The following is a 288,358-nucleotide window of genomic DNA, read 5'->3' on the forward strand; positions in this document are numbered from 1 at the left end:
CCCTTCTTTTTGTTTTCTAGAAGGCCAGTGCAGTGTAGACCAGACAGGAGGGAAGTTTAGAGCTTCCCAAGACTGGAAAGGTGGCTGTGGCGTGTGGGGCTCAGATTGGGCACCTGCTACCCAGGGCTGCTTCCAGCACTGACAAAGTGGATAGTAGAGCTATCAAGGACCCCGGCATTGACTTTAACTCCATGGTCTGCATGCTCTAGTGCAGTCTTACCAAGCAAGTTCAAGAGCTCCTTCAAACGGAGGGCAGGAAGCCTGTGATCAAGGACCTGTCTCCGTCGTCTGTGAGCAGCCCCCCTCCCAATGCCCCTCCCCCGCCCGCAGCATGCAACGGTGATGTGCAGCGGAGACCACCAGAGCTGTCAGTGCCTTAGAGAAGCTGGGCTCCCTTAAATGGTGGAGCCGCAGGGTCAGTGTGTTTGCCACTTCTTTGAAGTCTGTGTTTGTCATGGGAGTCAGGAATGAGAGCAGAGCTGCCCCCAGACTCAGCAACACCTCCTGCACCATGAGTCACTTGTCCCCTCTGTGCTCGAGCAACTTTAGCAATGTTGGCATCACGAAGAGGCTTGGGACCACAGTCTACACCATCCTGCCCTCCAGAAGACTCTGTGGCTAACTGTGGCAAGGTGGACATGGAGCTGCTCAAATGCCAAGGCAGCAGGCAAGGCCATGCCTGAACTGAATGGGATGCTCACTGGCACAGCCTTCTGTGCCTCCATACCCACTGTGCCTGCCACTGAGCTGACCCACTTGTCTGGAGAAATGTACCAAACACAATGACACCCACAGTGACTCAGTGGGTGCCAGAGACCCCTACTGAGACTCTTGCTTCCCTAAGAACAGGTTGTCTTCTGGGACTTGAACAGTAGCACACACCCACTCCCCCAGCCTTGGTCTTGGGCTGGCACTGCTCTCAGTGATCCCTTTATCCAGCCCATTCCCTGGCATGATAATGCATTTGGCCACAGCAGCCTCTTTGTGGACCTCACAGTCCTCATGGCCTCTAGGACACAAGAGCCCTGGACCACCAGCCCCAGGAGTGACATGAGAGGAAGAGAGAGGCCCTCAGCCAATGAGAGTCCTGGCCTCTAGCGACTCCACCTCCCAACAACTGATGGTCTCCTATTCTGCAGTAGGCCTCGCATCAGGCTCTTGAGGCAGCGGTAGGGCTTCCAGAGCCCTGCTGTGCCCTGCACTGTTGGTGCTGTCTGTGCTGACCTCTCTAGCCTGCGCAGCGGGAAGCAGTGCAGCAGCATGCTCTGATGGCGAGGAGGGAGTGGGCACATACTTGAGAGTAACTGTGAGCTGTCCCTGGCGTCACATCACATTGTCAAGTTCAGGTTTTCAGCTGCAGTGAAAAAGAAGGAACTTCTTGTAGGGAACTCAACTAAATTGTCTTTAAATGACTAAACCCTAGGGACGACAAATGCTATTTGGTCATGCATTTTCCATGTGGATTCCCATATACTGCTGCTCCCAAGAGGGGATTTTCTGCCACATGTATTGATGGTCTTTTTATTTTGGGTTTTGCTCTATCTGGAAGGATTAACAAGAACGACATTTAATCCCACACGAATCCCTTTGCCCTTGTAGCGAGAATGACCTTGAGAAGGCCAGCCCTTCCTAGCTCAGGGAGCAGCTTTGTGGGAGATGAGTCTCAATTGCCAGGACTCCCCAGGGCCAGGCGTCCTCCACTCAGGCAGGCTGCTTCCCCTCCTTGTCCCAGCAGCCCTCACATTCACTTCCTGTCTTTCTATCCAAGTTGCTGCCCTTGACTTCAGCCCTCCTTTCATCTGTTACCCTAAACCTCTCAGCTCCACTCTTCTCAATCAAGTCAAATATTACCTAATTAACATCACTCTCTTCAGAAACTTGGCTCCTTCTTGCCTGGAAGGTACAGTTTAGGGGACAACCCACCTTGGGCTGTGTGAACACACTCCTTCCCCACTGACCTCAACCTGTGTCTGACACAGCAAAGGTTACACCACTGCCCTACCCACAGTGCTCCTTCCTTTCTGCAAGGTGAACTCAACAGGAACTTCAGAGCTGGAAGTTGCTCCCTAAATAGTGGGCCACCTCCACCTGCCATGAGGTGGGAGACTCCGGGCTGGCTTCTGTGATGAGGCTGGAAGGTGTCATGCACCCTGCACCCAGCAGCAGAGCCCCTTGGGCTGCCTGTTCGCCCTGAGCCCCCTGCCTTCGCAGGCACACACTCCGATGTGGATCACTGTTGCAATGGGGAAAATGAGTTGTTTTCCACCTGGGTGGGTCTAAAGGGAGGAGAGGAGTCGTCCTTGTCTCCAAGTTCTCCTGTCACTCATGCTGCCTCAGAAGCCTATTAGGGTCACCATACCTGGAGTAGTGGATTGCAAGGAGCTTGGACTGAATGCAGGGCCTGCTGCTCACTGCTTGTAGAGTCCAATTAACAAGAGGTCAGATAGAGAGAAGGTGACCATTCCAGAGCTTGGCTAAGGGGAAGAAGATACAGGCTTCTGCCTTAAGGGAACAGCTTCACCTGTACAAGCAGAAAGCAGGAGCTTTAAAGGGGAACTTGGCATGAAAGGCATGCAGGGGACTGGGGAGGAGATGGTGGGGTCTGCATGACTTATTTCAATATCTTATCCACTGGGTGGTCCTGGCTGGTGCTATCGTGGGCAGAGCTAGGTCGTAAGTTGGCCATTGTCTCGAGGCAATCTCCTGGTGGGGCTGAAACCCACAGGGTGCCTGGTTTGGTTCAACATTTGGTCCTCTGAATTTCCAAGCAAACATACAGTGAGATAAGCTTGCAGTGCAGGGAGTGCCTGGTGGAGAGAAAGGAATGGTTATGGTTGCATTCCTAAAGAGCTAAGTAAAAAGTGAACACACAGGGAAAAAGAGAAAAGGTAAAGATGATTTTTAGGAAAATGGGGTACTTGGTTACAGTCTGAGGCCTTAGGCTGTGGCATCAGGTCTGATGAGGCGTAAGCTTTAGTAAACATAGAAGCAGTGGGCACAGAGCAGAGTCAAAGCCTGGAGAGAGGGTGACTGCTGGAACTGCCCCGCCTCAAGATGGGAGTAGAGATAAGACTGTGGGCTGGAGGCTGCACCTGAGCTCATAGGGCAGGTATCAGGGGTTGCGCAGAGGGTAATAAAACAAAGGTAAAAGCTAGAGGTGTCTCCAGAGCAAGAGGCCACTCCTGGGGCCGAGAGGCTTCCAGCTGGCACCCAGAACATGCCTCCAGCCTCTGGCCTCTGACAGCACCGTGGGGCCGAGGGGCAGTTCCTGTCAGTGACCACTCATAGTCAGCAAGGGAGTCTTCCCCCAGCTTGTTCATTTTCATTTTTATTTGTGCTAATTTAAAACATAACTGCCCCAGGGAAGGGCTGCACATGGAGTCAGTCATGATTCAGTGTGGACTGGCAGCTGGGACCCTGAGCACCCAGGAAAACGGGATGGCGTGGGGACTTGTTCATCTCCCAGCTGAGACTGCAACTTCAAAAGGGAAAACACATCACATTCACAAGGAAAAGAACCTCATCTACATCACATTTTTTCACACATTTGAAGTTCTGCAGCTTCTATGCTATTTTTTATTGTGGTGAAATACACATAACATAAACTTTACCATTCTAATCACTTTTAAGTGCACAGCTGAGTGACATTAAGTACATTCACATTATTGTTCAGCCATCACCAATGTCCATCTCAAGAACCTTTTCAGTTTCCCAAACTGAAGCTTCACACCCATTAAACAGTCACTCCCTATCTCCATGCTCCCCTGAGCTCCTGCACTCACCCTTCTGCTTTCTCTCTCCATGAATTTGAAAACTCCAGGGACCTCACATAAGTGGAACCACACAGTATTTGACCTTTTTTGTCTCGCTTATTTCACTTAGCATAATGTCTTCCCAGTTCACCATGCGTCCTAGCATGTCAGTACTTTATCCGTTTGTAAAGTGGAATATATTCTATTTGATGTATTCACCACATTTTGCGTATCTATTCAGCTGCTGATGGGCAGTTGGTTTGCTCTTACCTTTTGCTACTGTGAATAATGCTGCTGTGATTACGGGTGTGCAAATATCTGTTAAAGTCTCAGATTTCAGTTATTTGGGGGAGATAACCAGGAGCGGAATTGCTGGATCATATGGTGATTCTATTTTCAATTTTTTGAGGGATGGCCATACCATTTACCACAGCAGTTTGACATACCCTCCAGCACTGCACAAGGGTTCCAGTTTCAACTTCACATCCTCAGTCACACGTGTGATTTTCTGCTTTGTTTTGTTTGTAATAGCCATCCTAGTGACTGTGAATTGGTATCTCATTGTGGTTTGGGTTTGCATTTTCCTGATTATTAATGATGTTGAGCACACAAGCTTATTGGCCATTTGGTTATCATCAATGACGAAATGTCTATATTTGCCATTTTTAAATCAGGTTGTTCGTTGTCTTGTTGTTGAGTCATAAGAGCCCTTTATATATTTTAAATGTGTATACATATATATATATATATATATATATACACACACACACACACACACACACATATATATATATTTTAGGCAGAGTCTTGCTCTGTTGCCCAGGCTGGAGAGCAGTGGTGCAATCTCAGCTCACTGCAAACTCCACCTCCAGGGTTCAAGCAATTCTCCTGCCTCAGCCTCCTGAGTAGCTGGGATTACAGGCACACACCACGATGCCTGGCTAATTTTTGTATTTTTAGTAGAGACAGGATTTCACCATGTTGGTCAGGCTGGTCTCAAGTGCTTGACCTCAGGTGATCCACCTGCCTCGGCCTCCCAAAGTGCTGGGATTACAGGCATGAGCCACTGCACTTGGCCTATTTTAAATATTAACCCTTTATCAGATACATAATTTGCAAATATTGTTTCCCATTTCATGGCTTGGCTGCCTTGTCACTTTGTCAATAGTGTCCTTTGAGGCACAAAAGTATTTAATTCTGGTGAAGTTTTATTTCCCTGGTTTTTCTCTTGTTGCCTGCACTTTTCGGTGTCCTATTATTCCCTATGCTTTTGAGACCTTTGAAATCTAGTACATTCCCATACCTGCTACCGGGCTTAGGAAAGCCCTGCCCGTTCGCTGTTTCTGCAGCACACACACTTGGGCCTTTGGAATTCCATAACCACCTTGTTTAGTGACATGTTAGCATTTCTTAGTCATCTGGTATTCCTCTTATTACCCATCTTACTTGCCCTTCCAACACTGGGGTGTGTCGGATAGGAAGTAGTAAGCTTTCATCTTTCTATGACATTTCCTGGGAGATACCCCAGATCTCAGTATGTTTTTAATTGGACAAATCAGACTTTTTATTTATTTTCATTGTGGTTTGTGATGCTTTTAATGGGAATTAACTAGACAGAAATCACAGTTGCACTGTCATGAGGCTGATATTCCTCAGAGGAAGGTAGGCAGCAGTCCAGCTCGTCAGCTGCTGAAAATGTCCCCCTTGAGCTCCCGGTGGTGCTCTAAGGCCATGTAGCTTCTGCTGCAGCAAAAGTAATGAGATCCTTGGCAGAATGCACTTGAACATGCTGTAGAGAGCTTTCTGTATGCATTAGGCACTGCCAACGACATGCATGTCCAACACAAAGGGGCACGGTGGACGTAGAGCATGGCAGGTCCCAGTCTCTGAGCGGAAAGGGCCCAAGTGCAGATGGTAACCCACTCAGCACCAGGGCAGCTGCTCTGGCTGCTGAGGACTGGTCCCGCAGCCTTTCTGGGCACTGATGGGGCTTCCCCGGGAGCTCTGGGCTCTTCCCCACTGACACCAGCAGTTCCGTTTCCACCAGGGGCTCCTGGGACTTATCTGCACCCGGAATGCTCGCATGTGTGAATGCCTACTCCTGCTTTCCTTACTGCCTCCCTATTTGGGGCTGAACCTCCAGGTCGTGCTCCACTCCCCACAGTACACAGCCAGGCATCCTTCCTGTGTCCACTGTCCTCTTCACAGGGGCTCTCCTTTTCATGTCCCTTTCAAAAGAGCAGCCAGGCTTCTCCTGGTCAATTTCTTCTTCTCAATTTGGTGCTGACTCCTGGCTTCTCAATAGCATTTTTATTTTTGCAAGTTTATAGTAAAAATCAGCAATGCATTCTGGTTCCTCCATGCCAAGAATTTGTGCTTGTGCCTAAATATGAGAATCTTGACTCATGTCAGTAAAAATGATGGCCTCGGTAGACCCATGGCAGAGCCTGCAGCCTGGTGCCAAAGAGCACCTTCCTGCCAGCTCAGCCATTCACCACTGCCACTGCCGGCACACACAGACACACACACATACATGTACACACTCCTGCATGCACTGACAGGCACTCACATGCTTGTATGCACTTACATGCATACACTCACACATACACACTCTCACACACTAGCACACACACGCTTGCATGCACTCACATACACTCTCTCACACACTCACATACTTACATACACTCACATGCATACACTCACACATACACACTCACTCTGTCACTCATACACACTCCCACCCCTCCTGACGGGCAGCAAGCACTGCTCCGCAGGCACTCCCTTGGGCCCCTCACTCATGTTCTCATTCTCAACTTTCTCTGCTACCTGCCCTTTATCCGCTGATGCAAATCCTCTCTGCCAAGCCTCACTCCTGATTTACCTTGAAAAGAGTCCAATGCCTAACCCACTTTCCAAGGGCAGTCGAGGTGGGAATCATTGCTTTTATATAGGGCATGGCTCTGGCTACACTTGGGAGATGCCCTCGTTTCGTTTCAGAGAGAGGCTGTTCTCGGCTCACTCACTCCACTTGTCCTCCAGCCATACCCCTGCACAGAACCCGCTGTAGCCCAGGCCCCCAGTGACTTCTTCGAAGCCCTCAGGGTGGCTCTGTCACTAGGGAGATATGACCTTGAGATGTGATGGCAGCTGGTGGGACTGGGTGAGGCCGGAGCTGGCTGCATCCCTGTAGTGCAGGGCCTCCTGTCTGCCTTAGGGTATTCAGGTGTCCCACATGTCTGGCCCCTGGTTGTGAGGATGGCACCCCCTCCATATCTGCTCCATGGCCACTGGCTTTGCGGATCTCTACTTCGCTGTCTCCCAAGGGACATGTGGCTGTGTTCCAGCACCTGGCCAGGCCCTTTTCTGTTCTCTCATTACCCCTAACCCAAGCAATGTCATCACGCTGTACATCTGTCAGTGGGTCCAAATGTCAAAGACTTGCAGACCGCCCAGATCCCAATCTCTGGCTCCAACTCCTGCCTCATTCTCCTGCCATGGAACAGCCACTGGAACTCCTGCTCCACCTCCAGTGATCTCCACCCACCATACCACAGTTCCCTCTGCCCCAGGGCTGATGGCCATGGCCACAGGTGGAACCAGGCAGCTTCTGCCACACACCAAGGAGCCACTCTTGGTGGCCCCCTTTCCCTCCAGCCCTTCTTCACCCACCAGAAAGTTCTCCTGGCTCTGCCTCTGACCCGTGTCAGATGTGTCCTGTTCCCCCCGCCCTCAGTCTGTTACCATCACCTCACTCTTGGACTGTGCAGTCATCTCTGGACTGCTTGCCCAGGTCCTGCCCTGCTCCCTGCAGGACATTGTCTCAGCAGCAGCACAGCCCAAGGTGGTATTGTTGGATAGGTAAGATCAGCCTGCCTTCCCTGTTGAGGGCCCTCCCTGAGCCTGCACTCCAGCCAAGGCTCCTTGTGTGCTTGCAGGAGCATCCAAATGCTAATCATGTCCTGCAAAGCTCAACACCAGCCGCCAGCACTCACTCTCCAGCTGCATTTGAGGCCACTCTCCTCTGGTCCCAATGCAGTCTGGCTGCACTTACCTGCTTTCTGTTCTTCAAATAATCCCAGGCCACTCAGACTTAGGGCCTGAGCCCCTGCCCTTCCCTCTACCTGGTGTGTTCTCTCCAGGACGCTCCCACGGCTACTCCTCCCCATCCTGGGGTCTCAGGTGGCGGGTCCCCCATGCAGTGGGACACTCCCCCACACTCCTTCCCATCCTGGGGTCTCAGGTGGCAGGTCCCCCATGCAGTGGGACACTCCCCCACACTCCTCCCCATCCTGGGGTCTCAGGTGGCAGGTCCCCCATGCAGTGGGGCACTGCCCCACACTCCTTCCCATCCTGGGGTCTCAGATGGCGGGTCCCCCATGCAGTGGGACACTGCCCCACACTCTTTCCCATCCTGGGGTCTCAGATGGCAGGTCCCCCATGCAGTGGGGCACTCCCCCACACTCCTCCCCATCCTGGGGTCTCAGATGGCAGGTCCCCCATGCAGTGGGGCACTGCCCCACACTCCTTCCCATCCTGGGGTCTCAGATGGCAGGTCCCCCATGCAGTGGGGCACTCCCCCACACTCCCAAGAGCTGCACCTCCCCATCACCCTGTCTCTATTGTCTCACAACACTTGGCATCATCTCGGGATTCCTTTCTTTCTTCCCCCAATGGAACATGAGTTCCCCGAGTACAGGGACCAAGCCAGTCTCATACATATCTTACTTCCAGTGCCAAGAAGTGCCTGCCATGGATAAGGCAGTCAAAAAACATTTGTTAAAAGTGAGTGATTACATAACTGAGTGACAAAATGCCCACCTTCTCCATCTGTGGTTCTCAACCTTGGAGGCACATAAGATTCACAAATGAGCTTTAAAAATACGAATGCCAAGGTCCCCCTCAAACCTTGAATTTCTGACTTAATGGTTCTGGGGAAGAGCCTGGGTATCACGATTTGTTAAAACTACTAATGTGAATCAGATGTGGATCCAAGGCTGGGAATCAACTGGAATGTAGGTTTCAACCTGCAGAAAAGTTGTCATGATCCAGATACTGTCCACTCCCCTCCTTGAAAGGACCCCAGAAAAAGACCTACTGCAAAAAGAAAAACCTCCATCTTGATGGTATTAGTTCTCAAAAGGGCAAAGTCAGGGGACCCTATGCATTGGTTTCAGGGCCTGAGCTCAGTGATTGTTAAGACAAGTCCTGAAAAGTGAGGAATTGGTTAGAACTGGCAGAGTCTGACAACACAGTTTGGGATTAAAAGGCACAGCAAAGGGGGGTTCTTAAATGAGGTGTTGGTGAACAGACTCTTGAGTTGAGCCTTATGTTCCAAGAAGACGGATTCTGTGGAACAGTCTCCCAACTTCTTGCTATGTTTGCTTCTTTGGAGGTTTGTTTTTGCTTCGTCCCAATACTGTTTAACACATGAACAGGAATTCCTGTTGGTTTCTACTCTCAGTATTAATCAGAAGGAAAGCTTAGAAGCAAGTTTGAATCCACGCAAACGGAAGTATATTCAGAAAGAGTAAATGAAAATCCATATGGTCAAGAGGAAAGAAAAAAATCAAGCACTATGCCATTGCCTCCACAGTCAATGGGGAGGCAGAGTCTGAAAGTTTTCTGAATTAACTACTAATTTTTATTTTAACATAAAACTATTGCATGATTAATAATATAACCCAATCTATTAAGCACAGTTTAATAAATCAACCTAATATTTTTGCAAGGAGTGAAAGATTAAGAATATGAATGTATTAGTGAAACAAATGATTTATTCTTAAAAAATGCAACATAACGATGCTGCATCCAATTCGAAATTAAAATCAGGAACCTAATTAGAGACCATCACAAAAAATATATTGATTTTGTTAAACATGTAGAAGATGGTTGGCTAGGAAAGCACATAGCGAGTTGTTTAGATGACTGCTTCACCAAGATACAAAGAGAAGTGCACTTGAGGAGGGACCATCAGCAACCACCTGTGCTCCATCTACAAAGATCTGGCTGTGACGGCATGGCTCAGGAGCTGATCAGAAAATTTCTGGTAGACACTGTCTCCACTCCAAGCCACAAAGACAACTAACTAACCACTTCATTGGATCTAGATGCCAAAGCAAGCCATCTTGATTTAGATCCTTAATTTCCCTATTCACGAGGTAATAAAATAGAATTTTCTTTCTGAGAAGATGTTTTAAATCATGAAAATATTTAAACTGATCACAAAGCTAAGTGAAATACAATAAAACACAATGTCTGCAAGTATATATCATTTTAACGTTTTTTTAGACCAAATTCTTCATAACAAGATTCATGTTGGGAGACCAGTGGGATGACCCCAGGACCCCACCCCAGCTGGCTGGGCTGGAGGCTCAGCCACACGGGGTGGAGGCTGTGCCTGGCCCTGACCCTGGGCTCCAGACACAATTTCCCTTCTTTGACCCCCAGTCCCTCATTTTACATTCCTTTACAGCAGTTCCTCCCTTTGCTTTGGATATTCTTGGCTTCATCTTTTCCCCACTCCTAGACCACAAGCCCTTGTCAGGCAGAAGCTGTGTTTGAATCATCTTCTATCGTAACATCTAAGACGACACCCTGAAGTTACTGTTTGCTGAGTGAACTGTGTCTCTTGACTGCCTGCTTATCTGAAGGTGAGCTGTTCCCTGTAAACTCAGATCTCCCTTTTCCAGGACCTCTCAGGAGTGTCTGCTCATGAACAGCCAGGCTCAGCCAGCCCTGGAAAAGTATGGTCTGCATGCAGGCGAAGAAAGAAGAATATAGTAGAAAAAACAGCAGTTGTCCTCGGTCCATTGAAATTCAAAGGATTCCCTGGGGATTTATTTTCTAAATGGCTTCTTATTTCCCTAAGTGTTTTGTCCTTTTTCCTCTGATGTGTGGGCATCCAATAAGCAGGCACTGGCGCCATCAACTCCTTACGTTCCCTCCCTGGAAAAATCCTCTAATTATAAAGCATCACTTGCTGCATGAGCCAAAGGGAAGAGTAAATTATTCCACTTTTGTTTGTACCATTGACTCCAGAGACGAATGTCTTCTTGTCCCCTGGGAAGCCAAAGCCATCCACGTTGACCTTTTGCAGAGGTGGGTGCGGATTCTTGTGCTCACCACTCTGTGAACCCCACAGCCCGTGAATTCGGGTGCCTGCCTCCCTTCTCCTCAGAAGCAGTCTGTGTGTATTCCAGCTTCCACTGTCCTCTTTTCAGAATGTCAAGGACACTATCTCCTACTGTTTGAGTCCCTCTGCCTGTTCCCATCTCCCAAGCAACAGGAGAAGGGCCTCTTAAATCCCTGATTGGGATACAATTCTCCTAACAACATTCCCAATTGCCTTTAGGGCTACAGTGTACACAGAAAAAGCGTAGACAGCAGAGAGTATTTAACGCATGGTGACAATTAGTGTATACCGAATGCAAATGTCGCCTCCATACCAAGACATTATATGCATGGTGTCATGGAACCCCCCGCAGCTGATCCATGATGAAGAGATGCTGTTGATGACTCCATTTCAGTTTCAGACTAAGTGACCTGCCCAGGGTTCATCTCTCTCTCTCTCTCTCTCTCTCTCTCTCTCTCTCACACACACACACACACACACACACACAGAGTCACACACGCACACTCTTGTAAGTGTCAGAGCAACCTTTTGGCCCCAAGCACTCTGACCCCTCAGCAGGATGTCCTGCTGTCTCCCTAGAGCATCTTCCCTTTATGTGTCTTAGCTGTAGTCTCAGGAAGTTAGAACTGGCAGAGGCACTAGCTTAAGTGAGAAACCCAAGCACAAGGGTGGGTGAACAACAAGCTTGGGCCACAGGGAGATTATCCAGATAGCCTCTGAGACCTTGAGCAAGTCACGAGATCCAAGTGTCCTAGGCAGGTTCTTCCAGAATCAGACTTCTGACGAGAATCCACAGGCAAGTGACTGATGACGGGAGAGGCGCCAAGGGAGGTCAGGGAGGGAGCAGGAAAGGAGGGTGGGGAGGGGGGAAGTCAAGCCAGGCACAATCTCAAGAACAGTCTTGTAGGGGGATCTTCAGCCTGATCTTGAAGAGGCCTCTGGAGGGCAAGCAAGGCCTCTGAATTTGTCCTGCCTTGAAGCAGGGAAGCTGGACTTTCCCATTCCTGCCTGTCAGTCATGAGTTACTGACCACTAGGAAGGACATGCACCCACAGGCCCTTGTAGTTCTCTGAACAGCGAAGCTAAGCAGCTCCCGTGGCCCAAGTCCCCAAAGAAAGAGCATGGGCTGCAGTTAGAAGAAAAGCATGCAGAAACTGCAGAGTTGGCATACAGATCAGACACGGGCATCGCAGGGCATCTGAGTGGAGACCACCAGGATCCAGGATACTCGGCCCCAGTCACCAGTACAATGCCCCACGCGGGGCCAGAGCTGTGTCTGTGACTGGGGCCCCCATGACCTCATTAGAAGGTCTGGGGATTTGGGAGGTGAAATCGATTAAGGGGATTAGAAAGTAGGTTTTGAAGGAAAATTGACACAATTAGAGTATTTCACCTCCAGAGAAGACTAAATAGTAAGCCAGTAACTACACAAGTACATAAAGACTTCTTACCAAAAAATGATGGCTGATTCAAGGACTGCAGAAGTAGAATAATTGACATACTGCACATACAGAAGGGCTCCTACTGCACAAAGGAAACCCCAGCCTGACAAGGAAGGGAAGCCCCAGAAGACTGTAAGGAAGGGTACATGGTCCACGTGCCCAGCATCTGTCTTGTAGGATTACACAGGGTCCCTCTGAAATAATTTGCTCTGAACAGATAAAGCACGACAGCCAGGAACATTTCCTGCGTGTCTCTTATGGGGGAGGGTTTGGAAGCAGAAGTTCATAAAGTACATGAAAATGAGGATGAGAAGACCAGGATGAGCAGATCTTCAACACTGCCCTTGACCCTATGTTGGAGGAGTTGAGGCAGGTCAACCCTCAGAAGCCTGAACCTAGCATCAGAATGCTGCAGGGAGGGCCCTCTCCAGCCCAGAAGCTCCATACTGACTCCTAGGCAGTATGGAACCTCTTATAGAATCCATCCCTCATGTGAACAATGGCAGTGATACTGTCCCTGCCTCACTGGGCTGTGATCAATGGGTGCAGACACACTCAGAGCTCTTGCTACAGAGCTGGGAACAAAATAATGAAGTGTCAACTAGAATGGGTCTCCACATGTGAAATGTATGCCCAAGCCTGGTAGAAAGGTGGCATTCACTGCTGCTTCAAAGGATTCAAAACACTCCTCTGCTCAAGCAGAATGTGAGTCAACACAGAACCATCAAGGGACACCCAATGTGTCCCACATAGCCAGCTCATATTATTTCTGTTTCTTCCAGTTATTGACACAGAACCTTCCAGCACATGTACTCTGCAGAAACACAAGCTCATTCATTCTCCCCATGTCCTTCCGTGTTAGGTAAAATCTGGAAATTAGAATCCCCATTTTGCAAATACAAAATAACTGAGAAACAGATCAAGCTGCGACTCACTGAATCTGGAGCAAAAGCAGTTTCTATCTCCTGTCTGCTTCCTTGCAAGCTCAAGTTCCTGCTCCACTAGCCTAGATGTCAAGGTGCTTTATCCTTCTCCCTGCTCTGATATTTCTTTCTTTCCTTTTTGTAAAAAATGAGTGAATCTTTCTTTGATAGGAGTGACAAAGGAGCGTACAGAAGAGGTATGGAAATTTCAGAAGGGATGGGGTTCCTTCCCGCAGAATCTGACACTGGATGCCTGATTTACACAACCCGGGCACTGCCCCAGGAGCAGAGAAGGAAAAGCGCAAAGCAGGCTGTGCACATCCCCATCCATCTGATCGGCTCACTGGATCCAAGCCTGGGAGATGCCTGCCGGGGAATTGTCATCTGTTCACTCTTATGCACTGCCCACAGATGGAACCCTCCAAGGTCAGTGGATGAGGGACAGGCTGTGGACAGGAAGAAAACCGGGAGTCAGGGGGCCTGGATGCAGGGAGTATTTCTTCCAGTTTCCAAATGTGACTTTGGGTGCCTGGCTCTGGGTTCCAAAGGTCGTGGTGAGCCCTGAGTGCTGCCCCTCCTCTTGCTTATAGTGAACAGGGTCCTATTCTTAACTGAGAGGGGAGGCTGTCCAAAGCAGGACAGTGAAGATCATGCTCCAGACTGTTGTTGGGAGATGCTGTGTCTGACACAGGAGAATGATGTCAAGTCCAAAGACTAAGGAAGGGGAAGCAGAGGGCTAGATAGCAGCTGCGGAAGTCAATGCCAAAGGAAGTAGGGGCAACATCAGGTTTCAGACTGTGCTTCAGAGTGAGTCCCCGTCTGTGAGTGTGAGCTAGTGCCTCTCTGGAACACCAGCACCACTCCAGGAGCCTTGCGGCCTCATCTGCAAAAGGGGTCATCGTACCTGTGGAAGAGGCATCTCCTTAGGAGTAGAAGAGAATTTATGTGAAGGAGCCTCTGGTCAGTGCTGAGTCCAGATCACGGGTGGCTCCGTGATGACCTCAGGTGGATCCCAAATGTCAGACACTCCCCTACTCATTCCACAGTTAGCCGAGGGCCTCTTCCTCACCATCAACAGCAAATGGGCACACACTGAAAACCTTGGCTGTGCCACATTTCTTACCTATGTTGATTCTTTTACTCTTTGCAACAATGCCATGCCTGGGGCCCAAGAGGGAAGGGATCCACCCAGGGTCGCTCCACCGCAGACCTTGCAGCCAAAGGGAGCCGCAGCCTGGCCACACCCTCACTCTTGGTCTCCATGCTGCCACCTTGCCACCATCCTGGTCCTGTCCTGATCTAGGAGGAAAGTGAAGGCTGCCAAGGGATCTCCAGCAGAACCTTCTTTTACAATTACAGTAGAAATTGGATCCTTCTTATTTCACTGCTCTGGTTTTGTTAACAGGCTATTTCTGTGTCAGTAACTGCCCATGGGTGTCAACTCCCCAGTGGGCTAGAAAAAAGGGAAGATGTGACGTCCTTTCTTCTTCAGCAAAAAAGGATTGCCAGTATTGCTCCTTTAAACTTCCAGCCCACTCATCTGGGAGGTTCAGCCTGCCCTGTCACCTCAGAGCGCTCAAGCTGCTGGGCATGTCCTGACTTTTCCCTTTTCACGTTCCCTTTGACTCTGCAGGAGGGAAGCGGGTCCAGTTGATCTGGAGAGGCTGAAAGGAGAAAGAACTGAGACAGAAGTAATCAGTGGAAATTCCAGAGGGAGATAGATCAGAACCTACTGTCTAAGCACAAAGGGCTGCTGGCTTAGTAAAGTGAGGCTAAGGTGGGGAGGTCAGTGAGCCAGGGAGCCTGCCCACCTGCAGAGTGGCTCTGCAGCTTTGTCCCTGCAGGATGAGGCCCTGAACTCTGCACCCACCCTGGTGGGCTGCACATTATGTGCTGGGAGACCACTGCAGGTGCAGGCTCAAAGCCCTGTCCCTGCAACTCTCCCCACCAACGTGCCTCCCGAGAGGCAGGTAAGGAAGAGGTAGGCCTCACGGAGCCACCCCCACGAAGTTGAGGGCGCCTTGTTTACTTCTCTGGACTCTGCCTTTGCCTTGATAACTAGGGGACAGTTAGGTGGTTTGCAGGAAAAAGACATGTTGCTGTTGAAAATTCTGTTTTCAGGCTGGGCATGGTGGCTTATAACTATAATTCCAGCATTTTGAGAGACTGAGGTAAGAGGATTGCTTGAGGCCGGGATTTTGAGACCAGTCTGGGCAGCATAGCAAGACTTCTCTACAAAAATAAATAAAATTTTCAGTGCAGCATTTGAGTTTTTTTTTTTGTTTTTTTGTTTTGTTTTTGTTTTGTTTTGTTTTTTGAGATGAGATCTTGCTATGTAGTCCAGGCTGGACTTGAACTCTTGGGCTCAAGAGATTCTCCCACTTCAGCTTCCTGAGTAGCTGGGACTACAGGTGTGTGCCACAGCACATGGCTAGCAGTTGTTATTTGTTTACGCTGTGTTATGAACAGAATGTCTGTGTCTCCCCTCAAAATGTATACGCTGTAGCCCTAAACCCCAATGTGATGGTATTAGGAGTTGGGGCCTGTGGGAGGTCCTTAGGGCTAGAGGAGGTCATAAGGATGGGCGTCCATGATGACATTAGTGTGCTTGTAAGATGAGGAAGAGATTGACCTCTTCTGGCTCCGAGTGAGCGCAGTGACACGGCAGTCGTCCTCCACCAGGAGGAGAGTCCTCGCCTATCAGCATGCTGAGCATGGACTTCCCAGCCTCCAGAATTATGAGAAATAAATGTGTATTGTTTTTTAGGAGTGTATTTTTCTATTTATTTGCTTTTAGGGAGCCTAAACAGAGTTTCTTGACGGGACAAAGTACATTATTATTAGAGATAATGCAAATTATTAATTAGCAAATATATTTGTATAGAAAGGGAAAAAGCCACAAAATAGCTATGAATTGTAAGAAATAAGCACTGTTGCAGTGCAAATATCCCAAAACATTCATGTGGTGCCATGTTCAGCTCTCCGAAGCTCTTTAGCTCTTACCTGGAGCAGCCGTGCTCAGGTGATGCTGCTGGGAGTCTGGAGATAGATGAAGATACTCCCCCTACACCCGCCTTCATACTTACACATGCACCTGTACACTGGGACACACACTTGTGCAACACATATGCTAGAAAGGCCTCCAGTCCAGTAAGTGAAGCACAAAAGGTAAATAAATAACAAAGCTCCAGACAGGAGAGGGTGCGACCCACAGAGAGGGGGGCAGGCCCGCTGCCATGTTCCCAGGAAGTGGGATGTAGTCAATGGACCTTCCTTCCAGGGTGGGTTGGCCGTGCAGCCAGGAGAGGGGGATAGGAAATGGGAATTCAAGGGGCCACCCTAACAGGGAGTCATGGCACATGCCTTCAGGTGTTTGTCCGAGGAAAACGCATTGCAAAGAGTGTGAGAAACATCAGTGTGACTATTTCAAAGTGACGTGAAGAATCAAGGTTCATCAGCATTCTCTGCTGTCTGGGGAAGATCACTCACAGCTTACCTACACCAGTCCAATCCGATTTTATCACTCTGTTCAAAGGTTGCTCACAGCCCAGGATGAGGCCCAATCCCCTAAAACCTGGTATGAGGCCTTTAGTGATGAGACCACCACCCACCTTTCCGGTCTTATCTTACGCGTCCTACACTCGTGCTCCATGCTTCTTCAAACTCAAAAACCAGAAAGAGCAAAACTGCCCCAGGAGCACTGCCTTCCCCCACCCCCAGGGTCATAAGCACCCACACACAGGCAGGCCCTGCTCCTCGTCCAGGTCTCAGATCTCTTGATTACTCCCTGTCTTCATGGGCCCCCCTCCCACTCTGCTCCCCCAGGACCCCTTCCTCGCCCCTTTGGAGCAGTCATCACTCTGCACAGTCACTGCTGTTTACTTGTGCTTTTGGGCAGGGCCATACCTGCCAGGCTCACCTGCTCCTGTGCCCCCAACAGCTGCTCTGTACCTGTCCAGTAGCAGACACCAACCAACACTCACCAAGCCAATTGACAAACACACAGGCAAAGAAAGAATACACCTGGGGACTGGGCCTCCCCAAGCAGTGTGACTCTACCACTGTGGATACAACAGCTTCTTTGTTCTTGGTTAAATCACTTTGTTTTGCTATTTTTTCACCATGGCTGAGGGTGAGAAAAGCTTTACGTACATTCGGCAAGGTATTCTTAGCTGGTGAGTCCTCTTTCAATCAATTCTGTATTTTCAGGTAGCTCTTGAACAGAAGGAGCTCTTCTTTCTGCTGCTGGCCAGGGCAAACGTGTCCTGTACCCCCAAATTGGATAGATTCTGTGAGGCCATGCTTAATACGTGCTATGGCAGGAGACCCTTGTGGGACCCGGGTGCCTGATAGCAAGCAAACTGCATCAAAGGAATGCCCCTAAGGACCAGCTGCCAGGCCAGCTGTGCAGAAGCAGAGTAAGGGCTCTTTGTGGGCTGGTGCTGATCTGCATGACAACTGCCCAGGGAACACAAGCCAGGGTGCAGCAGAGAGCTGCCTTTGGTTCAGGCACTTGCCTGAGTGAGTTCCTTTGTTTAAAAGGCATTCTTTTCTTAAAATATGAGTGATAAACCGAGAATCACAAAAATGAAATTGCTTACCTTTGTGTTTCCTCCCTTCAGTTCCACACGCTGCAGAATTACAGAAGTGGTTATTTTTGCAAAAGAACTTTTTTTCGCTCACAGAAAAAAAGCAAATGCAGCAAGAAATATGTTTTCTTGAGCCAAAAACGAGTTCTTAGGCCTTTTAGAAAGTGCCAGCAACCATGCTAATAATTAATGACATGTTTAAATGCTTAGTGCTGCACCAGCAATGTTTTCAAGAATCCCAACCTCTTAGTTTTTCTTGACGTTAGAGTTACACTTGTACAGCAAGAAAAATATAGTCTTCCTTTATCTTAGTGAGGAGGTGCATTGCACTGTTCACTTGGTGCCTGGATTGAAGTCGATGTCTGTGTCCATTTTTGGAAGCTCGAGATTTTGAGCATATGCTACAAATTCTGGCCTCACAGGTCATCCTGTAGCAAAGCTTTGTAAAGCTTTTTCTTCTTCTTTTTTCTTTGTTTAATCTCTAATGGTCCTGAGAACAATCGTGTTTTCTAGCTTTCAGCTGAACTACAATTTTCTTAAAAATACTGAAGCTTCTGATACCACATTCAGTCATAATAATAGGTACGTATTATGGGACAATTAATTGGATCATAGAAATTAATAACTAGATAAAATTCAAAGAGAAGCCATCTGCTCAGGCAGGACAGGGGTGAGGCAGGTTTCTGGGGGACATGAGGACAGCCAAGTTGGTGACACAATGAGGATGCAGGCTCTGGTGTGGACAGGCTGGGTCATTACCCATGGTAGCCGGAAATGCCTGGGAGAATGTAAGGCCAAGTGTGTGTTCAGGTCAAGTGACAATCTAAGAACAAGAAGTGGAAGACAGAGGTCAGGAGAGAGCAGAACAACTGCAGGGCCAGCCATACAGGACAACAAAAGAAAGAGCCACCATGTCCTTATGGGCAAGTGGGGGGCTTGAACTTTGTTCTGTCTTACCTGATTTCTGGCTGTCTGGTGTGTGAAAGGGCTGCTCGCTGGTGATGGTTTACGATCTCTCCCAACTGGACAGCATAAACAAAACCTACCTGTGCGACTATCTGCTATAAGCAGCCTTATGGCCCAAGCTCCACACAGGCTCATATTTAGAAAAAAGATCAACTGGACACCTAAAGTCTTGAATTGAAATACAGATCTCTAATGTAGGCTTGGGTGATGCAGGAATTCCACATCTTAAACGACACAGCAAGATTTCCCAGGATCCTATTTTGACATCTCTTTTCTGTTAGAGGGAACCCACTTCACACACTCAGGTACCACTCAGCAATACGGGTGATGCCTCCTCCTCCCCGGAGGGCAGAGGCTGATGGAGGTGCATCTCCTCTTCATCCCCTGGCTGGGTGATTCTGAGAAACACTCTTTTCCTTCCAAAGGGATGGAGAGTGGCTGCTGCCTGCAGTGGTGACCAGCTCAGGGATTCCTCTGCCATCTGACTCCCCTTCCACCCTGCTGGCCACCCACTGGCCCCTTACCCCTTTTTCCTGGGATTATTTTCCAAATAAATGTCCTGACTGAGCTCTCCAGCCCTGGTTTTGGGAAGGGAGACACAGGCCAAACGTCACATTCTTTCTGGGTATTTTAGCACCTCTGGTTTACTGAGGTGTGACAAATCTTATCCAATTTATCCAATTAAGGTTTGCGAAATTGTGAACTTGACTGAGGGAAACTATTCCAGCAAAGGATGGGCATAAGAACACCAGATAATAGGTAGTAAAAGCTGCTATTTTGGCTTCCATGGGGTATTGAGGAAAGAAGACAGGTCTTAGAAGGGTCTGCTGACAAGCGCAGTGCTGCGCTGTGCCCATGGTGACCACCGTTCCTCTTCTGTGTGCCCACGGCTGTCAGTGTCCCGGACATGCCCATGGTGACCACAGTTCCTCTTCTGTGTGCCCACGGCTGTCAGTGCCCCGGACATGCCCATGGTGACCACAGTTCCTCTTCTGTGTGCTCATGGTTGTCAGTGCCCTGGACACGCCTTCCATGCTCAATGCCAGTATGCCCACTTTCTAGATGGAGAAACTGGCATTTCAAGAAGATGAGGAGTGGCCGGGCACGGTGGCTCAAGCCTATAGTCCCAGCACTTTGGGAGGCTGAGACGGGCGCATCACGAGGTCAGCAGATCGAGACCATCCTGACTAACACGGTGAAACCCTGTCTCTACTAAAAAATACAAAAAAACTAGCTGGGCGAGGTGGCGCCTGTAGTCCCAGCTACTCCGGAGGCTGAGGCAGGAGAATGGCATAAATCCAGGAGGCGGAGCTTGCAGTGAGCTGAGATCCGGCCACTGCACTCCAGCCTGAGTGACAGAGCCAGACTCCGTCTCAAAAAAAAAAAAAAAAAAAAGAAGAAGAAGATGAGGAGCTTGTTGAATGTAAGCAAGTAAAGGTCGGATGTGAGGGAGTGGAGTTAAACTCACCCGGCCTGCCTCTGAGGCTGGCATCCTCTCCACCATATCATGCTGCACTGCCCACCCTCCTAGATAGGCCTGGGTGGCTCTTCAGGAGCCCACATTTTCATACTCTCAGAAGAGAAACTAAAGCTGTCCAAGGACTAAGCATAATACTCAAGACATTTTTGGCGTGAGCCATTGAGCAACAGAGTCCACAGGAGCTAGGGGCAGCCAGATGGAATCAGCCACTGAGATCTGGGGTGTCTAATCCAGACACGACAGTGTCTGCTGCACTCAGCCTCTGCCCCCTTGAAACAAGAAGAAGATCCCCAGCTGAGGGAGAGACATCAGTCATGGTCCTATGTTCTGAGGGTCTTCACACCAGCATCAGCTTTGTGCCAAGGATCTAGACTTTGCCATTTCTCTCAACTTCTCAGAAAAAGCACCAGCAGCTCTTGTCTTGCCAACCATCTTTAAGAAAGGTGACTTGCAGGCCGGGCGCGGTGGCTCAAGCCTGTAATCCCAGCACTTTGGGAGGCCGAGACGGGCAGACCACGAGGTCAGGAGATCGAGACCATCCTGGCTAACACGGTGAAACCCCGTCTCTAAGGCGCTGCCAGCACTCTGAGCCTGCCCTTGCCTCCTACAATGCTAGGCAGCACATAGAATAAGCTCATTTCAGAGGTGAGGAAATCCAGGTGCTGTTAATCAGGATAGAGTGTGAGAGAGAGCAGCAGACACTTGCTCCAGCCCAGGCTTGGCTGGCTCTGAGATGTGAGCTTCTACTCTCGCAGGGAAGCATTCAGCTGATGCCTGACAGACAACCCCTATTAATGTTGGCTACTGGGGACCCCACCCCACTTCTCACAAGCAATGTGAAGACAGAAGAGCCACTCTGTTCTCAAAATTCAGCTTCTTCGTCTTCCTGGAATCATTCCAAATGGCCCCACGGAGCGTAAGATTCAATGAGGTTATATTTATAAAGAACTTATCTCATTTCTAGACATGGTAATTGAAAAAAAGGCCACAGATTCCTCCTGTCACTCACTGCAAGCCCACTTCCAATGTGACTTTATAGCCACAGTACAGGATATCTCCCCAACTCCTGAATCTGGCCTGGGCCACTTGATCTGCTTTGGTCAATGAGATGATGTGATGTCACCCTGAAGAGTCATGCACATTGAGGCTTGCCTTCCCTCATTGCTATCGGGCACCCCGAAGCCACCACTGGGTGAAGAACTCTGAGCCAGCCTACAGGAAAAGGAGAGACATGGCCCATAGCCAGCCTACTCCCAGAAATGTAAGGTCTTTGGCTGCCAGCTGACCGCAGATGCCTGAGTGAGCCCAGACAGCACTGTGTGAGGCAGAGGCAATCCATCCCAGATGGCTCAGCCCATATCATCAACCCACAGCACTGTGAGCAAATCAATGATTATCATTTTAAGCCACTGAGTTTCGGAGTAGTTTGTTCAGGAGCAACAGATAACTGATACACCAGCACTATAGAAGTTGCTTAAAACATAGTATCTTTCTCTCCTCCTTGTTTCTTTTCCAAAGTGCTGTAACGAATGCATGGGCAACACTGCTGATGCTGGAACTGAGCAGACCCAGACGTGCACTTGACCCTCTACTTTGGGAGGCTGAGGCAAGAGGATCATTGAGAAGTTTGAAACCAGCTTGGGTAACATGGCAAAACCCATGTCTCCACACAAAAAGAGAAAAAATACAAAAATTTTCCGGGCATGGTACTGTGTCTGTAGTCCCAACTACTCAGGAGGCTGAGGTGAAAGGATCACTTGAGTCCAGGAAGTTGAGGCTGCAGTGAGCCACGACTGTGCCAGTGCACTGCAGCCTGGGCCACAGCTCAACACTCTGTCTCAAAAAACACATTTACCTACATAACAAAACTGCGCATCCTGCACATGTACCCCTGAACTTAAAAGTTGAGAGTTAAAAAAAAAAATGTTAGCTGGAAGGTGTGGCAGCTTGCTCGGTGCCTGAGTGACAGTTCTTCCCAGCACAGGAGGTGGTCCACAGACCTCTCTTAACTCTGAAAGTTCTGTAACTTCCTCTGAGATAAGCATTGTTGAGGTTACCCCAATTTCCAAGAGAGTTGGTAATTTCTACTGTGTCCCATTGCCTAATATGTGACAGCTCCTCGCTGACTTTCTTGAAAGTCTCTATTTCAATGCTATATCATAGCATACTAGATAATATTTCAAGCCACAATAAGGGAATCACAGGTAAGAGAAACTGCCCATCGTGTGCTGGGCCACTGAGGTTCCCACCAGGAGCCCTTTGGAGCTGCTACATCTCCCAGGAGTGGGTGACATCCGTCTCTTTACATACACGTCCCGGCCCTGTGAGTTTCTTTTGCAACGAAGTGCAAGGCCCATTTGAATTGCATAAACACTAAGGGGTGTGTGTGTGTGTATGTGTGTTGGGGGGGGTGTCAAGAAAAGACAACAGACAAGACACTTGGGGATCTTGCAGCATGGGACAAATAAAAATAATAGTATATTTTTAAATCCTCTACATTGATTTCATGAATTTTCTTCCTTTTTCTCTCAAACTACTGTCTTTCTTCAACAGACATCAATTTCTTGACACCACAATCCAATGCGGTTTGTTTTCAGTAACTATCAGCTGCTAGGTATTTGTTCAGCACTTGGAATGTACCCAGGCAAAGAGATGTGCAAGTATAAAACAAGGGAGCCCACCCTGCAACTGGGAAAGAGGAGTTACATGTTCATTCCAAAACAGAGAAACAATGTAAAAACAGGAAAAAAAAAAAAAAAAAGAAAGAAAGAAAGAAAGTATCCATGCTCAACTCATCAGCTGGGAAAGCCTGTGTGTAAAGTTCTGAAGCCTGAAAACTTTCAAAGAATCAAGGGTATAAAGGGTCCAGAAGAACTCAATACAGGACACAATTGCAAAAGTATTTTCTTCCTTTAATTTCTGCAACCCTCACTTTTGGAGGGAACACAGCCAGCGGTGACCTGGGGCCCCACGGGTTAGGCTGCACTCAACAAGGTGCCTGCTTGCTATATTAGGAAGAGTCCACTTTCAAATTCAAACTGCACCCAGGAGACAAAGGCGAGTCCTGGCTGTAGCCCAGGCAGGTGTTCTCTTGTCAAAACAAAACCTGCCTCAAAAGTCAATTCAGAGACTGGGCAAGTGAAAGAGCAGTGACTTAGAGGTAGGGAACCGAGCTTGAGGCTACTCCTGCACATTGGGTCACTACGGAATCGTAATTACCCTTTTAAAACTTCAATTCCTTCGTCTGATAAATGGGATCAATGACGCTCCACCTCAAATGGGTCTAACAGTATCTGCTCAACCTAATGGCTTAGATGGGAAACTGCTTTATTCAGGAAAGGGCTCCGGAACAGTAAGCTGCTTTACTAAGGTGTGGTGGCATGTTCTTCCAAGTTGAGAAGTTCTGCTAGATGGGAGAAATGAACAGTGCCCGTTTCTGAGTGTTCCAGACTACAGCCTTGCAGCTCCGGAGACCTAAGGGAAGAAACATCAGGCATGTCTCGCGGGGCTGCAGACATGAAGATGGGGATGGAATTCAGGTGATGGTACTGGTTGCACTCACCTGCTCCTCCTTCAAATGCCTCCTTCTGGCACTCTGCATTTCAGCATTCTCTTTGGGCTGTGGAGGCTCCCCAGAAGCCACGTCCCCTGAAAGGAACATAGGAAGGACCTCTTGTTCCCGGCACCACCTTTAACTCCTGCCCCTGCCCACCAGGACACCTGGGCAAGACGCATCGCAATGGTGGGTTACCAGGCAGGACGGAGGGCTCTAGGAGGGTTGGGAGCTGTGGAACCCTGGAGCTTAACCTTTTCTGACCACCAGAGAAGGAGACTGCGGTGGCAGGACTGGGGCCTCTGCCTAGTGTTGAAACGGGAGCGCACAGATGCTTTTCTAAATAACTTTTGACCCCCTTTCTGGTAAATCTTTTTTTCATACTTGATTCTCTATGAAATCTAGACTGCAAACACCACCTCCTCCCCTCCTAGAACGCAGACTGGCTTACCACCGCCCTAGTTTCCTTCCAATTCCAACTGGAGCGGGCCCGCCATGGGCCAACAGCAGGCTAGCTCAGGGCTGAGGGGGTCTCTGGAGTCTGAACTCCGCGCCCGCTTGCTCCTCCACGGCTTAGCTGGTCAGGACTTGAACATTCGCCGGACCCATAAATTGGGTCATTTTGAACCTCAAAACCGAACCGGAGCCTGGGGAGGCCTTTAGGACCGAGGGGAGCCATCCCTCCCTCTAGTCGGGCAGCAAATTCCTGTCCTCCTAGTCCCCCGCAGTTATCCACCGCCCCCAGCCTCTGTGGCCCTCATTGTCAGACACCGGCCCCGGGCCACCCTCTGGACGGGATCCCCCGCTAGGGCCTCCCTGGCCTGGGGCAAAGTTGGTGGCCACCTTCGCGCGGGCTGCGCCTTCCTCCTCTTCCCTGCCCTCCTCCCCCGGAGCCCGCGCCCGCCTCCTCCAGCACGCGCGTTGCCAGGCTCCGCAAGCTAAGCTGAGCGGCTGGCCCCAGGGCGCCCCTAGCCCAGCCTGCCGGCCAGGCGCGTGCGACGATAGTCTCCCAGCACCCCTTCCTCTCCCGAGAGGACTGAGCTCCGCCCCGGCGCCGCAGCTCCCGACTCCCAGCCGCTCGGGCTGCAGCCGCTGCCCCGCGCCCGGCGCTCGGGGCAGCCGGGGGCGCTGGCGGCTAGCGCAGGGCGGGGAGCGGCGGGGGGAGCGGAGCGGCGCAGAAGGGAGGGCAGAGGAGGAGAGAGCCTGGGAGCGGAGGAGCAGAGGCGGGCGCCGCACCGCCCCGCATGCTCGCTCGCTGGATAGACCCGCGGGCGGCCGCTTGGGCGCACTTGCCGGGTCACCTTGTCCCGGAGGTAAGTCCCGACCTCCAGGCCGCGAGGGCGGGCGGAGGGGCCCGCAGTGGGCGGGGTCGCGGCGGGGGCAGCGAGCTGGCGGCGGGAGCGGGAGGCTGCCGGGCGCTGGCGGGTGTCCTAGTCCTGGCTCCGCCTCGGAGCGCGCAGACCCGGCGGCGGCGTGGCGCCCGCGGTAAGTCTGGGTGGTCGCCGGGACGAGACTTGGGAGACACGGGGTCGGCGGGCGGGAGGAAGAGCTGAGCCGGCGGAGAAGATGCTGAGGAAAGGGTCGGTGCTGGCCCGGGCTGCACCTTGGTGCCTTGCCACCCCGGGAGACGCGAAGGGGCTGCTGTGCGAAGTCGATGGGAGCTGCTGAGACCGAGAACTGGGAGCGTAGTGGAGCCAGGCTGCCCAGCAGGGCCATGGGGGCGCGCGGCGGGCCAAGGCTCTGCGGGTTCGCGCTACCCCTCGGAGTGACCCGAAGGAGACCAGCCGGGGCTGGTGAGCCGGGCGGCCGCGGAGCTGGGGACCTAGGTCTGTTTGGGAGTAGGAAGGGAAACGGACTAATCCTCCGAGCGGAGCGGCAGGCAAGGTGCAAGCGCGCTTGGGATGGGGAATCCCGACGGGCGACCGGGGCGGAAGCAGGGACTCCGGGAGCCTCCTTCCTCTAGCCAGGGCAAGACCTGCCTTCGAAAGCTGTCTGGCCCCTGGCAGCCGCGACAACCTGCAGCCCTGGGAGCCAAAGCCCCGGCGCCGAGATGGGAGCGAGCACATACGCTGTTTTGGTTCCAGTTTGAATCTCGCTTTTTCCTAGTCGTGATTTCTGCCTCTTCGTGTGCGCTCTCTGGGCAGTGGGGAGGAAGGAATGGCTCACTAGATGAGTTGGGCACTTTTCTTAGGGAAGGGGCTTTGGTCCCTTTGCGCTTTTTGCAAGACCCTAGTAGAGTGGCTCTGGCAGCCGAGCTTTGAGGCGGCGGCCAGAGGGGCCGTTTGGCATCTCTGAAAGACGAGAGGAAGGAGTCTTCTGGTAGTCCTGTTTTCCTTTGGGGGTTTCCTTGCACGCAGAGGTTTGGGCGCTTGGCACCCCGACTTCAGGTGCGCACAGTCCTCCTGCGACATCAGATGCGCTGGCGCCGCGGCTCTCCTGGCTCGGACCGATGCCTGCGACTTCCCTGGCCATGTCTTGGTGTTTAGTGCAGCAGACACCGGCCGAAGGCTTGGCTGATCGGGGGTGTCGTGGAGGGGAGGGATGGGCATTACACAGTGGCTCCGTTTTCTGGTTGGAATCAGTTGGTGGGGCGTGCTCGCGCGCGTCTGTGTATCTGTCCGTTCCCCTCCTACAGCCCAGCGTGTTTGGTCTGAGTCCAAGGAAGGAGGTGGTGTGTGTGCTGCGTAGACCTGCGCCTGTGGGGTGAGCAGCCTCATAACAGCCCCTAGAGCCGGCCAACTTCTCAGTGCTAGGCTGCGACCTCAGGGGCCGCCGCGTCGGGGATCGGAAGTGGTCTTCAAAGAGGGGTCTGGCTCTCGAAGTCCTGGCAGCAGCCGAAGTGAAAAGGAGCTGCCAGGAGGCGGGCGGGCAGTCTGATGTCCGTTCTGGCGCGGACAGGAAGAAACTGAAGTCGAATTTTTAGATGAATTGCGTGCTGTGTTTGGCGGTAGTGTGGCCCGTTCTTTTGGAGGTCCACACCACAGGTGTGAGGCCTGTGGGCCCTGAGGAAGCGCCCTCCCCTTGTTTTCTCCCTCCCCTCTCTCTCCATCTCTCCACCGCCAACCCCTTTCTTTGCGAGGAGCAAGCCTGACTTAGTAGCTGATCGGCGCCCTCTCTCACCCTGCCCCCGTATCCTGCATGAAAACGGAATCCTCATAATCAAGAGGGCCTTGTTTAAAAAAAGATGGAGAAATCTATTTTTAAACTATTTTATTATGGAAAATTTCAGTGGTACACAGTGGCAGACAGAGAATAGTGCCCTGAAGCTTTGTGTACCCCCCACCCAGTCACCACCTGCAGTTACCTTTTGTAGAGTTTTGGAGGCCTTATTTGATGAAGTATTTCAAAACTCATTCCAAAATGCTAAGTATTGGATAGTATGTTAATTAGCTCCATTCAGCCATGACACATTGTATACACATATCACAGCATCGCTTTGTACCCCATAAACATATACAATTATAATTTGTTAATGTCTGATAAAATAAACTAATTCATTAAAAATACAAAATTACTTTGATATAAACTTCAAAAAAAAAAAAAAAATTCCAAACTCACCTCACCTCTAAACACATCCGTCTGTATCTCCAGCTGATGACATTTCATTTTATGTTACCTAACTCTCAGAAATGTCAGTTTTTAATAACCCCATTAGATTATAGGTGATATTAAAATAAAAATGAAGGCCCCCTCCATTCCCACTTTAGGGTAGAAAAGGAAAACCTGCTAACTCTCCTTAGGGCGTACAGGGGCGAGATATTGAAGGAAAGACAAGTCCAGATCTCTGGAAGAGAGACATATTAGCAATAGGACAAGACTTATCCTAATTCATGCAGGGTGTAAACATGATTCTGGTTGAGCCATGATAGGCAAGATAAATTTTTTTTGATAAAAACTTTAAAACTCAGTTCAAAAATTATAAGCAATTAATGTCTTCCACATTTAACATTGAGATAAAGGTGCTCCACCAGACTTATTTTTCTCATTAATTTTAAATCATATTTTCTAGGGAGTTATTACTATTATCAGAGAATAGAAAGTTATTTTCTTATGTAAGATTTCTATCGGAGGCACTAGTCGGTGCTATGCTGAGGTTCATGGAGCGTACTGAACATTTCATTGTTTAATTAGAAAATGTTTGGTCGTCCTCCAGGTCACACCTGCTCTGCCCTCTGAAGAGGCTCTGGGCTTGCTAAGATGTGATGTCCAGTGTGACTTTTACTGGCTGGAGAGGTGTGGCACACAGGGAGGCACTGGAGGCAGTGGGAGGGGATGCCCTCCCTCCACCAGCCCCCTCCCATCCTGCACACCTCTGTGCTTTCCTTTATATAAAAGCAGTTCCTAAAAATTGTCAATGACGTTCTTAGAGGAGTCAGTCAGACTTTTGAGTACCTTTATAAAGTGCACTATTTAAAGGCGTCCTTAGTTAACCTCTTGTAAGATGAATAACCATCTTGTAGGTGAGCAGTTTTATGTCCTGTCACCCCATCCCCAAATAAAACCTTGTCTTTTCATGACTCCAGCTTGGCCTGTGCCCCTCACATTGGCCTTTCAGATCCTCATGCACATTGGAAAATGCAGGTTCCATCTCAGAGTGAACGCACTGCTGTGGCCTATAGTTTGAACAGATGTCACATTATCAGCAAAATTCTTTGAATGAGTGGGTAAAGTGGCAAGGACTGAAGTATGGGGTGTTATTTTGACAACACCAGCAAAACACGGGGGGTAAGTGACTAGCAGAACAGCCTGTTGTATCAGTGGAAAGTTGCATAAGGTCATTTTGGGGCAGTGCATTGATAGAAGTTTTTGGAGCCATAGCTCTTGACTCAGCATCACTACACTAGAGGCATGGTGTCAAAATCTCTACAAAGCAGTACTGAAAACAGTAGAGATAGGCTGACCAGGTCTCTAACCACATCACTGGAATTAGAATAATGAAGTTGGCAGTGGGAGTTTTGAAAAATGTGGTTTCTCAGCATTCTGTATGCAAGATGCCCATTTTGAATGATTCCTAAGAGATCCTAAACTTGTGTTCAGAGAGCAGCTGAAGTAACCTGGGCACCAGCTATGATTCAGTGCCCTCGTGACTGCTTTGCTTACATCCAGGCAGCATATTGGATTGTGCGGAGAGTGGAAGAGGGATGCCCTGGGGAGACAGGTGTGCAGAGTATCTCCTGTCCCCAGGCTGCTCCCTCTTTCCCCTTGGGCCTTCCCCGAGTGCCATGAGCAGACATAGGCTCCAGAATCTGAAAGGTCCCATTTGTTCTCTCAGAATGCCATGTGAATACAAACTTTACCCAGAGAAACTTTGAGACAATGAAATGTCCTCAATCCAGTGTCTTTTTCGTTTAACAAACTGTGACAACATTAATGCTTGGTTTTCAAAATCCTGGAAAGAATATGGTTGAAAAGAAACGATCTCAGAAAAGTGACGTGGTTTGTCTAAGATCATTCAGCTAGCAAGCAGCAGAGCCCAGAGTCTGGAGCCTACAACCTGTCGTTGGCAAGGGTGAGGATTGGGACAGTGCGTTTGCACTCACTTGGGGTGGACGGACACATGCACAGGAATGTGCCCAGGGTGCATACATAGCCATGTGGGCTAAAGATTTATGAGAATGTATAGGAAAGGCATGTGAGCAATAGCTTATGAAATTTAGCCTTAACATAACTAAATTTAGATTCATATTACCTTATAAACTTACGTGATGCATTCTCTAAGATGGAAACATTTTTAAAACAGATTACCAACAAACCACCACCCTCCATTTGTAATATGTGATGATTCAAGATGCAAGCATGATTCAGATAACAAAATGTAAATCTTCTTAAACTATTGTATGATAAATGACCTGTTAAATTACCAAAAACAAAGAAAAATAGAAATTCTAAAGAACAACAACAGATAAGCTTCGGGATCAAAAATAACTGTTAGAACCAAAAATAACAGAACCAGGAAACATTATACACAGGTAGAAAATAATAAAAATAAAAGTTGCTTCCAAAGGCACAACCCAGGGGATAACTTCGCCTGTTTAGTTACGTAAAAATAATTTAAGAGTTCAGTTAGCATTATTTCAGAGGCATGGGCCTTTTGCTCTGGAAGTTGCAATCAGTGTTCAGTGTGAAAACACTTTTTGCTTGGTTTTTAGTTCTTAACTGAATTTTGTGTTAATAAAATTCATTTTTAAATACTGGTGTGGCATTTAGAGAATGAGTCTGACGGAGAGAGTACTTGTGTGGATTTTAAACTGGGTGTTTCAAAAAGGGCTCACTTAGGGTAAATTTCTATTTTGAACAATTCTTAGGTCTCCAACAAGTTCAGCTGTTATCTATCACTTGACCTCACTGGGCAGGCACTTTCAGATGTTACCTCCATCTGTTACTTCCTTAGGTTTCCTCTCTTTCAGAAAACTTCAGTGCCCAAAACAAAACCAGAAAGCAAACACATTTCAGATAATTCTAACTACAAAAGTTTTATTCCATTGCCTCAACTTTAAACTACAGATCTTTCTGAAAGGGAGATACAGTAATCTTACCTCAAATACATTTGGAACCACCCCCCACGCCCCTGCTTGGAAAAGCAAATAAATGAAGTGTTATAGAAACTCACTCTTCTGTCATGCATACAATAGTCAGTTTTTAACTTCCTCCTATAGGAGGAAGTTGGTCTTCACATGTTGGTGGTACAGACCCTCAGCTGGCGTGGGTCTGAGAGACAGGAGTTTATCCCTGAAGATCCTAATGGGATTAAGTCCTGGGACAGTTTCCTAGTGGAAACCCAGTAGCCATGCTTGGGGGTGGCCTGAGGCATTAGCTTTAGGGTAGACCCCGGGGAAGCCCAATTCATCCTACAAAAGATTGGTACCAATTCCACTGTTAATTATTTGCGGTTTCTAAAAGTGCATTTAATAAAGCCTATGTGTTTCTGTAGCCAACCTTCATGTCTGACATCTCAGCCTCAGCCCATCACCCATGTGTCTCCTTTATAAGAAACCTTGTTGTTCCGTTGAGTGCCCCATGGGATAATGGCACAGCACGAGTAAGGCAGTCGAAAGAGTCAAGATGTGATAGGTGGTGTGCATGGTTTCTGAGATGCTGTCTAAGCGCAGGGACTGGCCTGGGCTGGCAGGCATAGATGATTGACTGTCACAGATTGACTGTAAGAGGCACTCATCTGCTGCAGATCTCCCGTGGAAACCCTGTATTTATGAGGACCTTGGAGAGGACCCTGCACCGGGCAGTCCCACCAATCCTAACCCAGTCTTGGAATGCTTTCAGATACCTCTTGCCTCTTTTGGCTTTACTTTTCTCTCCCAATTCCTCACCGTTTCCATAGTGCCTTTGTGACAGGTGGCTCCACAACAAAGAACTATGAGCTGATTAATGTGCATAGTGTCTTTTTTTTTTTTTTTTTTTTTTAAATGGCGTCTCACTCTGTCACCCAGGCTGGAGTGCAGTGGCACAATCTCAGCTTACTGCAACCTCCACCTCCTGGGTTCAAGCGATTCTTCTGCCTCAACCTCCCAAGTATCTGGTACTACAGGTGCACTCCACCATACCTGGCTAATTTTTCTATTTTTAGTAGAGACAGGGTTTTCACCATGTTGGCCAGGCTAGTGTCGAACTCCTGACCTCAAGTGATCTGCCCTCTTAGCTTCCCAAAGAGCTGGAATTACAGGCATGAACCACTGTGCCCAGCTTAATGTGCATAGTATCTTAACAGTTTTTTTCTTATATACTAAACCTAGAGATACAGCTCATTCATTTCAGTACTCTAATAATAGTTTAGTGCTCTAAATTCCCTCACAAAAACAGGTTTTTGTTGAAAGCTAACTTTGAGTCAAGGGAAATAATCTTCTTTGTTATTTCTAAGTTTATTCTCTGCCCTTCATTCTTATCCTGACCTTTAAAAGCTGTGGATATTGGCCGGGTGCGGTGTCTCACGCCTGTAATCCCAGCACTTTGAGAGGCTAAGGCGGGCAGATCACTTAAGGTCAGGAGTTCAAGACCAATCTGACTAACATGGTGAAACCCCATCTCTACTAAAAATAACAAAAAATTAGCTGAACTTGGTGGCGGGCACCCCTAGTCCCAGGTACTCAGGAGGCTGAGGCAGGAGAATGGCGTGAACCCAGGAAGCGGAGTTTGCAGTGAACCGAGATCCGAGATTGTGCCACTACACTCCAGCCTGGGTGACAGAGCGAGACTCCATCTCAAAAAAAAAAGAAAAAAACTGTGGATATTATATTAAGTATCACACCTTCACACAGTCCATTGTTTTCACTTTGTTCACAATGGGATCACTAACTGGAAGCCTCTCCTAACTGGTCTGGACTTGGCAAGGACCCTACAGCCTGCAGCACAGCTGTCTATCCCACTCAAGTGGCCTGGAACAAGGAGGGTCATTTGTCCAGCTGCATTTCTGTCCTTCTGCCATCCGCTCATCCGCTGTGGCCCTGCTCGTGTGGGTCCTCTTGTGTAAGATTCATTGGTACACTTGCTAATCTGAATGTTCTGGGTGTAGCTGTATTAGCTGTGAATCGGAGCCCTGGATGTATTTGAGGACATCACAGTCTATTTTAGAACCATAGAGATAAAATGTATCTCTTGACTCAATATGTGCAGAATTCGGTAGCTTCCTTCCTTGCCTATTGCTAGACCTCGAATTTCTGATTTGCCACATACCTTTCCAGGAAAAAAATGCGTCACACTCTTGGGACACAAAAAGAGTTTGCATCCCTAATCCCAGCAACGGTTCTGTCTGTTGCTCTTCACATGCCTACAGGGCAAAGTGGCACAGGGCTGCTCAGTGAGTGCTGGGGTGACCAGGTGGCCCTACCGTCTCACCATTGGTGTTGGGCCATAGCCAGTCCTCAAACACTGTTTTTTTTTTTTTTTTTTTTTTTTTTTTAACCAGAGCAGGGCCACATGGGCACCTCCCTCCTCCCTAAGCTCTCCTGCATCCCATTGATTGTCTGCAGTCACCCATCTGTCCCACCCAGAGTCTGGCACTGCAGTCACCAGCTAGTCTATTCTACTACTTCAGCCTTGCCCCAGGTGCACCTGGGACTGTAGCACTCAGACTCACAGACAGTGGGAGCAAAGGGCTTCCTAGTGGTCTCTGGATCAGAGAGCCAAGCTGTAAACCATCTGTGACTGCCCTGCCTCCCTATCATCTTGTCCTCCAGCGATTGCAATGCCCTGGATACCTGCAGAGGTTACTGAGGGGATGGGGTACACTGCACCCCACTGCCCCTGGCTCCAGTGTGTCCTGGACATTATGCAGAGGGCCAGGTCAGTGCATGGAAGTGGGGTAGGGAGAGCCATGGCTCTGCGAGATACTTGCCCTTCAGGGGAGACTGAGGCTGGGGTGTGATGGAGTGTGATGGAGGGGCTGATGGAGAGCCCAGCAGTGGTCAAAGGATGGACCTCAGTCACTAGCACTTCTACACGGTTATAGATATTCCAAACTCCAGGCGTTTCTGACCTGTCTGGACCTAAGACACAGACGTGGGCTTCTAGCATTACTGACCTCAGGATTTAGCTCTGGGCTGGGCAAGAACTCCACCCTGCCAGTGGCCAAGCATCCTTTCTTGGTAGAACCTGGTAAGCCCTATGCCTCGCGGTGGAGCCGCCTGGCTGCTCTAAAAGGGTGGCCCTGCTCTTCAGATCTGGGTGAAATAGAGGTGAGCTAAACAATTGTGGGGAAATAAAGGGAGCTCAAACCCAAAGGGTCAGATTAAAGCTGGCAGGGCCTGTTTGGATGTTGTCATGAAGGTGATTCAGGAAGACCACCAGCTTTAACTATTGGTGCCTTGTTGCTTCAGTGTCTCTCTCAAGGACCAGAGTGGCAGCGCCAGGCAGGGCAGGGAGGAACCCTAGGAGGGAAGGGTGGAGACTGAGCTTTGTCTGCTATTCCATGTGACTCCCTCAGCAAGCTCCCCAGATGCCTGTTTGACACTTGGTGGAAAGAAGGGACCCAGAGGGCTTCCCCAACGTGCCATCCAGCCTCTGCATCTGCCAGATGCAGAGCCAGGGCACAGGGACCCAAGTTTTTAGGGCTTGTTTGCTTTTGTATTTGTCTTTAAAGTGCATTTTTTTTCTCACCCACCATGCTCAGTTTTCTTGGCATTGCTGGAACCCAGAATACTGTTTGAGACAATGACAGACCCCGTGCACTGTAGACAAATAGATGCAGACAGCTCTGGCTTCCAGCAAGCCCCAAGTAGGACACAACATGATGAGGACACTTCTCTATCTGTGCTTTTCGGTGGTTTCCTGGGAGGAGAACACCACAGCCAGTCAGGGGCACCATGGGCGAGGGGAGGCCCAGGTCCTAGGCCAGGCCAGGAGTCATGCACCTAGAAAAGTCTAGGAGAACAGAAGCCTCCCACAGAACTCCCAGGCAGGCAGAAGGGAAGCCGCATTCCTGTAATGCCAGAGGCCCAGACATTTAGAGAGAACGTCGCATTGAACTCCGCAGGACAGCAGGTCAACTTTTAGACCTTGTGGGCACTGTGTTCTTGTCTTGCTCTCAGCATAAGGCTTTTCCCGGAAGATGAAAATATTCTTTCTCCTTAGACACTGCCCAGAAATGCTGATCTTCCTGGAATTTCTATTCAGAGCTTGAAATATTACAGAAATGTATATTTGGTGAGTTGGGCTCTGCCAACTGTTTCAGTTGCTCCTTAAGGCTAAGTTGGTGCCTAATTAGAGTAAAAACAAAGATGAAAATTGTTTCTTGGGGACCCAAATCAGAGGGTCTCTGTCTCCACCAGAGCCTGGCCCAGCCCTGGAGAGTGACTTGGGAGCCCCGTCTTGACAGGTTCTTCCCTCTCTTCTGAGACCTTCTCCCCAAGCCCTCAGCCTCCTTGGATTCCACCCACCAGACCTTCTCTGTCAGAATGGAGTGGCCCCAAGGGCAGGACTCACCGCTACCAACTGAGCTTTCCTATGTTCACAACTGGCTGCCCTGCATATTTTCCTGTTCCTACCCCTTACCCAACGTCATCTCTGGGAAGTTCTCTGGGGCAGCAGCCTCAGTGAACCCATTCTCTGTCTGCTCCCTCCAGCCTCTTGGGCTTCCCTTTCCATGCCCCTTCCTCTGATAATGATACTGAGTAACCCAGGAATCCACACTAGAAACTCCCTCAGCCCCTGTGCTCCTTCCTCTTCCTCATCACTAGATCTAAGTATTTCCTGCCTCTCTCTTGCATCTTTTCCACCCTTGGCCCTGTATGCACACTCCTCTCTTGCTGGATCATCTCAGTAGCTTCCTGCAAGCTCTCCCTGCCTGCTGCATTGTGCCTCTTGCCTCCAGGACTGCCAGGAGAGTGAGCTGTCTCAAGTGCAGATCCGCCTCTGGGACCCTCCTCTCGAAGCCCACTACTGGCACAGAACAGGCTGCTTGGGAAAGATACAAGGCAAGGCTGTCCTATCAGTCCCTGTTCACCCTCCAGCCTCATCCCCATTTCTCTAGGTGCCCAGAACACCGAGTTACTCCTGCCCCTGCCATGCACAAGTACATGTGCACACACAAATGCCTGCACACACACACACTCCATAGTCCCACATGTGCACATGCACACACACACACATTACATAGTCCCACACCTCCCCCACCTGCAGTTGGCTGCCTCTTGCCTCTTGCTAATCTCCTCTGAGGTTCAAAGGCTTAGCTTGATCATCACCTCTTCCCAGCATCCTTCCTCCAAGTTCGGCGTCCCTGCTTCTAGGTGCCCTTGGCACCCGAGCCCACACCAACACTGGTGTGGCGTTAGCAGAACAACCAAAGATGAAATATCTACGAAAAACTGTCAAGAAATGTGTAAGACCTATATAATACTATTTCAATCAGAATGCCATTATTTGCCTTTTGAGCTTGACAGAATTATTCAAAAGTTCATGAAAGAATAATCAGGCTACAGTACTACATTTTTTTCAGTGAAGAAATGTCCTACCAGATAATAAAACGAAGTGTTCAAATTACATTAATTGACCTCAAATCCACTAGTATGGCTACTGTCAAAAAATCACAGAAAATAACAAGGGTTGGTAAGGATGTTTAGAAATTGGAACCCATGTGCACTACTTGGGGAACTGTGAGAGGATGTAGTTGCTAGGGAAAATAGTGTGGAGGTTCCTCAAAAACACTAAACATAGATTTGCCATATGATCCAGCAGTCCCACTTCTGGGTATATATCCAAAATAATTGAAAGCAGAGTCTTGAAGAGATATGCACATGCCCATTTTGATAGTAACATTATTCACCATAGCTCAAATGTGGAAGCAAGCCAAGTGTCTATCAGCGAATGAGTAGATAAGCAAAATGTGCTAAACACATACAGTGAAATATTGTTCACCTTTAAAAAGAAAAGAAATTCTGTCATAGGCTACAACATGATGAACCTTGAGGATACTAAACTTCGTGAAATAAGCCAGAGACAAAAACGCTCATACGATATGATTTCACTTATATGACATACTGAGAGTTCTCAAACTCAGAGGCAGAAAGTACAATGGTGGTTGTCAGGGTCTGGGGAAGGGGAGATGGGAGTTATTGTTTAAAGGGTATAGAGTTGCATACGTGCAAAATGAAAAAGTTCTGGAGACTCCTTGCACAGCAATATGAATATACTTAGCACTACTGAACTCTATACTATGAAATGGTTAAGATTATGTAAATTTTATGGGGTGTGTGTGTGTGTGTTTTGCCACAATAAAAAAAAACCACATTAATTGGAAATGTAAGATTCTAGTTACTGGCATGTAGTTAACAGGCTATTCTGATTTTCTACTGTTGCATAACAGACTGCCCCCAAAACTTAGAGTTCATGGATCTGTGTGTCAGGAATTTGAAAGGGCACAGTGGGGACGGCTTATCTCTGCTCCGTGGCTCCTGGGGCCTCAGCTGAGAAGACTCACATGGCTGGAACTGGAGTCTTTGCCCAGGCTGGGCTCACTCAAAGCCTGGACCAGGAGCACCTACACGTGACCTCTCCCTGGGTTTCCTCCCAGCATGGTGTCAGGATGGCCAGACTTCACATGCCGAGGCTTCTGCTCCAAAAGTCAGTGTGAACACGGTCAAGGCTGCACGCTCTCCTGCCCCATCTCCACAGCCACTCTGGGTCAGTGCCGCAGGATTCTGTTGATTATAGGCAAGTTTCTAAGCCAGCCCAGAATCAAGGAGGCAAATTAGACTCCACTTTTGAAGGGAGGTGTATGAAAGAATTTATGAACCATACATTCAATCTGCCATGCAGACAAGTAGGTCAGAGAGAGAACTCTGACACGGATGCCAGCCCCAAGAGCCTAGTGAATGTGTGGGAGCTGGTGGGGAGAGCTGAATTAGTCAATGTGGAGCACTTTGGAAGTAGGTAGGTGGGCTATAAAGTCAATTTATACCTCCCCATTTCATAAAAAGTTCTGAATGTATTTTAAAAGCATTGATAAATAAATATTTTAAAAGCATGAATAAATTCAGCCTGAACATCTTACCAGTAATCCCAAGAGAAAAATAATTGATAAAGATTAAATATATGTACACATTCTGTACAACAGGCACTGTAAACAAAATTGAAAAGCATATAATAATCTGGAAACAAACATTTGCAACAAATTAAATGCTTAATAATCCTCCCAGAGCAAAGAAGAAAACACAAACAACCTTATTAAAAACTGAGTTCATGCAATGGAGAAAAAGGTGGGAAGAAGTGGAAATAACTAAGAAACAAATATATGGAAAAACATGCGTTTATCTTTTCTTGTTTTTTGGTTTTTGTTGTTGTTGTTTTTTCTGAGATGGAGCCTCACTCTGTCACCCAGGCTGGAGTGCAGTGGCGTGATCTCTGCTCACTGCAACCTCTGCCTCCCAGGTTCAAGTGATTCTCCTGCCTCAGCCACCTGGGTAGCTGAGATTACAGGTGCATGCCACCACACCTGACTAATTTTTTCATTTTCAGCAGAGATGGGGTTTCACCATGGTTGGCCAGGCTAGTCTCGAACGCCTGACCTTGTGATGCACCTGCCTCAGCCTCCCAAACTGCTGGGATTACAGGCGTGAGTCACCATGCCTGGCTGTGCATCTTTACTTGTAATGATGAAAACGCACATTGAAGTTAGGGAAGATACATCTTTCCAAAATGACTGCCCAGCCTCAGAGATTCCAGTTGCTCAGTAAAGGCACCTGAGGCAGCTCTTGGGATCTCTGGGGAGGTTGAATCTCTTGTCTTGAAAGTTTCACTGAAAGGTTCACTGAGGTCCTTCCCTTATATCCTTGGCCCCATAACAGAACCATTAAAACATTTCTAAGACACACGCAGAGTATGTGCATCTTGACTTCAAGTAATGAACTGTCAGAAAAAAACTAAATGTCTGTCAAAAGGGGATGGTTAAATATGATGCAGCTATCATGATGTTCTTAAAATAATGATTCCATTATTTTAAATCCCTGGCCCATTGGCCAGGGCTGTGCTGAGTATGTATTTATATGGATCAATGTCCGTGGTAAACTACTAAGGATGGAAAGCTAGAGGTGGTAAACTACTAAGGATGGAAAGCTAGAGGAAAATATGTTAAACATTTGTGTGAATATGTTATTCTCTGGGAGTGAAGTTTAAATATTTATTCAGATAATTCTTGAAAGCTGTTCTCCACATTGTTAATGGTATGTAGTCATGAGGAGTAGAATGGAAATAGGAACTTCCATGGTTTTAATTTTCTATGCATTGGTATGATTTCAATTCATAAACATAAACATGTTGTTTTTGCCATTTAAAAAAAAAAAACCTATTTAAACACATATCTATCCTTCGGAAATAATCAGAGGTCTGGATGTAGTGGTTTGGCTACACGTTCACATTCATACCTGATTGGGGAAGGTGGAAAGCCTGGAGCCTCCTAGAAGTTGAGTGAAGGGTGTCTGTGTCAAGCATGCAATGCACGCTGTGGCTGCAGTGTGATGCAGCGGGAATCCAAGCCGTGGGCACTCACACGCATGCAGAGAAAGGTGTGCATGTGTGGGAAGGGACTGCAGGAGAGGCCAGTACCACCATGAGTAGCTCCAGGCATGGAGTTACATGTGGATTTCATTTCCTATGTTATGTACTTTCCTGATTTTCAACTTGATCCTTGATTACTGTTTTGATTTGGAAAAAAACTCAAAAGTTTAGAAATTATTTTGTTGCCTCTCTCATTTGACTGAAAATCTGTTTCTTAATCATATTTTATGTTCCCACGTCCTATGCCCAGAGCCTAGCACACATTATGTGCTCAGCCAATGTTTACTCTTCCTGGGCTTCTCCTGGGCACTTCCCTGCCTCTTGAAAGAACGTGCTCTGCATTGCCCCCCAGGACTCCCAGTCTGAGGAGGCCCCTCTCCTCTGAGCATGTGTGTGCATGATCCTGCCTGTGGCTGGCAGCCTTGGCTCTAAGGCCCACGACAGTGGATACGTTTTCAAGAGTAGTTCATTCACCATGTATTGAGGACTTGCCATTTGCTTGACCTTGTGGCAGACCCCAGAGACAGAGATGAAAGGCTGTGGTCCCTCACGGAAGAAGGGCGTTCAGAGGCCCTGCCTAGTGTGCGAAGCCTCACTTAGCTTGACACGGTGCAAAATGGCGATCCAGGCGCAAAATGGCGATACAGGCAGGCACCGGGGCTGCAGGAGCAGGGGTGCTGCGGCAAGACGCAGCCAAGACTCAGAATGCGAAAGTGACTAGCCTGGAAGAGTAGAAAGAAGGGGTCTTCTCGGCAGAGGGTGCAAGATAGGGCAGAGGTCACAGAGGCCTCTGTGCACCTAGAAGGTGGAAGTTGGATGTGGCTTCGAATTCAGTCTGCACCAGTGGTGTTTGCTGAGATCCAGGTGCCCACACGAGAAACAACAGATGGCATCAGACGAATTCAAGTACAGTCCTGGCTACCTGTTGCTGCCCAGGTTGCCCCAGAATGTATAGCATGAAAACTGCTGAGGGTTGGGAATATTGGAGGGGTCGGCTGGGCGCATCCAGCCCCATTCTCTCAGGCAGGTGCTGTCAGAGTGTATCTGGAGCCAGAAAAGTGGGGGCCTGGGGCTACTGGGGGTCAGCCGGGTAACTGTAACCTCTGGTGTGCTGCACATGGTCTCCCCACATGGACGACATTGGCCTTTCTCACAGCATGGCAGCCTTGAGGTATTAAATTTCGTAAGAGGAAGGCCAAGGCTCCGGTTTGAGTGTTCTAGTAAAAGACAGGTTGCATGATCTTTTCTGACCTAGCCTCAGAGGTCAGGTCACGTCACACTCCTTCTATTCAGGGTGAGTCTCAAATCCACCTGGGTTCAAGGGGAGGGAGCAGAGAGACCCCATGTTTCACTGAGAGGAGTATCAGGGCCATATCCAGGAATAGATGTGGGATGGGAAGTAGTGTTGTGTCCACCTTTAGAAAAGATGATCTGACACAGATACTGAAAAACAAAATACTCCGATTACTTGCTCTACACACAGTAGGTCTTTAGATCACAAAATAATGAAAAGTAGAGCCTTTTCTTACTAGAAATTCATCTAGATCTATTTGTTTAATACATGGATTTTCTGGAGTGCTGTGGTTTGAGTATGAATTATTTATTCCCACCAAAACTCATGTTGAAATGTGATCCCCAGTGTGGCAGTGTTTGGAGGTGGGGCCTAGTGGGAGGTGTTTGGGTCACGGGGGCAGATTCCCCATGAATGGCTTGATGCTATTCTTGAAGTGGTGAGTTCTTTCTTCCTTGAGGCTGGATTAGCGCTCCAGCCAGAGCAGGTTGTTATAAAGAGGGTTCCTCCTTCTGTTTGGTCTCTTTCCCTGCGTTTACGCTTCCCTTTTGACCATCTCCGCCATGTTATGATGCAGCACAAAAGCCCTTACCAGAAGCCAGGGCCATGGCCTTGAACTGAGCTAAATAAACCTCTTGCCTTTATAAATTACTCAGTCTCAGGTATTCTGTTACAGCAACACAAAACAGACTAAGACACATAGTCTTAATTATTTTCCATTGTCTGTATAAATTCTTAGTGTGTCAACTTGTTCTTTAAAAGTATATTCTAGAGTGTGGTGCTATACTTGAGTCCATAATGCAGAATCTGGGACATAGATTTATAGCACCAATTTTGTCCATTAGATGGATGCGTTCGTCATTACATAAGGGAATTATAGGTCTTTGGAATTTTGTTCAATTCCGTCTCTCTCCAACGTTTTCACTAAAAAGACAGAAAGGAAAAGTGGGAAAAATTTTGAAGTTTCAGGTCCTTGTAGATCAGTGACTTCTCCAGACTTATGCAGAAATCAGTGGCAAAGCTAATTTCGATATAATTTGGATACAGTTTTTTTTTATTGCCTTCTTGTTTTCTTTATTTCGTACGGTAATATCTCCTTTAAAGAAAGAGCCCTTTTAGCAAGTGTGTGTATACAACATAGAAATAGTACCACAACAAATGACAGAAGACTGAACATGGCTGAGTGTTATTTAGGAGCTGAACAATGGAGTTTTCCATACCTGTAAGAGTCTGGAAGCAGGAGCTACTGACTCAGCAGCTCAGTGCAGTTGGAGCTGGATCTGTATAGTCCTTGTGGTCTTTCCTGGCTCCCAGATGGCTGCTACTGCCCCCGATATCACATATGAGGTCAAGACAAGAAGTGAAAAAGGTGGACAGAGACCCCCCCAGGAGACATCTTTGGCCCAAGCTGTGTCTCATGGCCACCCTTGGTAATAAAGTATGGGGTACACGTGAGGATTTCATGAGAACTTAACTCTTCCAGCCTCCAGGTGAAGGTGGGCAAGGTGAAGCACTGACGTTCAGCAGTGGGTCCTCCACTCAGCCAGGGAGTGTCACCCCAGCTCTCAGTGACAGGCGTGCCAAGGCCACATCACAGGGTAGGTGTGGGAAGGGAAGACTGGGTGTATTTATGAAGTCAAAAGAACAGTCAGTGGTTTGCTGGTGGGTGTGAAGTTGGGTGTGGTGTGTGGGCAGGACGGCACAAGAGAGGGCAGGGTGGGTGCTGGAGAGGCGGCAACCCCCATGCCTGGGCTGGGTAGCCAGGTGGAGGCCCTGGGCTGATGCCATTGCTGCTGATCCATAGACTTTGAGTAGCACGGGTCCAGAGTGATTCTCAAGTTTCACTGCATGTTAGATTCACCTGGGGTTATTTAACAATTGGTTTATATACAAATAATGTAAAGACCAAAAATTGAGTTTAGTCCATAATATTAAAGAAGCAGCTGAATCAGTTTTGCTTACTGAAATATCTGTTCAGGCACCATTCCTCAAACTCTAATGCACGCACACAACACCTGGGGATTTGCAGGCACGCGAGCTCTGGTCCAGTGGGTCACTGGAACCCGAGAGTCTGCATTTCTTTTTTTCTTTCATGTATTTATTTATTTATTTATTTAATTTTTTTTTGAGATGAAGTCTCTCTCTGACACCAGACTGGAGTGCAGTGGCATGATCTCAGTTCCCTGAAACCTCCACCTCTGGGGTTCAAGCAATTCTCCTGCCTCAGCCTCCTGAGTGTCTGGGACTATAGGTGCATGCCAACACGCCCAGCTATTTTTTGTTTTTTTAGTAGAGACCAGGTTTCACCATGTTGGCCAGGATGGTCTCGATCTCCTGACCTCATGATCCACCTGCCTTGGCCTCCCAAAGTTCTGGGATTACAGGCATAAGCCACCGCGCCAGGCCGAGAGTCTGCATTTCTAACAAGTGCCAGTGATGACAGTGCTGCTCTCCCGCAGGACACGCTTTGAGCAGCCAGGGAATCACGGGCCAAGGTTAGCGGGGAGGGTAGGGTGGGGGTTTGAGAGTAGTTGTCCCTGGCTGGGCCATGGGAGGGAAGAAATGGCTTCAGGTGGAGAAGCTAGCAACACAGAGCTTGCAGACTTTCACTTATGGTTTAATTTGCCTTAAGTAAACTTATATAACCTGGATTTTGGGTCAAGAAATATAATGCTTAAAATTTGTCTTATGTAACAATATAATAAAAAACAAATTTTTACTATCCTTTTATTTAAACATTTGGAGGTAGAAAATCAGTGCTGTAGTTGGCAACTGCTGTGCTTCTAGGTTTACTGAGGTGAGTGTTGCAAGAGACACAGCAAGAGCCCAGGCTCACAGGGGATGATGGTCCAGATGCCAGCTCTGTCCCTTACAGCCCCATGGCCATGCTGAGTTATCTGCTCTGGTTCCCCCATCTCTAAGTGAGAGCTGAGTGCTATTATCTCAAGAATGTGAGTAATGCCTTGCAAAGGGTCCAGCACACTTTTTTGATACAGTGGGACTAAATAAATGAATCCATGTCCACATGGAAATGCACACAGGTGTGTTTGTGTACATGTGTATGTGTGTGTATAAGTATGCATCGACGCATGCTAATCTTCCTTCCTTCTGGAATATTTGGCCCCATGTGATGTGTTTGTAACAGGGGCTGCAACACTTCCTCTCATCCTGCTGCACACAGCCCTTGGCACAGTGACATTGCCACAGCTCCCGTCAAGAAGAGGAGGTCCTGGGATCTGGATCTGGACTGAACCCATAACTGTCTTGGAGCACTAGAAGGAAGCGAAAGTGGCGATGGACCCTTTCTGAGGTAGTGCAGCCAGCAGCTGTCACTCACCGCCAGACACGTCGATGAGGCTGTAGTGTGCCGATCTACTCCAGCTGACTGCGGCTTCATCAGTGACCCCAGGAGAGACCAGCCAAGAATCAAGCATCCCAGCGCAGCTTCGCCTGCCAACCCAGAAAATAAGATGACTCCATTTTAAGCCACCAACTCTTAGGGTGGTTGGTTGCACAGCAAGTAATAACACATAGCTAGAAAAAAATGAGCTAGAAATATCTCTGCATAATACTCTATATTTACACTCAACTCAACAATATAGCCCTTGAGTAAATGTTGGAAGGGAATTCAGCTGGTCATTTATTGCTCCTGCAGAGAGGAAATGTGAGAAATAATTCAGCCGGGATCCTGGCCTTGGTAAAAGGCAAGACACCATTCGAGGCACTGCATTCACAATGAACCAGACATGAGAGGCAAACAGACATTTCCCAATTGTGCACGCATACAAAGTGCTTCACACAGTGCCTTGTGGGGTGCCCCTGCTTCTCTTCAGTGCTCCACGTCTGCTCGTAACTCACTTAGCTCTCACTACCTGGTGGTGTGCTAGAACAGTGGGAGACCAGCTGGACAAGCCCCAGAGTGGGGAGCAGAGGGAACAGTTCATCCACTTCAAGCCCTTCTGCAGGCTCCAGGCACAAACTGATGAAGGACAGAATTCTTTTGTCCTGCCGGAGCCAGTGGGTGTGAACACTGGAGGAGCCGTCCCCAGGCATCACATTGGCTCCTGCCCAAGAAAGGTGAGTCCCCGTTTGTTCAGCCTTTGCCAAGAACTCTATACCGCAGGGAGGCCCACGGTGTCTCATCGATGAGCTAAGTGGGACCAAGGTGTGAGTGTTTCACAGAACAGAAGTTAAATATGGAAGACTCTTCCTGCCTGGACTCTCAGCTGAAATACCTCTCCGGTATCTGCTGATGTCTTTAATACCAGGCCTGGTGCCAGAGCATCCCTGGGTGCTCGGAGGAAAGGGACACGCCTCGCTCCACAGCTCTGGAATGGGGCATCAGTCCTGGGGTCAGGATTTTCCTCCTGTTCTATGTGAAAAGCCTCTTCCCCTGTTAGTCATCATTTCCCTGCTGTGACTGAGCCCTGTCCCTTGGTCTTGGCAAGTCTAAGCCCCTGTGGAGGCTGAGATTCCCGCAGGTGTCCTGACCCAGAACTGAACATCCAGCTTCTTTTAGAAGGCAGTGTTCTAGAAATGTGGAGGCCATGTTCCCGTCTGTATGCATGCACGCACACAGACTCATGGGGGCATATAGACACATGCACACACCATACTCAGACACACAGACACATACATGCACACATACAGTCACATGGACACAGACACTTGTATGCACACTGCCACATAGATACACACACACACACAGACACAGACATGCATGCACACACATGCTCACAGGGACAAGCACAGTCACATGCAGGCACACACAGACACATGGGCACACAGATATAGATGCATGTGCACACACACAGGCGCAATACATGCATACCTGAACAATGGACCTGAATACAGGTGCAATGCACACACAGACACATGGACACACAGACACATAGACACATGCACACACAGAGACGCATGCACACAGACACATGCAAGTACACATGGATGGATGCACAGACACATAGACACAGATACATGCACACACACAGACACACATGCACACATATGCTCAGAGGGACAGGCACAGATACATACGGGCGCACACCATAGTCACATGACCACACAGACACATAGACACATAGACACATAGATACAAGCACACACACAGATGCATGCACTTGGGCAATACTGCCTTTATGGAGGGGCGCTGGACATGGACATAGACACAGATGCAATACACACACCTGAACCACACATGCACACATATGCTCAGAGGGACAGGCCTGGATACACTCCCAGACTACACCATGAATCCACATGACCCCCACAGACCCATAGACCACACAGACCATAGATACATGCACACAAGGATGCATGCACATGAACCACAATGCATTACCTTGGAAGACACACAGACACATGGACACATAGACACATATACATGCACACAGAGACGCATATGCGCACATATGCTCACAGGGACAGGCACAGACACAGGCACACATCATAGTCACATGACCATACACAGACATATATGAATGCACACGCACATGCTTAAACAGACATACATTCACCACACACACATACATGGACACAGAAATGCACACACAGACACACTCATCCCCTGAACAGTAACCGCTCACCTCTATGACTGTCACTGCAGCATGGAGGGAGGAGGCAGTTGCCACTGGGGAACCAGGGGCCTCAAGTCAAAGGACAGTGTGTGGTTCAAGGACAGACTCGAGCGCCAAGTCAAGAACAAGAAGTTCCAACCACAGGCACTGGAGTGCGTTAAGAAGCCCCGTGGGCTGTTTTGTGTCATCACCGAGCAGGCCTGGCCGCCAGTGGCTGCAGTGCATTGGCGCCCGGGTTCATCTGGTGAGGGTGAGGAGTGCCATCTGTGTGTGGCCCCCGAGCTGAATCCACCACATCTGCTCTCACAAATAACAGAAGAGAGAGGCAGGGGGTGCGCAGCCAGGGACAGGGATCAGAGAGGCACCCTCCAGGATACCTTTGGGGCCCTGCACCCTTTCCTGTTCCATCCGCACGTTCTGGGCAGTGACAGGGACAGGGCAGAAGGCCCAGGGGAGTGCCTCTGTGGGGTCTGATGTGTTGTGGAGGGATCAGTGTGTGTCCATGCCTGAAAGAGGAACATGCAGATCACAGTTTCCAGAGTACTTTATGTAAAGCTCATCTTTGCGGCTTCTTGATTTTTATTTATAGAGAGCTATTTCACCTAAAATAGCAGTTACGCCTTGCCTATGAGCCCACGAGGATGGGATTTGCTTGTGGAAGTTTGGAAGTGAAGAGAGGCCTAGAGGAGGGGAAACCAAGTCACAATCCTCATGGGAAAGGTGGTTTGGGGCTGCCGCAGGCAGTGGAAGGAGCTGGGCATAAAGGAGGCTATGCCTGGGGCTCTGCTGCCAGTGTGCCCGGGCTTGGATCCTGGCTTGCCCCTAGCCCTTGGGAGATCATTTAACCTCTCTGTGCCTCAGTTTCCTTATGAATGAAGAGAGCACACCAGTTACACCTCCATGGTGTCGTCAGGATAATTACCTGGATGAGAGATGTGCAGTGCTCAGCAGAATTGGCATGAAGCAGGGCCGAGCATGACAGCTGTGGCTAGGACTCCTTATGTGGGGCCTCAGTCAAGGCTAGCACCAGGGAATGAGCTGATTGGAGCCCATCATATGGCAGGTGAAGCTCTGCTAGGAACCTGGAAGTGCCAGGCTCCAGGGCGGCACAGAGGAGGGCAGGCAGATGCCTATCAGCAATCCAAGCCGCACAGTCTGGAAATTTGCACCAGTCTGAGTGGAGGTAGAGCCAGGGAGGAAGTAAATCCCGGAGGAGAAGGCCTGGGCCAACATGTTAGAGCCCAGCAGCAGTACTGAGCCCACGTATGGAGGTGCCATGGAGTCATGGCCCCTGGAGCTCCTCGTGCATCTGGTTGCTGTGGCAGGTAACGGTTGGCCATTGAGGTCCAGGGCCAGGAAAGGACAAGCGCCATGGTGTGCAACAACCCCTATGGGACTGATAGTAAAACATACAGAAAATAATGTTTCAATAGCAATCACTGCTGCCTCGGTCCGTAAGATGCTAACCTGTTGGCTACAGTGAGTGTGAGGTCAGCCGCAATCCATTTTGGGAATTCTTTGAAGGCCAAATGGTGACTCGTGGAATACTTAATGAAGCAAAGTTAAGGGTTGCCCCTGGAGAACAGAGGTCTGTACAGGCTGGGAGAGCAGCCAGGAGAGGACAGGATGCTGGAGTCTTTTTGCAGGGCCAGTCATGTCCGAACAACACCAGTTCACTTGCCGTAGGTTGACAGGTGCAGCAGATGAAAGAGTGGCGAACCTCAGATGCTATTGCCTTGATGTTATTAGCTCCTGATTCTGACAGCGCAGGGCCTGGCCCAGGGCACAGCCGCGCACAGGGTTAGCAGCATGCCCTGCTGCAGGAGGGAGTTGCCTTGTCACCATCCCCATAGCAGACCCAGGACAAGGTCCGTCACGTTCCTGATGCCAGGGGATGTGATATGTACATCCCTCAGTGGCTTCCAGGTGCAGACCCAACACTGACACTGACCTTACAGTCAAATGGCAAAGTAGAAAATCCAACCATAACATCAGCAAAGGACACTAGCTTGACAGCACTTTGGAGTATCTGGAGGAAATTAAAAGTATGGTTATGCTCGAAGAGATTTCACTGAGTCACAAGTCTCTGGGCTCTTGGGCACATCAAGATTTGTGTCATGCACTTTCTGGGAAGAAAATATAATGGAAAATGGGGACATTCCATCAGGAAGTTGATAGTTTCCTTAAGTGCAAGTACTCTTTGGAAACGAAAGCAAAACAAAACAAAAATGATAAAAAATACAAGAACAAGAAATGCTGAAGACAGGTGGAAGGAATGAAAATAGTCCTGAAGCAGGCACGTGCCCTAGGCAGAGCAAGGCACACACCTGCTGAGAGGACCCCACCAACAGGTGACCCAGCCCGGAGGCTCCCAGCCAGCTCCGTGTGAGCAAATCTTCCCATCCCGTTGTGTCCGTGTCCACAGCGAAACTCCAGGCACCGCAGGGACGCTGGGGAGAACCTTCTCCATCCACACCCCCTTGGAATGTGCCCACCCCTTTTCGCTGTTCTGGTGGGCTTTTGGGTTCTTGTCAGGGTTGGGGCTCCACCAAGTAGCCAGAGTGAACACAGAAAGCAGCCCTTGAGCCTGGCCTTCAAAGAGAGTTGCTAAGGGGTGACTAGGAGATGAGGAGGGTAGGCTCAGCCCCGCCGCTTCTGCTGTCTGGTTGGAGATCAGCTGCTGGCCACCGCAGGGGACATGTGCATTGTCATCTATCTTGGGAAAGACTTTGGTAAACCTCCAAGTTTCAAAGGAAAAACAAAACCTCACAGTGGCTCCCCTGCAGGATAAAGGACAGCACCGCCTTCTGTTTTCTTCAGAGGCTGGCTTGAGCCAGGTTTGCATAATCCCCCGCCTAGCCCTGAGCTGGAGAGAGAGTGTAAGAGCAGCTTCAGGTCGGATCCTTACATCCTTAGTGCAGTTCCCCCCAACTATCCCCTCCACCTCTCCTTCCCCGTTACATTGCTGGAGTGTGAGAGGCCTCCATGGCCAAAGGGCTTCCCAGGGGAGGGGCCCAGCACCCAGCTTACCACCTGCACATCCAGCCCACTTTCTCCCTCCTCCTTCCCCTTTACCTTGCCTCTCCTTGCATCCGGCCAAAGTCCCACTCTGCCCTTCTACCTGAAAGCCAAATCCTCTAAGCAAAAGAATGGACACATTTTGCAAAGTGGCAGGAATTCAAGGTGCTGATGCACACGATGCTGGGCATGGCTTTGTGTGAGATTGAAGCATTGGTGGGGATGATCCTGCTGTGCTAATTTCACTAACGCCTGGAGAAGAGAAAATCTACAAAGCCTCAGGCAGGTAAAGGATATTGAAATTCAAGGCCATCAAAATATTGAGATGCCCTCAGAAAATTTAGGGAAGCCTTTGAGTATTTCTGCATAAGTCATTCTCTTTCCTGTTTCTGTCAAAGTCAGTTTCGTTGGAAAAATTACACAAGCAAAAAACCTCAACGACACTTGATCATTTTTCACTCCAACAATTAGCACATACTTATAATTATAATTCAAGTCATGTTAGAAGCTAAAGGAACTTACTTTCCTAGTCGTGGGTTTCCTTTATTGGCGTGAAGCTGAACTGGCCCTCGTGTGCACACACACAAGGGCACACACGCATGCACGTGCACACACATCCACACACAGGCATGGACACACACACGCATGCACACACATGTGGGCACACACAGACATGCACTGGCACACACAGGCATGGGCACACACACATCCACATGCACACATGGACACACGCACACATGCAGGTACACACACTGTGGTGAAGTTTGCTTCCTGGTTTAAGTAGATTTGTTTTAACTACATCTTCACCAATATTAAATATCCTTGAGGGTTTTGAGTTGTAGGCTCCATGAGGGAGTTTTTGTCTGGTTTTGTCACTGCTTTGTCAACTGGGCCTGAAATCTAGCACCTAGAAGAAGGTGCTCGAATGCTCAGTGGAGTTGGTGAGCTGTGGAGGGTGGTGGAGGAGGAGCAGAGCTCTGTCTCGACACTGTAGTGTGAGGAGCTTTACCCCCACCCTCAGGGGACCTTTGGGCAGCTGCAGGCTCAGAGGGGAGGCGTGGCTGGGTGCTGGGGGCACCACCAGCATTGGAAGAGCACTGAGACCCCAGGCTGGCCAAGCTCAGTAGGTAGAGAGAGAAGGAAGAAAAGATGAAGGAAGGGTCTTGGGTTCATCCCAACGTGTGGAGGCCTAGAGGAGGAGACCCAGCCCTGGAAGCTGGTGACAGAGCTGCGGACACTGGCGTTTTGAGATTCCTGGCTCTGGCGGCTGAGCTGGGTGCATCCCGGCCACACCCCTGCTTGCTGGGTATGGGGTGGGAGGATCTAGGAGAGAACTGGGTTTGAACGCAGCAGAGGCTTCACCAGCAAAATAGAAGGGCAGGGAAGAGGGCTGGGGGCGGCGTGCACGGCCGAGGACTGGATCACTGAGTGCAGATTGGGTAGCACGGCAGGGCAGCGTGTGTGGGACTCATGGTGTGGGGGAAGGCAGTGAAGGATGGAGGATTGAGCGCACAGTGTCAGGGAAGCTGCTGGGGGCGTGAGCAGGGAGGGATGCTGAGAAGAGCGGCCTCAGATCCATGCAGCTGGAGGAGCTGGCAGGTCCGAGGGTGACTGTGGGAGCAGACGACTCAGGAGGAGCAGTGGGAGAGATCATAGAAGTGGGGCGTGAGGAGCTCGAGAAGCTAGCACATTGGCTGGGCATTGAAGTCACAGAGAGTGGTGTAGGCAGTGGTGGGTGAAGGGACGGGGCGCCTGGTGTTGACAGCACTCATTCCTGGGGGACTGGTGCCACCAAACGTCTGTGAAATTGAGCCCCGAGGGACGAGGAGGAACAGGATACAGGGAACAGGCCCCCCCGGGAAGGGTGCAGGTGGCTGGGGAGGGTGGGCAGGACTGGAGGCAGCAGGGACCGGGGCCCTGAGGAGCCACCCTACTCACCCTGCCCCTTTGCCCTGCAGAAGGCTGGCCTGACTGCCCAGAGGAACCCCTACTGTGCTGGCTTCGGGGACCTCAGACGTGACAGACACCTCCAGCCTTCCCCATGTCCCGAGAGAGTACGTGGTGGCCCTCTTCCCCTCTGAGAGAGGCCCAGAAATGCCCTCGGTGCCCTGGCAGGGTGCAGGGCCTCAGCCCTCTGAGTTTTTGCATTATTATAGGAGCCTCTGTCAGGAGTGACTCCCGCTGCCTAAGTCCAGGTCCTGGGTTCTCATTCCTTTTATAACCATGCCCTGGTCAGTTAAAAAGGTAGAACCCAATTACAAGAACAGTCACGAATGCATCTGCAGTAGCCATGGTCATTGACAGCTGTATTTATGACGCTTCACACTGTAAATTTAAACTAAGACAAGGATACGACGCGGTACAATGGCCATGTTTCTCTACTAGGGTGGGGTTTACCACTTAAACTTTGTGACCCACTTTTATGACATTCTCAGGGGCACACAAGGGGCATCACAAGGGAAGGTGGATTTCCTGTCAACTGTTTCAGAAGACAGGACTACCCTCCAGGCCCTCAGCTCACTTCTCACTTGCCCTCCGGTCTGCCCCTGGCTTGCTGGAGGCCAGCCACTTGGCCACTTTTAGGGGGTCACCTCCCCATTCACTGCACATAACACTTATCCTTTATTGCCACCCCCACCGCAGTTTATCCCTCAGGTATCACCAGTTATGGTCCCAGCCCGCCTCGTCCAGTTCCCCGAGCTGGAAGATTCTCTGTCATGCAATGGCAGCGAGGTTGGGAATGTGGCCTGTGGTCTGGGACCAGGAGGGTGTCTATGATGCTCCACCTTCCACCTTCCCCTGAGACGCCGACTCACAACCCAGCCTCCAACGGCAGTGGGCATAGCTGGAACGAAGACACCAGAGACCATACCCTTATAAAAGTGCCTCGGGGTTTTATTCGGACAGAACAAGGATCAAGTCCTAGGACTAGGACTTCACTTTCTTCATGCACAAAACGAGAGTAATTGAGTTCTAAAGTTGACGGGACTCACATGTGATCACACTGGTGAGGTGGGCCAACCCCCTGGCCAAATGCTGGGCAAAGAGAGCTGCCGGGAAATGGAGGTAGTTATTATTTCTGTTTTCAAAAACTGAGCTTGACACCATGTTTCGGGAGCAGCAAGAGAGGGAACCCATCCTTCGCTTTTCCCTGTGAATGTTAACGTGAGGATACACTTGTCCATTCTGCCAGCTGTGCCACTGACGGGACTGCACTGAAGCAATGGCTGAATTTGAGAAGTGTTGCCATCTAGTGATACTCAGTCTTCCAGTTCATGAACATGGATATCTCTCCATATATTTAGGTCTTCTGTGATTTCTTCCAATGAGATGTCTTGTGGCTCTCAGCATACAAATGTTTCATTTCTTTTGTTAAATTTAATTCCTTAATATTTTATCCTTTTTGATTCTAAAAGCATGGGTTTATATAGTGGAATAAATGGAGTTTTTGGCATTGGTCACACCTGGGTGTAACTCTTACTGACCAGGTTTGTAAGGCAGGGCAAGATACTGTTGTGTTTTGTTTTGTTTTTTTCTGGACATCTGTTTCCTCATCTATAAAATGGGCATCATAATTTATTTCTTTTTTTTTTTTTTTTTTTTTTTTTTTTTGAGACGGAGTCTTGCTCTGTGCCCCAGGCTGGAGTGCAGTGGCGCGATCTCGGCTCACTGCAAGCTCCGCCCCCCCGGGTTCACGCCATTCTCCTGCCTCAGCCTCCCAAGTAGCTGGGACTACAGGCGCCCACCACCTCGCCCGGCTAATTTTCTTGTATTTTTAGTAGAGACGGGGTTTCACCATGTTAGCCAGGATGGTCTCGATCTCCTGACCTCGTGATCCGCCCGTCTCGGCCTCCCAAAGTGCTGGGATTACAGGCTTGAGCCACCGCGCCCGGCCATAATTTATTTCTACTTGGCTTAATGAGATGATCACTTGGGATAATGTGTATGAAAATACACAGCACAGGCCAGGTGCGATGGCTCATGCCTGTAATCCCAGCACTTTGGGAGGCCGAGGCAGGAGGATCACGAGGTCAGGAGATTGAGACCATCCTGGCTAACACGGTGAAACCCCGTCTCTACTAAAAATACAAAAAATTACCCAGGGGTGGTGGCGGGCACCTGTAGTCCCAGCTACTCAGGAGGCTGAGGCAGGAGAATGGTGTGAACCTGGGAGGCAGAGCTTGCAGTAAGCTGAGATCGCGTCACTGCACTCCAGCCTGGGCGGCAGAGCGAGACTCCGTCAAAAAGAAAGAAAGAGAGAAGGAAGGAAGGAACGAAGGAAGGAAGGAAGGAAGGAAGGAAGGAAGGAAGGAAGGAAGGAACAAGGGAGGGAGGAAGGAAGGAAGGAAAAGAAATAAAATACAGAGCACAGCAGCACAGTGTGGTAAATACTAGTTTCCTTTCAGATCTACAGTAAAGCTATTATTTTTTTCACATGTAACATGTTACCCCTATCCCGACACCAAAGCACAATATCCCCTGACACAATATCCCCAGAGTTGGGGGAGAAAAAAAGATCTATTTGCTTTCACTTTTGTACTTTAAATATTTAAGATTTTTCTTACCCTTATTTTTTCTTTAGTGATGTAATTTTTATCTATTTCTAATTCTCAATTTCTACCCCTCCCCCCCAGAATCCTCCTGGTACCTTTGAGTTTCTAGATCCAGCCTTAGTAGGCTTATTAGAGTTTTATATCTTCATAGTAGCACTAATACCATTTGCTTAATTTACTATTTCATTGCTAGCTCATATTTTCTTAGGAGACAGAATTTTATCAGAATTTTATTCTTCTGTTCTTACGTGTTTGAAATGAGATGACTGATGTCCAGACCCTGTGAATCAAATAAGTTTCTTCTGCTTCTCTCCTTTTCTTTTCTCTCTTTTTCTTTCTTTCCTTCCTTCCTTCCTTCCTTCCTTCTTTCTTTCTTTCTTTTTTTCTTTCTTTTCTTTTTTTTTCTTTCAGACAGGGTCTCTCTGTGTTGCCCAGGCTGAGTGCAGTGGTGCGACCTCAGCTCACTGCAACCTTCGCCTCCCAGTTCAAGCAATTCTGTTGCCTCAGCCATCTGAGTAGCTGGGACTACAGGTGTGTGCCACCAAGCCTGGCTAATTTTTGTATTTTTAGTAGAGATGGGGTTTCACCAGGCTGGTGAGACTGGTCTTGAACTCCTGGCCTCAAGTGATGTGCCCACATCAGCCTCCCAAAGGCCTGCGATTACAGCTGTGAGCCACTGTGCCTGGCCTCAGTTTCTCTTAATTTAGTATTTGTTTTCATTTAAGTCACAAATGGGCTTCTTAGATTTCAGGACAGTTAGGATATTGGAAGGGATTGGACTAGTCTTCCATATGCACTGCACTGCCCATGCCATACAGAGGGAAGGTAAGAACAGATGGAAAAGCAGCATTTCTTCAGGAACCTGGGGTCTCTGCCTAAAGTTAAATGGATACAAGGGCTTCTAGGCAACCCTGAGGACCATTGCTGTTAAAAAGAAAAACCAGCAGCTGGTGAAGAATATCAGCTATAGGGGCTGAAGAGCAGAGTTAGCTCATGGTCCCAGAGTGTAATTGAAGATCATGCCCTATTCTGATTTCATATGTGATCTGTGGATCCATTTCTGCCTGAACAAGATGGTAAACAATGGCTAAGTGCTGACAGTAAACAGCTTTTTCTTTTTTTTGAGACGGAGTCTCGCTCTGTCGCCCAGGCTGGAGTGCAGTGGCCGGATCTCGGCTCACTGCAAGCTCCGCCTCCCGGGTTTACGCCATTCTCCTGCCTCAGCCTCCTGAGTAGCTGGGACTACAGGTGCCCGCCATCTCGTCCAGCTAGTTTTTTGTATTTTTTAGTAGAGATGGGGTTTCACCGTGTTAGCCAGGATGGTCTTGATCTCCTGAGCTCGTGATCTGCCCGTCTCGGCCTCCGAAAGTGCTGGGATTAACAGGCTTGAGCCACTGTGCCCGGCCAGTAAACAACTTTTTCAACCTGGATTGTCCAGATCCATGATCTTACACTGGAATCTGAACACAGGCTGTCATATAGAGCAGACTTGGCCATCAGCGAAAGCCACTGGCAGGTTATTTAAATAAACACCACAATCTCACAGCCCTCATTCCAGGGCAGTTTCCCACATGCTGATCTCACAACCCGGGCCCTGAAGAGGTGTCCAATCAGCAGATTCTTTAAGCAAAAACAAATCAGCTGACTTTACTGAAGTTTGGTTGACACACAAAAAGCTGTGCATGTTTAATGTATGCAACTCGAGGAGTTTGGACCTCAGGGTACACCCCCTGAAGCCATCAGCATACTCTGTGCCATAAACCTATTCATCACTTCCAAAAGCTTCCTTCCACCCTCTTTATTTATTATTAGTAGTAGTATTATTTGTGATAAGAAAATTTAACATAGGGTCTACCCTCTTAGCAAAATTGTAAGTATATATTATATAGTACTTAAAATTTTGTACTTTAAATGTCTACATTAGCCATAGCCGCTGAGCTGCACAGTAGCATGCTAGGACTTTGTCATTTTGTATAACCAAAACTGTGCCTCTTGACCAACACCTTCCCATTCCCATCTCCCATTTCTTGGCCCTGGCAGCCACTATTCCACTCTCTGTTGCTGTTAGTTTAACTATGTTAGATTCCTCATATCATATATGTAGATGTGTCCTCGTGTGTCGGCCGTGTTCCGCTTAGCATAATGTCCTTTAGTCTTGTCCATGTCACAGATGTCACGATTTCCCTCTTTGGTAAGGTTGACCAGTGTCCCATGGTGTGCACACCACCTTTTTTCCCTTCATTTGTCTATCAGTAGGCCCTTAGGCTGCTTGCATACTTTGGCTGTTATGAAGAATGCTACAGGGAACACGGGTGTGTGGCATCCAGATGTACAAGAAGAAGCAGGATTGCCAGGTCATAGGGTAGTCCGAGTTTCCATTTTTTGAGGAACTGTTTTCCCCAGGGGCTACACCAGTCAGTAGACTCTCAGTAGGCACTAGTGTCTCCTGTTTTGTTTGTTTGTTTGTTTGAGACAGAGTCTCGCTCTGTCATGAGTGCAGGCTGGAGTGCAGTGGCGCGATCTCGGCTCACTGCCACGTCTGCCTCCCATGTTCAAGCAATTCTCCTGCCTCAGCCTCCCGAGTAGCTGGGATTACAGGTGAGCAGCATCATGCCCAGCTAATTTTTGTATTTTTAGTAGTCACGGGGTTTCACCATGTTGGCCAGGCTTCTTTCGAACTCTTGATCTCAAGTGATTCCACCGCCTCAGCCTCCCAGAGTGCTGAGATTACAGGGGTGAGCCACTGCACCCAGCCTAGTGAAAGATGGGAGTCTTTCCTGATCCAGTTCAGCCACGAGTGGTCAGAAGAGGAACAGGACATGAGGCTTTATGTTCTCGTTCTCAGGCCCAGTGGCACAGTTATTTCCAGCAGTGTCGAAGGATAATTAAATCTCATTCATCACCACCCTCCTCTGCTACCCAGGCAAGGCTGCACCGCATGCATCCATAAATGACAGGGTGTTTACCTATGAACACGAGAGAACTACCAACATGTGCCAACCTGTGATGGCATAAACACAGCAACTAATGTGGACTAGAAGTGACATGTATGGACTGAGTCAGTACCTGTCCAGAGTCACTGGCTTTGCCAAGAACCTAACTGTCCAAACAGCAATTCTCTATACCCTTCCTGGGCAGAGGCTGCTCACTGGTGGGCGAGAAAGCAAGAAAGCAGAAGCACTGTTGATAAGGCAAGGTATGAGCACTCTCCCATCACGTAAAAATTCTATACAACACAATGAAAATCTTTATACAAAGTTGATATCAATATATGTAAAGCTGATTCCTGATTATCAGCCAAGGGAGTAGGGATAATAGATGCCTTATAAATCATGCCAGTAATTTTCACTATTCTAATGCAAATAGCTGCACTGAGAAGTGCCATCACCACTCACTCCGTACCCACTCATCTCCCCGGATTTAGTGAGAAGTGAAATGGCCCAAAGGTGGGCATCAGGAAAGGGAACCCAAAAAAGGCCAAAGCCAGCTAGCCAGCCACTTCTGGGTTGTGGGTTTGCTGCCAAAGACTCTAGACTCAGTTTCTGTGCATCCTTTTTGACAAAAGCACCAGAACTTGCTAGCATCCCTGGTCCTCTCGGTGATGGTGATGTTTGATTTATGCATGTGTATCCCTCAAATGGCATTTTAAATGATGCCAAATGTGACTCCTATGTTTCTTTAAAAGTGAGTGAATATGTTTCACAGATGTCGTTGATAGAAAATGGCAGAAAAAATACAAATACCTTCTATGCTGCCAAAGAAAGAATGGAGTACCTTTCTAACAAGTGCTGTTTTCATCCGTTTTCCACGAGTTTCCACAAAACAATGGGTTGTTCAGGCATTTCAGTATCAACTTAGAGAGTTGGCTGTTTCTACTTGGAAAACAAAAGCAGATTCTTTTCTTTCTTTCTTTCTTTCTTTCTTTATTTATTTCTCTCTTTCTCTCTCTCTCTTTCTTCCTCCCTCCCTCCCTCCCTCCCTCCATCCTTCCCTCTCTCCTTCCTTCCTTCCTTCCTTTCTTTCTTTTTCTTTCTTTCTTTTCTGTTTCTTTCCCTCCCTCCGTCCCTCCCTCTCTCCCTCCTTCCTTCCTTCCTTCCTTCCTTTCTTCTTTCTTTCTTTCTTTCTTTCTTTCTTTCCCTCCATCCCTCCCTCCTTCCTTCCCTTCCTTCCTTCCTTCCTTCCTTCCTTCCTTTTCTTTCTTTCTTTCTTTTCTTTCTTTCTTTTTCTTTCTTTCTTTCTCTTTCTTTTTCTTTCTTTTCCTCCTAGATCCTCCCTCATTATTTATTCTTTGTTTTCTCTTTCTTTCTTTCTTTCTTCTTTTCCATCCATCGGATCCCTCCCTCTCCTCCCTTTCTTTCTTTTCTTTCTTTCTTTCTTTCTTTCTTTCTTTCTTTCTTTTTTCTTTCTTTCTTTCTTTCTTTCTCTCTCTCTCTTTCTTTCTTTCTTTTTTCCCTCCCTCCCTCTCTCTTTCTCTCCCTCTTTCTCTCTCCCTCCCTTCCTTCCTTCCTTTCTTTCTTTCCTTCCTTCCTTCCTTCATTCCTACCTTCCTTCCTTCCTTCCTTTGTCTTCATTCAAGTGACATGTGCCATGCTTGCTACAGATGATAAAATGCAAGTGCACCGCTGTGTGCAGACACCACAGATCCTTCTTTAGACTTGGCCTCCTGTCTGGCTCCACAGTGGGCTTAGTTAAAGCTCAGCTTTTAAAATGATGGTCCTGTCAGCCATGTCCATTGGAACATCAGCAACCTGCCTGACCAAGGAGGACACTATAGAGTGCGGGATTTATATTTGGAAGCATGTGCTGTGGAAGATTCATTCCCCATAAAGCAAAATAAATTGCATTTACGATCTTAGGCTGACAAGGTGTGTGCACAACTCTGGGGGAGCCCTGAGGGAAAGTTTTCTAATTAGTGAAGAAATATTGAAAACAGAAGTGGGGTAGCTGACCAATTCTACCATATAAACACTAAAAAACACAAGAAATGAAACTTGAAAAAGATATTTCCTGAAAGTGGCAAGCATACTAAAATAATTAAAGCTTTTAGGAAAAGAAATCTACCTATCCATCTACTTATCTACCTATGTAGATATCCTCTGTCTACCTATGTAGACAGCATATTTACATATTCCATCTATTTTTGTGTATGTAAAGTTTATTTTGTACTTTACATATGTAGTGTGTGCTTTGCTTTGCACATTGTACCTCTGCTTATAATCCACTAAAACTCTTGACAATGGCGATTCCGCTGGGACCTAGATGTCGTACCTGTAGCCTCCATATCTTCTGCAGCATGCATAGGGCAGTAGCCCCGGATGACAGCGAAGATAGCACATATGATGTGCTCTGAGCAGTAGGAGTGGATTCCATGGATTGAATCTGTGAATCCAGTTCACAGATATCGTTGATCACCCTTCAAGCTTATTTCAGGCCCTAAGCTGTGCTGTGCCCAGCCATTTATATGGCTGCATTTCTGATGGGAAGCTGTATAGAGTAGGGACTGGGGACAGAGGTCCCAAGGCCACACCAGCTAGGTTCAGATTCCAGCCCTGCCACTTATTAGCTGTGTGATTGTCAGTGACATACTTTGCCTCTCTGTACCTCTGTTCCCTCTTCTGGAAATGGGGGTAGTAATATAATGTCCATGTCACAGGGGGTTGTGATGTATTTCATGGTGAGGTGCTTGGCCCCTGTGCTTCTGATAGTGTTTATCTGTCATGCACTAGCCTCTGTCTTACAGAGTTAAAGAAGCACCCACTTGTGGTGTATCATCTAGGAGAGATTTATGCATCAGAGCAAGTAAGGCCAGTGCCTCAGGTATACCCACTGGGCACTCACCTCTGCAGGCCCCAAGCTGCTTCTGGCTGACACCTGTGGGCTTCTTCCTGGGGATTCTTTTCCAGCAAAGGGAGACTGCTCTGCCCATGCCAGGGCAAGCTAAGGGCCAAGAATGAATGGCCCACGAGCAGTCCTTGCCCAGTGGCAGGCAGGAAGTTGCTGGGCAGATGCCCCTGTCCTGATAGCTCTGAGTGAATGTCCTACACAGTCCCCCAGACGTTCTCACAGGGCTGAGCCCCAGCTGCTGGCAGCAGCAACTGGCTTAATCGCACATACCTCTCTCCTTCTTTCTGCTCCCTACTTTGCCTTTACCCAGTGCTTTCTGGAACCACCTCCCAAATGTACTGCTTGCAGTCAGATCCTCGTCACAGGGCCAGCTTCTGGGAGGTCTTGGGCATCATCCTGGATGCAGGAGTCATAGCCTTGTGGAAGCGGCAGGCCTGTTCTGCGTCATCTGTTTTCTCCCCATCACTAAGTGAATCCTTTCCAGGACAAGTGGTGAGCAGGGCTTGGTGTGTCACGTGGGAGGCAGTGTCTCTTGGGAAGCAGCTCTGCCTGTGCATTGATGCTGCTCTGATTCACAGAGCGTCGTCCTGGCCTCTCCAGGATGAATCATACCCCGGGCACAGACAGGAATGAATGTCAGGGAGACAGAATCTTTCAGAATCCTCACCACTGAATCTTCCCTGCAGAGTGCTGGGAAAGAATGTCTTTGAAACAATTATTTATTTGACCCTGGCAGCTATTTCAATGACTTTTAAGCAAGCTTTTTTAGTGACTTTTAAAAGTTAGTGTCATTCCATGGATGTCCCATTCAAATCTTTGTTAAGAACATGCTAGTTTGCTTTTCTAGATCAAATGCACATCCTCCAAGTGCATTGCCATTTGGCTTCTGGTAGGATGGTGTGAAGGCTTTGGGGCTGTCCTCTCTGTTAAAAGAAATAAAACACAAAGGTCACTGAAGAAGAGAAGTACCAGCACTGATTCATACAGTGCCTGCTGATGTGTCTGGAGAGCAGAGCGCTGACATGGGAGTTTTGTCTTTGCATTTATGTTAATTCTGCTTTAAACGCTGGTAAATTAAGTGGATATGAACTTAGCACAGTTATGTTCAGTGATCATTCAAGATGCCATAGCATGAAGCCCATCACACTTCCAAGTTTCAAGGGCCCTTTATCTGGGATGCATGAATGGACAGATTCATGGTCAGTGTCTCAGAAGCTTTGTGCTCTTCAGCTGAGCTTGGGAAGCAGACTGTGCCCTCATTCTTTCTTCTCCGTTGCTCGTTCCTGAGGACTGTGGGGGAAGGCAGGCGTCCCCTGCCAGAAGGCAGCTTGTGATGCCTGGAAATATAGCTGGGGATGCATTGCTTCTGCACGGTACTTATCACACGAGGCAGGGCGGACAGGTGGCAATATAACAAGATTGGCTAACCAGCTAACTAAATGCACAGGTGATCCTAACAAGCTGGAGGAAAAAGATTAGGAAAAATGAGATCACACCAAGAGGGAGGTGAGTACCCCAAATATATTTTGGTGTCTAGAGCTGGCTGTATGCTCAGCAGCAGTGCTGAGAGGGAGACACAGTCAGCAGCATGACTCACAGTGTCCACGCGGTAAAAATAGACCAGGGGCTCAGGAGAAGCTCGTCTACTTTTGCTCTGATATGGGATGCAGAGTTCTCATAGAAGCAATGAGTGTCATCCCCCAAAATCCCCCACTGGGAATGCCTCCCCAGACCCGCAACACTCCAGTGCCCCTGACCCTATGCTAGCTTTCCACCGCTCTTATCTGCAGAACTAATTTATTGAGCTCATGATCTCAGTCCCTTGGCGCTTCAATCCCCCTGACCCTGTGCTCACTTTTCTACAGCTCTTATCTGCAGAACTCACTCATTGGGCTCATGATCTGCCTCTCATCTTTAGGTCAAGTGTGAGCTTCACAAGAACGTAGGCTTCTTCTGACTGCTTCCCGGACACCCCCAGCACTGAGAGCAGTGCCTCCTGCAGGGTGGGTACCTGGGCATGATTTATTGAATGACTGGGTTGAAGACATTTCATGGGGATTGCTGCTTACAAAGCAGATCCGCGGGACCCGGGGAGATCAGTTTTATGCTTTGTGGATGTTCATTGGTGTGACTCTCTGATGGCTTGTTTCACTGCAGTATACATTGTGGCATAGGTAGCCCAAGGAGCAATGAAGTCGTACATAATAAAGAGACCCTATGCATAGCAAAAAGGCTTGAAGGAGCCCCTGGAAAGAAAACAGGGAAAGACAGGACAGAGACACAGTGAAAGAAACCCAAGCCCAAGCAAGCCCGACTGAGCTCCCTTGGCCCTCTCTGGATGCCACCCTCACCCTGGCGCTAGGTCTCCATCTGTGGCTCGGAGGCTGCCTGGGCGCTGGGACCTGGGGCTGTATTGTCCCTGTGGTGGAACATGGGTATTCTTAGTTTTCAGTTTTCTTCAGAATGAATCCGGATACAAACTTTAAAATCTGTAGCTCATGAAGAACAGCTTCTGCTTCAAAGAAGACCAGTGACGCAGGAACATAGAGAGTTGGGGGATGTCCAAGTTGAGACGGAGGTCTAAACGGGGATTGGCATATGCTGGCCCTCATGAGCCTTTGGTCTTTTCCCCTGGAGCTGTGTCACTGAAGAATTCCTGCAGAGCTGTCACAGAACCAATTCCCCTTCTGAAAGACCCTGTGGTTGCTGCACTAGCCCAGTAAGGATGTGGGGAAGCAAGTAGGAGATCGTTGAAGTGGCCTGGGTGAGAGGATGGTAGCTTGGTCCAGGGTGACGAGGGAGAGGAATCAGTAGGACTTGTTGATGCTTTGATTTTCATGGAGGAGGTGGTGAACAGATCCCAGGTGTGGGGCAAGGCCAGGTGAGCAACGGCAAGGCTGTTCACAGATGTGGTGGGTGAGGAGCCAGCAGAGAGTCTGTGCATGTCCAGCTTGCTAGCCGAGTGGTCATTGGTACAGGACAGGTGGCACCACAGCCTACAGGGGCATGAGCTGGAAAAGGCTGAACAGAGGACCTGGGAAAGAGCCATTGGGAAGACCTGGTGGGGGAGCAGGAAAACCAGCCGAGGGCACGCAGCCAGGGGAGCCCTGGGGAAATTCTCTCAAGAAGAAGGAAGCTGCTCAGGGTGTCATGTTTGTCCGAGGTCGGGCCTGGTAGGGAGAGGTGGCCATTCTGTGGGCTCACTGACGTTTAGGACCCCCTCAGCAGGGACGAGGGGGGCTCAGAGTGGCTCCTACATATCCAAATCCCAGATCTGCCCCCTTACTCAACCTAGCAGCTAAATTGGGGCGGATTTTAGGAATCCACATGGATTGCTCTCTTCTGGGGTTTTTGTAAATGGCACTGCAACATTTTTAATAAAATTTAAATTGCAGAGCAGACTGGATCCTCGCTTCCGCCCATATTTGCTGTTTCCATGTTTACTCCACTCGCCCGGGTCAGGTGTTTGTGCTGTCTGGATGCCTCTCAGTGTTCTCCTTAGGAGACCAAGTCCTGGACATCAGGACACAGTGGGGCTGGGACTTATTTTAGAAGATCAGAAATCCAAATATAGAAAGTGAGATGCTAGACTTTCCCTTTGCAGCACAGTTGCAAAAAATCCTGAAGCTAGAGACATGCCATTAAAAGAGTTGCAGCATTTTCACTTGTCTCAGTCTTCCTATTCTGCCAAATTCTGTGGCTTGGTAGTAGCTAGATGCAGTCATGAAAACAGCACTGCTAAGGGGAAATACTTTCTTTGTAACTGATCCAGAACATCAGTGCCAGGATGGCAGGAATCAGAGAGGGGCCATAGCAAATGCTGACCCTCCAGTGCCGACCCCAAAAGTACGACTTAGCTCCCACCAATTCTCAAACCCTGGCCCCAGTTTATCGTAAGTGCTTTAATTTGGCACCACCGGGTCTGGTTCATAAATAACCTCAGAGAGGAATTTCCATGAAGGTGAATGCAGCTGCAGCTGGGACCATACCCATTGCCCAGGTAAAGGTCTGTCTGTCCAGACATCCATATCCTTAGCAAGTTATAAGACAAGGGGCACGTGGAATAAGATGAGGTGGAAACCTCTATCTAACCATGCCACGTGCCAGGCGGCAGCACACCCACATACCCAAAAAGGGAAAGCGTGACTGTGATGCCACGTCTGAGTTGTCAGGAAACCACTCCAGGTTTAGGAGACAGAAATTCCCCCAAGTGCCAAAGAGAGGGAGAGCATGGCCACAATGCCCCTGGTGCCACCAAGGGCTGAGCTGAGGGTGGCCAGTGCTTTCAGGTATTGGCGCTATTATTTTTTTCTTTGAAAACTGAAGCAATAAAATCTCAGACTCTGAAGTTTCTCTTGAAGTCCTATTAAGGTCCACCAGAAAAAGTCCTTCTCTGGAAGCCCCAGCCTGGCCCTGCTGCTGGGATGGAACTGTGGCTCTGTGGGCCTAATCTGGGATGGGCCACATCTAAAATAAAAGCTCCTATGGGTTCCCTCTTTTAATTTAAATCCGCTGATGCTGTGGTGTCCAGGGCAGTGGCTCCTCCAGGACCTGGCAAGCCATGTTAGTGTGGTCCCAGGCAGTCCCACATCGGTTCCCAAAGTCAGGCATACCTGAGCCCTGTGGGTCCCAGTTGCATGTGAGGGGCACGTTTGAGTCACTCACACGGGCAGAGAAGCTGGGCAGTGGGCAAGGAAGCCCGGGAGCTCATTTAGTCATGAAGGGATTCTAGAATAAAGGAAGGATTTGGCAAGAGGGCCCAGGTATCTTAGATGGGCTCCCCAGAGTCCCCTGAGATAAGAATTTGGGTGCATGTAGCTTGCATGGGAAGTGATGCCAGAAAGCACTGGAAGTCAAGTGGGAAGTGAGCGTTCAGGGAGGCTGCCCAACACCCAATTTGTCATCAGCAGTTCCCAGCTGGGCAGGGGCCCCAGTCCTGCTGGTGACCATGGCAGGTGGAATAGGACCTCCTCTGAGTTACTGGTGGTCCATTCTCCACCTCTGCTTGTCAAGGCTGTGACTGTTCCTGGGCATTGACCTCCCCCTACAGTCTGCCAAGGCTGTGGCCCACAGGATCTTGCTGCGTGCTGGCCGGAGGATGCTGCCAGGGCTTGCCCAGGGGTGAGAGCTGAGACACACAGCCAGGCACCAGGAATGCCTGAACCTTTCTGATTTATCATCTGTATTCCCGCGTGGTTCCTGAAGGAGGAACAAGTAAGACTCAATACCCATTTATCCCTGGCTGGTGAGAAACAGGGCTTTTCTGGAAGGAGCTGTGATAAGCTCAGCACAAAGCCCCTCCTTTGTTGGAAACCCTGTTCCTAGCCCATCCCTCTCCAGCTCCAGGAACCCAGCCCTTGCCACACTCTGCTGCACCCGGGAGCCGGGAGTGTGGCCCTCAGAAGAGGCCCCTTGCCCGCACCTGCTCAGCAGGAAGGCGGCAGCTTCCTCCTTTGGCTGCTGAAGGTCTATGGGTGTGGGGGAGCCTTCCCTGCTAGAGATAAGAAACTGAGCAGGAGCGGGTGTGAGCAAGGCATCTGAGCTAGGCTCAGGCTCCTCCCCCATTTGACCAGAAGAGAAGCAGGCAGCAGGAGCCTCCTGCAGCCATCTGTTTCCTCCTGTCCAGGACACGCTAATGGGCACCATTGGCCCAGAATCCATGGGTCCCACCCAAGGAGCTCATCTCCGAGAAGGGCTGGTGGGACAGCCACGAGGTGAGCTATTCCACAACCCAGGCACCCTCCGCAGGGAAGCTGCCTTCGTGCAGGGAAGCACCCTCAGTGGGTACAACAGTGACCTCTCAGAAGAGCCTGGGACCCAGGAGAACCACTGCAGGCCAAACTACCAAGTGTTTTGGATCTCCCCAGGTACCTAATGTGGTCTGAAAAGCATAAACCAATAAAAAAAGAAATGAAAAGAAAATGCCTGAGGAAAAGAGAAGATAAAACATAGATAAGAAAGGTGAGAAGGTTAAGAGATTAACACAAAAATGTTAACCATGGGGTAAGTGAAAAATTAAAATTAAGGAGGATCTTTTTTTTCTTCTTCCTTGAGACAGCATCTCACTCTATAGCCCAGGCTGGAGTGCAGTGGCACGATCTCGGTTCACTGCAACCTCTACCTCCCGGGTTCAAGCAATTCTCTTGCTTCAGCCTCCCGAGTAGCTGAGATTACAGGCGTGCACCACCACGCCCAGCTAATCTTTGTATTTTTTTTTTTTCTTTTTGAGACAGAGTCTCGCTCTGTCGCCCAGGCTGGAGTGCGGTGGCACAATCTGGGCTCACTGCAAGCTCCACCTCCCGGGTTCACGCCATTCTCCTGCCTCAGCCTCCCGAGTAGCTGGGGCTACAGGCGTCCGCCACCATGCCAGGCTAATTTTTTGTATTTTTAGTAGAGAGGGGTTTCACTGGGTTAGCCAGGATGGTCTTGATCTCCTGACCTCGTGATTGCCCTGCCTAGGCCTCCCAAAGTGCTGGGATTACAGGCATGAGCCACCACACCCGGCCAATTTTTGTATTTTCAGTAGAGACAGAGTTTCACCATGTTGGCCAGGATGGTCTCAAACTCCTGACCTCAAGTGATCTGCCCCCTCTCAGCCTCCCAAAGTGCTGGGATTACAGGCATGAGCCACCATGCCCTGCCCAGGAGGATAATATTTAAATGTCAGATAATTTCAAAGCCCCAGTGAACAAAAAGGTGAAATAAAAGAGATTTTAAAATAAATGTTTAAATGAACAAACAAAAAAAAAACTAGAGCCAACAAAATTCAGAGGAAAGTCTAGAAGTTGAAGATCAAATTTTAAAGTAAAAATAAAAACAAAATGAGCAGGTAAAAGTTAAAACCAGGCTAGGGGCTAGAAGAGCAAGAAAAATAGTTCTTCAAACTGATAAAAACCATGAATGTGCACCAGCTCCCACTCCATTCCCCTGCAGGCGCAGGCTGGAGTCACATGAGAACTGAAGAAAAGGGGAATAAATAGAGGTGGAAGCGGGAAGCTGAAGATGAAATCGAGGGTGTTACTACCAGGTCAGCAAGAAATAAAAACCCAATTGCCCAGATGCCAGGTCCCACAACCCAACACGTTCATGGTGATTTAAGAAAGTAAACAAGGAGTCAAAAGACCATCAGTAAAAAATGTGAAGAATCCCACGGGCTTTAAGCATAAACCTCCCTGCAATGAGCATTGGTTTACTGTTTCACGTCCCTTGGTCCCTGTAATTTTAGCAGAAACCCCTGATGCAGACACCTTAGTGTGAGTTTACAACCTGATGGGTTATGGGCATGTTTTATTTAGCCCCTTGAGGGATTTAGTGTACACACACACATGTGTATGTATGTATATGTGTGTGTGTATTTCAATTATTTGTGATTATAAAATAATTCTGGAGCTCCAGTTTCTCTGAACTGTTTTTCTTTTCCGTCTACTGGCTTATATTTTATTTCTATCATTAGATGTTACCCTTAAATTTTTAATATGCATTTCTTAATGTGCAAATTCTAGAGTTAATACTGTCCATCTTTCTTCCTAACAACACAAGGAGTTTAGCATCCCCCTGCTTTCTTACGTTATTGTTCTGTATTTCAGTTCCTTCTAAATTTTGTTCCAGCAGAATTAACCATCCTGAGTGTGGTTAGTTTTGCTGTTGTTTTCTATGGTCAATGCTCATTAAGTATTGCTCGTGTTCTTTACTTACTTCCCACCTTGCATCTCATTTTTACTTTGTCTGATCAGTTTTCTTTTTTCTGGAGAATATGCTTTAGTAGCCTTAATGAAGGGCTGTTAGTAGTCCATTCAGTCTTTGTACAAAGGCCTTATGTTCTCATTTGTGAATGATAGTTTAAATAGGTATAGAATTCTAGGATAAAGTGTTCTGTCTCACAAACACTGAAATTATTTTTGATTTCCTTATGGTTTCTAGTATAGTTTGGATGTGTGTCCCCAGTCCAAATCTCATGTTGAGATGTAATCCCCAATGTTGGAGGTAGGGCCTTGTGGGAGGTGATTGGATCATGGGACTGGTTTCTTCATGAGCAGTTTAGCTCTGGCCCCTTGGTGCTGCTCTCACCATAATGAGTGAGTTCTCGTGAGATCTGGTGGTTGAAAGGTGTGTGCCACCTCCCCGCTCACTCTTGTTCCTGCTTTGGCCATGTGAGCTGCCTGCTCCTCTTTTCTTTCCACCATGATTGGAAGCTTCCTGAGGCCTCCCTAGAAGCTGAACAAATTCCAGCACCATGCTTCCTGTACAGCCTGCAAAACCATGAACCAAATACACCTCACTTCTTTATAAATTACCTGGTATTTCTTTATAGCAATGCTAGAATGGCCTAATGCACTTTCTGTTGCTCTTGTTGAGAAACCTACTCTTGGTTTGCTTTTATTCCTATAGGAATTTGAAATTATTTTCTCTGGGTTGGGCACAGTGACTCACGCCTATAATCCTAGCATTTTGGGAGGTCAAGGCAGGCGGATCACCTGAGGCCAGGAGTTCAAGACCAGCCTGGCCAATATGGTGAAACCCCATCTCTACTTAAAAGATTAAAAAAATAAAAATAAAATCAGCTGGGCATGGTGGCAAGCACCTGTAATCCCAGCTACTAGGGAGGCTGAGGCAGGAGAATCACTTGAACCCAGGGGGCAGAGGTTGCAGTGAGACGAGATTGTGCCATTGCACTCCAATCTGGGCGACAAGAGCAAAACTCCATCTCCAAAAAAAAAAAAAAAAAAAAGACAAGAAAAGAGGTTGAGATCATATTTTTGACTTTTGTGTAGTTACTATATTTAGTGTGGGATAGCTTTAATTTACCTTGTATTATATATGTCTGAACCTGCAAATTCACATCTTTTATTAGTTCTGAGAAATTCTCAAATATCTTCAGATGTTGCCTCTTCCCCATTCTCAATGTTCTCTCAGTCTGAAATTCCCAGGCTATTCATCTGGATTTTCTATTAGCAGATTGGGAGACCTTCTCATTTTTATCTTCCTACCTTTTAATGTGTCTTCCATAGTTTCCAGATTTATGCTGAATTCTAGGTAGTATCATCAGTTCCATATTCCAGTTCAAGTCCCTCATCAGATATTTCAAGTTTGCTTATTAACTCATCCATCATGTCTTAAATTTAATATTTATTTTTATTTCAGGAAATTCCAATTTGCCTTCTCTCTTTTGATAATGTATTTTTCCCCACGTGGATTTGGTTTCACCTTGTGTGCTAGAATATCTTAAGAGAGACTTATTTTATCTATCACTTGAAATTCTTGGAAGGCTGCTCTCTCTGCTGACTGAGGCTCAGGGCAGACCATTTCTTGGTAGATTTTAAAATTTTGAATGTTGACCTTTCTCCAAGGCACTTCAATTGAAAACTGTCATTATGCATTTCCTGAAGTGAGGATGCAGTACCAGGTACCCCTCAGAATCACTGACATGTCACCACTTTTTATGTTAGTTCCTCAGTGTAGGGGTTTCCTAGCTGCACAAATAATATAATCCCAAACCCCTGATCCACATGATGCTGTGTTTTCAGCATAGAACTTTCCCAGCACCAGGCCAATGGGACGACCCCATGTTTTCCCTCACTGAACTGATGGGAAGAGTGATTCTGGATTCAGAGTTTTCACTGGATACATTATTCTCTGAGCTTCCCATCTTTGTCTGGGGGTCTGGTTTCCACTCCCTTCTTGAGGAGACCCAGGCCCTGTCTCCTCTGCTCCCGCCACTAAACACATGCCCTGTTGCCAGGACTGGCCTGTCTCCCCACAATGAGGCAGCATCAGCTTGGGCTAAGGCTTCATATCCAACTTTCCTCCTTAATTCTAGCCCCTGAAGATTTCCCTTGCTTTCTATGACCTTAGCTGTGGCTTATTAAAAAATGCTATATTATGCAGTGTACTTACATGCTTTGTTGCAGGAAGTGTTTGAAGTGAATCTGGCACCATGTTTATAACCAGTTTCTGCTGAGAAATTTGAAGATCTGGCAATATGACATCTGTCTTTCAGCAGGACTAAAATTCGCTAGAAACTTGAGTGGCAGGGGGCATGTACTCCCTGTTCAGTCTCTAACTTATCACCTGTAATATTATTTTGACTCCTGTGTAGGCATTTATGATTCAGCATAATATATTCCATCTTTTACCCTTTTCCACAAAATGGATCCTAACAGCATCCAGTTCATATACCAATTCTGTACCACAAGCCTTTACTATTGATAAAGGAGAATGGCAGTCATGTGGCGCCATTGGTCTTTTGAGAGGGAGTCTTGCTCTGTCACCCAGGCTGGAGTGCAGTGGTGCAGTCTCGGCTCAGTGCAAGCTCCGCCTCCAGGGTTCACTCCATTCTCCTGCCTCAGTCTCCTAAGTAGCTGGGACTACAGGCGTCCGCCACCACGCCCGGCTAATTTTTTGTATTTTTAGTAGAAACGGGGTTTCACCATGTTAGCCAGGAAGGTCTTGATCTCTTGACCTCGTGATCCACCCACCTTGGCCTCCCAAAGTGCTATTTTTTAGGACTTCGAAACTGACTTCCAATGAAGCCCACTAGCCAAAGACCAATAGAAGCACACTTATAGTCAAATGAAATTGGTTAAATTTAGCTGCTGCAGCAAGAAAATGGACTACATGGAATCTTGGGAGCACCTTCAGTAGGAGAAGATTCTTCAAGAATGGGGGCCTGTGCTAAATCATATTCTCAGGAGCAAGCAGGGGAGGGGCCGGCTCTGGACTGGTACTAGGGAGAAGCATCGATACCTAGCAATAGGGAATCTTTGCAGTCTCTGTACAGACAGTGGAGGAGCTGTCAGGGCTGGGACTGTCACCGTGAGAAAGGGCATGGCTCAGAAGCAGGGATCGAGGGCAGTTTTGCAGCTGCAGGAGGGTTCTGCTGCAGAAACACAGTTTATGGTCATTGTCCTTGTCCTGTTGGCAACACTGTGTCACCAGCAGGGCTAAATTGCACTTCCTGTTTGGGGGTTCAGCTAATCTTTCAGAAAAGTATTTTTGTCCGAGAGAAATTCCTTGTTCCAAAACAAAGCTCACTTCTTGTGACGCCCTGGGCAGAAGGTGCTGGGAGCAGCTTTCTGGGTGGCCCTGCTCATGTCCCAACCTCTGGCTTCCTGCTGGTTCTGACTCACAAGGACCCTGAGGCTGTCACAGAGGACTCATCTCCATATTCACTGCTTGAGCATGTCTCCCAGCTCCATGTTTTCACTTGTGAAAGCATGGTCTTCAGGACATAAAATAATTTACCAGGAGAAACCAGTTTCTGTCTGTTGGCATCCTAGTGACAACAACGAGGACCATCACCACCTGTCTTCTGGCAACCACAGACACCCCCGAAGAAGCAGCGTGCCCCCACAGGGTCTCTGGAGTGAGAACACTCTTCCAATTTGGGTTTCTTGACCTTGCTAGGTTCGCACAGCCCACTACTAGCTGGCAGAGAATAACTCAAGAGCAAATGGCCCCAGGAATAAACTTGAGATATTAGCATGGGAATGCTGGATTGAAATGTGACTCATTTTCTCATCAGTCAGCATGCTGATGAACTAATTTCAGCTACTGATATTTTTTATGTTTCCCAGACTGAGCTGTTGTTCTCTTTCTCATACACAGGTCCGGGAGGTAGTCTGAGGGTTTATGATGTTAATTAATTGGAAGATGGACCATGACACTGTCCGAGAGACTGTGTAGTCATTTCTGAACCTTTGTAATAAACTGTGCTTCCCTATTGAAGAAGCACTTAGTTAAAGGAAAAATGTGAGAAATAGTCACTTTTTGTTTTTATGCTTTTGGTTTATTTCAGCAAATCTGAGGTTTAGTAAAAACCAGTGGCACAGGAAAAAGCGAGTCACTCCACCATTTTGTTTCTGTGGGTACTTAAGATCTCATGTTGCACCCTAAGGATTTTTAAATAGATCATTTATGATGTGAATAATGAGCTGGCCATATTGTCACTTCTGGGTTCACTTCTGTGAGCTTGGGAAGATTAGAAGCACAGTATTCTTCAAGTTTCTTTTTCACCCTCTTTCACAAAATGGATCCTGGCAACAGCCAATCCACATCTCAGTTCTCCACCACATGCCTTTACGGTTGATACAGAGAATGGCAGCCATGTGGCTCCTTTGAGCTTTTGGTAAATTTGTATTACTCATGCAACTCTGGGCCTACTGAAAACCCTCAGTGCATAGTGGATTTTTCTCTTTCTCTTTCTCCCTCCTTCTCCTTCTCCCCCACTCTCTCTCTCCTTTAGACAGACAGACACATGCATGCGCATGCACACATACACACACAAACACACATACCCCACCACCACCACCATCAAAAAACAGAATGTCATCACTGTAGATTAAACTCATTTAGAAACTAACCCATGCTAAGGAATTTTCCAAGTAGTGTTGCAGTCTGTGGTTCTTTCTCTCTTAGTTTATTTTCTATTTAATATTACATTTCTCCAATTCTAGGATGCACATTCCTTTCTTTTCACTTGTTCCTATTTCTGAAATTCTGAAACAGTGATGTGCCTCACAGTCAGTGGCTTCTGACCCTTGATGGAGTCCGACAAGGCTTTTCCCTGAGCGTGCTTTTATGTATATAGGTAAATCTAAGTGAATATTGACTGAATAAAAAACACTAACAAAATATTGTGGTGCTTATATATGTTGAACATATATTATTTTATATGTTTTTGTATCTTACATAATAGTATATGTATATTATATATAATTTAAAATAAAGCCAACAATAGTACTACAGTACTAAATTGGTAGATTGTAATCAGAATTAATATGTTTGAGGTTCTTATATTTTCCAGAAAGTGAAGAACTAACTTACATGAAATTCCAGTAATTTCAGGCCGGGCGCAGTGGCTCACGCCTATAATCCTAGCACTCTGGGAGGCTGAGGCAGGCAGATCACTTGACCTCAAGAGTTTGGGTCAGCCTGGGCAACATGGCAAAACCCTGTCTCTATTAAAAATACAAAACTCAGCTGGACATTGTGGTGTGCGCCTGTAATCCCAGCTGCTCAGGAGGCTGAGGCAGGAGAATCGCTTGAACCAGGGAGCCAGAGGTTGCAGTGAGCTGAGATCACGCCAGTGCACTCCAGCCTGGGTAACAAGAGAGAAACTGTCTCAAAAAAAAAAGAAAAAAAATATTCCAGTAAATTCAAAGATACTATACTTGTGCCTTTGTATACTTGTACCTAACGATGTTGTCTTGTACACCAACATTGTTACTTCTTATTTTTTTGAGAAAAGTGCTTTTTTATTGTAGTAAATACATATAAAATATGCCATTTTTTTCCTTTTTAAATGTACAATTCAGTGGCATTAAATTCATGCACATTGCTGTGCAGCCATCACCACCGTCCACCTGCAGAACTTACCATCATCCTAAACCGAGACCTTGTCCCCATTAAGCAGTAACTCTCTGTTCCCTCCCTTCTGCAGCCCCTGCAGCTGTGTTCTATCTGTGAGTGTGACTACTCTAGGTACCTCACATAAGTGGAATCATGCAGTATTTGACCTTTTGTGACTGGTGTATTTCACTTAGCATATTGTCTTCAAGGGTCATCTATGCTATAGCAATGAGGAAAGTTTCCTTCATTTTGAAGGCTGACTAATAATCCAGGGTAGCATGTGCCATATTTTGCATATTCATTCCTCTGTCAATGGGCGTCTTCATTGTTTCCACCTCTGACTACTGCTGCATCATGATGCTGTGCACTTCAGTGTCCTCAAATCTGTGTTGGAGTCACTGCTTTCAATTTTTTTTTGAGACAGAGCCTTACTCTATTGCCCAGGCCTGGAGTACAGTGACACAATCACACCTGCTTTCCATTTTGGGGAGTGTATACTCGGCAGTGAAATGGCTGCTGTATAGTAACTCAACGTTGAATCTTTGAGGAGCCACCATCTTGTCTTCCACAGTGGCTGCTCCATTTGACATTTCCACTGGCAATGCACAGGGTTCCAATTTCTCCACAATAATATGAATTTTGAAGGCTATTTTCATATGGTTATTCTGGCTAGGATAATAAAGGCATATTTAAAAATTAAGTAGTACCTTGCCGGGCATGGTGACTTACGCCTGTAATCCTAGCACTTTGGGAGACCGAGGCGGGTGGATCCCCTGAGGTCAGGAGTTGGAGACCAGCCTGGCCAACAGGGCAAAATCCCGTCTCTACTAAAAATACAAAAATATTAGCTGGATGTGGTGGCACATGGCTGTAATCCCAGCTACTCAGGAGGCTGACGCAGGAGAATCGCTTGAACCCAGGAGGCGGAGGTTGTAGTGAGCCAAGACCGTGCCACTGCACTCCAGCATGGGCGAAAAAGCAAGACTCCCTCTCAAAAAAAAAAAAAAAAATTTAATTAATTAAGTAGTACCCCAAAATAGTAATGAAAGTTACAAACCTTTCCCCGTGGCCCCTAACATATCACTTCATATGCCCAGACACTCCTCAGAGGCAGCTCCTGCCCACCTTCCTGTTTTGACTGTTATTGCCACACCCTGACAACTGTGTTCATCCTGTTCTATCTTTTTTCTTTTTAGAGATGGAGTCTTGCTCTATTGTCTAGGCTAGAGTGCAGTGGCATGATCACAGCTCACTGCAGCCTCAAACCCCTGGGCTCAAGTGATCCTCCGGCATCAGCCTCAGCTTCCTGCCTTAGTCTCCCACCTGTAGCTAGGACTATAGGTGCATATGCCTGGCCAGGTTTAAAAATTTTTTGTAGAGATGGGGTCTCATTATGTTACCCAGGCTGGTCTCCAACTCCTGGCTCCAAGTGATCCTCCCACCTCTGCCTCCCAGTGTACTGGGATTATAGGCATGAGCCCGTGTACCTGTCCGCATCAAGTTATTTCTTGATCCGTTAGCTTTAAATTCTGCCAGTGGACTCCCTACTTTGAAAGGGTAGAGACTAGTTCACTTAAGGTTAGAATTTAGTTCACTTACACTACTGCCCATCTCCTCCCCACTTCTCCCAACTTCTTAGGGATGTATTATTTTGAGTCCTTCCCTTGGTTACTGTCGTATTCATCTCCTCACTCCGTGGGATGAGGCTGTGGTTAGCATGCTTACCCACACTGCTTCTCTCTTTCCCATTGGCCTTCTGTATTAGTCTGTTTTGTGTTGCTATAAGGGAATACCAGAGGCTGGGGCATTTGTAAAGAAAAGAGGCTTATTTGGCTCATGGTTCTGTAGGCTGTACAAGCATGGTGCCAGCATCTGCTTGGCTTCTGGGGAAGCTTCAGGAAGCTTTTAATCATGGCAGAAGGGGAAGTGGCAGCCAAAGCATCACATGGTGAGAGAGAGCAAGAGAGAGAAGTCAGGGTCTTTTAAACAAGCAGCTCGCATGTAAACTAATAGCAAGAACTCACTCCTTGCCACAAGGATGGCACCAAGCCCTTCATGAGGAGTTCACCCCCATGACCCATACACCTCCTGTTAGGCCTGCCTTCAACACTGGTGATCACATTTCAATAAGAGATTTGGAGTGGACACACGTCCAAACTGTATCACCTTCCTATTGAGGTTGGTTGTGTCGTCAATTTTACATGAGAATGAGTCCAGCTTACTGGCTATGAGTCAGACCCTAAAGCCAGGCTTCCTGGCTGTGAAATCCAGCTCTGCGGCTTGTAGGTGAAAGACCTTAAACAGGTTGCTTCAGTTTTTGATGCCTTAGTTTCCACATCTGCAAAAGCGAGGATAATAACTATACCTATTTAATGGGGTTGTTATAAAAATTAAACAGGATAGTCCTTATTAAAAGTTTAGCACGATGCTTTGGATTTAGGAGAAGCCGAACTCTTGGCTGACATGATAATGTTATGGCTATAAATCCGAGTTTTGGTTATAAGTTAATGTTGCCTCTGGATTCAGCTCCAGCACCATAACCCCTGTGCCAGATAAAGGAAAATATAGAGTCCAGGTCAAATGGATTCTGTCATTTTAAATTCCACAGCTGTGTAAAATGATGGGAAATTTTGTTTTGCTTTATATTTGGACCCATGGAGTTCCTGTACACCTTTTCTGGCTGTGTGTGTTTTTCTGGAGTTTCTAAATGACATTCTTTTCACATTGAGGACAGAAACCTGCGCCTTCCTCACAGCATCCGTCTTAACTTCCAGCTGTGCGTGCATGCTGCCATTCTTGCTCACAAAGATGGTCTTTGTGAAGCCCACGGTGTTTATTATAAATGGGACAGATTGCTGCTGGCCAGCTGCCATGCAGAGATTGCTTTTTATTCATTTAAGCTATTCACTGCTTTCTCCTTATCTTCTATTATCCACATCCATGGTTTTCACTGCCATTTGTTTCTGGAGTAAATCTTTAAGTTACTTATTCAGACAGGCTGCTGTGAGACACATTTTCTGATTCTTGAAAATATTTATTGTCATCCGTGTTTTGTCTCCTTTTTGTTTTTACTCATCCTTGGAGGAGTGCTTGATGGAGTACATACTTTAAAAGTTTTTCTCTCAACTTCGAAGGTGCTGTCCCATTGCCTGTCCATGTACACGGTTTTGATGAATGGTCTTCTGCCAGCCCGTGTTCCTGTGTCCTCTTGGCCACCTGCAGGCTCCAAACATGAATTCCTAGCTGCAGCTTCTGCCCACACTCCTTCTTCTCTCCTTTGGTTAGATACCTCATCTACTGTTATGCTTTAAAATTATTTATCTTGTTAAGGATGACTTTTTCCATTTTCTCTTCCATTAAGATTCTTTTTGCTCTTTCACTAACATTTTAACGGGGTCTTGGAGAGAGGGGAAGAGTGATGTGTGTCCACTTCTTCGTCTAGCCCAGAAGCAGGCTCCCTGGTTCTCTCTTTACACAGCCTCATCAGACAGTTGTCTTTGCAGGGAAAAGACTTGGCCTTGAGGATCCTGTGTGGTATCTTTGCTTTCTGATTCACTGCCTCTGCTCTTACCTTGTTACCTCTTCTCATATATTCTTCGCCTTTATTATTATTATTTTGGTGAATTTATTAATTTAGATGGGGGCTCATTAATTTTTAACCTTTTAAAAATAATATATGCATTTAAGGCTACATATTTCCCTCTTCTCCTGCATCCCTAGGTTTCAATAATTTAGTTTTTCAATGATTCTGTCCTAGATATTTTTATATTTTGTTATGATTCCTTTTTGATCAAATGGTTATTAAGAAAGCATTTCTTTTTCTTCATTTCTAAATGAATGTAGTTTTTATTAATTGTATCAACTTTTATATGAATTGCATTGTGGTTAAAGAAAGTGATCTGTAAGATACTAATTTTTTATACATACATCTTCTGTTTTTTTGTTTTTTTTTTTTGACGGAGTCTCACTCTGTCACTCAAGCTGGAGTGCAGTGGCATCATCTTGGCTCACTGCAACCTCCACCTCCCGGGTTCAAGCAATTCTCCTGTGTCCACCTCCTGAGTAGTTGGAATTACAGGCACATGCCACCATGCCTGGCTGGTTTTTGTATTTTTAGTAGAGACGGGGTTTTGCCCTGTTGGCCAGGCTGGTCTCGAACTCCTGACCTCGGGTGATCTACCCGCCTAGGCCTCCCAAAGTGCTGGGATTACAGGCATGAGCCACCATGCCCAGCATACTTCATGGCCTAATACTTGATCAATTTTTGAAAGGAAGAAAGAGAGAGAAGAATGGAGAGAGAGCAAGAGAGACAGAGAATGAGAGAGAAAGAGAACATGTATGCGTAGAAGAATTTGTATTCTCTGTTGGATGCCAAGTTTTATACATGCATTTTTGATCAAAATTATTATTCAAATATTCTGTTTTTCTTAATTTGGGCCCGTTTATTTCTCAGCATAATTGAGAGCATACTTTTCAGTCTCCTGTTGTGATAGTGAAGATATTACATTATCCCCATAATTCTATAAATTTTGCTTTATATAATGTGATATAAATGGATTGTGTACATAGAAGTTGAGAATTATTGTATATGGTTAATTGGACCTCTCTCTGTGTAACTATGTTACTATATAATAATACTTTCTACTCCTTAATGTCCGCTTTGTTTTGTATTCATTACACCATGCCAAATTTCTTATTTGTTGCCTAGGATTTTCCATGTATATATGTTTTCCATCCTTTTACTTTTAGCGCTTCCATGTCCGTATGCTTTAGATCTATCTCTTATGAATAACATATGTCTGGATATTATTTTAAATCCAAACTAACAATTTATTTTAATTGACAACAATTTAAATTAATTTGTACCTATCGTGAATACTGATATGTTTGGATTTGCTATTATCCTCGTTTTGTATTTGGAATTTGGCCTACTTTTTTTCTGTTTCATTTTTTTCTTACCTCTTTCTGTTTGATTGAGGTTTTACTGTTTTTTTCAGTCTTACTCATGTACTTCTCTCCCCTGGTTTAGAATGATTAGAAATGTTTCCATTCATTTGGTAGTTATCCTTGACATTTGCCTATGTATATTTAAGTCTAAAACTGAACATGTTAACACACTTCTGGAATATCAAAAGAATCTTAGAATCACTCACCTCCTGATTTGCATGCTATTGTTTTCCTGTGTTTAGAGTTTTAAGAATAAACCTAATGATTTACGTTTATATATATATATATATATATATATATATAGAGAGAGAGAGAGAGAGAGAGAGAGAGTGTCAATGTTTGTTTGGATTTATAAATATGTTGTGAGTTTGTGTGCTCATAAGTCCTTGCATCTCAGATCATCACCCGGCATTATTTTTCTTCTTCCTAAAGTGCCTCCTTTAGAATTCCTTTTAGTTTAAATCTCTAAGTAGTTTTTTTATTTATTTGCAAATGGATTTTTCACTTGGCTCTTGAAAGATAATTTCATTATGTCCAATTCAAAGTTGAGAGTTAATATCTGTCAATATATTGAAGATATCAGTCCCTGGTCCTTTGGCTTCCGTTATTGCTTGATATGTGTCTTGCCATTCTAGTTTTTGTTGCTATGTAGATTATCCACTATTTTCCTTTGACTGCTTTTAAGACCTTTCCACTTAATCTTCAGCAGTTGCACGTAATGTGTCAATGTGGTATCTCCTGGATCAGTGAATTTGTGTTTCTCATCAGTGCTGAACATTTCTTAGGTAGCGTCCTTTGAAGTGTGGCTACTCCTCTCCCAGGCGTTCTTTCTCCATTTCCGAGACTCCCATTAGAAGAGACTGATCTTTCTCATTCTACCTGCCAGACTCTTTGCTGCTCATTGCTGTTTCCTATCTTTTTTTTCTATTCGTGAGGTATTTGGGTTTTTTTTCTCAGATCTGTCTTCTGGATTACATTTTTTTCTTAGCTGTGTTTATTCTGCTGTTAGATTCCAATTCTTCTGTTGTGCTTTTTACTTCAACAAACATATGTTTTGCTTTTTGAAATTCACGTTTCATTTTTCTGTTTATTCTCATAGTCACTTGTCACTTGCTTCTTCTTGTGTTTTATTTATATAAGTGTTTCGTGAACAATTGTTCTGTACTTTCTTCTCACTATAAAAATATGTAAAGTCCTTGATGGTCCGGAGTTTTTCTCTCTTTCTCTACAGATACTCATGGTGGCATGCACTCTTTCGTGCATGATGATCTTTCTCAGCTCGTTGTTTGACCTTATTCTGTGGTTAAATTTGGGGGAAGGGGTTCTCTTAGAGATGTTTGTTTCTATTTCTGCCTGTAGTGAGGGGTCATCACTGAATTGCTCTATTGCAATCAACAGAACAGTGGTTCTCAGAGTGTGGTCCCTGGATCAGCTGCAGCAGCATCACCTGTGAGCTTCTTAGAAATGGAAACTTGGGTATCCCTTTCCACACTGAGTAAGGAACTCTACAGCCTGGCAATCTGGGCTTTAACATGCCTTTCAGGTGATTCAAATGCATGCTTAAATCTGAGACCGCATCCATAAAGAATCTTAGCTTAGAATAAAGTTCAGTCTCAACTTCTCTATCTTGTCTTTCTACAAGGCTATAAAACTTACTATCACTGTTACTGTTGAATCCTAAATCAATCCTAAATCCTAAATCAATCAATGCTAATCAATCCTAAATCAATCCTAAATCTGCCCCTTCAAGTAATCTTCTATGGAAGAGTGGTGATATTTGGAGATTTTCCTTCACAATCAATAATGTCTCAAAGTGTGTTCCAATCCTGCATCTAATTTTGTAACCAGGGAATCTCTCAGAGCATCTAGTCAATTTTAATGCCAAAAATAACAGTTTGTCCATTGACTTTTAATTTCACTGATGTGTTTTTATTTCTAAAAGTCCTAAATATTTCATTTGTAAAGTATCCTAAGTATGGTTATTTTATAATCTTCATCTGAAAGTGTTAATACCTACATTCACTGTGAACCAGATTTGTGATATTTCTGCTCACCCTTGCTTATTTCTTCCTGTGTTTAGTGCTTGTCTTAGTTCACTTCTGCTGTTACAACAAAATACCACACAGTGTAATTTATCAATAATAGAAATGTATTTCACACAGTTCTGAAGCCTGGGAAGTCCAACATTGAAGTGCTGACAGATTCAGTGTCTGATAGGGACTCACTGCCTTCTTCTAAGAGAGCACCCTGTTGCGTGTCCTCTGGAGGGGATGAGCACTGTGTGCTCACATGGCAGAAGCGAAAGAAGGGGCTGACTCTTCCCCCTCAAGCCCTTTTATACAGGCACTAATCCTATGGGTGGGGGCTTAATCACCTCCAAGGGCTCCGCCTCTTAATTCCATCACCTCAGGAATTTAGTTCCAACATATTAATTGCAAAGGGACACATGCATCCAAACCATTAGCAGTGCTCATTTCCCTCCCTTAAATCCCAAGCTCAGTTTGCTTTCTGAAACTATCCATGGGCATTTTCTAGGCCTGTCTTTAACATACGTTATCCTAGAGGACATTTGCATTTGCTTCTGCCAAGAATCACAGTGGTGGATTCCCAGCCCCAAACACTACAAACTAAGTGTTCAACTGTGTTTTTTAAGGCACATTAAGAGTGTGAAATCTCAGAGAGAGTGTGAGTGCGGGCTTGTGGTTAGAAATTCTCAGAGATGAAGCCCCTCTGGCCCTCCTCCAAAGAAGAAAAAAACAGTTTTACCCAAAATAATTTTAGAGATGAGAATGCTTTCAAGGCTTTCTCTTTCTCTCCTTCAGTGGGTGGGGAGGAAGACGTCTTGGCTGAGGCTGTGTCCACATTCACAATCTTATCACTTAAATCTTTGGTCACATGGGAGCCTCTGCATCTCTAAACCGTGGACTGTGTGTGTGTGAGAGGGTGTCACTGGTGTTGATGGTAATGATGACAATGGTACTGGTGACATTACTTGTACCAACAGTGATGTTAGTAGTAGTAGTAGTGGTAGTGATATAATGGTGGTTGTGGGTCTGATTTCTGGTAATGATGGTGGTGGTGGTGGTGTGGAAGGAATGATGGCTAGGAATCAGTAAAATTTTTCTGTAAAGAGTCAGATAATATTTTAGGCTTCATGGACAATATGGTCTCTGTCACAACTGCTCAACTCTTCCCTTGTTGTGAAGAAGAAGCCATAGACATATGTGCATGAATGGTTGTGGGTGTAGTCCAATAAAACTTTATTTATGGACACTGACATTTGAATTTCACATAATTTTGGTGTGTCATGGAATATTCCTATTTTCTTCAACCACTTAAAAATGTGAAAGCCATTCTTAGCTTGTGGGCTGTACAAATGCAGGTGTTAGATGTGTTTGTCCTGTGGCCTTAGTTTCTCAAATCCTGGCAGTAGTGTCAGCAGTGGGGATGATGGTGGCAATGGTGATGGTAATCCTATTGACAGTGTCAGTGGTGGGGATGATGATGGTGGTGGTGAGGGTGATGGTAGTACACCTGGTGATGGTATCAATGGTGGGGATAATGATGGTGATGGTGTCAATGTTGGAAATAGTGATGGTGATGGTGGTGGTGATGGTGTCAGTGGTGGGGATAATTACGGTGATGGTGGTGGTGATGGTGGCAATACCCCTGGTAATGGTTTCAGTGGTGGACATGATGACAGTGATGGTGGTGGTGATGGTAGTACTCCCGGTGATGGTGTCAGTGGTGGGGATGTGGTGATAGTGTAGTGGTGATGAGTAGTACTCCCGGTGATGAATTATCAGTGTAATTGGGGATAGTGATAAGTGAGTGGTGATAGTAGATACTCCCGGTGATGGTGTCGAGATGGTGGGGATAAAGGTGATGGTGGTGGGCGTGACGCTGTTGGTGTAGAACTGGGCGGGCGTGGCAGAGGATGAGGGAGTTGGGAGTGGTATACGTGGGCCAACCGGTGGTGGATGGTGGTGGTGGTGAGGTATCAGTGTTAGGGTTAAATTGGTAGTTATGATGGTAGTACTCCTGGTGATGGTGTCAGTGGTGGGATGGTGATGGTGGTGGTGGTGGTGTCAGTGTTGGGGATGGTGATGGTAGTTGTGATGGTAGTACTCCCGGTGATGGTGTCAGTGGTGGGGATGGTGATGGTGGTGGTGATGGTAGTACTCCCGGTGATGGTGTCGGTGGTGGGGAGAGTGGTGATGATGATGGCAGTACTCCTGGTGGTGGTGATTATGGCAATGGCTGTGGCAGTGATGCTGATTATTATGGTGATTGAAATTCTGGAGGTGATGGGGTAGTGAAGGTAGTGATGGTTGTGGTGGTGATGGTGGAGATAATGGAGATGGTGGTCATGGTGAGGGTGGTGGAGTTGGTAATGGTGGACACGGCAGCATCACAGGGGAAGAAGCTGTCTCCCTCCACATTATCCTTAAAAATGAAGCGGAGACTCACAAAGCTACAGGGAGTTGGCACAACTTTTAAAAGCAGCAATGGCCTGAAAGGTTTCCTTATTTCCAAAATCACATCATATTTGCTATACATGTGTGAGTGCTTATAAATCAGATTTGGAGTTCCTGTGGACTGTGTCCCAGTGGTGCTGTGCTATGATAAAGCATCACTCACCAGCAGAAGTTTGGGTTGGCTTTGTGAACAGGAAGTCCCAGGCCACCAAAAATGATACATAGGATGATATAGCATTTTGCAATTGTAATGTGCCATTTAAATGCTAAATAGTAATAACTGATCTAGTCCCAAATGCTTCATTAACTCTCTCCACTGCCAAATCACAGGCTTTTCTGTGTGTTTGTGCTAAAGGCAAATTTTAATTGTTTTAATGAGGATTTGCAAGCAGCTCTTTTCTCTCTACACTTGGGCCTTGGTGAGTTACACATATCATTCGCTTAGCAATAGGGAAGTTTTGCTATTTACACAAAAGGCTTCTAACAGTGTTAGGGTTTGGGAAAGACCCAGCCCCTGGTGCCCTCCTAATGCCTTGCCAAATTGAGCTGTATAAGAAGGGTCAAGAGCAGCTGTACCTGTCAAACATGCCAAACACTCTGGCTAAATGAAACTGCAATTAGTTTTGTGGGGGGTTTTGTTTGTTTTTTGGGTTGTTTTTGTTTTTGTTTCTGGAAACGGAAGTCTTGTTCTGTCGCCCAGGCTGGAGTGCAGTGGTGCAATCTCTGCTCACTGCAACTTCTGCCTCCCGAGTTCAAGCGATTCTCCTGCCTCAGGCTCTGGAGTAGCTGGGACTATGGGCGTGTGCCACCATGCCCAGCTATTCTTTTTGTATTTTAGTAGAGATGGGTTGTCACAGTGTTGTCCAGACTTGTCTTGAACTCCTGAGCTCAAGCAGTCCGCCTGCCTCAGCCTCCCAAAGTGCTAGGATTACAGGTGTGAGCCACCACGCCTAGCCTGCAATTAGTTTTATTTTCTCCTTCAGTTGCATAGATAGCCAACTTCATTCTGTTTCTACTTGGAGAGGCTGCTACACAGGTGGTCTTATATGTTAAATGTGACTGATACTGCACAATATAATTGGCATTTGAGGTTTCTAATTAGCAACACAGGGATGGACATGGAATACTATGCTGTGAAGTTCCTTCCGCTCCATACAGTAACAAATCGTAAACCAACAGTGCAGATCTTTAAGTCATTCTGTGAAAGGAGTAGGTATATTTAAGAAAAGGAGAAGGGTGGGTGGTAGGGTGGGTGAGACATAGACTTTTTAAAAAATCTAGACTTATTTGCAGGTTCAGATAAAAAGGAAAACTAAGAGAAAGTTTTGATACTCCAGTTTTTCTGTATTTCTTTATTCATGCATTTGTTTGAAAATAATTGCACTTGCAATACTGGTTCCCAAAACATTCACTGGATTTTTTTCTAGCCAATTCCTCAGAGCAAAACCATCTATTAAACATTAGAAACAAGTTTGAAAAAAAAATGCTACCTGTAATGAATAATCCTAATTTCTTCATGGATAGGTCCATGTATAACTCTGTCACGTTTCCAATGCATAATTCCCCCTGGAGCAGGCTGGGCTTCTTCACAGAAGGTGTGTGCTGTGTGTACTGCATGCAGGCTGAGCATGAAATTTCTCAGATCCCATTTCTGGCGGGGAAGGTGGCTTCTGCGTGTGCTGGCTTATTCTGATGGGACACTCGGCATGCAAAAGCATCTGCTGTATTTAGGGGACTGTTTTTCTATTTCGCAATGAGTAAGCAGGCCCAGCCTGCAGCATTTTCTTCCATCAGTGGGTAACAGGGGCTGCCTCCAACGGGATTTGTCTGGTCCATCTAATGTTTCTGAGACCCTGCCTCTGTTTCCAGAACATCTACTATGTTGTCACTTTGTGTTCCGGGCCATACACAAAATGCCATTCCCTCACCCCAGAGGTACCCACTGAGGGCTTTGTTTTTAAGATAGTTTTATTCTCACTATATACATGCCAGAAAAAGAACACACTGTCTTATCAACCATTCAGCCAAAGACCTGTAATCATAATTAACCCCGTATTATACAAGAGCTAAAGGATAGCAACCACCATTTCCCTGCAAAATGAAAACACAGTGAAGGTAAACACAATGCAGTGCTTCCATACTGTGGAGTATTATCCCGCCATGAGAAGAAATGACCTCAAACACATCATGCCAAGTGAAAGAAGGCAGTCATGAGAGACCACATAGTATATGATTCCAGTTATATGAAATGTCCAGAATAGGCAAATCCATGGAGACAGAAGGTAGATCAGTGTTTGCCAGGGGCTGGGGAAAGGAACCACATCATGGGCATGGGGTGACAGGAATGTTCTGGAATCAGACAGTGATGAGGGTTGCACAACTTCGTGAATATACTAAATCTCACTCAATTATACATCTTTAAATTTGGATGAATTTCATGGCAGGCAAATGATATTCCAGTAAAGCAATTATTTTAAAAAATGAATGAAAATACTAATCAAAGTTAAAGAAAGCAACAGAGTTGGGATCTTCCCGCACTCCCAGCCTTGCAGCCGTGAGCGTTCATGCGCAGCTTCGCAGCCTGAGCTGTTTCCCCAGCTTTCCAACAGAGACCCGGGGTCTTCTGCTTCATGAGGACTGTAAGGCTTGGAGTCAGAAACGCCTGGGCTCAATCTCCACCTATTTCTCTTTGTGTCTTTTCTATCTGCATTTAGATCAACCACTGTTAGGATTTAGGACCTTGTGAAATCCAAAAGACACCACCAGGGTGCATCCTGGAGGTTGCTGGGGCAGTCATTTTCTTGGGAAGGGGTTGGTGGGTCTGAGTCTTCCTTCTCCTGGGCCTCAGAAGCCAGGAAAGCTAACTGTTCCCCAGCACGTGGGAGAGAATCCGTCTTTTAGGGGCAGGTTTAGATTACTCCACCTTCTGAGACTGCTCTGGAAAACCAGAATGCCAGTGAGTACTGAGGAGTTATTCTCCAGGGAACTGAGGACACCAAGACAATGCCCACCCTCCTAACTTTATCTCTCTGGTCTCCTCCTCTGCTTCCCAAACACTACCTATGCTGCTGCCTCTGCCTGGAACACCTTCCCTACACAGCTTAACCTGTTGATTTCTTCAAACCTCTCTATTACAGAAAATTTCAAACACACACGAAAGGAGAGAGGATTGTATAATGGATCGTGTGCACCCATACACTCCTCCTTCAGTGGTCAGCCCACAGCCAGTCTTGTTTTCCCTGTATAGTATACACTCCTCCTTCAGTGGTCAGCCCACAGCCAGTCTTGTTTTCCCTGTATTGTATACGACATACCTTCATTCATCACTCCTGCTGCCAGTCTTGTTTTCTCAGTATGGTATACACTCCTTCAGTGATCAGAGATGGTCAGAGATGACCCGAGGTAATGGCTGTCAGATGGGGCTCCAGATGGCAGTGCTGGTGGGTTCATCGGGGATCCCTGCTGTCCTGCATCCCATGAGACAGAGAGGTCATTGGCAAGATAAAAGAGGGATGCGTGATCCTAGAGCCACATGAGGCTGGAAATGTACTTGGGGGGGACACTTTGGAAGGTGTTTTTGCTGTCACCTGTGGTTCCTTGACTTTCTACTGTCACTGAATTTCAGATGAGAATTCCAACTGAGATGATCAGTGGTCAGCCCACAGTCTTGTTTTCTTGGTATGGTGTGCACTTCTCCTTCCAATCCAGATGATTTTTAAAAAGTCCCAGACTGTGCGTCTTTTATTTCATCTTTAAATACTTTAGCATGAATCTCCACATAGATAGCTCTTCTTTTTATGTTTGATTTTAGTTCAGTTTAATTGAGTTTTTCTAATTTTTATTATGTTAGCATAAAATTTACCAACTTAACAATTTTTAAGTGTACAGTTTGGTGGTATTAAGTACACTTATAATGTGTAAGCATCACCACCATCTATCTCAATATCCCTTTTCCTTCCACACCTATTAAATAATAACTCCTCACACCACTCCCATCCCCTGGAAACCACACTTTTGGTGACTTTTGAGTACTTTTGATGACTCTAAGTACCTCATATTGATGGAATCCTACAGCATATGTCTTTATGTGAGTAGCTTATTTCGCTTAGAATAATGTCCTCAAGATCCATCCATGCTGTGGCCTATATCAGAATTCCCTTCCCTTTTTAAGGCTGAGCAATACTCCATTGAATGTAGATAGCACATTTTGCTTATCCATTCATCCGCAGACACTTGGGATGCTTTCACATTTCAACTATTATGAATAATACTGCTATGAACATGGCATGCAAATATCTCTTCAAGACCCTGTTTTCAACTCCTTTTGGTATATATCCAGAAGTGGAATTTCTGGACCATATGGTAATTCTATTTTTAATTATTTGAGGAACTGCCATACTGTTTTCCAAAGCGACTGAATCATTTTTCATTCCCACCAGCAGTGCACAAGGATTCCAGTTTTTTCACATCCTCACCAACACTTGTTATTTTCTGTTTTTTTAAAAAAACAGTAGCCATCCCAGTGAGTATGAGGTCATCTCTCATATGCAGTTTTGATTTTCATTTCCCATTATTAGTGATGTTGAGCATCTTTTCATGGGCTTATTGGCCATCTGTATATCTTCTTTGGAGAAATGTCTATTTAAGTCCTTTGCCAATTTTTGAATCAGATTTTGCTGTTGTTGAGTTTTAGCCATTCTCTGTATACCCTGGGTATTAATTCCTTATTAGATACATGATTTGCAAATGTTTTCTCCCATTCTGTGGCTTACTTTCTTACTCTGTTGATATTGTCTATTGATGCACAAAAATTTCTAAACTTTTATGAAGTCCAACTTGTTTTTTCTTTTGTTGCCTCTGCTTTTGGTGTCACGTCCAGGAGATCACTGACAAGTCCAATGTCATGAAGCTTTTGCCCTGTTTTCTTCTAAGAGTTTTATGGTTTTAGATTTTACATTTAGGTGACTGATTTATTTGGGATTGGTTTTTGAATATGGTATTAGGTAAGGGTTCAACTTCATTCTTTTGCATGTAGATATCCAATTTTTTAGCACCATTTGTTGATAAAAATGTCCTTTCCCTATTGAATGGTGTTGGCACCCTTGTCAAAAATCATTTGATTGTATAAGCAAGTGTTTATTTCTGGGCTCTCTATTTTATTCACTTGGTCCATATATGTGTATTTATGCCATATCACACTGTTTTGATTCTAGTGCCATTGTAGTAAGTCTTAAAATCAGGAGGTGTGAGTACTCCTACTTTGTTCTAAGTCCAGCCTGTGCTCCTTGAGATTCCATGTGAATGTTAGAATGGGTTTTTCTGTTTCTGCAGACAACATTGTTGGGATTTTGCTACTGATCACACTGAATCTATCGATAACTTTGGGTAGTATTGACATCCTAGCAATATCAAGGTTCCCAATGCATGAATATGGAATCTCTTCCCATTTATTCATGTCTTCCTTAATTTCTTTCAGCAGGTTTTTTTTTTGTTTTTTTTTGTTTTTTTTGAGATGGAGTCTTGCTCTGTCACCCAGGCTGGAGTGCAGTGGCATGATCTCAGCTCACTGCAACCTCTGCCTCCTGTGTTCAAGAAATTCTTCTGCCTCAGCCTCATCAGTCTAATTTTTGTATTTTTAGTAAAGATAGGGTTTCACCATGATGTTGGCCAGGCTGGTTTCGAAATCCTGATCTCGAGTGATCCGCCCACTTCAGCCTCCCAAAGAGCTGGGATTACAGGCATGACCCACCACCCCCTGCCTCGGCAATGTTTTGATGACTTCATTGTACCAGTCTTTCACCTCATTGGTTCAATTAATTCTGAAGTATTGTGTTCTTTTTGATGCCATTGTAAATGAATTTTAAAAATTTCTTTTCAGATTCTTCATTGTTAGTGTATAGAAATGCAGCTGATTTTTGTGTATTAACATTTATCCTGCTACTTTGCTCACTTCATTTATTAGTTCTAACAGATTTTTTGTGGAATCTTTAGGGTTTTCTATATATGAGATCATACTTCTTCCTTTCCAATTAGGTGCCTTTTATTTTTTGTTCTTGCCTAATTTCTCTGGCTACAACTTTTAGTACAGTGTTCAATAAAAGTGGGAAAAGTGAGCATCTTTGCCTTGTTCTTGATCTTATGGGTGCTTTCACCATTGAGTATGATGTTCACTGTGGATTTCTTCAAATATAGCTTTTATTTTGTTGAGGTAATTTCTTTCTATTCCTAGTTTGTTTCATGTTTTTATCATGAAAGAGAAAAGCATCAATGCTTTTCCAGAAATGCTTAGTAGAAAAGCATTAAATTCTTTTTCTATGTCAGTTGAGATAATCGTATATCTTTGTCTTCCGTTCTGTTAATGTAGCCTATTACAGTGATTGATTTTCATAATTTTAACCCTCCTTGCATTCCAGAAATAAATCTCACTTGATCATGGTATATGATTCCTTTAATATGCCACTTAATTCAGTTTAGTAGTATTTTTTTGGGCGTTTTACATCAGTGTTCATAAGGGATATGAGTCTGTAATGTTCCTCTGGTGTCTTGTCTGGCTTTGGTATTGGTAATGCTCACCTCATGGAATGACTTAGGAAGTGTTCTCTCCTCTTCAGTTTTTTTGGAAAAGTTTGAGAAGAACTGGTATTAGTTCTTTAAGTGTTTGCTACAATTCACCACCGAAGCCATTTTGTGAAAAATCTCTTATCTATTGCCATAAAACCCCAGAACTCTTGGACTAAGACGTAAAAAATCATAGAGCTGAAAGGGACCTGAAAGCTTTTCTTGCTCAAGCACCCCATTAATAATTCCACTTTTATAAGCCACTTGCCCACAGTCAGATATTTAGTAGCAAAACTAGGGCTGAATCCCTGGCCTCCTGACTCTTAGTAAAGTGTTCTTTATACTGTGACAGTCTCCAAGTAAAAAAAAAAATATATATATGTATATCATAAAATTTGTATAGAATATGTTGCATACCTGCTTTCTGACTTTTATTTTCCTTTCACAATGCCTCAATTTTCCCATTCACCTGATATTCACCCCAACTCATGGTTAGGTGTGCATGTTAGTAACTCCCCAGGAGAGTTCTTACAATGGTGATAAAGAGACTAAGAACTAGGAACTCAAATGCAAGGCCACAGAGGCCCCTCTTCATCTTGTCTTCTCCTCTAGCTGCCTTCCTCGATAAAGAAGCAGGTGGGGCATGATTGGCCAGTGATGCCTTTAAAGCTCTGCTAAGCTCAAAACCAGACTCCAAGTCTTATAAGAAGATGACACGGGGAACTCAGTGGTTGGTGCAGCCCAGAAAGTATTTGGTCAAGAGAAGGGAGCATCTTAGACAGAGCAGAGACTGCTTATGCAGAAATAAAGGGCCAGGCAGGAGGCTTTCATCTCTGTAGCTACTGGTTCTGAATATCATCAACTGAGAACATTTTTTTTAAAAATCCCACAAAAGTTATAAAGGGAATTGGAGGAACAGTAGCACCGTTCTGGGGCAAGACTCCAGAGTGCATTGGTGCAGAGCCATGTGGATAACCCCAGATGGCAGCCTCATCAGAGGCATTCTCTCTCCTCCCATCAACCCAGTTTCATCTCTGAGTGGATGAACTGAGGCCCAGGGAAACACTCTAAGCAGGTGGGAGTGGGTACCAGCAAACATGGAAGGAAATGAGTTAATGGGAATTATGAAGCAAAGACAATATATATGACAAACGAGCCTATGTTGAAAGAGATATCGAAGGATGCGGCAATGACAAAAATAAAATTTCACTAATTTTGATCCTTTTCATTCATACGTATCATAATTTATGATACTCAAAGTTGAAAAAAATTCACTTCAATATGAAAAAAGTTGTTCTGTAAAAAACAGTTTGATACAATTTGAGTACATTTTAAAATTTAGTAAATAATCGGTTGTAAAATCAAGCCAACTTGTTCAGCAGGCCAAAACTTGCACTATACACTGTAGCCCAGCACCTCCTCAGCTTTAATGTGCAGACTCATCAGCTAGGATCATGTTAAAATGCAGATTCTGATTTAGTAGATGCAGGTGCTACTCAAGATTCTGCATTTCCAACAAGCTCCCAGCTGGTGCTGATGCTGCCGGTTCTCAGCAAATTCTGAGTGGCAAACTGTAGAGAGCACCCTAAGAGACCAAGCTGTGCCTATCTCAAGATGCCTCAGTAGCAGATTCGTGTTTGGGACTTGACGCCTCAAGATCATCACTAAGTAGGGATTATTGCAATCACATAATTTCCTGCTTGAATGAATAGCCATGTACCTGGGAAGAGCTAATCCCCATTACAGATTTGCAGTTCTGTTTTCCTATGGACTTGTAGGATGCTAATGTGATTGGGTTTACCCGTGGGTTTCAGGATGTCTGCTAGCAATCAAAGGTTCCTCTAGGCTGCAAGGGAGCCAGCTCCTGCAGTCTCCTTCATTTGGAAGCAGAGACTTTGTAGAGATTCAGGTAATCAGTTTCTGCTACCTCTGGCTAGCCACTCCGACAGATCCTTTTTAACATTCACTGAATAGGTAGGACTGCATTTTGTCTAACTCTCACAGTTACTATGCGTTTATCAGCTGATTGGTACAGTCTGAAACAATGTGGGTCTGGGTGATTAGCTTGTTTTTAAGTGTGATTCTCTTGTCTCATCTCTGTTTTCTCCTCCTCCAGGAGAAATGGGTTCCCTGAGACAAGTGTGACCTACGTGCCCAGCCCGCCAGCCTGACGCCTAGCCAGAGAGAGAGGACCATGGATGGCATCATTGAACAGAAGAGCATGCTGGTGCACAGTAAAATCAGTGATGCTGGCAAGAGGAATGGCTTAATTAACACCAGAAACTTGATGGCCGAGAGCAGAGATGGTCTGGTGTCTGTTTACCCAGCGCCCCAGTACCAGAGCCACCGGGTGGGGGCCAGCACAGTGCCGGCCAGCCTGGACAGCAGCAGGAGTGAGCCGGTGCAGCAGCTGCTGGACCCCAACACCCTGCAGCAATCGGTGGAGTCCCGCTACAGGCCCAACATCATCCTCTATTCAGAGGGTGTGCTGCGTTCCTGGGGGGATGGTGTGACCACCGACTGCTGCGAGACCACCTTCATCGAGGACCGATCGCCCACCAAAGACAGCCTCGAGTACCCCGATGGGAAGTTCATCGACCTCTCAGCTGATGACATAAAAATCCATACCCTGTCCTACGATGTGGAGGAGGAGGAGGAGTTCCAGGAGCTGGAGGTTAGAGGACGTGTTTGTCAGAGGCCCTCTAGGAATGTGTGATGGGGATTCTAGGGTGGGCAGGAGCCATGAATGCCTATACACTGTAGCCCAGAAATTAGGGAATGAAACTAGTGTGCAAAAATGCAGAAACTAAAGGCAGTCTTGGTGCCCTTCACTCTTGAATGCTTGTGGAAGATAGAAGGAGAGGAAAGACTTAGATTAACAGAAAGCCAGTGATTCTGGTATGAGATGACCCCAGGTAATGGCTGTCAGATGGGGCTGCAGAAGGCAGTGCTGGTGGGTTCATCAGTTTTCCCTGCTGTCCCTCATCCCATGAGACAGAGAGGTCATTGACAAGAGGAGGGAGGAATGCTTGATCCCAGAGCCACATGAGGCTGGAAATGTATTGGATGGGGGACACTTTGGGAGGTGTTTCTGCTGTCACCTGTGGTTCCTTGACTTTGCATTCCACAGTTACTACTGAGAGATTGTTGATAGAGCTGAACCACGCTGGAAGAAAGTGTAGGTACTGATAGCCTAAAGGGAAGATAAGCTGACTTTTTTAGAGGACTGGAGGGCAGGTGACAGCATTTGAATTACATGCACAGAGATGTGCACATTGCACATTGGATATAGCATGGTAGGCACAGTGGTTGCTGGGTATGTGGCACACTGGCCCCCTAGGGCAGCGCTGGGTAACAGGGTGAGAGCAGCTGCTGCAGGCCATGGACTAGCGGTTTGCTGCGCATGCGCTCCAAGACTTTCCGCTGCAGTGAGGCCAGGGATGTTTTCCCAGGACGCGATGTCAGGGAGACTTGGGCCAGGCTTTCCGTCAGTTTGGTGGGGGAGGAAACCGCCGAACAGGTCCGACCTTCAGAGGCAGTGTGTGGCCAAAGGGGAAAGGGATGTCTGTTTTTCACTAAGGTAGGTGAGAACATTTTTGTAAGTAGAGAGGAAATGTTCAGAATGGAAAATTGAGGATCGCGGCCGGTGGCTGGGGAGTGGTCTTGGGGAGGCAGGAGCTGTACTCCAAGCATGTATGTGTAAGAGATGGCCTCTCAGAAGAAGTCCACGTGCTGGCCTGGGAGAGAAGAGAAGGGTGGGGTAAGGGAAACTTTCAAGCGCTCTGGGTTGAAGAGGAAGGAAAGGAGGGGTTCGTGTTGGCTGAGTATCAGCACAGCCAGAGAAGCTCTTGGGGTGTGTTGGGGTGTGGGGAGATTGCAGACAGTCTAGAGCAGTGAACTGGGGGAAGTGCCCATTCTAGAAAAGACTTCTGGAGAAACTGCCCAGTTGCAGTATGAGTTCGTGTGAAGATCTGGTCAGACCCAGGGCTCCGTGACTTTCTCCAGCCGTGTGGGACCATCTTTAGCAGGTGAGGCTCTCTTGGCAAGGTGTACTCTGCCTGGAAGGTGGAGGAGGCAGGAGAAAGCAAGAGGGAGGAAGTTTGGAGCCGAATCAGACCCACAACCATGGGACCCACGCTTGATAGAAAGGCCGGAGAAATTGCAAGGGAGTGACAGGTCAAGGAGACCAGAGGATCAGGATTGGAGACCTCAGTGAGAACCAGGAGCCAAGAGATCCAGCTTTAGTCAGGAGGGAGGATCAGCAATGGAGAGGGAAACTTCGGTGCAGCCCCAGCCAGTGGAGCCTGGGAAGCCCACTGGCAGGGAGTGGAGAGTCGTAGCATGGAAGAGGACCAAGACGTGATGCCTGGGCATCTGCGGAGGTCCTAATGCCCTCTGGTGACACCTGTGAAGGGAGGGTGCTCATGATGCAGCTGTGGAAAGTTGGGAGCATGCTTGGCTTCTGTTCAGAATCCTCTGCCCTGTCTACTGTTTTGCAAGATCTGAGGGCTTTGCTTACAGCGAAATATAAATAAATACTGCCCGACCCGCGTGGAGTGGAATTAGGGAAGCGAATGCACGAAAACGCAGCCCCAGGAGTTATGGGAACGGAATACCCCATCAGCTCTGAAGAGGGGCTAGGGCCCTGAGCTCAATGCAGGGTTCAGAAGTCATCACACAGGCAGGAGCCCTCCCCCGGCTATATCTTGAGGATGAGTAAGAGGAGGCTTGAGGGGAGCTGGCAGAGAAATTCCAGTCCAAGAGGACCTGGGGAGCACAGAGGCAGCAGCTCCAGAGATCTGCAGGGAAGAGGAACTGGTCAGAAATGCGGAGGCCTGTGGGAAAGACGGGGAGGAGACAGGTTGGAGAGGGAGGGGGTTCCCATCAGCAAGGACCTTATCAGCCACCTAAGGGAGCCTGGATTTATGCAGAGTCACAAACTGAGATACGTGTGAGACAGAAGGGACCCACCAAAGAGTCAAGAAGGAGCCCTGGGAGGGGTGAGCCTGGAGCCTGGAGAGCCAGGCCCCACCCAGAGCATCTGTCCACTCTGCTTCAGGGTCACTGCTGTGCCCCACCACACAGGCCGTGTTGCTGGGGAGCCTGAATAGATTTGTTAGAGTAACCAAGAGCCAGAATGCACCAACATTTAATCCACAAGACAACACAAAGTGAGCAGGATGTCATGTGGAGGACCTGGGAATCGCAGGAGGAGGCCTTGGCACCTGCACGTGACCATGCAGGTCCATGGAAGGGTCTCATGCAGAAGGGCTGTGGTCAGATCTTGATCTGTGTTTTCAGGAGCTGCTCTGACCAGGAGTGGGACAAGGATGTAGAGGAGATGGAGGCAAGAGGGGAGGCAGCCTGGGGCTAGGACCAAACCGGATGTGCCCCCTGCCTCTTTTGGGGGGCTTGTCATAAGGGCAGGTGAGAGAATAAGGACAGCATTAGAAATGGTGAAGAAATATCTAAAAGGTAAAATTTGTCGTTAATGGAGATGCGAGGGTAGAAAGGAAGGGATCAGAGATGTTCCCAAGCCCCCAGGGGGCCAAACTGGCTGGCAGAGGATTTTCAGCTTTCTTAAGGGTTTTTGGAAAATCCCCTCCAGGACACAATATGCCCCAGTGATAGAAGGCTTGGGATGGTTGATTGAAACCAACTAGATTGGAAAGGACATTTGAATGTCTCCATTTCTTTCTCACCCTTGTGGGTTCCTCCCCACCCCGATTGCATTCATGCACTTCTCTTGAATAACTACACTCTGCCAAGGTCAATGGGAGGAGAGAAGGTGGGAGGAGAGCAGGTGGGAGGGGAACAGGTGGGAGAGGAGCAGGTGGGAGGGGAGCAGGTGGGAGGGGAGAAGGTGGGAGGAGAGCAGGTGAGCAGCAAATCTTCTTAGTCCTCAGTTAGCCTCCCTCCTGGTACTTCACAATGGACTACATTCAAAAGAATTGTTTATCCTTCTTGAAGACTCACGTGGGCTTCTGATGGAGCTTGCACATAAACACAACCAATATTTTAATGCAATTTTAAAAAAATTTATAGTATATCTGAATCCACATTTTTGTCAATCAATTACTGAATCCATTTTATTGCAATGATTTTTCACACAGTGGCTTCAGCAGGTAATAGATGTGGTTTTGGAACCCTGTAAGGGTCTGAAATCTACTCAGAGACAATGTTTTAAATAAAAGCTAGGAAGTGGGTGGAGGCAGACACAGACTTGTCTGTCTTAGTAGGTCCAAGGCTCTGACAAGTAGTATAGTATACTTCTTGGGAGGTAACTTTCCCACCCAGTCCTGCTCCTCTGATCTAGCAGCAAAAGTGGAAGCCCATCAGAAATAATTCTTTTAATAATACAGTAATGAGAATCTTTAGTCATAATAACAGTGCCTACTCTGTATTAATATTTCTAGTGACTTTTGACTATAACGTAAGATGGAGCATGTTGGCATTTATACCTTGGCCACAAAAGGCACTCCTAAAGTAACATCAATGGAACAGCCAGTTGTTTACAAATTGAGCTGCCTCTTAGGCACTTTAGTGAGACTTTCTGGTCGACATCCAAGGAGCTCACCTGGATCAAGAAATGGCCCTCCCATAGGCTCTGAGCGGAAGGGATGGAGACACATTACAGCTGCTGTTGCTTCTGTATGCGGCTCAGGATGCTGAGGAGGATTTCAGAGCCTCACCACAGTGGTTAACTTGGTCCCTTTTCTCTGAAAACAAAGATATTTTCTCAGAAACATTCTTACAGTATAGCTATGGTGCTTTTTATTCTATTCTTCTGTAAATAACAAAATACTAATGACTGGTTGGAAGTGTCATTGAACATGCAGTAGCTGTTCTTTGGTTTACTCTTTTCTCCATTCCATTAAATAATAAACGGTCATGTATTGATAAGCATTTGCTGCATAACAAATCACCCCCACAACATAGTGCCTTAACAACTCTTTCTTTAGCTTATGATTTCTGAGGGTAGACAATTGAGCTGGGCTCAGCTGGGTGATTGTTCTGCTGGTCTCACCTGGGCTCACTCACTTTTCCATAGCTAGCTGTGATGGGCTGGGCAGCCAGAGGCTGCTGGCTGCAGTAACAGAGGTGACTGCATCACCCAGCAGTCACCCATCCTGTCCCAGGCTTCATCGTGTGGCAGCCAGAGAGGTGGAGCCCACTGTGCAAGGACTTGTCAAGTATGTGCCTATGTCCTGCATGTTACTATCTCATTGACCAGAGCAAGTCACACAGCCAAGCTCAGTCAGTGTGGAAAGGATTGCTTAAGGTCACGATATAGGGAAGTGATAACAAATTGGGTGCCAGTACTGCAACCACAGAGCCAAAAACCATAGACTTCTGGCATCATTTTTTTTTTCAGATCATCTAATTGAACAGAATGACAACTACTGAAACAAAAGAACAGTGAATATTGATCTGAGTTCTTTCTAGAAGGCAGTTCTACTCAGAAAAAAAAGAAAAAAATGTGATTTTTAACTTCTTTGAGTATTGCATAGCTTCACTTGGTTTACAGCGAATGGATGCTGTTTCCCAGAGAGTGCCGTTTTTAGAAAGCCACTGCCCTGGTTCGGAGTGGGGCCTTCTCATTGTCCTGGGTCGGAGCAGGGCCCCCTCGTTGCCCTGGTTCTGAGCGGGGCTTCCCTTGCTGGAGCTCCTGGGCACTGGGTGGCTGGCTGTGTTTTCCCCAATCACTTTCCCAAGACAGGTGCGTCCCTGGCATTTATGAAGGAGCCTCCCTAGGTCCGAAGAGGTCGGCCTGTCTGACACATGCTTTGCAAGGGCATGTGGAGTGTACTGTTTACCTTCAAGGTTGTGGTAGCACCAGGAACAGGTTCTATGACTAACTTTGAGAATATTTATGGGAGGTTCTCAACCATTCAGCAAGTGTTTATGATCTGTCCTGCTCCACTTTAAGTCACGAAGTAGAGCATGGCTTGACATTAGACAGGGAGATATAGGGGCACCTCTGGGGCTTTGCGGGAGTGCAGAGGTGCCGCTTATTATCTAGTGCCACTGCGCTCAGGGTGACAAGACAGGCATCCTGTGGGGGTGCCCTCAGGACACTCTGGGTAGTGATAATTGGGCCTGATGTCCCACAGCCCGGGCCTCTTCCCAGGTATGTGAACACTGCTTCATCCACTTCCCAGCCAGTAGCTAAAAACTGCTGTCTCAGGGAATACCAGCAGTGGGAAACGACGTCTCCTTTCACACAGATAAACTCAGAGAGATTTCAGGGACAAGTAATGAAGCAGGGCTACAAAATACACAGTTTGAGTTTAGAGCCATGAAATGAAGTGACTGGAGTCTGGGTGCAGAGGCCTGACCACCCTCCTTCCCTTAGAGATGGTGACCAGATGTTGAATGGCACTTACCTGTGGTAATGCAAAACCTTAAACCTTTCAGACCCGGAGTACGTGGCAGTCACCCCCTAGAAGCAGTGCCCACAGGGGCTGTGCCTTTTCTTCACTGAAGGAAGAAGGGAGAAGGGAACGCTCATCAGTGGAGCAACTTTTCTGCCAGGCCCTGCGAGTGCACTCGGCCATCGAGTCCTCGAAGCACTTGGGGACGGGTCATGGTGCTGTCCTCATCCTACATGTGGGGAGACAGAAACTTAGGGTGTTTCCAAGATCGCACACATGGCTCTGCTGTCAGCCCTTGGATCTCAGACAGATCTGCTCACTTTAGACTCTGTCTCCTCATGACGCTGTTCTTTCTACATTAGGGGGAAAAATGTGTTCCAGTAAACTTCTGTTTCAGCATTATGCCAGAGTCCACAGACAAAGCAGGAAGAGACGGCACCAGGACCTCACGTCTGGGAACTCGCCATCAAGCTTTCCAAGGCCTTCCAGTCTGTCTTCTCATGTAAAAACTTGAAAGTGTTGGAGGACACAGAATTCTGTAACTGCAATAGAGCACTTACATATACTTCATTCATAAGCATGGAAAGAGGGGCGAGGACTCAGCACGCATTTGAAGAAAACCCAAAAGCATGAATGAGACAGAACAACAACAAATAGAACAATTGATCCAGAGGAAACAGAAAGAATTCAGAAAATAATAGACAACATTTTGAAAATTATTTTTAGTATCTCCAGAGAGATTTGAGGTGCTGATTTGGGTAGAGGAAAATTTGGGGGTTTTGTTTTGCTCATTTGTTTGTTTACCTCGTAGCACTGGCCAGAACCTCAAACACATTGTTGAGTGTAAGTGAACGAACATTCTTGCCTTGCTCCTGATCTTAGGGGAAAGCTGTTAGCTTTCATGATGAAAGATGTTTGTTGTAGTTCTTTATCGACACTCTTAATCAGGTATAGGAAGTTCCCTTTGTCACTTCTTTGTTGAAGAAGGTTTTTTATTTTATTTTTATTTTATTTTTTAATTGACAATAAATAGGGTATTCATATTTGTGGGATATATAGTGATGTTTTGGTACATATAACTTGGTGAGCAGATCGAGGTAATTAGCATATTCATTAACTCAAACATTGATCATTGCTTTCTGTTGGGAACATTCAATAACCTCCTTTTAACTATTTGCAACTGTATAATATATTTTTAACTGTTTTCATGCTACAGTGCTGTAGAACACAGGAACTTATTCATATCTAGCAGTAATTTTGTATGTTTTAATACATCTCTTCTTATCTCTCCCTTCCTCCTACTCTGCCCACCCTCTACTATTCTTCGTTCTACTTTTACTTCTTTGAAATCAACTCCTTTTAGTTTCCACGGGTGGAACATGCAGTGCTAAACTTTCCCTCCTGACTTACTTCATTTAACATAATGTCCTCCAGTTTCATCCATGTTTGCTGCAAATGACATAATTTCATTATTTTTTTATGGCTGAATAGTATCCTGCGGTGCTGAAATGGGAGAGTTCCCTGATTCCCCTTGCAGGATGTTTGATGGGTGTGGCTCGCCTGTTCTGTTGTTGCTCAAACCCACTGTGGGACTGGAGCATGCAGAAGGGCAGGTGCAGAGGCTGGGGCAAGTGCTTTGTGCTCCGAACCAGCAGTAGTGTCTAGGGGTGGGTGTCTGCAACCCTAGTGTTACAAAGTTCTTTCAGCTTTGCTGTCCACAGACGACTTGAATGCTAACAGGCTCAATGGACCCTCTGCCTTTTCGCAAGGACAGAGGGCTAGATCCAGAGCTGTTGCCCAGCATCCTGGAAAAATCAGGTCACACATGGGCTTGAAGGATGAATGCGAGGTTTTATTGAGTGGTAGAGGTGGTTTTCAGTGGGATGGATGTGGGGCTGGGACGGAGACTGGAGTGGGAAGGTGATCCTCTCCTGGACTTGGGCTGTCCAGTGGCTGGACTCCTCTCTGACCACCCCCAGCCAAACTCCTCTCGGCGTTCAGATGTTCCTCCTCTTCTCCCTTTCTCTGCCATGTTGTTCTGCCATTTGTCTGTTTGCTGGTCTGCTGGCTTGCTGGTCTGCCTCTGGGTCCTGGGGTTCAGGGTTTATATGGATGCAGGCATGCGGGCTAAAAGACAACTTTTTGGGCACAAAAACAGGAATGCCCTTTCTCACTTAGGGTCACAGGTATCCGGGCTTGAGGGTGGGGCTTTGCCAGGAAACTGCCCTCTTCTACCCAGTATTTCCGTTTCCTGTCCTATCAGTGTACAACTACCCCATTTTCTTTATCCATTTATCTGTTTGTTGTTGGACACCTAGGTTAATTCCCTATCTTGGATATTGTGAATAGCACTTCAACAAACAAGTGGTGTAGGTGTCTCTCTAATGTACCGATTTCGTTTCCTTTGGATAAATGCCAAGTAGTGGGGTTGCTGGATGGTATGGTAGTTCTATTTGTAGTTTTTTGAGGGACCTGCATATGGACGTTCAATTTGTCAGGTACTACTTAGGTAATCGTATATGGTGTTTCTTTATTGTCCTTTATTTTTTCATCCTTTAATCATGTGGTATATTGCATTAACTGCTTTGCAGATAATAGACCATCCTTGCATTGGGAGGTAAATCCCACTTTGTCTTGGTTTATAAGCCTCTTTAAGTGTCACTGGATCTTATTTTCTAATCCTTGGATGAGGATTTCTTTGCCTATATTCACGAGGGATGTTGGTCCGCAGTTTTCTCTTCTTGTGCCATCTTTCCCGGACTCTGGTATGAGGGTAATGTTGACTGCACAGAATAAGTTGGGAATTGTTCCTCTCTTTATTTTCTGAAAGATTCTGTTTAGTGTTGGTATGATTCCTTTTCAGGTGTTTGTTAGAAGTCACCAGTGAAGCCATTTGGGCCTGGCCTTTTCTTTGTGGGAAGAGTTTCAATTACTGAACTGATTCTATTACCTTACTGGTTTAAGTCTCTTGTTTTTGTTTTTTGGTTTTTTTGAGACAGAGTCTCGCTCTGTCACCCAGACTGGAGTGCAGTGAAACGATCTCAGCTCACTGCAAGCTCTGCCTCCTTGGTTCATGCCATTCTCCTGCCTCAGCCTCTGGAGTAGCTGGGACTACAGGTGCCCGCCACCACACCTAGGTAGTTTTTTGTATTTTTAGTAGAGACAGGGTTTTACCGTGTTAGCCAAGATGGTCTCGATCTCCTGACCTCGTGATTCGCCCGCCTCGGCCTCCCAAAGTGCTGGCATTACAGGCATGAGCCACTGCACCCGGCCAGTCTCTTGTTTTAAAGAAAATCCGAAAGTTGTCCTTTATTCTTGTCTCAGTTTTAGTATTGTGACGTCTAATTTGTTGGCATGAAGTTGTTCACCATATTCCATTTAAATCCTTTTAGTTTCTGTATGGTTGGTAATAATATTTACTCTTTCATGCCTCATTTTAGTAATTTAAGTTTCTCTATTTCTTTCTTGGTCAGTCTAGATAGAAATTGATCATTTTTTGGATCTTTTCAAATAGCTGACTTCTGGTTCCATTGATTTTTCTGTCTTTAGTCTTCCATTTTATTAATTTTTACTCAGATATTTATGACATCCTGCCCTCTGTTTCCTTTGGCTTAAATTTGCTCTTTTTTACCTATTTTGTTTAGGCATGAGCTGGGGTTACTTATTTGACATTTGTTTCTTCTTACAACGTATGTATTCTGGGCCATAACTTTCTTTCAAACACTGTTTTAACTGGTCCTAAAAATTTTGATTTGCTGTGTTTTAATTTTTATTTACTTGAAAATACTTCTATAGCCATTGTGATTTTACATTTTTCTAATGAATTATTTATTAATGTGTTGTTTAATTTCCAAATATTCTGGGATTTTGTTCTTTCCTATTATTTATTCTTAAGTAAATCTCATTAAGGTTGAAGGACATAGTTGGTATAATTTTTCTTTTAAATTGATTGATACTTGATATATGGCTTACTGTCTGATGTGTTCTGTGGAATATGCCATGTGAATAAGGAAAGAATGAGTGTTCTGTTGTGCAAAGTGTTTTATACAGGTTTGCAAGGTCAGGTGGGTTAATTGTGCTGTTCGTGTCTCCTGTTCTTGGTGTTTGTCTGCCTAGTTGTCACAATTAGGAGTGGAGTATCAGAAATACTTACTTTTAGGGAGTTGCCTATTTCTTTCTTTTATTTTGTCAGTGTTTACTTCATGTGTTTTGGGGCTCCGTTGTTAAGTGTGCATACCTTTATAATTGTTATATCTTGCTGAACTGTTGGCCATTTTATTATAAAGCTTCTGTCACTAAAACACCAAGGATTCCATCTAGAACCTGCTGCTCCCATCACAGAAAGCCAATCACTGAGATGATTATTGCCAAGGAAGAGGGCTTTAATCAGGTGCTGCAGCCAAGGATGTGGGAGCTCAGTCTCAAATCCATCTCCCTGCTGACTGAAGTCAGGGGTTTATGTAGCAGGGCGGAAGTGTAACAATGAATTGGAAAACAGGAACTCTGGAGGGACAAGGAAGCAATCATGATGAATGAGGGCCTTGGTGTCTCATTGTCTGGATGCAGTGATTTGGTGAGTTTCAGTTCTTTGATACTTTTTGACAGGCCTGGGGACACTTTTCTGAGGAAGGAACTCAGATAAAACAATTTTAAGTTTCAATCTTTAAGACCAGAAGTGTCAGTTTCTATGTTTATCCAAAAAAATTATCTACTGGACTATTGAGTCGGTTTCATGTCCCTCTTTGTGTCTAATAATATTTTTTGTCTTAAACTGTCTTGTCTGATATTAACATAGTCATTCTATCTTAACTATTATTGTTTTTGTGATATATCTTCTCCTATCCTTTTGCTTACAATTGATTTTTGTTTCTGAATTTAAAGTTTGTCTCAAATAGAAGGGACATACCTGAATCACGTTTTTGAAATAAACCTTACACTCTCTGTCTTTTGATTGGAGTATGTAGCCCATTGGCATTAACCATAATTTCGATATGATTGGAATAATGTCAGCCATTTTGATTCTTGTTTTCTGCATGTATCCTGGTTTAGTAATTGTTATTGTTTCTCTGTTACTTCTTACTTCTGTTTTTGTATGTTAAGTAAATATGTTTAGAATACCATCTTAGTTTCTCTGTTGCTTTTTAACTGTATTGTTATTTCCTTAGTATTGTCTCTGCAAATTACAATAAGCATCTAAATTTATCCAGGTTACTTCAAGGTAGTGCTAACTTCATTCTGGTAAAATATAGAAACCACACTCCAGTACAGCCCGATTGTCCCCATTTTTTGCTCATACTGTCGTGTATATATTTCATAGGCATGTTATAAATCTGACAGTAGTGTTAAACAACTGTTAATTTATACAATTATGTCTTTTAAAAATTATAACAGGGAAAAACAGTTTGGAGATGTCTCAAAGAACTAAAGATAGAACTACCATTTGATCCAGCAATATCAGAAATCAATATATCAAAAACATACCTGCACTCATATGTTTATTGCAGCACTATTCACAATAGCACTGTTGTGAACAGTGACACTTCACAATCAGCATGTCTATTAATGGATAATTGGATTTAAAAATGGGGTAGATATATACAATGTAATACTCTTCATCCTTAAAAAAGAATGAAATTACGTCAGTTGCAGCAACATGGACTCAACTTGAGGCCGTTATCTTGAATGAAACAAGCCAGGCACAGGAAGACAAATATCACATGTTCACCTCATAAGTGGGTGCTAAAAAATGTGTTCATATGGATGTAGAGAATGAAATGATAGATAAGGAAACTCAGAAGGGTGAGAGAGTGGGAGTGGGGAGAGTGATGATAAATTGGTTAATGGGTACAAGGTATGTAATTTGGGTGGTGGATATTCTAAAAAGCCCTGACCTGACCACTATGCAATTTATGCATGTCATAAAATTGCACACGTACTCCATAAATGTTTACAAATAAAAAGGAAGAAAGATCTATAATCCTTAAACAAGCAATAAACCAACCACTCAGGATCACAGGAGAATAAAAATGTGTTTATACAGTATTACATAGTTACCCTCACTCATATTTACTGTTCCCAGGGCTCTCCGTCTCTTCCTGTGAATTCAAATTGCCATCTACGTCATCTACTTCCAGCCTGAAGACCTCTTTCACTGTTTCTTATAAGACAGGTCTGATAGGAACAAATTCATTCAGCCTTTATTTACCTGGGAATGTCTTTCTTTTGCTCTCATTTTTGAGAGGTAGTTTTGTTGGATATCGAATTCTTGTTTGGAAGTTTTTTTCACTTGTAACATGTCACTCTGTTGTCTTCTGGCCTCCATTGTTTCATATAAATCAGACATCAGTTGTCCTGATTTCCTGTTCAGGATGAGTCTTCTGTGGTTTTTTTCTCTTGCTTTCAAGATTTTCCCTGTTTTTCAATAATGTAATTGCCCTGTCTTGGTGTTGGTCTTTTCCTATTTGAAGTTCACTAAGCTTGAATCTACAACTTTTTTCTTTATATTTGGGAAGTTTTCGGCCATTATTTCTTCAACTTTTTAAAAAAACATTTGTCTCCTCTCCTCCTTTGTTTTTTGTTTTTTGTTTTGTTTTGTTTTTAATGCAGTCTCGCTCTGTCACCCAGGCTAGAGCGCATTTGTGCGATCTCGGCTCACTGCATCCTCCGCCTCCTGCATTCAAGTAATTCTCCTGCCTCAGCCTCCCGAGCAGCTGGGACTACAGGCACATGCCACCATGCTCAGCTAATTTTTGTATTTTTTTAGTAGAGAGAGGCTTTCACTATGTTGGCCAGGCTGGACTCTCCTCTCCTTTTCAAACTCCCATTGCAAATACATTGTTATGCTTGATATTTTCCCACAGATATTTGAGATTCTGTTCCTTTTCCCTTAACGTTTTTCTTTCTGTTCTTCAGCTTGGATAATTGATCTTTCAAATGTGTAGTTCCCTCGGTCATAACAAATCTGCTGTTGAACCCCGCTTGTGAATTTTCATTTCATATTGTATGTTCATTTCCATCCAGTGACTTCTTATGGGTTCTATGCCTTTTCTTACATTGAGTCATTGTCATCACCTTTTCTTTTTATTATTAAATATGGATTTCTTTAGTCTGTGAACATATTTGTCACTGTTGCATTGAAGTCTTTTTTTTTTACTAAATCCAACAACTGTGCCCCCTACTCCGAGATAGTTTCTATTGACGGCTTTTCTTCTGTGCCCCCTACTCCAAGATAGTTTCTATTGACTGCTTTTTTAAAAACAAAAACAAAACTGGGTATGGGTCATGCTTTCCTGTTTCTATACCTGGCTAGTAATTTTTGTTGTGAATGAAAACTAAACTAGACAACTTGAATGATACAGGATAGCAACACAGGATTCTGATTTTTACCCCTAAGGTTATGATTGTTACTTGGTGTTTCCTAAAAAAACAAAACAAAAACAAAAACAATAACAAAAAGAAACTGTTGTTTTGGGTGTCTTGTTTTAGTTTTTCTAGTGACTTATCTGGACTAAATATGCAGAGTCTTTCTCCTCTGCAGCGTTCAGTCACTGACGTCTCTCTTCAGCTTTTCTTTTCTTTTCTTTTCTTTTCTTTTTTTTTTTTAACTCTTTTTTATTGTTAAGCCTGACTTCCTGGGATTCACTCCTGGGTCTGCATCGCTTAGAGGTCAGTCAGGTAATTATTGGGTAGACGTTGGGCTCAGATACCTCAAGCAGATAAGGTTTCTCCATCTGCCGATACCTCCATGTGTGGTTTGGACAGTGCATTCAAGGTTCAGGCAGTTTTCCAGTCTGCTCCAGCCCCTGCTCCTGTCTGGCTCTCTTCTGCCCCCTCTGTGCATTTCCATTGCCACCAGGTCCACTCGGGATGTGAGGAGAGCTTACCTAGCCCCTCTATGCTTCCCTCATTTCCAGGAGCTCCCCGTTAAATTCCTGGTTGTCCTCTGGTTTGCCATTTGACCCAACCAGAGTTATAGCCTTAGACTAGGAGAGCTGGAAGCACCTCTACTGGCAGCTGGGCATGGTTTTCCACCCTCTGCTCTCAAGCAACTCAACCCTTTCCAGCAGTGAAGTTCCTAGTTTCCACGGCTAACCCCATTCTTCTAGTAGAAGCACTTCATGGACCAAGCTGGTGAATGACTTGGAGCAGCCCAGGGCAAGAACACCACAGACTCCCACTGTTACTACTCAAAATTTAGCAGTTTTTAATAAATAACACCTTTCAATATATTGTTGGCTCCTGGTCAGTTTGAGAGCCCGGCTATGGCTGTGTTTGACAGTTTTGTCCACTTGTTTCCTGGGCACGAGATTGGCCTGCCTCCTGACTGCCCTAGCAGAAGCCGTGCCAGGATACTATCTGAAGCACTGGACGTGCATTTCCCAACATGCAGTAAATATGGACAAAGAATGTGTTGATGCCCACACATGGCTTGTGGTTAGGTTGAGAATTTTAATCAAATTAATTATCTTTCAATAATATGATATATATTTAGTTACGGCATTAGAAGATTAAATTACTCATTTCCCTCCCTTGGAGCAGTCCCTAAATAGATAAATGCATTTAAATATTCCAGATTCTTCCAGTTCTGTGTGTAGGTCACTCACAAAAAGGAATCAGTTTCGCCTCCTTATAGTTGCATCTTGTCTTGTGCTGCCCAAATTGCAGCAACCACCTTATTCTGTGAAGAGCCACCAGCATGAAGAACTTTGGCTGATCCTAGAAATTGAATTTCCTTCATGAAGCAAGTATTTGCCACCATTGAGGGCATGCCAAATACTTACAATTTTCAAAAATAAAATAAAAAATATGAGCATGATTCGAATAGTAGCATGGCATCTAATGTTTTAATTTTCTATATCAAAAATACTAATAACTCATTTAAATGTGTCACTCAAGGCATGTATCTCAAAAAATAAAAATCAGTGTCTTTACATTATTATCTTAGATATCTCATCTTATGTGTGTCAGTAAAAGGCATTGGGGTGTGAAATGTAGTCATTCTGTGAGAAGGAAAGAATCTCCCAGATAATAATACAAGGGGATCATTCTTCATTTTCCTCTAAAACAACGTGATAAGAAAAGGGCATCTATCCAAATGTGTGTGCTGAGAAAAGAAAATCTTTTAAAGTTTTCAGACTTGTGCTGATCATATCTCTTGATGTGGCTTCCGTGCCACTAGGGAAAATTGTGGGTGAATAGAGACCTGTTCCATCTGTGGCTGCCTTAATAAAGGGAACAATGGCCAAAGAATTGTCATCTTTTGTTACTGTAAGGCTATAATTATTGTAATGAAATCCAGCTTTCTGTATTTACATGGAGCTATGAGGGAAATACCTTCTGACACGGGTCATTGTGACAAATGTAGTTTGAGGAGTAGTTAAGAGGCTGATAATTCATGAACCTCTTCCACACTCGGTTTTGAACAAGTAGTAGTAAAATGTTGATTCTAAATGAAATTGTAGTTTAATAAAGTTGTCCCAAACTTGGCTGAAGGCCCCCTTGTCTCAAGTAGTACTCACTGAAACAAAATCCAGTACCAATAGAAAGGATCCTTCAGAATGCCCTGTAATGTAGATGTGCTCATGGGCTTATTAAAACATCTCTCTTGATGGGCCTGCCTCTGTCTTCAGCACTTTGGTAACTCTCTAATATGTGTCTAAAGTCTATTTCTGCAGTGATTAGCCTTGAGGCTGAAACTGGCCCAATTGTCCCATAGAACTGATATTTATGGTTTCTTTGAATAAACAGAAATTGATCCTCCCAACCCTAAAACTTGAGAAAGTTACGTTTGTCTTATCTGAGTTCCTTTCTCAGGAAATCAACCATCAGGCCTCCCAAAGAGCATCAGGAACTGAAACTCACCAAATCACATCTGGAGGATGACACACGAGACCCCTCACCCATCACAATTGCCTAAATGACCACATGCTGCCTGTTGACCAGCCCTTCGTCCTTATCCCTCCCTAATTCCTGTTTTCCCACACATGGTTAAATTTCTTTCCTGTTATATAAACTCCTAATTAAATTTATTTATTTAGAGACAGGGTCTTGCTCTGTCACCCAGGCTGGAGTGCAGTGGCAAAATCTTGGCTCACTTAAGCCTTGACCTCCCAGGCTCAAGCAGTCCTTCCCCCACAGCCTTCTGAGTAGCTCAGACTACAGGTGCTCACCACCACGCCCAGCTAATTTTTGTGTTTGTTTTTTGTAGAGACAGGGTCTGTGTTACTCAGGCTGATCTCACACTTTTGGACTCAAGTGATCTTTCTGTCTTGGCCTCCCCCAAGTACTAGGATTACAGGCATGAGCCACTGCACCTGGTGAAATCTGTAATTTTAGTTGGTTGGGGAGACAGATTGGAGGCTGATCTCCCATCTCTGTGGCTGCAACACCCAGTTAAAGCCTTCTCCCTGGCAGTCCTCATGTCTCAGTGATGGACTTTCTGTGCAGCCAGCAGCAGGACTGTGACCAAACCTCTAGCATTTCAGTAACAAGGCCTTGAGAATTCCTTTCAACCTGACCAATGTAGATAAAAACAGCGTCTCCTACTTATCATACCATAATATTATAAGGAAAAAAGTGATGATAAACATTAAAATTAAATAGAAGAAACACATTATTTGAATTCAAGGTATTGGTGATGACAATGTGTTGATTTAAAAGAGTACAGAGAAACAGTCTTTGTATTACAATACAGTTCAGATATGTATTAATCATGCTACACAGCAGGCAGAGTGCATCATTAACATCCAGAGATGAGGCCAGCCTTTATTTCAACCAATATCTTTCTTCTTTTTTCTCTAGCAAACAGTTTCACAGTATTTCCTAAAAACATAAGAACCCACGTCTGAACCATTGGTAGTTTGCGGTGCATCCCAAGCTCTCATACATAGAAAGAAACTGTAACAGGTTACAGGCCATGCGGCTGTACTGATTCTCAGCATGCTGTGTTGTTAAAAGGTAGATTTCCAAAATAATACAAAGAGGCATATCGTTTGTTGGAGATGTTGTGGCTGTAAAAATGATTAGAAGGGTGAGGATAGTCTGTCCTTATGGATGAAGAACAAGCACATCGATCTTTGGTGCTCTTGGTACAAACGGTACACGTGGCTGGCACTCTGATTCATCTGGAAGAAGCAGCAGCGGAAGGAGGTGAGAAGGAGGCCCCCACTGTGCAAAGCGTGCTGAATGATTCTTGCCTGGGCTCATCTGTAGCGAAGAATGTGTTCTCATTCACAAGTCGAGGAAAGAGGAAAAGCTGCTACTGTGCTGTCCTGGAACTTGCAGCTGGCTGAAGATCCCAGAAGAAAAGATGTTTTCCTCCTGGATAATGAAGCCCGCATTGTGCCCCATGCACCAGACACCGGAAGAACACGAGACTGTGTTAATGGAAACAGCCTCTGCCCAGCTTAAAGAATAAATCTTTAGAGAAAGAGGTACCTGCTGTTGTTCACCGGTGTTCATTAAAAAACACCCCCTTGATCGGTTCATCTGAATCTTCAGTAAGTTTTCATTGCACCTCAAATTCATGTGTAGGCAAAAAGTAAGCCAGCTTCAGTGATGTCATATGTTAGGGGACAAGTAATTAGAAATCCCATTTTTGGAAAGGTGAGAACCACTGGGGATATGGCGGAAGTCTCTGCCACCCTGAAACAAGAATATGTGAAGGAAGGAACACTCATCAGTTACAATACAAGAAGTTTCTTTAGAAATGGAATGTATAGCTTGGAGTCCTATAACCTTACATAAGACATGACACACACAGGCCGAGACTGTAAAATACAGCTTCAGGACTCATTCAGCCAAGATAACTGGTGCTTCAAGGAGGCCTGGTGGTGGAGGGTGCTGGGACGCCATGGGGGACGGGGGGGACGGGGCATCTGTAACTTGAGGTCCCAGCAGACGGCCATTCTCCCAGCAAAGCATGTAGTGTTCTTCTGGCCCAAGCTGGGTGATGTTTGGGTGTTTCTCAGTGTGGTAGATGCTATGGAATTTGTTTCTTCTAGAAAATAGAGGAAAAAGCAAGTCACTGGGACAGATTAGTCCATTGTTGCATCTCTTCCTCTAATACTTTGCTTTAGCCCTTTAAAAATGCCCCTGGGCAGCAGATCACCCAACAGCTCAGTAAACCCAGACTCTCTGCAGGGGACCTCCCGGAGCCCCAGCTCCCACCTTCTCCTTCCCCTGCCTCACAGCCCTGAGTCTCAGCCCCTCTTTCAACTTCTCAACCACTCCATGGGCTTTCCTGTCTCGGGGGTCCTTGCAGCCCTTCCTTCTGCCTAGAATGTTCTTTCTCTTGCCCTCCACTTGGCTGGCTTCTTATCACCCTCCCAATTTCCATTTAAATGCCATTATTTTGTGTGTGTGTGTGTGTGTGTGTGTATTTTCTGTCTTGCTGGACACAGTTGTCTCAGGTCACATTTCCCAGAAGCAGACACTGATGTGGGAGCCATGAACAAGTGATTTGCGAAGAGATTCCTCCTAGGGAGGAGCAGCGAGTGAGTGGGGAATTCATGCAGGGGAGCCATCTTAGCCAGAGTCCCACACAGGGAATCTCAGCCTGACCTGCAGGGGACTCTGCCGTGAAGGTGATGGCTGTGATGGTCGAGGCCAGCTGGCTGCCACCACCAGGGAGCTGTGCAGCGAGCAGCCACAGGCTCCCTGAGGAACAGAGAAGTCAACTCCTATATGGGTCTCCAGATCTTAGCCCAGAGCTCGCACACAGTAGGCACATAATTATAATTAATATTCGGTCGATTCATCTAAGAAATAAGTGAAACTATCAGAGGAGAACTCCAAGGTACATTTCGTATGTGTTAAAGATAGGAATGAGGCTAAACTCTGTGTGAGCACCCAAGCCCTTGATAGTCCTCTGAGTGCAAATCTTAGGTGACCTTGAATTTGCTGAATGCTTTAAAAAGTCACCTTGTGTGAAATGCAAGAAGCAGGAATGGAACTCAGGCCTCCTGGTATATGGTTGGCTTCTGAGGCCTGTGCAGTGACAGGCATCGATCTTCTGTCTCAGGGATGACATGGTTAACACATCTAATGTTGTTCCCAAGCAACATCCAGCATCATGCTGAGACCCAAGAGGAGAATATGTTTTCCACGAACCACAAAATGAAGACAGACTTTAAATAAGGAATAAAAGCATGACATGAGTATTATGAATGACCTGCCATTACTATCTTAGTAAAAAAGAAACCCCCCACTCATTCTAGCCAGAGAGTGCTTACTTTGTGAGCCCTGAAGCAATAGAGCAGAAGACAAACGGGCAGGTGAAAGGCAGCAAGTGGCCAGGTCCGCACTGCTCTCCTGGGCCCTGCCCGCAGCCAGAGCCCGCATCCTCAGCCTGGTGTTTTTTAAACACGTTGCTGCAGAGGTCCCACCTAAAACCAATCATATCAAAACTTCTGGGGTCAGTATTTTTCATAAAGTCCTGCGGGTGATCCTGATTGCAGAAGCGTGGGTCTAAGGCGCTGGTATACACCGTGGTCGTAATCACTGAAGCAGTCAGCTTGTTGTATAAAGGGCTGAGCCTGTTCTGAATACATTTGGCTGCAATCACTAATCACTGCACACATCCCTTAAAGTGTACTCCATGGAACACTCATCTCACGGAAAGAAAAATGGTTTGGGAGCACTGAGTACCTGTCCCCATCTCTGAAAACTCATAGCACTCACTAGAAAATCAGGGCCCTACGAGTCCCACACGTGATAGTCAGGCAGAGCCCACCTGTTTGACTTCAACTCTGTGACTCGTGAATTAATCTGGCCTTGCATCTTTTTGTTCCAAAAGACCGTCATTTTGACTTTCTGAATGAGTGCGTCACCGTGTGGACTTGGGGAAACACTCCTGGCCTCACTGTGCCCAAGCTGGCAGGTTCTGTGCCGCGGGGGAGAAAGAGAGCAAAGTATCAGATGACAGCTGTGCCAGTGCCACTGAAAAGGACCTGGCCTCAAGTCACAGGAGCAGAGTCAGAGCATGCTTTCCTTGGACAGGCTCAGGAAGGCTGCTGTCACCTGGAGAAGACTGTCCCATCTGTGGGAAGGCAGCTGACGATCCCAGTGCCTGTGCAGACCAGAAGATGCAGGGACTCTGAACTCTGAACAAAGAACGAAGGAGGCAGCAGACAGTTTGTCATCCTCACTGCTGAGGTGGAGGTTTGACAGTGAGGTCCAGGCTCCTGATGTGCTCTAGGGGAAAGAAGCTGAGTGAAGGAGCCACGCTGAGTGACGCCTGTCCAAAGCCCTCTCCCGAGTCTGTCAAGCTTCAGCCTGTGCATGAATTACCTGGGTCTGGTTAAAGTGCAGGTCCCAGGGCAGGTCGGGGCGGGCCTGAGCATCTGCATTCCTACAGCTGCTGGGGGCCCCACCCTGAGCGGGAAGGACATGAACTTTCCTGGATGAAGGTCCAAATGCATGTTCTCTGACCACTTCAGGGACAGAGGAGGCATGAGACCGACCTTTCCTGAGAGCATAGCCCTTCTCTAGCCACACAGCCTGACCCCTTGTAGCCCCTTGTGGAAGCCCGAAGATCACACCTGCCGTCTTCTTGTTGCAGGACTTTTCCTTAGGTCAGTTAAAGACGGGGTCCTTGTCTGTCTCACAGCCACGAAAATTCAGGCTTGTAGACAGCTTGAAGGGTGAGTAAAGGAGGGCTTTATTGAGTGAAAAGGAAGAAAAGGAGGAAACAGGGACTCTCCATAAGCCCAGAGTCCCTGCTAGAGTGCTTCCCGCCTGGCAGTTTGAATCCCAGGTTCCACACAGGCAGAGTAAACAGTGCAAACTTCTGTGGCTCCACGTCAGTGCACACTCCTCCCAGTGCGCAGGCCAGTTGGAGGTTTTCCAGGGCCCCTTCCCACCTGGCTGTCTCATTCTAAGGATGGCCCGTCCAGTGAAGACAACTCTCACACCTGCACTTCCTGCCCAAGCGTGCCCTGCTCTGAAGGACACCCCCAGCATCTCCACTTTCCCCAGGACGGTATGCCACTCTCCTGGGTCCCCCGTCACTCCGGGGCCCTCTTGAAAAGAGCTTAGGAAAAGAGAGCCCGGAGGTGCTCTGACCTGTGTGGTGTGGAGCAGAGGCTCCAGCCTCCTCCTTTCTGGAGACTTCCCTGCAAGTCTTAGCTTCCAAGCACCACCCCTCTAATTTCTGCACCATGTGAAGTCCATCCAGCAGGGCCTGTGCCCACCTGGTGGCATCTGCCTACTGCCTCCCTGAAATCTCAGAAGGCTCCTTCCAGGATGGGAGGGAGGGAAGGAAAGCCACACTGGGCTTCCCACTCGGCCCATGTGATATGCGTATGATGGGGGCACCATCCTCTCCACTGTGTCTACAGCTGCTAGAAATGCAGCAGCTGGGCCGGGTGCAGTGGCTCACTTCTGTAATCCCAGTAATTTCGGAGGCTGAGGCAGGTGGATCCCCTGAGGTCAGGGGTTTGAGACCAACCTGGCCAACATGGTAAAACCCTGTCTCTACTAAAATACAAAAATTAACCAGGCGTGATGGCAGGCGCCTGTAATCCCAGCTACTCTGGAGGCTGAGGCAGGAGAATCGCTTGAATCCGGGAGGCGGAGGTTGCAGTGAGTCGAGACTGCACCACTGCACTCCAGCCTGGGTGACAGAGGGAGAGTCTGTCTCGAAAAAGCAAAAAAGAAAGAAAGAAAAAGAAATGCAGCAGCTGGTCCAGTTTTGTGGGATAGGAGACATCATTGCACTGCAGCTGCTGGAGGCATGTGCTTTCTTTTGGCTTCAGGTAATGACAGGAAAGAAATAAATGTGCTCATAAAAGGGACTGTTCTTTTCTCTGTCCCTATCCCATTCCTTGGTTAGCAGAATGCACCACTTTGTTTCAGGTAGAGTTGTCCCCTGGTAGCAGCCCCATCTGTCTGTCGTGAGTGTGGGCTGAGGAGGGGTGTGAGAATACTGGACTCCTAGGGCTGGTGACCTCAGGGCGTGTCTTTCATCCGGTCATTTCTACTCCCTTCTCATAACACCTGGAGTCTAGTCTGACCACGCAGGACTTCAGTGTCTGGAGGATGAGAAACTGAGATAAAAATGACACTAACCTTGAGGAGAGTTTTGAAAGAGCCAGCGGCCAAACCAATGAGAGGCATGACGGACATTGTCCTGATCACCTCTGTGGATCTGTAAGCAGCCGACAGGATTTCCAAAACATGAGGAATGAGGACTTTATATATTCCCATAAGTACTCAAAATGTGCTATCTGAGGTCAAAGGCAAGAGGTAGTCACAGCATTTGATGTAACAATTCCGGCTGAAGAAAGGCAGCAGGCAGCATTTTCTTGCAGTCCTCTTTTGGAAGATTCACTTCTGCATAAATGTGTTCACCTGAACCGAAGGTGGTCCTGTGCCCCCTGTTCGTACATGTCACCACCTCCACTCATCAGCTGGGCTTCTCAGAGATGATGTACGTCCATAACCAATTCTGAAGGCCTGAGGGACTCTGGGGGCATGGCGGAATTCACATCTGCTAGCTCGTCACACTGACCTGAGGAAATTGTCTCACCCTATGTGAGGAGACAGAAAGTGCACGTGTCCCTCGAATACCCGCCCACTGCAAGTGACATGACACCCTTTGGTGTCGGAAATACAAGCTCAATAAATCATCACTCAGGGACTGCTGGAATTTCTGCAAACTGAAAACTATTCCCCCTCCTTAGCCTTTACCATAATTTGACCACGGGAGGAGAATTTCTATATGTGACCAAAAAGGCAAGAAGAAAATATTCACATCCAGGCAGTGTGTGACAGGAGAGTGACTCGTGTGTCCATGTCTAGCGCTTTTCCTAGCTCAAACGGGTTGGCATCCTTGTTTTACATGTGATGAATCTGAGGTTCCAGCTGCTTGTTTTCCATCTTGTCTTATGTTAGAATCACATATGATTAATTCATTTATAAGGTTCCTCATGCCCAGAGAGAGCATCAGGGACCTAGGCCTCAGGAGTGTTGAAGCCCCTGAGTGAGCCCCAGAGGCAGCCCACCCCAAGGATATTGGTGACCTGCCCAAGGGTCTCAGCTAGGAAGGGGTGGATCAAAATTTAACTCCAAATCTCATGCTTTTTCTATTCTATTATACTGACTAACCTGTATCTTAAGGTCAAGTGGATCCAAATTGTCTAAATCAAAACCAAAAACGCCAGCTTTCTATTAAAAAATCAATTTTTGTAAAGTTTACTACAGAAAAAAAGTACAAAAAAATACTGAACCCCAGTTAGTGGTGTGATGCCGAAGTGTTTAGTGGGAGTGTCCTGCTGTGTGTAACTCACTCTGAAACGCATCAAAAAAGATAAGATGAAGCGATGGGTGGATAGGAGGATGAACAGATGCAGGCATAATGATAAAGCTGGTGCGGTAAAGATGCTAATTGTAGAACCTAAGTGGTGAATACGTGAGCATTCACTAGATAATTCTTTTAAGTTGTTCTTTCGTATCTATTTGAAGTGCAGGTTGATGCAAGGAATAAAAAAGATGTCTTCTCTGCACCATTTGTTGACTAAAATACTTTTAATCTGCTGTTTAAAAATGGTCATACACCAATTTCAGTATTGTATTTTATAACATTATGGAGTTTATATGGACAGGCAAAATATTCTTCTGGCAGAGTTAATTTACTGAACAAATGTGTAGCAACACTGCTCTGAAAATATATGGGCCATCCCATTTAAATGAAGTGCTTAGCTATAAAGCTTTTAAAAGAAAACAGAAAATCTCTGTAACCCAGGGTAAGGTGAAGAGTTCTTAGCTATGACATCAGAAAAACAATCTATAAAAGAAAGAAAAGACAAATTTTACTTAAGCAAAATTAAAAACTTTTGCTCTGCAAAAGACACTGTCAAATGATGAAAAGACAAGCTACACACTGGGAAAAAAATATTTGTAAATTGCATATCTGACAGTTTGTATCCAGAATACAGAAAAATTATCTCTAAATTTAAATGTAAGAAATCAAACCATCTAATTTAAAAATAGGCAAAATATTTGAACAGACACAAGGCAATATGTACATGGCAAAAAAGCACACAGAAAGATATTTGACATCATTAGCCATCAGGGAAATGCAGACTACAACCATGATTATATGCCACTGCACACCTCAGAGTAGCTAAAATCCAAAATATTGAAACTACTGGGTACTGGCAGGGATGCAGAGTAACTGGAACTCTCATACATTGCCAGTGGGAATGCAAACTGGAAGAGCAACTCTGGAAAACACTGTCAGTTTCTTCTAAACTTAAACAAACACCATATGACCCAGCAATCCTACTCCGAGGTATTTATGCTGAGGAAATAAAACCTTACATTCCCACAAAAACCCGTACATATATGTCTATAACATGTATTTCTAATAACTCACAATTGGAAGAGCAAATGTTCTTCATTTTTGGATGAATGGATTAAACACATCGTGTTACTTATTATGGAAGTAATTACTCAGGAAAAAAAATGAATGAACTGTGGATACACCCAGCAACCTGGATCTCAAGGGTATTGTGCCAGTAGAAATGGTCAGCCTCAAAAGGTTGTACACTGTATGTTTCCATTCCTATGCCTGCTCAAAAAGACGAAACTGTAACAGCCAACAGCAGTGCAGTGATTGCAAAGGGTTAAGGATGGGGAAAGGTGAAATATGAAAAGGAAAAATGAGGGAGTTCTTTGGAGGTGATGAAACCTTTCTGCATGTTGGGTGTTGGAGTGGTTGCATAAATCTATACATGCAACAAAATCCATAGAACTATACACTGCCAACACACACACACACGAGTGAGGCACAGATACACTGGTGAAATCCGCTTAAGGTCTGTGGTTTAATCAGGAGTGTTACACCAATGTCATTTTCTGGGTTTTGATCATTGCATTATGGTTATGTAAGAGGCAAGCAAGGGTATATGGGAACTCTCTGTTCTATCTTTGCAGTTCCTACAGGAACTCTGTTCTATTTTTGAAATTTTTATGTAAGTCCAAAATTATTTCAAAGTGCATATATATATATATATACACACACACACAATATTTCAAAGTGTGTGTATATATATATAACATACATATATACACATATAAATACATTTATATTGTATGAAGTCATGTTTAATGAATTCAAATATTCTTTTCTGTAGTCTTCAAACTGTAACTAAAAATATCACTTAAATACATGCTTTTCTTTCAACAAAGCAGAACATTTTAGAACAGTGAAGAAAAAAAGGAAATTAATGATTATTAAAAATGGCTGATATCCAATTACCTAGAACACCCCAGCCCATCCCTTGGTAAATAACCAGAGATTTACTATAATTCTGTTTTACACAGAGGCAACCTTTTGAAATTGACCCATAGACAGTTTTTTGTTTTTTTTTTTAAGAAACATAGACATTAACCCTTCTGATCTTAAAGCTTGAAACTTACATTTGTTTTATCTGAGTTCCTTCTTCAAGAAAGGACCCTCAGGCCTTTCAACCCAAAAGTATCAAAGAACTGAAACTTACCAGATCACTGCATCCAGAGGAGAGGCCAGACCCCTCATTCATCACGATTGCTTCCTTAAGCCTCCCTGGTTCCTATTTTCTTACACATTGTTACATCTTCTCTGCTGTATAAACTCCTAATTTTAGTGAGTCAGGGAGATGGATTAGAGACTGAGCTCCCATCACCTCAGCTGTAGCACTGAATTAAAGCCTTCTTCCTAGGCAATACTCCTTGTGTCAGTCATTGGCTTTCTGTGTGGTGAGCAGCAGGACCTAGACCTAATCCCTGGTGTTTCAGTAAGACTTTGGTTTAGAAAATACTCAAATCCTTGCAACTTACGCCGCCCAGCTGAACCACAGCTACTTCCTGGCGTGTGGGGCTATAACCAGGGGGCCAGCCAGGAGGGCTCAGAGAGACTGGACGGGAGGCTCCTGGAATCACCTGAACTCAGGACTCTCCTAGCCCACGCCTTTTGCAGCTGGCTCTTCTTGTTGCAGAGGTGGGAGATGCAGATTTAAGGCTCTCAAACTGCAGAGGGCTGGTGACTTTGGCCACTGCCTGGAACTCTTGAGAGCATGGAGGAGACAGCAGACTGATCAGGTGGGAGACCCACATTCTTCCCACTCTGGAGTAAGACAGGTGGTTCTCACTCAAGCCGAAGAAGCTTCTGGTGCCTTTGCATGGAGGACACAGTTGGGCAGGATATGGGGAGTAGAGATGGCCACTGGCCTCTTAAAGGAAGGGATACAGTGGTGTTCATCTGCACCCCTCCCAGAGCAAGCTGTATGGATCTCAAGAGTGGAAAAGGCCAGACTCAAAATGTTTTATGCTTTATCTTTCCATTCCCAAGCCATTTTTGAAAAGATGAAACTGTAACAACTGATAGTGCAGTGGTTGCCAGGGGTTAAGGATGGAGGAAGGGTGAGATATACAGAGGGAAAATGGGAGAATCATTCCTGGTGCTCACAAGAACTCAGAGACGACTTACTGGGTAGATGGATAGTGTGGATGGATGGATGTCAGGTTCCTCCAAGCTTGCACTTTGTTCCTGGGAGGATTGGCACTCTACCAGCCTCCTCCACCTCCCGGCCCCAGTCCTGACCCTCATCAGTCTGAAATTTTACACACTGCTCTGCTGTAAGTTCCTTCCAGATCCTGATGGTGGGTCTGTTCTGCTCTTGAGAGTGGGCATCCTGTGAAGAGCATTCCTGTGGCACAAGTGAGCCGCCCTCCTCTGCCAGATCTGCCCAGGAGCCGGTTGCTCTGAGGGTGCCTGGCAGTGGGCACTGGGCTGCCTCATCCTCTAAGAAGTCGCCTCTGACTATACAGGGTCCCCGTTCTGAGAGGGGAGGCTGGAAGCCGTCTTCAACCTGCTGAGCTCCAGCACAGCTGTTGGAAGTGTTTGACGTGCTGTGTTTCTGAGGCAGGTGTGTGATACCAGACGCCACTAAGTCGCTTCTCTGTGAGAATGTGAAAAGGACAAACACGATGAGACACCAAATTGCAATGCTAAATGAATTATTCATGTGTCACAAAAAAGTGAATTCAATATGGGTTTTTTGCTTTTTCCAGTAATGCCCATGTTATTTCCATTAAAGCGCAGTCAAAGAAAGGGAAAAAAAAATGTGTGCAACACTTAATCCCCAAAGGAAAAATAATCAAAGTATAATTTTTTCACTAAAATGCCACACTTTGTGAGGGGTTTCTCGACTTTTTGTTTATTTATTTTTCTTGTCTGCTTAACACAAGTAATTTATTCTAGACAGATGGCAATTTTTTCTTTCAGATTAAGATATAGCCATGACTTTAGCAAATGTTTATAGTTAAGACTTTTAAATATATAAATAGACACTAGTATCTTTTCTTTTTTTCTGAAATAATTTCATACTGACAGAAAAGTTGCAAAAATCGTCCAAAGAACTCCCAGGTACCCTTTGCCCAGCTTACCAATATTGAATATTTTGCCAAATGAGGGTTTTTATTTTTGAAGTAATTTCAGACTTACACAGAAGTTGCAAGATAGTGCAGAGAATTCCTGTATACTTGTCTCCAGTTCCCCTCAATCTTAAGAGTTTACAATACTTGCTTTACACATCTCTCTATACGCGTATCTTTTTTTCTGAGAAATTTGCAAGTATGTTACAGGCATAATGTTCTTTTATGCCTAAATGAACTACGTGTATTTTCTAATAAGAAGTTCAACTATGAAAGTCAAGAAATTAACATGGTCATTGTTGCAATATTATCTTCTATAGACCTTACTCAAATTTTGCCTCTTCTTTCTTTTTTTTTTTTTTTTTTTTTTTTGAGACAGAGTCTTGCTCTGTTGGCCAGGCTGGAGTTCAGTGGTGCAATCTCAGCTCACTGCAACCTCCGCCTCCCCAGCTCAAGCAATTTTCCTGCCTCAGCCTCCCAAGAAGCTGGGATTACAGGCTTATGCCACCACGCCTGACTAATTTTTGTATTTTTAGTAGAAACAGGGTTTCACCATGTTGGCCGGGGTTGGCCTGACCTCAGATAATCTGCCCGCCTCGGCCTCCCAAATTGCTGGGATTACAGCCACCGTGCCCAGCCTCCCTGTTCTTTCAATGTTGTCCTTTAAACCCAAAGAAAAAGACATTCAAATCCAAGATTTTAAGATTCCACATTGCATTTTCTTGTCATGCCTCTTTAGTCTTCTTTGGTCTGGAACAATCTCTCTGTCTCTCCTTGTTTTTCATGACTGGTGTCTTTGCAGAGTACAGGGCAATCTGTCAATTTGAATTTGTTGGATGATTCCTTATGATTGGGTTCCAGTTATGCATTTTTCTGGAAACACCCAGAAGTATCTCTGTGCTCTTTTAGTACATTGGGTCAGGGGGCCCACGGTATCCATTACTGGTGACAGTAGCTTTGATCATTTGATTTGGTGTCTGGAAAGTTTCTCACTGCCCAAGTGACAATGTTGCTTTGTAATTAATGAGCATCTTGTAGGGAAGGAAGTACAGTGAGACCATGTGAAAATCTTGCTTTTCATTAGTCATTCACCAACTCATTTTAGCATTCTTTGACAATTGTCACCCATAGTTCCCTCTATGTTTATTAGTTAACATTCAACTATGAGGAAGAGTTTTTCCTTCTCCTGTATTTATTTATTTTTATCATGTATTACTTTATTTCAGGTTGGACCGTTGCTTTTTATTTATTCAGGGAGTAACTGACAGTATTTATTCAGTGTTTATGATGCTTACCCTGTTCCAGATTTGACTGCAAAAGTCCCTTCAAGTTGGCTTCGGTGTCTTTTGGACATAGCACATCATTCTTCAGTTGCCTTTTATTACATTTTCTGGCACAGCTGTTCCAGGTGCATCTTGTTCATTGCCAGCCCCAGCCTTGAAATCAGCTGTTTCTCCAAAGATCCCTGGTTTCTTTCATTGGACAATGGTATTTAGAAAACACAAACTGGGTGCTGGGTGTGCTCATTGCTACTTGGGATTCACTGTTTTTAGGCCTTCTTAGCAGACTGTAAGGGGAAAAGTATGTATGCATAAATATCCATATATATAGAAAACAACACATTTGTATTTTTCTGTCTATAGAAATGATAATCTATCCGTATTCAGTTCCAATCCAGTCAGTTCATATTGGTGTCTCTCATTCTTGTTTAAGTTGCATTGCATTCCATTGTGTGGACATACCAGTTTATTTAACCAGTCTCCTTTGAATGAACATTTAGGTTGTTTCCACTATTTCCCAGTTACCTATAATGCTGCAGTGAATAATAACCTTGTGCATATGTGTTTTTATATTTTTGGGATGTGAATCTTCAGGATAAATGACTAGAACTAGGATAGCTAAACCAAAAACACATGTCAGTAATGTTGTTATATATTGACAGTTTTTTCCCTAGAGACTGCACCAGTTTGCATTCCCATCATCTTGTTTCCCTGAAGTCTCACTTAATAGTATCATTAATTTTGACTTGATCGGTGAGAAATGGTGACTTAGTGTAGTTTTCATTTTCCTCGCTCTAAGGATATGTGAAGTCAGGCGGTATTTCCACCTGGACACAAGAGAGACAAGCAGAGCACACGGGACATGAAACGTAAGGGAGTGCCCAGGCTCTGGCACTGGCTGTGTCCCTGCATGGCACTGGGAGTGAGATAGGTGATAATGAAGAGGCCTGGATGACAGTAGGTGTCCTTACTCCCATTTTTACCTTTAAGCCAGCCCAAATCCACGCTGCTAAAAACTAGCTTGGAGTGTGCATCTGAAAACAGTAAAAGCCATGGTGGGTTATGTGCTGAGTTCTTCATAAAAACAAAGTGGAGATAAGAAGATCTAAAAGGACAACCATTGTCTTAGGCAATAACATGCTGTATGTCGCTCTTCTGGGCAGAGAATTACCCATGCAAACAACGTACATTGTAAGCAGAGGTACTCATTTAGTAACTGGATCAACAGGCAATGATAACTTGACATTCAGCTGTGAAACCAGCCCTTCTGGATGGGTCATAGAAGGCTGCATCCCTGTTTATTTCCCAGTCATGTAGGTTGATGTGGGATAAGCTCAGTTTTGTTCAAGCAGGGAGAAGCGGTCTGGCTGCGGGCACCTCTCTGTCACACTCAAGCCATGCTCTCTTGCTCTCCACAGTCCTGTATGTGTGTTGCTCACTCCCCAACCCCAGTTTTGCCTGCGCTGCTCTCCCTGCACCCAAGTCCTTTACCGAGTCTGCGGCCGCCAGACCCTTCTTCACAAAATGTGAAGTCCAGTGTACAAGACAAATTATATCCACGCTGTGAAAATAAAAACATATGAGAATGAAAAAACAGTATCATCGCCAGCTTACACTGATGGCCTGCTGCATCTTGGTCACTTTGACCTGAATCACCCAGTGATCTTTCACACCAAGTCTTGGAAAGCTTTGGCCCATCCTGTCATTGAAGGCCAGGGTATGTAACTGTTCATTGCACCCATCTGTTTGGCAGCGGTGATGAGGTTCCTCATCCTGCATGATGTGTTCGTCATGTGTCTTTGTCTTCTCACCCCCTCTCAAGTGTCCCAGAGTCTCATGGTCGTGTTCCACATAGGGCTGCCCCAGGGCAGTATTGGGGGCATCCAGCAACCCCCAGTTCCTCCACAGGCTCTGCAGCAGGTTCTCTCAGCTCCCCTTACCCCATACCTTCTCAGGGATGACCCTTGCCTGAGACACCCCTGGGCCTGAACTTTCTCTGAAGACCTGAAGTCTGCCCTGCAAAGGGTGGGAGAATCTCTGCCCTCAGGAGACCAGGGTCAGTTTATTCCAGAGGGATAACTCAGAATGCATCTTACTCTGATTTCCTCGAGGTCCCAGCAGGAGCAGCCTCCAGGCTCCCACTTCTCCTCTTCTCCATCATCTTTGCTGAGATCACCTCCCAAGAAAGCAATTGCACCTGAATCCTTTACTCAAGCTCTGCTTCTGGGAGTACCTAAACTAAGACAAGTCCCAAGAGTACATTTGCTAGGCCGGGCACAGTGGCTCACACCTGTAATCCTAGCACCTTGGGAGGCTGAGGCAGGCAGATTGCCTGAGCTCAGGAGTTTGAGACCAGCCTGGGCAACATGGTGAAACCCTGTCTCTACTAAAAAATACAAAAAAAAAAAAATTATCCAGGCGTGGCGGCATGCACCTGTAGTCCCAGCTACTCAGGAGGCTGAAGCAAGAGAATTGCTTCAACCCTGGAGGTGGAGGTTACAGTGAGCCAAGATCGCACCGCTGCATTCCAGCATGAGCGACAGAGCTAGACTGCGTCTCCAAAATAAAAAATAAATAAATATAGTGCGTTTGCTAAAGTTGCCCTCCCAGGCCACTGAGCACTTCCAGGCCACAGGAAGAACTTAGTCTGATGGGTGAACTCAATGAAGGAACTTCTTATCCTACTCTAACCATTGGATTAAATGCCTATAGCTAGTTAAAAGACAAGTATTTCGTTAATGCAGGAATATAGAAAACCAGTCCTCTAATATAATGATATGTCTTACCACATCATAAAACCTGAAGACCAGTGTACAACACCATTATCTTCACAAAGACAAACCAGGAGCTACACACAGAGGTGAATCTTAATGAATTTCACTTCATTTGGCTCCTGCTTCCAGAACATTACAGATCCCTAGGGCCATCGTTAGGTGCTAATCAGAAACTTCGCAGAGAAGAAATACATTTGCGCTTTACCCAGAACAAATAGCCATTAACAGAGACAGTTCTCTTTTGATAACTTCCCTTTGTGATGAATGAATGCTTGTCTTCCTGGAGCATGGCAGATATTGCCAGGGAAACCCTGGATGTACCTCCCCAGCCTCATCCCATTACTTCTGGTGAGGTTTTTGTCTGACACAAGTGAATGCAGAATGCAGCCTTACAAGGGCCTTCTTGCCAAAGTTTGCCTTCCAGGACCCCATCCCTGCCTCAAAGGGCCAAACGTTTTTGAAAGAGAGTTCGGGTCTCCCACTAAGCAAGTCTATTGATCATGGGAATTGAGTCTTCATGGGGATGTGTTAGGAGCTAAGACCTAAAGCACCCATCCTAAAGGAAGAAAACACCATTTAAAGAAATAGAATGGAGGTGATCCATTAAGGCAGGCTGACTCAGCTTCAACCGTTCTGCCCATGCACACTGAACACTCATTTATTTCCAGAGAGTCTGTTTGCAAATAATCTCCTTCAAATATTTGCAAGCATCTAGTCTGGACCCAGAATCAAATTGGGGGCCTCCAAAAGAGAAAAGGTCAGTCCTGGCCTCTAAGGGCTGCAGCGCAGTGCACACCTCATTTACAGCAGACAAGCCCCAAAAGCGCACAATGGAACTTCATCTCATTTCTTCTAGGACATGCAGGGCACTTGGGTTTTATTTGATTTCTCTTGCGAGATTAATATATTTTTCTGTACAGAAAAGTTTCATGTTTTATGCACCTAACTGGATTATTTTCTTCTAAAAATACCTCCCTCCTCAAAGAATATAAAATGATTTAGGAATATTGGGCTAGATACTACTAGGAGGAAAAATCTGTTTACTTCTGAATGATACATTGACTCGCTCATTTTTGAACATTATACATTAATTTATTTATTTTAGCTGAGATCCATTTGTTTTAGAAAAGATTGCCTGGGAAGTCAGCATGCAAAACAGGAAAAGTCTGAGCTGTCTGGGCCTGGGCAGGTTCAGGGACTCTGAGGCATCCATGCCACACCCCCTACCACCACTTGCCCCTTCATGGAGGCCCCAGGCCCTAAAGAGCACAGTGAGAAACCACTGCATCGGCGACAGAATGAAAGTCCCTCTCCTTCAGTGACACATGGCATCTCCACCCACATTGTCTTGTGCTCCGTGACATCCCTCAAAAACCAAATGGAGACCAAATGGCTAGACCAGGCCCACCACTGATGGCAGAGGGCATGCTTTCCCCATTTTCAGGGGCACAGAGGGTACATATATCCTTGTGACAACAGCAAAATCAAATATGTTGCAATTCGAAATACATATTTACTAGAAAATCTGGTGTTTTTGTTGGTTGAATTATCTGGTTAATGAAGATCTGATTAACAAAGAATAACTGAATTCTCCAATTTTAGGAATTAGAATAAAGAGTGAAGTACAGTTGACATTTTAACGACACTACCCATTATTTCATTTTTTTACTATGATTCCGAGCTCTAGTTTGGGGCTGATGATTGTTGAGCGTTTCTGCTGTACCTGCTTTGGGCTGTTGCGATGTGTGATGGAAGACAGTTGATCGGGGGTCACGTGCCCCTGGCATCACATACCTGGAAGGGGCTGGGTCAAGGCAGGGCTCTGAGATCTGCTTTGCCCCTTGTCATGGTTGACTCCTGAGTTGTGAACTCACAGGCATCTGAGCACTGGGCGCAGATGGGAAGGGAGTCACAGACATGAACTCTAGCCATGTGCTGAAGAGTAATGACCACCCCAGTCCCTGGACTCTCCAGCCCTGCCCCCAAGCTAGGCACTGGCTCTCAACCCATAGCAGTGCCTCTGGCCCTGACACCTCTGTGGCCCCCTGTCTCCTCCTCCCCATCCCATCTCTTTCAGCAATTCAGCACAGACGTCCCTAAGGATTCCCAAATCCTCACTTCTGTTGAGAAAGCCATGGATCCCTTCCCAGCCCCTTCCCCAGTTCTCCACCTGACCCATCCAAATGAAACTACCTGCTCAGCAGACATGCTTTGTAAAAGGCAGTTTTAAAGTGGCAGGGTTTTGTCAGTTTGCTCTTGCTTGTTTCACGCCAGTATGTGAAATATCCTCTTTCCACAAAAAAACTACTATCTAGTAGGAAAAACTAAAAGTGTGACAGCATATACCCAAAATGATTGGTCAGTAATTTAGGGCAATGTGTGTTCAGACATGAAAACATGGCTTCCTAGGGCTCTGCACTCTGAAAGCCCCAGATCTCCATACAGCTGTGTACTTGTGAGCCCTGTGTGCATCGCACATCAGGGGTCCTCAGGAGATGTCTGTGGTTTTTCCGTGACCTGACTTCGAGTAAAGGAGAGAACAGGAGGCCTCAAGATGTTGAAGAAGCCTGGTGCAGAGAGGATGGTTTGACATGGGCAGAAGGGTCAGTCTTCTACAGCCAGGCAGCCCACGGAAAACCCCCAAGTGGACCCAAATGGACCTCTGGGGCTTGCCCCGATGGTGCAGGTGCAGGAAGATGGCCCCAGCACTGGCCCTGCAAGGTCTCCATGGCTCACATCTCAGACACCAGCCTCACCCATGTGGCTCACAAAGAGTCATTCCCTTCTGTGGGAGTGGAAGCTCTTGCCTGAAGGCCTCAAAGGCAGCTGGGTCCACTTCCACACACCTGTGATGTGGAACGAGGGTGTCTCGCTCCAAGCTGTCTGCCAAGACCAGAGAACACGAGTGCACCTTCCGTAGATGCAGGGGGCTTGAGCTGTGTCATCCGCCTACAGCTTTCCCAGGTGCTGTCCTTGGCTCTGTCCTCAGTTGCCCGGGAGCCACCATAAATAAGACAGCCTTGACCGTGGCCAAGTCATCATTCTCACCTAACCTTGAAACGCTTCTCGGTGGGCACATGTAAATGATGGTGAAGATGTACGCCCTGGAGAGCGCAGGAAGGCATTTCAGAGGGTGAAGAGAGGATCAGAGGTCAGGCAGCCGGGCTGAATGCGGAGTCTTCTCGGGCAATGATAGGCCCAGGAAGGTGGAGCTGCTGGTCCTCTGTACAAATTGTAGGGGCTTCACCATTTTAGTTGGTGTTGTTCATATTGGCTCAGGCCACAGGCCAATCCCTCATTCATTCAGCAAATGTGCATAAGTCCTACTATGTGCCAGGCACTGTTCTGGGCACTTAGAATACAGCTTTGGATAAAATGTGCAGATTTCTGCCCTCCTGGTGCTTAGAAGGGAGTCAGGGACCATGCGTGGTGGCTCATGCCTGTAATCCCAACACTTTGGGAGGCCCAGGCAGGCGGATCACTTGAGGTCAGGAGTTCGAGACCAGCCTGGCTAACATGGTGAAACCCCATCTCTACTAAAAATATAAAAATTAGCCAGGCATGATGGCACACACCTGTAATCCCAGCTACTCTGGAGGCTGAGGCAGGAGAATCACTTGAACCAGGGAGGCAGAGGTTGCAGCGAGCCCCAGTCGCACCACTGCACTCCAGCTGGGAGACAGTGCAAGACTCTGTCTCAAAAAAAAGAGAGAGAAAAGAAGGGAGTCAGAAAGTAGACAAATCAGTATCACGTGAGTGCAGAGAAGCCCCTAGCAGGCTGGGGATAGAGGGACTGGGAAGGTGGTGGCAGCTTTGCAGCCATGTAGGGAAGGCTCTGATGAGAAGTGGCATTTGAGCAAAAGCCCCAAATGAAGTGGGCAAGCTAGGCACATGTGCATCCTGGCTTAGCGGAGGGCAAGTGCACAGGCTCTGATGCAGGCAAGGCACACACGCACGTGGGAAGAGCAGCAGGGAGCTCCCTGCAGGTGGAAGACGCCAAGCCCAGAGTAAAGAGGGTCAGATCCCATGAGACAGCTGTCGGTGCAAGGTCAGAGATCACCAGATCCTTACGTTTGTGCCTTTCCACAATGTCAGGCATTTTACTGATGCTGCATTCTCCATCATAAAAGCCACGGGCTCCCTGGAGTTCCTAGGAGGCATTCTCCTTAGTGCTTCCCCTTGCCTCGAGAGTGAGAGTGGCAGGCACGCAGGCTTGAGCCGAGCCACCCGTCAGTCAGTATTGCAAACCATGCATCACAGTATATTTAATCAACAAATTAATGTTATAGATTAAATATTCCACAACAAACTAAGTAACATTTAACATCAAGAGGAAAGGGATAGGAAAAGGAGTTCGTGTGCCAGTCCAGGGAGAGTGATGAGAATGAAAAGAATATGCTGGTCTGGCCCGGGGGCTCTGTCAGTGGTCAGTGTCTTTCAAAGAAGAGTCTTTGCTGTGGGCGGAGCCTTCAACGGCAGATACTGAGCTCCTTATCATAAGTGATGGCAAGTTGTTGTCTGTTAAAATGACTGTTTTTTGAGCTGCTGAAGTCTTGCTCTTTTTATGGCTGCAGAGTCCTCTGGTAAGGACTAATAGTGCAGAATGTGCTTGGTTAAATCCTGGTCTGGTTGGGTGCAGCCTTTATTGATCAGGCAAAAAAACTCTGGTCTCTGTTGAACAGGTGCCCTATGAAATATAAGATGGAGTCTTTTTCTAAGATGGAGTCACTAATGTCAAAGGTGCTCTATACAACGGCACAGTCCAATAGGACCTTCTGAGGTGGTGGAAATGTTCTGCATCTGTGCTGTCCCATGTGACAGGCGTGGGACTCACGTGGCTTCTGAGCATGTGGTGTCACCGAGGGACCAATGTTGGTTGTGTGTACTTGGGAGCACTTTAAGCGGACACAGCTCCACGTGGCCAATGGCTGCTGGGCTCCTCAGGGCAGGTATGGCCACTGGGACTGCCACCCTTGGATGGTGCCTGAGATGCTCACCAAAGTCGGTGAGCACAGAGAAGTGGGCCATGGGCGGGGTTCAGCTTCCCACTCCTGAAACAGGTACCTCGCACTCTTGCTCACAAAGCTGCCAGGAACGCTGAACATTGTGATATGCAAACATTTGGTGTCATGCCCTGCGCTATGATTATTTTGTTAAAATATCCCCAGGAAGAAAACCCCGAGGGGACTGAGAGTCCTCTCTCTCCATGGAGGTAAGGAAAACAGGGCTAGAACAGGCAGGCAATGCGGTAGAATGGGTGACCCTGGAGGGCACCCACCTTTCTCTGCCTTGGCTTTAGCTCAAAAATGTGGGACCTCTGCATGAATTGCAGACTCCTTTGGAATGTTTTCAGTCCGCAGATGTACCGATTAAATGACCCATGAAGAGGATTCTTTAAAACAGCTGCAGTGCATGATGAGTCTTTCTTGGTGCTGGGGATTGTGTGTATTTCTCTGCTTGGCTTGTTGGTATCTGTGTGGCCTCTCCTAGGCCAGCCTCATCTCCTCTCCTTTCTCTCGGGTGGCATGATGTCCACGACCACTTATACCTCAGGACACTCCTGGCAGAAGAGGGAACAAATAAAAGAGCTGGGGTGTTTTTGTCTACCCTATAATTTGTCTGAGTTTGGTTGTTTGGTTGTTTGTTTGTTTTTTGAGATGGAGCCTCACTCTGTCGCCCAGACTGGAGTGCAGTGATGCAATCTTGGCTCACTACAACCTCCACTTCCTCAGTTCAAGCAATCTTCTGCCTTAGCCTCCTGAGTAACTGAGACTATAGGCATGCACCACGAAGCTCCGCTATTTTTTTTTTTTTTTTAGTAGAGACGGGGTTTCACCATGTTGGCCAGGCGGGTCTCGAACTCCTGACCTCAAGTGATCCTTCCACCTCAGCCTCCCAAAGTGCTGAGATAACAGGTGTGAACCACCATGCCCAGCCCTGAGTTTTTAAAATCTATTTCAATCAAAGTTGACAAATTATTTTGGTGTCATCTAGCCTTAGCTTGGTAATTTACAGAGTGTGATTCCTTTATGCTTCTAAATTAAAATCTGTGAAGATTTTGGGGGAGTGCCCTGAAAGCTAAATCTTTGCTTCTTGGGGTAATGCTAAAGCTATTTCTAAAGATGGAAGGCAATGCTTCCATGTGCCTACATGGTCCAGGGCAACAGTTCCCCAAGCATTGACTAAGATCGGGAAAAACCTCACTGTTGCCACAGGCCTCTTTCCATCACCACCATGAGACAGACTTAGCAAGAAGCAGAATCATCAGAGTCCCTGGCAGGGAGAGGGGAGGAAGACAACTCATCTTCTCATGAGAAGCAGTGGAGGCAAAGTGGGGTTTGTGTGCAGCCAAAGCAGCCATGTGCAAACCCAGCACGCAGCTCAGAGCCCTAGGTGAGCAGTTGGCATCAGAGATTCCAGACTCCAGCAGCCACTCACAGGATGATTTGTGAGTGGACGTGTTTTAACCTCTTGGAGCCTCAGCTTTGTCCTTTGTAAAACAGAAATGACAATGACAATAAAGATAGTAATAACACCATTTGTAAACTAAAAATAAAGAAACTAAAAAATAAATAAACACAGGCAGACTTTTTGGTTTTGTGCAAGGATACGTCGGGACCCATGGCTGCTGCGCTCCCTGAGGTCAAGGGCTGAGCTGCGCACTGGAGAAATGGCCGTTCCCCAGCCTGGCTCTGCTGCTCTCGGGTCTTGGACATGGGTTAGTTTGTCACAGGTTGAACCTTCTGAGCATCTCCTGCAGAGACAGCCCCTTCTGAAGCTCAGCAGTTCCAAAATCAGCTCCCTGACACCCCCAAAGCCACATGTTTTCAGTGAGGGATGGAGAGTGGAGTCGACAGGGCCATGTGTGATGAGGTGCAACTGGGCAGATACCCAGATTCCATGGGGCATGCCTTCCACACTGCACAGCCTTCATGCTGCATGCCATTCATACTGCACACCCTCCCCACTGCACAGCTTCCACGCTGCATGTCATTCATACTGCACCTGCTTCCCCCCGGACATCCTCCACACTGCACAGCCTCTATGCTGCATGTCCTCCCCCTGCACATCCTCTCCACTGCATTCTCTCCATGTTGCACGTGCTCCATGTTGCACATCCTCCCACCTGGACATCCTCCCCACTGCACGTCCTCTCCCCTGCACATCCTCCCCACTGCGGGTCCTTACCCCTGTGCATCCTCCCTTCTGCAGGTCCTCACCCCTGCAAGTCCTCCCAACTGCATAGCCTCCTCCCTTCACGTCCTCCCCACTGCATGTCCTTCCACCTGTACGTCCTCCCCACTGCACGTCCTCCCACCTGCATGTCCTCCCTGATGTACATCCTCCCTGCCGCACATCCCGCTGCACAGTCTCCATATTGCATGTACATCCTCCCCACTTCATGGCCTCCCTCCCTCACATCCTCCACACTACATGGCCTCCCTCCTTCACGTCCTCCCCCCTGCACATCCTTCCCACTGCATGTCCTCCCCCTTCACATCCTCCCTGCTGCACTCCCTTCCCACTGCACTTCCTTCGCATTACAAGTCCTCCCTGCTGCACGTCCACTCCCTGCACATCCTCCCCACTGCACGTCCTCCCCTCTGCACATCCTCCACGCGGCACACCCACCCCACTGCTTATCCTTCCCACCCACCACTCGTCCTTCTTACAGATTCCAGACTCCAGCACCCGAGGCTGGGAAGTGAGCATCTCCGCCTGGACAGCCTGGGGCCTCACAACTCCCCCATGAATTATGCATCCCTGTGGGCTGTTCCGCTTTTCTTCCCCCTTAGCCATAATGATGGCAATTTTCATATCCCCTTACTGTTCAGAGACCATATGGGGGCCAATGTGCAGAATAAAGAGAAGAGAAATCTCACAAGCATGGCTCTGTGGACAGAGGCTTTGCAGCCCCAGACACATGAAGCAGCCACCACAGTAGATGCAGTGAGGGGCGAGGCCAGGAGCTGGCCCTGTAGCCTGAGCAAGTCGCTTGCCCTGTTGGTGGAGTGGCACTTCAGATCCCTGCCCTGCAGGCTTGATGGGGGGCAAGTAAACAGTGAGCCCAAGCTCCACGAGAGGCCACCTGGAAAGTCCTTATTGTTGGACTGAGCCTATGAAAATGCGGTGTACCAGGGAGCTTCAGGTCTCACTGCAGCACCATGGCTGGCTGCACAGTGATTGGAGGCTCTGACTGGCAGTTTTACCTGTGTTTAATTAACAGAAATAGGAAAGGGGGCTGTGGTCACTTGTGGGCCTTCCCAGAGTCTATTAGTACGGAGAAATGTCTGGGGCGCACAGACACCAGTGGTGAGCAGCGGGCTGGCATCCACGCAAGTGCTGCACTCACAGGGTGGGCCCACCTGCACTTTTGTCTGGCTTCACACGGTCTGTCCGGGAGCCCCCTAAAGAAATGGCCCTGTCACTGCCTTACACTGCCACTGCGTTCTCAAAGTGCTCCAGCTTGCGGCAGGGGGCCTCTGCTCAACAACCTTGGCAGCTGGCAGAGAGCTAGGAAGCCAGGGCCTCCTCCAAGAGGAAATGAGCCACTACTCTTCTAGGAAACAATATCTGGAGTAAGCTGGGCTTCAACTTTGTATAGGACAAATACAGGGTGGCCCTGGGGTTTGGAAGAGTTGGCGTGAACACTTCGTATTTTGATGAGGAAAGAGCCCAGCCAGTGGAATGACAGCCAGGAGGCACCCTCTGCACAAACACCAAGGCAGGGCCCAGCCAGTCAGCCTCCTGGAGGACCCGTGTGCCCTTTGTGGGGAGGGTGGGGCAATGGTTCTCTTTGCTAGGTCAGCATTGGAATCATCTGAGCTGCTTTTTAAAAATTACTGTGGAATTGGCCGGACGCAGTGGCTCACGCCTGTAATTCCAGCACTTTGGGAGGCTGAGGCGGGCGGCTCACAAGATCAGGAGATCGAGACCATCCTGGCTAACTCGGTGAAACCCCGTCTCTACTAGAAACACAAAAAATTAGCCGGGCGTGGTGGCAGGCGCCTGTAGTCCCAGCTACTTGGGAGGCTGAGGCAAGAGAATGGCGTGAACCTGGGAGGCGGAGCTTGCAGCGAGCCGAGATCGCACCACTGCACTCCAGCCTGGGCGACAGAGCGAGACTCCGTCTCAAACAAACAACAACAAAAAAATTACTGTGGAATCACAAACCACATGCCCCATGTTCTCACTTATAAGTGGGAGCTGAATGATGAGGACCCATGGATGCAAAGAGAATAATAGACACTGGGGCCTACCGGAGGTTGGAGGGTAGAAGGAGGGAAAGGAGCAGAAAGAATAACTACTGCAGACTAGGCTTATACCTGGGTGATGAAATAATCTGTGCACCAAACCCCCATGACATGAGTTTACCTATAAAACAAACCTGCACGCATACCCCTGAACCTAAAAAAAAAGTTTTAAAAAATATAAAATTAAAAAGTAAATTCCTGTACCCAGCTTCACCCTGATTCCCTGCTCCCAGCACACACCTTCTCCATCAGAACCCCTAGGAGGGTCTCACTCAGCCCCTGCCATCAGGCCACAGAGCAGAAGGGCACAGCTGAGGCTCACTGGGCTGTCCTCTGCTCCTCAGGAAGCTGCCCTCATGCTCCAGGTGGAAATCAGGCCCCACCTATGTCTTGACTCAGTTCAGAGTCAAGGGAAACTTAAAAGAGAGATTCAGGGGACAGTGTCCTCTGTCGATCCACATCAGCCTTGCCTCGTCCTTGTCCGCTAGTGAGAAGTCTCGGAATACAAAGAAAAACACGCCTGGGCTATCCCTTCTGAGAGTCTCCAGTCCATCCTCAGAACACACTGACAGTGCATGGTGGCAACGGGGCCAGTTCTGCAGGTGGCTTCCAGGCAGACAGTCCCTGCGAAGTCCCCAGTCCCATCCTTTGTCCCCACCATCCAGGCACTCACATCCCAGTGATCTTAGAAATACTGCTTTCTGTAGGATTTCTTCTGCAACTGAATGACCCAAGAGCCCCGTAATTGGCATTATTATCTTCCTGTTCTTGGCAAGCATTTCCTTGGCCGGGCCGCCCTTCCTGGGAGGCTGTGTACTTACAGCAGTAACGATGGCTCAAACGACATCAGCAACTGCAGCTGCCTCCTGGGGAGGGCCTGCGCCTGCCAGGCATCATCCCACATCCCTGGACACCCCAGGATGACTCCTTTATTAATCTTTTCTCCTGTCCTGTCCTGCTGGTTCTCTCTTGCAGAGCGACTACTCGAGCGACACAGAGAGTGAGGACAATTTCCTCATGATGCCCCCGCGGGACCATCTGGGCCTCAGTGTCTTCTCCATGCTCTGCTGCTTCTGGCCTCTGGGCATCGCAGCCTTCTACTTGTCCCATGAGGTAAGGCCTCCTTGGTCTGTGGCACCTGGTGTGCAGGTGTTGACAGGGCAGGGGTGAGGGCGACAATCCCAGCTGAGGAAGAGGAGAAGCGAGGAAGCCCAGACAGCTCCTGCTACAGCTGGGTCAGCCCTTGCCCAGTTGGAGGATAGGCTGGGAGAAGTCAGAGTCAGGGGACCCTGGGGGCCGGGTGGAGGCATTCGGGCTGCCTCACCCCAGATGCATCTGTGTCCTCGCAGAGGCGGGACTGCCTTCTGAAGAGGCCTCATGACCGAAGCGAGTGTCTGCTTGGTAGAAGGCACATGGCCTTTGGGAGGCTGTCCTTCATTTAGGTGCTGGGGTTGTGTGCATGGGGTGACCCTAGTGCCGGGAAACACCAGGCCCAGGTGGGCTACATTTAACTTAACGAGAGAGGAGAAAAGAAGGGTTTTGATTTCCTTGCTAAAGAATCCTTCCTATAAAATAGATTCCAGTTCCACAGCAGCCCCCCTGTACCTGCCCCAGGTGAACGCCCTGCTTGTGGAAATGGCACATCTCAGCATGACATCTGCCGTTCCTCCCCAACATAAGGCTTCTAAAGGTTTCGATTCCCAGCCTTTTTCACTACAGAGCATCCTATTGGTTGCCCCTTATGCAACCTACATTTTGAAAATATTGGAAATATTTTTCTCTAGCAAGTGCAGAGTATTCATTCAGAAATCAGCTATATTCACATTTTTATTAATCAGAGAAAGACATTTCTACTTGCCAATTACAGAGTGAGCTGACGGCGTTACCATGGCCCGCTGCTATCTGCCCAAACAAAAGAGGGAGAAAGGGCGCTCCTCTGCTGGCCCGGGGTGGGGGTGGTGCCGGGCGCCCGTGGGGTGTTTTCAGGGAGGGCTGAAGATGCCTCGAAGGTGCAGAGGGTCCCTCTCCAGCTTCTAGGGTTCGGGACCAGGGCTGCACACAACTGAGCCTGGCAGGTGCTTCTTCTGAAACAGATTGCCTGGCTGAGCCCAGCAGTTGCTTCTTGATGGCTTCTGTATTGGTTGGGTTTGTTGGACGAGTGAGAGGAGAATCCACCCTGGCCTTATGGGGTTTCTGTTTTCCCCTGCACATCTTGAGTGGTGACTGGCCCCTCTTTCTGACATCCAAGGAGGAGCAGGGGAGCGTGGTGGGTGGCCTGTGGTCCTCCTGAGGGCAAGTGCTTCCTGACAGGGCACGAGAAGTTGGGCAGCCTTTGCAGGCAGGGGTGTAGCCGGAGGGGCCCAGTGTGGAAATCTTTATCTGCTGGGGCTAGGCTGAGCAGTTGTTCCAGACCCAGCTTTGATCTTGAGGGTCTGTCCGAGCTTCTCTTGTGACTTCGTCCCATGAATGCCACAGAACCCCTTCTCCATCAGCACAAGCATGGGGTGGGGAGCCTGACTCCTGGGTCTGGCAGGGCCTGGTGGCTGTGGAGTGGAGGCAGATGTGAGTGAACCCTGCTGCAGGATGAGGTGCCAGACTGGGACACACAGGAGCTGGAGAAATGGGTGTGGGCACAGGCCCATGGTGGGCAGAGCCTGCCATGCCACATAAACTGCACCCTGATGCTGCCAACAGACAAGAGCAGTCTTGCAAGGGAAGGACAGATTGGGCCCAGGAGCTGGACAGGTGACATCAAACGTGTCCCCGAAGCCTCCTTTGTACACCCCAGCCCTGCGTCATCTCCATATGGGGAAGAATAGGGACACACGCACCTTCGTGGGGCCCAGCCGCTGAGACATCCATGTAAAAGTGCCACAGAGTGCTGGGTGGATGGAACCCTGGAGAGATGGCAAGGGGCCGCAGGGAGAGGCTGCCTACATGGCCAAAGGAGAGACCAGTCCTTTGTGGTGTCCGTGGTCTCTGCCGCTCCATGTGCTCGGATTGACGCCCCAGTCTCTGGTGCAGGGCAAGGTATGGACAGCATCTCTATTCCAAAGATCATCATTATAATAAAGAGCAAGGCTACAACTGCAGAGACTGTGTCTAGAGTCTTTCTCAGTAAGTAATTTTATGCTGAACACAGTAAGAGCCTCTCAGGCTTGGGTCTGAGAACCCATGGTGTTTGATACATTAGACAGTGTAGAGGATTTCTATTACTTGGTTAGCTGCAAATGGGAAATGCAGTTTCTATAGTGGCTTCTGATCACTTTTTTGGAGATGAAGTGGAAACATTTTGGGGGGTGGGTGTAGGTGTTGCCTTCACTATGGGCGTAGAGAGGAGCTTTCAGGGCCAATGGCTGCAGCCTCCCTTTTCATTGCGCTTTGAGAATGGATTTCCCTGTGGTAGAACCACAACAGAGAAGAGGGGCTGACACTTTTATAAAGATACCTGTGGAGGTGAGTCCCGTTTGCAGAGCCTGCTTCCGCATCCCTTTCCAATCAGAACTCCCTTCCCAGGCAGCTCCCCTTAGTCTGCAGTGGTGGTTCCGGGTGCTGCTGCAGATCCTGGAAACAAGCAGCCCTGCTCAGGATGCCTCAGCCGGCTACCAGGCTGCTGAGCATTCCGTTTGCAGCCCACACTGCAGATGTGTGGTCTCCAGCAGGCCATCGTGGGGAAGCCGGCAGCTGCCAAGGAGAGAGAGTGTGGCACAGAATAGAACAGATGCAATCTGAGAATCCTTGCACTAAATTAAATCAGTGCTTTCCTAAGCGAGGCCACCTGGGAGTGCGAAGCCCAGGACTGGAGAGGGGGAAGCCCGTAACCCTCTCTGCCGCAGTGGCCAGCACCTCCTGCCGCCTTGTTGGGTCAAGGGGATGATGCACCTGGGCGAAGAGCATGTTGGTGGAGCCGAGGCTCTCCAGGCCCACAGTGCCATTCACGAGGAAATCTTTGACATCTAAGTGTGACTTTGGGTTTTCTTTCCCTTTTATCTCAGATCATATCACAGTGTACTCTGACAGGCCGTGTCTGCTCGTTGTCAAAATAACTGTTCAGTGAAGTCAAAGGAACATGCCAAGCCATTACAGAAAAACAAAACAACATCTTATGGTAGTTTGATTAAATTGGGCAGTGGAGAAAATGAGGGCAGCCATCTCTAGAATTATGCGCCTCCGATATGTTGTTCTGTCCTGTTGTAGTCTGGTCCCATTTAGCAGGCAGCTCTCCCATGCCTCTGTTTCCTGATGCATGCAATGATGTTAACATGATTTCCAGGCTGTGCGGTTAGCTGAGGGTTAGAGATGTAAGGCCAGTGAAAGTCCCCAGGAGGCACCTGCAGAGCAACTGCTGCTGGTCATGCCCTGCTGGAAACCTGAGTTCCCCAGGTGCTGGGGGTCCACGGGCCAAGGGATGCCTGGAAAGACACAGACACAGCTTTCCCAGGAGATTTTGTTAATTCTAAAAATGTGTTCATGAACTAGCATAACAGTAGTAATCAAAGTGTTAGTGAGGTGGGTAACATTGGCTGACCACCTACTGTGTGCCAGCTTCAGCGTTGGGCCATGCACCCTTGCTTCCGGGATGTGGTCCTGGACCCCCTATGCACTTGCTAGAAATACACACTGTCTGTTCCACCGCAGGCCTGCTCAGTCAGTCTCTGGGGCAAAGCCCAGGAATCTGCTTTGGTTGTGGTGTGAAAGGAAGAGGGAAGGGAGGGATGCCCTGGGTTCTGATGGTGTTCGGGTGTGAGTAGTGCTGTCCTACATGCATGATCTCATAGGAGCTCCATGGCATGGGTGCTGAAATCAGGGTTCAGTGAGGTTGAGTGATGAGCCTAAAGCCAACATTGGTGAGCAGTAAGCCAGAGCTAGCAGGATGTGTGGGCTTGGAGGCACCTGCCTTCTCTGGGGGAGGCATCTGGCTTGTCCCTGAGCTGTGGGGTGGGGGTGGGTGGGCAGATGAGGGCAGCATGTTGTCTACAACTTCGTTTTGCTCAACAATGTTCCATCTGGTCCCCATTGCAAGCACGCTTTGTAAACCGGTTCATACAGAGGACGGTGTGGGTGTGTGCGATTATGGTGGTGTGGCTTCATCTAGGAACTGACATTTGTGAATGATACTGAGGATAGACATGAATCCCATAATTGGCTGAGTGGCTGCTGTCAGCTAGTTAATGCGCACACTTTATCTTATTTAATCTTTGCAGTGAGTCCGGAAGGTGGAAAATTATTACCTCCAGTTTACAGATGAACAAAACTGAAGTTTCAAGGGATTTAATAAGTAACAGATATCACAGAGGTAGCAAGTATGGGCACATGAGGGAAATATTAATATTTCTAACCCTTAAAGCCATATTTTTTGCAATATAGCTTTGACTTTTATCTGTTTGCAAACAAAAATAGAACCACCGTCCTTGCTTCTAAATTCACCATCCCCCCACCCTGTTTGGAAAAGCTGGCAGGGGAGGAAAGCCTGTCTGAGCATGGTATGGCATTGGTCCTCATGGCACTTCACTCCATCCCATGTGATGGGGGCAGCCGGGGACTGAAGCCAGAGCCCTGCCCCAAAGGGGACACTGGGCCTGGACCTGCGCCGGGCAGGCCCCAGGGTTCGTGTGTTGACTCTGCTGGCAGACGTCTTTGCATTCAAGCATTTATTATGTCTTGATCTAATTTCATTTCATAAAATGTTTCTTTCCTTTACTAACTGCAACATTATAACAATAATTAAATGAGAAAAGGGTATTAGGAAGCAGATTATGATTTTTATGAATAGTACCAGCAAAGGGAATTGGGCAAATTAGGGGAAAAAAGAGAATCTTTTTATGGTACTGAAAATCTAGAACAAGAGTGCAACCTAGCTAATAGCAAAGCCCCTTGGAATCCATTCATTTACCCACTGATTAGTGAACACCTCCCACGTGTTCAGTAAGTGCCGCGCATGCAGCAGTGAACAGAGCAAACCAAATCCCTCTTCTCAGAGCTGACGTGCTCGTCGCCTGCCTCTCTTCCTTGCAACGTCAGCTTTACTTTTCTCCGTTTTGCTCACTGGCTATTAGCTGCGGATGGACATGGGGAGTGTGGAGCTGAGAGAAATATTTTAAACAGGGTGGCCCTGGCGGCGCTCGCGGAAAGGATGGTGTCTTATGATGCAGCCTTGGGCTGAGCCAGGGGGAGCCCTTGGGGAGGAGCTTCCAGACAGAGAGGCCGGCAGTGCTGAGACCCTGTGGGGCACACGTGGGCCAGGTGGGGCCGGCGTGGCCGAGCGGGGGGCCGCGGGTGTCGAGCTAGGAATGGGGGTAGGGGGTAACTAACAAGGCGGGACAAACGTGGGCAGACCCCGAGACTCTTTAGGCTGTGACTCTTTAGGGCGAGGCTTCCACTTTGGGATAAGAAGCCTCCGGGGCTTGAGTGGAGGAGAAGCCCCTATGGTCACATGCTCCCGGGAGCCTTCCGGAGACCTGCGCTGCAGGGGTGGCTGGGAATTTCATAAGCAGTGGGGAGCTGCGGGGTGTCTTCTGGATGAATGATCCCTGGGCTTAGGTTGCAGTGTGAAAGGAAGAGGGAAGGGAGGGATGCCCTGGACCAGGGGTTTCCTGCAGACGGGTAGGCAGCACCTGCAGCGGGGCCTCTCAAGTCCCACAGCTGTCGGCCTCTGCGTGGAGGCGCTGAACCACGGGGGCTCCAGGGAGACGTCTGGGCCGAGGGTAGGAGTGTAAGTCCTGAGCTGGGGATCAAGCGCCGGCACAGTGATGAGGGGCCCGTGGGAGCATTGACCACTGATGAGCACCTTCAGGCATGCAAGGAGGGACAGCCCCGAGGAGCAGACTCCACAGCGAGAGGAAGGGAACCCATCCAGCGAGGCAGAGCTGCACTGCTGGGACTTGGATCAGCAGGCACATCAGAGGGGCGCGGAGGGACTTGTGGGTGCTGGGGACATTCCCTTTCCTGACCTGGGTGCTGGCCGTATGCTTGTGGAAACTCTTTCAGCTTTATTTACACTTTGTGTGTGTGTGTACACGTTTCCGTTTTCCCTAAGAATACTATACTTCAATTAAAACATTTAGAAAATTCACGTATTTGGGAGGCCTAGGGAGAGGAACTGCTTGAGGCCAATGGGTTCAAAGCCAGCCTGTGCAACAGAACCCATGTATACAAAAATTTAAAAATTAACTGAGCGTGGTGGCTCGTGCCTGTGGTCACAGCTACTCATGAGGCTGAGGCGGGAAGATCACTTGAGCCCAGGAGTTCAAGGCTGCTGTGATCTATGATCCCACCACTGCACTCAAGCCTGAGTGACAGAATGGGACCTTGTTTGTAAATATACATATGGATATGTAAAGAGAGAAATTGGACATAGTATATCTAGTTATCTTTTTTTGAAGAGTTTTGCAGTAAACAGAGAGTGAGAAATGGGGTGCTATTCAATGAGGTCAAGAGTGTTCTTTTTTTGTTTTTGTTTTTGTTTTTGCTTTTAAGTGGGAGAAATGATAGCATATTTGTTCATGATGAAAATGACCCAAAAGAGAGAAAAATAGATGTTGTGAAATACGGTGGGAAGGAGAAGGAGGGGACAGTTAGGGGAGCAACAAAAAACCCCCTTGTGCAGCAAGCACCTTGCACATACATGACATCACACACCTCTTGGGGCAGATGCACATGAGGCATTAGGCTATGAGAATCATATACCTGTTCCCAGGTCACGCTTCCAAGGGTAGAGCCAGGATTCGGTGCCCCCACCATCATTGCCCGCTTCTGGGTCAGTGATCAGTGATTACTGTACTTAGTGACAGATTCCACCAAATACTGCCCAAGTGTTAGAGGAAATCACAGTCTTGCTTTTAACATTGCAAATACCCACATAGGGAAGAGTTATAGAAGTCTGATATCCTTGCCTCTTGTCTTCAGTAAAATAGCAGCCCTGCTTGTAGGTCCCGGGGATATGTCTGTCGTTCTCCCTCTGACTCCATTAAAACCGGATTATATTAAATTATGGGAGAGAACCAAGCAATCTTGGGTAATGATATGTACTAAATGTACTTATTGTTTCTCTTGAATTTGGTGCTTTCCAGCAGAGTAGAAATATAAGTCAAGTACAGGCTGTTCTTTCTCCTCTGAATAAGATGCTCTGCAAATTCTGCAAAGGTGGAGGGAACAATTGCGGGATTTGGGTATGAAAACTTATCACTCAAGTAAGCTTTGTAGGACATTAAGGGACACGACACCATCATCGTTCCAACAGGAATTAAGTGTTTCCCTTCTCAATCTTACTCTGGATATTAATTCTAATTATTTATGGCTGGTGTGTAGGATGCAATGTTTTCTGTCAATTTCCCAGAAAGAGCCTAAACCTTCCTGTAACCACCGTCAAGACATTGCTTAGAGAGTGTGGGGACATGTGTTCCTCCCAGAGATCCAAACAATGCCAGTAGTTGCAATTTGCTTTCTTAGTTGTGTTCTTGAGCTGCCGGGCTGTTGATGAACTAATCAACAGGGCCATCGTAATCAGACTTGGATGATTTGTCCCCACTTTCTAGGTTTTTTAAATCAATTATTTAATTTTTGAGACAGGGTATCACTCTGCTGCCCAGGCTGGAGTGCAGTGGTACGATCATGGCTCACTGCATCCTCAGCCTCCTGAACTCAAGCTATCCTCACACCTCAGCCTCCCAAGTAGCTGGGAATACAGGTGCCTGCCACCACACCAGGCTAATTTTAGTGTTTTGTAGAGATGGGGATCTCTCTTTGTTTTCCAGGCTGGTCTCAAACTCCTGGGCTCAAATGATTCTCCTGCTTCAGCCTCCCAAAGTGCTGAGATTACAGGTGTGAGCCACCGCTCTGTGGCCCCCAGTTTTTTAATATGGAAAGAACAAGCTGATTTGCCCAGGGAAAAAGTTGAGGTCAGTAAGATCATCTGAAAGTAGGGAGAAATCAGGAAATCCTGAGGACTTCAGCTCATTGTCCACACCTCTGGCCCCCTGCTGCTGCTGGAAAAACTCAGTTTGTCTTTCTTTAAAGTTAAAGGGTACGTGTGGAGGTTTGTTACATAGGTCAATTGCATGTCATGGGAGTTTGATGTACAGATTATTTCATCACCCAGGTAATAAGCATCACCCAGGTAAATACCTGATAGGTAATTTTTGGATCCTCTCCCTCCTCCTACCCTCCTTCCTCAAGTCGGCCCCATTGTCTGTTGTTCCTTTTCTTTGTGTTCATGTGTTCTCAATGTTTAGGTTCCACTTGTAAGTCAGAACATGCAGTATCTGGTTTTCTGTTCCTGTGTCAGTTCATTTAGGATTATGGCCTCCAGCTCCATCCATGTTGCTGCAAAGGACATGATCTCCTTTTGTTTGTAGCTATGCAGTATTTCATGGTATGTATGTACCACATTTTCTTTATCCAGTCTACCACTCACAGGCATTTAGTTGGTTCCATGTCTTTGCCATTGGGAATAGTGCTGTGATGAACATATGCACACATATGTCTTTATAGTAGAATGATTTATATTCCTTTGGGTATATACCCAGTGATGGGATTGCTGAGTCAAATGGTAATTCTCTTTTAAGTTATTTGAGAAATTGCCACACTGCTTTCCAAAATGGCTGAACTACTTTACACTCCCACCAGCAATGTAAAAGCCTTCCCTTTTCTCCACAACCTTGCTAGCATCTGTTATTTTTTGACATTTTAATAATAGCCGTTTTGACTGTATGAGAGTTTCTCATTGTGCTTTCGATTCGTATTTCTCTAATGATTAGTGATGTTGAACATTTTTTTCCTATGGTTGTTGGCTGCGTGTATGTTTTCTTTTGAAAAAAATCTGTCGTGTCCTTTTCCCACTTTTTAATGGGGTTCTTCCTTGCTTGTTAATTTGTTTAAGTTCTTTATGGATTCTGGATATTAGACCTTTGTTGGATGAATAGTTTGCAAATATTTTCTCCTATTCCGTAGGTTGTTTGTTTACTCTGTTGAACATTTCTTTTGCTGTGCAGAAGCTGTTTAGTTTGATTGGTACAGTTTATCAATTTTTGGTTTTGTTTCTATTGCTTTTGATGTCTCCACTGTGAAATCTTTGCCAAGGCCTATGTCCAGGATGCTATTTCCTAGGTTATCTTCCAGGGTTTTTATAATTGTAGATTTCACATTTCAGTCTTTACTCCATCTTGAATTCATTTGTGTATATAGTGTAAGGAAGGGATACAGCTTCAACTTTCTGCATATGACTAGCCAGTTATCTTATCACTATTTATTGAATAGCGAGTTCTTCTTCCATTGCTTGTTGTTGTCGACTTTGTCAAAGATCAGGTGTATGGCTTTATTTCTGGGTTCTCTATTCTGTTTCATTGGTCTATATGTCTGTTTTTGTGCTAGTACCATGCTGTTTTGGTTATTGCAGCCTTCTAATATGGTCTGAAGTCAGGTAACATGATGCCTCCAGCTTTATTCTTTCCACTTAGGATTGCCTTGGCTATTTGAGCTCTTTTTTGGTTCCACATGAGTTATAAAATAACTTTTTTCTGATTCTGTGAAAAATGTCATTGGTAACTTGACAGGAATAGCGCTAGATCTTCAAGTGCTTTAGAGAGTATAGCCAGTTTAACAATACTGATTCTTCCTATCCATGAGCAGGAAATATTTTTTTGGTTGATTGTGTCATCTCTGATTTCTTTGAGCAGCATTTTATAATTCTCATTGTAGAGATCTTTCACCTCCCTGTTAGCTGTATTCCTAAGTATTTTATTCCATTTGTGGCTATTGTGAATGGAATTGCTTTCGTGAATCTTGGGTGTTGTTGGTATATAGGAATGCTACTGATTTTTGCACAACTTTGCTGAAGTTGTTTATCAGATCTAGGAGCTTTCAGGTAGAAATTATGGGGTTTTCTAGGTATAGAATCATATTATCTGCCAACAGAGATAGTTTTTCACTTCTCTTTCTATTTGGATGCCTTTTATTTCTTTCTCTTGACTGATAGTTCTGGCTAGGACTTCCAGTACTTTGTCAAACAGGAGTGGTGAGAGTGGACGTCCTTGTCTTGTTCCGGTTCTCAAAGGGATTGCTTCCAACTTTTGCCATTCAGTATGAAATTGGCTTTGGGTTTGTGATAAATGGCTCTTATTATGTTGAGTATGCTCCTTCAATGCCTAGTTTATTAATGGTTTTTAACATGAAAGGATGCTGAATTTTATCAAAAGCCTTTTCTGCATCTATTGAGATGATCATGTGGTTTTTGTTTTTATTTCCCTTTATGTAATGAATTACATTTATTTGTTTGCATATGTTGAACCAACCTTGCATCCCAGGGATAAAACCCACTTGATTGTGATGGATTAGCTTTTTGATGTGCTTCTGGTTTTTGCTGAAAATTTTTACATCTATGTTTATTTAGTATATTGGCCTGAAGTTTTCTTTTTCTGTTAAGTCTTTGCCAGGTTTTGGCATCAGGATGATACTGATCTCATAGGATGTGTTAGGTAGAAGTCCCTCCTCCTCAACTTTTTTGAAATTGTTTCAGTAGGAATGATACCAGCTCTTCTTTATACATCTGGTGGAATTCGGCTGTGAAGCCATGTGGTCCTGGGCTTTTTCTGGTTGGTAGGCTTTCTATTTCTGATTCAATTCTGGAACTTATTATTGGCCTTTTCAGGTGTTCAATTTCTTCGTGGTTCAATCTTGGGAGATGTTGTGTTTGCAGAAATGTATCCATTTCTTCTAAGTGTTACAGATGGTGTGCATAGAAGTGTTCCTGGTAGTCTCTGAGGATTTTTGTATTTATGATTGTGTTTATTTGGATCTTCTCTCTTTTATTCTTCATTAGTCTAGCTAGTTGTCTATCAAGCTTATTTATTCTTTCAAAGAACAAACTTCTGGATTTGTTTATCTCTTGTATGGTTTTTCACTCCTCAGTTTTCTTCAGTTCACCTCTGATTCTGCTTACTTCTTGTCTTCTGTTAGCTTTGGGGTTGGTGTGCTCTTGTTTCTCTAGTTCCTCTAGGTGTAATGTTAAGTTGTTAACTTGAGATCTAACTTTTTGATGTGGGCATTTAGCACCATAAACTTCCCTCTTTAGGTGGGGGAAGCTTCCCGCTGCTTTAGCTGTGTCCCAGAGATTCTGATATATTGTATCTTTGTTCTCATTAGTTTCAAAGAATTCCTTGATTTCTGCCCTAATTTTATTGTTTACCCAAAAGTCATTCAGGAGCAGATTGCTTAATTTCCATATAAGTGTATGGTTTTGAGTGATTTTCTTTATGTTGATTTTTTAAAAACAATTCCAATTTTTAATGTGTATTTATGTGTTTATTTTGCCAATTACTCATTTAAGAGATAATTAAATGTGAAGTCTCTAAACCTTTTTTTTCTTTTGAGCTGGAGTCTCACTCTGTCACCCAGGCTGGAGTACAGTGGCGTGATCTCGGCTCACTGCAACCTCCATCTCCCGGGTTCAAGCAATTCTATTGTCTCAGCCTCCCAAGTAGCTGGGACTACAGGCGCCCGCCACCATGCCTGGCTAATTTTTGTATTTTTAGTAGAGATAGAGTTTCGCCATGTTGGCTAGGGTAGTCTCGAACTCTTGACCTCAAGTGATCCGACCGCCTCGGCCTGCCAAACTGCTGGAATTACAGGTGTGAGCCACCGGGCCTGGCCTCCAAACCTTTGCTTACACTCCTCACTCATGGTGTTTTACCTACAGGTTGTTTCTCATCCTCACCCCGCTTGGAGCCCTTCCGTTGCACTCAGAATTCTTGAGCAGTCAGTGCTGGGACATATAAGCTCTGCATCCTCAATCTCCCCCAGTCCCATTCAGATTGATTCATTGGCCATCGACTGGACACCTGCCATGTTCGCATGTTTAGTCTCATTGGATTCAAAGGATATCACTGGTCACAAAGCATCCTCCTTGCTCAGGCATTTGCAACCTGTGCAGATGGTAAAAGGGGGCACAACCCTTGCTGCTGGGACACAAAAAGCCTCTGAGTGCTGAGGAGCGGGGAATGCAGTACCCTGGGTGTGCTGGAGGCCGTCTGACCCTGTCCTCCACTGGGAGTCCATGAACAGATTTCTCTTTGAATTCCCTCCTCCTCCTTTCACCTCATGTCCTTTTCCATGGTCCTCTTCTAGAACACATTTGGAAGAACTGTCCCAGCAGCTCTCCCCAGGAGACAGATAACGGATGTCCATTGTCCATTTGTCTGCACATAAAAGTGCAGTTTGGGAGGGAAGAAATAGAGAGTGCAGAAGAGATTCTGGCTTTGTGCTATGGAAATGGCTGTATGTACTTTCCCTTGTTCTTGCTCTAATTAATTTCAGGACACAGTTTGTTTCCCCATTGGCTGCCTTATCCCATCTTGTGTCTGTTTTCCAAAGAGCTAAAGATGTTAAAGAGTACAGCATTTCTTCCACTTTTTTTCTTGTTCTGGAAGGGATGCTAAGGCTGGGAGGTGGCTGCATTTACACAGACCCACTGGGTGAGTCTGTGGTGGATCAGGGCTTGAATTCTGGCCACTGTGTTTCCTGGAGGCTCTGAGATCCCTAACATGACAGCTATGTGATGCACTCAGTGTGGTGAGCCTTGGACATAAATAGCTGAGTCCATCAACTCAACTGGGCTCCCTAGAACACAGAACCTGCAGCAAGGTTGGAGTTCTGTGGCCTTATCTGGAAGTGCGATTCCAGACCAGTGAACATGAGGGAAATGGAAAGGAGGTGTGGAAGGAGGTGGGGTAACATAGGGTAGTGCCTTCCCCTCTGGCCTCTGCTTCTTAGCAGGTCTCTGGGTAGGCTTTACTGAGACAGCAGAGGGCAACTGGAGAGGGAAGTAGCAGTGTAGCTCCCAGTGTTAAAGTCTGCCCCACTGGGAATGAACCTCCCTACACGAACAAGTTCCAGACCGTGCTTCCTCCAGAGCTGCTGTGGAGGCCAGAATCTGGGAGCCTGGGCTGGAGTTCATCAAGCTGGTGGTGGTGGGAAGAGCCAGAGACCCCAGGCAGTGGACTGATGTGGCCTGCATAAAGTTAGCCATTGGAAAGGCCAGGGCAGAGCAAACAATTTGTGAGCCTGAGAGACAGCAAGGCTGAGGGACACTGAGACACAGGAGGTGAGTCTGCTATTTCTCCCTCTGGAAGCAAAAGCGCCAACTGAGAGTCACCTCAGCATGCAAGAATCAGAGGAGCACCTTAGCCCCTCTGTAGCCTTTGGTGCCCAGCACACCCAGGGTACTACATTTCCCTCTCCTCAGCATTCAGAGGCTCTTTGCGTCCCAGCAGCAAAGGTTGTGCCCCCCTTTACCATCTGCACAGGCTGCAAATGTCTGAGCAAGGAGGATGCTTTGTGACCAGTGATATCCTTTGAATCCAATGAGACTAAACATGCGAACATGGCAGATGTCCAGTCGATGGCCAATGAATCAATCCAAAAGGGACTACAGGAGATTGAGGATGCAGAAAGCATAGAAGACTGCCTTTCCTCCTAGGACTCAAGGAGGTCAAAACTGCAGCATAGAGGTGCATTCTGGTCCACACCACCTCACATCAAATGACAATTTGGGTTATGTAATAAGCTGACATCAGTCTGTTTTTCAGAGTGCAACCTGTGTTAGCCAAATTCAAACCCACATTAAAGAGGGTAATTCTCACCAGGACAGCCCTGTTTTGAGTACAGCAGGGACCTGCTTGGGTGTCAACAGCAAATCTTCCCTGGCCATAGTTCTAGTTCTCTGTTGAGCCAAGAACTGTGCTGCTGCAGACAGGCACTGTGCAGGGTATGGAGTGGAGGGCTTGCTGCCACACACTCACGAAACAAGAATGGCAGCAAGGGCAAAGTGCTTTAGATGCACAATTGCACCTAATTCCCACAGCAGCCCCGTGAAATTAATACTAGTATTATCACCATTTTACAGACGATAAAATTTACAAATTGGAATCCAGGTCTGTACAAATCAGGGTCTGTGCTGTTTTAAAACCTTTCACATATGCCCAGAACCACTGTTTCACAGAAAGTTTACAGTGACTTTTATTTCATCTTCAAGAGAATCCTGAAATAGGCACATTCTATTGTACCTAGCAAGTGAGGAAGTCAGCGCCCAGCAAGGTTGTTTAAGGTGTTCAGGATCACACAGCAGGTTGGCTGCATGCCAGGACTGGGGCCCACAGTAGGTGAAACTGTGAGGAAATCCACAAGCACCTCTAGGTGCTCAGGATTGGCTCCTACAGATTCTAGTCCAATCTCATTCATGACCTCATTTGCTTTTCAGTTTAACACTGCTTGGTTTTGGTTTACTACTTTTCCCATGGAAACATTTTTTAATTATGTCTTATCAGTTATTCTCCACTTATCCCATCAACAAAGGGTCAGTTTTGTGATTTTAAAATATACACTATGTAGACCTTTATCTTTCATCATATGCTAAAATAAACTCACAATGAGTTTAATACTTAAACGTAAGACCAAAAACTATAAAACTACTAACAAAAACCTAGGGAAATCTCTCCTAGATATTGGTCTAGGCGAAAAATTAATGGCTAGGACCTCAAAAGCACAGGCAACCAAAATAAAAATAGACAAACAGGACTTAATTAAACAAAAAAGCTTCTGCACAGCAAAAGAAATAATCAATAAAGAGACACCTTGCAAAATGGAAGAAATATTTGCAAACTATACATCTCACAAGGGATAATATCCAGAATATACAAGAAATTCAAACAACAGGAAGAAAATGCTACAAATAATCCCATTAAAAAGTGGGCAAAGGATTTGTATAGATTTCTCAAAATAAGACAAACTGCTAACAGATGTATGAAAAAATGCTGAACACCACAAATCATCAGAAAAATGCAAATCAAAATCACAATGAGATGTCATCATCTTACCCCAGTCAGAATGGCTGTTATTAAAAAGACAAAATAACAGATGTTGCTAAGTATGCAGAGAAATGGGAACTCTTATACACTGTTAGTAAGAATGCAAACTAGTAGAACCACTATAGAAAGCAGTATGGAGATTTCTCAAAAAATTAAAAATAGAATACCTTTGACCTAGCAATTCCACTACTGGGTATCTACCCAAAGAAAAAGAAATAATTATATCAAATAAATACCTACACTCTCATAGTTATTGCAGCACTGTTCACAATGGCAAAAATATGGAATCAACCCAAGTGCCCATCAGTGGACAAATGGATAAAGAAAATGTTGTATAGATACACAATGGAATACGATTTGGCCATAACAAAGAATGGAATAATGCCATTTTCAGCATCATGGGTGGAACTGGAGATTATTTGGGCACAAAAAGGCAAATACTACCTGCTCTCACTTATAAACATAAGAACTAAAAAGTCTGATCACATGGAGGCAGAGAGTGGAAAGATAGATAATAGAGACTGGGAAGGGTGAGTAGCTGGAGGAGGGTGAAGAGAGGTGGGTTACAGGGTACAAATGTACAGTTACGTGAAAGGAATGCATTCAATGGTTGATAACAGTGTAGGGTGACTATAGTTAAACAAAACTGTATTATATTCAGAAGATGACACCTTAAATACCCTGACTTGATCACTACACATTGTATACATCTAACACAATTTCACAGGTATCTCATACATTTGTACAAATTTTTTAAAAGTTATGCTACAGTATACAGTCATTTGTCAGAAGAATCAAGTGATTTATTTCATATGTCTTCATCACAAAAAAATGAGCTTTCCACATATGCAATATATTATTACACATTTTTGAAAGTTAGGAAAAAGAAAAAGAGACTGGAAGAAAATCACTCCATCTGTAGGCAGTGGTTGGTTTTTCTCTTCCTTCCTGCATGTGTCTTTGTGTTTATTTATTTTTTTGTTTTAGCACCATTAATGTGAATGGGATTGTCAAACCTTTCCTAGTTTGAAAATAACAGTCAGAATAGAAGCATAATTGTACAGCTTAACAAATTATTTTAAAGCAAGTGGCCAAGTCACCATCACCCAGGTCAGGAATGTCCCTGGGACCCCCAGGGTAGAAGGACTGGCACCTTCCAGCCATCCTTCCTCCTTACTGCTCTCCTTCCTCCCCACCCAGTGACCACTAGAATGACCTCCACAGGACACACTTTTCTTGCACATTTTTATTATTTTACCACCTAAGATTGAGTTCCTCAACCTTCATGTCTTCATCTTTCTTTAGTTTATTTTTTATTTTTTACTTTTTTTGAGATGGAATTTTGCTCTTGTCACCTAGACCAGAGTGCAATGGTGCGATGGCATGATCTCGGCTCACTGCAACCTCCGCCTCCCAGGTTCAAGCAATTTTCCTATCTCAGCCTCCTGAGTAGCTGGGATTACAGGTGCCCGCCACCACAACCAGCTAATTTTTATATTCTTAGAGACAGGGTTTCACCATGTTGGCCAGGCTGGTCTTGAACTCCTGACCTCAGGCTATCTGCCTGCCTTGGCCTCCCAAAGTACTGGGATTACAGGTGTGAGCCTCCACGCCCAGCCCATGTCTTCATCTTTCCTTATTGTACTTGCAAAAGTCACATTGCATCTGAGTGGCACTCTTATCTTGTCTCTGCTCTCAACAGAAAAATTTCCAACATTTCACTGTTAAGTAGGATCTTTAGATAACTAATTTTTAAATCATTAATGGATGTTGAATTTACCAAAGGCATTTTGCATAAATAAAAAACAATTATATGAATATTTGCCTTTAATCTACTAATTAAATTACATTGACTGATTTGAAATGTTAAACCAACCTTGCATTCCTAAAATAAACCCTAATTGATCATAATTTGTATATGTTGCTGAATTTTTTGCTTCTGTTTTGCTTAACATTTTTGTGTTTCTGTTCATGAGAGAGATTGATGTGTATTATCCTTTGGTAATTTCATTAAGTTTTCATACCAATGTTACTCCGGTTGTGAAGAGTTCCCTTTTTCTGTTCTCTGAACATTTATTTAAACTGAAATTATCTATTTTTCAAATCTTTGGTGGCAGTTATTGGTGGAGCTCTTTGAGCTTGGACTTCTCATCATAGGAAGATTTTAAATTAGTGATTTACTTTCTTTAATATTGATATCTCTGATTAGGCTTTCTGTTGTTTCTTGTATCAGTTATGGCAAGTTATATTTTTCTAGGATTTTGTCAGTTTCATCAAAATAATCAATTTTAATAATATTTTTAAAATATGAATTTGGACTTTAAGAACTAAAGAGAAGATTATCTTTTCTAGGGATGGATGGACAGACAGAAAGAAATACTTCAAAATGACAATGTTATTGTTTTACACTGGTGATATTTAACTGTAGAAATCCTTATATTCCACTACTTTGCTCCTCATTTCTTCCTAAATTTTTTATTGTCCAGCTTGAATGATACCCTTCTGCCTAAAGAACATCCTTTAGAATTTCCTTTAGAATGGCTTTTCTTCTGGTAAACACTCTCTGTTTTATGTCGTTAGAAATATCTTTTTATCACATTTATTCTTGCAGGTATGTTCATTGGGTATAGAATTCTGCTCCACAGTTTCCTCTGTAGTTGTGTCTCAACTCCTGCCAAACCCATTCGCTGAGTTATAATATTGGTTTTTTTTTTATTTTCCAGTTCTATAATTCCCATGTGTCTTCTTTTTCAGATCACCTACAACCCTTCTTGTATGTTTCAGTCACCTGCCAACACTTCCAAGTTTTGTTTTATTTCCTGGAACATAGTAAGCAGAGGTATTTTAGTCTATGCCTGATCATTATGATACCTGTGAGTCTGGATGTTTGTTGTTTTTCCTTGTTCTTCACTCATGGTATATTTTCTCAGATGTTACTGATTTTATGCTGCTCATTATTTTTGACAAAGTATTCATAGTAATATTTTGAAGATTAGGAAGATGACACCTTTCTTCGGATAGGTTATTTCTTTGCTTTTTTCCAGGACATAGGGCACAAAAAATTCAAGACCATCTTAGTCCACACTCAAGCTCTGAGGTAAAGCAGAGCTGGGCTGTAGCCCATGAGGGGCTGGTATACTTTCATTTCACCTTTTCTCCCACAGCTTAGCTCTTTGGTGCTCCATCCTATGGCTGGTTTACAGGATCTCCCTCTTTGCTGGGCTCTGAACCCCCACTTGGATTCCCACCATCTCACAAAGTAACCCAAAACTCACCCTCTCAGACACCTCTTATGGTCAGCAAACATCCCTAGGGCATGTGTGTCCTCATATGACTGGTCCACCCTTCTGAATTATTGTCCTCTCTCTGGTCTTGACCGAATAATCCCTCATCTTATCTCTTTAATGCTTTACAAAATATTTTCTTTGATGTTTCTTTAATGTGTTTTAGCTGTCTTCTGTAGAAGGGTTACCAGTCTGGCATTATTAGAAGCAGAAATCTACATTTCTGTTTCCTTAGTTGTTTGTACAGATAATATATTATTTTTTATAACAGCAATATTTTTGACTACAAAATTGGAAGCTTGGTTTACGGACCTAGATTATCTGTCACTTGAATTCCCATTTCTTCTGGTACTAACTGAAATTCGAACTGGCTCTTTGCACTGCATGAGTAACCAACACAATGCTATCAAGGCTAATGAGGAGTGTAAGGACATGGGAAGAAGCCCACACAGCTCACTCCAATGCAAATGAAGAAACAATCTTTATTTAAATGCTACAAAGAGCCACTGGGCGTGGAATCTGCCACATTGTAGATGCTCACTTAAATGCCGGTTGTGTTTGTGTCTGACGCAAAGATGTGCACACCTGTGTTCTGCTTGGTCATTTCATAAAAATGAACCATGTGGTTTATGAATGCAGCATTACCAAAGAGTGTCCAGAGTTGGGAGAGATTGTGGCTAAGATCAAATCATGCTGCCAAATCCTGTGAGCACATGCCTTTGGCAGGACTGTAGACAAGTTTCCCTAACCCATGGGGACTTCTGGGGGAAGCTTCATTCTTAGTCCTCCAAGCTCTGCCACTGAGCAGGGAGGTGAGGGCTGGAGGTGCCCATAGATGAGAGCTGTTCACAAGAAGTGTTAATTCCCTGGTCTTTCTGGCTTGTTCCTGCACGGTAGATGGACACAATAATGACAGAGGTGCCCTGAGTAGGACACGGCCTCAGGGAGGAAGTAAATCGCAGGACTTCAGCTGTATGCAGCAGAAGGGAGACCTGGACACAGGCCTGGGATGGCAGTGGAGGGCCAAAAGCCCTGAGTGCAAAGCAGGGTCTGTCCACTGACAGGGCATTCTTAGCGAGGAAGCATTGCATTGAGAGTGGAGTAGACCATCAGGAGGAGTTGTCAGAAAGCAGCGTATAGAAATGGTGTGTTTGGAAAACAACCCATCCTTAGCCCAGAAGAATTTTCTTCACAAGGAAATGAGCAGAGACATTCGTCAGGCACTGTGGGGTCACAGTGGATACCTGCTCCTACAGACAGATGTGGAGAAGAATATCTGGAGGAAGGCCAGGGGAGTTCGTTCTCCTCCCTTCAATTGCCCCCAACCAGGAGCACAGTCACAGTCAACCTTTGCCTGACACAATAAATGAACTGGGACTTTCCCAAACGTCTGAAACAAAATGCCCCGGGTGTTCTCAGAAGCTGTCACCTATCCATCTTTCTAATCACTTATCTTACCAAAGTGAACAACATTTTCATGTTCTCTCTAAACCCTGTCACAAAGGCAGACCTCTTTTGAAATGTCTATTATTCTTTTTTTTTTTTTTTTCTTCAAAGTTGTGTGCTTAGAACATGTGCATTGTGTGGAACTGGAGCTCCACGGATTCCACACCTCGATGGTGCTGTTCATAATCATGCATAAGTGTGGGTGTCAGAGGCATTTGAACCAGAGTGACTCCATCTTGAACAGGGGCTGGTTAAGGTATCGCTGAGACCTGCTGGGCTGCATTCCCAGGTTAGGCATTCTAAGTCACAGGATGAGACAGGAGGTTGGCACAAGATACAGGTCATAAAGACCTTGCTGATAAACAGATGCAGTAAAGAAGCCAGCCAAAACCCACCAAAACCAAGATAGCAATGAAAGTGACCTCTGGTCTTCCTCACTGCTCATTATATGCTAAAAGACACTCCCACCAGCGCCATGACAGTTTACAATGCCATGGCAATGTCAGGAAGTTACCCTATATGGTCCAAAAAGCGGGGGGACCCTCAGTTCTGGGAATTGCTCACCCTTTTCCCAGAAAAATCATGAAAAATCCACCCTTTGTTTAGCATACAATCAAGAAATAAGCATAAAAAGAGCCAACCAGCAGCCCTCCCTTGGGGCTGCTCTGCCTGTGGAGTAGCCGTTCTTTTATTCCTTTACTTTCTTAATAAACTTGCTTTCACTTTACTCTATGGACCCACCTCGAATTCTTTCTGGCACGAGGTCCAAGAATCCTCTCTTGAGGTCTGGATCGGGACTCCTTTCCAGTGACTCTGGGATAATGTTCCATGCACCCCGCCAGATTCCACTTTTATCCTTAAGTTCCTTATTTTTTAACGTCCCCAAATTTAAAGTAAATTGAATCCCATCTAATGAATGCGTCTGTTAGGCTCTGGTAGATTCAGAATCAGCACAAGAGCCAAGTTTTCCCTTGAGAGTCGCAGGGCATCCAAGGTCATGGGCAGGTAGTCGGGGGGCATCTGGGTAAAGACATGAAACCTGTGCTGGGGTCCAGGAGAAAGTCCTGACAAAGGGCGTCTCAACCAAGCAGGAGTGATGGAGCCACACAGAAAGAAAATGCTACCCAGGGACAGATGGGTGGGAAGAGTTTGCAGTGGGCCCACATCTGCCTCCCTGGGTGAGTGACATGTAAACGAAGGTTGCAATGAGGGCTATAAGAGCCCAGCCAGACACAAGTATAACACTGACTTTGCAGACAAATGCATTGAAAAACATTGCTAGAGGATGGCTCCAATATTACCGCATGGGTTTATTTTAACTTGTATCAGGGAAATGTGTGAGGGCAGTTAAGCAGTCAAGTAGCATCTTTCCTCTCTCTCTCCCTCCCCCAGTCTGTATCTCTGTCTCAGTATGCGTATTTAATATGCTGATTGTAGCTTCTGAGAGCTGTTTTGCAACTTCTGGATTTAAAGAATTCCATATAAATATTAATGATCTGGTGCAGCCAAGACAAATCAGGTTTCTTATCTATTTTTTTCCTCTGGAATCCATGCTGCAGTTAGTTACTGATTTTAACTTGTTTTGATGTGTAAATGAACAAATACATCATGTCTGCTTTGCTCCTTGCAGTGGATTGGATAGATGTTTTTTTCCACTGATAGGTGATGCATTGTCTTGGTAATTAGCATCTTGATTTTGTGATTATTTGTCTGTAGCAGAGAAAATATGCATGCTGATTGTCCAAGGGCAGAGTCTGCAAACCTGTGATGTGTGGGATCCAGGGTTGACATCGCAATGCATTACAATGTAAGCTGTGCACTCTTTCTTTTGGACTCAGGGCTCACCTCCAATTACATTTCCCACATATGATCATTTTTCTTTAAATGATGTACCTGAAGCTTTTAGAATTTAGCATGCCTCCAACAGCAAAGCTGTTCACACGTTTCTTTTGCATCTCTTTTAAGATTGAGGTCTTCTGTGCAGGTCCTACAGAATTATGGTTTTGTGTGGTGTCCCTTGGCTTCTGGTCACTATCTGTGGCCATTTCTGTGACTGCCAGGCCAACCTGGTCAGAGGCTGGGACAATCCAACAATGTGCTGGCTGATCTCAAAGGTACTGGAGCATCATTACAAGTGTCTCCAGCACAGCCATGTGGGCAGCCAGTGCTGTCCTCAAATGGCCTCAAGCCAGGTCTCGAAGCTCCACCTGTGTCAGGGGATGTGGCTATGAGGCTGTGGTTACTGGAATGTCCCTGCCTCCTAAATAGCTGATGGTTGAGGACTGACCCCTCTTGCCGTGAGCGACAACTCGTGAACAATTGTCTCTGGGAAACTATTTCACTGAATTCTAATAGATATCTAGCAGACAATTACCCCAGATTTCACTTTGTCCTCAAATCTTAGGTTCTGTTGACCTCATGCTAAATCAAAAGTACGAATTGCATTTTAAGGTAAAACCTTGGGTTATTATATAATTGACTATTATATTATTGAAAAAGTTACTAGGAAAAGAGAACAAATCTGAATTAGAAATGTCCATCCAGATGCTACCTCGAATAGATTTAGGAAACTTACTGTAGCCCAGTTAATCCTTACTCTAAGGGTTTTCTGGAAGTAGAGATCCGGAGTTTAGACCCTGTGCTACAGGTGGGCAGAGCGCAGCACACATGCCCACCCCTGGGGTGACGTAGGGGAGCATGCAGGATCAGCGGGGGCCAGGGGCTGCCAAGCAAGAGGATTGCAGTCAGCAGAAGATCGTGTGCTCCTGTGTTCGTCAGAATGCTTTCCCCTGGATGCTGACTTGGAAAGTGGACACAGACGAGCAGGAGAAGGAGCAGTGTTTGGAGGATGATTCTGGGATCTTCGTTTTGAAGCTGCCCTGGGCAGTTTAGGCAGTACTGTCCATAGGGAGTTGGAAATAAGGAGTTTTCAAGAATCATGTGTTATATGAACGAACCTCTTTCCACTCATTTGGGCTTTGTTTGCCACTGATGACCTGGTGAAAGTTCTTTTTGAACCTTGGCCGGGCACTGTATCTCATGCCTGTAATCCCAGCACTCTGGGAGGCTGAGGCAGTTGAATCACCTGAGGTCAGAAGTTCGAGACCAGCCTGGCCAACATGGCGAAACCCTATCTCTACTAAAAATATAAAAATTAGCTGGGCGTGGTGGTGCGCACCTGTAATTGCAGCTACTAGTGGGGGCTGAGGCAGGAGAATTGCTTGAACCCAGGAGGCAGAGGTTGCAATAAGCCACGATCATGCCACTGCACTCCAGCCTGGGAAACAGCCAGACTCCGTCTAAAAAAAAAAAAAAAAAAAAGGAAAAGAAAAGAAAGAAAACTCCACCTCATTCGGGCTGATGAGAGTCCCAGTTGGGCACCGTGGTTCTGGCCAAAGGGCTGTCCTCAATGCCTGATTCACCCGGGCTGCTGGAGTGGAAAGCGGGGCTAGGAAGAGCCTTGGCCCATGACGAATGTTCGCCCCTCCTGCTGCCTGGCTGTGACTTTTTCTCCTCAAGAGCGAGACAGTCACCATGGGCCACACTCACAGTAGAGATGGCCTGGGGCTCCACCTCTCCCTGCTTCAAGGGCTGAAATTCACAGGCAGCTGTGGGGACAGGGAAGCCCAACTGCTCTCTCACTGGCACACTGGGACTTGAGTTGGCCACAGCTGGAGAACCTTCTATTAATTACTTTCTTCCCTTTTTGTAGACTTTTTAGGTATACTCCATTTGATGAAAACCTAATCTTTTGAAACTCCCAATATTTACAATGGTTAAGTCAAGGGCAGTTATGTGCATCACAAATACCCGAAGGTAACATTAACGTATTAACATAATGTCTTGCAATTTACTTCGAGTATATTTAAAATACAGGTTTATACAGAAATCTATTTTACAGACTTTTCCAGGATGAGATCTTCTTATGAAACAAGATGTTAGAGCACATTCAAAACATCTTTGGCAGCTAAACCCCGTAGTCTCCAATGCTGAATTTTAGTGTGTCCTTCCAGTTGTATACCTAAGAAAAGATATTTTAATTATAAAGGTATGATCTATCAATGCTTTCTAGAATATAAACCCGCGACAAATAATGCAGAAATTATTTTAAATTTTGGCAATATTATCTTCTAAGTATTTTTTTTTCTTTGAGACAGTCTTGTTCTGTCGCCCAGGCTGGAATGCAGTAGCGTGATCTCAGCTCACTTGCCTCCTGTGTTCAAGCGATTCTCCTGCCTCAGCCTCCTGAGTAGTTGGGACTACAGGCGCCTGCCATCGTGCCCAGCTAATTTTAGTACTTTTAGTAGAGATGGGGTTTCACCATGTTGGCCAGGCTGTTCTCAAACTCCTGAGCTCAGGTGATTTGCCCACCTCGGCCTCCCAAAGTGCTGGGATTACAGGCGTGAGTCACCGCGCCCCTCCAATAAAATCTTAAAGGTGACAATCCATCACCCACCAACTGACCCACTTCAAGTGACAGCACTGCAGGACCCCTGTGTCCAGACCTCTGCACACAGGAACATGAAACGTGTGCACATAGCAAAATACTCGGGAGGAATACACGAGGTATTATGTATGCTGATCTCATAGATGAGACAATAATTAAAAAGTGACTGAAACTACCTTTCCTGTTGGTAAGGGAAAGCTTTCAGCCACAAATAAGGCAATAAGTACCTCTCAGACCGCCCGATGCCCATCAGTAAGGATGGGGCTGAGAAATGTAGATGGAGGGAATCATGTGAATGATATTGATAACATAAGCTCAGTTCTCTTGGCTAACCCTTGCACTCTAGAATTAAAGCTAAGATTAGGTGATGTTCAGAAAAACAGCATACAGTAGTACTTTGTGTGGAGGACAGTAATTTTGTGTGTCCATATGTTGGTGCAAGCCAAACCTATAGATTCACATGAGGAGTGACAAATGAGTCATTGGTTGATCAGCACATTATAGATTCTCATGGGAATTCAGGGCTATTTTAGGTTCATCTCAGTGTCATGGGCATTTTAAAGTTGCTCATCACATTACCATCTACACCTCTGCTGTAAAAGAATGGCATAGCAAGAGGACAGGACCCATGCTTCATGACTCTGGAGGTAGCAGTTCTCGGCATTGTCCCCCTTTCCTTGCCTCTTTGCTTAGCTTTAGCATTTTCTGGTGCTTAGGGAGTTATAAGAATCCCAGACAGAGAGCATAGCAAATGCCCAATTTAGAGCTGAAAAAATTACCTCGATCTTGTGCTTTGACGTGGAAGGCGGATGTGGGATGCCCTTTGCTTTTCTTTTTCTGTCCTTCCTTTTAGACGGGGCACTCTTTATTTTTAACCTGTCTAGACTGTGTATAAAGTAGTAAAGGGTCTCTGAAGCACAGCTGCAGCATTCACTTGTATCAGTCTATATGTATGTCCCTGGAAGCTTTGCATTGTGGCAGCACTCAAGCACACACAGGAGCAGAGGATGGTGAGCCCCCGGACTCTGCTGGGAGCTGGAAGGGATGGATGCCTCGGTGAATTCGGAAATAAATGATGATGCAACAGGACTGCTGACTGCTCAGGGGACTTGGAAATAGCAAAACAGATAGGCCGAGAGAGGTGCCTTTGAGAGCCGGCCCTGCACTAGAGTGTAGGAAATTGGAAGAATGAGTTTATAACCACGTCACCAGCACAACTGACTCTCCAGAAGCTCCATGGTTTGGGGCCACTTGAACATTCGTATCTCAGCTCACCGTGCAAGGCCTGACCTCTATCTGGACAGTATCACCCGTCAAGAGCCCACTCCACCCAGTCTGAGCTTGTGTTTTCCACACATGTCTGCACCCCAAGGCTTCCCCATTTCCCCCATTCTGCCATTATCCTCTTTGCCCCTTCCCTATGCTCCCAGGTCCATCCCACGTGCAACACTACCCACCACTACCACCACGTGGTGCCTCTGATCATCTCTTTTTGGTCAAAAGGAAAAGCACAGGAGCTTCCAGGCCACCCTGGAAAGGTTTTCAGGCACAGAAAACACAAAGAACAGGTGGGCAATACTTTGTGGTGCTGCCTGCCAGGAATCCTAAACACAGGTGAAAACATGGAAATTGCAGCTCTCACCCAGCTAATTTTAGACTGACACTGGTGGGTGGACAGACAGGGTATCTTGAGGCTCTCCAAGCCCAGTTTTAAAATGATTCTCTGCATTCCTGTGATAATTTTGAAAAATTTTGCCCTGCTCTTCATAGGTGTATAGAATGCTTTGCATTCCTTTGGGGATGTCATACGGGGTGTGAGAACCAAAAAGGATATGGTAAGTGGCGATTCTTCATTCCAGAGCCACCTGTGTCCATGCAACGATTCCGAATCACCCGCCGTGGGCACTCGGAAGCATGTTTATGCATGAAGCTGTGCACACAGTGGGGCCGAGTGCTAACCAGCCAGAATGAATGTACTATCCCCATCTCTGATTCCACAGCAGGGCTCCTGAGTCACGCACACCACCCACAAAGGAAGCTCAGATTTATGCATTGCCTGATTGTTCTGGTCCTTAAGCTGGATTTTAGGTAATTGGAAAGGTATCTTGCAAGTAACACTCTCAGCAGGGCACAATTTATTATGCATGAAAGTTGAATCTCGAGAAAGGGAGTTGCCCCAAATTGGCTGATGAGCTGATGAGTCTGGAGGGAGGCAGAGCCCTTCACGAAGCCACCTGACCTTCTCCCTGCCTGGCCCAGGCACTGTGTATTTGCCCAGGTGCATGTAAGTGTTCTTTGCCCAGAGCTGTGCTTTGGTGCTGCCCAGGGAGAGGGAGATGGGTCCACAGGAGGAAGCCAGGCCACTCTGGGCGCCTTTGCCTTGTCAAGAAGGGCTGCGTCTTCTTTGAGGGCTTTGCCCTGCTGCAATGACAGGAAATGAGTTGAACTGGCATCTTATTTCCGTAGTCAGAGGGGCATCTTCTGTCTTCAGCCAGCTCCCAGGCACGCTTCCTGGCAGATTCTCTCAAATCTGCTCCCCTAGCTGAACCGCGCGATGCTCAGGATGTTGCCTCTGAGTGTTCGCCTTATTTCTGCTGCTGGAACTACTGTCTGCCCACATCCAGGGCTCCAAACCACGGCCCACAGCTCCCTCCCCTCGCCTCACCACATTCTCCAGGTTGTGAATCCCAAGCATTCTCTCTCTACGAAGGCTCCTGGCCTCTCCATTCCTGTCTGCTGTCCCTTTACTCTAGTCTGGTTCTCATGGCCTGCCACTTTTTGGAACCATTAGATTGTTCTTCCAGTTCACCACCCTGTTTTCGTACCTCCCTTTTCTCTTGTGTCAGCCAAAGTCCCCAAGTTAATGCTCCTAAGGCGGGTAAGCTGGTGCCTGTCTCCAGCCCAGGCTTCAGCGGTTCCTGATGCTCTGCAGAGCTCACTCAGAGCACCTTTGCTGGAGGTTGGTGGCTCTCACAACTCAGCTTAGGGGCTTAGGGCTCTACTTCCAGCACCCCCCTCCTACCCACAGCAGGACCATCCTGCCCACAGGGTCTCGGCAGGGCCACACCCTCCCTCTCCCACTCTCTCCTGCCTTCCGTACCCTGGTGTGCACTTGCCACCCCAACCTTTCATGGCCTGTCCTCCCATGCCACCCCTCCAGGAGCCCTTCCTCAGCCTCTACCTGGAGGCCTTCTACCCACAAGCTTCCACTTCCTCCACAGGAAATGGGCCAGGTGCCTCTCCCAGGCCCCTCCTCATGCAGTGTGGCTCTGCTGTTCGGTTTTAGCCCATGGTGCTGGTCTCCCTTGAGTATTCTAAGTTCAAGAATCATAGCGAATCTGGCCAGAGCCCTCTTGTTACTGTCACGTGTGATCCCCGAGAATGGGATAATACTGTAATTCAGGTGTTCTAAAATAAAATACAGGGAGCACCAAACCCTGCACTGCTTCCTGTAATTGCATGTCTTAATGAGAGTGTTCTTGACATATCCAGTTCCATTGCATAGCTGTGCTGACAGGGACATAGCCACTTAATGGCAAGAGCAAGAAAAATATTGCCCCAGGGAATATCACATAGTTTATGTATCAAGTTCTCTAAGGGTCTGCGTGGTTAGAGGCAAAAAATTCAACCTGCCACCACTGTGTGCCTTTCATGAGAAAGGCCGATTCTTTCTGCAAATTCTTCATTAATCCTCGTCACCACTTAGGAGCACGGAGGCCACCCAAGACTTTTCTTTTCTCCAAATAATTCATCTTTTTTATTTAGATAGGAACAGTCTGACCTTAGCTGAAAGGGCTGGGAAGGTGCCTTTAATTTTTGGACAGGGCTTAACCCTTTGGTGCCAGGACAGACATCACATGCCCCTGAGTCCTGAGTCTACTTGGGAATATTTGTGATGGTCCCTGTTGACATAAACATCCTTGTGCCTTTGTCTTAAAGCAGTAGAAGAAAGCAGCCTGCGCTATTATTCATGACACGTGACATGCCAAGCCATCAGACTAAAGAATGGCTTTGGCAGCAGGACTTAAAACTGATCTTGGCACAACCTTTCATTAACCTGCAAAAGATTAATTTTATTTCCCAGTAACTTAACAGAATTCAAAAGCTAGGAGAAAAGGCTTAAAGGAAAGTCAACCTTAGATATGTTTCTAAATATATCTTAACTCAGAAATATTCCCCCTCGGTCCCAGCATAGAATTATAACAGCTCTTCATCTTCAAAAAGTGTGCATGAAAGGTTCCGGCTCTTGGTGGTCCATAAACAAATGGTTGCAGGAGTCAAGAACTCAGGGTCTGGGAGGCTCCTGGATCTAGACACATCACTGCCAGCCACTCAGGAGCAGGGACAAACCCCAGAGGGTATCCACCCCAACAACGGGACACATCCTGCGTGCCCATCTCAACCACAGGCTGTCACATCCTGAGCTTTTCCATGTGCCAGGCACCATGCTGAGTGCTTCATGAGCTCTGTCACATGCGTGCCTCCACAACAGTGATGAAATGGGAAGGAATGCTTTATGGATGAGGAGATTGCGTCTCTGGGAGATGGCACCATGGGATGGGGTGAAGGCAGGGTGTCAGAGCAGACCCTCCCAATGCTTGGCTAGACTGCCCACCTCCAAGGCAACCTGGAAGATATCAGACCTCCCTGTTACTTAGATAAAGGGTCTGGGTGCTTGGGGTTGGAAGTTTGAAAGCATCCTGGTGACGGCCAGTCCCAGCTATGTGATCCTGGCCAAGTTACTCCCTATCCCAGGGCCTCTGAGATAAGATAAGACAAGATGTGGTGAGGCTGACAGCTGCTGTGTGTGCTGTATGGGAGCAAGCAAGCTTACTCTGCAAATCAGAGAGACAGCACCATCCGCACCTGGACAGCCGCTCCCTGTCCTGCCATCTCCCTGGACAGAGCTGCATGCCCAGGCCTGGTGCAGTCTCCTTGCTGGCCTCACCATCAGCCTTCCATGACACAGACATGCCCATGGACCCCAGCATGGAGCTAGGACTGGGGGAGAATTTGCCCTCAGCGTACCCATTGTGCCTAGCCAGACCCCGAGCTTCCTGTGTCCCCCATTGAGGATCCTAAAGCCACCCGCACCCCCTGCCTCGACACCTCGACACAGAGGTTCTCCCTTCATGCTTGCCCTCCTGACCTTGTGCCGGGAACTCCTGCTCAGCCCACACAGAACCAGCTCCTGAGGCGTCTCCCAGAGCCCTTCTAGACTGACGGAGTGCCCCTGCAGCTCTTCTCCAGCTACAGTTGGGACTTTAAGGAACATTCCCAGCTTAAATCATGACACCCAAAGGACAAGGGCGTAAATGGCATAAATGGGATTTGGAACCTGAATTCTTAGTGTCTGGAGATAGAAGAGGATGGTAATCTAGGGCTTTGGGGGATAACATGAATGGAGAGGCCATGGTGCCTCCCGGGTAGGGGAGAGAGGCTGTTACCAGTGCTGGGTGAGGCAGACCATGGAGAGCACCCTGATCGCCAGCAGGGTTGGACATCACTCTCAGATCTTTTCTTTTTTTTGACAGTATCTCTCTCTGTTGCCCAGGTTAGAATGCAATGGCACTATCACGGCTCATAGCAGCCTTGACCTCCGGGGCTCAATTGATCCTCCTGCCTCAGCCTCCCAAGTAGCTGGGACCATAGGCACACACCACCATGCCCACCACACCTGGCTAATTTTTAAATTTTTTTGTAGATATGGGGCCTCACTCTGTTGCTCAGGCTGGTCTTGAACTCTTGGGCTTAAATGATCCTCCCACCTCAGCCTCCCAAAGTGCTGGGATTATAGGCATGAGCCACTGCACCCAGCCTCACTCTGAGATATTAATGTGCATGATTAGACTTTTTAGTATTCATGTAATCTGTGGTTTGGTAAAGGAATATAATAAATATACTGTTTTGTTTGTTTGTTTGACTGGTTGTTGTAAAGAGTGAAGTAGGGAGGCAACAACCAAGAATAAAGGGAACTGGTTCATCAGAGCACTTTCCCCAAACCTCCCACTCTCCAGTGAAAACAGAATCTGAGGGGAACTAACCTAAAGTTGCTAATTTAAGACTCTGGAGTGATCACAGCAATATATTAAATTAGATCTTAGAAACTGGGGCTAGGAAAATCAAAAGAAGGAAGGAAGGAAGGGAGGGAGGCAGTGAGAGAGGGAGGGAGAGAGGGGGAGGGAAGGAGGGGGAGAGGGAATCACATGGGAGGAATGAGCTAACCCTCCACACAGATCCTTTTTGGAAGTTGTCAGGGTATAAATAAAATACAAATACTATTAAAGTGCTAATTATTGACAAATTGTTGTCAAGGAGAAGTCCTGCTTCGCCTATTTAAATGCTTAGGCTATACTTAGAATGTTTATATGCATAAATTAATGTAATTGGTGAGTGGAGAATGAAATGAACAGAACTTAACAATACCTTGTAGTTTGGACCAGGTGTGGGGAAATGTTCTCAAACGTCTGACTTGTCAAATATTTTAAAGCAGCATTATTGCCTTCAAGCACTTCTGTTACCTTGCAATTAACAAGTTTATGTTTCAAAGGAGTTATTTCAGGGGCCTACTTTAATAAGTGAAAGCTAATATTTGAAATTAACAACCAATTTGTACATGTTTATTGAAATTCTTAAAGACGTTAGTATCTTAAGTAGGTTAGGCAGCTTCCTTGCTAATATTTGAACATCCATGTAATTGGTCCACACAGCGTTTTGTCCACCCTAATAGCTTGCCTTTCCTTGTGTGATGGTCTTCTAAAGATCCTCACACCCCAACACCCGTGTGAAATGAAATGGACCCAGGGAGGGGTGTTGCCCCAGTGTTGCAGGAAACAGGGACTCTGATAATCAGAGAACCCCACCACCCACCTGAAATCCTTAAAGGGGGTGATGGGCAAGACCTGGGTTCAGCCTGGATCTTCCGACCCCAGGTTGTGCTCTCTTACAGCTCCTTTAGCACCCTTCCAGAACCAAGCTCCTGACCCAGCAGGAGAGGCCACCTCTCTCTAACTGCTGGGCCCCTCAGTGAAGACTGTCGAGCTTTGTGGGAGCCTGGGAGCACAAGGAGCCCATGCTGCACCCACTTCATCCTCCCCATGGCCCCAGGGCTAGGCAGGCTTTTTCGGGGTCAAGAACTCACCCAGTTTCCCCTCCAGGTGGCCTCTCCTCACAGGCACATTTTCAGAGGGGACACAGGTACTCAGTTTACCCCACACTGCTGTCCCTGAAACGGGCGCCCAGTGGAAAGTCTGCGGAGTCTTTCACCTTCCACCTCCTCTCAGTTCGCTGCTGCCCAAAGTTCTCAATGTCCCTCTGCAGCTCAGAGAACGTGGGATTCTTCCCCTCTCCCCACTAGAGGAAGGACCCCTAAGAGGGCCAGGGAAGTCATTTAGCACATCCATGAGCCTGGGTGGAAAATGAGTTACATCATTATTTTCATCAACCTCTAGCTGAAATTTAGCACTTCCTCCAATTAGGAGTGTAAGCAGCACACGGCAGAGTTTGTTGTGACTTTGTACCAGGAGAAACCACAGATGTCTTCACATCACATAACAGCTGTTGATGGTATCTTAAAATATTGTTTATGCTCATCACTACTTTAAAAATGCAAACCCAAATGTTAGTTGCTATTTAATGTCTTAAAGTAGCCCATATATTTCTATACTGATTATGACTTTTAATATTTCCAAAGCTCTATTTCAATATATTTGGTTCATCTTTTAAGCCTCTGTATTTTATTGTATACATTTAAGAACACTATTCCGAGACAGGGGCTGTGGCTCTAAGAAGGTGAGGTTTTCTACCTGGCGTTGTGACATGTTGTCCATCTGGCCAGCACCTCCTTCCCACCCAGCTCAAGGCCTTTCACCAAAGCCTTTCCAGGGGCTCACGCCCCTCCTCCACCAACATCCCCCCAGCTCTGCCTTTGGGGATTTTAATTCGAAGGAAACTGAAGCTCTCATTCCAGACAGGGCCGAGATCATGTTGCCAGTACAAGGGTGGGCCAACCTGCCTTCCCTCAGGCAGTGAAAGGCCTGCCTTCTGCACTCTCAGCCACCTCAGGGCCCAGGTTTCTGGGTTCAGCAGGAGAAAGCACAGAATCTGATTTGTGGGGAGCAGCAGCAGCTCCCAGGAGAAGGTGAAAGGAGGCCCCGGCAAGGCGGAGCAGAAAGGAGCAGGTGCAGGGGGTGAGGCAGCTGCACAGGGCTGAGGCAGCTGGACGGGGCTTCAGCCTTCACACCTGGACAGCAACTGGCTGAGCCTGGAGGAGAGAAAATCGCCTGCTAGCTTCGCTGTTTGCTGCTGCTGTGATGCCCAGCTGCTGCTCATAGGGTATGCACTTCCCAACCCTTCACTGAGCTACTGTTGCCACACAGGGTGCCGGCACTGGGGACACAGCACAGAGCAGGACCAAGGCCCTGTCCTTATAGGGTTTGAAATACCAGGCCAGGTAGCAGAGCCCTGGCCTGCTACCTTCAGGGTGCTGACCTTCAGAGTGTGGGCCAAAGAGGTGGCTTCGGCAGCTTCTGGAGGTATCTGTCCCCTTCCACGGCCCTCCGTGGCATCCGTGTACTCTCAGGCCTCCCCCTTCTCCTGTAGCTGCTTAGGTCACTCAGGAGATTTACATAACAGACACAGAAAATTTACCCGATGTGATAGGTGGGCCGAGAAGAGGTGGCCGCCTGGATGCTGTCCCCAGGGTTCTCCCACAGCACGGGGCCTGCACCCCATCACGTGGCTCTGCAAGGGGCTGCTCACCCTCCAGCCATCCCCACCGAACGTCCATGCTCCTGGCCCGCATCCTTCCTCTCCCTCACCTCCTAAACTCAGTCGCCGACTCTGCCCCATCAGGACACCCTTCTCTCTGCTGCCCTGCCACCTCCCAACCGGTTGACTGGAGCACAAAAGGGGACACGGCACTACTCTGAACCAGGGAAAGCTGGGAATGGACTTGCGTGCCTTCCTCACAGTCACAGCTGCACCCTTTGGAGGTGCAACAGCAATGCCTGTAAGACCAGACCTTTAATGAGCTTCTAGACACTGCCTGCCTGGTGCTCCTGAGAACTCGACTTTATAAGAGCCACCTCCTTCTCCGAAAGGATCCCAGACGTAGGCAACCCATTTCACCCTCAGACTCCCCGGTCAACATGGCAAGGCCCGGGGGTGCATTTTGCCCTCTGAGATTTACCACAAGGAAGCCCCCCAAAAGGGCGGGCAAACCCAAGACCTTCCCCGCTGGGCTCCTGGCCAAGGAGAGCCCAGGGGAGGCTGAGGGAGAGCTCAGGAAGGGGGGATCCTGGGGGGAGGGTCTAGGAGAGGGGAGACACTGGGAAGGGGGTCCTGAGGGAGGGTCTGGGAGTGGGGAGAGCCCGGGAAGGGGGTCCTGAGGGAGGGTCTGGGAGGGGAGAGAGGCTGGGGAGGGGTTAGAGCCCGGGAAGCAGGGAGAACCTGGAGAAGAGGGAGAGCCCAGGGATGGGGGAGAGCCTGGGGAGGGGCAGACCCCTGGCGTAGTGGAGGGGGAATCCCAGCGAGTGGGGAGAGCCTGGGGAAGGGGGATGCTGAGAGAGAGCCTGGGGAGAGGGGAGAGCATGGGAAGTAGGAAGAGCCTGGGAAGTAGGAAGAGCCCAGGGAGGGGGGTCCTGAGGCACAGCCTGAGGAGTGGGGAGTGCCCAGGAAAGGGGGAGACCCTGGGGAAGGGGAAGAGCCTGGAGAGGGGTAAGAGCCCTGGAAAGGGGGAGAGCCAGGGGAGGGGGGAGAGCCTAGGGAGGGGGGAGGGGCGAGGGAGGGGGGGCGGGGGGGGGGGGGGGGCGGGGGGAGGGGGGGCCGGGGGAAGGGCCCAGGGAGGGGGGTCCTTTACCATCTCTGGGAGGCAGAGCACCTGTCCTCCTGGGCACTGTGGGGCTCAGCCTCTCCTTCTCTTGCGGGGTCATTTCTGACCAGGAAAATTGTGTCCCGACGAGCCTGCTATTCTGCCAACCCAGAGGAGTATTCTCCTCTATACTCCGAGGAGAAAAAGACATCATCCCAACAGCAGCTTCATTCGCTTTATATTTTCCTCTCATCTTTTGAAGCTGGAAGAAGAGGTTCTGTGTTTAAAATGTTCCTTCCCACTGTGCATAATGCTAATGTCCTCCACATATTAAAGCTAATGGAATATTTTACACACTGAGAATAGCCGCTGTGACCTTTTCTTCTTTTGGATGAGTCTCTTATTTTTTTCTCTCTTACCTCTTCCCCTCCATGTGACTCTTTTTCCTTTTTCCTTTCTTTGTTTTTTATTTATTTTGTGGTGGTGGTTGTTATTTCAGATATGTAACTACTGTAGCCAAGTGACCAGGGCATTAGGGCTTGTATTTCCTTAATTGCAACAACAAATAATATCATCAAATAATATACAGGGAGACAAAATGCACCTGTTTTCTTCCAGGTATGGCCTCTGCAGAACCTCCCGCTCTTATATGCGAAGACTAAGGTTTACAGTCTCCTTTGCAGGGCGAGAGTGTTGAAGCCTCCTGGAATTTAAAACTGCCAAAAGAGTTAAAGAGAAGCTGTGGTCTTGGGTCTATCTCACTGTTTTAAATGCTGGAAAAATGAAAATGCCTATGATAAGCCTGTGAGTCTGACTTAGTGGAACCCTCAGCCCTCAGCCAAACTTGGCTGGTGTTACACCTCAAGGATCCTTTAATCGGATGCGTAACGAGGATCTGGACTGGCTGCGCAGTGTGTACACATAAGCTTCTAAGGCCTTCGCTGCAGCTGCTCTGAAGAGTAGGGACCCAGGGCCATTCCTCCTGGGCCCAGTGGTCATTGTCATCATCAAGTCTGTTCTCTTTAAATGCTGCTGTTATGAAAGGAGCTGGAGGGTAGCTAATCATTTGTACAACACTAATTCAGTCTTGTTTCACTTCTCAATATTTGGAAGTGGTAAGAGAGACAAGTCTGCCATCTTCGTGTTCCTGTTCGTAGATGATTGTCAGGGGAGCTGGTATTTATATGCCATAAACAAGAGCATGCATTTGCAAGTGCACGCACACACATAATTCAAGAACCTTGCTTCTACATTGTATTTATGTTTAATGTTTATAATTAAGATAAATGTAGTGTTGCCACTATGTAATAGCATAGCCCAGACTGACTACATTATCTTCATGATATTGTTAGTCAACAAAGCTCCAACCATTAAAGAAAAGTCATCTTTTAGTGACCAGAACATATTGTATCACAGACCCCATGTGGCATGACCCAGCCTAACTTTCATGTGCAAAATCAGGATTCAGTGTCTTCCATTTGAGTGGCATTGAGGGAGAGAAAGGGTGACGCAGAGGCTTCCAGGTTCAGACCCTGCATGAGGCAAAGCATGTTGTGGAGTTCTGCACATGAGGAAACTGAGGCCCTGGGAATTTAAATATGGACTCAACTAAAGAGGTTCAAAATCCTGGCTGCCCTGGAGAGCTTCCCTAAGACTCTAGAGGAGAAGGTAAATTCTTCTTCAGGATAACCTTGTATCAGTTGCTGCAAACTTCAAGCCACAGTCTATGTGATTCTTATCGGTTTCAAAGGAAAGTATTTCATACACAACTCCAGCTCCCCGTTTTCTGATAAATCTCAAAATTTTATTTACGACACTGATCTATTTATTGCTGCTACCCATACATGGTGGCATAAACAACTTTTTCATTATGCTCATGATTTCTGTGATTGAGAGTTCAAGAGGCACCATGAGGATGGTTTGTCTTTGCAACATGATGTCTGGGACCTCGGCTAGGAAGACCCAAAGCTGGGGGTGACCAGACAGTACGGTCTGGAAACACTTGGAGATGTCTTTACTCCCACATTTGGTCATCAGTGCTGGCTGTTGGCTCGTACTTTAAACCAACTATCCATAGGAGGCCCATCTCAGTGCCTTTCCATGTGGTCTCTGCACATGGGCTAATTTGAGCTTTCTCACAACACGGCAGCTGGGTTCCTCAAGCAAACATCCTATATCAAGGTGGAACACAAGATCTGGTTGTGATCCAACCTTCAAAGCCAGGCAGCATCACTTCTGCTGGACTCTACTGGTCAAGGCATTCATGGGAGAAGACATAGATGTCAAGGCTCCAGAAGATTATAAAGGATGGGGAAAATTGCAGCTGCTATTTTGGGACTATATAGTCTGCCACAGCTGTATTTCCAAGGATGAAAGAAAATTATACACATAACATATTTGTATTAATAGGTTCACAGGAAAATTAATAATGACAGAACAATTATTTTCCTAAATACTTTATTCCAAAACAATATATCAAATTAACAAAATATCTTTGACCTAAAATGCCTTCTCTCAGTTCTCATAAGTTCATGGCATTATTTCAGTAAAAGGTAAAAGGCATTTTGACTGAGATGCTATTATACATGGCAGATGCCCGTTGGCATACATAGCAATGATGATAAACACATTACCTGATGGAGATAAAAGGGCTAAGAATCTTGTGAATCTTCAATGAGCAAAGCAAACAGCATTATGTTGATAATGCTAAATGATAGCATTAAATATTTTGAGAGTGTTAAAAAATAAGCTAAGTTAGCATATTCCATCAAATATGTGCAGCCTGATGTTTTATATGTGTACGAGAAAGGAATAGAAACTGTCTCAACAAAAGAGAGCAACCTTAAAGCATTTGCTAATCTTCCACAAGCATCTCACTTGCTATTCTAAAAACAAAGTGTTGGGAAAGCTTCTCTATTTACTTTTGCTACTTAAGTAAATAATTTATCACATCATAAGTGCATAGCACTTTGAAGGTTTCAGTTGGTTGGCTTAGCACAATTTGGCATTCTCTCTTGTTAAATGGCCATTTGCAAAATGTCTTATTTCAGATCTGCTGAAATACTGCATTTCTAAGTTTACACCCTGCTTATTCATATTTTTAAATAACTCTTTTGCCATTTAGTCCCAAACCCATGTGCTGATATGTCTGCCGGGTCTCATTTCTTCCCCTGTATTAGTATCTGAAGCAGTGGTATGCTTTTGTTATGGGGGAAACTCTACCCTGGGAAGAAACAGAAAGATTTTAAAGTCATGCCTTTTTCTGGAGTGCACCCCAGGCCACCTATGCACTCCAAAGAATGATACTTGATCAAATCAGAGAACATTTCCTTCCCTATGCCCTACCACCATGTGAATGAGCATAAAAGGTTGGCAACCACTAGTGTAACATATGAAAATAACCATGAGTTGAGCTTGAGAAGCCACAAGACATATATTCTGACTTAGGTGCCACATATAGAGGAGCCCAAATGCCAAGAGAGGAGGCAAAAATAAGGACATTAGAAGTTTCTGACACATAAATCTACACCAAACATCTAATACACTTCAACTCCTGGCCAAATTAACATCAATTCTCACCTGAAAGTCTTATTTAACTCAGTATCTTCTGCCCTATACCATATGTCTATATTTCAACAAAATATTACAAGGCAGGCCACAAGTCAAGAAAACACTGATGAAACAAAATAATCATCAGAACCAAACTCAAATATGACTCAGATGTTGGAATTGTCAGACGTGTAATTTAAAACAAGTATGATCAATATGTGAAAGACTTTGATGGAAGAGGTAGACAACACTTAAGAAAATGGATGTCAGCAGGAATATGAAAAGAAATGCCAGTAATACAAAAAAGACAAACAAATAATTTTTTTTTGGGCTCATACATAGATTTGACATGGCTGAAGAAAGAATCAGTGACCTTGAGGGTAGGTGAAAAGAAATGACCCAAACTGAAACACATTGAGAAAAAAGAATGGAAAATGAAACAGAGCAGGACAGAAAGTCCAAGAATGTGGAACAATATGAAATGGTGTAACACAGGGATCTCCAACCCCCAGGCCGTGGACCAGTACTGGTTTGTGGCCTATTAGAAACTGGGCCGCACAGCAGGAGGTGAGTGGCTGGTGAGCAAGCATTACCAGCTGAGCTCTGCCTCCTGTCAGATCACTGGTGGCATTAGATTCTCATAGGAGTACAAACCGTATTATGAACTGCACATGTGAGGGATCTAGGTTGCACACTCCTTATGAGAATCTAATGCCTGATGACCTGAGATGGAACGGTTTCATCCTGAAACCATCCCCTCTGCACTGATCTGTGGAAAAATAGTTTTCCACGAAACTGGTTCCTGGTGCCAAAAAGGTTGGCAGCCACTAGTGTAACATATGAAAATTGGAATACCAGAAAAAGACACAAGAAATATTTTTTAAAATCATGGCCAACAATATTCCAATATTAGTCATAGACACCAAGCCACAGTCCTAAGAAACTGAGAAAACATCAAGCAGAATTAGAACAAAAAAACAAAAACAAACCAACAACAACCAAAAGTAACTGAGATATATCCTGTTAAAACCATGGAAAATTGAAACCAAAGAGAAAATCTTGAATACATCTGAAAAGAATGAAGATGTTCTCTTTAGAGAAATAAAGATTAAAGCTACAGCAGACTTATCAGAAACTGTGCGACTCTGTAATCCCAGCTACTCGGGAGGCTGAGGCAGGAGAACCACTTGAACCCGGGAGGCGGAGTTTATGGTGGGCTGAGATCACGCCCCTGCACTCCAGCTTGAGCAACAGAGCAAGACTCCCTCAAAAAGAAAGAAAAGAAAAGAAAAAAGAGACTGTGCAACTAAGAATGCAGCTTACTGCAATCTTTAAAGATTTGAAGAAACAAATAAAGAAAAAATACTGGCAAGTTAGAATTGCATATCCAGTAAGAGTATCCCTCAAAAGTCAAGGATAAAGTAAAAACTATCTCAGATAAACAGCTGAGGGAATTCATTGCCAGCAGGGCTGAAGTCTATAAGAAATAGCAAGGAAAGTCTTCAAACAGAAGGAAAATGTTACAGGTCAGAAATTTGGATCTACATAAAGAAAAAAAGTACAGCAAAAAAGGAATAACTAGAAGTGAAATAAAATATTTTGTTTTTCTTGCTCATAATTTATCTAAAAGATCCATTTAAAGCAAAAATAGTGACACTGCCTTTGGTGATTATAGCATGTGTTCAAGTGAAAAATGAAAACAGCATCCCAAGAAATGAGAAGGGCATCTGCAAAAGGTATTATTCGAGGGTAAATTTAGATTAGTTTAAGATGTATACTATGAACCTTGGGCACTAAACTATACATTAAAAAAGAAGTATAAATAATAAGTCAATAGAGGATAATATAAGTCAATAATAAGTCAATAGATTCCATTTTACACGGAATCATGTAAAATGTTCAGTTGAAACTAGAGGAGGCTGAAAAAGGGGAAAAACAAAAAACAAAAAAAAAAAAACAGAACAAATGCAACAACCATACAAAGATGGCAGCCATTAATCTGACTGTATTATCAGTTATATATGACAGTTAAAAGACAGATTGTCAAACTGGAGTTTTAAAAATGAGACCCAACTGGCAGGGTGCGGTGGTTCACACCTGTAATCTCAGCACTTTGGGAGGCCGAGGCAGGCGGATCACTAAGTCAGGAGATCGAGACCATCCTGGCGAACACGGTAAAATCTCGTCTCTACTAAAAATGCAAAAAAAATTAGCTGTGTGTAGTGGCGGGCGCCTGTAGTCCCAGCTACTCGGGAGGCTGAGGCAGGAGAATGGCGTGAACCCGGGAGGCGGAGCTTGCAGTGAGCCGAGATCCCACCACTGCATTCCAGCCTGGGTGACAGAGCCAGACTCCGTCTCGAAAAAAAAAAGAGACCCAACTGAATGCTGTTTATAAGAAACCTACTTTAAATATAAAGATACAGATGTATTAAAATTAAGGAATGGGGCCGGGCGCGGTGGCTCAAGCCTGTAATCCCAGCACTTTGGGAGGCCGAGACGGGCAGATCACGAGGTCAGGAGATCAAGACCATCCTGGCTAACACGGTGAAACCCCCGTCTCTACTGAAAAAAAATACAAAAACCTAGCTGGACGAGGTGGCGGCACCTGTAGTCCCAGCTACTCGGGAGGCTGAAGCAGGAGAATGGCATAAACCCGGGAGGCAGAGCTTGCAGTGAACTGAGATCCGGCCACTGCACTCCAGCCTGGGCAACAGAGCGAGACTCCGTCTCAAAAAAAAAAAAAAATTAAGGAATGGAAAAAGATGTACTATGCTAACACTAATCAAAATAAAGCTGAAGTGGCTATATTAATTTCAGACAAAGTTAACTTCAGAACAACAAAGATCATCATAGATAAAGAGGCTCATTGGATATGATGAAAGGTTCAAGTATCCAAGAAGATACAACTATCCTAAACATGTGTGCTCCTAACCACAGAGAGTCAAAATATGAGAGGCAAAAACTGATAGAAATGGAAGAAGAAGATACAATGGTAGTTAGAGATTTTCATGCCCATTTGTCAGTAATTGACAGATCAAGCAGAGAGAAAATTAGTGAAGATATAAATCATAAACGATGATCTGAATAGCACTATCAATCTACTTGACCTTATTAACATTAAAAGAAAATTTCATTCAACAACAGCGTAATATACATTCTTCTCAGGGGCACATGAAGCGGTCACAATATAGGCCATATTCTGGGTCACAAAACAATCCTCAAAAGATTGAAAACTGTAGAAAAAATAAAAAGTATGTGACAGACAACAAAATAATTAAGATAGAACTAAATAACAGAAAGATACAGGTTATTTCTCAAATATTTGGAACTTAGAAAAAAACCCTTCTCAATAACGCATGGTCAAAGAATAAATCTCAAGGAAAACTTAAGAATATTTCAACTAAGTGTACATGGAAATATAATTTAACATTTGGGAGATGTAGTTAAAGCAATGATTAAAGGGAAATTTATAGCATTAAATGCATATCTTAGAAAAAATGAAAGATTTACTATCTATAAACTTCTATCTTAGGGCACTAGAGGAATAACAAATTAAACAAAAGGAAGGAAATAACTACAATTAGAGAAGAAATGAATAACATTATAAACGGGGAAAATGTAGAGAAAATAACAAAACCAAATGTCAGTTCTTTGAAAAGAAAACATAAAATTTGAAGAGATCAACACAATTAAACCTCTAGCCAGGCTAACCAGGAGATAAAGACAACACAAATTATCAACCTCAGGAATGAAAAAGGGCCATCACTCCTGATGCCTGGGACATTGAAAGGAGAATAAGAGAACGCTGTGAACAATCCTGTACCTGTAAATCCAGTAACTTAGACGAAAGTGACCAGTCCCTTGAAAATACAAACGACAAAGCTCACTTGCGGAGCAAGGGATAACCTGATTGCTCTACCGCAGTGAAAGCAATGGTTCTCAGTCTTATCTACCTATGGAATCTGGAAAACTTGAAGGACCGTTGATGCCTGGGCCCTTCTGCTGGTGAATTTTATGTGATTAGTCTGGGGTGAGGCCTGGGTGCTCTGGTTTTGAGAACTCCTCCCCTGATTCTGATGACCTACCAAAGGGATCATGCTGCAGTCTCCGCATTCGGATGTCCTTTGAACAAAAGGATATTTTTCCTACACTTCAGAAAACGTTCTCCATAGTGCCTCTTTCAAAGGCTAAAAGACATGAAGCCTTCCCCAGTTCCCGGGACTGGAACTGGCACTGGTTTGATTCCCAGTTTCAGAAATGCCCATCAATCAATTCTCAACAACAACAAAATGCTTTGCTACCGAACTAAAAGGGAACGCTCTTCTGAGCTTGTTTGACGACAGGGTCCCACTGTCAAGTGGAGAACAAGGCTGGGGGAACCCTAAGAATAAGCCCCTGTCTTCAGCACTTCTTAGCGCTGCCCTGGAGCAGGGTCGCCTCTGGAGGTTGGAGAATCAAGTGCTCAGTCACTCCGCGGAGATCCCCGGACCGGAGAGCAGCGTGGTGATGAAAACTTGAAGAGTAAGCTCTCTGAGCTGTGGCAGTATCTTTCCATCTTTTATTCATGTCGTTGGTGTGCAGCGTGGATGTTAAATCATTTTTGATCGTTCGTAATTAGGGCACTTAGAGGAGAGCAGGATGGTCCCCCGCTAGGACAGAGGAAGGCAGAAGCTGGTGAGCTGTCGGCCGGGCTCGCTCTCCGGGGCATCCCCAGCATGCTCAGCCCCCTACTTCCTTATGTAAAAATTATCTGGGAAAAAAAGAAAAGAATTGGCAACCACTGCCAGGAAGCAGGTCGAAAGCTTCCTGGCACTGCCAGAGCCCGTGTCCCTTAAGTTGAGACTCTTCTGAAGGGAGTACCAGGGGAGCCCCGCGAACTTGGACATCTGCAGCAAAGCACTCCTCTGCAGTCAGCAGCTCTGACACCTTTCATTATGCAGCTCTGTGCTCCCCATCCTGCCAGCCTCTGCTTATTCATCCTCTGATGTATTTCTTGGTGTGTGGACCATCAATTGAGGTGGCCTTACTAAGGGCTTCATAGCAGAGAAAATGAAAAGATTTCCAAGTGAAGAAGGTCGTTATTACTGACTGGAGGAAGGCCTGGCATGGACCCTGAGCAGAATTTCCACTTCAAGAAAGGCAGTATCAGTGCATAATGCTATACGTTTGTCCTCTAAGTGATGGACTTTGAAATTTCTTTTGTATTTTCTGCTCCCCACCCAATCAAAACACATTGAGAATGGCAGCGGGGCCAGCAGGACCCGTGGGAAGGGGAGTCTGGCTGCAGCCAAGCTGGTAGTCCCCAGGAAGCACACACCCCTGCTCCACCCTTTGCCTTCTGCCAAACACACCGCGCTAGGGCTCTGTCACCATTATCCGGAGTTGCATCCTCTGCCTGCCCTTGATCCTTCCAGAACAGGAAGTGAAGGTCAGCCTTGCTTTTCAGTCTCCACGCTTTGCAGATTGGGTGGAAGGGAAGGCAAGCAAGTCTGTAGGCTTTCCAAAGCCCCCATATGGATTCTAAGATCTAGACCCTGAAAGGCAGGAAGATGATGATTTTGAGGGCATAGTGGTCTTCATGAGAAAGGCAGCCACAGCTTCTCTGTATCTGTCCACGTTAGCCCCATGCAAATGGCTTTGTTTCAGGCAGAATGAATGCAGAGCTTGGACAGTGGAGATGGATGCTCAGCTGAGAGGCTGCAGATAGAACACGTGAGCCAGAAAGGCCGGCTCTGGCCTGCTACACACAAGACACGCGAAGGGCAGGCCCAAGAGCCCACACACTCCTCTGTGACAGACGTGGACATGTCGGCTCCCCGCTTATGCTGAAGTGGCCTCCCAACAGTGAGACAAGTGTGCCTCGGGGGTTCTCGGATTGGTCTTGCTACTGCCCTTGGGGAGACTTCCTCGGCAGTGTCTTAGGATGGAGGAAGGTTCTAGGTGGAAATTCTTGGGCAAGAGAATCAAAAGTGACTGCTTTGACTTCAGGGCCTTTCAAAGAGTCATGGCAATTAAATAAACAATATGCCAAAGAGAAATCAAGACAGGAAGAAGAGGAAAGGAGGTAGGCAGAGGAGGAAGGAAACTGACAGGAAGCCAAATGAGGACCACAGAGAAAGGCCCTCGCAGCCACCTGAGCCCACGCAGCAGTCAGCAGCTCTGTTGTGTCAAGACCATATAAATAAACCAAGGAAAAGAAGCCCACCACTGCCTGTGCCATGCTGTGCTGTAGGAACACGGAGAATTGGGGCCCTTCCACATGTTTATACACCACTGAGGCTTCAAAGCTGAAAGTGATTTACAAAGCTAGCCATGGTTTACTGCCAGCAAGGAGAAGTAAATGTAATGCAGGTTTTGTGAAATCATTTTACAGCACCATTGCCAGGGAGGGTGGACCAGAGTGAGCAGCCCAGGCAGCTTCCAGAACTGAGATAGTATCAGCTGCCGAGATAACTGCTTGAAAACAGGCAAGTGGTCGTGTGTCTCTGCCTCCTGCTGCCAAGTGGCCTTTCTGCTGCCACTCAAGATATTCTATACTTTGAGGTCATGCACAAGTGCCTGGAGTCAGGAGCTGAGTCCAAGCCCAACCCTGCAAGGACCACATGTGTGACTGCACAGGAGATGCATCATCTATAAAGTGAGAGATTCTGCTGGTGGTGGTGAAGAATGCCAGAACTCGATGATAAAAAGACAAAGACCTGAATAGTTAATTCACAAAGCAGATATGCAAAAATCAAGAAGCACAGAGATGGTGCCCATGATCTTGTATCATCAGAGGAGTGCAAACGGAGACCTCATGAGCTGCCTCTGCACACACCCACCGGCGTGGTCCATATTCAACGTGCTGAGACCCCTGGGGATTGGCTGGGACCTAGAGGACTGGGACACTCACCCACTGCTGGTGTGAGGGTAAAATGCTCCAAACACCATGGAAATGATCTGAAGTTTCCTTAGAAACATAAACACATGTATGTCCCTTATTCCCACCTAGATATTTTCCCAAGAGAAACGAACTCAGAAATGTCCACAAAAAGAGATATACAAGATTGTTCATGATACTTTATTCATCAGGGCCCCAAACTGAAAACAACCCAGGGGAGCAGAGAAACAGCCAGAGTCTATCTCAAGGGTCCTTTGAATCCAGGATGGTTCACCAGGCAGCTCCATGTGGTGGGGCGGGCCTGAGTCCCTCTGTTTCAAAGGCAGCAGAATCCCTTACATGGTTGCAGCGACATCCACACTCCTGAGGTCCTGGGTCCTGGGAGCCCTCGTGCTGCATCCTCAGGACTCGTCAGACCTTGGTCCACTGTCACCTGGCTGCCCTTGGGCTGCCCCTGCTGGGAACCCTGCCTCTCTGCCATTGCCACTCTACAAGAACCCCAGGTTATAGAATGTCCCGTCCAGAGGGAAGGTGACACTGAAGTAGTCAGTGGTGAGATTAATACCGAACAAAGAGAAGTGAAGGCAAATGCCTTCGGAGCAATAAAGAACACTCTAAAGAGAGGAGGACAGCAGGATCACGTGATGATTTGGGTCTGGAAGATGAGCTGGCTTGGCTGCTGATGGGAAGTGAGGGAGAAGGGTATTTAACTGAGGTGGTCATAGACGCCCTTGGATTGTCCACAGGGCGTGTTGTTATGGAGGGCAATGACAGGAAATCAACACTGCCTCAAAAGTCCCAGCTGGGGAGCCTCTACTTTGTGACGTACAAGGGAAACCATGGAAATCAAGGAAGAGGCTGTGGCCTAGAAGGCTTCAAAGTGAAGTCTGAGGAAATTAGAGAACAGGCTCATAGAATGTCCTGGGAGCTGTGGGCCCAGACAAGGTTGGAAACTGTGGCCTGGCATCTTCCCTGCCCAGCTGTAGAAGTAGAAGATGAAATGGTGGCTCCTGCGGTGGGCATCACCGTGCATGAGGGTGAGCTCCGGGGCAGGTGGAGGCAGCAGAGGCCTCTGAGGACTGCGGAAGGGCCTCGTCAGCCACCACATCCCCACCTGCGGGCGCGACAGCCTCATCATCTCCTCCAGAAAGCAATACTCTCAGCCACACATCAGGAACTGTCAGCCTCAAATTCAACATTCCTCATTCTTGAACCAATTTATCAAAACTTTTATTTTCACAAAAAGGTGAGATTTTTGTATTTGGGATCAGGAGGACCTTTGTAGTTTATTAGGGGTACACTGGGAAGGACTTCCGGAGCAGAGCTTTATCACATAAAATCTGCTGAGGCATCTGAGCATTGAGGAATCTCTCTTGGAAACCAACACATCGGAAAAATTTCAAAAATTCCTCCTGCTGAGAGCACCCTTCTTGGTATGTGTGTGTGTATCTAATAAGTATATACACTTATATGCAGAACCATATCCTGTGAAACTAGCTTTATTTTCAAAGAGTTGCAATAAAATAAGTTTATGTGGCTAGTTCTGTACTCTACTATCACCTAGCTTTGTTTTAAATAGTAGATTTGCAGTGTTGGTGACTTTTGAAACCAAGGATCCAACATTTTGATAAGAGCTTAGATTGCTCATAGTTACATCAACCAAGACTCAAAAATGTGAGCAAAGCATCACTGCTGTCCAGTTACGCATGTCCCTGTAGCCTCATCCTCTGCTTCTGTCTTCAGAGGGTGGCACAGACTAGACCAGAACTAGATTCATTCATCTCCCAGATGTCTTTCTGTGTAAGTGGGGGCTGTGGGCCAAGGCGGTGGCAGGGGAGGGCAAGGAGGAATTTGGAAGTCAGCCTATCTGAGACCTTTCCAGTTCTGTGAATTCCCTGCTGCTTAGATTTCACACCTAATTCTTACTTTATTTTTATTTTGTATTTTATTTTCTTTTATTTGAAACAGAGTTTCACTCTGTTGCACAGGCTGGAGTGCAGTGGTGCGATCATGGCTCACTTCAAACTCTGCCTCTCAGGTTCAAGTGATTCTCGCGCCTCAGCCTCCTAAGTAGCTGGGATTACAAGTGTGTGCCACCACGCCTGGCTAAATTTTGTATTTTTAGTAGAGACGGGGTTTCACCATGTTGGCCAGGCTGGTCTCAAACTCCTGACCTTAGGTGATCAGCCCGTCTTGGCCTCCCAAAGTGCTGGGATTACAAGCGTGAGCCACCACACCTGGCCAGATCTCACATATAATAATAACACCAGTGAAAATAAGCAGGCTGCCTCATTTCAATGAGATTTTTTCAAAACTCCTGGTCCCAGGACCACAGGGCTCCCTCTTTGTCAGGAGTCCAGGTAACAAGATGATAACATGGCCCTGCTGCCATGAGCAGGGAAACAGCAGGAAGCCTTGCTTCCCTTCAGGTATTTAATGCCAGCTGGAGGGACAAAGAGACCTGTAAACAATTGTGGCTTTGCAAGGAAACAAGGGAGAGTCATAGAGGCTTCCAGACACAGGGATGACAAGCTGTTTTCCTCCCTTCTGGAATAAATTTGCAAGAAGCCGAAACAGAACTTGAAATGAACTTATTTTATGAAGGCCCTGGAGGGATACTGCCATGGATTATGTGAAGTTTTGTTTTGTTTTGTTTTGTTTTGTTTCGGTCAATAAAGTTACCACAGGCTTTCATATCCCAGAATAACCTTTCCCATAGTTTCCAGTGGTTCTTTGTGCTCCATTCTGTACCTCCTTCCCTGAGGAAAATCAGAGGCGATGGGCAGACCGTGTCGAATCTGAATATGATGTGCTTGCTGCGGCAAGCTTACTGCCATGCTCAACACTGAGTGAGGAGGCTTGCCTGGAAACTGTCCCACTGGTCAGAGTGCCTCCAGACCCAGAATGGCCTGGCCCGGATCGTTCAGGCTCATGTTACTGTCTTGAGTACAGACGTAGGATCTGAGCCCTCGTTGGTTGCAGGGCTACACTGCCCACCGCTCTGGCACGTGCCTTCCTCCCCGACACCACCCAGCTGGAAGGCCCACAGTGGAGTGTGTGACGCCCCTGATGCGCCCCTCCTGGTTTATACGTGCCTGGCAGAGTCCCAGCACCCAGCACGGGAGCGGGTGCAGGGGAAGCTCAGAAATAAACACAGATCAATATGAACGGTAACGTTCACGGAGGGGAATGCTCCAAAGAACCCCTCTAAGTTGGCCCCCTTTTGATTCTAGTTGATCACCCTGGAAGGAATGACAGCATTCAATTCTTCCATCCTTTTCTCCAGTTCTCAAGGGCTGGTTCCCTGGACCAGCGGCATGAGGGTCATCTGGGAACGTTTTAAGATCATGAACTGCCCTCAGCTCCCCAGACCTGCTGGCTCAGAAGCTCTGGGGGCGGGGCTAGCCGTCTGGGTGTGAATGCCCCTCTGAAGTTGCTGTGGAGACTCCTGGGCTAGCATATGCTGAAGTCAGCCTGTCCTGATGTTCCTCTTGGTTAGGAACCCCAGCACCTAGAGGAGGCCATGGTTCAGGGTTGTTGGGGTGTGGGCACAGCACAGGACACCCTCACCAGCCGCTCTCATCTTTTCACTCCTGCCCTCCCAGGTCACCTGCATCCACCAAACGCCACCTGGGTTCCGTTCATTATCAGTGGAACACATAGGCACACGTCTGGATTTGTTCATTCGTTGTCTTTTCAAATATAGTGTACTCAATGTGGAAAACAGAAGGAGGAGGAAGAGAATGGAGAAAGAAAGCATAAAAAATGAACCTCTCCTCCATGCCCCTTTCTCAAAGCCACCCCTTCAGGGGGACCCCGTCTTTCTGTGCCTTTATCAATGTGTGTGTGGCCAGTTTTGATTTACACATAGAAAAGCATCAAAGTGCATTGCAGCTTGCTTTTTCACATAATGTAAATACTTCTGATATCTGCATATAAACACCAGCATTGACATTTTTAATGATTCTGTAGCATTTTGATGTAGGAATTGCAATAATTTCATTACAGGAATGTTTTCCCTAAAAATGGACATGTCAATTGTTTTCAACTTCTCCTTTTGCAAATATAGAATATCCACAAATGAAATTCCAGCAAGTCAAAGGTTATTCACATGTAAATGTAGCTACATACTGTAACTTCTCCTCCAGAAGTCTGTACCAGTTTTCATTCCCATTAACAAAATGCGAATGCCTGTCTTTCCCTCCTGGGCTCAGTGTTCCATTTTCAACAATCTGGTAGATAAAAGATACTGTCAGTTTCAGTTTGTATGTCATTGGTTACTATAATGCTGAACATCTTTATGTGTGTTATTTTTTTCCTGTTTTTATTATTTCCTGTATAAATTTCTAGTTCTACATTTACCATTTTGCATTGGGCTTTCACATTTTATTAATTTGTAGACCTTATTTTTCTGACACAGTTTTTAGTCTGCTGTTTGTGAGCTTTATTGCAAACATGTCCTCCTGCCAGACTTGGCTGTCAGTGGTGCCATTTGTTGTAGAAATGAGTCCTGGAGTACCTTCAGTGGTTGCTGGGGGGAAGCTTCCAGGGCACTACAGTCCAGTTCTTTACAGCTGCTGAGCATTGGTCTTGTGGCGTCTCACGGTGACTCAGCAGAAGACAGAGCCTGTGCTGGTGTCTCCCAGGCACCATCGGATCCTGCAGCTCCCACGCGGCAGTCCCAGGAGCAGCCTGGCTGTGTGACTCAGCAGCTTTCCTCCCCTGTTCTGAGGGGGCGCAGCTGGGGACAGCACGGGCTTCTGCCCACTCCTCACCCCGCCAGCGGGAAGCCTCCAAGACTTGGGAAGGAAAGGCAGTGAAGACCTCACTTGTCTCCTCCTGGGCCGTGGGCCCGGGTGCTGGCTTCACCGTGGTGACTCATGAACACACGAAGAATTGGGTGTGCAGAGGAGGAGAAATCGTGCAGTGAAGAGCCCCATCGTCCTGTCACAAAATCCACTGCTCACCTTTTATTTCTGCACCTATCTCCTCGTGCTTCACAGAGCCTCTGACCAAGGCAGCTTCCTCTTATCATTCACAGATTTTATAACTTTCTGCCTTTCTGAATAGGCTCTTCATTCCTGGTCATCTTGCATAATTTCCCACCAGTGATTCTAAAGAAGAGAAGCTGTCGCTATGATAAAAGCTCTGCAGATTCAGGGACATTGCGCCTTATCCCAGTGGACACCAAGGGTCTCTGTGCTGGTTGGGTCTTGCCCCCAGTTCTCATCTTTCTTATTAAATACTTAAGTTTCTAAACTGGAGACTTTTCTTGATGAGGAGGCCAACTAAAGGAATACCTTTTCATAACCTTTTTTTTATTATTACATTCACATCACAAAACACATAGTTTTACAGCAGCGCAGTTATTCACACATGCCTCTTGTTTTTCAGAGCACCGTGTTCTCCCCCTCTGTGTTGAGGGTGGATCTCATGGTCACACAGGTAACCTACGTTAACCACCTCGACTGCCCTTCCAGGTTCCGCCACACTCAGCCATTTGTATATGCACACACATCTAGCACCCGGTGACCAAGCCACCTACCACTGTGGGGACGCTCTCACTGGTTTATTCTCATGAGATTAAACACATTTTCTGTATCTCAATGTTTTCACTGACAATACTTTCCAATATTCTGGAAATTTTGTAGTTATTGTCTTTAGCATTCATGAAATACCTGCATAACGATGACTGTCGTTGACCTAGCTGTCTTTCCAACACTGCTTGTTCACTGTTGTCTGGGCTTTGGGGGGTTCTGTGAACAATGTTCTAATCAAATGTAGTTTTTGGTGAAAGTTTATATCCATATTTGCTGGTATATAAGACTGGGCTGCAAATAGGATACTTCAGTTTTCATGAGAAAGCTTAACTTCTTTTCATCATACATCAGTTGGAAGTGATTTTCATCTATTATTGAAGCTGCGTCGTTGTTTGGGGTAAATACCCGAGGTTCATTGTCTCATGCCAAGGGAATCCAGGAAATTGACACACAAGCAGTGTGTTTAAGAGTGAAGGTTTAATAGGCAAAAGAAAGAGAAAAGAGAATAGCTCTGTCTCCTGCAGAGAGAGAGGGGCGCCTGAGTGGGTCTTCTGGTCCGTGGCAGAGTACATGGGGTTTTATAGACTGGCTTGAGGAAGCGGTGTCTGATTTACATAGGGCCCAAAGATTGGTCGGACCAGGTGTGCCATTTACATAGCACACGAAGAAGCTGGACACCTCTCCCTAATGTTCTATTATGCAGATGGGGTCTCTACCTGGCCAGTGCCCTGTTGTCTGCTCCTTGCTGTGCACGTGGTTGACAAGGAAAGGAGATGATTGAGTGCCATGTTGAATCTGCCTGGCTGCCAGGTAGCCTTTTCCTGTTGGCACAGCTGCTGGCATTCACTCGTGCAAACTTCCAGCTTATCTATGTCTGCAGTTCAATTTTACAGGCTGCTGTTTGTTAGAAAAGAAGTGATTTGGGGGCTGCTTTTCATTAAAAGGAAAACCTTACCAAGGACTCTCTTACCCTCATTATCTGCCTAAAGAATTTCTTTTTAACTGCTATATCATTATTATAAGATCAAATCTATATTGGTCATGTAAACAAACCTAGGTTCTGCCAGGGGTGCAGTAGGAAATCACAAGTTGCAATTGAGGCCTTGCAGACCACCCAAGGGGCGAGAATTTTCCTCTGCACATGGGAAGTCACTGCTTGGCCCTTTCCCTGTGGGGGATCCTGCAAGGCAGTTCCCTGCAGCCACAGGCAGGGCCCGGGGAGGGCGAGCTGCTGTATCCTCAGCAGCCTGCCCTCCCGGCAGCTGAGGAGGGGACACTGGCTAGGAAGAGGGGTCTTGGTACAGCTCATACAGAATCCCACATGGAGCTACATGCAGCATAGATGCCAATTACATAGTGAACAGACAAGTGAACGATGAACAAGAAACCCAATACTCTGTGGTGTGTCTCATGTGGTAATTACAAGCCACGTGGTAATTTACGATTCCTTCCCTTCAGAGCAACATTTTTCTCAAGTCCCTTCTGCATCCCCTCCCTCCACTCTAACAGCCTCTTCCCTGTGAAAAGCAGTGGCATAGGAGAGACAAAAGGAATAGGCCCATAAAGACAACCCTCTCATTCAGAGACGTCAGCCCTCAGAGGTCCCACCTGGCCATCGGATCTTCTTCATGAAGCCTCTTGCTAACCTAGAAAACTCCAGCAAAATGTGGGCTCTCCAGACTTCTGCCACAGAGAAGACCCTTTTAAAACACTGATATTCCTAGATGTGATACAGAGCAAGTCACTAAAGTCCTAAATTCAAATCAAGGAAAGAAGGGGGCAGGTGATGCCAGAAACAGAACAGGCAAAGAGCAGAGCAGATGCTCTGCCAGCAGGCACCGGTCAAAGGTCCAGCAGCAAAAGGTGTATAGGTGTCACCAAGAGCGGCAGGCACCACAGCAGGGTAGAGGCAGTGGGCTGCACCCACCTAGCTGGCTGGTGTAGACCACCCTGGCTCCCTTTGAGGCTCCCCAGCCCCAGAACACCCCTCAACTACCTGTAGACTCCTCTGTGTAGTTGAGACTTCTTGGAAGAAATCCAGGACTATCCTAGAAGCATCTTAGAAATTGCTGTGACCTGGAGGGGTTAAATGCCTTGACCGAGACCATAGCTAGTTAATGGCCAAGCTGGCACTAATATCCAGTCATCCAGTGTCCAAGAGAGTGTTCCTTCCAAACATTGCATCACTTAGCCTCACGCAGTCCTAAAAAGTGGAGGTGAGTGAGTCGCCCAAGCAAAGCAGGCACTGATCACCTCTCACTCACAGAGGAAAAGCAGCCAGCACAAAGCTGCACTGTCAACTCCTACCAAAGCTGGGCACCCCAGTGACAGTGCAGGGCTGAGAAGGACAGAAAAACTAAGACGGATGTTGCAGGTGCAAAATTGGATTTTTGAAAGAAGAGACTATAACTGACAAGTTTGCATATATATTAAGAACAGCAATATGGTGGCAGGTAAAAATAGAAATTGTTTTATTTATTATTTATTTAGAGACTCTGTCTCCAGAGGGTCTCACTCTGTCACCCAGGCTGGACAGCAGCGGCACCATCAGGACTAACTGCGTCCTCCACCTCCTGAGCTCAAGCGATCCCCCCACCCCAGCCCCTTCCCGAGCAGCTGGAACTACAAGCATGTACCACCATGCCCGGTGAAATTTTGTATTTTTAAAATAGAGACAGGGTTTCACAACATTGCCTAGGCTGGTCTCAAACTCTTGGACTCAAGCAATCGCCCCACTTTGACCTCCCAAAGGACTGGGATTACATGAACCACCACACTCAGCCTGGAATTTGTATGTTTTTAAATGTGTCACTGGATGAATATCTGTGAATGTGATTGCTACTGAAAACAAAAGGGAATGGCCATTGTCACGATAAATGGCATATTAAATGTGGAAGCAGAAGCTCGGGCTCTGATTTGAAAGTCTGTGCATGACTCAGCTTGGGCATGTGACGGCGTCTGATTCCAGGCTCAGAGAGTGAGCACGCTGCACTGTTTAAGAAATAAACACAGGGGCAGCCCAGGGGTGCCAAAGGTCATAGGCCTGGCATGCAGGACTTGTGGTGAGATGGCAGCCTGGACTAGAAGGCAGCATGCTTGGCCTCCCTGCCAGCATGGTGGGTGCAGCTGACATCAGCAGCAGGTGACAGACATGGGGGCCCAGGAAGCAGAGCTGAGGAGGTGCTGTCCTTACGACAAGACCCACAAAGGCCACACACATTATTATAATACAAAGCACTAAAATGTGTGCAGCCTAAAATGTGGAGACTGGAGGGGTGCACACAGAGGGCATGAAATGCACCCAGGGTGAGGTAAGACGCAGGCAGGGAGAACGTGACAGGCTCAGGGGAGGGTTGTCAGATGGCCAATAGGGGAAGCACATCTCAACAGGGCATGAACCAGATGCATGTGCCCACTGGCTCCAGTGCTACTGGGGGCTTCGTATGTGACAGTGATGATGAAGGTTTATCAGCCTGCAGAGACAGCAGTCCCTGCCACTGCAGATCAGAGCCCAGTGAGGACAGCAGGGTAAGGCATGTTCCCCACACAGGAAGGCTTTGACAGCAGCGCCCCAGACTTCTAAAAGGCATCTCAGCATCTCTGGGGCTGGGAGACAGCCTGCTGCCCCTGCCCTTCAGCTCCCTAGTCTGAGTGACGGGAACACTGCCACCACCCTAGCTGCTCACACTTGGAGGAATAAATTGAGTTGTCAGCGTGATGCTGACCAGGACAGAATGGCATCCTGCCGTATCAGTATGTTTTGCTTGTTGTTGTTGTTGTTAACATTAACACAATGGAAATTTTGGACATTGTGATAAACTATGAAAAAACAGAAGAAATCACACTGACGAGTTTAGCCTGTTTCTTTCTGGCCCTGTTTTCTAAACATTGTTCTCTATATAGGTAAGATTAAATTTTAAAGTCTGCCTTTTTGTAATCAATACCGTGAGCATTTTCCATGTAATTAGCACTGTGTCATAAGCATAATTGTCTGTGAGTACCAGATATCTCACCATGTGGATACAACATGATTATTTAACTATTCACAAATACATTTTAAGGCATTTAGATTGCTCCCCAAATTTTCATTCTAATAAACAACACTACATGTTTTTTTTCAGTTTTTTGCTTAAATCTTTATTCTTGTTTCTTAAGAAATAGGCTTTCCTGGCCAGGTGCAATGGCTCATGCCTGTAATCCCAGCACTTTGGAAGGCCAAGGTTGGTGGATCACTTGAGGTCAGGAGACTAGCCTGGTCAACACGGTAAAACCCCATCTCTACTGAAAATATAAAAATTAGCTGGGCGTGGTGGGGAGCACCTGTAATACCAGCTACTCAGGAGGCTGAGGCAGGAGAATCTGGGAGGCAGAGTTTGCAGTGAGCTGAGATCATGCCACTGCTCTGCAGCAGAGTGAAACTCTGTCTCAAAAAGAAAAAAAAGAAGGAATGAAGGAAAGGAAAGGAAGAAAGAGAGAGAGGAAGGAAGGAAGGAAGGAAGGAAGGAAGGAAGGAAGGGAAGGAAGGGAAGGAAGGAAGGAAGAGAAGGAAGGGAAGGAAGGAGGGGAAGGAAAGAGGGAAGGAAGGAAGGAAAAGAAAGAGGGAGGGAGAAAAAAAGGAAGGAAGGAAGGAGCTTTTTTTCAAATAATTAAAGCGTTAGATTTCATGGTTATCTAGTGGCCCCAATGTGGGAAGACCTTGTAAACAAATGTGTTTTGTTTTACTGTGTAATTGCTTTTCTATGAAATTGGCTGGAAAGAGGAGATTTCAGATGAGAACAAGAGGACTAATATGTCACCCATAATACAGCAAAACTTGCAGAAGCTTGCTGGACACAAAAACACAGGAGTCCTAGTGGTGCTTCTGCAGATAGTATGGGATGGATCCACACACCCTCTAGAGGCACCAAACTAGCAACCCAATAGCATTTCACAGGCACAAAACAGCCAGCACCCACGTATCAGGGAGAGGGTGCACACGGAGGGCACATGGGCAGGTACCTGCCAGCCTGCATGCACACAGCTGGTCACTCCACAATGTCCACGCATTTTCGTTGCTAAAAATTGCTCTTCATCCCCAATGGGTGTTTAACAAGAAAGATCTGCCCTTCCTCTCATAGCTCTTAAAACCTTAGACCTCCTCATTTGTTCCCAGGAACTTTTGCTTAGAGAATGATATTGGTGACAGTAGTTTCTATTCATGAGCACTTACTACAATCCAAGAGTTAGAAGCTGTTACTCACTAGCTATGTGATCTTGGATAAAGTTCACCTTCCTGAACCTTAAGTCCTCATTTTTAAAGTATCGTTAATGGTTTCACATGCAGACATGTTTAGGAGAACTTATGTTGAAATACATTTTTGAAAAAGGTGCTAATGGATGGATGGGCTGATGGATGGATGGATGGAGAGTTGGGTAGATACATAAATATAGCAAAATGATAATGGTACACCAAAGTGGTGAGTATATGGGTGTTGACTATAGTTTCTTTTAACTTTTCCATATCTTAACATAAAATATTGCTGAGGAAAACAGTATTGATAATGGTACCTACTAGATGGTGTTGTGCAGTGGAAGAAACGAGGTGAGGCAAGTAAAGTGTTGTCTGTATGGTGTTCGACATAAAGCTGTAAGTCAGTGTGTTATTGTTGTTAATATTTGTCACAACCAGCAAAATAGGTATTATAACTCTATTTTAGGGGAAAAAAATGAAACTAGACACTCAGATAAAATAGTAACAGGACGTAAACTAGTTAACATTCATGCTAGACTTGAGCCGGGCCAGCCTATCCCAAAGCTGTGCCCTGCCCACCTTGCCACCAGGCAGCCAAGGACGGAGCATGGGGTGTGCAGCAGGGTCTGCAGACTCACAGCTCCTGGTCTCTCACCTTGTCCCATGCCATGCCCTGATGTTTTTAAAGTCAACTTTTTATTTTAGAATAGTTTTAGGTTGACAAAAAATTTACTAAGACAGTACACAGAGTTCCCATGTATTCCTTACCTGGTTTCTCCTTTCCCTAACATCTTACGGTGTGACACATTTGTCACAATTAATCAGCCACTATTAACACATTATCAAAAACTACACTCCATGGACTATCTAGGCTCTATGGTTGAACAACAAACAAAAACAAAATACAAAAGAACCATAGTCCATAATGGATTCCTTCAGGATTTACCTAATGTCCTTTTTCTGTTCCGAGGTCCCATCCAAAAAACCATATGGCGTTTAGTAGTTATGTCTCGTTAAGGTCTTCTTGGCTGTGACAGTTTCTCAAATAAGTCTCCTTGTTTTTGATGGCCTTGGCAATTTTGCAGAGCACTGGTCAGATACATTATGAGAGGCCCCACTGTTGGGATTGGTCTGATGTCTTTACCATGATTCGACTGAGGTTATAGACTTAGGGTCACATCAGGGGCACCTGCTATCGGTGTGACTTGTTGCTGTTGATGTTAAACTTGCACCTGGTGAGAGAGCGATTCTCAGGGCCTCCACTGCAGAGTCACTCTTTCCCCCTTCCCATGCTGTCCTCTGTCATAGGAATTCACCGCACAGCCCACACTTGAAGGGTAGGGGGGAAAATGCTTTATCACCTTAAGGGCGGAGCACTTGGGTAAATTTTTTGGAATTTGTCTATGTGGGAGATTTGTCTATTCTCCATTAATTCGTTCACCCATTTATTTGTGTCAGTATGGACCCTTGGATATTTATGTTATACTTTGGTTTCTAATCCAAAACTACATAATTTATTTGCTGCTTTGACCCTTGGGAGCTCTTTCAGATTGGTTTCTGTGTCCACTTGACATCCTTTTGTTTTTTGAAGCACTTCCTTACTTTTTTGCACTGCAAGATGCTGCTTCAGGTTTATCTTGCATGTTTCCTGTCCACGTCCTAGAATCAACTATTTTCCTATGGAGCTCTGGTTCGTTCATTAAAGAATGATGTTTGAAACCAAGATCTGGGCACTGGGTGTGCTTGTGGCTTCTGAGGTGTCGTTGAATCTAGGCTATCTCAGTGACAAAGCTAGGAAATAAATGTGTGTATCCTCATGCTATTACTATTAGGTTAGTTGCATTTTAATGGCAAAACTGCAATTACTTTTGTACCAATCTAATTAGTTCTATATGTAGAGTGTTTCTACTTGTTTAAATATGTAGAAATATTTATATATGTATAATTATTTATGTGTGTGTATATAGATGTGTATCTCCATCTGTATCTGTATTAAGCTAAATGTGAGTTCATACTGATGCCTCCAACTCTAACTCATTGTCCCACATCACTGCAGCCTTCTTCCCTTAATTCTCTGTACCCTCCTACTCCAAGAATGAGACACCCGGCTCCAACCATCCACTATCCACTTACTTAATTGTTCATTTCCAGTCTAAGTGTATAGCGTCAGATTTGTCAACCTGTATCTTCATGGGAAGTAACTTTATCAGCTAGAGTGCCTTGCTTATGTGCAGTTCTTTCTGCCTTTAGTCCTATAGTCTCATTTTCAGAGTTACTTCAGTCAACACCCACCTCACCCCCTTCAATGAGGTTGTTGCATAAATTTGTAATACAGTTAGATTCATCCATCATAATCTGCATTCCTTCCTGGCATCCCCTGACTTCCTAATCAATTTTTTAATTTGAATACAATAAGGTTTTCATCTTTGTGTTGTAAAGTCCTGTGGGTTTTGACAAATGCACAGTGCCACATATTTACCATGACAGTGTCATACAGAATAGTTTCAGACATGCTCTAAGAAGAAACACAGCTTTGTGGAAAGAGCCTTTAAATATGTGATTTCCAACCCACTTATGTGATGCTGACTTCTCCCTCTTGCCCCACAACTCGGCCCCAGATTTCTCAATAGAAAAACAGGCACATCATCAAAAAGAGAAAACTGAGCCCTAGCAATAATTAGCTTGCAGCTTCATATATTTTGAAATGCAAGAAGTAGACTTTCTATGTCAAAGAAGAAAAAGTGAATCATGTAGATTAGCTAACGCAAACACTCACACCTTATTCCCAGGGAAGGAGGAAAATCAATGGATTCCAGGATACAACAGCTTCCAAACACACTTTGATTTATTGATTATGAGCCTGATGATGAGCAAATTGGTCTGCTCTACTGAATCTCCACGTGCTCATCCATGGAGCAAGGCTACTGTTAATCTTCAGCCCTCTGTTGCTCACATAGATGATGAGGCAGAGGCTAATTAAAATGACAGTTAAAACGTTTTGTTCACTGTGGCAAATTTTACCTCCCAAAGATGGCCACAGCATTCCCAGCACACATGCTCTTCTGCAATGTGGCCTTGCCCCTGCTCCATTAAGGCATAGAATTTCATTCACCTCTTGACTTAGTGCTTTGCACAGCACTGGGATGCACTTAGTGCCTTGCTTGTCGCAGTGGAGTGCAGGAAGAGGGCTCTGTGTGGCCTCAGAAGCCAGGAATCACCAAAGCCTTGCTGCTTCTGCCTCACTCACTGGGACACTTGCTCTTGGAGCCCTGAGCTACAATGTAAAAAGTCTTCCTCCCTGAGACCGCCATGCTTTGGGGAAGCCCAAGTCACATGGAAAGGCCACTTGTAGGTGTTCTGGTCAACAGGCTTAGTCTCTGAGTTATCTCAGCCCAAGAACCAGATATCTGAGAGAAGTTACATTGGACCTCCAGACCAGCGCATTATCCAGCTGAGTGCTGCCTGAATTCTTGACCCCAGGATTCATAAGCACCCAGTGGTGGTTGTCTTAAGCCACTGGGGTACTTAGCCACAGAGCAGTAGATCACCAGAACACTCACTACTGTGTCCTAGGTTACTGTTCTAAAGACTGGTGTATATTAACACCCTAGTACTCTCAAAGACCCCATGACACAGTGACTCATTATCTTCAGCTTACAGACGAGGAAACTGAAGCATAGAGAAGGAAAGAAACTTGTAGAAAGTCACAGTACAGTGAAGCAATGGGTTTGAAACCAGTCAGTCTGACCCTGAAAAAATGCTCTTACATGAGCAAAAATGCTTGAGAGGCACTTTGGGAAGGAACTGTTAGAGAAATTAAAGTTACCAAGCGTGCTGTCTGGGATCCATCTGCAGCCAGATGAATGATGTGGAAGTGTGCAGCTCTCTCCTGGTGGTGAAATGAGCCTCCTGTTAGAATGAGGAAGCCAAACTGTCTTCAAGGATCTTGCCACATTCCAGGCAAAACACCCACGTTAATTAATTTTTTCATAATTATTTCAATGGGAAGCATCTGCACCCAGTTGGGCATAGATAATCTGAGTAGGAACGCGGCTCGTTTACCCACAACTTGAGATGAGCAGACCAAATAGCTGGTTTTCCAACCATTAGATGAGAGCCCACACTGCCAGGTAGGATGCGGATGGTCACATTGGTGCCATCTGTTCCTGTGGCTGTGGCTCCCACTGAAACAGCTCAGCAGAGAGAACCGGCACAGGGCTCCAGAGAAAAGAGGGAGAGAGGGCAATGGAGAGGGAAAGAGGGAAGTGAGGGGGAGGCTGCCTCGGTGTGTGCTGAGAGCTCTCAGCCTTGAGCCCTCTGGGCGAATACACTGTCCGGACCAGCAGATGATCCTGCTGTCCCCTCACTTCACCAGCCGCAGGTCTGCACCCAGGCTACACCTGGGCTGAGAGAGGCGGAGGCTGGGCTAGCCACCAGTATATGTGGCTACCATCTGATTAATCTTCTATTCGGAGGCTGAAAATGCTCAGCAAGTCTTCATTGGATATCATCTCAACAGTCCTAAGAACCAAAATATTCGAATCTTGGTTCTCTCCTCCCTAATATAGTGGACTCTAGAGAGAACACCTGGTGCTGGCCAGCTCCAGCAATGGCTTGCAGGAGTCAAGGCACCCTTCTCACCTGGATAGAAGCCAAGCTTGTGCTTCCTGTGGGAGTGTGATCATGTAACCTTGTCCCACACAGAGCCACCTCCATGCACCTGGAGAGAGGAGAGCTGGAGCATGCACTTGCCCAGGAAGGCCTCAGTTCACATACGAGCCCCTCTTCAGTCAGATTTTATGTCAGGGTAGAGACCTGCCCTTTCAAGTCCAGCATCTCATTTTGAAGCCCCACATGCAGCTCTGAGGAAGCCATGCATGTTCCTCCAATACCTAGAGGACTGTGGACAGACCAGGGAACGTGCACACATTGCAGTAAGCAACACTGCCTATACACAACGGTAATTTCCCAGTGACTGCTCCAGGGACTGCTATGGCTTAGGTGTTTGTCACCTCCAAACCTCATGCTAAAATTTGATCTCCAGTGTGGCAATACTGGGAGATGGGACCTGGTGGAAAGTGTTTGGGTCCAAGGGGCAGATCTCTCATGAGTAGATGAATTCCCTCCCCTGGGTGTGAGAGAGTTCTGTCTCTATGAGCTCCTTCGATAGCTGCCTGTTAGAAAGAGTCTGGCACACCCCACTTCCTCTCTCACCACATGATCTCTGTGCGTGCATACCGCTTTCAAGGCTCTCCTTCCACTTTTTGCAGTGAGTTGAAGCAGCCTGATGTCCTCCTCACCATATGCAGATGCTCAGTCTTTTTTTTTTTTGAGACACACTCTCACTCTGTTGCTGAGGCTGGAGTGCAGTGGCATGATCTCGGCTCTCCGCAATGTCTGCCTCCTCAGTTTAAGTGATTCTCCTGCCTCAGCCTCCTGAGTAGCTGGGACTACAGGTGTGCACCAACACTCCAGGCTAATTTTTGTATTTTTGGTAGAGATGGAATTTCACCATGTTGGCCAGGCTGGCCTCAAACTCCTGACCTCAGGTGATCCACCCACCTCAGTCTCCCAGACTGCTGAGTTTACAGACATGAGCCACCACGCCCGGCTGATGCTCAGTCTTGAATTTTCTAGCCTACATAGTTATGAGCCAAATAAACCTGTTTTCTTGATAAACTATCCAGCCTCAGGTATTCTGTGATAGCAACACAAAGTGGACTAAGACAACAGCCCTCATGTAGTCTTTTGAATCTTTTTCTTTTGAGTTCAGTACAAGAGAATTTCCTATCTTTCCTTTGGAATTCATTCCAAAGAAGCAGATTCTTGTTAGCTTGCACCTGACAGTTGGCACTTCATTAAAAGGTCTAAGTAAAGAAGTCGATGTAGATATACTTTTAATTTTGCATCTTGCTCCCAATCAGAGAACCCAGAAACTAAACAGTTGAGAGCCATATGAACACACAGGCAGGGCAGGGTACACGGCAGCACTTTCTCGATGGCTTGAAACCTGCTTCCCTGGAGTTGACACAGGGCAGTGCATGTGGCAGAATCAGGGGAATCTGTTTGGGGTATATATGCCATCAATTCACGCTTCAGAGGCAAGTTTCTTCTCACTAGGGAAAGAAAAAGCAGTATGATATGAACATCCTCTTTGAGCCAAACACTTTCTTTGGGAAGGGGAATGATGGATATCCCAAAGTGCAGCGCAGGGTATGTGGGCTCACAGGCATCTGTGGAAAAGGAGAGGCACTTGTCAATTTCATATGGAAATATCAGGATAGCCCTGAAATGGCAGCTTGCAAGGAACCAGATGGAGCAGGCGATACCATGACACAATTCCGAGAATAATCCCAGTTAAGAAGGCCCAGCAAGCTGGAACCTGTTTTCCAAAGGAAAGTGCCCTTTTTCATTTGAGATAAAAATCTCAGGAAATGGGTGGATTTTTTTTCTAGCAATTAGATACATGCAAGGGAGTATTGTGAAAAGTTGGGGATAGACTGAGCAGCACATCAGTCAGACTGGGCTGCTGTCACAAGTTACTGTGGACTAGGTGGTTTAAACAGCAGCCATCTGTTTCTCACAGTTCTAGAAGCTGGACATCTGAGATCAGGGTACTAGCATGGTCAGGTTCTGGGGAGGGCTGTCTTCCAGGCTGCAGATGGCCACCTTCTCCCTGTGTCCTCACTGGTTTGCAGAGAGAGAACTCTTGTGTCTTCTCTTCTTAGAAAGGCACCGATCCCATCCTAAGGGTTTCAGCCTCATTACCTCATCCAAACCCAGTCACCTCCCAATGGCTCCACCTTCTAATACCATCTCATTGGAATTAGGGCTTCAATATATGAAGTTGGGAGATGGGGTGGTACACACACATGCAGCCCATAGCAGTTTGGCTCGCAGACATGCCTCTGGGTAATGAAGAAACAAACTCAGCTTCACTGAAGGCCCTCTCTTGAAGTGGGCACTTTTCCTTTTAAGAGAGGAGGTTTGTGGAGGTTTATGATCTGCTGCCATTGCCCCGCAGTGTGTGTCTTGGTGTCACCAAGGATCTGAGGACATACAGAGCATGTGGCACCTTCCCAGTGTGTCCACTCCAACTACCGAATCTTCACTTCACTTGACTGTAGAATAATTGTGAAGTCTGATTTCCTTTGTCTCACTATATTATCACACATTTGGGGTTAGTGGATGTCAGAAACTCTTGCAGCAGGAAAATAAAAACCTGAAGGAGTGGAACTAGGAAGTGCACATCCCTGGTTGCTAGCATCCAGTCTGAAAGCAGAGAGGCTCCCCAGGGAGAGGCCAGAAGGGCCAGCAGTGAGACCAGCACCAGCCTGGCAAGGGCTGCTTCTCTGCTGCAGAGGCAAACAGTTTTCAGAAGTTCAGATCCAACTGTGCTAAGCAAGCCGTCTTCTTAGTAAGAGCTGAGTGTTAGAAATGAGTGCCCAAGCCACGTGCAGCAACATAGAGGCCAAGACACAGCAGCCAGATTCCATCTCAGCAGTCAACATTGGGATGCTAACAGCTGGTGGAGGCCAGCGTCTGCAGAGGACACTATTGCTGTATTCATGTTACCAGCATGCTGCTTGAATTTCTGTTGGAAAAGTACTGATTCTTATTATTCACTTATATCCTGGATATATCCTTCATTCATGTCATCTATGTGCAAAGTGCTATGTTAAGTGTTGAAAAAAGGTGAGCAAAAAGGTGACCTATGCTCCCTTGGAGCTTACGGTCTAGTGGGCAAATGAACATTCACTTAGTAAGTGTCATGAATGCAAAGTTGTATGAAAGCATGGTGCGGGGAAGCATGACCTGAACCAGGGACCAAGGAAGCCTCCTCCAGGGACTCAATGTTTGTGTGAGATCTGGAGACATCCTGTTGAGGTGGTGGGCAGTGGGCCCTACAGCTGAAGGTGAACCACCTGGAAGTAATAGTTCTGCTTTGGGTGGACAATCAGCTGACCATCATTTTTATGTTACCCCCCCTCATTCAGTTTATAATTTTCTTTGGTGGTTCCATTGAGATCTAGGATTTGTTTTTCCCCTGCTGGAAATCTATGAGTTCTAATTTATGAAATTGTCATCATTCTTAGAGACAATCTTTGTGTTTTATTGGGCTTGAGTGCTGGATCCATTTATATTTTAACTTCTCAGCAGGGCTCTTGCACACGTGTATCTATAAATTCAGGGCCCATGCCTATGGTTATCCTGACTTGAGGTCTGGATTGCTCACTTACGGTCCAGGACAGACACAAAGCTTACTTGCTGGTTTATTAACATGGGGTGGAGACTGGGGAATTTCTAGTCCTCTGTCATGGAGAGAATTCTTTGAGGCTATGGGATTTATGCATGAGTTCTCCCTGGAGCAAACACCATGTCCTGTCTCCCCTCAAGGCATTAGAAACTCAGCCACACACCCCAAGTCCTGACTCCTGGAAATGAATTACCCATTGGCTACATAGTTTCTGTGCCTTCTCAGTGAAAGGGGTCACCCATGTCATTCCAGTTGGCCATCTTGCTGGAATGCAAGACCTATCATACTTCACAGATAAACACCAGTGACAGTACCAAATGTAAAAGACTTTATTTAAAACAGGAAAATATTAAAATAGAAAATGCAAATAAAATGAATTAAAATGCAGGAAGCCATTGCTTCCTGTGGCATACACTCATCTTTAATACATTTTGTGCAACCAACAGATGGATCGCATGGGCATGGGAGGGCCAACAAACACAGCTCCCCTGTGTCAGCCAGGCCCTGGGTCACAGTTACCCACTAACCCAAAATAGGGGTAGCTTGCAGGCAGCAGGGCACTGGGTGTGGTTCAGAAAGCAAGTTCGACTCTGTCGCTTACACTTTCTCAGTCTTCATTGTCTCATCTGTAACGTGTCATCTAGACCAGTCCCCAAGGCTGTTGTGAAAGCAAACTCATAAAGAGTTGAACCAGCTAGAAAGTAGCACTTGTACAATGCTGTCTGCCTTCCAGGAGGCACCACGTTTATAAACAGAAATCTGCAAGTTTGCCAGCTGTGCTCGAAATAAATGGCCCATCCAGTTTGTGCCGAGCCCTCCGACCATAGTGAGCTGTCCATCCTCAGTTCACATGGTGTGTATCTGCCTGTGTGCTCCCACTCAGCATCACGTACATGGGCAGCACCATGGAGTCAAATGAAACAAATCGATTGTGGAAACCTTTCCATCCTTTTTTTTCCCACTTGAATTAAAGAAGATTCAACCTTATATGTTGTACAAATTCTCCAGGTGAGAAAAACATCCCTCTCTTTACCGTAAGCACCGGGTCTCAGAATTCAGTGCACCAGCCCAGCCTCCCAGCTGGGACAGCGTTTCCTGTGTGCTCTTGCCAGCTGTAATGGTTCTGCAGTATGTGTGGAAACGGACTGTTGCATCGTATGAAAACAAACGTGTGTTTCTTGAAAATGCAATGTATCTTGTACTTCTTACAGCTCACTTCTGGCTCCCAAGGGCTCCCAAGGACCACGCAATGACTGTTATTTCTTGTTTCTTTCTTTTTTTTTGAGACAGAGTAGCCCAGGCTGGAGTGCTACTCTGTGCGATCTCAGCTCACTGCAACCCCCACCTCCGGGGCTCAAGCAATTCTCCTGAGTCAGCTTCCCAAGTAGCTGGGATTACAGGTGTACACCACCATGTCCGGCTAATTTTTTTGTATTTTCAGTAGAGATGGGGTTTTCACCATGTCGCCCTGGGTAGTCTCAAACTCCTGAGCTCAGGCAATCCTTCTGCCTCGGCCTCCTTATATTCATATGTGTATTTGTTTTTATTGTGTTTTCCTATCACTTCAGCTTGTTTGTGTTTGTTCATATGTGTTTACTCTTAAGGCCAACACTCTTGAATTTATCTATTTTGCTTCCCTGCAAAGAGGCTGACTGTAAGCATAGATCCTTACCAGGGCCATTCTCCAAATATCGCCTTAGAACCATGGCCACAGACTGCATTCACTGTCGATAAAGGCCACAAAAATGTCACAAATATATCTCTTGGTCAAAAAGGGGATACAGCAAGAGATGGTGGGTTAATCACTATAAACTTCCCCACCAAGGGCCTATCCAAATTTCCTAAAGTTGCAGTCAGTCCTGCTACAGAAGGAGTGGCAAAGGCAGATAAATGACCACACATGAGCCAAGTTTGTGATTGAATCAGTAAAGCACACATAGGAGTTGTTTTGACGTATATTTAAAACAAAGGAAATTTACTCAGCTGTGCAGATTAGAAGTCTAATACATAATGAGCTAAGGGCGCTTCTTCATAGGCAAAGCCTCCCGTCCTGGGCCACCAGGTGAAAGGGGAGTCACTCGAGGAGAGTGGCTGTCACTGCAGTACACTAAAGATGACCACGCGTTTCTTGACCTGCTTCCTGCATCCTTTTCCCTTGAATCTGGGCTGGCCCCACTGAGTCACTCGTAACCAATAGGACACAGCAGAAGTGATGTTCTGAGTCTCCTGTGGCTGATAACCAGGAGAAACTTGCAGCTTCCCCCCTGCAACACTCACCCAGAGCCCTGAGCTGCCACACAGGAAGTTCAACTAGCGGTGGCCACCGTGCTGGAGAGGCCCAGGCACCAGGTATGAGTGCAGCTGTCTCAGGCACCCCAGGGCAGTCCAGGCACCGGTGACCCCACATCAGGTGACCCAGTTAATGCCGATGGAGTAGAAGAGTCAACCAGCTGGTCTGATCTGAATTCCTGACCCACAAATTATCAGACAGAAGAAAATGGTTGTTGTTCAAGCCACCAGGCTTTGGAACCATTTGTTACCAGCAGTAGATAATTTAGAACAGTCGCCGCTCCCCACAGAGCGGTCATCTTTGCAGAATGATGCATGAGCCCTCGGGTTGCATCCAGGAAATGGGATTGATGGGAAAGCCAGGCAGAGGCATTGAAAGGGAAGCATTAACAGGCTGAGGCTCCTCCCCGCAAGTGAGATGCAAGGTGCAGCCAAAGACACACCCATCTCTAGCCTCTGCTCAAAATTCTCTTCCTCCTGGAACCTCCTAATTTTGTTTTCAGCTACCAGGATTCACCCCTTATCCCAGGATGCCTTACTGAGGAATGTTCACAAAACTTACATGAGCTCCCCCACTGTAGCCTACAAGTCAGAAGAGCCATCAGAAGAGGCTTCTGCCTGTCCTACCCTGGGCTCTGGTCCAGCCCTCAGCCTGCTTGTGGTTGGCTGTGATTCCAGTAAGTTTAACAGCTTCCAAGTGGCCTAATGTGATTCTTCATTCAGCTGACTGTGATATGGGAGAAATGGAAACATGACAAAGCAATTGGTTGAGACACAGCAGATGACGCCAGCGCTGCACCCGTATTCCCTTTGCACTCATGGCTCTAACTGCAAATACCCGCCATGGCTCTGTTGGAGGCTTACTCCACTCACAGCAGGGTGCCCGGTCATGTGCAGGGGAGGGCCAGAAATGTGGGGAGGTGAACAAACGGGAGCAGACCTCAAGCAACGGTGGAGGAGACTGGGGCTACATATTCCAGACTCCTTGCTCCTGGAGGGGAGCCCCTGGGAATATTCTTCCAGATGTCTGCAGTGGGGCTGACACAGCCACCCCCTGCTCATTCACCCACCCTGCACCGGCTCCTCTGCCTCCCTATCTCACCTCTCTACTTTCTTAATGGCACTTACTGGGATCACCTCCAAGGAAGCTGCTTGCCCTCCTACCCTTGTCTCAGAGTCACCTCTGGACCCCGCCTAAGCTGGAAAGACATTAAGAACAAAGGGATCAGTTTCTAGTGGCACTTGAACATGTGTGTTATGTCAGCTCCTTCATAAAATCTTTGTTTAAGTTATGGTAAAAGAATAAGGTGTGAAACCATGAAGGAAAAGAAAAAGGATGTGGAGCAACAGGAAACAAAGATGTCAGCACATTTTGGAAGACGAAAGTTCACAAAGGAGTGGTGATTGTGCAGTGTGGCTGAGTCTGCAAGTTGTAACAGGTAAAGCACCCAGTCCTGTCTCCCATCTTCAGGGCTCAGTGGCAGACATTTCTTCATCCCAGCAGGTGACCAGTCAGAATGCCTCCAGCCTTGGTGACTCGGGGCACGGGGTAGGGGGACCGAGGGCAGACCAAAGTCCACAGCGTGATGAGCAGTGGGGCCCGGCCCCTCCAATGCCCAGGCCACAGTGCTCCTTAGCCCCCCTGGCTCTTACCCCAAGGCAGGAGGCTGGGGGATTTGTCCCTAGAGAAAGTGAAAGTCTCTATGTTAGTCTTCTAGGGCCGCCACAACAAAATGCCAGACTGAGTGACTAAACAACAGAAATTTAACTCTGTCAACTCTGGAGGCTGGAAGCCTGAGGTTGGCAGGGCTGGATTATCCTGAGGCCACTCTTCTTCACGTGGCCGCCTTCTTGACACGACTTCACGGGGTCATCCCTCTGTGTCCGTGTCATCTCTTCCTGTAAGGACAGCACGCATGTCAGATGAGGGCCCATCCTAACAATGCCATTTCCTAACAATGCCATTTACACTTAATCACCTCTTTAAAGACCTTGTCTCCAAATACAGTCACATTCTGAGGTATGGGGGGCCAGGATTTCACCATATAATTTTGGGGGAACAAAATTCAGCCTTTAACAGTCCCCAGAGAAAAGACCAATGTACAATGTATGCTGTTGTACAGAAGCTAAAGAAATCTAAGAGACAGCCTGCAGCCTAATCAATACTATGGAAAATCTCACCAGTTAATCAGTGCCATATATGCAGAGCATCTGATTAGCCTGTTGGTGATCCTCAATGTTAAATAACAGCCAGTGATTTCCTGACACTTGAGAACACCTGTACCATGAAAAACAAACAAACAAAAAAGAGAGACCTGAACAAATGGGCGAGGGTCAGGGGAAGGATTCTGATTGATAGAGAGACAATGCAGGAAGTAGAAAGTGTCTTTCAAAAAATCTATACAGTTAATATTTTCAGAGAGATAAGGAATGAAATCAACTTCCTGAAACCAAAAAGGAAAGTTGTGTAAAAGCAAAAGCGAGAGAACAGAAAGAGTAAACAAACAAAAAGAGTAAACAAAAGGAAATTAAGGAATATGATACCCAAATACTATCCCATAGAAGGCTTGGAGAACGATTGAGGAAATGTCCCATAAAGTACAACAAAAGGAAAGAGGTAGACAATGACAAAAGCAAGCAAGAGAAGGGGAGACAGAGAGAAAGAAAGAAGGGAAGGAAGAGAGGGAGGGAGGGAGACAGGGAGGGAGGGAGGGAGGAAGGAAGGAAGGAAGGAAGGAAGGAAGGAAGGAAGGAAGGAAGGAAGGAAGGAGGCAAGCAAGCGTGGGTTAGAGAATTCATTGAACATCAAAGCCCTTCAAATCAACATTTTAGAACACCTAGGTGGCAGGGGACTCCATCAGAGCTTCTAGAGAGAAGGAGCAGCTGCAGCAGTGAAGGGATATAAAGATGATGCTAGATCTGTTGAAGTGAAGGGGTATAAAGATGATGCTACCTGTTGACAGTATTGGAAGTGAGAAGAGTATGGGGCAAGGCTTTCAGAAGTCCAAGGAAAAATCATTTCCAAAGTGGAATTCTATACTTTTCCAAACTGTCAGTCAAACGTGGCAGTAGAATATGGCCATTCCAGGCATGCAGAGACTGCCTCCCACGCACTGATGTTCTGAAAGCTTCTGCAGTGTGTGTTGCAGGGACAAGTTTCCCTGAGATAAGACCTGAGATCTAGGAAACGAAAACTGTAACGTCAAAGGGAAGCAAGGTGAGGCATCAAAGAGCAATCAGCTTCAATGGAGCAGAATGCCAGGAGTATGGTCCCAGGAAATAAGAAGGAATTAATAGGTCATCTGATATGTTTGATTATAGCCTGAAAAATTGTATTGAGAGGGTGTTAATGGGTGTGGTAAAAACTACAGCAACTGAAGCCAGAAGAAAAGAGGCATAAACCAGTGCACTTGGCTTAGCAGTGAACACAATGTGCATAGTCAAAATAATGACCATATTAGGGGATGAAGGAAAGAAGTGACAAAGGGGGTGGGGACAGAGGTTTCCAAGAAAATGAACTCTTCATCCACCAGAATAGTCGGTCAGTGATAGGTAGTTGACAAATTGATAAATCAAGAAATTAAATATGCTTAACTCCTTAAGAAAGAAGTAAATACCAGATGGATCCACTAACAAAGTTCAAAATGCGTCTTTGGGAAAGAGCCTCAGAGGTAGAGAAGTATCCAAAGACATTGCTGCTGGTGTTTTATTTTATACATCTTTTGGTGTCATGTATTTTACCAAACACTTTGAGCATACTCCTTTGATGATAAAAATTATTTTAGAAACTAAATATATACATATACTTATCAGCAATTCTACTCCTAGCTATATAGCCAGCAGAAATACATCTATATACTCATCAAAAAAAAAAAAAAAAAAAAGACTAGAATGTTCATAGCAGAGCTATCCATAGTAGCCCAAAACTAGAAACTATTCAGATGCTTTTCCACAGGGGAATGGACGAACAGACTGCAGTGCATTCCTGCAACAAGAGCCTAGCGAACGGATGGTCCATCACTGCACACACAGGGGAGAGTCTCACACCCAGAGCAGAGGACTCAGACACCATCGTGCATGTACTATGGGACCTATAGGGCCTACCAAAGCAGGCAAACAGAATGTGGGCTGTTGTAATTCAGCAAAGTGGGCACCACTAAGGATGAGGGACAGTGAGGGGGCACAGGAAGGCCTTGGGAGTTATATGGTGCTGTTCTTAGTGCCAATGCTGGTTACATATGTGGTGGGCCTTCCCCAAGCTGTGTACTGATGCACAGAGCATTTCTCTATGAGTGTTCCACATGGTATACAGTCATATGGGAGATATATATCACATTTTAAAGAAGAATGAAGGGCACAGGAAAAGCCAGTATAAAGTGTGTGACCATTTACTGCTATTTGGATCTGACGAATAAGGAGAGTGACAGTTGTCAGTCCCACTGATTCCAGCCGTAATTCTGATGTAATAATAGAATATCTCACGATTTTAGGATCCTTCCTATTCCTAAACGGCCTGCATGCTGGACCCCATGGCACCCTGAGGAAAGCAGGCGTGCTGAGGGGCACTGGTGAGGAGGGCCAAGAGGCGTTTGCAGAGGTTGGGCTGCTGGGGTGGAACCAGCTACTCACCTGGAGGAAGGTGAAGCATCATGGGCAGCATTCAGAGGGCGCCAGGATGCAGGAACGAGCTGAAGCCACCCAGACACGGAAATCCACTTCTTGGACCAGATCACGAGTGCCCCTCACCCTCCTCAGGGGCTCCCGTCTCTGCTTCGCTTCCTCCTGAGCTCTGTGTGCTCCCACTCGAGCAGTGCCAGCGCCGCAGCCCCCTCCCTCTCAGGCAAGCTAAGCCTGAATCTGTGAGAAACGAAGGCCAGCTTCTCCCTGGCCAGGGCCAGAGGCCAGTGACACCGTTTGGATGTTTATCCCCTCCGAATCTCATATTGAGATGTACCCCCCAGTGTTGGAGGTAGGGCCTGGTGGGGGCTGTTTGGATCACGGGGACAGATCCCTCATGGCTTGGTGCTGTCCTCAAGACACTGAGTGCTCTGAGATCTGGTTGAATAAAAGTGTGTGGCCCCTCCTGTCCCTTGCTGTCATACTCCTGCTCTGGCCCTGTCAGCTCCTGGTTTTCCTTCCTCCATGAGTGAAAAGTCCCTAAGGCCTCCCCGGAAGCGGAGTAGATGCTGACGCCATGCTTCCGGTACAGCCTCCAGAAGGATGAGCTACTTAAATCTCTTTTCTTTATAAGTTATCAGCCTCAGGTATTCCTTTATAGCCTTGCAAGGAGGGCCGAACACAGTCAGCAAATGGAGTAAATGATAGCAGCTCCCCCGTCCAGCAGCAGCCTGGCGCAGCGGCCGCAGTTCCTGTTTATGTTTATGATGTTGTTATATGGTGATCTCTTTAAATTGAGATCCACAGAAGGGGCTGGCCTTGAGGACAAAGACACTCAAGACGCCTCCCTGTGAGGAAGTCCCCTCCCTTGGATGTAGTGATTCAGACCAGCAGGAGGTGGAGAGGATCAGTGCCGGGACCCAGGTGGTGACGCAGCCATCCTCTGGTGTTTGAGTTGGGTTGTAACCAACAGTCGGTACATTTGGTTTCACAGTCCATTGCCTCCCTGCCATTTAGACCTAACTAACATCAGAAGATTTATTTTTTTACGGCTTACAATATAAGGGTTGCTAAAAAAGCAGGGGTGAGAGGTCATAAAAATAGACCTGGGCCTAAACACATGCAGGAAACAAACGTGTGTTGGGGGGTCTGCGTGTAAGACCCTTTGCCTGAGAAGCCTCCCGTTCCTGTAGTTGCTGTTCAGCTTCTCTTTCTGTCCGCATTAAGAATATTGAATCTGCCTCTTTGTCGAGTACAGCTCTCAGTACTTTGTCATTGCACGGCGAACATTAGATGATGATAAATAATGGAAATAACCTTTACAATAATGCAAAGAAATGTAATCCAGCCAGACAGGTATCAGTACTGGAAAGAAAATGAACCATAAAACACCCGTGATGCAATACGTTTCCAGAGAAATAGTTCGGGAGGCAGCCAGTATCTTGCAGAAGCCGGTCCCAGATCTCGGGAGGCAGGTGTCTGGCGAGGGCATAACTGCTGAGGACCCCCAGCTGTGCTGGCCCTGGTCCATGGAGGACGCAGACTGTGGAAACATCAACCTTGCTCCTAAAAACTGACTGCAGGAGAAACAACGCAGCCGGGGTAGCCATCAGAAAACATGATTTTTCCAAAACCTCAAACAACAGTGGATAATTTCCAGCCAAAGGACAAGCAAAAGCTCATCAGAAACTCCATGAAGAGGGAAGAGAAATGCCAGCCAGTGGGTCCTGGCCTGTCTGAGACAGCCCAGAGTCCAGCACTTCAGACATCTCCAGGGTGTCTCAGAGAAAGGCAGGTAGTGACGTGGCAGGGGACTGGAACTTGGAGGAGTGGACTCTACCGCGGGGTCACTGAGAACTGGGTCCCTGATGGCCGGTGCCCCTTCCCGTGACAGATTCCACACAGGAGCTGCAGACCGTGGACCCCTGAAGTGGACAGGCACTCTGGCCATGCCCTGCGAGGATGAAAGCCCTCCCCCAGTGACCTGCAGGTTTCAAGGGGCTTCCCCCTCCCACGGTCACCCCCTTGTCCTTCATCTTGCAGCTGTTTCATTATCTCCACCCTGACGTTGAACTGTGTGGAGTATGACCCCCCGCCCCGGCCCCACCCCAGCGACTCACTGAAGGTGAAAGAGATTCCCACGAGGCATGCAGGTGTGGAGCCTGTTTCCCAGGGGCCTGGGAAGGCCCGCGCAGCACACAGCCTGGAAACGCCCGGAGCTTCACTTCGGGCATCACCACAGGCTCTTCTCCTGGCGGGGTCATCTGCCTTGCTTTCTCCCAGATCCATGCTGTCCAGTGTGGGACCCCCCAGCCACGGGCAACTGTTTACTTTTAAATTAGTTAAAATTAAGTAATATTAAAATTCAGTTCTGCAGTAGCATGAGCCAAGCCCCAAGTGCCCTGTAGACTCAGCAGGTGGCACGGTCAAGCAGCATCTCCGTCCCCCAGGAGCCTCTGCACGGCTCTGATGTGGACCTTCCCTCCCCAGCTGCTACCCGGTCTCCAGCTCCTCTCGCCCGCTCCTTTCCTGGGTTACCCAAGAAGCTGCCAGTCCCTCCCACTCTGCCCTGCTGAGCGTGACACACTGCCAGAACTGGAGCCAAGTCCTCCCCATGCCCTGTTGAGCCCACAGGGCTTCCCTTTAATAGGTGTCACCGGCCACAGAAAGAAGCATTGGACATAACTCATTCCTTTCTGGATTCGCCTATTTTTATCTTCCTTAGTGGCTTGTAGATTGCATAAAGCCAGTGAGTGACTACCAGCCACGATTTGGGGCCTGCCTGCATGGGATTCTGCACATCGTGGAAATGTTTCTGGAGAGCATGAGTTACCTTTGGGAACACGGTAGGGGGAAAGTCTGCCGTCCTCATCATCGTGTGGTCATGAATGACACTCCCTGGGCCCTGTCTGGGCACTACCAGGTGTGGGTGATGTGTCCTGCATTCAGCAAAGAGGCTAGCATCAACGCTGCAGTGCCTGAGTGCTGGGTGGAGACACGAGGGCCCAGACCTAAGGCAGCTGGGAAGATACCATGGAGAAGCTGTGGCCCGGAAGATGAATAGTGTTGAAACAGTGACAGGTGATGAAAAGGCCACTGCAAATACAACCAGAGCAAAGGGAAAATCAGGGAGAGGTGGGGAGAGGCCTGGAGAGGGAGCCGGGCAGCACCTGCCCTTGACAATTACATTTGCATCCGTGTTCGGAGATGAAGTCAGCCTCTCGTTTTCCTTTCTCTGACTTTTCTTCTCTGGTTTTGGCATCAAGATTTTATCAGTTTTATAAAATGAGTTTCTCTGTTCTCTGTAGGTGGTTCTTATCTGTTCATTTAATTATTGATAGAATTCATTTCTAAAGTAAGGTAGACTTTTTTCAACTATGCTTTCTTCCAGTCACTGTTCTTTTCCAGAAGTATCCATGAACCTGTTTCCACGCCAACAACAGATGCGACGTGGGCCTGTTTTGTGCTGTAGCTAATAGGATGCCGAGTCCGGCTTCTTTTGTTCATCACTGTGCCTCTGAGATTTATTCCATGACCATTTGGGTGCCATGACGGCTTGCCCTTCTATCACTGGCACTCATTGGGCTTCCAGGGCAGGGCAACCATGAGTCAGACTCCTTTGAACATTCTTACAGATGCGTTTTGTGAACACATGAATAATTGTTGTTGGGTATTTACACAAATAAATGTCCATTCATTTACGGGAGTGGAATTGTTGTTGTGTGATGTATCTATATGTTCAGCTGTAAGAAATGCTCACCATTTCCCCAAGTGATGGCATGAATTTACATCCCGCCAGGAGTGCAGGGGAATTTTAGTTTTCCCACATTCTCCGTGACACTTCCTATTGCCTCTTGGCTGTGTCTTGGCCTTGCTGGAGGGTCCATGCATGTGCTAAGCATCCTGGGTTGGGCATGTGTGCACACACAGTAGGCCTGGCCTCAAGAGGAGGGGCCTCCTCTCTTCCCCTCCTCCTTCCCACTTGTCAGCCACAGTGTCTGCCCCTGTGGACAAGGTGTGGTTGGCAGGAGCAGATAGGGGACAGAGATGTCACAGTCGCCCCCAACTCAGATTGTCACAGGAAGCGGCTCATGCTCTCGTACATGGCTTGCTTTCTCATCTGGGCATTTGGCAGGTTCTTCTCAGGCCCACACTCACCTTCATATGCCCAGCCTGCTGCACAGGCCCTGTGTGTCCGTCCACTTGCCCCTCAGTTGGGCTCTACTGGACGGCACCTAAGACCATGTCTGGTCCCTGGGGACCGTGTCAGCCTTTGTTCCTGGCCCAGCCAGGGCCTGGCCATCTCCACAGAGTCGCACCCTCCTGGCCTCACCCCTGAGACTGCTAGCCAGCCGTTCGCCTTGCAGACTCTCCAAGCAGGAACCGGCTGGCCATCCGCCCGCAGTGCTGGACATGCATGGAGCCCACAGTGTCCCGTGGCAGCTGCGCCCCCGCAGCCTGAGTGAAAAACAAATGCCTGCCTTCTGTGGACGGAACCCAGGCTGAGCAACTGTCAGTCCTTCCAAATGCTTCTCAGCCTCCAAACCCTTTGTGAAGGCACAGGCTTTGAGGCATCTAAGTTGGTTCCGCTCTCTTATTTAGAAAACAGGCAAAGGCTGCTGGGGGTGGGGGCAGGGAGGTCCCTGTCACATCCTAGGGTGTGTCTCTTTTGATGTGGAGCCTGGGGTGGAGCTTCCAGCTGGACCTCCTGTTACAGAGCAAGTGAGCAGAAGAAAGAAGGAGGGAGGGAGGAAGGGGGAGGGAGGGAAGAAAGGGGGAGGAAGGAGGGAGAGAGGAGGGAGGGAAGACCGAGTGAGGAGGGAGGGAGGAAAGAGGGAGGAGGTAAGAAGGAGGGAGGGAAGAAGAAGGAAGAAGGGAGGAAAGAGGGAAGATGGAGGAAGGAGGGAGGGAAGGAAGGGAAGAGGTAGGAAGGAAGGAGGGAGGAGGGAGAAAAGAAGGAGGAGTTAGGAAGGAGGGAGGGAACAGGGAGGAAGGCAGGAGGAAAGAGGGAGGAAGTAGGAAGGAGTGAGGGAAGAGGGAGGAAGGAGGGAGGAAAGATGGAGGAAGGAGGGAGGAGGGAGGAAAGAGGAGGTAGGAAGGAGGGAGGGAAGAGGGAAGAAGGAGGAAGGGAGAAGGAAGGGAGAAAAAAGGGAGGAAGGAGGGAGAGGAGGAAAAAGGAAGGAAGGGAGGAGGGAGGGAGGGAGGGACAGGCCTTCAGCACGCCAGCATGTGCTAAGATACATTCTTGGATAAACCAGGGACCTCAGGTGGGCATGAGAAGGGGAGACACTCAACTTGGCCACTCCCCCAACTAGAGCAAGACCTGGATCCACCAGGTGCATCAGAAGGAAGCAGGGCCTAGGACCCACTCCCAAACCTCTCTGCCACCTCCACAAGAAGCCACTCCCTTCAGATAAAACCATTCCCCAAAATGTGGCCAATCTGCAGGGCAGGGGTTCCACCAGAGAGAATTGCTGGGGGGTTTCAGCACTAAACACTAACACCCATGGAACGTAAATTGACTTTGTCCCTCCACAAACTGGTCATTTTTCATCACGAAACCATGAGCAGCATGACCTTTACATGTGGATCAACAGCGCTCGGTCCTTTGACAGCCAGTTCCTTTGACTTGGCCACTTGGTAGTGACCATTCTACCTAAGGATGTGTGACCCAGCGGTGGTACAAGGTGGCTGGACCTCAGTTCGGATGGTGACAACTTCAGCCGAAGCACATTCGTTCTGGCTGGCTGTCCTCTGCTTCTGTAACTTTTATTTCCTCAGTGTGAACAGCACTGCACTTGAGGGACTGGAAGGGGGTGCTTCCATAACTGTCATTGCTATGGCGCACGTTTACTTTTGCTCTTCAATTTAAAATTCAGGTCTTCTACATATCTTTGCAACTAGGGAAGAGAAAGCAGGTCTTTTAATTCCAGAACCGCAGTGCACACATCACGCTCCAATGTGGGCTGTGCAGGAGCTCAGCGCCTGGAGGGTTTCAGGTTGCAGGACATCTCCCTTGGGGGCTGTGTCTGATGCCCTGCAGCCAGCCCTGCCGATGGAGCCTGGCTGCTGCCTGTGTTCCCAACGATGAGCCCTTGTGCCCTGGGCTGTTAAGGCTCTGTCTCTGCTGTGAGCTGAAACGCTTTCTCTGAAGAGCCCTCACGGTGCAGAAATAGTGTCTTTGGGTCCTGCTGAGCCCCTACCCCCAGCCCACCGCTGGCACAAGGTGCAGGCACCAGGCACTACTTGGGGCTTCCCCAACCACCTGCATTTTCTAACCACCTGCACTTATTTTCCAACGAAAGGCCAATAAAGAAAGTCACAAACTTCACTTGCAACCTGTGGGCAAAAGGGCAGGGAAGGAAAAGCCCAACCACAAGAAATAACAATCTTGACAAACTTTTTTGCACCTACACACAAAGCCTTGCCTTCAGCTCAGAGACTCTTGGACTCAGGTCAAGTTGCCCTGCCCTCATGCACAGCAAAAAACCTTGTCAAAGAGCCGGGAGCTTTCATCCAGCAACTGTCAGGATGGAAACATGTCTTCCCATTTGCACCCTGTCAAAGGAATGAGCAAGCTGTTTCGCGGCCACAGTTATCCATTTTCTAAAACAAAAGGTTCACATCAGGTAATCACCTTCATTAGACCATGTTGTGTGTTTTGTGTATGTAAATGACGTCTCTGCCTTGTGGGAGTGGGCACCCCAGGAACTCTGGCTTCTATGACACGCAGATGCCGAGTGACATTGCTGAAGGCAGCCTGCTTGCTAAGGCTGCATCTGTTTGCTATTTCTGACATCAGCGATCAGGCCCCTAACACACCACATTCCCTAGGTTTCTTGGTAGAGCCAAACATATAAACCTGCGGATCGAGTTCCCCCAGCATGGAGAATGAGAATAAAGAACAAATGTGATTCTCAAGCAGACACACCAGCTTAGGCATGAGAGCTCTGGTGCGTGTGTGTGCAGAACCTGCAGAGTTGGGCCAGAACTGAGGTCAAGAGGCAGCCCCATGCCACTGCCTTCCTCCTCAACACCACCAGAGAGACTGGGACTGTGCCCCAGTTAGAGAAGTACTATATTCCCCCTATCCCCCCAGAGCCCAGCCCAGGCCCCAGGGAGACCACAACACACAAGAAAGACAGGGGCTCTACCTCGGGGAGCTTACCAGTGAGCAGGAAGGCAACTCTTCCACAAGTGGGTACTCAGATGTGTGAGTCCTCATGAGCTCAGGAAGCCCAGCATGGGTGTTCCCACAGGGGTCAGGGAATGCTGCTGGCAGGTGCCCAGGCAGCTGTAGTGACTCCGCCTTCCTCTCCGCACCCCTTTGTGTAGCCATGGAGATAGCACTAAGGCTGGTGATTATGGCGGGGACACAGCCATGACCCTAATGAGCGATGGCTCTTTGAGTTAGCGCTAAGGAAAGGCAATTAGAGGAAATTGTATCCTAAGATGTGGGCCTGTGTGGGATCGCTGCCGCATGAAACAGACTGGGCTCGTCGCAACTTCATTCATTCATTCATTTATTCATTCATTGTCCTAAGAGGCTTCCATTTTGCATCCCTTTACCTCTGCTCCCTCCAGAATTGTCCACAGTGAGCTCTCAAGCTCAGTTCCAAGACAAAAAGTTGGGGAGGAAAAAAACAAAAACTAGCTTTTAGGATCCCAAAGCGAGGGGAGTGAGAAGGAAGCCAGGCAGCGGCGGGCATCCCTTCCCCACGTGGTACAGACTTCCAGAGCTCAGAGACCATGGAAGATGCAGGTTCACGTCATGAGTCATCTGAGTGTGAGCCTTTCTGGTCCACTGAAGAGGTGTTGGTATGTTTCAGCTGGTGTGTTTGAGCGAACGACATGCCGACTCCCATACTCACGTATAAAACCTAGGAATGTCACTGACCTTAGGTGGAAACGGAACCCGGTAGAAATCTGGCTTTGTGGAGACGGCCATGAGAGTGAGCTAGGACATTCTGCCAGGGTAGTCCTGACCACAGGGGGCCCGCCAGTGGCTTGGGGTCGACCCTCCTCAGCATCACGTGGGCTCCCAGGGCTCAGTGCCTTGGTAGCTTCCCACCCCATCTGCCAAATGAGCCATTTTACTCTGGTGGTGCCTCCATGGTGGCCTCCAAAACCTCCGTGTTTCTATCTCCTCATGACCCCAAGAATCATGAATTTGATTACACCAACACCTGGTTATGTCATTGAGCACTAAGGAATATAGCTGTTAGTTTTATATCAAATGATTTTATTGATGGATGAATTTTACTAACGCCAGCCATGTCCAGGGTGGGGACGGTCGGGAAGTGAATGACTCATGGCCATGGCAGGCAAGGCAGCTGAGGAGGAAGGTCTCAGGCGTCCTCCAGTGGGTTTCACGATCTTATGCCGGAGTTTCTCTCGGGGAAATGAGAGCTGTCATTGCCTTCTGCACACCTCCAGTGGGTAGCAGAGATTCAACAGATAGGTAGAAATATGCTTTAGAAAATTACGAGTTATTCAACTAAATGAGCACACCGTTCTTGGGTAGAAAGAGCGGCACTGGAGGAGTCATATCTAGCCCATCCCTCAATACTGGTGCTGGAGATCCCAGACCCCATACTGGTGGAACTCAGTTGAGCTACTCCCAGCTTTCTCTTATTCCCTTGGGGCCAAGTAGAAAAGAAGTCTGTCTTCCCTGCGATGTGGGGGAACAGCAGCAGATCCCAGCCCCACATTCGTTTCTTGCAGTTAGAGAACTGCCCTGGTCATAGCAGGTGTGAGCACAGTTTCCCCCTCAGCCTTCTCTGCATCGACAATGCCTTTTTCTGAATCAGCAGCCATAGATGAGCCCTCCATTCACTGCTTGTTCCAACTTGCTTACCATGACTTCCTTTTTCTTCTCCAACTCTGCAGACCAACAAAGCCGTGGCCAAGGGGGACTTGCACCAGGCCAGCACCAGCTCCCGGCGGGCCCTGTTCCTGGCAGTGCTGTCCATCACCATTGGGACTGGCGTCTATGTGGGCGTGGCCGTGGCCCTCATCGCCTACCTCTCCAAGAACAACCACCTGTGAGCTTCCTGCGAACGAAGGGGGAGCGCCCGGGGCCAGGTCTGTGTGGACGTGGAGGAAGCAGACATACCGCATGATGCTGTACAGTACAAATGATCGCCAAAAGACGCCACGAAGCCCTGGGGTTTCCTACCCATGAATTTCTTTTGTTTTTATCCTTTAATTTCATGTTCACAGCACTGTGTAGAGCACCAGACAGACGGGCACTGCTAATCCTTCCAAAGGAAAGCTCCAAAGATCCCAGCCCGCAAGGCTGTCTCTGGATGGATTCTGGTGGATGAATGGCAGCGCGGCTCTCTGCAGCCTGCCAGTGCCCAGAGTGCCGCCGCATGAGCAATATACAAACAGTCCAAAAAAGTGTTTATTTTTTATGGAACACGGTGCAATAGGCAGAGGACAAGGGACACATCACTCTTCTGTCTGTGGCCCTGCTGGAGTCCTTTGTGCCCCTCCTGAGTCCACATGCCTTCCCTGCAAGATGAGAATGGGGCTGGGAAGAAAGAGGTGACACCATGGCTGGCAGGAGCCCCGCTGCACTGCTCTGCAGACCCATTGGCCTGACCCTGGAAGCAGAGCCAGCCCGGGACCTGCCCCTGTTCCTTTCCCTTCACACCACCCCAGCCTCAAGATGTCGAGCCACTCCAGAACGTGTCTCACTCCACAGCTACCCCGCAGCAATACGCACTCTTGGGACCTCACTGATCTAGGATGGGGAGGCAGGCCACCGCCCCTCCCAAGACTCCTCAAGAAAGAGCCCCACGGTTGCTCCAGAAACTCAAGGCACTGCAGCCGTGGGCACTGCCTCAGCGTAAAGACACAGGGGCGCCTCCCAATCACCGCGCTGGCGGATGCTCACCCCGTCATAAGCAGAAACTAGTGATCCTGGAAACGAGATGGGCCTTACTCTGTCGACTAAATGAATAGCTATTTTCTTGTCATTTTTTAAAGTGCAACTCTTGCTTCATGCTGCTTAAGTTACCAGACGAATGCTGAGAAATAAGTAATCACAGACATTTTAATACCATTTCATTGCTGTTTTACGAGTGTTCATTACTTAACAAAAAATTATCTTTTAGCTTTTTCGCTTAAGACTTTTCTTTCTGATGAATAGCTGTCGTTGGGTTTCATTTATACTTTCCCCTGTGGTTTAAGGAACTGCAGAGCCACCCAGGCCTCCACCTATGAAATAGTAGGGGGTTCTCTAGGAGAACCGAAGTCCCTGCCGCTTCAGTTTCCACCAATAAATATGATCGTCCTAATCCCCTCAGTGGACGCAGAGACCCCCCTCTCCAGGACAGTGGCTCCGCCTGCAGCACTTGGCAAATTCCTGAGGCCTGGGTCAGCCCCAGGCTGACTTGATTGGTCAAGATGTAGCCTAGTAACTGCAACGTGAAGCCAAGGTTGAGAACCACTGCCCTGGAATAAGGACTGCAGGTTTGATCCTTCTTCCTGACACTGTCCTTCTTGACCTTGAACATTTAATATTCTGAAAATTATTAGCACTGTCTTCCCGGGTCAAATTTGAGATCCATCTAGCATGTGTCTCTACTGGATGGTTCACAGGGACTATAGGATTTTAACCCTAAGAAGTAGATAGGGAAGCCAGCCAACACCCTTGTAGGAGTTAGAGTCACCAGCCATGGAGGGCATAGGTTTAGGCTCAAACCAACCTGGATTTGAATCCAGCTGTGCTACTTTCTAGCTCTGTGATCTTGGGTAAAGGTTTACACCTCGGTCGGGCACAGTGGCTCACGCCTGTAATCCCAGCACTTTGGGAGGCCAAGGTGGGTGAATCACGAGGTCAGGAGTTCGAGACCAGCCTGACCAGCATGGTGAAACCCCTGTTTCTACTAAACATACAAAAAATTAGCAGGGCGTGGTGGTGCGTGCCTGTAATCCCAGCTACTCGGGAGGCTGAGGCAGGAGAATCACTTGAACCTGGGAGGCGAGGTTACAGTGAGCCGAGATTGCACCACTGCACTCCAGCCTGGGCCCAACAGAGCAAGACTTCATTAAAAAAAAAAAAAATGTCTATACCTCTCTGAGCTTCGTCTCTAGGTCTCTAGGAGAGGATAATCAATAAGGCCCATTTTGTGGGGTTGCTGGGGAAGGTGCTAGGCACAGACCATGGCTCCTGGCAGGAGCAGGTGGTCATAGTTACTATCATGTCCTTGATGGGCTATTCCATGGCTGGTCTGTGTCCCTCCATCTCTCAGGGTTCATTTGTCACAAGCCATTGTGTCAAATGGTCACCATGCCATCTGCAGCTGCCACAGACAGACCACACAGCTAACCAGGAACCAGGCCCCCTGACACCAGGACCAGCCCCTCCAGAGCTATACTTGTCCTGAAATGATCCATTTCAAGTTCAAAGGCTCCCCAAAGGCGCATACCTTTGGATGTGGTAAAGAAGTAGAACCTGTCTGTACATCCACACCCATCATTTCTGTCTATAATGTCACAGTCACCCTAAGCCAGGCCCTTAGTGCCAGGTACTTTACCTCTGCTAGACCAACTACCCATCTTATTTCAGCCTCTATTTCCAGATGGAAAAGCCTCAGTTCCCAGGGGTTTGGCCCTATCTAAGTTGTCCAGCTCTGCCGAGTCTTTCTCAAGGGCTTTACCTATGGGTGTAAATGGTCATAGTGGGCACAGGGGACAGGGCCAGCTGAAGGCAGCCATGAGGCCCAGCAGCTCACCTGGCAGCTAGGCATAGTGTGTGACAGCCCTGCAACTGGCTTGGCCTTGGTGGCAGGGAAAGTGACTGAAGGTCATCGTCGGTGGCTGTGTTAGTGACTGCTGTCAGCTGAGCCATCTTCTGAGTGTGTCAGAGCGACCTGCACCTCCCTAAACCTGCATCATTGTTGTTAGGCCCACGTGGCATCCACTAAGCACAGCTATGCCAGGCACACATGACCTCGCCTCATCCTCCCAATAGTCCCAGCAGGGAAGTGTCCCCACCTCCTCCCCAGGTGTCCCTGCCTTCCCAGGCATCCCCCCACCTCCCAAGGCATCCCTATATCCCAGGTACTCCCACCTCTCCAGGTAGCCACACCTCCCCAGGCATCCCCACCTCCCCAGGTAACCCTGCCTCCCCAGGCATCCCCCGCCTCCCAGGTACCCCCACCTTCCCCAGGCATCCCCACCTCCCCAGGTACCCCCACCTCCCCAGGCATCCCCGCCTCCCCAGGTACCCCCACCTTCCTGGGCGTCCCCATCTCCCCAGGTACCTCCACCTCCCAAGGCATCCCTACCTCCCCAGCTACCCCCACTCCCTAGGTACGCCCACCTCCCAAGGCATCCCCACTTCCCCAGGGACCCCCACCTCCCCAGGCATCCCCAGCTTCAGCAAGTGTCCCAACGGACTTGACCAGGTGTCATACCCCAACTATTCCCAGGGAACTATAGTGAGTTCTGAGGAGAACATGGTAGGGGAGGACCCATCATTGATCACCATGCCATCTGCAGCTGCCACAGACAGACCACACAGCTAACCAGGAACCAGGCCCCCTGACACCAGGACCAACTCCTCCAGAGCTGGAACAGGGCTTCCCTCAAACTCAGCCAGCTCTACAGGTGGCCCTGCCCTCTGCAGTAGCCTATGGATTTAAAATGACCAGTGGAGCAATCTTCCTGCTTACCAATTGCCGTTCCCATGCCCTGGATACCAATGTCAAGTGGAGCCTGCACTGAGATCATGGCCAAAGCCGCCCTCCAGAGCTGTGGCCTGAGTTCAGGATCTGACCCCTGAGGTTTATAGCATCCCTCAGAGGCTCCTAGTGGACCGGCTGAAATGCCTATCCTTATGACATTTTTGTGCTTCCCTCTTCCCCTCAAAGTCTACCTGCATTAGTTGCCATCGGTGCTGACATCTGTTGATCCAATTTGCCAATAGGCCATTAACTGTCCCTCCATAGCCTGAGCTGAGGCCGAACCCTCGGAAATCACGGCCACCCCACCTCCGATCTAGGGATGCCTCCCTACCTCTGCTTTGTGCTGATAACACTGGGATCAATGGCATCAGGCTGTGGCTGTGCTGTCCCCACCCCCATGACCTCCTGGAAGTTCTTCCCTGCTCTTCAGAGTGAGCTTGGCTGTCCAAGGGGTGGGGGCTTCGCTCCCCTGACGCTCTTGTCTGAATAGTCTGCTCATCTTTGAAAGTAACGGTGGATGCTAGACCAAGACACAGCAGGTCTTCAGACTGTGGGCTCCCTGCCAAACAAGCATGTCCACTGAGTAATGAATTTGTCAACCACCTGAGCCTCACAGGGAAGAGTCAAAGTTCCCTGTGGGGAGAGGGCAGAAGGGGCAGGATCTGCTGACCCTGCATTTAAGGTGCACCAGGAATCAGGACCACAGGGGCGACTTCACCTTCCCACAGGAGTGAGGGACGGGCATGGCCTGGGGCCTCAGAACAAGGTCCCCAGAACAAGGTCCCCAGAACAGGGTCCCGGGAAATGAGAAGGTTGAGTACAGCTGCCCCATGCACGAGGGGATGGGGATGGCTGGGATGGAGTTCCAGGCAGGTATGCAAAACGGGATGACACCCCCTGGGCAGGGGAAGACCCTGAGGGCTCTAAGGATTTGCCCAAATCTACCAGGTAGAAAAGCAGCAGATGGGTGTGAATGTGGGTGACTCCACGCAGAAGCACCAGACTGGAGACATTCCCAGTGGGTGGGGCTGGGCTTGGCTTTCCAAACCCAAACAACGGGAGAGGGCCGGTTCATGCTGCAGGGAAACCTGTATTTGCTTGAGGCGAAACCAGCCTCTACTCCAGAAGAAAGGTCAAGGGCTCATTCCTTTGGGTTTTGTTGCTGGTCCTGCTGCTGCTGTTTGGTTTGGTTTGGTTTTGAAAGCCCATGGAGTAGGACAGGTTTCTTCAGGAAAGCTTTCAAGGCCCAAGGACAACAGCATGCAGGCAGGGCTGAGTCCTGGCCTTCACACTGAGGACACTGACCCCACCCGCTCCAGGATGCCCACTGTGAGCCTCTCACGCTGGCCCGAGGGCGGCCTGAAGGGCCTCTAGGCACTGTTGACAGCTGCCTCTGGTCAATTCTGTCCAGCAGAGGCCATAGACCCACCGCAGTGCCTACAGCTGCACATGCTGGAGGCTCCACAGGAGAGAATGAAGAATGCCGAGGGCTAAATCCACGAGAGCTTCGCTGGGCTCCCAGGGCAGGCTTGTACCCGGGGTTCCCAGGTCAGGCTTGTGCACAGGGCTCCCAGGGTGGGGTCCCAGGGCGGGCTCGTGGGCAGGGCTCCCAGGGTGGGGTTCCAGGACAGGCTGGTGTGCAGGGCTCCCAAGGTGGGCTGGTTCCCAGGGCTCTTGGGGCAGGCTGGTGTGCTCCTCACATACTCCAGCACAGCTGGAGCATCCGCTTCCAGGCCTTCCCATCACAGCGCTAAAGCCATTAGGAGCGACAAGGACAATGTCTTTGTCCTGATTCTGACCAAGGCCCTCTCTGACTTGCATTGCAGGCATCTCCATTACCTAATGTGTGCCTACAGTCACCATGCTGTGTCCAAATATCACAACGAGGAGCCACAGGCACACAGTTCCCAGATTAGATCTGAATATTTGCCTTGACCTATTCTTGAGATTTCTGCCTCTGCTCCAATCCAGGACAAGTGCTGTGGCTGCCCTGGCATCAGACCTGGCTTCTCAGTGCCACTGCACCCGTCCCATCAATGCAGGGGCCAAAGTGGCGGATCTGGGCTCCAGACTGCGAGACAAGTGTCCCCTCAGCTGAGCATGTTGTCAGTCTCCTCCGTCACCCTCATGTCCTTTGCTCTAGTACAGAATGAGCCCAGGGCTGCGCTTGCCCCAGACAGAGAATTCAGCAACCGGGCCTACACTCAGTCAGTCAAGGCTGAGTGAAAATGAGGTGCTCTGCGAGGTGCCAGATAGGTCCTGGAGGGCACATCCCCTGCACCTCCTACTACGTCTAGGCGACTGCGCTTTGCTGTTTACTGAAACCAGGTCATTCGGGGGCAAATATGAATATACATAGACAGAGATAGCAATAAGACATTTAAGAGAGAGAGGTGACACAAAATCACGGTATCTGAACCATCTCCTCCAGCTGTAAGCCAGCGCTCTCCATTCTCGTCGGCCTTTGCTTATGCCTTAGGACACCTGAGTCCAACTCATGACTCAGCCAAAAAATGGACAATGATTTGGATCTGTTGTCTATATATGCCAAAGCATCCATATTTGGGTTCCAACTATTTTATTAAACCATTCAAGATTTGCAGGTGGAACAAGATGGTCTCAGTTCCCCTAACTCACCTGAGCTACTGTCTTCATTCCCTGGATAGAGTTGGCACATTTTAAGCAGCATCTATTTTTCTACTGAATTGGCTGATGAAGTGTTCCTGCTAAGTAGAAAGAATCTGCTAAAGTGGGCTCTGACTTGCTGAGGGCTGAATTGGCGGAAGGGCCGATGAGGAGCTGGGAGACCTCTCCTGCTTAGCACAGTGAGTGAGTCTTCCATTATTCTCTCAAGACGTTCTTCAGTCATTAACGACAAGGGATGGTCCCTGTCCCGCCACAATCTTTAACGTAGAAAAGAGAGCAGGCTCACTTGCCCTTCCTTTTAGTTCACAATGGAATAATGGGAAGGAATTAAATGTAAAACTTTGTTATTACTCCAAGAGAAGAATCCAGCTGTTCAGGTGTTCTAAACCAACTCTCCATCTGGTGTGTGTGGATTCTCAAACAATAGGTGCTTTAAAAATAATACATACCTTACATTTGAAGAGTGCATTGCAAACTGGTCTGCTTCATATTCTCAGCAGTCCTGTGCCGCATCTGAAATGGAACTCTAAAGGTTGCTTTCCTCAACACCCCTGGGTGACAAATCCTGCCTTGGGCTCAGCCAAGGGGCAGTGAGGCAGGTGCCCCACAATCACGGTTGCAAGATGGCCACAGCACTCCCTGAGTCTCGCCCCGCTGAGACCCCAGCACAGAGGGTGCCTGGCTTTGTTCCCCCTTGCACTGAGCATCCCCTTTGGGGAATATGTGGCACCAGGATGATTTGCACCAGGAGAGAAGCTGGGGATGTCAGGCTTCTTCCAAATGTCCTCCCCTAATCTGTGGCTTCCCCTGGAGCAGGTGCAGCATTTCAGGCATGAAAGGAACCTCCCCGCGACCCCCACCCCAAGGCCTCATCTGAGTCCAGTTCACAAGAAAGTGGTGATTGCAGTGGTTGATGTGGAAGGCACAGGCTAGGAGAACATGAAGCCGGGGGCCACCTGCGCTCAGGGATAACCGACGTCTGACAGCAAATGGAATCAGCAACCAGAGTCGGCTTTGCACCCACTCATAGGGGATACTTGTGAAGGTTTGGGGAGACATTTTTGGTTATCACAACTACCCCTCTTATGGAGAGAGTCAGGGATGCTGCTCAACATCCTGCAATGCCCAGGATGATCCCCACAACAGAGAGCTAGACGACCCCAAACATCAGCAATGCTAAGAAACCCTGCATTATGCCACCTGGCTTGGTTACTCACAACACGAACATTCACATTTTGAAAAGCGGCTCTGAATTAGGAACCACCCAGGTGGAGCCTGCCAAGTACGCTTGGAATCCACTCACAGACCTATGAAAGGGCTTCCCTGAACACCCCCATCATAGTTTAGCTGAAGAGAGGAAGGGGAAGCGGAGAGAGGGAACGAGGGAGCCACCCCCTCCTCTGAGCCCTGCAAGAAGCCTGTGGAGTCGAACATCGCTTCAGCTGCCCTGTGCACACCTCCACCTGCCTTCACCAGCAGTGTGCCGATTCCAGCCAAACGGGAGCAGTGAAATAGACAGAGCTTCCCACTGGAGGTGGCCTGGGGCTTTGTAGAGAAAGTTTTCAGGGTCACTCAATCACTGACTCCCAGAAATCCTCTGATCCAGAAAGGGCTGTGGGTTTCATCCACAGAGGACAGAGACAGGGCCCCACGGGAGGGGCATGAGCCCAAGTCAGCCAGGTCATGGTAGGTGGGGACTCGAGTCTGCTGGGTGGTGGCCGAGCCTCCTTCCCCAGCTACACCACTGTGGGTGAGGATCAGGGTCTAACCGGGTGAGGCACAGGCATCACCAGCAGCGTTGCCATCCTTTCCGGGACGGTGGTCTAAATGAGGCTGGGGACCACGTGCTCTCCACTGTGTAAGCTGTGGGCAAGAAATCAGACCCACAGGGCAGGGCTGCTCACAGAAAAAGTATGGTTCCTTCCACTCCTTCCCCGCGAATTAGGAGAGGACTGCATTTGAAAAGAGGTTGGACAAGGCCTATCAGAGTCTGCAGGGGAGGTTTGGGCTTTAATTTAGTTATCTGCAGGTTTATTCATTCTCAGTCACTCAGCATCACTGTGGAATAAAGCCAGAGGTGCAATGCATGGGGCAGGCATTCCATGACCCCTCGCAAATGCCAGGGAAGTTTGACAAGCACTGCTGAGCACCTACTGTGTACAAGGGCTAGAGTGGGCCCTTGGGAAACAAAGACGAGGAAAGGGGCAGAGCTGGAGAAGTGCACAGCCTCACTAGAGACAGTGCAGGGGCAGAACCAAGGCCACGGTCCAGGGGCCTAGGGAAGGGGGGACCAAGGCCATAGACCACGCAAGTCCAACAGCATGCGTTTGTGGTGGGAGAGGCTGCTCAGGCTGGAGCAGCAACCTCGAGGGAGACTCGGTTTCCGCTCCAACTCTCCTGGGAGCTTCATTCATTCTTCCAGCTTCTTGGGACACTCTTCCAGTTCTTAGGCTTCCATCAACCCTTCGCAAAAGCTGCATCTGGCCCCATGTGCACATATCCCTGGTGCTTGTGTGGGTGGCAGGCTCCTGCCTGCGCAGCTCTGTCAGCTTTGGGAGAGATGGAGGTGGTGCTCCCCAGGACCCTCACACCTGGGTGATGGTCTCCCTTCCTAAAGGGGATCAGTGAGCGGCCACAGCACTCTCCTTCAGTCACTCAGATGGCCACTGCTGAGTATTGCCTGTGGTGGGGTACGTAAGGCAGGGCCTTGTTTCTAATGGGCCGAGAAGGTCATCTTGACCATAGGGTGCTGGCAGCAGAAGATTCAGTCTAGGGTTCTCCCTTTTCAGTCCCCAGTTATGCCCCTTCCTCACATTGAGGATGAGGGGCACTGATAGAGCGGTGTGGCACGGAGGGAGGCTTCTGCCAATCATGGAGCATTCTATGATGTCATCTTCATCCGTACCATGGTCTCAGGGGTCTGTATCCTTGTGATCCCCGTGTCCCAGAGGGGAGGCCAAGGCTCAAAGAGGTTAGGAAATAAATCGTCCCAGGTCACACAGCTGGTACAAATCTCAATTATGCTGCAGCTCTGCCCAAATCCCAGGTTGGTAGTCTCAACTGCTACACACTCCACTCTCAACACACGCCTTCTGGCATAACTAGCTTTGCTGGCTGCTAGTCTGAAAAGGAAATGGAGGTGTAGCCTTCCCAGTTTTCCAGGTGTGAGGTTCTGGGACTGAGAAGGCCTTGTCTGCCCTCTCCACTGCCCTTGATTGGGATTCCTGGTACCCACCACTCACCTGGGTAGCATCAATCAGATTGTATTTTGGTCTTGGGAAAATGAAACTCAGGTCTTCTCTCTGGAGGGGAAGGTGATTGGTCCTAGAAAAGAACGGGAGGGCAGCCCGTGTGTCCGGAGGCCCCTACACTGCCAGTATGTAGCAGACACTGTCACAAGCCCTCCCTCTGAAGCCCCACCACAGTCCTCAAGGGGGATATGGGCTCTAACCTTCCCATTCTACAGATGGGGAAACTGAGGCTCGGAGAACCAGTACTTTGCCTGATGACAGAGCTGGTCCACAACAGGCCAGAGTCAAAGTTCAGGTCCGAGTGGCTCCCCAAGAGGCCAAACGCCCAAAACACACCCGTCTGGACAGTGGCCTCTTGAGGAGTTGCCTGTATTTTTTTGCCCAGGCTGCTGTAACAAACATCACAGACTGGGTGGCTTAAACAACAGAATTGTACTTCCCACTGTTCTGGAGCCTGGAAGTCCCAAATCAGATGTCAGCAGGACGGGTTCTTCTGAGGTCTCTCCTTGGCTTGCGGGCAGCTGCCCTCTTCCTGAGTTTCCCACGTACGTGTCCCAATCTTCTAATAAGGACATAGCCATCTAGGATCAGGCCCACCCCTAGTGACCTCATTTTAACTTAACTGCCTCTTTAAAGATTCTATCTCCAAATAGTCACATTCTGAGGCCTGGGGATTAGGACTCCAACATATGAGTTTTGAGGGGACACAACGGAGCCCAGGTCACTGTCCAAGCTAGTGCATCTCCCATCCCTGTGACCTCCCACCCCCTTGTGCAGATACGCTGCCAAGCCCCTTACCACCACCCAGCAGAGCTGCCCTCAGCCACGCCCACATCTGTCTGTCTGTTTGTCTGCCCGCATCTGTGGGCCCCACATCAGTGCTGTGTTTGATCCATGAAGGGTTCAAGTGGCACATACATGGGCAGTGGGTGTTCAGTATGTGGACCCCTTCTTCCCAAGGCTACAGAGAGCCCAGCTGGCATCTGCACAGAATTCAGACTTGGTAGTGTCGGCTGAGCTGGGGATGCTGCCCACCACCAGGATCCTGCAGGCAGAGGGCAAGAGGACCTCTACGATGAGGAGCTCCCCAGCTGGGGGCTGTGCACCCCCCACCCTGCCTGTCTGCAGCCCAGCCATGACTGAGTTGTGAGAGAGACCCAGAGAGGCTTTGCCACTCAGCCCCGGGGCTCTTCCCCTGTGTCGAGGAACTCCTTGGGAACCGGCATGCGCCGGTCAAGTGGGAGTCAGTGGGGTCTGCCAGGACAAGGACCTTAGACCAGGTGAAGATGCCTGGTTGGACACGGGGGACCCCAAGGTGGGAGCAGAGAGGATCATTGGAAAGGATGGCATTGGTGAATGTGCTCACACACACTGGGGTGGGGGGGTGCCGCTAGGGAACTGTCAGGGATATTTGACAGGCAGATTTTCAGACTGATGAAGTCCTGCCTGAACCTACCTGAGGGTAAGAGTCAACCAAGTGTGTGCAGCTTCTGCTACCACAGCCCCGTGTCCCACAAGCAGCCCACTTAGACTGGCTGCCCCACTGTGAGGAGCATGGCCACTGACAGCCTTTGGTGCTTGAGCCACAGCCCGCTCTCCCTGGGGTGGCCCTAGCTAGTAACCAGGCCAGTCAGAGGCACAGGCCTGGCCTTTCCCACCCAGACCAGTTCTTCCCACCAGCACCCTGGGCTTAGAGGTGCCCAGAGGTTGCCCTGCATCCTGAAGGCCCCTCCTGCCCAAGCCCACAGTCTCCACGGCTGGTTCACAGGCATCACTCCCACCACAAGCCTCTCCGCTGCACACCTTGGTGCTGCTCCCTGGAGAGCCTGCCTGCGCCTGCCTCCCCGGGTGAGGTCCAGGGAGATTAGGACTCAGGTGTTAGGAAGGTGAAGCCCAATCTTGAAAAGGTGAAAAGATAACCATGAGCAGCTGCAGCCTAACCCATGTGACTCCCGCACCATTGAAACCAACAATCCATCTTCTAATTGGAGAAGCCCCTTGCCACAGCTCACTTTGAGCCCTTCTCACAGATGACGGACTCAGCCTCTTTCAGTGACTGGCTCCGTGGCTCGGGGCCCTTGCGTTCCCTTAGGCTCCTGCCTGCTGGACCCACCATATTCTTCCACAGCATCCATCTACCCTCTTCATCCCTCCCGACATAGAGGCCCCTGCGCTCGTGAAGCAGGGTGCAAGGAAAGAAGCACACTTTGCTATGTGGCAGCTGCAGCTCTGCTTTCAGCCCACACGGACTCATTTTGATGGAGACAAGTCTGACAGGCTTAGAAAATTTACTCGGAATCCTCAGCACAGTGCAAACTTTTGTCTCCTTCTCTGCAAAAAAGAGGAGGCCTGTGTTTGTCTATAGAAGGCCCCTGTTAGCAGAGCCTCCAAGGAAGGTCATAATGAATGTTTGGGGTAAATGTTTGCAGAACCATGATTTGAACAGCGCCAAGGTAGGTGATACTGTTTTTCATTCTGTGATTTCCTGTGCAATTAAACTCTCTTAATCTTCACTTGCCTCTCACCTGTGAAACAGATCTCCTCTGAACTAAGACTCATCTCAGTTGTTCTAGGAGCAGAACTGAACTGTGATAGTGCAGCTAGAAAATACTTGCTGCTTCTAAGTTATGCACCAAAGAGAAAAATAAACACTTCTTAGCTTGAATATTACAGAAACAAATTTAACTTCTTGGAAGACGAACCAGGCCAGAACTCCCACTCACAGTGAAGCCACAGCTCCTGAAGAATGGCCCTGGAGAATATGAAATGACAAAGAAGTCTCGAGCAATTGGACTCCTCTGGGGGTCAGCTTCTGCTCTCTCCACAGCCCAGGGGTGTTTTTGGTGCCCTCCTGCCGTGATTCCAGGTGCAGAGAAGGCCGCAGCGGTGCAGCTCGCATAGTCTCTGCCCACCCACCCCCGCAAGCTGAGGCTTTTCTAGCATTCATTCAAGGCTTTCCAGACTCAACTTTCCAGTAGAGAGCTCACATTCTTCTGGCTCATATCTGATAAGACTAAGGTTTTCTACCCCGAGGAGCGCCCTGGGTACCACTGCCCTGGAATGCCAAAGGTCAACTCTGAATCATCCCAACAGCACCCTGCCAGGAGATGGGCATCTGGCAGATCCAGCACCTTGGCCTCTGATGCAGTGGGAGCCCCTTCTCAGCCCATGCATGACCCATGACCACACTCTGCCTATCTTTCAATGCCAGCTGATATCCACCTGCTCCAGAAAGCCTTATTTGACACCTCCCCAGCCTGCAGGAACCAGGACCAATCCAAATTCCAGAGACTCTAGCATCAGGCCCCACTGGCCACTCAATCCCAGCAGAGGGCCATGCAGGGCTGACTCCTAACCACTTACCACGTGCATTGTGGTTGCAGACCTGCCCAGTGATCCAGCTGCTCTGAGCTCAGAGGTTACGGTGTCAGTAAGGGAAAGGCTCCTTCCATGGGGGAAGACAATGACCAGGCAAACCAACAGACAGGCCAGCAACCACAGAGAATGGGAGGACTCAAAGAGACAGGCAGCAAGGGAATGGGTGCCACCAGGCTTGGAGGTGCCACTGGAGATGGTCAGGGGGTGACTTTAGATGTCCCCAAGCCAACGCAGTTGCCATTGACACAAAAGCCCTGGAACAATGAGAGGCTTAGGCCCTGGTCTATCACCCAGACATGCCTGAAGCCAGCCCAGGTTTGCTACTCAGGACACTCACGTGCTGGCTGGCACCCCTCCCAGGTGCCTGGCAAAGTCATGGCCAGAACCCACCACCCACATTCCTCTTTTGGAGACTGCCAGCAGAGGTGCATGGGCCTTGTGGAGATGAGACGTGGAATTTAGGATGGTTGGGCTGATGGCTGACCATGAGTTCAGGTCGCCACACCAGCACAGTGACAGATGCCAGAGCTGATAGCAATAACTGACCATGCAGGTGAGGAAGAAGATCATATCTGTGTGTCATAAGGTCTCGGGTCATGCTCTGGAGATGCATCTCAGCCAGGAAGTAGTTTCCAAAGAGCACAAAGTGAAAACGGCATAGGGTCAGTATTCGGTTTGTAATTTTGTAATGTGGAATGTAAAAAAGCTATAACAATGTAATATGGAAGAATTACATCTTCTAATTGATATCAAAAACTATGTTGGGTTTACAACCCTGCACATGATACACCCACTGCCATCTGTACAACGGCACAGTCTCTCTCAGTGCACCAGGGGACCCCATTCCACAAGGGGGTTCTCAGGGTGCTTCGCAGCAGGCCACACTGCAACCTGTGCACGAGGGTTCCAGCTTGCTGGCTTTTCTATCTGCTATTCTTATTTTCATCTTCTGGAGACCAGTGCGTCAAGTTTTCCAATTGTTCCTCAGTCAGTCTTTGTGTAGGGCCGCCAGTTCCTTCTCTGATTCTTCCTTCAAGAATATTGAAGAAATCGTCACCAGGCAGGGGCGGCCCATCCCCCTCAGGAACCCTTTACTCCCGAGTCATTGGCAGGAAAATATTAAAATCATTCATGCATGCTTCCCATGCCTTTGCTTAAAATGCATCGATTTCTTTCAGGCGTGATTGCATTTGTTACCTCGGGATAAATGCTCATTGATTGAAGCACCTGTTTAAATCGCACCCTACTTCTAGCCCTGCCCCCAGACCTGTCTTTGCATTCAGGGAGCGCAGGTGAATTAGATATCTTTATGATGGAACTCTGCTGTAATGTCTACAACGAAGTGGAGGAAAGGCCTTCATTAAATGTTTGTTGAATTTAATTAAATTGAATTTGCGATTTTATGCATAGCCCGTCCTCTCCAGGTGAGTAATGTGCTAAGCTTGTCCAAACCAAAATGAGAGGCCTATCTCAGAGTGAGTGAGAACTGGGAGCTGGGAATGAAGGTCAGGGCCTTGGTAATGAAGAACTGAGTGAGATGTTCTTGGATTATCAATCCTGGGGACTGCTGTCTCAGTGACCCTTTCCATCATCTGATGATGACACTGGCTGCCTAGGCCAGCATCTAGGATGTTGGAGTAGCTTGAGATCACCCGTGTTCTGGGGTTGAGATGGAGCTGGGACCCTTCTTGGGGCCTGCTGGGCCCGCCAGTTACTCCTTCCCGCAAGCATGGAAATAAAGGAAAATCCTGAGTTCCTTCAAGGGACATTCCAGGCACCCAGCTAACCCTGAGAAGTAAAAGAGCAATTTGATAAGCAAGAAGGTTATAGTGGCTTAAAACAGTAGCCAACGATGTTAGAGTCATGAGAGTATTTGGTTTCCTACGGAAACTAAAGATAACATCTTAGCATATGTCCTTGCATTGTTTTTCAGAAATGTGGAACCCCATCCAATGGGTTCACTGGCACACAGACCTCAGACAAGGGGGAGCTGAGGACTGGACTCTGACCACCGTTCTTCGTTCTAAATTTCTTCCTGAGGGCCAAGAGGAGGTCACGTCCACCAGCTAAACCTAGCATTTACAAAATTTTTAGACAAGGCTTTGCTTCCTTAAACAATTGCAAGTTTAAAAATCTTTGAATCCAGCCATCTACAACCTGTGAGCCCCCGCTTGGAGATGTTCCACTTTTTTAGGTCAAGCCAATGTACAGCCTCCAACTATTGATTTATGTCTTTGCCTGTGACCTCTGCCTCCCTCCCTTTAAAAACTCCTACCTGTAAGCCACTGAGGCCAGGTCTCAAGCATGAGCTGCCCTGCAATCATTGCCTCACTTTCTCTCACCGCAGCCCTGAGGTCAGCTTTGGCTTTGCTCTGCTGCACTGGTGGACCCAAGGTCTGTTCACTAATGGTCAGCCTAGGGTCCTGCCTCCAGCCCTGATTTCTCAGAGGTTAGACTTGGACCATCCAAGCCCCTTGAAAGGAAGTGAGCTTGTTCCAAGACGGCCGGGAAGGGATTTCCATTTTGAGCTCCATAGGCGGTTCCTTCAGCTATCTCTGTGGCTCGCAGACAAAAGCCGGCCCAGGGTGAAAGTGATCCTGCCAAGCTGAGACACTCAGAGAACAAAGGACATCTTGAAGGTGAGCGCCTCCCACTTCTCCTTGTGATGTGCACACATTAGGGGAGAATACTAAATGCAATGACGGAAAAGGATGGAGACGCGGTGACCACGGCAATGAGATCAGCAGCCTGCTACCCCATGTGGAGGCTGCCGCGACCTCTGAGGCACACCCCCGTTCCCCTACCTCTGAAAACTGGACTCATGGGGATACTCAACACCCGAACGCCCTCCTCACGGTACAGCAGGAATCTTCCCGGGTGCCGCTCGCATTCTCTAGAGGCTGATTTTGCATGGCTCTCTCCACTCGTCTGTTCCGCTCGAACCGGGCGATTAGGAAGGCGGCTCTGACCTCCTCCGCCGCTCTTCAGTGGATCCATCCCTGCACCCAGCTGGCACAGCAGATAGTTCTTCCTTAACTTTACTCTGTGGGATTTTCACCCTTTTCTTTTCAATAAATGACTCAGAAGTGAATGTTTCCCACTGGCGTATTTTCTCTCTCTCTCTCTGTTTCTGTGTGTGCCTGTCTCTCAGTCTCTCTCTCTCTGCCTCTGTCCCTCTCTTACACGGGCACACACACATGATCACACACACACGATAACAGAGTTACACATCTGGCTATCAAAGTTCTGTATACAAAGCTTCCACAGGTCCTGCAGAATAGAGCCCTGCGTCAGCCTGTGGGCAAGCCCGTCGCACTGACCCAGGCCAGCCTCAGGGCCAGCCCTCTCTTGGATGCATCCTAACTTCAGAAAGGGCACGCTGGCTCCTGTGCTGTTGGACGCTCGCAGGGCCCTCGAGCAGTAGCCATCCCACAGGATAATCAGAGACTCCAGAGGTGGGAACACAGGGCTCAGGGGGCTGCGTCCCCAAAACTCTGCTGCTGGGTGTACTCAATGTCCTGGCTCGACTGACACAGTCCTTGCTCAGCTGTGTTTTCAAACTTCATGCCCTGGGCTCACTGGTGTTCAGCATTCAGATTCCCCTGCGCCGGACGATGACAGCAGGTTTGCCATGACTGCTATTGATGAATGAAAGGATGAAGACCGCCACAGGCCTGGGCACAGAGGAAGGAGGGGAGTTCTGAGTTTGGAGGCAGCTTCGTGAGGGGTCTGCATTTACCTGAACCTGTGTTCTGGCATGGATAGGCACGAGGCTAAGAAGGTCAGCATGTAGCAGGAAGCAAACTGTGAAGTACCTCTCTGGCCTTTGCGAATTACCACAGTTAGGGGTCCACCCAGAAAACTGTGAAGTACCTCTCTGGACTTTGTGAATTACCACAGTGAGGGGTCTATGCAGGAGTACTGGTCATTCAGAGACTCAGCTCAACCGCAGACCTTAGTAGTGTGCACCTCAGAGTGAAGCAGAAAGGCCCCAGGAGAAACCATTGCCAGCTCTCAGCCTCCTGCTCCAAGGAGGAGATGTGTGGCTTCAAGGGGTGCTCAAGGCCTGGACTTATTCCCTCAGGCCATGAATCTGGGGCCTCCTCAGGGCATCAGTTGGGGGCGGTGTCCGCACATGGAACTGAAATCCTAATTTAGGCTCCCCAAGAAGCCCCTCTTGCCACATGTCTTCCCTCCCACCCTGGGTCTTACAAATTCTCCAGTGTGGCACACCCTGTTCTGCCCTATTTCCCAGCTACCCTCACAGGTGTATCAGAGTCAGGTGTGTCCCCAAAGGCCCAGGCAAATGCAGACCCCTCATGAAGCTGTCTCCAAACTCAGAATTCACTCCTTCCTTTGTGCCCAGGCCTGTGGCAGTTTTCATCCATTCATTCCATCAATAGCGCTCATGGCAAACCCGCTGTCATCGTCCGGCCCCGGGGAATCTGGATGCTGAACACCAGTGAGCCCAGGGCATGAAGCTTGATAACACAACTGTGAGAAGGAACACAAGCACAGAAGGTGCAGAAGGTGCATCCTGTGACCCATTTAGATCTGGTTCAAAGGAAGAAAAGCTAGACTGTAATGAAGCATAGGCAGGTAACAAGAGCTGATGGAGTGCTGGAGAATAATACGCAATTCAAGGCAGGGCTTCTCTCTGCAGAAGGCAGTTCAGAGATTTCCTAAAGAGCTAAAACAATCCCACAACTGGGCAACTACTCGAAGCAAGATAAATGATTGTATCAAAAGGACATCTGCTCTTGCACTGTTCACAACAACAAAGACATGAGGTCAACCTGAGTGCCCATCGATGGCTAAATAGATAAAGAAAATATGGTGTGTCTACACAATGGAATACTAAGCCATAAAAAAGAATGAAGTCATGTCTTTTGCAGCAACATGGATGGAACTGGTGGCCATTATCTTAAGTGAAATAGTTCAGACAGAAAGTCAAATACCGCATATTTTCACTTATAAGTGGGGGCTAAATAGTGTGTACACATGGACAAAGAGTGTGCAGTGATAGACACTGGAGACTCAGAATGGTGGGGGGCAGATAGGGGAGGGGGATGAGAAATTACTTAACCAGTACGATGTACACTATTCGGGTGACAGATACGCTAAAAGCCAAGACTTCACCACTATACAACATATGCGTGTAACAAAATTGCACTTGTATCCCTTAAATTTATACAAATTAAAATTAAAACCAAAAAGACAGCAGTTCTTCCACAGGAAGGGAAGGGACAGGGTGGCAATCAGCAGAGGGGTCTGGGGTGCTGGCAAGGCTCCCTTTCTGAGGCCAGGAGGGCACAGGTGCCTCCTATTTTTCTTAAACTGTGTATTCCTTATACACATTGCTTCTATGTAGGATGTGGCTCATGCTTTTAAAAAATCAAGCCATAGATTTAGTGTGTGCCAGGCACTCTGCTGGGCTTGAGGATTAAAAATATTAAGAAGGCATAGCCCTGTGCCCAAGGACTCATATGTCCACATCCTTTCATCTGTGTTGTGCTGCTGCTCCAATCACAGACTCCAGGGTTAGAGGATGTGGGCTGGGATCCCTGCTACCCCACTCACTAGCATCTCTGGGCCTGACTTCGCTCATCTTTCAAGTCTCCAGGCACAGATGTACTCTGAGGAGTAAATAAGGGGATGCAGGTTCCGGCTCAGCACAGGGCTCTCCGGGAAGGCTGCAGTCTCCACCGTGGGTGTCCTTAGGGTTTCTAATTCAGTCCTGCATCATGGTCCTGGACTTAACTGCAGCTCCCTCTGTATTTTAGGATTCTTTTTTTAAACAGACCTCGTATTTTATGCATTATTTTGCTCAGCATTAGCTATTTGGGAAGCAGGATAAGTGTTATACACGTATATTTAAATATGATTAAATTTGATCCTCTCAAAAAAATGACCCTGTGAAGCAAGCAGGTAGGGCACTATTTTTGAAACTTACAAGCAGGGAAACCGATGTGTAGGGAGACTAAATGGAGGCTCCTCTCAGCAGACAGGGTGTTCCTCTTTTTACAAAGGCACAATGCAGAGACCAGAGGCTGCTGTCGGCATCTGAAAATTTAACTGTAAGGTTAAAAAGAAGCAGGTTCAAAGGTTCAGCGAAGGAAGCCCAGCCATTGCATCCATTGGCCTTGAACGCTGGCCTGCCAGCAACATGTGGATTTCAGAGTATCCAAACAGGGAAACTGGAAACACCAGCTTCACTTAGAAAACAGGTTTTTTTTCACTGAAAAGAAAAATCTCCTTGGAAGTACGTTTTTGTGTGACATTGCTGTAACAAACTTCTTCCTTTAATCTTTGAGAAAGAGAAAAGTGTGCTCATTGCAGCGGCAGCAGAAGCCAACACACTTCTCAGCAATGTCTGTCCCCACAGGGAAGCATCATGTTTGATTCGATTGTGCCAAGAAGAAATGGGGAAGGGAGCCAGCGGGAGTGGCTGGGGCCTGGCTCCTGCTTGGCATTCATGCCACGTGTGGCTTCCTCAGGGGGCCAGACCACTCTGAGATGGCTTGACCTCAAGAGCAATTGTGGTCCTGAGGGTGATGGTGGAGACACAAAATGGCATCTTCCGCTCCTCTTTCACGCGGATGTTAGTGAGATAAAACCAGAAAATCAAAGAATACATTCAACAATTTCCATTTCCTGATAACAAGATTTCTCCAAGTGCAGGTGGCCAGTGTTGGCACCAATGGTAGTGGCCGTCAATGCCCAGCCCATGATCCTCAGGCTCCTGTTTCCAGGGGGATGAGGAGTAATGCCCTCGGCTATGCCCCAGGGGCTCCCCTTCACCTCTGCAGGGTTCAGGGCAGGCACAGGACCAGGGAGTTGCCATCGGGAGTAGCCTCAGCCAGTGGTGCTGGGAGTGGTGGGTAGTCACCAGCTTCCCAGTAGGACAGAGCCTCGGCTGTCCTCGTCTGGCTCTTTCATGCAGCCTCTGCTGGCATCTTCCCCTTCGGCTACCAGTGCTTCCTGGGATCACCTCCCAAATAAATCCCTGGCACGTGCGTCCCTGCCTGGGGCCTGCCAGGTGGGCAGCGCAGGCCCCTCCCTCCCCCTGCTCTCCACTGGGAGGCCCCTCTCAATGCGCCCTAGGCCATCTTTGTTCACACTCCTGCCCCGGGGCTTGGTGAGATCTAACCTTGAAACCCTGCTGATGCTCCTGTCTCTTCATGCTGTGCCAACTCCCCTCAGTGGGCAGTGGGGCCCCTACATTGGAGTTTACACCGTGGCCGCTGTAGACCTGAAGTCCCTTGGCTCAGGTTTCCTGGGGCTCCCGCTGGCTCCGCCTCTGGCAGCCTCCTGGCTTCTAGTCCTCACGGAGGCAGCTGGGGTAACGTCTGCTTCTGCTGATTTGTTGTGGACCTAAAATTCACCCTCTTTAGTGCGCAGTGCTAAGAGTTTTGATAAATATGCACTGACATGGAACCACCTTGACAGTCAAGATACGAAGCTTCGTCACTCCCCAAATCCCCACATGCCCAATGCAGTCAACCCCTGCCCCACCTGTAAGCGGCGGCACTGCCCTGCCCTCTGCCCCCACCGTGTGGGTTTCCAGAGTGTCCTGTGAATGGAGCTGCACAGAATGCAGCCTTCCAGCCTGCTTCTTACCCTCAGCCTGCAGCCACTCATCCAGCTTGTGGCGTGCATCAACAGCTCCCCCTTTTGTATTGCTAAGTAGCGTTGCACAGGGCGGGTGCAGTGGTGTGTCCATGCCCTAGTGGGAGGACATTTGGGTTGTGTATTCGAAGTTGGGGCAACTTTGAATAAAGCTACTATAAACAAGAGTGTGCATGTTTTTGCGGGAACATAAGTTTCCATTCCTTTAGGTGAAATACCTGGAGTGGGATTATTAACACCTTTTTAACTGACTCCCATCTTGCCCTGTGCCACTTCCCAGTTCCTCACGTGTGCCTCCTGGGACCACTATTTCCCAGCCCTTGTCTGAGATCTGCTTCCAAGGAACACCAAGCTAAGACAGCAAGTGACCGTCGGGGCCTTGAGGCTGCACTACAGCTGGGGCTCAGGAGCGGATAAATACCATATGAGGCCCAGACTTACGATTCCCCAGGAAAAAGAAGTTCCTGAGTCCCAGAAGCCGATAGCTGTCTGCAGCAAACCAGCCATTTTGCACAGAGAAATTCACACCAAACTCTGAAATATTTATTTTTATTTTGTTTTATTTCAATAGGTTTTTGGGGAACAGGTGGTGTTTGGTTACATGAATAATTTCTTTAGTGGTGATTTCTGGGATTTTGGAGCACCCATCACTCGAGCAGTGTACACTGTACCCAGAGTGTAGCCTTTTATCCCTCACCCCCCTCCCACCCTTTCTCCCAAGTCCCCAAAGTCCATTGTATCATTCTTATTTTTTTGCATCCTCATAGCTTAGCTCCCACTTAGGAGTGAGAACATCCGATGTTTGGTTTTCCATTCCTGAGTTACTTCACTTAGAATAATGGTCTCCAACTCCCTCCAGGTTGCTGTGAACCCCATTATTTCATTCCTTCTTGTTGCTGAATAGTATTCACGTATATATATATACACACACACACACACGCATATATATAAAATATATATATATTATCACATTTTCTTTATCCACTCATTGATGGGCATTTGGGCTTGTTCTAAATTTTTGCAATTGCAAATTGTGCTGCTGTAAACATGCGTAGGCAAGTATCCTTTTTTGTATAACGACTTCTTTTCCTCTGGGAAGATTACCCAGTGATGGGATTGCTGGATCAAATGGTAGATCTAGTTTTAGTTCTTTAAGCAATCTCCACACTGTTTTCGATATTGGTTGTACTCGTTTACATTCCCACCAGCAGTGTGAAAGTGTTCCCTTTCCACCGCATCCACGCCAACATCTATTTCTTTATAATGGCCATTCTTGCAGGAATAAGGTGGTGTCACATTGCAATTTTGATTTGCATTACCCTGATAATTAGTGATGTTGAGCTTTTTTCATATGCTGGCTGGCCATTTGCATATCTTCTTTTAAGAATTGTCTATTCATGTCCTTAGCCCACTTTTTGATGGGATTTTTTTTTTTCTTGCTGATTTGTTTAAGTTCCTTGTAGATTCCGGATATTAGTCCTTCATTGGATGCATAGTTTTCAAAGATTTTCTCCCACTCTATGAGAAAATCTTGTTTGTTTACTCTGCTGATTATTGCTTTTGCTGTGCAGAAGCTTTTTAGTTTAATTAAGTCCCAACTATTTTTCTTTGTTTTTGTTGCATTTGCTTTGAGATTCTTGGTCATGAAGTATTTGCCTAAGCCAATGTCTAGAAGGATTTTTCAGATGTTATCTTCTGGGATTTTTATGATTTCAGGCCATAGCTTTAAGTCTCTGATCCATCCTGAGTTGGTCTTTGTATAAGGTGAGAGATGAAGAACCAGTTTCATTCTCCTACATGTGGCTTGCCAATTATCCCAGCACCATTTGTTGACTAGGGTGTCCTTTCCCCACTTTGTGTTTTTGTTTGCTTTGTCAAAGATCAGTTGACTGTAGGTATTAGGCTTTATTTCTGGGTTCTCCATTCTGTTCCATTGGTCTATATGCCTGTTTTTATACCTGTGCCATGCTGTTTTGGTGACTATGGCCTTACAGTGTAGTTTGAAGTCAGGTAATGTGATGCCTCTAGATTTGTTGGTTTTGCTTAGTCTTGCTTTGGCTGTGGTGGCTCTTTTTTGGTCCCATATGAATTTTAGGATTGTTTGTTCTAGTTCTATGAAGAATTATGGTGGCAATTGATGGGAATTGCATTAAACCTGTAGATTGCTTTTGGCAGTATGGTCATTTTCACAATATTGATTCTACTCATCCACGAGCATAGGATGTGTTTCCATTTGTTTGTGTCATCTATGATTCCTTTCAGCAGTGTTTTGTAGTTTTCCTTGTAGAGGTCTTTCACCTCCTTAGTTAGGTATACTCCTAAGGTTTTTTGTTTTTGTTTTTGTTTTTGCAGCTATTGTAAAAGGAATTGAGTTCTTGATTTGAAGCTGTTTGTGTATCGCAGTGCTACTGATTTGTGTACATTAATTTTGTATCCTGAAACTTTGCTTAATTTATTTACCAGTTCTAGGAGCTTTTTGGATGAGTCTTTAGAGTTTTCTAGGTGTATGATCATATCAGCTGCAAACAGCAACAGTTTAACTTCCTCTTTACGATTTGGATGCCCTTTACTTCTTTCTTCTTGTCTGATTACTGTGGCTAGAACTTCTAGCAGTGTGTTGAGTAGAAGTGGTGAAAGTGGGCATCCTTTTCTTGTTCCAGTTCTCAGGGGGAATGATGTCAACTTTTCCCCATTCTGTGTAATGTTGACTGTGGATTTGTCATAGATGGCTTTTATTACCTTAAGGTGTGCCCCTTCTATGCCAATTTTGCTGAGGGATTTAATCATAAAAAGATGTTGGATTTTGTTAAATGCTTTTTCTGCATCTATTGAGATGATTATGTGATTTTTGTTTTTAATTCTGTTTATGTGCATATCACATTTATTGACTTGTATATGTTAAAACCATCCCAGCATCCCTGGTTTAAAAAACACTTGTTCATGGTGGATTATCTTTTTGATATGCTGTTGAATTCAGTTCACTATTATTTTGTTGAGGATTTTTTCATCTGTGTTCATCAGGGATATTGGTCTCTAGTTTTCTTTTTTTGTTATGTCCTTTCCAGGTTTTGGTATTAGGGTGATACTGGCTTCATAGAATGATTTAGGGAGAAGCTCCTCTTTCTGTATCTTTTGGAATAGAGTCAATAGAACTGGTACCGATTCCTAATTCTTCCTTGTTTTGTTTTTGTTTTTGTTTTGAGACAGGGTCTCCCTCTGTCACCAAGGCTGGAGAACAGTGGTACAATCTCAGCTCACTGTAGCCTTGACCCCCCAGGCTCAAGCAATTCTCCCACCTCAGCTTCCCAGGTAGCTAGGACCACAGGCACATGCCACCACACCAGCTAATTTTTGTATTTTTTGTAGAGATGGGGTTTTACCATGTTTCCCAGGCTGAGCTCAGGTGATCTGCCTGGCTGGGCCTCCCAAAGTGCTGGGATTATAGGAGTGAGCCACCATGCCCAGCCCCAATTCTTCTTTGAATGGTTGATAGAATTCAGCTGTGAGTACACATGGTTGTGGACTTTTTTGTTGTTGCTGGCAATTTTTTAATTACCATTTTAATCTCGCTGCTTGTTATTGGTCTGTTCAGAGTTTCTGTTTCTTCCTGGTTTAACCTAGGAGGGTTGTATATTTCCAGGAATTTATTCATCTCCTTTAGGTTTTCTAGTTTGTGCATGTCAAGGTGTTCATAGTAGCCTTGAATAGTCTTTTGTATTTCTATGGTATTGGTTGTAATATCTCCCGTTTCATTTCTAATTGAGCTTATTTGGATCTTCTCTCTTCTTTTCTTGGTTAATCTCACTAATGGTCTGTCAATTTTTTATCTATTTCAAAGAACCAACTTTTTGTTTCATTTGTCTTTTGTGTTTTTTGATTCAGTTTCATTTAGTTCTGCTCTGATCTTTGTTATTTCTTTTCTTCCATTGGGTTTGGATTTGATTTGTTCTTGTTTCTCTAGTTCCCTGAGATGTGACCTTAGATTGGTTATTTGTGTTCTTTCAGACTTTTTGATATAAGCATGTTAGGCTATGAACTTTCTTCTTAGCGATGCATTTGCTGTATCCTGGAGATTTTGGTAGGTTTTGTCACTGCTGTCATTCAGTTCAAAGAATTTTTAAATTTCCAACTTGATTTTATTGTGGACCCAACAATCATAGAGAAGCAGGTTATTTAATTTCCATGTATTTGCATGGTTTTGAGGGTTCCTTTTGGAGTTGATTTCTAATTTTATTCCACTGTAGTCTGAGAGAGTACTTGATATAATTTCAATTTTCTTGAATTTGTTGAGACTTGTTTTATGGCCTATCATATGGTCTATCTTGGAGAATGTTCCATGTGCTTTTGAATAGAATGGATATTCTACTATTGTTGGGTAGAATGATCTGTAAATATCTGTTAAATCCATTTGCTCTAGGGTATGGTTTAAGTCCATTGTTTCTTTGTTGACTTTCTGTCTTGATGACCTGTCTAGTGCTGTCAGTGGAGTATTGAAGTCCCCCACTATTATTGTGTTGCTGTCCTCAACCAGCTTCCACACAGCCCACAGCTCAAAAGGCTGGTCTCACTCCCACCATGCCCCCAACAACAGCACCAAGTTGTTCCAGGTGGCTGGTGAGCAGGGTTGAAAACTTGCCCCAGGCTAGAAGCCTCCCCACTGAGAAAGCAAGCTGTCCCATGGAACCTGCAGTAGCTATTCACCTCCTTCAAAGGGTCTGTGGATTCTCTTGGCTTTTCTGGTATGTTCCTGCAGTAGTTCTTGGAGCAAAAGTTCATGATGTGATTCTCCACAGGCTGCTCTGTCTGTCTGAGCAGGAACTACAAGTTCTTCATGCCTCCTCTCTGCCATTTTTTTCTGGTCTCCAAAAAAATATTTTTTAAGCTACAAATAGAATTGAGACTAATAAGCCTTTTAGATGTAGGTTCTTAAGGACCTGGGGAAACCAAAAATCGCTAAGTCCAAACCCTGACTATCTAATGAAGACCGAGTGGCCCCATCCCTCATATGCTGCAATTCCTTTTTTTTTATTATTATTTTATGTATTTGGACAATTTGGACAATGCATGCTTGCTGTTTTTAACATTCTATAATTTGGAGAATGTGAAAATTCCTCATAATCTCACTCTCAAAGACAACATCCATGAACAGCTGTGCACAGGCAAGCTCCAACGTTTCCTATGCATATCTACCGATTTTTCACTTTAAAATAGTAAATAAATGACAGACATTTTCTCCTTATACATACGTAGAGCCCTTCCCTGTCAAGGCAAATGGATGAAGGCATTTTTGTTGCCTGCATCTCATCCCTCTGCACTTTCCAAGATTGCCTTGTTCCATTAGAAAGGAGGAAAGGGGAACAAAGAGAAACAGGAATGTCTTTTATTTCTCAGCATTATTCAAATAGATTACCTCCCTCACATATAATCCTAGGGGGAAATTGCCAATTTCCGTGTTTGTGGAAAATCCATTTTCACAGGCTAACCTTTTCCAGCAGGTGTGGGCTGCTGCTGGCTCCAGGCCATCTCTGTCTTCCACCTCCCCAAGTTTTCCAAGTAACCAAGCCCCACCCTATGCCTTGGCTAGGAACTGGCCCATTCTCTTCCTGCCACCAGCCCTCTAGGAAACTTCCACAGGTGCCCAGGTCTCCTGGGTGTAGAGAGCACAGCCTTGCTCCACAACCGCCAGCTCATGCTGAGAGGAGACGCTCAGGTGGGATGGAGCTCTCTGAGCTGGTTCTGCAGGAGCTGAGCTGGCTGCCATCATGGAGGCCAGAGTCTAGCTGGTGTGAATCCAGCAGAGCCACCCCCAACATGCCCCTGAACCTTGTTCCCCTCTCCTCCCTGTGGCTTTGTTCATCACGTGCAGATGGATGTCTTCAGACTAGAGTATCTGCTCCATCAGGGCCTTCTGCCACCAGGGGATATTCTGCTCCTGCCCATGCACCACAGCAGCCACCAGCCACCCCTGGCTATTGAGCACTTGAAATGTGACTGGTGCACCTGTGAAACAGAATGTTTTCTTTAAGCAACCACATCCTGCCAGTGGGCAAAGTACGGGACAGCGCAGGTATAGACAGGAAGGTGGAAAAACGCATCTCAGGAAGGGAGAACCTTTATAGGAGGCAAGGAGACTGCAGCTTGGACAAGCCCAGGGTCAGGAAGAGGGCCTCCTCTTCCCTCTGCACACCAGCCTGGGTCATCTTAAACCTGCAGTGAGGTGGGCCCTTGGCATGGGGAATGCAGGAGTGCAGGGTGAAAAGAGGGCATGGTGTGGGGCCAGCCAAGGCTGAGGAAGCGGCCAGGTGATGCAGAGCTCCATGTCGGCAGGGCCCATTGACTTGCTCTGGCAGCCTGCTGGGGTCTGGGTGCAGGTTCAGATCACAAGTGCAGGCTCAGAGAAGCAGGGAAGGAGGGTGTTCCTTGATGGCAGTAACTCCATGCTGTGTAGTTCACGCTGGAGACAGCACAGAGCCCACCAGGTCCAGCGTTGCAGGTGTGTCGGCCTGAGACTGCAACACCGCTGACCACTTACTCAGGGAGACTGAGCTACTGCTGTGGCCCCAGTCCCTCTCCCTATGGCTGGAGGGTGCAAAGCAGAGCCAGGGCCGGAGCTTCATGTGGGACTGGTGACAGTGCTGTGACTGGCAAGCCCCAAGTCCTCAGCACTGCCTCTAATTAGGGGAACTTGTCATGTCCCTGGGCCTCTCTGACTTTTAATTTCATCTTCAAACTGTGGCTTGTAAATGGACCAAACTTCTCAAACTCTAGTGAGCCTGAGAACAACCCAGGGTGCTTGTATAAAATATAATTCCTGGGTTTCTGGACTGGATTCTGGAACAGAAAAAGAATGTTAATGGAAAAACAGGTGAAATCTGATGAAGTCTAGAGTTAATTAATTGTAATGTGCCAATGTTGCTTTCTTAGTTTTTACCAATGAACCTTGGTAACGTAAGATACTATTAGAGGAAGCAAACTTGGTGAGGGGCGTGTGGGAACATTCACATTATCTCCGCAGACTGTTTATGACTCAAGCTGGTGCAGAATAAAATGTGTATTTTTTAAAAAGCCTGTTCCTCACCCCGACCCCAGCCATTCTGAATTCAGTAGGTTTGGGGGTGGGTCCCCAGGGGCTGTGATGGGAGTGAGCAGCAGACCGGGTTGGAAAACGCTGAACCCTGTTCCCATGGTGCTCGCTGGAACCATTTCCGGTTCCAGGTTCTCTGAGGTGGCTTTCCACCCAAGCAACAGGGGTACAGCCAGAAAGAAGGCCACAGAGGCCAGAGAGTCAGAAGTGGGCCTGGAATCTGGAAGGGCCAGAGAGAGCCGAGGACATAGGAGACGAGAAGTCCAGATGTCGGCAAAGAGGGACATGAAGGGGCAGAGCTGGGGACTTGCCTCCCTCGCCGCCCCCTGCACTTGCCACGCACCTGCCATGAGCACCTGCAGTGCACACCTGTGTGGCGTGGGGGGCACCCTGAGCACCCACCCCCGAGTTCCACAAGTTCCACTCCTGGGAAAACACATAAGGAGCTGGCGGCAGAGGCTCTGGGCCTGAAGTCAGAGCTCAAGAGTGGGTGGAAGATCAAATCCTTGGATGAAAAGGACAAAAATACCAGAAATCTAAGTGTGGAGGCCCCAGTCTGCTGCCTCCAGACCCTCCCTGGGTTGGGACAGGCCCCGGCTGAATAAGGGAGTTGGCCAGTGTGGCGGGAGAGAGGCATCTTGGGAGTACCCCAAGCCTCATGGCACAGAAAAGACCCGTGGATTTGCTCCCAGGACCACAAATGGCCTACACTGCCCTGTGAGGGCAGGTGTGACCAGGACACACCATGGCCAGGAGGGGCCAGGTGAAGTGACCTGGGCCCTGAGTGGCAGCATGGCCAGAACTCGGCCATTCTCTGGGATCTGGAGGGACATAGGAAGTAGGACAAGGAGAGTGGGGCTCCGGGAGGGCAGCCAGGAGGGCAGTGGTGGTTGCAGCCTCTAGGGTGGGTGGGCCCAGAAAGCCTGGGAGGAGGCCCCAGTTCAGCAGACTTTTGCTAGGGAGAGGCAGAGAAGGCCTGGGCTGAAATCCAGGCAGAGCGGATGTTGCCAAGACACTGACTGGAAGGCGGGTCAGCAGGACACAGTCAGATGACTCCTGCCCTTTCTGGGGTGACTTTGCAGCACCTCCTCATAGTGGCCCGAGCTTCTCCATCACCTGCGGTAGAGTCCATGGCCCCGAGCTTGCACACTGGGACTGCTAGGCCTGCAGAACCTATTAGAAAATGCAGAACTTAGGAATCTGCATCTCCAGGGTTGGGGCCCAGGAATCTATTTTTTTTACATCCCAAGGTGATTCTAACGAGCTATCAGGTTTGGTAACTGCCAGAAGAAAAGACTTCCAAGTCCCTAGGCTATGGGACCCTGGCCCCAGGGACACAAGCTAGACGTGCAGGCTCTGGTTGTCCCCAGGGAAGTGACCGTTCTGACCTCACCCCAGGATACCTCACAAGTTTTAGTGCTCAGCCTCTCCCACCTGAGTCCGTGGCCCAAAGTGGTTATAGCCCAAGGAGTTATTGCTGCCATAAATTCAAAAAAATGAAGCATTTCGGAAGACAATTTTCTTTTTGATTCCCAGCCAGGCTTCCTTTGGAGAGATGGCTGGAAGTCCACGCTGTCCCTGAGCTGTGTCTCCCTTTCCTTCCTGTGCCACCCCTGCTGTGACCTCGCTGGCGCCGGCTCCGGACAGGCTGCTGCTTCCCGAGTCCCTGGAGGCTTCATCAGAACCACTCAGTTTCCCTCCTCGGGCAGCTCCACGGCAGAGCAAACTTCATTAGTTCCAGCACTCGCTCAAGGACTTTCTGTCTCTCCCTTCATGGTCTTGTTTACTTTTCTTACCTTCTGTTTCCACTCTTTTTGGTTTCCACAAAAATTCCTTGCACAACTGGTTTGGTCCAGTTCTGCCATCAGCATCTGGGCCGCTGCCTGCTGCAGGGCTGAGAGTTGACACAATCAGAAACAGTGCCCTGCTGGCTGGGGCATAATTTAGTTCAGATGGCACTCTGTGGTCAATGTTGTATTTTCCCCTAGATCCTACTGGAGCCACGCAGAGGAAAATCTACTGCATGTAAAGCTAATGACAGGTTGAATACATCAGGAATTGCTGAGTCTTGGTTGGATAATACATCATACGGATGCTTGGCAAGTGCCTTCATTCATTCCTTCACTCATTCACTCTTACAGTGATTCATTCAACAAACTTGACTGAGTGGCTGCCCTGCCCCAGGTGCTATGTTAGGTAGATTCCACCAGAGAGGAAAAGAGGAGCAATGGAAAGGGGTGTGTGTGTGCACTTGTGTGGCATGATTAAATATGGCTTGTGTAATGTATATGATGAAAGAAACACGAGTGACTATCTAGGCATAAAGAGGTAGTTGCCCTAAGAGTTGCACAGTGTAATGTTTCATGGGAAAGCATTTCAGAGGGGCTCTGAGCAGCCCCTGAAGCAAGGGTAGGTCCACCAACCACAGGCAGTCTGTATGTGTGCCCAGAGCAGGATGGGAAGAGGGGGTGGTCAGAGGCTGGAGGCTGGGGACACGTCCATCCCATTCCTAAGCACCACCAGCCCCCCATGCTCAGCCATAAACTTAACCCCACATCCTCTCCTAAATATCCCAGGGCTGGAACCAGGGCCCTGGCATGTGAGTTGATGAAAACCTTATTAGCTTGATTCTGCACCTTGGAGGCTGGTGGTTCTGGCATTTGCTGAGCAGGTAGGTGGCCATGAGCTGGGACCCAGATGTCCATAAAACCAAGAGCTTCATGGGGAGAGAGATTGTCCAAAGTCACTGTCAGCTGAAAAAAGTGACAAGGGCCCTGAGAGGGCAGATGATGTGCTAGGCCCTGAGAAGGAACCAGGAAATGCTTCCAGGAGGGATGGATAGGGCAGGCTTCATGGAAAAGCAGAGGAGGATGTGTAAACAGCTAGTTAGCAGGAGGCAGGCGAGTTAAGCGGGGCACTTGCTAGGAACAGGGAACCATGGAATGGACCCAGCAGGGAAGTGGTAGACGCAGCGGTGGCAAGAAGGGGGAATTGGAGCTGGACTTAGGGGGCCTTGAGGGGCAAACTAAAGACTTTGAGTTTGACCCCAAGAAGGTCAAGCAGCCTTGGGAAGTGGCTTTAATGGCTGGGGATGGCGAGATCAACACCACGTTCAGGGGTCAGAGTCTTGTGGCCCAGTGGGGTGGGCACAGGGCTGGAGGGGGAGGGTGCACTAAGAGGCAGAGAGGCAGAGGGATGTCCCTTGGGGGCATGAGCTGAGACAGGCTGAGAATGTGAATGGAAAGGACGAGGTGCTGGTGAGCCTTGCCATGGCTGAACACAGCCTCGTAGCTTCACTGAAACATTCCTCAGAGGCAACCGAAGATTCAGGGAAGAAACCATGTCCATGGGCTTCCAGCACCGGAAGGATCAACCCTTCAGGCACATATGACAACCTACTCTCAGGTCCTTCCTACCAATTCCTGGTGGGGCATCTAGGGCCATCTTGGTTTGTTTAATCTGAGTTCCCTAGCTGCCACTAGAAAGTAAACTGGATTTTTTTTTTTTTTTTACTTTGGATAATTCAGACTTTCAGTTCTACAAAGGATTGGAGGCTGAGTAAGTGGACTGTCCTGTCCCCATGTGGACAAGTGGCCCAGCCACTGCAAGCTGCTGTGTTCTGGAAAAAGGACAAATTATATCCAGGTCTCTATTCAAATCCCACTCTGCTGCTTGGCCAGCTCCCTGAGATTCAGTTCCCCGTCAAAAAAGTGGCATTGTGAGTGCCTACCTAATGGGCCAAGAAGAAAGGAGGAGCTGAGAACAAGCTTGTCACCATCGGGCACACCCGTCGGCATTTTCTTCTCTTCTTCCTGAACACCCAGCAGATCGGACAGCAGCCTCCCCTGCAGCCAGGTGAGTTCTAACCAATAGGATGTGAGCCAGAGAGCACTCTTCCCCTTCTGCAGGCTGGATCCAGATGTAGACACCAAGGCCCTAGAGAACAGAGGAGCCACAAGGTGGGAGAATTCCTGGAAGGGATCGGAAGAGGGAGGACTGCTACCTGCCAGCCAGGACCTTGCATTTTTGACTCTTCAGAGAATAAGCAATAAAATTCCGTATTTGCAACTTTGGACATTATGGGGTCCTTTTGCTATAGGAGCCAGCATTAACCCAAAGGAGACAGATCATGTCATCTGCAGAATCTCTTCCGAGGCAAGCAGCATCAGGGAGATGTGTCTGAACAAAGCAAGGAGATTCAGGACAGAAGAATCTTGACCTAGTCAAGTTCAACTAAAAGCACACACTTGGGAAAGGAAGGAAGCCCCGAGCTCATAGCTCTCCCTTAAGACAGAACCTTCCTTCTGCCCGGAACCCTTCAGCATTGAAGCAAAGCAACAAGCCCATGCTCGGGAGATCTAACTCCCCAGAATAAATGTCTGACCATGTGTAAGCCTTAATCATCTAATGTGATTAGGGCCAACAGCATGACTTAGCCTAGTGGGGAAATACTCTGAAAAAGATTCAGGAAAACCCAGATAATCATGCCTTGCTTTAACTAGGAGAACCGGAACAGCAGGGCAAGTAACGTTAACTACAAGACCCATGCCCAGCTGTCATGCTCCTCCTAGGAGCATCAGGCACTCACCACACCCCCGCATGCCCTGGCCACATCCACAGCTGCTGCTGCAGATACCACACATCTGGGCTGGCTCCCCTGCAGTCCCTCTGTAGTGACCCAAGCCAGAAAGATTCACTTCTGCGTGGATCTGCCACCTGCAACAGGGCACATGTTGACTGGGGTTCTGAGCTTGCTAACTGCAGTTGCAATGCAACTACACCAGTGCATGCAGCACAGTGTGATTCCCGCAACCCGCCTCTCAACCGTTTTCTCCCTTCCTAGCCCAGTGCCAGGGCCCTCAGCAACACTGCAGGGCAGAGGGGTGGGGATCAGCAACTTCTTAATCCTGGGGCACAGGCAGAAAATATAAGCCAGCCCTGCCCCTGCCTCTACTCCCAAGCATGGGCTGTGACAGCCCTGAAATCCCAGTTCAGCCACTCAATTGCCCTGTGACCTGAGGCAAGATACTCACAATCTCTGAGTTTCTCTCCTCCGAAAAGTGGAGATGATGCCTGCACCTCCTTCCCAGGTTGCTGGGATCCTGAGTCCTAGCCCAGTGCTGCCCAGTATCATTAGCACCCTTACCAGGCATGGGGCCTGACAAGTCATAAATGAGCTGTGTGAGTCACTGTTCTTCTGCGACCCTTGGTTTTTTTGTCCTACCTGGTAATGGAATAGGCTCAGCCCTGCCTATCCCTGTTGGTGTTGCTGCAGGAGCAGCTACAAAACCCAGTAGACCATTTACTGCCGTGACAGCCTGCCGTCACCCATCCCTAACCATGGAAACCCCAGATGACTCTTGGGGTGTTGCAGGAGGCAGAGGGGCCCAGGTGACTCTCGGTGGCAGCTACAGGAGCCCAGTGATCCCAGCACTCACTGCCTGAATCAAATGTGGGTGTGGAGGATGGACGTGCAGGGATGAGGGCTCTGGGCTCATCGGAGCCTGTGGCCATGGCAACCTCATCAGCAGCTCCATGTGGGGATGATTAAGGAATATTTACATTAATTAAGAGTCCAAACATCTTCCTTGTCCAGGCAGGGACCTGATGTACACATGCCTCTCTCCAACCTCTCAGTACCCTTGGCTATGCCTTGGGCAGGCCTGCTGGATGCTGGAGCGGGTCCTGCAGCGGAAGGATTCTGGCTCTGCTCTCCAACCTCTCAGAACCTCACTTGCTTTGACGCATTTCCTTCCACTGCTGTCCCCAGCCTTCTAAGTGAGCCACCAGCAGCCTCATGCGCATCATCCATCTGCTTTATTCACAAAACAAACCATCGTTGCTGGGCTGGTTCGGACACCGGCCTCCCTCTTTGACATCATCATGAACAATAGTCACTGTTTCGTTTGAACCAAAATTGTCTAATGTTGTACAAAAATACAGAGTCTCTTTGAGTCTTCCAAGGACATGTGCCATCCTGGAAGCTGGAACAAAATCCAAGCCCCAGAGGCATCCCACAGATGACCACAGTGAACCTGGATGTGCGGGGAGCCAGGTGGAGCCCAGGGACTGGGGACGAGAAGGTGGCTTGGAGGAAGAGGATAGGAGCCCTCCTGCAAATACCCCTGACTCCGCAGTGGGGTCTCACCTGAGAAGTTCCCCCATGGCTTCAGCAGGGCAGTTCTTTGTGGAGACAGTGGGTGCAGAGACCAGCAGGTCAGCCCCAGGGCGAGTAGCAGACCCCATGGGGAGGAGCCCCTTGCTGGGGGGTGGGGGAACTTACTCCTCGTAATGGGCATGGTATAGCCCTTCCTTCCTCTAGGCTCCACCTGTGGCTTCTCTCCGCAGAAGTCCATCCTGCTCTGAGCCTCAGCCACATAAAACCTCCCTCCACACCCACCAGGAGCCCCAGCTCTGCTGTTGGGCCTGCTCTAGCCGCCTTCTCCATTTCCTGAAGACACTGCAGGACCTCCTGTCCCCATTTCATGAGCACTGAGGACTGGGGAGAGCAGTCCAGAGCCGAGTGGGCCTGAGTGCCTGCTGTTCAGATGAGGTCCACACACGCCCCTGCTTCCTATTTGTTTCCCCAAATTCCTGATTCTTACCTTCCTTGGGGACTAGGGGTGAGGAATGATCCACTTCAGAGCCCAACCCTTATCAGACAGAGCCCACACCTTGCAGGCAGAAAGGCCAAGAAGGCCCCCAACCCCCAGCAAGTCAGACTTAGAAGCATACTCGCTGCTGGAGGCCTGGGGTCCTTGGTACAGGGCAGTTCCCTTGCAGTTCCTGAGCAGGAACTGAGCCTCGACTTCCTTCAGCCTACTTCCCTGATGGCTGCCTCCAGGGTGAGGCAAAGCAGCACTCAAGCTGCCCGCATGCAGGAAGCCCTCCACGTGCTCCTGGCTGGAAGCATTTGTGTTGCCATCAGCATTTACATTGCAACAGGAAGACTGCTCCACTGCGGTGGCAGTGGCTCATGCAGTCTGCAGAGAGCCCACTGTTAAATGCCTAGCAATTTGGGGAGCCGGTTGTCAAACTATTGGTAGCTTGAATTCTGCAATAGTGGGAGGGTTTGCACCACAGAAGTCAGAAGATGCTACAAATTGGGATTTGTTGGTGTCTTTTTAAAATTTTCCTTCTGGACTGTTGGTTTACTAGGTCACCCCTGCTCGGCGCCATCAATTTTTTCTTATTTATCATATTAAAGGAGAGAGGGTGGTCCTAGAATTATCTGCATTGTCTCCCCTCTGGTGTCTCATTCACATGCAGATTCTGGGATCCCACCCTAGACCTCCCAGAGCCAAATCTCCAAGGGTAAACGTGGCCCCTGTGTGGGACAGGGAAAGGTGATTTGTTTTATGCACAGTTACTTGAGGGACCCACTGGTCCACACATTCAGGTGCCCGGAGTCCAGGACTTGAGACTCCAGGAGCCCTCAGCCACGTGCTTCTGCCCATCACTCTTAGTCACCTCTTAGGTGGAGCATTTTTCTTTTCACCTCCGTTTCTCAGTCAACAAAGCCTCACTGCTTTGACAGTTCACAAAGAGTCCTAATTTACTGGCTTTTCCTAAGGATGTCCACATTGGCCTAGTAACTCATGGCTTTAAGCCTGAAACAAAAAAGGCACACACACATTTGGCATGTAAGTGGCCGTGAGACCTTCAATGGATGAGTTACCCCCTTTCAAAGGTACTCACAGACATCTCAGAGAACAGAGGTCACAGCCATCCCAGAGCACAGGCCTTGGACCCACATCTTGGCATCCCTGGAAGCTGACAAACACCGAATCTCCTGGCCCAGATCTCTTTCATCCAGACCAGCGCACCTCAAACCTTAACCTGCACATCAAATGCCAGGAAATTGTGTTAAAAGGCAGATATGGTTCACAGGTCTGGGGCAGAGCCTGAGATTTTAGAAATTACCAAGCTCTTAGGGGATGCTGATGCTGCTGGTCCAGGGACCACACATTGAGTCACAAGGGTCTCTGCTTCCCTGTTACCCATGGAACCTTCTGGAAGAGATAGTAAGAGTTCTGACACCATTACAGATGAAAGGATTCACTACATTTTTTATATTTGTGTCTGCTGCCTGCTAACTTCTCTTCTAGGTGTGTCTCAGCTAGGACCCCCCGACTTCAGTTTCACTTATTGATTGCCGCAGAACACTTCAAAACTTAGAAGCTTAAACAACAAAAATTAATTTGAGTTGGAGCTCAGCTGGGCAGTTCTTCAGCTCTAGGTAGCGTGTGCGAGAGCTGGTGCACCCCGTGTTCACATACCTGGGGCTTCTCTAGAGAGCTACTCTGGCTGGGAGTTGACCAGACATGTGAGTTCTCTCTCCTTGTGATCTGACCACCAGGGTAGTTCGGGCTTCCTTATAGCATGGTGGTCTCAGACCTGTTGGACCTCTTATATGACAGCTGCCTTCCACAAGAAAGCATTCCAAGGAGACAAACTCCCACGTAGAAACATTGATCAGGTCTCTGCCTGTATCACACTTGCTAACATCCAGTTCTCAACAAATTACATGGCCAAGCCCAGAGTCAAGGGGGAAAGGGCCTACACAAGGGTGAGAAAGCCGGAAGGTGTGGTTCATTGGGGCTGCAGATACAAAAGCCGACCATGGCCTCTAACTTCTGATTCCCACACTGGTGTTTATTCATCTATCCTTATCTGAAGTTCAATTCCCTTAGAAATTATCTCACCTAATAGCTCATTTGAGGGAGTCTTGGATCTCTAGCAATTATCAGAAAACTGCCTTCTGAATTCAGCTTCATTAGAACATTTAAAAGGAAACAGTTCATTAGAAGTTCAGAAATACTCATTTTCATGCAAGACTTGCTTGCTTAAGTGATTACATTGAAAATTAATTAATTCTTTTAGTCATATTTTTAATGGAGGAGGAATTTAATTCTTTGAATAGTATGACAAATTTCTGCTGAAGACTGACAGCTGTGGGTATTAATCACTGTTCTCACTTCAGAAACTATTCTCCCTGCCCAATTTCATTATTTCGTGGTGAAGGAATGGCTTAGAATTGCCACTGGCAAAAAGGGAATTTGGACCACAAACTAGGGTACTGTCATTACCAATACGGTGACAAAGGGATTGGGAGCTTCATCCAAACCCTGGAGACTTCGCCATCCCACACTCTGTGGTCCGGCAGCACCTGCTGGCGGCATCATCACCTCACATTTCAAAGTTGCTCCTGCACATATATCTGGGGTGGCTTATAAGAAATGGGCAAACGATCACTTTGGCATTTTCCTTAAAACTTTCTGTCCACATATTTTTATTAAAAAATGAAAGAGCAGGCCGGGTGCAGTGGCTCACGCCTGTAATCCCAGCACTTTGGGAGGCCGAGGCAGGCGGATCACAAGGTCAGGAGATCAAGACCATCCTGTGAATGGTGAAACCCCGTCTCTACTGAAAATACAAAAAATTAGCTGGGTGCGGTGGTGGGTGCCTGTAGTCCAAGCTACTCGGGAGGCTGAGGCAGGAGAATGGCATGAACCCGGGAGGCAGAGCTTGCAGTGAGCCAAGATTGCACCACTGCACTCCAGCCTGGGCGACTGAGCAAGACTCCGTCTCAAAAAAAAAAAAAAAAAAAAAAGAAAGAAAAGAAAGAGCATCATAAAAATGATCTAGACAGATCAAAAGAATGCGCAATGAACAATCCATTTCTTTCCACCCAGCAAGGCTGGAGGCCAATCCTCAGCATTCCGGAGACAGTGAGTTCAGTTTCTCACATTTTTTGTGTGTGTGTGTGTGTGTGTGTGTCTGAATGTGTCTCTGTTTCACATCCACTTTTGAATGTTTGCTAAAGAACACTTTAAAACTTAGCAGCTTAAACAACAGAAATTAATTTGAGCTGGGGCCTTAGCTGGGCAGTTCTTCAGTTCTAGGTGTGTATGCAAGAAACCTACACTGGAAGTTATTTTCTCTGAACTCCTTGAAGATATCATTGCATCGTTTTCAGGTTTCCATTGCTTTGTTGAAAAGTCAGATTAAAGCATATCTTTTTTCTGGATTATTTAAAGATTTTTGTCTTAGCTTTACTATTATGTGCCTGGATGTTGTTTTCTTTGTACTCAAAGCCCAATTTCTTTGGATCTGTGGTCAATGTCTTTAACCAGTTCTACAAAGTTTTCAGCAGTTATCTCTTTAAGTACTATTTCTACCCTATTTATTATTCCTCTCCTTTTCAGACTCTAATTACACATATATTAGATATTTTCCATGTGTTCTATGTCTCTTAATGTCTTTCTCTATTTTTAATTCTTTTTTCTCTTCATGCTTTAGTTTAGATATTTTCTTCAAATTTATCTTTCAATTCACTTTCTCTTTAACTGCCTCCAATCTGCTGTTAGACTCGTTCACTGACTTCTTAATTTTAGTTATTTTATTTTCCAGTTATAAAATTTGTATTTGATTCTTTTTTACAGCTTCTGATTTTTGGCTCCATGTCTCACTCTGTTCTTTAATTTTCTTTAACATATAAAGTGAGCTTATTTTAAAGTCTGAATCTAATAGCTCCGATATTTGGATCCCCATGGGTCTGTTTCTAATATCTTTTGTTGACGCTGTTGTTATTGTCGTATTTCATTCATGTTGTCTTATTGTGTGTTTAATTATTTTAATAAAAACCTCTACCTTTAGTTAGAAGTTATGTTTTTCAGAAAGGGTTGATGAGTGACTGTTCTTCAGGTCCAGGCATGTTTGAAAATATCTTCTTTTGCCTTTATATCAAAATAATTGTTAAGGAATTTAATTATTGCATTATTTTTTCTCTAATAAACTCAATCATATTACTCGGCTTGCTAAAATTGCATTCAGTATTGCTGTAGGAAAAACTCAGACCAAGCTAATCTTCCTGATTTTGTGTAACTTGTAATTTTTTTTTTTCTTTTTTTTTTTTGAGACAGAGTCTCACTCAGTCACCCAGGCTGGAGTGCAGTGGCACTGATCTCGGCTCACTGCAAGCTCCACCTCTCGGGTTCACGCATTCTCCCTGCTCCTCTGGCTCTCCTCGAGTAGCTGTGGGACTACAGGCACCCAGCCACTCACGCCCAGCTAATTTTGTATCTTTAGTAGAGACAGGGTTTCCACTGTGTTAGCCAGGATGGTCTCGATCTCCTGACTGGGATCTCACTCCTCAGCCTCAGCCTCCTGCAAAGTGCTGGGATTACAGACGTGAAGCCAACGTGAGCCTGGCCCAGAATCTCTGTGTTTTTATGTGAGACCCTATAGGTTTGTTTCTTTATCTTCAAATTCTAAAATCTTCAATCTTCACCAAGATATTTCTTGGTAATAGTCATTCTATGTCAGCTTTGTTTAAAGTTTTTAGCATTCCTTTCCATTCTTTCACTCAGGCTGCTCCTAGGAGTACTTCCTTTTATTATATTTTTAACATATTTTATTCTTTTTTACTTCCTGAATTTTCTTGTTCTCAGACACTATGTATATATATGTATAGTTGAATCTCCTTTAATTAATACTTTTTCTATAATCATTTTCTCTCTGTGTACTTTTCTAAGTGTGTTATCCATACCTCTGACTATAGTTTTAGTGTTAGCTTTTTTTTATCCCTTTGTTTCTAAGGCGACTTTTATTTGGTTTCATTTACTAATTCTAATTTCTTTTCTTAACTCACCCAGACCAATATTATCTCTTTCTGGTGTCTTATCTCTTCTTCAATTTCTAGCGTATTTTCTTTGCACTACTTTTTCTTACAACTTATTGTAACCTACATGTCCAGCAAGAAAAAATAAACCACATCAGGTATCTTAAGAAAAACAAATTTAATATAAAATATTGTCAACCAAGCATTGAACCAAAAAGAGAAAGGGGAAAATACCAAGGTACCTTTAAGGTAACAACTCCTGGGAGCCACTACCACATCTAGGCTGGAGAAACAAAGTGAACAAATGGAACATTAAATCTGTAGCTCTGACAGAGGAGCATTCTCAAGCTGGAAGCTAGACTTTTGAGTAGGGGTTGCTACTTGGTTAGTGCTGGTGTCTTCAAGCTCCCAGGAAATGTCCTAAGGGCCTATGGCCCAGATATCTAAGGATGGGACTCCTTGGCTGGTGCTGGCACATCAGGAATTGAGAGGAGGGATGTGAGATGAGTCCTCTGTGTAGGGGGCCACTGCTTATCAGGAGTTGATGCCTGACCTCAGCAGAAGAAGCCCATGGAGCTAAGGCCAAGACACAGAGAAGAAGCAGTGCATGGCTGGTCCTGGTGCATTAGGAGCCCAAAAAGAGGTCTCATGAAACAGACCCAGGCTGGGAGGCAGGGATCCAGCTGAGTGTTGTCCATGTCTCTGAATGTCATCCAGTCATTGGTTTTGAGTGTGAGTAACTGTGGAGGGGATTCAGCTGCTGCAGAGAAAGGAGCTGTCACAACTGGGATGAGGACCCATTGCTGGGGAGACGCTGATAGGAAATGGGAGGACCCATTGCTGGGGAGATGCTGATAGAACAGGAGGGAAGGAGCAGGTCCTATTCCTCCTACAGCCATGACGCCTCCCTCTAACACTGCTTCTTGGTGTTCCTCACAATGGGGAACAACTGATAGATTAGAAACGTGGCTGCAGAGTCCCAGCCCCATCACAGAGCAGAGGTTAAAAAGGTGGGCATGCAGCCAGAGGAGACGACTTAAGAGACAGCACTCTTCAAAGAAGCTTTTGTCCAAAATCCCCTTCTGCCTCGCACCTCAGCTTTCAGATGCGTGTCCTGCATCAGCCTTGCTTGTTAGCTTCTTTTGTTACTGGCTCCTTTCTGAGTTACCCACTGAGGGAAAGGGGAAACATGAGGGGAAGGAAAGGGCATCCACTGGGGTGGTGAAACATCCACCCAGGTGTTTTCTTTCATGCTGTGCTCACTTAGCTTTTGCTTAACTTTAATCTGATTAGTTGATCGCTGTGCACACTCCCCCTTTATCCCACCCCTACCACCATCTGCCTTTTGCAGAAACAGCTGCTCTGTGCAGCCTCTCCTCTACCCCTCTCCCTGGCCTGCTTCAACACCATGTACCAGGGTTTGCGGGCTGCTTCCATGGTCTCTCCATGTCCCAGATGTTGCAATGGCAGATTCCAGGTCCTTGACTGGGCCTTCATTGCTGTCTAACTCTTTCTTTGAGAACTCTGTCATGCTTGGGAGACCTGAGGGGTCATCTTTGTTTCATACTGTTTTTCTTTCTGTCCAATTTCACTCCATTTTCCAGCTATTCTTCACGGTGAGTGGTTTGAGGTAGTGGGCTTCTTTCTAATTTAGTTAAATATGGAGTTTTCGTCTCCATTTCTTCATTCCTTTTGGCTGTTTTTGGTTGTTGAGTAAGAGTACAAATACCTCTATACCGATATTTTCAACTAGAAGCCAGAAAACTGGGATTGAAATCTTTATCTGCCATTGATCTTCAAAGTCTATCATAATTAAGTACTTTGACAAAGAGTGCAAGAAAAGACAGTAGTGCTTCTCTAGCTTACTGTGTTTCGTTTTTTCTGCCTTGGCTCTTAGGCAACTCAAAACAAAATATAGAGGTCAATTTTGGTAACTCTAGTTTTTATGTTAGCTCTCCAACAGACCTCTTTTGCTTTTTTCACAATGTAGATAGCTGCTCGAAGTCTCTTTATATGCCACTTGAAATCCTGTCTGCAAACATGTCAGGTGTACTTGATCATTTTTAAAGTTCGATAGGATCACTGATGACTTAAGATGTGGACATCAAGCTGTAGTCTTTGAATAAATGCAGGAGACACCTCCTAAGAGGGATCATCATATCGCTCATTCTGGGGGTTCCCAGTAGTAGCAGTATTTTAGGTACTCAACGGATAGTGCCTCAAAGTCACCAGAGCTGGACTTTCCCAGGGCCTGTGGCATTGGTTAACATGTCCATCATGGTTACTATTTACTTTAGCCTTGGTCTAAATTATCTCATGTCTGTAACCATCTACCTTCCTTAGTTGTGTGTCACCAGAGGGCATGCATCTCATTTCGGCTCTCATTGTACCCCCACGACCTCCCCACCTGAAATACAGCAAATGCTTTTACTGCATGTTGCACAGAATGCATGTTCAAGATGTGAAGTGTATGAGTGAGTGAGGAATGGAGCAAATGAGTAAGTGAATGAATGCCGTGAAGACATCTGGCAAGTTTTCTGCAATTAAGCACACACTCTGTGCCAAGCACTATGCTGAGTTCCATTTAGAGGAGAGATAGAAGTTGGCATGCACTTTTTGTTCACAGGAAAGAACACTGTCTTAGGCACTAGACAAGGTGGTTTACTCACAGAGGCTAGAATAATTCCCTGGCACTGGGCATAGAACTCTTGGAGAAGAAAATGCTATATGGGCAAACAAAAGGAAGTCATCGTAAATTTCTGTATTATATACCTTTTGGGAGCCTAGACAAGCCAAGCTCCTTACTGGGGAAGGCAAATCAGGATATACAATTTGGCATCATCGTAAAAGGCAGCACATGAAATTTCACACAACATGAAATTACTCTCTTAAAGTGTACAATTCATGGAGTTCTAGTACATTCACAAGGTTGTGCAATCATTACCACCATCAAATTCCAGAACATTCTTACTACCCCAAAGAAAACCCCACAGCTATTACCAGTTACTTCTAAGTCTCCCCTACCTCCAGTCCCTGGCAATCACAAATCTAGTTTCTGTCTTTTATGTTTTTCATGTTCTGGACATTTTCTCTCAGTGGGATCACACAAGAAAGTCTTTTGTATCTGCCTTCTTTCACTCAGCATAATGTTTTCTAGGTTCATCCATGTTGTAGCATGTATTGGTGCTTCATTCCTTCCTATATCTGAGTATTTCATTGTATGGACATAAAAAGTTCTGTTTATTCATTCTTCATTTGATGGTCATTTGGGTTGTTCTCACCTTTTTGATGACATGAATAATGCTGTTTGAACACTGATTTACAAGGTGTTTAAGTACATGTATGTTTTCAATTTTCTAGGGTATATACTTATAAGTGGAATTGCTGTATCATAGAGTAACTCTGTGTATAACTGTTTGAGGAACTGCCAAACTGTTTACACAGCAGTTGCATCATTTTATATTCCCACCAGCAATAAATGAGGGTCCAAATTTTCCTACATCTTTGTCAACACTTATTACTGTTCATCTTCTTATTATAGCCATCCTATAGCTATAGGAAGTGGTATATTATTGTAATTTTGATTTGCATTTCCTTGATGACTAATGTCATTCAGTATCTTTTGATGTGCTTGTGGCCATTGGTATACCTTCTTTGGAGAAATGTTTATTCAAGTCCTTTGCCCATTTTTAAAATGAGATTGCCTTTTATTATTGAGTTGTAAGAGTTGTTTATACATTCTGAATAATAGATGCTTCTCAACTATATGATTTACAAATCTTTTCCCCCATTTCATGGGTTGTCCTTTCACTTTCTTGGTAGTGTTCTTTGATTTCCATAAGTTCTTAATTTTGATTGTCTTATACATTTATTTTTGGTTTCCTGTGATTTTAAAATTTTTATTTTTTATTTCAAAAGGCTTTTGAGGAACAGGTGGTGTTTGGTTACATGGATAAGTTCTTTAGTGATGATTTCCAAGATTTTACCGCACCCATCACTGGCGAAGTGTACACTGTATACAATGTGCAGTCTTTTATCCCTCACCCTCCTCCCACCCTTTCTCCTGATTCCCCAAAGTCCACTGTATTGTTCTTATGCCTTTGCATCCTCATAGCTTAGTTCCCACTTATGAGTGAGAACATACAATGTTTGGTTTTCCATTCCTGAATTATTTTACTTAGAATAATGGTTTCCAATTCCACCCAGGTTTCTGTGAATCCCATTATTTCATTCCTTTTTATGGCTGACTAGTATCTCATGGTATGTATGTATGTATATATACATACCACATTTATTTATTCAATTGTCAATTGATGGACATTTGGCCTGGTTCCATATTTTTGCAATTGCAAATTGTGCTGCTATAGACATGCATGGGAAAGTATCTTTTTCGTATAATGACTTCTTTCCTCTGGGTAGATACCCAGTAGTGGGATTTCTGGATCAAATGGTAGATCTATTTTTAGTTCTTTAAGGACTCCCCACATTATTTTCCATAGTGGTTGTACTAGTTTACATTCCCACCAGCAGTGTAAAAGTGTTCCCTTTTCACCACATCCATGCCAGTATCTATTTTTTTGTTGTTGTTCTTTGATTATGGCCATTCTTGCAGGAGTAAGGTGGTATCACATTGTGGTTTTGATTTGCATTTCATTGATAATTAGTAATGTTGAGCTTTTTCATATATGTTTGTTGGGCGTTTGCATATCTTCTTTTGAGAACTGTCTATTTGTGTTGTTAGCCCACTTTTTGATGGGATTGTTTGTTTTTTCTTTGCTGATTTGTTTGAGTTCATTGTAGATTCTGGTTATTAGTACTTTGTTGGATGCATAGTTTTTGAAGATTTTCTCCCACTCTGTGAGGTGTCTGTTTACTGTGCTGATTATTTATTTTGCTGTCCAGAAACTTTTTAGTTTATTAAGTCCCATCTATTTATCTTTGTTTTTGTAGCATTTGCTTTTGGGTTCTTGGTCATAAAGTATTTGCCTAAGCCAATGTCTAGAAGGATTTTTCAGATGTTATCTTCTTGAATTTTTATGGTTTAAGGTCATAGATTTAAGTCTTTGATCCATTGTGAGTTGATTTTTGTATAAGCTGAGAGAGGAGAAACCAGTTTCATTATTTTACACACGTGGCTTGACAATTATCCCAGCACCACTTGTTGATTAGTGTGTCCTTTCCCCACTTTATGTTTTTGTTTGCTTTGTCAGAATTCAATTGACTGTAGGTATCAGGCTTTATTTCTGGGTTCTCTATTCTGTTCCATTGGTCTGTGTGCCTGTTTTTATACCAGTACCATGCTGTTTTGGTGACTATAGCCCTACAGTATAGTTTGAAGTCAGGTAATGTGATGCCTTCAGATTTGTTGGTTTTGTTTAGTCTTGCTTTGGCTCTGGGGGCTCTTTTTTGGTTCCATATGAATTTTAGGATTGTTTGTTCTAGTTCTATGAAGAATTATGGTGGCAACTGATGGGAATTGCATTAAACCTGTAGATTGCTTTTGGCAGTATGGTCATTTTCACAATATTGATTCTACTCATCCACGAGCATAGGATGTGTTTCCATTTGTTTGTGTCATCTATGATTTCTTTCAGTAGTGTTTTGTAGTTTTCCTTGAAGACTTTCACCTCCTTGGTTAGGTATATTTCTAGGATTTTATTTTGTTTACAGCTACTGTGAAAGAGGTTGAGTTCTTGATTTGATTCTGAGTTTGGCTGCTGTTGGTGTATAGAAGTGCTACTGATTTGTGTACATTAATTTTGTCCTGAAATTTTATTGAATTCATTTACCAGTTCTAGCAGCTATTTGGACGAGTCTTCAGGGTTTTTAGGTATATAATCATATCATTGGTGAACAGTGACAGTTTGATTTCCTTTTTACTGATTTGGATGCCCTTTATTTCTTTATTCTTCTCTGATTGCTCTGGCTAGAACTTCCAGTACTATGTTGAATAGATGTGGTGAAAGTGGGCATCCTTTTCTTGTTCCAGTTCTCAGGGGGCATGATTTCAACCTTTCTCCATTCATTTTAATGTTGGCTGTGGGTGTGTTAGAAATAACTTTTATTACCTTGAGGTATGTCCCTTCTATGATGATTTTGCTGAGGGTTTTAATCATAAATCATAAAGGCACGTTAGATTTTGTCAAATGTTTTTTCTGCATCTATGAAGACAATTGTGTGATTTTTGCTTTTAATTCTGTTTATGTGGTGTATCACATTTATTGATTTGTATATGTTAAAACTTCCTGTATCCCAGGTATGAAACACATTTGACCATGGTGGATTATCTTTTTGATATGCTATTTATTTGATTAGCTAGTACTTTGTTGAGGATTTTTTTCATCTATATTCATCAGGGATATTGGTCTCTAGTTTTCTTTTTTTGTTATGTTCTTTCCTGGTTTTGGTATTAGGGTGATTCTGGCTTCATTGAATGATTCAGGGAGGAGTCCCTCTTTCTCTATCTTTTGGAATGGTGTCAATAGGATTGGTACCAATTCTTCCTTGAATGTCTGATAGAATTCCACTTTCAATCCATCTAGCCCTGGACTTTTTTCTTTTTTTTTTTTAAATTACCATTTCAATCTCAGTGCTGGTTATTGGTCTGTGCAGAGTTTCTGTTTCTTCCTGGTTTAATCTAGGAGGGTTGTATACTTCCAAGAATTTATCCATCTCCTCTGGGTTTTCTAGTTTGTGCATGTGAAGGTGTTCATAGTAGCCTTGAATGATCTTTTGTATTTCTGTGGTATCAGTTGTAGTATCTCCCATTTCATTGCTAATTGAGTTTATTAGGATCTTCTCTCCTCTTGTCTTGGTTAATCTCACTAATGGTCTTTTCAAAGAACCAGCTTTTTGCTTGATTTATCTTTTGTATTTTTTATTTCAACTTCATTTAGTTCTGCTCTGATCTTTGTTATTTCTTTTCTTCTATTGGATTTGGGTTTGGTTTGTTCTTGTTTCTCTTGTTCCTTGAGGTGTGACCTTATACTCTCTATTTGTGCTCTTTCAGACTTTTTAATGTAGGCCTTCTAGGCTATGAACTTTCCTCTTAGCACCACTTTTGCTGTATCCTGGAGATTTTGATAGGTTGTGTCACTATTATCATTCAGTTTTAAAAATTTTTTAATTTCCATCTTGATTTCATCATTGACCCAATGATCATTCAGGAACAGTTTATTTACTTTCCATGTATTTGGATGGTTTCAAAGGTTTCTTACACTGTGGTTTGAGAGCACACTTGATATAATTTTGATATTCTTAAATTAATTGAAACTTGTTTTGTATCCTATTACATGTTCTATCTTGGAGAATGTTTCATGTGCTGATAAATAGAATGTATATTCTGCAGTTGTTAGATAGAATATTCTGTAAACATCTTTTAAGTCCATTTGTTCTATGGTATAGTTTAAGTCCATTGTTTCTTTGTTGACCTTCTGTCTTGATGACCTGTCTAGTGCTGTCAGTGGAGCATTGAAGTCCCCCACTATTATTATATTGCTGTCTATCTCATTTCTTAAGTCTAATAGTAATTGTTTTATAAATTTGGGAGCTCCAGTGTTAGGTGCATATATATTTAGAACTGTTATGTTTTCCTCTTGGACTAGTCCTTTTATCATTATATAGTGTACCTCTTTGTCTTTTTTAACTGCTGTTGCTTTAAAGTCTATTTTGTCTGACATAAGAATAGGTACTCCTGCTTGCTTTTGGTGTTCATTTGCATGGAATATCTTTTTCCACCCCTTTACCTTAGGTTTATATGAGACCTTATGTGTTAGGTGAGTCTCTTAAGGGCAGCAGATACCTGGTTTGTGAATTCTTATCTACTCTGTCATCCTCTGTCTCTTAAGTGGAGCATTTAGGCCATTTACATTCAACTTTAATATCGAGAGGTGAGGTACTATTCTATTCATTATGCTAGTTGTTGCCAAAATACCTTTTTTTCGTTGTGATCTTATTTTATAGGTCCTTTGAGATTTATGATTTAAGGAGGTTTTATTTTGGTGTATTTCAAGAATTTGTTTCAAGGTTTAGAGCTCCTTTTAGAAGCTCTGGTATTGTTGGCTTGGTAGTGGTGAATTCTTTCAGCATTGGTTTGTCTGAAAAAGACTGTATTTTCCCTTCATTTATGAAGCTTAGTTTTGCTCAATACAAATTCTTGGCCAATGATTGTTTTGTTTAAGAAGGCTAAACACAGGACTTCAATCCCTTCTAGCTTGTAGGGTTTGTTCTGAGAAATCTGCTGTTAATCTGATAGGATTTTCATGCATAGGTTACCTGATGCTTTTGCCTCACAGCTCCTAAGGTTCTTTCCTTTACCTTGATTTTAGATAATTTGATGATTATGTGCCTAGGCAATGATCTTTTTGTAATGAATTTCCCGTGTTCTTTGAGTTTCTTGTATTTTGATGCCTAGATCTTCAGCAAGGCCAGGGAAGTCTTCCTTACTCATTCTCTCAAATATTTTTTACAAACTTTTAGATTTCTCTTCTTCCTTAGGAACACCAATTATTCTTAGGTTTTGTCCTTTAACATAACCCCAAACTTCTTGGAGGCTTTGTTCGTTTTTTTTATTCTTTTTTCTTTGTCTTTGTTGGATTGGATTGGAAAGCCTTGTCTTTGCATTCTGAAGTTCTTTCTTCTACTTGTTCAATTCGATTGCTGAAACTTTCCAGTGTATTTTGCATTTCTCTAAGTGTGTCCTTCATTTCCAGAAGTTGTGATTGTTTTTTATTATGCTATTTCCCTGGAGATTTTTTCCTTTCACATTCTGCATCTTAATTTTTCAATTTCTTTAAGTTGGATTTCACCTTTCTCTGGTGCCTCCCTGATTAGCTTAATAGCCTTCTGAGTTATCTTTTTGGCAATTCAGATACTTTTACTTGGCTTGGATCCACTGCTGGTGAGCTAGCGTGATCTTTCAGGGATATTAAATAACCTTGTTTTGTCATCTTACCAGGATTGTTTTTCTGGTTCCTTCTCATTTGGGTAGACTATGTCAGAGGGAAGATCTGGGACTCAAAAGCTGCTATTCTGATTCTTTTGTCCCACTGGGTCCTTCCTTGATGTGGTGTTCTCCCCCTTCCTTCCCCTAGGGATGGGGCTTCCTAAGAGCCAAACTGTAGTGATTGTTATTTCTCTTCTAGATCCAGTCACCCAGTGGAGCTACTGGGCTCTGGCCTGGTACTCGGGAGTACGTCTGCAAAGAGTCCTGTGATGTGATCTGTCTTCAGGTGTCTCAGCTGTGGATACCAGCACCTGTTCCAGTGGAGGTAGCCGGGGAGTAAGGTGGACTCAGTGAGGGTCTTTGGTTGTATTTTTGTTAAGTGTACTGGTTTTGTGTTGGTTGTCCTCCAGCACATCAGCTGCAGTAGCATAGGGAGGATCCGGTGGTGGATGGAGCCATAGAGCTCCCAAGAGATTATGTCCTTTGTCTTCAGCTACCTCTACCAGGGCAAGTAGAGGAAGACCATCAGATGGTGGCAGGGTTAGGCATGGCTGAGCTCAGACTCTCCTTGGGCAGGGCTTGCCATGGCTGCTGTAGAGGATGGGGGTTTTATTCTCAGACCAATGGAGTTATGTTCCCAGGGGGATTATGGCCGCCTCTGCTGTGTCATACAGGTCACCAGGGAAGTGGGAGAAAACCAGCATGACAGGCCTCACCCAGCTCCCAGACAGTCCAAAAGGCAAGTCTCACTCCCACTGTGCCCCCACAAGAGCATCAAGTTTATTTCCAAGCAGACAGTGAGCAGGGCTGAGAACCTGCCCCAGACTACAAGCCTCCCCACTGAGAAAACAAGCAAGGCTTTCAGGCTTCTTGCCTCCCTGCCTGCCATGGTTTCTGTGTTCATAAATGCACTCCCTGTTCACCTCCTCCCCTGGATTCTGTCCATGAAAGTTCATGTTTGGTTGAAATTGTTACAAAGTCCAGCTGGAAGTTTCCTTCTCTCCGCGGTCTTTCCTCAGTTCCACTGGCACCCCTCCACAAAAACCCCTGAGAGACAAAGTCAGGAATGGCTTTCCTGGGGACCAAGAGTGCCTACAGTGTTCTTCCCACTGCTTCCTCTACGCTTGTATTTCACTTGGCTCTCTAAATTCATCTCAGCCCCAGGTAAGGTCAAATTCTTTTCCCATCATCTAGACCTTCAGGTTCCGCAGTGAGGATGTGTGTTCAGGGGCAGACATTCCCCTCTCACACTTTGGGCACTCAGTTTTTCAGCTGTCTCTTGGATCCTACAGTGGCAAACTGCTTCCTTCAAAGGGGCTTGTGCTTTTTTGTCATATCTAAAACACGATTGCTTAATCCAAATTCACAAAGACTTATACCTATGTTTTCTCTAAAAATGTTACAGATTGGCTTTTACATTTAGGTCTTTGATCCATTTTGGTTAATTTTTCTATATTGTTTGAGGTGGCAGCCAACTTAATTTTTTCACATCTTGGCACCATTTGTTGAAAGGTTATTCTTTTCTCATTCAGTGGTCTTGGTACCTTTGTTGACAATCAATTGCCCATAGGTGCACAGATTTATATCTGGACTCTCAATTATATTCTGTCATCCATATATCTGTCATTGTGCCCGTACCTTATTGTCTTGATTAATTTAGCTTTGTAGTAAGTTTTGAAATGGGAAAGTCTGAGTCTTCCAACTTTGTTGTTCTTTTTTAAAAACTGTTTTGGGTACTCCAGGTTCCATTTCCATAAAGATTTTAGATGAGAATTTCTATTCCTGGAAAACAAAAAGTTGGTATTTTAATAGGGAGCACATGAAATCTCTGTATCAATTTGGTGAGTATTACTACCTTAACAAAATTCATCCAGTCCACGAATATGGGATGTCTTTTCAATCATTTTGCTGTGATACACTTTATTCTAGCTATCTTTTGTAGTTTTCAGTGTATAAGTCTTACACTTCTTTAAATGTATTACTAAGTATTTCATTCTTTTTGGTCCTACTAAACATGAGATTATTTTCTTAATTTCATTTTCAGATGGTTTATTGCTAATGTATAGAAATGCAACTGATTTTTGCGTATTGATTTTGAATCCTACAAGTTTGCTGAAGTCGTAATAGTTTACTCGTGCATTTTCTGGGAATTTCTATATATGAGGTCAGATCATCTGCAAATACTGACAGTTGTACTTCTTCCTTTCCAATCTCCATGTCTTTTATGTATTTTTCTGACCTAACTGACCTGGGTAGAACTTCCAGAACATTGTTAAATGAAGTGGCAAGAGGAGAGACATTCTTGTTTTGTCCCTGATCTTCTAGGAAAGATTTTAGTCTTTTGCTATTAAGTATGATATTAACTGTGGGTTTTTCATAAATGTCCTTTATCAATTTGAGAAAGCATCCTTACATTCCTGGTTTCTTGGGTGTTTTTCATCATAGAAAGGTGGTAGACTGGGTCAAGGGTTTGTCTGTGTCCATTGAGATCTTATGTGATTTTTATCCTTTATTTTATTAGTGTGGTATATTACATTGATTACTTTCTCATATGTTGAACCAAATTGGCATCTTGGGATAATTACCACATGGTGAATGCTGCTAGATTTGGTTTTCTAGTGTTTCATTGAGTATTTTCATATCTACATTTATAAGATGCATTGGTTTGTGGTTTTCTTTTCTTATGCTATTTGACTTTGGTATCAGAGTAACACTGGAATAATAGCAAGAACGGGGGAGTCTTACTCCTATTCTGCTTTTTAGAAGAGTATTTAAAGGACTAGTGTTAATTGTTTTGTAAAGGTTTAGTAGAATTCATCAAATCACTGGTGAAGCTAACTTGTTCTGGGCTTTTCTTTGCAGGAAGTTTGTTTTTGTTTTTGTTTTTGTTTTGTGACTAATTCAATCTCTTTACTTGTTACAAGTCTATTTCTTTGTGAGTCCATTTTGGAGGTTTGTATCTTTCTAGGAATTTGTCCATTTTATGTGAATGTCTAATATGTTGTCACACAGTTTGTCATGATATTCCTTTATAATCTTTTTTCTTTTTGAATGGTCTGTGTTAATGCCCCCCCCCCCCCTTTTATTCTTGATTTAGTAATTTCAGTCTTCTCTCTTTCTCTCCTGGTCAGCCTAGTTACAGATGTGTCGATTTTGTTAATCTTTTCAAGAAGCAATTTTTATTGTGTTCATTTTCTCCGTTGTTTTTCTGTTCTCTATTTTATTTATTTCTTCTCTATTGTTTACTTCCTGCAGCTGCTTTGGGTGTAGTGTTCTTCCTTTTCTAGTTGCTTAAGGTGGATGGTTTAGTTACGGACTGCAAGTATTTCTCCTTTTTAAATGTAGACACTGACGGCTGTATATTTCTCTCTGAGCACCACTTTCATTTTATCCCATAAATTCAGGTATGTTGCATTTTAATTTCCATTCATCTCAAAGAATTTCCCAATTTCTTGTGATTTCTCTTTGACCTATTGGTCATTTTTTAATGTACTGTTTACTTTCCATATATTTGTGACTTTTCAAATTTCCTTTTGTTACCAATTTCTATTTTTTTTCTATTGTGGTCAGAGAACATACTTGGCATGTGTTTGATCATTGCAAATTTATTGGGACCGATTTTGTGACTTAACATATGCTCTACCACGGAAAATATTCTATGTGTATTTAAGAGGAATGTGTATTCTGTTGTTGGGTAGAGTGCTCTGTAGGTGACTCTTGTCATTGTTTCATATTGTTCAAGTTATCCATTATTTTGTGATCTTCTGTCTAATTGTTCTAATCATTATTTAGAATGAAGTGTTGAACTATTACTGTTGAATTGTCAATTTCTCCCTTTAATTCTGTCATTTTTCTTCATGTATTTTGGGTCTCTGTTGTTATTTGTACAATTATTACATCTTCTTGATGGAGTTTCCATTTATCATTATAAAATGTCCTTTGTCTCAAGTAGCAGTTTTTGTCTTTAAGTCTGTTTTGTCTGACATTAGTATAAGCACTCTGGCTCTCTATAGGTTACTGTTTGTATGCAATGTATTTTCCATACTTTTATTTTCAAACCATTCGTTTCTTTGAATCTAAAGTGTGTCTCTTTTTGTTATTATATCACTGGATCATGTTTTGATCCACTCTTCCATTCTCTATCTTTTAATTGGAGAGTTAAATCCATTTACAAACCTGCCTTCCCCACTGGAGATGACAAGAGTGGAGCTCTGGTTTTCCCTTTTCTCTACACAGTGTGAACTATTACTCACTTCACTTCTTGCCAGGGCAACTTAAATAAAACTGGCAACCAGCTAGTTATGTAATTTGACTGTCACATTCTCTCTCTGGGACTCAGCTTTCTTATTTGAAAATAACTTGGGACAGACTTTTAACATTCTTTCGACCAATGTGCAAATGACACACTGCACACCTGTGCAGGGAATGGCCTGACTCTAGACATCTCCCACTGGTCCTGTGAGTAGAATTGAGTGGAGAGACTGAAAAGCTTATAGTTTCCTGATGGGCAAAATAATAGCAATTCATTTTCACTAGGCCCAAAATAGTCCAATGTATCATCTAATGACCTCAGGTTGCTTCCAGTATCTCCCACAACGTTTGTACCCAGAGCATCAGGCAGAAACCTGAGACTGGGTCTTTTCCTTCATGCAGGCCCCCGATGTGAGTCACCAGCACCTGTCACTTCTACTTGCCAAACACTGGCCCTCCCGCCTCCCTGCTGCCACCTCTGCCTCATTCCTGCCTTTCTCATTTCTCATGCTCCTGCTTCCTGTCCCTCTGCCCTCTCCATATGCCAATTGATGCACTGTCACAGCACCCCAAAAATCCTTTCAAAATGGCCTTTGTCATCGCTGCCCGCTGCTGAATACTCTCTGCAAACTCCAGACCCTCCTCGGCTTCCTACCCAAGGCCTCCATGATTAGACACCTTCCCACCTGCCAGGCTCATTGCTTCTCCTCCACATTCAGTTCCTCCACCAATCTATCGCAGTTTCCTAGAAACAGTGGGGTCTGTCCAGCTTCTCTCCCTCTGCACCAGCTGCTCCTCATCGAGAGCCCCACTCCCCAGGCTGCAGTTCTTCAACCACTGTGCTTGCTCCTTAAAAGAATTTTGACAGTCATGAAACTTCTCTCACATATATTTGAGGTAACATTTAACTTTTTCACACAAACATATAATTTTTCAGATATTATAAAAACTGCCATTTTAAAATAAAACTGTTAGCTCTCTCTAGAATTTATGCAATAGAAAATAAATACTGGCCAGTTGCAGTGGCTCACGCCTGTAATCCCAGCACTTTGGGAGGCAGAGGAGGATGTATCATGAGGTCAGATGTTTCAGAGCAGCCTGGCCAACATGGTGAAACCCTGTCTCTACTGAAAATACAAAAATTAACCAGGTGTTGTAGTGTGCACTTGTAATACCAGCTACTCAGGAGGCTGAGGCAGAAGAATCACTTGAACCCGGGAGGCAGAGGTCACAGTGAGCCGAGATCGCACCACTGCACTCCAGCCTGGGCAACAGAGTGAGACTCCATCTCAAAAAAAAAAAAAAAAACAGAAAGAAAGAAAGAAAGAAAGAAAGAAAGAAAGAAAGAAAGAAAGAAAGAAAGAAAATAAATACCACAGCAATTTAAAACTTACCATTATCCATTTTAAAAGAATATATGAGCAGCGTGTAATCCCAGCACTTTGGGAGGCCGAGGCAGGTGGATCACAAGGTCAGGAGTTTGAGACCAGCTTGACCACCATGGTGAAACCCCCCTCTACTAAAAATACAAAAATTAGGCAGGCATGGTGGCGCATGCCTGTAATTCCAGCTACTTGGGAGGCTGAGACAGGAGACTTGCTTGCCAGGAGGTGGAGGTTGCAGAAAAGAAAAAAAAAAAGAATACACGAGCAATCTCCACCTTAACAGTCAGAAATTTTACCCCTTCTTTTCTTCTACTGGAACTCACAGTTCAATTCTACTTCTGTCATTGAATTTTATTCTAATGTCATAGAATTTTATGCTTGAAAGTACTTTATTATCATCTCATAAAATTCTGGAAGAGAAACATGCATATCAATTGAAATTATTTTGTTTCCTATGACCAAAAGGCTCTAGATGTTCAATTTTTTAATTGAGTTATCATGACAATGATCATTAATTGAGCAATTCAAGATATATAATAAAAAATTGATAAATTATTATTTTAAAAAATAAGATTGCATTGGGGATGTTCCTTGTAATGAGATGATTTTGTGGTCGTTGCTCTGTTTCTTCAGTAACCCACGTATATGTCCCCTGGATCAAGAAGTGGACAGCAGGGACAGCAGGTGCCCGTGACTGGTGCAGTTGTCTGGAGAGAGCTCAGGGTTCCCCCAACCCACCCCTGTGGTTCATACTGATATTGACCTTTACTGGGGGCCTATAAATTGTATTTTTGGCTAGGGCCTTGCTGTAGATGATTAGTGCTTATTTTGAATATTAAGCAAGGGAGACCTCATATCAGTTTTATTCTCACCTTTGTTTTTTGTGGTTTTGTTTTACAGCTGAATACACTGAGAAACTTTATTCCCATCTAAGAGTAGGTGAAAATTTTGTTATACCAATGGCATTCAGTTCTGAGGCTCTTTCTCAGTTATAGCCATTAGATCTGCCTTTAATTTTGTTGATAGCAAAGAATTAGAAACCACCTCCCTTAGAAAGGGATTTGTTTTCCAATCATTCAAATCATCATTGCTCAGTCTCTTGGAAGTCTATGCAAAGGGCACTATTACAAGACTCTCAGAGGACCGTATACCAGCGTTTCCCTTGTAGGCACTTGGTTCAACCTGCTAAGAGAAAGCGCTGGATATTATCTTATCATATGCTTTGAATATATTTTCCTGAAGACCTTGAGGGTGAGGCTTAGCCAGCCTGAATGATGGAGACGCCACCCTGATGACATGCTTGGAAAGCCAGCACTGCAGCTTCTGTTGGCACAATTCAACTGCCAGATGGGACTCCCTCCCGGGTGAAGGCATATGGCGTTTCTCAGCTCAAGCAAATGTGTGAATTGCATGTTTCAAGAAATAGCATAAAAATCACTGAGAAATAAATTGCAAAATGTATCTTATAAGAAAGATGACTAAAATCAGTCAATATTAAACTGATAAAAATTGAATATAATAATTCATATTTATTTTATAATAAGTTGTAAAAAAAACAAGGTAAGTCTAAATACTATTTGTTATTATTGAATGTGGTATAATGCCATCATGTAGCAAAATTATTACGTATGATATAAAATGTGTGATAAAAGCTTTGGTAAGCCTGTGGCAAAGGTACATTTCTGGACATTTTGGGTTGTTTTGCTAATTTTGAGAATAATCAAAGTCATCTACTAAAGTCATAAACAACTTCAAAAATTTTATGGGACATAATCAAAGTTTTTCTTTATACTTAAGAAAACAGAATGTAAAAGTGTCAAAGTACTAAGGGCTTGAACTTTTATGTATAATTTTATTTTTGTTAATGAGAAGAATACAGTAAATGTTTATTTTGATAAAGATGAGGATTGACTATAATTAGAATAAATATTTCAATCTATGGTGTGATAAAATGGGTTTTCACTTACTTTGGAATAATGCACACACAATTTTAATCAGTGAATTTTACCTTGTATATCTTGAAAATATTTAGTGATCCCCCCTCACCAAAATTCCAGTGACACTTAACATCATAATCTTCATTAAACTGTGACCCCTACTGCTTTGGCTGTTCAAAGACACTTTTCTTTCTGGCCAATGGCATATCCAGATGACAAACGTGGCCAAGAGCAGGGGAAAGCTGCTCCCTTTAAATTAGTCAGGGGAGCAATTGAGCCAATGTTTTTTACTGAGGTTTTCTCTGCTATGCTCCCACAGGCTCTCCCCCAAGAGCACGGTAGTCTTTGGCAATTGTCTGGGCATGGAAGGGGCACGCTCACTAAAGGACGACTTCATCAAGCCCTCTGCTCTGCTCTGCTCTGCTCTGCTCTGCTCTGTGATGTGTCCAAATTCAGAACCTCCCCACGCTGGCCCCTCATGGATAAGGTTTAAGGCAGGAAGGGCCCAGCTGGGCTGGAGTCCCTAAGTTAATCTGCAGCCCTCAAATGGCCCTGCTCTCCAGACGGGCAGAGTGAGAGATTTGAGGCAGCATTAATATGGAGCAGGAGAGGAGCCTTTGTGTCTCCTGGTGTGATCATGAGGCAGGTCAGATTCAGGAAGACCAGCCTGTAGAAGCCCAGGCTCTGGTGAGTTGCCAAGAAAAGCCTGAGAAGCCTGTGTACCCGGGGAGTCAAGTAGCCAGATGACAGTTCACATCTCCTGCTTGTTTTCAAATTAACATGGAATCCCTGTTTCCCTCCAGGCCAATATTGTCTCAGTATCTTACCTAGAACCCAGTCAACACTCAAGAAATGTGTGTTGAGTTGAAAAGTGTTAAGTGAGCTACCACTTGCTAAGAGAAAGCCCCACCCAGCCTTTGGCAGGGGTCTGGGTTTGGAGCCTGAAATTGTCTCAGCTCTGGGGAAGAAAGAATGACATATCCTCTCTCTGGTAGGTTCTAAGACCAGCCCAGGCCGGGCGCGGTGGCTCAAGCCTGTAATCCCAGCACTTTGGGAGGCCGAGACGGGCGGATCACAAGGTCAGGAGATCGAGACCATCCTGGCTAACATGGTGAAACCCCGTCTCTACTAAAAATACAAAAAACTAGCCAGGCGAGGTGGCGGGCGCCTGTAGTCCCAGCTACTCGGGAGGCTGAGGCAGGAGAATGGCGTAAACCCGGGAGGCGGAGCTTGCAGTGAGCTGAGATCCGGCCACTGCACTCCAGCCTGGGCGACAGAGCGAGACTCCGTCTCAAAAAAAAAAAAAAAAAAGACCAGCCCAGACTTTCCCAGGCACAAGCTCAGCGCCCTCGAACACAACCTCTGGTCTCTAGACTGTGTGTCTCCAGGGCAGCTAGAAGCATCCCCCCTCCTCCCTGGAGGCTGATCGGCGCCTGGGGACATCCTCTCTCTTGCCACCAAGCAGCAGGCTCCAGACTTGTCAAACTTGGCTTTTCTGATAAATCATTCACAAACTTTCATCCCCACTGGTATCTGCTATTTGCTAATTGAATAATTAGATATAATTAATAACATCATACATTACCATAATTTTACATTATAGGTGTCAAGAGGATATAATTTAATTAGAGGTTAATGTTTTGGGCTTGGAATCAGATGCTTAAGTGAACTACATGTAGCTTGTGCTTCTGCCAGCTGGAGAAGCATGAACTGTGCCCTTTTGATTCATTCTGCTGCGTTTGTAAGGTCTGGAAAAGCAGAGGGGGAAACACATTGATTTCTTGAAATTTGGTGGCTGAAGAGAAATTCCCAGAAAACAGCATTGATGTTTGTGTATGTGTCTGAACATCTGTGGCAGCTCTGCCTCATAGAGGATATATGCTAGCTACTCTGGGGGACACAAAAGACCCCATCTTTATGTCCACAGCCAAGAAGGTCAAATAAGGCTTGCACAGAAGTCCCTGCAGCAGGAAGTAACAAGTGACAACCTCCATTGTCACATGGCTGAGTTATGACAGATTTGCAGGATGCATGCAATCAGGAAATCATGTGCTTTCTGATAAGAATGACTCTGGAATATACTGCTAAGTGTAATTTCTAAAATTTATAACTTGCTAAGACTTCTCCTGTAATAAAATTTACAGGTCAGAAAAGAGAAACTGTCAAGACATTAATCATGATGTCAGACTTAGAAAAGATGCCTGTTAGAGAGATCACGACAGATCAGTGGTGTGGGAATTGAAAGGATGGGGAGGCTGCCCCTGCGTGAAGGTGGGAACTCACAATAGCAAGTGAGGGAGCCCCAAGTCAAGAAACCCCTTTTATTTCCAATGCATCTCGGAGCATGTCTGCTGTCTGTGTATGAGTTTACTCTCTGGGTTTGATGAATTGACGTCTCTGGTGAGTATGGTCAGTGCTGCTGTCTGGGCTGACCTGATCGTGGTAGAGGACTGTATTCTGAAGGAGCCTTAGATTCCCGGTTAGCGCTGCCTGCTGCTTGATCACACCTCCAGGTTCGGTTGTGAGGCACAATCCATCATGTTAGGTCAGGGTTCTTGATGGCGTCTCAAAATCTGAGTGTGGTGCAGAGGGCTCCCCAGCTCAGGAATGACCATCAAGAGGTGCCTGTCCCCGGGCTGGGGCAGGAGAGTGGCAGGTTCAGGGTGTTGCCACGGTGAACGCTAAAGTGAGAGGGAGTCATGGAATTTCCTAAGAGGTTGGTGGGCCAGTTGAGAAGTGAAGTGGTGTCTGTGCTGCATGAGGAGCTATGAGGTCAGGCAGGGAGCCTAGAGCTAGTTCAGAGGAAACACCAGCAGTGCCAGCTCCTGCCCCGAGGCAAGAGGGATAACCTTTATCACTGAATCCAGGCTACAGCGTCCACAACAGGCTTTTGATAGAGTGGAGACAAAAGAGACTCCATCCTGGATGCTGGTTACATGCTGATTTCTGGTCAGCCCCAGTCCCAGGAATGAGTCCCGATTCTACTGTATTCAATTTCCCTCGCGTAAGAGCATGTCAACCTTGATGCTACCATACAAATGGCAGGCTCTGACACACACAGCATTCCTTCCTGTTCTAGGGGGCTGCCTTTCATCATCTCAATAGAGCACATACACTCTTTCCCTATGGTATATAAGCCCTGGGTCTGAGGAGTGATAGCAGGGAGGTCTACTTGTCTTGTAGCCTCTCAAGACTCTGCTTCTGTTCGAAGGTTCTAATGAATCACCCTATACCCACAAACTGGATTTGCCTGCCTCATCTTTTGGTTTCCTGGCACCTCTGGCATTTTGGGGCTGCTTGGCATATTCAGCCCTTCCATGAAGTTGCTTCAGAACCTTAAGGGCATGTCCAGATGTCTCATGCACAAATAGATGAATGGCTTTGCTAGTTAGGAACGCACCTGGAAGGAGGCCACTGAGGAGCCTTCTTCAGGTCCCACAAGGCCTGCTCATGTTGGAACTCCCACAGCAGAGGGTCTTTCTGAGAACTGAGTTCATAAAGAGGTATCATAATCTCAGAAAAACTTGGCACCCATTGTCTGCAATATCCAGTTAACCTAGAAACCCTCTCCATTGTTGCTGTGAGGGTTCTAGGACAAGTCTGCATAGTCTTTTGTCTATTGGGAAGGAATGCCTTTCCCTCTTCTGGTAGGCCGTGCACTAAATATCGGAATGTGCTCTGACCATTTTGTAAAGTCTTGACTGTGGACCTGGGAAAGGCAGGAGGGACTTCAGTGAAGCCCTGGGGTGCACCCGGTCAGGTACACTGTTGTCCTCCAGGTGAAGGAAGAAAACCTTGACTGATCTGGGGCACACCGAGAAGAACCGACCAAAGCTCCACTGCAGTGAAGCAGGTAGCTGCAGGAGGAACCGATGGCGGGATGGTGTTTGGGTTAGGAATTACTGGGAAGTGAGAAATGACAAATGTGTCGATGCCCTGAAGTTTTGACCACATCGATTTCTCATCCATTCAGTTTCTTGGCAGGACAGGAGGGTTGTAAGGGTGAATGCAGGGCATGGGAAGGCCTCTGGCTATAAGGCTTTTAACTCTAGTTTGAGCCTTTCCTTCATTCCCAGCTTTATGGGATAATGGAGAAATTTCGGTAACCATTTGGTAGGATCTATCTAAATTTTAATAGGTTCTACTCAAATTAATTTCTGTATGTTGGTGGAAGTTTTAGCCCATAGAGTATCAGATACAGTGTCAAGGTCTTTATCTAGGGCCCACATCTGATGTGACAGAAGGGGCAAAAGTAGAATGAGAACAGACACAACTTGATGATGAACAGAAGAGTCCTCTGGGACTGCAGGAAATTGTCCCTCTGGTGTGCAAATGTTCTGTTTGCAATGAGAATGTCTTGCTATTAAATTTGCATAGATGGGATCACAGAACAGGAAAGAGTGTTTTCAGCCAAGGACCTGAAGGTTATACAGTTCAGGGCCAGGAGCTCAGGAAAATCCATGGGCTATTTGAAACATCAGTCACTTATGTGGTGTGTTTGCTCTGAGATGAAGATTAAGCAAAGGTGGCAAGTGTAGCTTAGAAAGAGCAGCTCCCGTATCAACCAGGAATAATGAAATGGACCATCTATATATGTCATCAACTCACCTTAAGTATTTAAGGTAAGAGCAAGATATTGGGTGCACCCTCGTCTAACTAGATTTTCTGATTTTTCTTTGTCTTGCCTTTTCTTTTCCAAGATGGGATGATCTTTATTCCAGATTCCCTTTTGTTTACATATCTACAAGTATCATTATCAGTTTGTCAGTTGGCTGGGAGTGGGTCACCCTGCTGTTTGATCTGTAGGGCCATACGTTTATTTTGGGTCCTGTCATGCTTTTGTTCTAAAGCCCTTTCAACATGCTCTGCCAAATGTTGTAGTTCAGGTGAAAAGACTGCCTTTCTGTTCTAATTTCTGTTTTTGAATTACATATACAAATTGACAAAATGAGATGAAAGAGCTGCTTTCCCATCACCATCTTCTTTAACTCCTAAATGTAGCCTCAATATATTTTCTAGTTTAGTCTTAACATTGCCTATACTTTTATATTTTATATATTTGCATGATATAATTATGGTCCAATAGATTTTACTGGAAATGTTTCAGGCATTGCATGTAGGAGACCTAACCCTAATTTATAGGCCCTTTTTGGACCCTTGAGCTTATTGTGGAAAGAGGGATCCTATAGGTCCATTTCCAGTTCAGTCCAATCAGCTCTTACCATCTAGGATTTAGCATCTGAGGCTCTGACCAATATGTGAACAACCTGACATAGGTTGGGTCACTGCATCAACCAGGCTTCTCCGGGGAAACAGAACCAATATGGTGAGTGGTGAGTGTGTGTGTGTGTGTGTGTGCGCGCATGTGTGTGTGACAGAGAGAGACAGAGAGAGAGAGAGAGATTTTAAAGAATTGACCTGATAGATGATGGAAGCTGGCAAGTCCAAAATCTGCAGGGTGGGCTGGCAGGCTGGAGACCCAGGCAAGAGGCAATTTTGCAGTTCAGTCCAAAGCCCATCAGCTGCATCATCCATCTTGCTCTGAGGAGGTCAGTTTCACATTCCATTTAGGCCTTCAACTGATTGGAAAAGGTGCACCCACATTAGGGAATACAATCTGCTTCACTAGAAGTACACCAATTTGAATGTTGATTTCATCCATAACAACCTCACAGAGACAGCTAAAATAATGTTTGACCACATAAATTGGGAATCATGGCACAGTCAGGTGGACTCATAACATTAACCATCACAGTAGCCCTGGGTCCTATGCACCCAAAAGTTTCTTTAGGAATAGTTGCTGGCTTTGTCTAGGTTTAGGGGAATCCTCAATTAGAGCTGTCAATTCAGCCTGGTTCCCAGGTTTACATTCTACAGCTGTCAGCATACTTGGCTTCTGGGAGCAATAAGACTTTGGAGACAACAATTATTTGGAGGGGGGGGTCATACAAAAATCATTGGTAAAAGCTAGATAGACAAGGACAAGAGGAAGGAGGAGCTGATGGGGGTGCAGAGGAGAGGGGCCAGAAGGAAAGTAAACAACGAGATATTCATACAAGGGACTGCCACACAGCAACCAAAATAAATGAACCATGCTACACACAATGACAGTGAATCCCACAGATACCAGCAGGGCAAAGAGGTCAGAAACAAGAGATAACACACTATATTATACCACTGATATGAGGAGAAGTTCAAGAAATCCTACACGTTAGGGAGAGGCTTTAGAATAGTGGTTACCCTGTGGCAAGGGGGTGCTGTGGACTGGGAAGAGACATGACTGGTTCCCAGGGGACTGTGTGCTCTATGTCTCAAGCAGGTGGTAGCTACATGGAGTGGCAGTTATGTGGGGTGGTAGTTGGGGGGGTGGTAGTTATTCAAGGTGGTAATTACACACAATGGTAGTTACATGGGGTGGTAGTTACATGGGTTGGTAGTTATTCAAGGTGGTAGTTGCAGGGTCATAGTTACATGAGATGGTAGTTGTTTGAGGTGTAGTTACATGGGGTGGTAGATCTTTGGGGTGGTAGTTACAGAGGTTAGTAAATATACAGGGTGGTTGTTACATGTGGTGGTAGTTACATGGGATAGTAGTTACACAGAGCGATAGTTACATGAGGTGTTAGTTATTTGGTGTAGTGGTTATGTAGTTGGTAGTTACTTGGGGTGGTAGTTACATGAGTGGTAGTTACATGGCATGGTAGTTACATGGGGTGGTAGTTATTCAGGGTGGTAGATACGTTGAGTGGCAGTTATGTGAGGTGGTAGTTTTTGGGGTGGTAGTTACATGGAGTGGTAGCTATGTGAGGTGGTAGTTATTTGGGGTGGTAGCTACACAGGGTAGTAGTTATTTGGGTTGGTAGTTGTTACATGGGGTGATAGTTATATGCAGTGGTAGTTGTCTGGGGTGGTAGTTACGTAACGTGGTAGTTATGTGGGATGGTATTTACATGGGGCGGTAGTAACATGGGGTGGCAGTTACAAGGGGTGGTAGTGTGAACCCAGAAAATCTGAGACAGGCCTCAGTTAATTTAAAAGGTTTATTTTGCCAAGGCTGAGGATGTGCACCTGTGACACAGCCCCAGGAGGTCCTAATGATCTGTGCCTAAAGTGGTCAGAGCACAGTTTGGTTTTACACATTCTAGGGAGACATGAGACATCAATTAATATATGCAAGATGAACACTGGTTCAGTCTGGAAAGGCGGGGCGACTCAGAGCAAAGACGGGAAGACTCAAAGTGGGGAGTGGGCTCCCAGGTCGTAGGTAGATAAGAGACAAATGGTTGCATTCTTTTGAGTTTCTGATTAGGCTCTTCAAAGGAAGCAGTCAGATGAGCATTTATCTCAGTGGAGCCGAGGGGCGACTTTGAATAGAATGGGAGGCAGGTTGGCTCTAAGCAGTTCCCAGCTTGACTTCCCTTTAGCTTAGTGATTTGAAGTCCCCCAGATTCATTTTTCCTTTCACTGTAGTTACATGGGGTAGTAATTACAAGGGGTGGTAGCTACATGGGATGGTAATAACTCAGGATGCTGGTTACATGGGGTGGTAGTTACATAGGGTGGTAGTTGTCAGAGTCGTAATTATATGGATTGGTAGTTATTCAGGGTGATAATTACAATGGGTGGTAATTATGCAGGATGTTAGTTACGTGGGGTGGTGGTTATTGTGGGTAGTACTTACACAGGGTGGTAGTTATTCAGGGTGGTAGTGACACAGGGTGGTAGTGACACAGGGTGGTTATTCTGGGTGATACTTATTCAAGGTGGTAGTTACACTGGGCTATAGTTAGAAGGGTTGGTGATTATTTGAGGTGGTAGTGACACAGGGTGGTAGTTATTCAAAGTGGTAGTTATTCTGGGTGATAGTGACACAGGGTGGTGGATATGTGGGGTGGTAGTCACACAGGGTGGTAGTTATTCAAGGTGGTAGTTATTTGGGGTGGTAGTGATGTAGGGTGGTAGTTAGGTGGGTTATTCAAGGTGGTGGTTACACAGGGTGGTAGTCACATGAGGTGGTGATTATTATGGTACTCACATGGGGTGGTGGATATCCGGGTGAATTGACGGGTGGTAGTCACATGGGGTGGTAGTTATCTGAGGTGGTAGTTATTTGGTGGTAGTTACTGGGATGGTAGTTAAGGTGGGCTGTGGGTAGTTCTATACAGAATTGGTTATTGGTAGGGTGCTACTCCACAGAATTGAGTGGTTATAGAAATTGGTACTCATGGGGTGAGTGGATATCTGGGGTGGTAGTCCTGAGTGAGTAGTTACTCGAGGTGGTAGCCAGATGTGGTATTTACAGGATGGTAGTTAGGCGGGTTGGTGTTTATTCAGGGTGGTAGTCAGTTATTGGGAGGTACTCCTGCACAGGGGAGTAGCCATCTTGGGGTGGCAGGCTGGGGAGTGGCAGTCCTGGGGTGGTAGTCAGTTATTGGGGTGGTACTCACACACAGAGGGTGGCCATGCTTGGGAGTGCTTGGCAGGGGGTGGCAGTCCTGCAGGGTGGTAGTCGGCCAGTTATTGGGGTGGTACTCACACAGGGTGGTGGCCATGCGGGGTGGCAGGCGGGGTGGCAGTCACATGGGGTGGTAGTTATTGGGGTGGTACTCACAGAGGGTGGTGGCCATGTGGGGTGGTAGAAGAATGCTTGATCCTGCGAGTGGTAATCAGTTGTGGGGTAGTGAGTGGTTGTGGGGTGGTGGCTATGCGGGGTGGCAGTCACATGGGGTGGTAGTCAGTTATTGGACTGGCAGTTATTTGGGATGGTGACTAAATATAGAGGTGCTTGGGTGGGGTGCTTGATCCTGCACGGTGGTAGTCAATTGTTGGGGTGGTAGTCGGTTATTGGGGTGGTGACTATGCGAGGTGGCAGGTGGGGTGGCAGTCACACGAGGTGGTAGTTATTGGGGTGGTGGCAGTCGAGGTGGCAGGCAGAGTGGCAGTCACACGAGGTGGTAGTTATTGGGGTGGTGGCTATGAGGTGGCAGGCGGGTGGCAGTCACACAAGGTGGTAGTGATTGGGGTGGAGGCAGGCCAGGTGGCAGGCAGAGTGGCAGCCACACGAGGTGGTAGTTATTGGGGTGGTGACTATGCAGGGTGGCAGTCACATGGGGTTGTAGTCAGTTATTGGGGTGGTGACTATGTGGGGTGGCTGGCAGGGTGTGATCCTGCACATGGGGTGGTAATCCAGTGCTGGGGTGAGTGGCTATGCCCGGTGCTTGGTGAGGTGCGGTCACATGGGGTGGTAGTCAGTTACTGGGGTGGTGGCTATGCCAGGGTGGCAGGCGGGGTGGCGGTCACATGGGGTGGTAGTCAGTTACTGGGGTGGTGGCTATGCAGGGTGGCAGGCGGGGTGGCGGTCACATGGGGTAGTAGTCAGTTATTGGGGTGGTACTCACACAGGGGGGTGGCCATGCGGGGTGGCAGGCAGGGTGCTTGATCTGGGGGTGAGTAGTCAGGATTATTGGGGGTGGGCTACTCACAAGGTGGTGGCCATGTCTTATCGGGGGTGTGGCAGAAGGGGGTGGCAGTCACATGGGGTGGTAATCAGTTATTGGGGTGGTAGTCAGTTATTGGGGTGGTGGCTATGCGGGGTGGCAGTCACATGGGGTGGTAGTCAGTGATTGGACTGGTAGTTATTTGGTGTAGTGGGAGGCTATCTTTGAGGTGGCAGGTGGGGTGCTTGATCACCGCGAGGTGGTAGTTATTGGGGTGGTGGCAGGCAAGGTGGCAGCAGAGTGGCAGTCCTGCGGGAGTGGTGAGATCAGTTATTGGGGTGGTGGACTATGCGGTGGCAGAAGTAGGGGTGGCGATCACCGCAGGAATTGTAGTAGTTATTAGAATTGGTGGCAGGAAGTGAGGTGGCAGAGCCAGGTAGCCAGTCCACCGCGAGGTGGTGGTCAGTTATTCAGGGTGGTGACTATCTTGGAGTGCTTGATCTGTCACGGTTGTAGTTGGTTACTGGAGTGGTGGCAGGCGGGGTGGTGGTTGTGCAGGGTGGTAGTCAGTTATTGGGGTGGTGACTATGCAGGGTGGCTGGCGGGGTGGCAGTCACATGGAGTAGTAGTTATTGGAGTGATGACTATGCGGGGTGGCTGGCGGGGTGGCGGTCACATGGGGTGGTAGTTACTGGGGTGGTGGCTATGCAGGGTGGCAGGCGGGGTGGCGGTGGCGCGGGTGCAGCTCTCCAGTTTTGTGCACTTTGTCATTCCCACTGGTGCACTTGTAAATGTTTAATAAGCAGCTATCTGGGCAGAAAAGCTCTAGTTTGCAGTGTCTGCCCCTTCTGAGGTGTGATTCCTCTCACCCGTGGCCGCTTCCAGGCTGCACATGTGAGGTCCATGAACACAGTTAGGGAGGGCCGTGGATCCGCCTCACCTCGCGAGTACAGATGCAGTCAAATGTCAATGAACCGGAAGTGACAAGTTTGAGTACTTTCCCTTCATTTTAATACAATTCATTTAATTGTAAGTTTTTAACGTTTAATTTTTAATGATGCCTGTGTTAACAACTGGCTCCCAAGATCCCTGAAAATTTAGCACTTAGGTTTCAGGAGCTGAAGCAAGCTGGCTCCAGCATCCACTGGTGATATCTCAAGGTAATTACTTAAGAAACAAAATTTTTCCTGCTTAAGAGTTGAAGGAACAAAGGCAAGTGCAGAGTGAGGAAATGAGCAGGTGTCCAGCTCTTGTGAGGAAAGGAGAGGAAGAGAGTGCCCTGAAGAATCTGAGCACTGGAGCGGACACGGGGGTCTCAATGCCACACCATTCGCACCTAGTTGAACTGTGTCTGCCCGCTGCCGGCTTGAGCTCGTGGGCCTGCACAGCCAGAGGCACACACCCCTCAGAGCTGCTTGAGACGGGGGTACGTCCCTCCAACCAGTTACCCAGCCCCGCAGGCCCACCATGCTGAATCAATACTGGTATCGAGTTTACTAATTATGTATAGCAATAATAAGGACAAGAGTCATTCATCTATAGCAGCAGTTCACCCAGAATTTTTTATACACACACAGTATCAAGTATTCTGCTTTACTGTGTCAGAAATTTTAACCCAGTATTTTTGAAATCCAAAGAGCATCTTTCAGACAGGCCTTTGAAGTGGGAAACAACATAAAAATCCCCTGTAAAACACAGGTGCCAAGGTTAGTATCAGAGACATGGCAGAAGATGATTCCATTCCTTAAGGTGGTGGTTGCCGTTGGGATGTGGCTGTTGTGGCTGTTGATACTGGCAGAGGCTGTGCTCTGAGGAGCCCAGGAGGCCCCTTTGAGGGCTCAATCGATTGGAAATACCCCCAGCATGGATGGCCCAAAAATGGCAGCATGGAAACCAAAGCCCTTGGTAGAGGAGGTCTGGCTGAGCCAGAGATTCGTGTTCCTGAGGAAGCCCTGCGGCTCACAGGAGCTAATTCTCCATATCACCCCACTGTGCCACCCTCCACTGGGTCTCCTGCCCCACCCGCCGCCTCCCTCATCTCGCAGACGTGGCAAGCATAATACAGCCTCTTTTCCGCTGCTCATCTTCTTGAGAGAGGACTTCTTCCCTGCAACATGACTGTTTAATGACTGTCTACAGGAGAGAAACAGCATCACGGCCGGGTAGGGCTGAACTGCGGGGGAGTCCGGGCATTTGGTGGAATTCTGCATGTTATCTTGTGTGCAGGCAGTGGGTACCAGGGTTTGGAATACAGGGATTTTCCTGTCTGTGATAAAATACCTCTGACTCTACAGGAAAGCAGGCACAATTCACTCAATCAACATACTAAAAAGTATAGGCTCCGGCCAGGAAAATTAAGCCTCTTTACTCTGAGTAGCCGTCCTCCTAGTCAGCTCCCAAAGGCAGGCACCGGCTTTCTCTGAAGGCAGCAGATAAACAGACAGTACATTTGGGTACCATCCGAAAGATAACCGGCCATTTGCTTAATGCTCTCAATTTCTATTTCTGGCTCATGGATGTTTTCTCTCATTTTTTCTCGGCTGAGAACCCAACAAGGGCTCCACACTGAGCTTCAGTAGAGCAGGGCACTGAAGCCATTTCCACCCAACACCAGCCAGCCAGGGGGAGCTGCCTGCAACACTGTAAGGAGGGATTGGGGGCAGGCCACAAATATGGCCTCAGTCTACCCTCAAACCCCTCCCAGCATCCTGTCCATTGTTGTTGCCACCCTCAGGCCCTTAGAGGACCACTTGAGGTCACTGCAAGCATGATGATGGCCCAGACACTTCCAAGACAGGCTGAATCAGAATATCTGAGCAACTGTGACACAGAAACCTGCATTGTAACAAACCCTGGATAGATCTGAAGTTTGAGGGCCACTGGGCACCCCACTAGAATGCAAGCTTCCAGAAGGGAGGGACTTTGCTTTGTTCATTGCTATCTCCTCAGCACCTCGGGGATAGCAATTAAACATTTTCAACAATTAAACACTTCTGGAAGGCACCTCTCCAGGGGAGAATTCCCTACCTTAACCATGAAGGGCTGCTGATCAGGTTAGAGTTGGCAATGTGACACTCATCCTCCCACTCCCCAGTCCTGCTCAGGGCAGACATCACCAATCAATTACAGCAGTCTTAATGCCTACAGCCCGAACACCACCACCCTGCATTCCAGGCTGCCACAGCAAACCCAGCAAAGTCAGTGCCTGAGAGAGCTCATCCTTGCCGTCTGGGAGTCACCGTCTTCCTGATCCTTCCCAGTTCGGAGACCCTGTGGACATTGTGATGAGGCTTCCAAACTGGCCCCACCACATGGGGACACCTGCCAGTGGGCGTCTTGATGCTGCTCTGAGGAGGATAGGGCCTGGGCCTTCCCTGTGAGAAGGAGGCTTTCTGGTCATCACAACAGAATGCAAACAGTGAGGGGCGAAGCCTGTGGCCCCAGAGAGCCACTTGCCTGGCCTTAGGAGGCCTCCACGTTCCCATGAGTTTACATCATGGAGAATGAGAATCTCTGGCCACATATTTAAAGTGGAAAGCATAAATGATCATCGTGGGCATTTGCTCAACATGATTTACCAGCCCCGGCCTATTTTGTGCCTGCCAGGCGCTGTTCTAGAAGCTGGGGACACAGGGTGAAGGTGGTAGGAAAGCTGCAGCCTACAGAGGAGCAATGCACTCAACAGACTTCTCCCTGAGCCACAGGGACCTCATCGGTGAGCCCGGCAAAGATGCCATCCATTGGCCTCTGTCGGCCATGGAACTCACGAATTATTTCCATTCTTTTTCTTAGAATTGTAACTGCATTCTTAATAGTAACTCACATGAGGAGAAAATATTCTAGACTTTGCTTTAACATCTGATTCTCCCTTTAACCTGTCCCATGAAAACTGAGCCTGTTATTGGATTCTCCAGACTGTTTTCTTCATGGGAAATGGGGATAAGAATTTCTGCCTGCTGGGGAACCAAGCACAATATAACTATGAAAATGCTAAAAATATACCGTGCTTCCCAAAGGAGTTGAGATCACCTAAAATAAATGACATAACCACAGTATAGTCAGAAAGCAGAACTAGAGTGTGGAAAATCAGGACCTGGGGAAGAAAGACAGAGACACTAATGGGCTTTAAGAGGTTGAGCAGCAAAACCCAAACATCCTTGACATCAAGTGGTGTCCAATTAATGAAAAGAGGGAGATCCTGACAATATACCCGACACAGAAAGTTCTTTTTCCTTCCAAAAGATAGGTTTGGCATAAGAGGAACATATTTCACAGAGTTTATGAAGGATAATTTGTCTCCAGAAGTTTCTGCATGTGCTCAGCCCTCTGTGGCAGCAAATAGCAGTTGGAATATTTGTAATTCTCTGCAGAGATCTTCAGAAGACTCAGCCCTCTGCAGTATGAACTGTGAATAGTGATGGAGAGAGATTCTGTTTGTCAAAACCAACCAAGGGCAGGGACTAGCCCCAGATGAGCTGGTGTGGAGGTGCAGAGAAATGGAGTTTCACTGTGGCCATCAGAGGGATTTCTATTTCAGAAGTACCAAGAAGAAGAATTCAATCTAGGTCAGAGGGCAGACTCTGGAGAGGGGCTTTCTGGAGAGGTGGGGGAGGGGCAAAGACTTTGTTCAGGGACCGGTGAGTACCAGCAGTGCTTTCTCCCACCTCCCCTTCCAGGTCTGGGGTTTGCTTTTAGAACAGGGAGGACCAGGAGCAGGTAGACACCCAACATTCCCATACACAGCCACGTAACGTGGTCAACAGCACTGTCCTGCTGAGCCGCCCCCGCCCCCATGTGCTGGGCTTTGGGATGTCCCTACCATGGGCACATCCCGTCAGTCCGCTGATGTGGGCCACTGACCAAACTGCTGGCCTGCTCTCTTCAGAAGTGTCCAGGCAACGAAGGACAGTGAAGGCTGAGAAGGCACACTCCAGAGGCAACATGGACAGAGCCGCACTGCAAGCAATGGTAACACTCCAGGCACGCAGGGCTCCCAGACAGGGGAGAAAGGCTGATCATTGGCATCTCTGAGAAAACTGACAAAGAATGATTAAATGGTAGTATTAATACTAAGTTTCCTGAGTTTTGATCATTATACTGTGACTGTGTGATAGGAAGGGCTCTTGCTCTCATGCCATATGGTGAAATATTTAGGAATAAATAGCATGAGGACTCCAACTCTCAAGTGCATCAGAAAAAAAATGACATTAGCTACGCACACAGAAAGTGATGCTGGGCTGGAATGCACACGGTGGGTGAATGAAGCTAAAGGGTATAGAGGTAAATTGTCTTAAACTTACCGAAAAGTTGCGGATTTAGGACAAAGAGCTCCTACACTCTCTTTACCCTCATTCTCCAGTTGTGTACTTTTTGCCCCACCATTTTCTGTGTGTACATATGTAGTATTATTTCACATACAATTCTTACTTGTCAATTATATCTTAATAAAACTGGAAAAAATTGTTGAGAAGGCAGATCTCATGTGATCTCTTACCCCTCTCCCCAAAAAAATGACAGAGAAACTACAGCCCTCACCCAGGCACAGGGTCCGCTAGGCTCACCAGACGCTCTGGCAGAGAAGCACACCACCAAAGTACAGGCAGGAAGGGCCGAGTCAGGCAGGCCCAATTCCTTCCCAACACTCCCCAGCCTAATAACTCAGCCTGACTCCCTGGGGAGGAAGGAAGACACCAGTGTGTTACTTCCGAGAAGAAAAAGTCACGAGGGAGGGAGAAAGGCCATGACGATGTCTGCAGCCATCACCAAGGCTCCATTTCTAACAGACAGCTCTGTCTCCGCCAGCTGGCACATCGGTGGCTCTCTATAGCCTAGAGCCAAGCTGTCTGAGGTCTCTCCTTATCTCCTTAGGAATGCATGCTTTACAGTGAGATGGCCAAGTCTAATCCTTAGCTTTAATCAAGTTCATCCAGTGCCCCAGGGGATAGGGACAGCGTGGGAACCATTTAAATCACACAGGCTGCTGTCCCTTGGAGAGAGTGGGGATGGGGGAATGGGTTCATTCACGTAGGTAATGCTTTCCCGCTTCATCCATGCTGCTGCAAATAGAAACCATCATGTATATAGGCCACATTTTCCTTATTCACCGTGAAATAAGCCAGACACAGAAAGACAAGTATCACATGATCTCATTACACGTGCAATCTAAACAGACTGAACTCACAGAATGGAGGAGAATGGCGGTTAGCAGGGGCTGGGCTGAGGCGGCGGAGGCGGAAAGGGGAGCTGTTGGTCAAAAGGTACAAAGTCAACAGTTAAGCGGGAGGAATGGGTTTCACTGACCTAGTGCACAGACAGGTAATCTTAGCGAATAAAAATGTATTATATATTTTTAAATTGCTAAAAGAGTAGATTTTAAACATTCTCAACACACACACACGATACTCATGTGAGGAGGTGGCTCCGCTAAGGCACCCGCAAGCGCATGCACACCTCGCCATAGCACACGCCCCACAAACTTACACGATTACTATTTTCCCACTTATTTTTTAAAAAGAGAGGAGAGGGCTTATGATCCTGATAGCATGCACATTTTGTGATTCTGAATGTGATTATACTGATGAAGCATAAAGCACTGTTTACTCTGTAATAATCCACACACGCCTTGTCCCTTGGGCACCCCAGTGGTATGGGTGAAAAAGGCCCTGAACACCCAGGCCCATCCAGACTTGCCTCTTGCCGTAAGGGTCATGGCTTATCTTCCCAGGAAGCAATGCCACAGCATCCAAAAGTTCGTTAGCAAACAGCAAACGATGCTGAGTCAGGGAGGTAGGGGGCTCCTCCTCCTGAAATGAATAAAAGACTTCCTGCAATTGCTGTGCTTCAAACGTCAGGTATCGTCTCTGTTTACCAAGGTGTTTAAAGATTGCTCATTTTCTCCAAGTTTCTAATAGCATAAATTATCTTACTGCTCTAAATAAAGAGGTTATAACGTATTATTTTAGATTTTCAGCAACCACATGCATTTAGCAGTTACACATATTAGTGCTGCCAAGTGACTTTGAAAGATAAATACTGGTGGTTAGAATAATGCCACGCTTGCACTTGTTTTATTAAACAAAAATCCAGATCGCAATGGCTCTATTCCAGTCCTCTACTCCCTGAGTGTCCAATTAACTAGAAAAATACACTTTTCCTCATTTAAAGAGTCTGCTCCATATTAATTCCAAGGGGTTATACATTGGTCACTATTTTCAAATCCTGTAATAAATATGGTGGAGCCGCTGTTTCTGCTGGTGCCCTGGTGACTCCCCAGGCTCATGACTCCCAGCACGCTGCGCAGGCCTCCTGCAGCCCCTGGAGAATCTGCCTGAGGGCTTTCCCAGCAATGTGGGGTCGGGACACAAGCAGCCCTTAGCTGATTACAAGTGGGAATTGGAGGGTGAACAGCCCCACTTCCTGCCCCTTGGGATGGGAGGACCCTGGGGTATTATCTACCCCTCTCCCCATGGCTAAACCCTAGCTGCCCACAGCTTTGTCCTGGCTCCTTCCCACTCCCCCTACCCTCAGGAAGGTTGGAGCTTCCTGAGATCAGCTCCCAGATGAGCTACTGAGAGGTGACAATGTGCTAGCAACCCTCACTCTCAGCGCCTCCTCGGCCTCGGCGTCCACTCTGGCGGCGCTTGAGGAGCCCTTCAGCCCGCCACGGCACCTTGGGAGCCCCACTCTGGGATGGCTGAGGCCGGAGCCGCCTCCCTCTGCTTGCGGGGAGATATGGATGGAGAAGCGCGAGCGGGAACCGGGGCTACGCGGCGATCGCGGGCCAGTGCGAGTTCCGGCACGGCAGGCGCGGGCGCGGGCTCCGCGGTCCCCGCACACCGAGCGGCCGGCCGATGCCGCCGGCCCAGGGCAGTGAGGGGTTTAGCACCCGGGCCAGCAGCTGCGGAGGTTGCGCCGGGTCCCCCAGCAGTGCCGGCCCGCCGGCGCTGCACTCAAAACTTCTCGCCGGGTTTAGCTGTCTCCCAGCGGAGTAGGGCTGGAGACCTGCAGCCCACCATGTCTCAGCTCCCTCTCTGCGGTGGCCTCCCTCCTCGGCCCAAGCCTCCCCGACGGGCGCCGCCCCCTGCTCCGTGGCGCCTGGTCCCACCGACAGCCCGAGAGCTGAGGAGTGCAGGCTCGGCTCAGGACTGGCGGGTAGCTCCGCCTGCAGTCCCGGTGCAGGATCCACGAGGTGAAGCCAGCTGGGCTCCTGAGCCGGATGGGGACTTGGAGAACTTTTATATCTAGCGAGAGGATTAGATGTGCACCAATCAGCACTCTGTATCTAGCTAATCTTGTGGGGACTTGGAGAAATTTTATGTCTAGCTAGAGGATGGTAAATACACCAATCAGTACTCTGTGTCTAGCTCAAGGATTGTAAATACACCAATCAGTACTCTGTGTCTAGCTCAAGGTTTGTAAATACACCAATTGGTACTCTGTATCTAGCTAACCTAGTGGGGACTTGGAGAACTTTTCTGTCTAGCATTCTGTCTAGCTCAAGGATTGTAAACGCACCAATCAGCACTCTGTCAAAATGGACCAATCAGCTCTCTTTAAAATAGACCAATCAGCTCTCTGTAAAATGGACCAGTCAGCAGGATGTGGGTGGGGTCAGATAAGGGAATAAAAGCAGACTGCCTGAACCAAGTAGCGGCCAGCCGCTTGGGTCGCTTTCAAGACTGTGGAGGCTTTGTTCTTTCAGCTTTTTGGTGCATGTTGCCTTTATGAGCTGTAACGCTCACTATGAAGGTCTGCAGCTTCATTTCTGGCAGCAAGGTCACGAACTCACCAGATGGAGAAAGCACCAGACACATCTGAATGTCTGAAGAAACAGGGTAGGACACACCATCTTGAAGAACTCTAATACTCACCGCGAGGGTTTGCGGCTTCATTCTTGAAATCGGTGAGACCAAAAACCCACCAATTCTGGACACATTACCATTCTCCAACCTTGTTATCCACTTTTGTGGGAGACCCACCTGAGTTATCCACCAATTCCCCAAAAACGATCTTTGTCTTCTTGTAGTCAGCAGGCAAAGAGGAGGCTCCCAGTGTGGGGGAAGGGAGGAAGAAGAGAGCACAGGGTTTTGAGCCTTGAAGGTAGAAGCAAATCTTTCCATGGGAGCAGGAAGGAGGGAACTGCCATGCGCAGGGCTGGGATTCCCGGGTCCCTGGAGCTGTAGAACTTTGTGTCTTGGGCCAGGAGCTGCTCTCGAGGGTGAGTAGACAACTGACAAGTCTCAGTAGAAGCTCTGAGAAACTTACCGCTTCTCTTCCAACTTTTCTTTCCAGGCTTTCAGCAAATACCTCCCGCGCAGACACTTCTGGCAGCCAGGGCCTGTGTAGGGCAAACAGTGGTGGATGAGGCAATACCGCCCTCTTTGTGGGGGTAATGAGGTCTCTGCCCCCACCCCTGCTCTCCTTGAAGCCCATCATCACTCCCTGGACAGAGGCAGCATGGAGTGAGGGTGGTCTGCAACCGGCCTCCTGGGCTTGCTACACCAGCCTGCTCAGCAGGTGCTTCTCACCTGCCTCCTCTTCAGAGCCCCAGGATCACACGGTTGGTCCTGGGAAGACTCCCACCAAGAGCCAGGGTAGTACCGTCCAGCCAAGATAGAGAAGGGTCCTCAGCCAGAGAGCCGGGCAGAGGCCTTGTCCTCGCTGAGGCTGCCTCAGCAGCTGGCCCTGAGATAAGGATTTGGTTTATCTGAGAGGGGATTCTCGGAAGGACCTGAAAGAGAGTGAGGAAGGAAGGGAAGTGTCGCCAGGAGGGGACCAAAGTTAAAACCCAGGAGCAGGAAATCAGTAACACCAAAGCCAGTGGGAGAGCGAGCCTGGGGTGGTCACCTTTGGGAGATTTGAGGTCTGTATCTCAGAGTCTGTGCCTCCAAGTGTCCTTTCCAGAGAGCCAGGCACCGGGGCTGGATCTAACAGCTCCAGTAGGTCTGCAGCTGTGGGCAGCTTCCCAGGGCCTGGCTTTCCAGCCTTTTAGGAGAGAACCCTGAGAAGGAGCAGATGGTAAGAGGCGATGGGCACGTGCCAGATCTGCAGCGCTGTGGATGCGGGGACAGAGACCTTAGGTCTGGAGTGCAGGTGCATGTGCACTACACTGGTCTTCCCAGCCCCAGGAGTGAGATCAGGAAGCGAGAACCTCAGGGCACTGAGGTGTCCCTGCATCCCTTCTCCTGCCTGCAGGGTCAGTGTGGGGTGAACTGCATGGACCATCATTGCTTTCTACAACAGCGCAGGGGCTTAGGAATTCACCCATCAGTAGGAAACCAAGCATCAGCTGTGTGCCAGGAAGCCAGGGTGCTGTGGTCTGCATGTTTGTGTGTCTATGTTCCTCCAAATCCAGATGCTGAAAACTAATCACCAAAGTTATGGTATGAGGAGGTGGGGCCTTTAGCAGGTACTTAGATCATGATGGGGAGACCTCATGAGTGGCACTGGTGCTCTTATGAAAGAGCACTGAAGGGGCTGTTAGCCCTTTTTGGTGTTTCCACCATGTGAGGACACATGGAAGGTCTCATCTAGGAGGAACAGGCCCTCACCAGCCCCTGAATCTGCTGGTGCCTTGACCTGGGACTTCCCAGACTCCAAAACTGTGAGCAATATATGTTGCTGCTTATAAATCCCCCAGTCTCGGGTGTTTTGATACAGCAGCAGGAGCAGATTAACACACAAGGAAAAGTCCCAGCGTCTGACTTTAGACAACTGACCTGGTCAGCAGTTCTCAAAGTGGGCTCCCAGGACCAACAAGGCATTACCTGGAAACTTCTTGGAAATGAAGCTCTCGGTCCCCACCTCCCAGACCTCTGAACTCCAAAGGAGCTGCGACACCTGTTCACAGGCCCTCGGGGTACTCTGAGGCAAGTTGGCGTTGGAGAGCCACTGAACCAGGGAGATTGGGGAGGTCTTCATTAACTGTGGGAGAAAACCAAGGGGGAGGGCAGGCTTGCTACTGAGGCAGCCTTTTCACATCGTTCCCCAGGAGATAACCCTGCCGCCCCAATGGTGGGTCGGATGTAGAGACACTAACTTGGGTGTTAAGGTGCCTAGGACAAGAACAAGAGAAGATTACATCTGAACACCACACAGAGAAGGATTGAAGCAATCTCTTACACTTTGGGGAAGCAGAAAGAAGAACATTAGAAAGGAAAGTAAAGCATGTACATAGCCCAAAACTTCAAAGATTGCTGAACATTTTCATATAAAAAGTGAAAGCCTTTCTCTTGTTTTCTAGGCTCATTCACTTCTTAGATGTCCTTTTGAGAAAGTTCTGTGCATGTGCCAACATAGGTATTTTATAGGGTTAGTTATTTGTTATTCTGTTTCTACAC

The 288,358-nt window shown here is 46.7% G+C and overlaps 1 protein-coding gene and 1 long non-coding RNA gene across 11 annotated transcripts; one reads left to right on the forward strand and one right to left on the reverse strand.

Annotated features, from left to right (window-relative positions):
* Nucleotides 1–23,175: 23,175 nt before the first annotated feature.
* LOC110740546 lies at nucleotides 23,176–24,587 on the reverse strand. Its single transcript, XR_002515266.2, has 3 exons — nucleotides 24,289–24,587; nucleotides 23,847–23,932; nucleotides 23,176–23,758 (listed from the first exon to the last, which is right to left on the reverse strand). It is a non-coding gene; the product is annotated as an uncharacterized LOC110740546 (long non-coding RNA).
* A 20-nt stretch (nucleotides 24,588–24,607) lies between these two features.
* SYNDIG1 (synapse differentiation inducing 1) lies at nucleotides 24,608–212,886 on the forward strand. Of its 10 annotated transcripts, XM_017945078.3 has the most exons (6): nucleotides 24,608–25,150; nucleotides 41,612–41,726; nucleotides 43,274–44,205; nucleotides 90,566–91,123; nucleotides 132,525–132,662; nucleotides 211,646–212,086. In XM_017945078.3, the coding sequence occupies exons 4-6, from the start codon at nucleotides 90,644–90,646 to the stop codon at nucleotides 211,802–211,804; spliced, it is 777 nt and encodes a 258-aa protein (XP_017800567.1). In that variant the 5' UTR covers nucleotides 24,608–25,150; nucleotides 41,612–41,726; nucleotides 43,274–44,205; nucleotides 90,566–90,643; the 3' UTR covers nucleotides 211,805–212,086. The 10 variants fall into 10 exon arrangements, with proteins under 10 accessions (XP_017800567.1, XP_017800568.1, XP_009214936.1 ...); XM_017945079.3 differs by lacking the exon at nucleotides 41,612–41,726; XM_009216672.4 differs by lacking the exons at nucleotides 41,612–41,726; nucleotides 43,274–44,205; nucleotides 211,646–212,086 and adding exons at nucleotides 158,354–158,418; nucleotides 159,805–160,051.
* Nucleotides 212,887–288,358: the final 75,472 nt, after the last annotated feature.

The sequence above is a fragment of the Papio anubis genome, chromosome 16 (assembly GCF_008728515.1).
Source record: "Papio anubis isolate 15944 chromosome 16, Panubis1.0, whole genome shotgun sequence".
Lineage (NCBI taxonomy): Eukaryota > Metazoa > Chordata > Mammalia > Primates > Cercopithecidae > Papio > Papio anubis.

Bases quoted from the DNA above. Each gene is read 5' to 3' on its own strand.
- SYNDIG1 (XM_003905169.4), top strand. From the start codon at position 90,644: ATGGATGGCATCATTGAACAGAAGAGCATGCTGGTGCACAGTAAAATC. The intron at 91,124-132,524 runs GTTAGAGGACGT...TCTCTCTTGCAG, and splicing joins AGGAGTTCCAGGAGCTGGAG to AGCGACTACTCGAGCGACAC. The intron at 132,663-211,645 runs GTAAGGCCTCCT...CCAACTCTGCAG, and splicing joins CCTTCTACTTGTCCCATGAG to ACCAACAAAGCCGTGGCCAA.